The 287,284-nt window shown below is 50.0% G+C and overlaps 2 protein-coding genes across 7 annotated transcripts; one reads left to right on the plus strand and one right to left on the minus strand.

Moving 5' to 3' along the window:
- Nucleotides 1-14,803: 14,803 nt before the first annotated feature.
- Nucleotides 14,804-135,684, minus strand: LOC146337379 (leucine-rich repeat and fibronectin type III domain-containing protein 1-like protein). Of its 4 annotated transcripts, XM_084814502.1 has the most exons (5): nt 135,452-135,684; nt 67,333-67,481; nt 55,633-55,742; nt 23,965-25,359; nt 14,804-15,476 (listed from the first exon to the last, which is right to left on the minus strand). In XM_084814502.1, the coding sequence occupies exons 4-5, from the start codon at nt 25,338-25,340 to the stop codon at nt 14,981-14,983; spliced, it is 1,872 nt and encodes a 623-aa protein (XP_084670628.1). In that variant the 5' UTR covers nt 25,341-25,359; nt 55,633-55,742; nt 67,333-67,481; nt 135,452-135,684; the 3' UTR covers nt 14,804-14,980. The 4 variants fall into 4 exon arrangements, with proteins under 4 accessions (XP_084670628.1, XP_084670626.1, XP_084670629.1 ...); XM_084814500.1 differs by lacking the exon at nt 67,333-67,481; XM_084814503.1 differs by lacking the exons at nt 67,333-67,481; nt 135,452-135,684 and adding an exon at nt 56,977-57,106.
- LOC146337380 (uncharacterized) lies at nt 135,470-189,703 on the plus strand. 3 transcript variants are annotated; one of them, XM_084814505.1, is made up of 4 exons: nt 135,470-136,474; nt 137,394-137,489; nt 155,085-155,228; nt 189,400-189,703. In XM_084814505.1, exon 1 carries the CDS (start codon nt 135,552-135,554, stop codon nt 136,371-136,373), a length of 822 nt encoding a protein of 273 aa, XP_084670631.1. In that variant the 5' UTR covers nt 135,470-135,551; the 3' UTR covers nt 136,374-136,474; nt 137,394-137,489; nt 155,085-155,228; nt 189,400-189,703. The 3 variants fall into 3 exon arrangements, with proteins under 3 accessions (XP_084670631.1, XP_084670632.1, XP_084670630.1); XM_084814506.1 differs by lacking the exon at nt 137,394-137,489; XM_084814504.1 differs by lacking the exons at nt 155,085-155,228; nt 189,400-189,703 and having other exon boundaries at nt 137,394-138,417.
- The last annotated feature ends 97,581 nt before the right edge of the window (nt 189,704-287,284 follow it).

Consider the following 287,284-nt stretch of genomic DNA (forward strand, 5'->3'; position numbering starts at 1 on the left):
TCTGTTTTCAAAAGACGGCGTTAAAGATCCTGTCTCCGCAGAGCAAGACTGTATAGCATAACGGATGGGGAGGGACTGTATCAGTGCAGCTGGCACACAAGTCGCTGCCACCATACCACTTGCAAATCTGAACAAAGTTCAAATTTTCCCTTTGATAAAACATTGTCAGGGTTGTATCTGAGCCCATAGAGTCCCAAGGCAGCCCTGATTCTGAGGAGGCGATGCCATTCGTGGGAGAGGAGCTCTCTCAGACTTCAGAGGTGCAACTGGAGGGGGAGCCCCCCCCTCCACTCACTTCCCTGGGAGCGACAGTGACCCAGGCATGGAAAGGGAGGGGCAACTTGAGCTTTTAGACACCAGGCACAGGCGCAGGCACAAGCGAGAGACTGCAGGAGCTGAGCTTAGGTGCTCAGCCCGATTGGCTCGATGTCAACAGCTGCACCCTGAGGCCCCACGGGAGAGGGGGAGATTTTCCCCTCCCACCCCTTAAGTTCAGAGAGTTGCTGCATTTTTTCCCAAACGGAGATCAACTGACATCCTAATCCTTAGAAACCTCTAGATGGCTGTTCCTTTGTAGTTCCTCTGAGTCTCAGGCAATTAGCATCTGTATGCTTCATTAGGTTGAATGGAATTAAAGCCTTGGAAAGCAGCCCTTTTGTCTGAGCGTTGATTCTGGCTCTTGGAGGATTCAGTGGGCAACAGGGGCACCGTGACAAACATACTCTTCCAACAGTTCTCTGAACTAGAGGTGCCTAGCTGACTTTTGTCACCCACTCTGGCCAACCAAGCCAGAATTCCCAGAATAGGCAGATGCATGCACAGCACAGCACCTGCAACCCAGACCGCAGAGGCTTCTACTGCAAAGCAATTTATTCAAGCTAGGTTAATGGGAGTAGGTAGAGATGAGCCTTGAATGGATGGGTTTTCCTGCAAGCATTGCTGTCACATTCCTCAGATCTTATTTTACTGAGCTTCTTGCAAATGCACCATTCCACTCGGACAGATTTGATGAAGCCTGGGTTACCCAAAGGCCAGCTAAATCCCATTAGAAAGTAGTTGTTGTTGTTCAGTCATTCAGTTGTGTCCGACTCTTCGTGACCCCACGGACCACAGCACGCCAGGCCTTCCTGTCCTGCACTCTCTCCCGCAGTGTGCTCAAGTCAATATTCATTGCATCAGTGAAGCTATCTAGCCATCTCATCCTCTGCCGTCCCCTTCTCCTTTTGCCTTCAGTCTTTCCCAGCATCAGGGTCTTTTCCAGAGAGTTTTCTCTTCGCATTAGGTGGCCAAAATATTTCAGCTTCAGCTTCAGTATCTGTCCTTCCAATGAGCAGTCAGGGCTGATTTCCTTTAGGATGGACTGATTTGACCTCCTTGCAGTCCAGGGGACTCATAAGAGTCTTCTCCAGCACCACAGTTCGAAAGCATCAATTCTTCGGCGCTCAGCCTTCCTTATAGTCCAGCTCTCACAGCCATACATTACTACTGGGAAAACCATAGCTTTGATTATGCGGACCTTTGTCGGCAAGGTGATGTCTCTGCTTCTGACTATGCTGTCTAGGTTTGCCATAGCTTTCCTCCCAAGGAGCAAGCGTCTTTTAATTTCATGGCTACAGTCACCATCTGCGGTGATCTTGGAGCCCAAGAAAATAAAATCTGTCACTGCTTCCATTTCTTCCCCTTCCATATGCCAGGAAGTGACGGGGCCAGAAGCCATGATCTTCGTTTTTTTAATGTTGAGTTTCAAACCAGCTTTTGCACTCTCCTCTTTCACCCTCAACAAGAGGCTCTTGAGATCCGCTTTGCTTTCTGCCATTAGGGTGGTATCATCTGCGTATCTGAGGTTGTTGATAATTCTCCCGGCAATCTTAATTCCGACCTGTGATTCATCCAACCCGGCGTTTCTCATGATGTACTCTGCATATAAGTTAAATAAGCAGGGTGACAATATGCAGCCTTGTCGTACTCCTTTCCCAATTTTGAACCAATCGGTTGTTCCATGTCTGGTTCTTACTGTTGCTTCTTGACCCTCGTACAGGTTTCTCAGGAGACAGGTAAGGTGGTCTGGTACCCCCATCTCTTTCAGAATTTGCCACAGTTTGTTGTGTTCCACACAATCAAAGGCTTTAGTGTAGTCTCAGAAAGTAGTAACAGCATGTAAACCCATGATTTCATCTTCTTAATGAATGCTGTAATACATCTCTGGTCACCAAGATGATATGAACAAACTATTTTAGAGACACCCATGCTCTAGGTGTATTTTCCATAGCCATTTGCAAAAAGGGAATACAAATGTTTCAGGACAGACCTTGGATAAAAGATGGTGGGGTGGTATTGCACAGCCTTAGGGTGAACAAGGCTTCAAAGTTTTCACAAAACAAGGTTTGGCTTTCCTAAACCTCTGTTAAGGCAGTGAGTTAAACAAATCCAGAAAATATTTTCTAAAAACACACACACACACACACCTAGTTTTAGAACAGCTTGTATAGTTAACCATAAGAGCAAATAAAAGGCAGAGACTAATGTATCCACCTAGACCTGTTTTAGACTGCCGCCCTAGCCCAGCAAATACTTCTCAATACAGAGGCTTCCTGTCTTCTCTGTTCAGCTTCTCCAGTCTGGATCCACTGCATGTCTCCATCTCACTCCTTCCTTCAGGTTTCAGCTCTTTTTGCAACAACAATCTAACTGCAGTTCTTCCTTTGTTCTTTAATTACATTATTTTCCAGCTTTTCTGATATATAGTATTTTCACTCCCCCTCCATATCTTTTAGATCATCAGAAGGGGAGTAGAGTCCTGAATAACTTTCTATTTCTCCTTAATTGCCAACTTCTTAGGCTGAACCTTTGTCCATCTTCTGCACTTATTTCCTTTTTAATTATCAGATCCCAGAGATGACTTTATAGAATAGTAGAATCATAGAATAGTAGGGTTGGAAAGGGCCTACAAGGCCATCGAGTCCAACCCCCTGCTCAATGCAGGAATCCAAGTCAGAGCATCCCTGACAGATGGCTGTCCAGCCTCGTCTTGAACGCCTCCAGTGTGGGAGAGCCCACCGCCTCCCTAGGTCATTGGTTCCATTGTCGTATTGCTCTAACAGTCATGAAGTTTTTCCTGATGTTCAGCCGGAATCTGGCTTCCTGTAACTTGAGCCCATTATTCCATGTCCTACACTCTGGGATGATCAAGAAGAGATCCTGGCCTTCCTCTCTGTGACAACCTTTCAAGTACTTTATAACCCTCCTGTTCAGGGTATCCTCCTATGGACCTTAGACCCTCCTGTTCTTAAGCGCCTCTGTACACCTTTGCAGAGGTGTACAAAATACTATAGGATAGGGAGACATTTTTTCTCCCTCTCTCATAATACTAGAACCTGGAATCATCCCATTAAGCTAATCGGTGGGAGACTCAAGACAGATAAAAGGAAGGACTTCTTCACATAGCGCACAAACTATGGAATTTGTACCTCAAGATGTAGTGATGGCCACCAATTTGGATGGCTTTAAAAGACAGATTCCTGGAGGAGAAAGGGTATCAGTGGCTTCTAGTCCTGATGGCTCTGTGCTACCTCCAGTACCAGAGGCATTATGCATATGTACACCAGTTGCTGGGGAACAGGGGTGGGAGGGTGCTGTTGCACTTGTGTCCTGCGTGTGGGTTCTTAGTTGACAGCTGGTTGGCCACTGTGTGAACAGAATGCTGGACTAGATGGACCCTTGGTCTGATCCAGCATGGCTCTTCTTATGTCCTTATGTATTAAAATGGTTAAATAATTTTGCTAACAAAAGACTGAAGAGGCTACTTCAAGCTGAAGATGGCTAATTTGATCTGCAATAGTTGAATGATCTGAATGAGGGTTTTGGGGAGACCTATAAGAAGACCCCAGACTTATATTCCAGACCCCTGACCCATGGGCATGAAGACCTTGAAATTTTGATTCTATGCTCGTTGTTATGGCCTTATAATACCTCTAAGACTTTGTAGGGCTGGCTTTGTAGGAAAAAATCCAGCTGTCTTTGCGAGCGGCTTCACAGAGCAAGCTCAAGGTCATGGTGAGCTGTGCTGGCAGACAAGTTGATATGAGTGTATGGCTGTAATAACAGAAGACCTGAGCATGCTCAGACACCTTCTAGGAGGAGGAAAATTACTGTTCAACATCTCATTGTGTACACCAGCAGATAAGAAAATGTCCTTACTTTATGCTAGTTGGGCAGGGGAAGCCATAGCACTGAGCACAAGCAACAATTGGGAGGAAGTGTTGTGGCAGATATGACTAGATATGACCAATGATGAACATGAGTTCAAAGAAGATGTACAAAGAAGAAATACATCAGTCAAGATAACATGCCCAGATGGTAGACTTTTAGCCACATTTGAGGAAGATTCAAATTAACCCATTAGCAGTAATGCCGGAGATATTCCCAAAACATGTTGGCATAAGATGTGAGACTGTTGGGGATAGACAGACACCTCACTTCTGATCGGTGAATGGGTGGTCTAACCACTCATGCAACCCACTTCTGATTGGACGATGGTGGTCTCATCACTCATTGAGGCTCCCACCTTTGACCAGAACAAATGTATAAAGGTACGGTAGTGAGGGCTGCTTCTTCACTTCACTCTCTCACTGCTTAGCCTCTGTTCTTCTCTGGACCACTGGACCCAAGGACTTGGGTAACTATGGACTTCTCTAGACTCTTAGGGTGCAATCTCATTCAGATAGGCGGCTGCCTCTGAACTCAGAGGTGACCGCCTATCCAGTGCAGGGCAGGAGAAGCACAGAGGGGATCGTTCCCTCTGCACTTCTCCTGCCCTGCATTTTCGGCTAGACAGCCAATTTCGGCTATCTAGCCGCAGGAAGGCAGAGCGGGGGAGGAGGTTGCCAGATGACACATAGGATGTGTTGTACAGGCATTTCCACCCTCCCCACCCCGGAAAACCCTCTGGGAATGCCCCTTCTCAGCCGCTCCGCACTCCTCTTGCGAGCGCAGAGCACAGGGCTGTTCCATGCTGCCTCCGAGGTCAGTTCCTGGAAAACCAGATATCCTATGGCTGTCTAGCCACTGTCTAACCCTCTGACTTTGGAACTTGCAAATAGTTTCCCTTTTTGAAGTTAGGACTTAGAATTACTTCCAAGCTTGGGACCTAGAATTATTTCCAAGTCTTTTCTTTCACTCTAGCTTTAGCCAGTATAATTCCTCACATGCCTAGAGGAACTTATCATAGAATCAAAGAATAGAATCATAGAATAGTAGGGTTGGAAGGGGCCTACAAGACCATCGAGTCCAACCCCCTACTCAACACAGGAATCCAAGTCAGAGCATCCCTGACAGATGGCTGTCTGGCCTCGTCTTCAACACCACCAGTGTGGGAGAGCCCACTACCTCCCTATGTAATTGGTTCCATAGTCATATTGTTCTAACAGTCAGGAAGTTTTTCCTGATGTTCAGCCGGAATCTGGCTTCCTGTCACTTGAGCCCATTATTCCGTGTCCTGCACTCTGGCATGATCGAGAAGAGATCCTGGCCTTCCTCTTTGTGACAACCTTTCAAGTACTTGAAGAGTGCTATCATATCTCCCCTCAGTCTTCTCAAGGCTAAACATGCCCAGTTCTTTCAGTCTCTCTTCATAGGGCTTTGTTTCCAGTCCCCTGATCATCTTTGTTGCCCTCCTCTGAACCCCCTCCAGTTTGTCTGCATCTTTCTTAAAGTGTGGTGCCCAGAACTGGACACAGTACTCCAGATGAGGCCTAACCAGTGCTGAGTAGAGGGGAACTAGTACTTCCCGGGTTTTGGAAGCTATGCTTCTATGAATGCAGCCCAAATAGCATTTGCCTTTTTTGCAGCCACATCACATTGTTGGCTCATATTCAGCTTGTGATCGACAACAATTCCAAGATCCTTCTCGCTTGTAGTGTGGTTGAGCCACGTATCCCCCATCTTGTAACTGTGCATTTGGTTTCTTTTTCCTAGGTGCAGAACTTGGCATTTATCCCTATGAAATGTCATTCTGTTGTTTTCTGCCCAGCGCTCCAGTCTATCCAGATCACTTTGAATTTTGTTTCTGTCTTCCAAAGTATTAGCTATCCCGCCCAATTTGGTGTCATCTGCAAATTTGACCAGCATTCCCTGCACCTCCTCCTCCAAGTCATTCATAAAAATGTTAAAGAGCACTGGGCCCAGGACTGAGCCCTGCAGTACCCCACTCATTACCTCTCCCCAGTTTGAGAAGGTCCCATTGAGAAGCAGTCTTTGAGTCCGATTCTGCAGCCAACTGTGGATCCACCGGATCGTTGTTTCATCTAGCCCACTTCGAGCTAGTTTGCTCATCAGGAGATCATGGGGCACTTTGTCGAAAGCTTTGCTGAAGTCGAGGTATATGATGTCTACAGCATTCCCACGGTCCACAAGGGAGGTGACTTGATCAAAAAATGAGATCAGATTTGTCTGGCAGGACTTGTTTTTGACAAATCCATGTTGGCTTCGAGTAATCACTGCCTTGTTGTCAAGGTGCTTCCAGATGGATTGCTTGATCATCTGCTCCAGAATTTTCCCAGGGATTGATGTCAGACTGACTGGTCTGTAGTTCCCAGGTTCCTCCTTTTTACCCTTTTTGAAGATAGGGACAACACTAGCCCTCCTCCAGTCATCTGGCACTTCCCCCGTCCTCCATGATTTCTCAAAGAGAATAGACAGCGGTTCTGAGAGTTCTTCTGCCAGTTCCTTTCTTACTCTAGGATGCAGTTCATCTGGCCCTGGAGATTTGAACTCATTCAAAGTAATGAGGTGTTCCTTGACCATATGCCTATCGATCTCAACCTGGAATCCTGCCCCTTCAGCCTGTACTTCGCCTTTGCCAGGGGGGTCATAGACCCTCTTTTGAGAGAAGACTGAGCCAAAGTAGGAATTGAGCACCTCTGCCTTTTTTTTGTCCTCTGTTATCGTTTTGCCATCCTTATTTAATAGCTGAACCACCATTTCTTTCCTCTGCCTTTTACTATGCACGTAGCTGAAGAAAGCCTTTTTGTTGTTTTTAGCATCCCTCGGTAACCTCAGTTCATTCTCAGCTTTAGCCTTCCTGACGCCATCCCTGCAATTCTGTGCTATCTGCCTGTACTCTTCCTTTGTTACTTGGCCTTCTTTCCACTTCCTATATGTGTCCTTTTTTGTTTTCAGGTCATCCCTAAGCTTTTTGTGAAGTCACATTGGCTTCTTCTGTTGTCTTCCACCTTTTCTTCTTGTTGGAATTGTTTGTGATTGTGCCCTGAGAATTTCCTTTTTTAAAAGCTCCCACCCATCTCGGACTCCTTTTCTCGTTAGCGTCGCTTGCCATGGGACCTTACTGATCATTGTTCTGAGTTTATGAAAATCAGCTTTCCTAAAATCCAGGGTACGCGTTTGACTACACTCAGCTTTTGCTTCCCTTAGAACCAAGAACTCAAGTACAACATGGTCACTTTCCCCCAGAGTTCCTGTAATTGCTACTTTATGCACTAAGTCATCTCTGTTGGTTAGGATCAAGTCAAGGATAGCCGATCCTCTAGTTCCTTCCTCTACTTTCTGTAGGAGGAAGTTATCCGCCACACAAGTCAGGAATTTCCTGGAGGGGCCATGTTTTGCAGAATTTGTCTCCCAACAAATATCAGGGAAATTGAAGTCCCCCATTACTACTACAATACTTAGCAATACTTTTAGTTTTTTATATTCAAGTAATGTGCAGGAGGAAGTTAAAGGGAGAGTTAACAATTTTTAGTATGGTTTAGATTAGCTTTGAACTGCAAGTAGTATGCTAGAAGCTCAAGTCGTTTTCTCACTAGCTACATTTATAGTGCCAGCTTTGTCAACTGTGATTCTCTTGATTAATCTAATATTTTTGTTATATTCTCTTTCTCTGAAATAACAAAGTTGCTAACACTCATATATGCACCATGCTACTTTCTTTAATTTTGTGGTTTTCTTAAATAAAGCATAGAATAGATTTCAATGTATTGACACAATTTGTCTGTGGTGATATTTGCCTGTTTGGACTTAGCTTGGTTACCCACTAGGGTGTTTAGAACCCATTTGATGTAGGTTCTGAAGTTAAACAGGACCAAATTAATAGCAGGAAGCTCTGTTGAATTCCTAATAGAACTAGAAGTGCAGATCCATGAAGAGGAATATTGGCAAGACAGGCCTGTTGGGTTCCTCATGATGAGGGGCAGATGACTCAGGGATGGCCCTGCCACTGAGATGCAGCTTTTATGGCCTGGAAGAGGTGACAATGTCTATGAGAAGCTCAAAACATAACTTGCAGCAGTCTTGCAGCACTCTTGGCTTTCAATGTACTAAACCAGGGGCCAATCTACATGGCCGATTTAATGCGGTGGTAGAGCACATTGGGGTGGTTTGCAACAGAAGACGCTGTTGCTAATCCACCGCCATCCCATAGCATCGGTCCCGAAAATGCACATTTTGGGAAAGCCCTTTTACTGAGGTCTTCTTAAATGCTTCAGCTTTGGGGTGGTATAGAAATGAATTGAATAAATAAATAAATATGCGGCCCTGGAGCTGTTCCGCAGCAGTGTGCTCCGCCCCACTCCCCACATTAAATCCTGGATGTGCCTCTGTGACCTGCAAGTGATGTGGTCAAGGGTTGGGGCGGCCCCCCTTTCCCTCTTTTTCCCCATTGGCAGCAGGGCTGCATTCACAGTGAGCAGCCTCCTTTCCCCACTCACAATAGAAGCAGCCCTGCTTCATTCACAATAGCAGAGCGGCCCACTCACATGTAGCACACAATAAAGAACACGCAGAGCTGAAGGAGATGGGGCAGCCAGCAGCAGGAGCTTGCAGCTGCGGTATTTTACAGTCGCGTTAGTGTGATACACCTAAAACTTTGCAGTGGTGCGATACTCCTACAATGAGGGAATACCCAAAAGGGAAGGAGAAAGGGTGGCCAGTACAGCCAGGGAGCTGGGAACAAACCTGCCCAATCATGGAATCACGCTGGGTCACCCCTTCAGAGCAACACAGCAGTTTGCGGTTTTCCATTCACAGATAGCTGCTGCTGATTCATTCATGTCTCTCCGTCAAAATAGTCCTGTGTGTGTCATTTTCCTGTGTGTTTGTGAGGAGGAGGTGTAGTTCGGGGTGGGAAAGTGGAGGCAGCAGCAGTAGCCACCACTGCTGACTCCAGACTGCTAACAGAGGGAGGCCATTCCAGCCCTTTCCCTCTGTGCAGGACCAAAGGGCCTCCTGTCTGCCCACCCGTCCGTCTGTCCCCAGGCTTCAGTATTCCTGGTTCACAGTCAGTGGATATGGGGTGGGGGCATCACTCATCCCTTCCATTGAACTTCCCTGAGCAGTAGAGCACAGAGAGGGGTGGCACAGGCCTTCTACTGGCCTCCTACATAGCTGAGCAGCATCTAGGGCTGATGACGTTCACTCCTACTCACCCATCCAACTGCAAAGAAAGGCAGAATTGAAGCGCAGTTTGACCTGTGAAAAGTGCGTTTTAAGGTAGTGTTTACTCTGCATTTTTTGCTTCGTGTGCCTGGGATAGACCAAAAGCAATTTCGTGAGAATTCGGATAATACCAGACGTGCTTTTCATTCCATTTCCATGTAGGCTCCCGGCAGAATTGGGCAACTTGTGGCCCTCTAGAAGTTGGACTGCAACTCCCATCAGCAACTCCCATCAGCATTTGACTGAAAGAACTGGGCATGTTTAGCCTTGAGAAGAGAAGACTGAGGGGAGATATGATAGCGCTCTTCAAGTACTTGAAAGGTTGTCACAGAGAGGAAGGCCAGGCTCTCTTCTCAATCATCCCAGAGTGCAGGACACGGAAGAATGGGCTCAAGTTACCAGAAGCCAGATTCCGGCTGAACGTCAGGAAAAACGTCCTGACTGCTAGAGTAATACTACAATGGAACGAATGACCTAGGGAAGCGGTGGGCTCTCCCACACTGGAGGCGTTCAAGACGAGGCTGAACAGCCATCTGTCAGGGATACTCTGACTTGGATTCCTGCATTGAGCAGGGGGTTGGACTCGATGGCCATGTAGGCCCCTTCCAACCCTACTATTCTATGAGTCTATGGTGAGGGATGATGGGAGTTGTAGTACAACATCTGGAGGACCACAAGTTGCTCACCCCTGTATTAAAGAAACAATACAGCATTTTAGATCATTTTAACTGAAACATTTTAAAAGGAGCCTTCACCACTATGACACTTATGGAAATCCTGAAGCTACAACTGACCACTCTATTGTGGGGGTTTAAGGGAGGGGGGTCTTGTTTCCATCTACACTAAATGTATATATTTCCTGAACAAACATGCATACTAAATAGTTGTCCCTAACAATTAAGATGTGTTGCTTTGCAGCTCAACAGGGTCTTTATGTAACATGAGGTGGCAGGGGAGAGAAGGACCTTTGTGGCTTAGTGGTAGAGCACCTACTTTGCATGCAAAAGGTTCCAAGTTCAGTCCCCGACAGCATCTCCAGGTAGGGCAGGGAAAGGCTCCTGGAGAGCTCCAACCACTAGGCAATAATGCACATTTTGGCTTCAGTTGCCCTTCTTAGTGCACCTAAAATTAATATCTGGCTTTATTAATATAAAGGCTGTCATGTTTCTCTTTTTTACTGCTCTCTGCCTACGCAGGAACCTGTTTGGCCCAAGGCAAGAGACAGAACCAGGTATCAGCCACCCTTTCTCTTCAGAAATAGGGATCAGCGGTGCTTTGTCCCAGAATCTGCAGTGTAATCTGATACTTGAAGGACCCTGCAGTGGCTAATGCTTTGACTCTACGATCTCCATCTTGAGACCAGATCTAAAATTCAGGCCTTGTGGGCACCAACATGGCCTAATGTTTTGACTTTTTCTTGTGCTTCCCAATCCCCTGCTTTTTGTACCATCTGTCCTGAAGAGAGTTCTGCCCTAATAAAGGTATTGCCCAACTTTGGGTTTGGGATATTTTTCCCCAGAGGAAGTATCTATCAAATTGGGCTTGAAGTATCTAGAAGCATTACTGAGTAAAATACATTTCTGTATTTTACATAAAGGGAGGCGGTGGGCTCTCCCACACTGGAGGTGTTCAAGGTGAGGCTGGACAGCCATCTGTCAGGGATGCTCTGACCTGGATTCCTGCATCGAGCAGGGGGTTGGACTCGATGGCTTTGTAGGTCCCTTCCAACTCTACTATTCTATGATTCTATGTATATCCTGCGATTCCTCCAAGGAGGAATTCCAGCTCCTTTGGAACCAGCAGGAACATCCGGAACACCAGGGAAGAGTGTAGACATCAACAACCCCCCCCCCACACACACACACACACACTGCTGTTGAGAGCTATGCCAGAGTATGAGTGGTGGCGGTGGGGCTTTGAGAGAGATCTCCTGCTGCTGGCTGCAAGAAGTGTGGTTGCTATTTTTTGTATTTGACACTTCTGAGGACTGGGGTGTGGGTTACATTACTTATGAATAACTGACTGTGTTGAAAAATTTTAGTGTATTTAAATCTGCCTTATGTATTATTGATAAATAATATCAAGTAATGTTGTGTTTTATTGATTGATATTGCCTGTTTTGTAATGGATTAAAAATCTTATAATGTCAGCATTATTGAAATGAATTGTGTATTTGGACTGTTATACTCGGAAATAAATTGGTACTAAATTGTTTATTGCAATGATGTATGGATATGCATTATTGTTTTTGTATTGCTGTTCTTGTGCTGTGAGCTGTTTGGGGCACATCTATGTAGAAAGTGTTGTACAAACTAAAGTGATAGTGTTATTACATGGTAATTCCTCTCTTCTCCCCATTTTTATCTTCACAGTAAGCCTGTGAGGTAGGTTACACTAGGAGACAGTGAAAGGCCCAAGCTCTCTTATGGTCTGCTTGCATCTCCTTTGTGCAAGCTTGTGCGCCCTTTTGTTCTCCTCACTTGGGCAAGACTTCCATTTTCTGAAGGAAGCTCTCTTTTCTCTAATAGCTCCCTTAACTCTGCTGATGACCTTTTGGACTTGGTGCTACTTTTCCTCGCCTGTGGTATATACTCTAGCTGAGTTTCTGTTATTGTGGTTTTGAGTAACTTCCAAGCATTTTGAAGGGACTTAACCTTCTTGATTCCCCCTTTCTACTTCCTTTTTACCAGTTCCCCCATTTTAGAGAAGTTTCCTCTTTTGAAGTCAAATGTGACTGTGTTGGACTTCCTTGGCAATTTCCCACTTTACACGCGCGCGTGCACACACACACACACACATACACACATTTTCTGATAGTACTGTGGTCACTGTTTCCAATTGGTTCAGCAATACTCACATCTCGTACTAGATCCTGGACAGCACCACTTAGGATTAAATCCAGGGTCACGTCTCCTCTGGTTGGTTCCATGACCAACTGTTCTAGGGCACAATTATTTGGGGCATCAAGAAATTTAACCTCTTTGCCATGACTAGCACATTCATTTATCCAGTTGGTGTGGGGGTAATTGAGGTCACCCATTATTACAACACTTCCTCGTTTGGAGGCCTCCCTGATTTTATTTTCCATCGCAAGCTCACCCTGAGTGTTCTGGTCTGAGGGATGACAGCACATCCCTAGTAGATATCATGTCCCATAACCCCAAGAGATCTTGGGGTTGTGGTGGACAGCTTAATGAAAATGTCACCCCAGTGAGTGGCTGCTGTGAAAAAGGCAAATTCCATGTTAGGTATAATTAGAAAAACAATAGAAAATAAAACTCTGAAGATCACACTGCCCTTATATGAAGCTATGGTGTGACCATACTTGGAATACTGTATACAGTTCTGGTCACCGCACCTCAAAAAAAGGATACTGTGGAGTTGGAAAAAGTGGGGAAATTGGCAACTGTACTGATCTAGGAGCTGGAACTACTCTACTGTGAGCAAAGGTTACAACATCCAGGACTGTTTAGCTTAGAGAAAAGGCAAGTGAGGGGAGACATGATAGAGGTGTACAAAATTATGCATGGTGTGGAGAAAGTGGATAAGGAGACATTTTTCTCCCACTCTTATAATACTAGAACCTGGGGTCATCCCATGAAGCTGATTGGTGGGAGCTTCAGAACAGATAAAGGGATGGATTTCTTCACACAGTACAGAGTTAAACTATGGAATTCACTTCCGCGAGATGTAGTGATGGCCACCAATTTGGATGGCTTTAAAAGGGAATTGGACAAAGCCCAATGGAGGAGAAGGCCACCAATGGCTACTAGTCCTGATGGGTATATGCGACCTCCAGGATCAGAGGCATTATGCCTATGCACACCAGTTGCTGGGGAACATAGGCAGGTGGGTGCTGTTGCCCTCATGTCCTGCTTGTGGGTTTCCATGAACAGCTGGTTGGACACTGTGTGAACAGAATGCTGGACTAGATGGACCTTGGCTTGATCCAGCATGGCTTTCTTATGTTCTTAGTACCAAATAACTTTTGGAATCTGGTACTGTCACCCACAGCACTTCTGTGGAAGAGCCTGCACCTTTTAGGTTTTCTAGTCTGTTTGACACTATGCCTTCTTTGACATACGGATCAACAGCTCCGCCAGTGCACCCTTCCCTGTCCTTCCTATGGAGTCTTTGGATATAGAGATGACCGTATTCCACTGGTTCTCTCTGTTCCATCAAGCTTCTGTAATGCTCACTATATGCAGGTTCTCCTTTAAAACCAGGCACTCCAATTCTCCCATTTTGGCTTGGAGGTTTCTAGTATTAGCAAAGAAACACCTATACATCGTGTCCCCTCCCCAGGTGTCTCTGGCGTGTGTATTTTTGGCTATGGCACATAGGCCTCTTTGACTGGCTATCATGTTTCACCATATGCTCATGGCTATTTCTTCCTTGACTCCATTTCAGCAATCAGAAAAATTGTCACCTTCATCCCTTAGGGATGATTTAACCTGAATCAGATGCTTCCCAGCTCCTCTCAGCTTTCCTCCAGGGTTCAGTTTAAACCTGCTCTGCCACCTTTTGTACGTTAAGCGTCAGCAGTCTGGTTCCATTCAAATGGAGCTTGTCCCTCTTGCACAGTCTGGGCTTGTGCCAAAATGTTCCCCAGGGCCTAACAAATCTGAATCCCTCCTCTCTACACCACCATCTCATCCACACATAGAAACTCCTCAGCTTCACCTGTCTAGCTGGCCCTGTGTGTGTGTGGAACAGATAGCATTTCAGAGAAAGCCACCTTGGTGGTCCTGAATTTCAACCTAGGAACCTAAATTTGGTTTCCAGGACCTCACAACCAAATTTCCCCACATTGTTAGTACCAACATGGACCACAACCACTGACTCCACCCTAGCCCTATCTACAAAGCCATCTAGATGGCTCATGATAGCTGCAACCTTTGCACCTGACAGGCAATTTGTCCTGCGGTCCGCATGCGCATCACAGATCCAGATGATGACTACGAATACCCAGGAACAGCAAGTCAGGGGTGTGGGCTGACTGCCAGCGGGGGCTCCTGCTGTACCATTCATATTGTTGTCCTGTCTCCCCATTTGGAGACAGTCCCCAAAGGTTGCCATTCAAGGGCCCCATCACCTCCTCTTTCATGCACAGACTAATTATTTTTACTCTTCTTTCCATTTCACTATGTCCTAAGCCTGTGCAGAGTGTCTGTCACTCACTGCTTGCCTGGAGCCAATTCTGCCTTCTGGTCAAAAATGGTCCTCCAATCTGGGTTAAAGGGACCACTGAGCCGGAGAGAACAGCCCTCTTCGGAGGACTGGTAGATTGCACCAAAGGCGGCTTTGTGAGCACCGATTCAGACTTGATTGCTAGTGTAGTATGTAAGAATGAATAGAAACCTTGCAAATCACACACTTTATATTTAATACAGTGCAACAAAAATAGTTAAGAATGCAAGAACTTTTACAGATTAAAAAAATAGTTTTTTAAACCATCTTATCTTAAAAATAGACAATAGTAGTGAAGCTTAAAATGCAACCACACAAGTTATTGTTTCGCACCACTTGCCTGCCCTCAGCATGGCTGCTGACGTCTCAAAGCTGCCATGTCTGCAGGCGCTGCTCGCTCAACCTCCAGATCGAGCACAGTTTTGTCTCTGTGAGGCCAGGCTGCACATTCCTGCTGCAGCCCCTCAGCCAGTCTGGGGCTGGAATGAGCCACAGAGCCACTTCGGCTGCCGTTGGTCTGAGAACAAACATTGCTCATTTTAGTGTTTTTGTGATGGTGGGTGTAAACTTTATATTTCATCAGGAGAATGAAAATGAAAACAAGAACTGAGGCCACAATGATGCCTCCGATGATGATGATCATTGTCCCACCGAGAAACTGGGCGTGGAGGGATTGGCACTGCCTGTACTCATCCTCTGTGGTGAACTGCACACATCCCACCACCATGGTTGCCGTCAGAGAGGTCACACCGTCGTCATAAACAGCGAGGACACAAAGGTCATAGTCACGCCCCGCAACCAGATCAGTCAGGAAGAAGGACTTGCTGACAGCTGGAATCATCCTGCAAAGGAACACAGAGTTAGTCCACAGCAGCAGAAGAACAAAGGACAATGCACAGATCTGTGAAGGGGAAAGGAACAAACAGGAGGGTAAAAGGGGAGACATGATAGAGGTCTATAAAATTATGCCTGATGTGGGGGATGTGGATAGGGAGACATTTTTCTCCCTCTCTCAAAACACTAGAACCCATTGGGGCAATCCTATGAAGCTGACTGGTGGGAGATTCAGGACGGATAAAAGGAAGGACTTCTTCACACAGCGCATAGTCAAACTCTGGCATTCGCTACCACAGGATGTAGTGATGGCCACCAATTTGGATGGCTTTGGAAGGGGGTTGGACAAATTCCTGGAGGAGAAGGCTATCGGTGGCTACTAGGCTTGAAGGCTCTATGCTCCCTCCAGTACAAGAGGCAGTGAGCCTATGTACACCAGGTGCTGGGGAGCATGGGTGGGAGGGTGCTGTTGCACTCACGCCCTGCTTGCGGGTTCCTGGTCGACAGCTGGTCGGCCCCTGTGTGAACAGCATGCTGGAGTAGATGGACCCTTGGTCTGATCCAGCACGGCTCTTCTTATTTTCTTATGTTAGGTGTCCTGGCAGAGGAACAAATAAGTGCTGGACATTTGGCTGGTGACCACAAGAGAACGTCATGATACACGTCTGAACTCTGCAGTGAAACAAAACTGCATAGAGCAATGCTCTCTGAGAGCCCTCAGGATCACTAGGCACATCCCCAGAGGGGCACAGGTGTGGCTCATCAGCCCTCCTGCTTCTCTCCATCATCTTTCCTTATCCATCAGCAGGCAGGAAAAAAAAGCTGTGTCTAAACCTGAGAAACATCAGCTGCCGCTCTTTTATCTTTGGGTGGAAAATGGGAGAAGTTCTTAGTGGCAATTTGCACAGCCCAAATTTACCCCAAGTGCCTCTCAGGACACCCAGGTGCTGCCAGAATCCCCTAAAATCAATATTTGCTCCATCGACTTGACTCTGTTGCAGCTGCAGCTGAAGACCGGGCAGAGAACCAGGGCTTTTGGCTGTACATCACATTAACAGTCCCTGGACATTTACCATAACATACATTATATAGGCGACATTTAGTAAAAATAAGGCACACCTAAATCCCATTGATTTAGGTGTGCTGGAGGAAAATTCTGAGAGTGCCTTGGACTGCAAGAAGATCAAACCAGTCCATACTCCAGGAAATCAAGCCAGACTGCTCACTTGAGGGCATGATATTAAAGGCAAAACTGAAGTACTTTGGCCACATCATGAGAAGACAGGACACCCTGGAGAAGATGCTGATGCTAGGGAAAGTGGAAGGCAAAAGGAAGAGGGGCTGACCAAGGGCAAGATGGATGGATGATATTCTGGAGGTGACGGACTCGACCTTGGGGGAGCTGGGGGTGGCAACAGCCGACAGGAAGCTCTGGCGTGGGCTGGTCCATGAAGTCACGAAGAGTCGGAAGCAACTGACCGAATAAACAACAACAACAAAAATCCAATTGAAATCAGCTAAATGACATCCCATGGTGAAATGCAAAGTCCCTTTCATTTTAATGGGTTTCAAGCATGAGTCCAGTTCCAGAGCCCTGGCACTCGTACTACATGATGCCTGCAGCTGAAAACACCTGTCTGTCATGCACACAGGTTACATGCATTGGCTGTTAACACTTGCTGAAAATATGATGTGGTTCTCCTGATTTCCTTCTGCATGACATGCCCTTGTGCAGCTTCAACTGGAGCTTCATCATTTGATACTTGCTGCTGCCGCTTTTTTATTTACTACTACACTTTTAGGCTGCCCGATAGTCACAATTCTCTGGGCAATGATCTTAAAGCTGTAATCTTTCTATGAAATTAACCAGCAGCAAAATTTTTGTTACACCAGCAGCAACAGCAATCAAAATGGGAAGTTCAAGTCCAAGAAAAGGAGTCCAAGATGGGTGGGAGCTTTTAAAAAAGGAAATTCTCAGGGCACAATTACAAACAATTCCAACAAGAAGAAAAGGTGGAAGACAACAGAAGAAGCCAATGTGGCTTCACAAAAAGCTTAGAGATGGCCTGAAAACAAAAAAGGACACATATAGGAAGCGGAAAGAAGGCCAAGTAACAAAGGAGGAGTACAGGCAGATAGCACAGAACTGCAGGGATGGCGTCAGGAAGGCTAAAGCTGAGAACGAGCTGAGGTTACCGAGGGATGCTAAAAACAACAAAAAGGCTTTCTTCAGCTACGTGCATAGTAAAAGGCAGAGGAAAGAAATGGTGGTTCAGCTATTAAATAAGGATGGCAAAACGATAACTGATGACAAAGAAAAGGCAGAGGTGCTCAATTCCTACTTTGGCTCAGTCTTCTCTCAAAAGAGGGTCTATGACCCCCCTGGCAAAGGTGAAGTACAGGCTGAAGGGGCAGGATTCCAGCTTGAGATCGACAGGCATATGGTCAAGGAACACCTAATGACTTTGAATGAGTTCAAATCTCCAGGGCCAGATGAACTGCATCCTAGAGTAAGAAAGGAATGGGCAGAAGAACTCTCAGAACCGCTGTCTATTCTCTTTGAGAAATCATGGAGGACGGGGGAAGTGCCAGATGACTGGAGGAGGGCTAATGTTGTCCCTATCTTCAGAAAGGGTAAAAAGGAGGAACCTGGGAACTACAGACCAGTCAGTCTGACATCAATCCCTGGGAAAATTCTGGAGCAGAGGATAAAGCAATCCATCTGGAAGCACCTTGAAAACAACGCCATGATTACTCGAAGCCAACATGGATTTGTCAAGAACAAATCCTGCCAGACGAATCTGATCTCATCTTTTGATCAAGTAACCTTCCTTGTAGACCGTGGGAATGCTGTAGACATCATATACCTCGACTTCAGCAAAGCTTTCAACAAAGTGCCCCATGATCTCCTGATGAGCAGGAGGCCTGCAGAGATGTCTTTACTTATTCATTACGATGCTTCTAAACTGCTTAATATAGTAAAATCCCTAGGCACTTTGCATTAAAATGTAAATATAACAAGATTTAAATAAATAAAAAATATTAAAAACAGTTAACATTTAAAAGCACATAAAGATTGTAGAGGTGATGGAGAGTGGGTGGCACCAACAGGAGAACTATTCCTCGCCCCTTCACACTCTATGAAGCACAACACGAAGCGTTCTTGGACAGAATGGGGGAACTACAGCAGCAAACGGAAGACCAGAAGCTTGAAGAGCAACAGCAAGATGAGGCAGTGGGAAATGCTGAGGTGAAGAAAAATGGAGTAGAGGATACTCCTTGGAAAAGGGTGACAGTTAGGAGGAGAACAACTAGCCGCCAGTCTGCACCAGTGGAAACAGTGGAGCTGTGGAACCGATTCCAGGTACTTGCGGATGAGACTGGAGGACAGCCTGGAGAGGAAGATTCACAGGGGAACCTACATGAGAGTGAGCAAGAGGCTGAAGGTCAGTCAAACAGAGGCAATGAAACCCAGGCCTACAACAAGAAGAGAAGAGTGGTAGTAGTGGGAGACTCCTTGCTGTGTGGGATCGAGACCCAAGTATGTCACGAAGACCCATGGACTCACCAGGTATGTTGTCTCCCGGGAGGACGGATTAGAGACGTGACTGAAAGTTTGCCTGCACTCATTAAGCCCACTGACAGGTATCCCTTTCTTCTCACCCATGTGGGAACAAATGATACTGCCAAGCGGAGCTACGAAGAGATCACGTCAGACTTTCAAGTTTTGGGAAGGAAACTCAAGAACTTTGGGGCCCAGATAGTTTTCTCATCCATCCTTCCAGTAGTGAGAAGAGGGATAGAAAGGCAAAGACAAATACTCCGGGTGAACGACTGGCTACGAAGGTGGTGCCGACGAGAGAGATTTGGATTCTGGGACCACGGGCTATACTTCCTGGAAGATGGGCTGTTGGCAAGGGACGGGTTGCACCTCACAAAGGATGGGAAGAATGTGTTTGGCCACAGCATGAAGAACTTCTTCAGGAGGGCTTTAAACTGAATCCTACGGGGAAGGGAGATGTAATGGTGGGGGTAACAATGGACGTAGGCTCATGCACCGCAATGGAGAGAACAGCTCTGATAGCGCCCAATAATATTCTTCAGACACATGTAGGAAGAAAGCCAGACTATGAAGCACATGGTCTTCGATGTCTATATACTAATGCCCAGAGTATGGGAAACAAACAGAATGAATTTGAACTGTTAATACAGGAGGGAAATTATGACTTCATAGGTATAACTGAGACTTGGTGGGATGACTCTTATGACTGGAATACAGCAATTGAAGGCTATAACTTGTTCAAAAAGAACAGGAGGAACAGAAAGGGAGGTGGGGTTGCATTGTATGTGAAAAATACATATCTCTGCACAGAAATACAGGAGGAGGAGCTTGGTAGCCCCATCGAGAGCATCTGGATCAAAATCAATGGAGCAAAGAATAAAAGGAACCTGGTAGTCGGAGTCTACTACCGGCCACCCAATCAAAGAGAAGACAAGGATGAAACTTTTGAAAAGCAAATAGCCAATGTTTTAAGGAAGCATGATGTAGTAGTAATGGGGGACTTCAATTTCCCCGATATTTGTTGGGAGACAAATTCTGCAAAACATGGCCCCTCCAGGAAATTCCTGACTTGTGTGGTGGATAACTTCCTCCTACAGAAAGTAGAGGAAGAAACTAGAGGATCGGCTATCCTTGACTTGATACTAACCAACAGAGATGACTTAGTGCATAAAGTAGCAGTTACAGGAACTCTGGGGGAAAGCGACCATGTTGTACTTGAGTTCTTGGTTCTAAGGGAAGCAAAAGCCGAGTGTAGCCAAAGGCGTACCCTGGATTTTAGGAAAGCTGATTTTCATAAACTCAGAACAATGATCAGTATGGTCCCATGCAAGCGACGCTAACGAGAAAAGGAGTCCAAGATGGGTGGGAGCTTTTAGAAAAGGAAATTCTCAGGGCACAATTACAAACAATTCCAACAAGAAGAAAAGGTGGAAGACAACAGAAGAAGCCAATGTGGCTTCACAAAAACCATAGAGATGGCCTGAAAACAAAAAAGGACACATATAGGAAGTGGAAAGAAGGCCAAGTAACAAAGGAGGAGTACAGGCAGGTAGCACAGAATTGCAGGGATGGCGTCAGGAAGGCTAAAGCTGAGAATGAACTGAGGTTACCGAGGGATGCTAAAAACAACAAAAAGGCTTTCTTCAGCTATGTGCATAGTAAAAGGCAGAGGAAAGAAATGGTGGTTCAGCTATTAAATAAGGATGGCAAAACGATAACTGATGACAAAGAAAAGGCAGAGGTGCTCAATTCCTACTTTGGCTCAGTCTTCTCTCAAAAGAGGGTCTATGACCCCCCTGGCAAAGGCGAAGTACAGGCTGAAGGGGCAGGATTGCAGCTTGAAATCAATAGGCATACGGTCAAGGAACACCTAATTAATTTGAATGAGTTCAAATCTCCAGGGCCAGATGAACTGCATCCTAGAGTAAGAAAGGAACTGGCAGAAGAACTCTCAGAACCGCTGTCTATTCTCTTTGAGAAATCATGGAGGATGGGGGAAGTGCCAGATGACTGGAGGAGGGCTAATGTTGTCCCTATCTTCAAAAAGGGTAAAAAGGAGGAACCTGGGAACTACAGACCAGTCAGTCTGACATCAATCCCTGGGAAAGTTCTGGAGCAGATGATAAAGCAATCCATCTGGAAGCACCTTGACAACAATGCCGTGATTACTCGAAGCCAACATGGATTTGTCAAAAACAAGTCCTGCCAGATGAATCTGATCTCATTTTTTGATCAAGTAACCTCCCTTGTGGACCGTGGGAATGCTGTAGACATCATATACCTCGACTTCAGCAAAGCTTTCGACAAAGTGCCCCATGATCTCCTGATGAGCAAACTAGCTCAAAGTGGGCTAGATGAAACAACCATCCGGTGGATCCACAGTTGGCTACAGAATCGGGCTCAAAGAGTGCTTCTCAATGGGACCTTCTCTGACTGGGGAGAGGTAACGAGTGGGGTACCGCAGGGCTCGGTCCTGGGCCCAGTGCTCTTCAACATTTTTATGAATGACTTGGTGGACGAGGTGCAGGGAATGCTGATAAAATTTGCAGATGACACCAAATTGGGCAGGATAGCTAATACTTTGGAAGACAGAAACAAAATTCAAAGTGATATGCATAGACTGGAGCGCTGGGCAGAAAACAACAGAATGACATTTCATAGGGATAAATGCCAAGTTCTGCACCTAGGAAAAAGAAACCAGATGCACAGTTACGAGATGGGGGATACATAGCTCAACCACACTACAAGCGAGAAGGATCTTGGAATTGTTGTCGATCACAAGCTGAATATGAGCCAACCATGTGATGTGGCTGCAAAAAAGGCAAATGCTCTTTTGGGCTGCATTAATAGAAGCATAGCTTCCAAATCCTGGGAAGTACTAGTTCCCCTCTACTCAGCACTGGTTAGGCCTCATCTGGAGTACTGTGTCCAGTTCTGGGCACCACATTTTAAGAAGGATGCAGACAAACTGGAGAGGGTTCAGAGGAGGGCAACAAAGATGATCAGGGGACTAGAAACAAAGCCCTATGAAGAGAGACTGAAAGAACTGGGCATGTTTAGCCTGGAGAAGAGAAGACTGAGGGGAGATAGGATAGTGCTCTTCAAGTACTTGAAAGGTTGTCACAGGGAGGAAGGCCAAGCTCTCTTCTCAATCATCCCAGACTGCAGGACACGGAATAATGGGCTCAAGTTACAGGAAGCCAGATTCCGGCTGAACATCAGGAAAAACATCCTGACTGTGAGAGCAATACGACAATGGGACCCATGGCCTAGGGAGGTAGTGGGCTCTCCCACACTGGCGGCGTTCAAGACGAGGCTGGACAGCCATCTGTCAGGGATGCTCTGACTTGGATTCCTGCATTGAGCAGGGGGCTGGACTCGATGGCCTTGTAGGCCCCTTCCAACCCTACTATTCTATGATTCTACAACTCTCTCTCTTCTATACATACTATGAGCACACACACACACAGACACCTGGCAGGAATTCATGATATTTTCTCCTTGAAGGAGCAGAGGTTTTCAGGGAGAAAACTACTCAGGCAGGAGACAAGATCTGCTCAACCACTGAAACAGGATTAGCACCATCATTCCTTCTAACTGTAAACTGCGGTGGTTGAGTGCCTATTAATTATGGAAGTCAACTGGTGCTGTCCAAAAATAAGGGAGTGGGTATTCCCTTGATACATTTAAGTATAGATATTTGTGAACCAGGGGCGCAATTCCCCTTGCTGGCTGGGGAATGCTGGGAGTAGTGGGACTTTTTTCTGTCTAAACATGCATAGGATTATGCCCTTAATAATTAAACAGCAATTGTTGTGTTTGAGCCCTAAGAGTTTATAAGGTCCTGGAGGTAGGGAGGGTGGGAGCCATGGCCCGTCCAGGGAAGACAAGGGAAGAGACACCTTCTTCCCTCCCGCACCCCTCGCCACTCTCCACTGGAGAGCAGTAACGTGCTCTGCCCTTGAGCGCAAGACAGCACAGCACAGGGAGGTTCCAGGAGGGTGGGAAAGAGAAGACATTCCCTTTCTCCTTCCCTGCTCTGACCCCTCCCCAGTGCAAGCCCCAAGTGGCCCTGCAAGGTTCCTGTCCCAGATGGTTGGAGCCCTGACCAGACGTGCTCCCATATGGAGGCCTTCTAGTATGGACCACCAAAAGGCCTTGTGCAAGCTTTCCGTCTTTTCTTCCTTAACAGATCTTTTTCGGGGAAGAGAAAAGATAGAAGAAGAGGTGAGAAAACATGGAAGGCTACAAATGGGAGACAATGACAGCTGTACACCCCCCACCCCCATCCTCCTAGGAAATTCCATGAAAGAGGCAGAGCAGTTCCACCATGGAAGCCTCACCTGGAAGTACCCAGGCGCACTCTCCTCAGGCTGGGGAGGCGGCATTCTCCCTCCCTAGCGTTGTGAACCAAGGGGCTGACAAGTCAGGGCCATGTGAGATGTCACATTAGTTGCATGAAATACAACTAGCCACCACAGGACTGCAGCAGGTCCTGGTCCCTATGAAAACTGCCCCACCTGAAGTGGCTATGCGGCTCAGGAGAGAAGCTCCTACAGGCACCAACTCCTTCCCGGGGCTAATTTAAAATGTGCACATTAATTGCTTTCAAGTAATTTCCATCATGCCTAGTTTGGCCCTCAATTAAAATACCCCATTTTTAACACAACTCTAAAAAAGGCAAAGTGCAAGTTTAAGGAATATGCTTTTGCTTGCACCCCTGCACAGGTCCTCCCTTTTATTGGGAAACAGCCCTTGTGGCGCATGCTCCTTGTTATGGACACGAAGGTTTCTCCACGTCTTCTACTTCAGTGACATCAACCACGCAACGAGAGCACTTGCTTGTACTCCTCTCCAGTATAAAGGCCTGTTTCCTCCCGTTGCCACCATTTTAAAAGATCTAGTGTAAGCCAAAGTGAGAGCAGTATGCTTACCTGTACACAAGTATGTCATCAGCAGAGCTGTTGTACTGGATCTGGAACATTCGTATTCCTGGGACGTGGTGCTGGGAAGGCCACTGGATGAGAGCAGAGGAGGACGTCAGCTCTGCAACTGCCACCGTCTGCTCTTGGTGAGATTTGGTCTCATTGGGGAAGCTTGACTTGGCTGAAATCAGGATGTCCGAGGGGCCCGGCTCTGCTTCCTTGTCACAGTTTGTGCTGTTTGCAAGGTGAGGGTATGGACTGACCATGAGTTCAACTGGCGCAGTGGACTCTCCTGCAGCATTGGATGCGATGCATGTAAATGTGCCCTTTTCCTCTGCAGAAGTCACCAAAATATCCAGAGTCCCATTCTCATAGGAAATTGTTCGGGAAGTGTTGGAGACCAGCTTCCCCTCAGGTGAAATCCAGCGGACATATGGCTCTGGATCACCCACAGCTTTACACTTCAAGGAAATGCCCTGTCCTTCCATGACAACCTGCTTTGGGGTCCTGTGTGTAATCATGGGAGGCTCACAGATAAACTCCTCCTCTCGAATGGACCAGAAGTACTTACCCATCAGCTCTGGTGGAGAGGCACAGGTCTCCAAGTCGTCTTCACGGGTCAGACGCCGCAGCCACACAAGTTCACAGTTGCAGTGCAGGGGGTTCCCTCCAAAGCTCAGCACCAGGGAGGACAAGGGGGACCCCTTTGGCTTGGCATAGACAGGGATGCGGGAGAAAAGAGGGTCGGGGGGTATCTTTTTCAATTTGTTGGAGGTCATGTCCAGTCGGGCTAATTTGTGAAGGTTGGAGAAGATTCCTTCAGGGACAAAATCAATGAGGTTATGATCCAAGCTGATGGTGTTGGCATTTGAGAGCCTCCCAATAGTTTCCCAAGGAATATTAACAAGATTATTGTAGGATAGATCCAGATCCTCAATTGTGTCAATGAAATCATCCAAAGACCCAGGTGAAATATAGTGTAATTGGTTGTTACTGAGAATTAAGTGGCGAAGATTGATTAATCCTTTGAAGTGATCCTCATTGACATAGGTGAGTCTATTACTATCCAGATGTAATGCGTGAAGGCCTTTGAGATCAAAAAACGCATAAGGCATAATCTGACTGATTGTATTTCGGGACAGCGTCAAGTGAATCAGGTTCGTCATGTTGGCAAAATCCTTCCGCCGCAGGGTGGTGATAAAATTGTCCATCAGCCGAAGCTCGGCCGTTCGCTGGTCAATGCTGGGGGGAACAAAGAGCAGCCCAGTTTTGGTGCAGAGAATTGTGAAGGAGGGCGACAGGGTCTGGCACACGCAACGCGTCGGACACATTGTGGCCTCCACAGCAGTGCTCATAACCAGTAGGCAGAGGACCAGCCTTTCCATGGTAAAGTAAATGGGACACCTGCAAGAGAAGGGGAAAGGAGAAAGGAGGCCATCAGAAGGCCAGGAGAGACATAAGCCTCTCCGGTGAAAGGACAAGCAACACAACAGAAGGCACCGCAAGCAAGGCTTGCCTGGGCATCGGCTTGGTTATTCCTGCCATTTCAGATACAGACTAGAATCATAGAATGGGGTTGGAAGGGGCCTATAAGACCATCGAGTCCAACCCCAATACGTTGGCTGTTTGTTGTTTGTGGATTCTGTACGAGCAGAGGAAAAGCCAGGCAGTGTGGCATTCTTCATTCAGCATAGGGCTTGAAGTAGGATGGGATCTTCTTTGCAGGAGGACATCAGGGCATCTAGATTAGCCATCCCACTTACTTCTTTCTCCCCCATCTGCTGCAGCCACTTGCAACTCACCGGAAGGCAAGGTGAGCCCCCACACTCAAGAGGAGGATTGGGGAGCAGAGAAGTGAATGCATGCCCCCCCGTCACCCGCTTGCAGCTTGCCCACACTGATGCCACCCTGAAAAGAGAATGAGGCCCCACATGCAGCTGGTCTCAGAGCTGAGCCAGCGCCTGGCTTCTTCCCTCTTAGACTGAAGGTGCTCAGCAACCAGGAGTGGGAAAGGCAGGTGCTGCGCTGGCCCAGCCAATGTCCCGCAGTGGCTGCGTCACCTTCCGAGTCACCTCGGGGTGAGGCAGAGGAGGAGGGCAAGTGGCAGCAAGCAGAAGCTGCCAGCCAGACCAGAGGCAGCGTGGCAGTGAGCAGCAGCCTTTCAGACTCTCGAAACCCCGCAGAGGCGTGCAGAGCTGGGCCCCAGCATGCCTGCCCACCTGAGCCTCCCACTGTGGACACCGTGCTCCTCCTCTGACTGGGCTGTGCGGTGGCCCCAGCGCTTCCTTAGGTCAATGCTGCCGCCACTCTTCCTGCACCTCCCTTGCAGTGAGTGAGGGATGCACCCCAGTAGAGCCGCAGGAGAGCCTTCCTCAGCTGCACTGCTCTGGGACAAGCCCGAGCCTCAGACTGCATGGCTCATGTCAGCTGAAGAAGCTCAGTTTGAGCGGGAGGACTGGAGTCAGTCACACTTTCCTTGCACAGCCCTCTGCCTCTTTACGCAGAAGTCATTCCCAATGAACTCAGTGGGACTAAGTCTCTAGTGAGTGACTTCAGGATTTATATTTTAGGAGTGCAGCTTGCATATTTTCTGGTAATTGATTTTTATGGTACTGCAAAAAAGAAGTGAAAGGTTGTTTACAGAGATGACACTTAAATTAATTTTAAATTGCTTTTTGTTTTTTGCATGCCTACATCTGTAAAATCAGCATGTAAAATTGAATGGGGAAAGGACACTGAGCAGAGTGTGCATTTGATTTAAGAAATGGTTCTTTTAAACTTCCTGTCACGCATCGAATGTGGAGATAGCACAGATATTTTTTCTCATATAGTCTACCCCATTCCAAGAGCTTAGGGTAGATAGCAGTGTTAAAATCATAGAACCCCAACATGTCAAAACTAAGTCAAAAGTTAAATGGTCTTTTCCACTTTTACTTCGGAGGAAGCTCCACTGAACACAGTGGGACTTCCAAGTAAATATGCCTCGGATTTTGCTACCTGGGGACATTCCTAGGCTGGGAAGGCCCTGCTATTAGGTAGAGGGAGGGGGCCGCCTCAAGCAGAGCAGATCCGGGTGCCATGAAAAGGGAGCGCGTGGATAGTTATTTCATGTATTACTGGAGTTTTGCTGCCAGGCAGGGGAAAGGTACTTGTGGGATTTTCTGCTTCTGGAGACAAAATAGTTTGGGCAGCCTAGGGTAGTAGCTGGGGTGGGGGGTGGGGATTTGCTGCAAAATGCCTCAGGCATCAAAATGTCCTGGCTCAGCTCTTGTCACCCTGAGAGCTTCAGCTGTAGGGCGACTCGCAAGCTGAATGACAAAATGAAAAATAAACAATGTGGCTGATTCCTGCACAGATGACACGTGGCTCCGATGATCCACATCATTCGCTTTAGCAATGGGTTTTCTCGTTCACAACATCTGGAAACATGCAAATGCTGCAGAAAAAGGTTACCTGAAGAACCTGGAACAGGATACTAACAGCCATAAAAATAGATAGCATGTGGGAAAATTACACGATGTGCTTATACAGCTTTGTCTTAAGACAAATGAACTGATAATAAGAAAACCAGGTTAATCCAGTTCTATTAATATATGCGTAGATTTCACAGCCAGCTTCATTGCATTAATCAAAATAGATTTCATATCCTTTCATGAATGAAAGCTGGTTCTGACAGTTTACCAACATTGTGCAACCCCTCTGTGCAATCATGGAGATTCATAATCTAATAATATAACATTATGCTACCTTATTATTAACCTTGTCACAATCAAGGACAAATTGTATCTAATCGTAATCATTCCCCTTAACCATGTGTTGTCTTACAATTATGATTTTTTTTAAAAATAAACTTTACAAATATTTAGTGCAGTACTTTAGTAGGCTGAATTGCAGTATTTACCATCGGCACCCTGATTCTCCCTAATGGCACTATATTTTAATCTGCAAAAGGACTAAATGACTCACTAGACTACAGTTCTGGGATCTGAGGTGGCAGTGACTGGCCAGGGAAGGCATCTTAGGGTTGTGGGAGACAGCTTGATGAAAACGTTGAGCCAGTGTGCAGTGGCCATGAAAAATGCAAACTCCACGTTGGGGGTTATTAGGAAAGGAATCAAGATAAAACTGCCAATACTGTAATGTCCTTATACAAATACAAACATATGGTGTGATCATGCTTGCAATACTGTGTACAGTTCTAGTCACCACATCTCAAAAATGGCTACTGCGGATCTGGAAAAGGTGCAGAAACAGGGAGGGTGGTGTAACTTTCCACAGATGAAGGGAAAGTTAGGTTTGGCAGGACATGATCAAAGTTCAAAGGATTATGAACGGTGCTGAAAAAGTTTGGTTTTGCTCCCTCTCACATCAGGGCGTCACCAGTGGGGTCATCCAAAGAAGCTGATGGGTGGGAGGTTCATGACAGTCGAAAGGAGGGCTGTTTCATGCAGCGCAGATTCCCTACCACGAGATGGCTACCAGATGGCTGCCAGGAAGGATGTATGGCTTTTGTGAAATCTGTTCCGTCTGTGTTTCAGGGATTGTCAGGTGCCTTTTATTCCATCATCTGCTCATTGACGGAATCAGAATTTTTCCAATTTCCCAAAATTGTGCAAATTCACACTTACATATATGCACAACCTACCCCCCCCAATGCACAAATCTACCCAAAATGCCCATTTTCAGCTGGTATTTTTTTAATTTTCTGTATTTTTCTACGACTAAATTTGCGTAAAATTCCAGAAAGTTAAAAAAAAAAAAAAAAAAAAAAAAAGGTCTGCGCCTGTTCCTGGAGATGTCTGATCTGGCCACGGTGACACATGCCTTAGTTATATCCCGTTTGGATTCCTGCAACACGCTCTACGTGGGGCTGCCTATGAAGAGTGTTCAGAAACTGCAGTTGGTTCAAAGAGCTACTGCCAGACTGTTGACTGGGGCTGGTTACAGGGAGCATACATACTCTTTTCCTGTGTTAAAACAGCTTCACTGGCTTCCAGTCTGTTTCCGGGCACAATTCAAAGTGCTGGCTATGACCTATAAAGCCCTATACGGCACCAGTCCAGGTTATCTGAAAGATCGAATCCTCCCTTATGAACCTGCCCATGTCCCGAGATCCTCTGGGGAGGCCCTTCTCTCAGTCCCACCACTGTCACTGGCATGTTTGGTGGGAAGCCGGGAGAAGGCCTTCTTGGTGGCTGCCCCACAGCTGTGGAACGCCCTTCCCAGGGAGGCTAGGATGTCTCCCTACTTGAAGTGTTTCTGGAGGCAGACTAAAACATTCTTGTTCCAGCAGGCCTTTGGGACATAGTTGGCACCTGGGGGTAAGCTGCTAAAATATTGTTTTAAAATGCTGTTTTAATGTTTTAATATAATTTTAATTATATTGTTGTTTATTTATATTTTAACTTTTGCATATTTTTGTATGTTTTAATTGTATATGTTTTAATTTTTGTAAGCTGCCTTGTGTCCCAGTACTGGGAAAAAGGCAGGGTATAAATATAATAATGATAATAATAATAATAATAATAATAATAATAATAATAATATGTTGGTGGAAGAGCTAGGGCACTCGCTGGCGCTCTCTCTCTCTCTCTCTCTCTCTCACCCCCCCCCCCGCTATACCATTATGGATGCACTGTATGGAGAACTGAGAAGAGAGAGGAAGTTCTTCCTCCCCTCCTCCTCCTCCTAGAACTCATGAGCACCCAAATTAGATGGGTTGGCAGTTGGTTCAGGGCAGACACAAGGAAGAACTACACCACACAGAGTTAGCTTGGGGAATGTTGTCCTGGCGTTCGGGGGCTGTGATGGAGCCTGCTGTTTCAGGAGCAGCCTGCCTCTGCCAGTGGCTGGGCGGGGAGCAGCAGCAGGAGGGGGGGCGCTGCCTCCACACTTCCCTGAAGCGTCTGGCTGTCCACTGTTGAAACTGGAGGCACAGCTGCTGTGCAGGCAAAAGGTCCCAGGTGCAGCCCCTGGCAGCACCTCCAGGCAAGGCTGGCGCAGACCCTCCTCAGCCTGAAGCCCAGGGAAATGCAGCCAAAGCCAAGGGCTTGGCAGACCGATGGGCTGACCGGGCTTGGGGCTGCTCCCTGGGTGTCTACGAGGCTGGCCAAGACGGGCCCACCGAGGCCTGACCAGCACAGCTCGTTTATACTCTCCTGCTCGTCTGCACCCAAAGGAGATGAAGCCTGCAGGCCTAGTGCAAGATCTGAGGAGGTCCCAGTCAAGGAGCCCACTGCTCCCACAGCACAGGAGCCGGGGGCAGGCAGTAATCCCCCCCAAGTATGGCTGCAGCAGCCTCTCCTTGCTGCTTGTTCTCGCCCCAACCACCCGGTCAGCAGGGGGTGCCTGGAGGAGAGTCGCCTTTTGCGCAGCGGGGGCCAGCGCTGGGCCTGCTGCATCCCCCCAGAAGCACAGCAAGCCAGTGTTCACGCGCACACAGGGCAACTCTGCTTTTGGCACGGGGCTGCTGGGAGATGTGCTGCAATGCCTGCTGCAGCACATCTGCGACCAGCTTCCAGGTGGGACTTAGCCCTGCAGGCAAGCTCTATGGGGTGGCCATTCTGGTGTCTGGCTGTGAGTGGGTGGGCAAAGGGGAAGACTTCATCTTCAGCAGACGGGAGTAACTTAAAAGGCAGGGAGGTTCATATCACAGCACAGGAAAAGAGTATTTTCTTACAATCCCTTCTGGTCTTGGTGAATAGCGACTGCTGCAAAATACTTCAGTGCCCAGAGAGCAGATTCACACATGGATCATTGGTCACATCCTCAGACCTCACTGGATTGTTTGGAAAGGGGGTTACAATGCCACCCCTCTGCCCACTGATCCTGGCTTCTCTCATGCTGAGCCTTGCACCATCCCACCCATTTCTGCCCTGACGCTCCTTGTGACTTGGATGTCTTCTCAGCAAGAGGCTTTGGGTTGCATGCTGAACCACCCATGATGGCAAACTTGGAGAGATCGTCTCTGCCCTGGGACTTTGTGTAAAATGTTCATGATTGGCCAGTTGAGAAAGCTCCATTAACTATAGCAGGTATGCCTGCTGACTTTCATTTACTCCATCTCAAATTCTGTCATCAACTTTAAAAAGAAGCAAGACCATCTCGACATTTGGGATTGCTGGAGCAAAGGGGCTCCCCTCCCCCCCGAGCTGAAGTTTTTGTGCAGGGATGTACACAGAGGTGTGTGTGAATTCCAGCAAGATGCAGAGGCAGCATGGGGACAAGTGTCTATTAAAGCCTGCCTGATTAAATGTTGCATCCTTCACATCACAAGCCAAAGGATCACAGGCAGCAGAACAGCAGAGACCCTATCCCAGGTGGGCCCAGGTGCAATTCCATCCTTCACAGACCCTCTGCTAAGGCACTGCTTCCTTTTCCTAGCACTGAAGAAAGGCAAAGGAAAAATGGACCACCTCATTCCCAGTGGGACATTCTCGGAACACTTCCAGGATGTTCAATTATTTATTTCAAATTAACCATATGAATGACTAAATAATTGTTTCACCAACATATGAAAGTATGTCTTTGCAGTTTTCTTCTGCTCCTCTGGGTGACAGGAGTGATGTTCACATTGGATTTTATGAGGCATGCATGCCGTTTTGCAGGTTTGCCACCAGGTGACATTAAGAATCCACACTAGAAAGCAGTGGAAGCAGGGCCTCGATCCGTCCCTCCTGCCCACAATCCCTACGCCCCCGCCCCCAACTGATTGCCACACATTGCTTGATCTTTCCCACTCAATTGGTCCAGCAGAGGCCTAGGATGCATTTCTGGTCTTAGACTTAAGTATGGAAGAAGTGGCCAGCATGCTCCACACTTCACATCACCCCTACGTGGCAGCCGCCGCCAGATCTGCCTACTCAAATAGTACAGCACACCCTCCTACATGGAGGGAAAGTTTCCATTTAGGAAACATTCAGTATATGAATTACAAGATATGAGGAAAGGTGTCAGGCTTTTGTGTATGGCTTTGTTTTTAATGCTTCAGGAGGTGAACGTATTGCATCAGCCAAAAGCTTGGTAAGCAACCCTCTAATAGAAAAAAAAGAGAGCACATCTGAACTACAAGCAAAGGGAATGGGGAGCAGATGGCAGAAGTGGCTCACTATTCTCAGGTCTATGGCCATCTCAGGATACAAACTCATTGCAGGAGGGGAGCGATTCCTGCCTCGCCTGGAAATCCATGAGGCCCCACAGCTAGCTGCCTGCACCTCCTTTGCAAGCAGTGTCCAGGGGAGCCACCTGGGACTGATGCACTTGGCCTATCTTGGTTCTCTTTCTTCAGCCAGCTCATGTTGTTTTCTAGCCAGACTCTTGCTGGGCTGTCAGCTTAAAAATAGGATTTTTCCAAGGTGGCTTACATGGTAAGAACAATGGAGCAATAATAAAACGATAATTAAAATAATATTAAATAGATAAAACTATATACAAGAGTTAGTAGAAAATCATTCACAAAAAGTCGTGCAAAATAAACATGTCTTCAGAATTTCACAACTGTGGCGCAACCACTGAAAAGCCCATGGTTGCTGCCAACCCGATCTTCGCTAAAGGTGGGCCAGAGAGCAGGGCCTCAGAAGCTGAACTTACAACATACTTTTATCTGGTGGCCCTCAGCCTTCCCCTTCCACACATATAGCACAAATAGGGGTAATAACTGTGGCCCAGACTCCAGGGTCGTAAAGGTAGCTGAGCTAATGTGCACAAAGTGTTTTCTGAACACTCGAAAGCACTCGGCAGTCTCTGCAGTGGAGGGCAGAAACCCCTCTGAGCCCAAGCAGGCTGGCCGATCTGCAGCCTGCCCATGGAGTGCCGGCTGTGGGGGCACCGTTCTGAGCAAGCTTCAGGCAAACCTTTGCAAAAGAGCACGAAGGAGCCAGATGCCACCTCTGCTCTGTTCTCCATCACAGAACCTGTTAACACTTTTGCCAAGGACAGTAAGTCAGATGGTTTTAACCCAAGGCCAAAGCTCTTGGAGGTATTCCAGCTGACCTACATTCCCAGCCACTGAAAGCCAGTGCTGATCAGGAGTTTTCACACAGCCTCCCTTGCTCTTCAAATGAGGCCCTCCAATCAGACTCACTGCAGCAGCAGTTGGGCCTATCTCTATAAGGAGGCGCGCCTGCGAGGGAGCCAGCGCTCTGAGCGTGAGGAGCCCCAGTGACAAAGCGTCAGCAAACAAGCCAGTTAAGCAACTGTGAGAGTTTAGCAACAGGGCAGTGAACTCTGCCCTCCCTACTCCCAGTAAGTAACTGTAAATAATTCCCACAACTTCTCATAGTAAACAACTAAGTTTTCCAGGGAAATCACACCCAAATGAAAAAACAGTTATGAAGGTAGAAAGCCAACAGGGGGGTGGGGGCTATCCAGTGTATTGCATTGAGTGCCACATGTTCAACTATCTACCTGCTGGACAGAAGTTGTGGGCGTGTGCTCAGTGTAATGAGCTCTTGGCTGTCAGGGAACAAGCTTGTTCCCTTGAGGCCAAGGTTGCTGACCTGGAGAAGCTAAGAGAGGCATAGAGGTTGGTGGATGAGACCTTCAGGGACCTTAGCTGTGTCCCACTCCCAGGGTGACAGCTTCTCTGTTGTCAGTGGAGAATGTGGGTCTCGGGGAAGGAGGGTGTCAGTCTGAGAAAGAGGGAAATGATGCTTTAGCAGGGACCCATTCCTCAGCAGACGAACAAATATCCTGTTGCACTGAGGATGTGCCTCCAGGGGGAGAGGGGCTTGTGATAGTGGGAGAATTGATCATTAGACACATAGACAGCTGGGTTTGTGATGGGTGTTCAGACTGCATGGTGAATTGCCTGCCTGATGTGAAGGTTGCAGATATCACGCACCATCTAGATAGCCTAGTGGATAGTGCTGAGGTGGAGTCAGTGGTCGTGGCCTGTGTTGGTACCAATGATGTGCGGACATGTAGTCATGAGTTCCTGGAAGCCAAATTTAGGTTGCTAGGTAGCAGGTTGAAATCCAGGATCACCGAGGTGGCTTTCTTGGAAATGCTACCTGTTCCATAAGCAAGACTAGCTAGACAGGCAAAGTTGAGAAGTCTCAATGCGTGGATGAGATGGCGGTGCTGGGAGGAGGGGTTCAGATTTGTTAGGCACTGGGGAACATTGTGGGACAAGCTGGGCCTGTACAAGAGGGACGGGCTCCGCTTGAACCAAAATGGAACCAGACTGCTGGCACTAAACATAAAAAGGGTAGCAGAGCAACTTTTAAACTAAACCCTGGGGGAAAGCCGACAGGAGCTGGGAAGCATCTGGTTCAATTCTGGTTCATCCGAAGGGATGAAGATGAAAATGTTTTTGATTGCCCAAATGTAGAAAGGGAGGAAATAGGCCAGGAGTACATGGTAGAACATTAGTCAAAAAAAGGAAATTCTAAAGACACCATTACAAACAATTCCAAAAAGAACAAAAGGTGGAATACAACAGAAGAAGCCAATGTGGCTTCACAAAAGCTGAAGAGATGACCTGAAAACAAAAAAGGACACATATAGGAGGAAGTGGAAGGAAGGTCAAGCTACAAAGGCAGAGTACAGGCAGGAAGCACCGGATTGAAGGGATGGCATCCGGAAGGCGTCCTTTGAGAAATCATGGAGGATGGGTGAAATGCCAGATGACTGGAGGAGGGCTAATGTTGTCCCTATCTTCAAAAAGGGTAAAAAGGAGGAACCTGGGAACTACAGACCAGTCAGTCTGACATCAATCCCTGGGAAAATTCTGAAGCAGATGATAAAGCAATCCATCTGGAAGCACCTTGAAAACAATGCCGTGATTACTCAAAGCCAACATGGATTTGTCAAGAACAAGTCCTGCCAGACGAATCTGATCTCATCTTTTGATCAAGTCGCCTCCCTTGTGGACCATGGGAATGCTGTAGACATCATATACCTCGATTTCAGCAAAGCTTTCGACAAAGTGCCCCATGATCTCCTGATGAGCAACTTAGCTCAAAGTGGGCTAGATGACACAACAATCTGGTGGATCTACAGTTGGCTACAGAATCGGACTCAAAGAGTGCTTCTCAAGGGGACCTTCTCAAACTGGGGAGAGGTAACGAGTGGGGTACCGCAGGGCTCAGTCCTGGGCCCAGTGCTCTTCAACATTTTTATTAATGACTTGGAGGAGGACGTACAGGGAATGCTGATCAAATCTGGATATGAAGAGGGCTCTGGATAGGGGTGAATGCTCCTTCCTTGTTCTCCTCGACCTCTCAGCGGCTTTCGATACCGTTGACCACGGTATCCTCCTGGGCCGCCTGGAGGGGTTGGGCATTGGGGACACCATATTGCGGTGGTTCTGGTCCTTCCTCTCCGGCAGGTACCAGAGGTTAGCACTGGGAGAGGAGGTTTCGGACCCGTGGCCACTCACTTGTGGGGTGCCACAGGGTTCCATCCTCTCCCCGATGCTATTTAACATCTATGTGAAGTCGCTGGGGGCTATCATCAGGAGGTTTGGGGTGCAGTGTCATCAATATGCGGATGACACGCAGCTCTACCTCTCGTTTAAATCTTCACCAAGGTTGGCCGTAGAATCCCTGTCCAAATGTCTGGAGACGGTGAGTGGCTGGATGGGGAGGAATAGGCTGAAGCTGAACCCTGACAAGACCGAGGTACTTTTGGTGGGAGACAAGAGGAGGCTGGGGGATGTTGACCTGGTGTTGAATGGGGTACGGCTACCCTTGAAAGAACAGGTCCGAAGCCTGGGGGTCATTTTGGACTCCCAGCTGTCCATGGAGGCTCAGGTGTCAGCTGTGAGCCGGACAGCGCTATATCAACTCCATCTGATACAGCGGCTGCGCCCCTTCCTTCCCGACCATCTGCTCCCATCGGTAGTACATGCCCTGGTCTCCTCTCGTTTAGACTACTGTCATGCGCTCTACGTGGGGTTACCCTTGAAGACGGTTCGGAAACTGCAGCTGGTACAGAACGCGGCGGCTCGCCTGATTAAAGGCAGCTGCCGGCGAGATCACATCACTCCAGTGCTGAAGGAGTTGCACTGGTTACCAGTTGTTTTCTGGGCCAAATTCAAGGTGTTGGTTTTGACCTTTAAAACCCTATATGGTTCCGGCCCAGCCTATCTTAAGGAGCGCCTCCAGCACCAGACAGGCTGCTTAACAAGATCAGCCTCGGATGGCCTTCTCTCTGTCCCATCAGCCAGGACAGCTAGACTGGTGGGGACGAGGGAGAGGGCCTTTTCTGTGGTGGCCCCCACTCTGTGGAACTCCCTCCCTAGGGAACTCCGTCATGCTCCCTCTTTAATGAGCTTCCGTCGTGCATTAAAAATGCTGTTGTTCAGGCAGGCGTTTGGGGTGGGTTAGGGTATTTTAGAAAATGTTTTTATTGTAGAATTTTATTGTTTTAAACAGTTCTTACTGTGTGTTGTACATCGCCCAGAGTGGCTGGGTGACCAGCCAGATGGGCGATTAATAAATTTAATAATAAAATAATAAAATAAAATAAAAATCTGCGGATGACACAAAATTGGGCGGGATAGCTAAGACTTTGGAAGACAGAAACAAAATTCAAAGTGATCTGATAGACTGGAGCAGAAAACAACAGAATGACATTTCATGGGGATAAATGCCAAGTTCTGCACCTAGGAAAAAGAAACCCAATGCACAGCTACAAGATGGGGGATACGCAGCTCAACAACACTACAAGAGAGAATGATCTTGGAATTGTTGTCAATCACCAGCTGAATATGAGCCAACAATGTGATGTGGCTGCAAAAAAGGCAAATGCTCTTTTGGGCTGCATTAATAGAAGCATAGCTTCCAAATCCTGGGAAGTACTAGTTCCCCACTACTCAGCACTGGTTAGGCCTCATCTGGAGTACTGTGTCCAGTTCTGGGCACCACACTTGAAGAAGGATGCAGACAAACTGGAAAGGGTTCAGAGGAGGGCAACAAAGAGGTTCAGGGTACTGGAAACAAAGCCCTATGAAGAGAGACTGAAGAATTGGGCTTGTTTAGCCTTGAGAAGAGAAGACTGAGGGGAGATATGATAGCACTCTTCAAGTACTTGAAAGGTTGTCCCAGATAAGAAGGCCAGGATCTCTTCTCTATCATCCCAGAGTGCAGGACACGGAATAATGGGCTCAAGTGACAGGAAGCCAGATTCCGGCTGAACATCAGGAAAAACTTCCTGACTGTTAGAACAATATGACTATGGAACCAATTCCCTGGGGAGGTGGTGGGCTCTCCCACACTGGTGGCGTTGAAGACGAGGTCAGACAGCCATCTGTCAGGGATGCTCTGACTTGGATTCTTGCGTTGAGTAGGGGGTTGGACTCGATGGTCTTGTAGGCCCCTTCCAACCCTACTATTCTATGATTCTATGAAGGCTAAAGCTGAGAATGAGCTGAGGTTAGTGAGGGATGCTAAAAGCAACAAAAAGGCTTTCTTCAGATATGTGCATAGTAGAAGACAGAGGAAAGAAATGGTGGTTCAGCTGTTAAATTAAATGGTGGTTTGGCTAGTAAATAAGGATGGCAAAATGAAAGTAGATGACAAAGAAAAGGCAGAAGTGCTCAATTTCTACTTTGGCTCAGTCTATGACCCCGTTGGCAAAGGTGAAGTCCAGGCTGAAGGTTGCAGCTTGAGATCAATAGGCGTATGGTCAAGGAACACCTCATTACTTTGAATGAGTTCAAATCTCCAGGGCCAGATGAAAAGCACCCTAGAGTAATAAAAGAACTGGCAGAAAAACTCTCAGAACCGCTGTCTATTCTCTTTGAGAAATCAGGGAGGACAGGTGAAGTGCCAGATGACTGGAGGAGGGCTAATGTTGTCCAAATCCTGCCAGACTAGTCTGATCTCATTTTTTGATCAGGTAAGCTCCCTTGTGGACCGTGGGAATGCTGTAGACATCATATACCTCGACTTCAGCAAAGCTTTCGACAAAGTGCCCCATGATAACCTGATTAGCAAACTAGCTCAAAGTGGGCTAGATGAAACAACGATCCGGTGGATCCACAGTTGGCTACAGGATCGGGCTCAAAGAGTGCTTATCAGTGGGACCTTCTCCAACTGGGGAGAGGTAATGAGCGGGGCACCGAAGGGCTCAGTCCTGGGCCCAGTGCTCTTCAACATTTTTATGAATGACTTGGAGGAGGAGGTGCAGGGAATGCTGATCAAATTTGCAGATGACACCAAATTGGGAGGGATAGCTAATACCCTGGAAGACAGAAACAAAATTCAAATGTGATCTTGATAGGCTGGCGTGCTGGGCAGAAGACAACAGAATGACATTTAATAGGGATAAATGCCAAGTTCTGCACCTAGGAAAAGGAAACCAAAGGCACAGTTACAGGATGGGTGATACGTGGCTCAAAAATACTACAAGCAAGAAGGATCTTGGAATTGTTGTCGATCACAAGCTGAATACGAGCCAACAATGTGATGCGGCTGCAAAAAAAGCAAATGCTCTTTTGTGCTGTATTAATAGAAGTATAGCTTCCAAATCCCGGGAAGTACTAGTTCCCCTCTACTCAGCACTGGTTAGGCCTCATCTGGAGTACTGTGTCCAGTTCTGGGCACCACACTTTAAGAAGGATGCAGCAAGCTGGAGAGGGTTCAGAGGAGGGCAACAAAGAGGTTCAGGGTACTGGAAACAAAGCCCTATGAAGAGAGACTGAAAGAACTGGGCATGTTTAGCCTGGAGAAGAGAAGACTGAGGGGAGATATGATAGCGCTCTTTAAGTACTTGAACGGCTGTCACAGAGAGGAAGGCCAGGATCTCTTCTTGATCATCCCAGAGTGCAGGACACGGAATCATGGGCTCAAGTGACAGGAAGCCAGATTCCGGCTGAACATCAGGAGAAACTTCCTGATTGTTAGAGCAATACAACAATGGAACCAATGACCTAGGGAGGTAGTGGGCTTTCCCATACTGGAGGCATTCAAGATGAAGCTGGATGGGGGTTGGACTCGGTGGTCTTATAGGCCCCTTCCAACCCTATTATTCTATGAAAGGAGCCACTGTCCCATAGCAAAAGATGCACACACCAGAGGCATCTGGGGCAGGATACCGTGTATAGGTGTTCTTATGCAAATGCAAGAAGCCTCCGAGCCAAAATGGGAGAATTGGAGTGCTTCATTTTAAAGGAAAACCTGGATATATTGGGCATTACAGAAACCTGGTGGAGTGAAGAGAACCAGTGGGATATGGTCATCCCTGGATATAAATTCTATAGGAAGGACAGGGAAAGGCGTACTAGGGGAGGTGTTGCCTTGTACATCAAAGAGGGCACAGTGTCAAGTGAACTAGAACACTGAAAAGGGGTAGGCTCTTCCACAGGAGCGCCGTGGGTGACATTACCAGGTTCCAAAACTAATTTAGTGCTAGGAACATGCTATTGTCCCCCACACCAGAATGCTCAGAATGATCTTGAGATGGAAAACCAAATAAGGGAAGCCTCCAAGCAAGGAAGTTTTGTAATAATGGGTGACTTCAATTACTCCCACACTGAATGGATAAATGCATGTTCCAGCCACAACAAAGAGGTTAAATTTCTCAATGCCCTAAACGATTGTGCCCTAGAACAGTTGGTCATAGAACTGACCAGAGGGGAGGTGACCTTGGATTTAATCCTAAATGGTGTCGCCCAGGACCTACTATGAGATGTAAATGTTGTTGAAGCACTTGGAAACCGTGATCACAGTGCTATCAGATTTAATATACTTTTAAGTGGAAAATTGCCCAGGAAGTCCAACACAGTCACATCCTACTTCAAAAGAGGAAACCTCTCTAAAATGAGGGACCTGGTGAAAAGGAAATTAAAAGGGGGGGGGTCAAGAGGATTAAATCCCTTCAAAATACTTGGAGATTACTCAAAACCACAATAATAGAAGCCCAGCTAAAATGTATACCATGGGCTAGGAAAGGTAGCACCAAGTCCAAGAGGTCACCGACATGGTTAACAAGCACCGTTAAGGGAGCTATTAGAGAAAAGAGAGCTTCCTTCAGAAAATGGAAGTCTTGCCAAAGGGAGGAAAACAAAAGGGAGCACAAGCTTGCATAAAAGCGATGCAAGCAGACGATAAGAGATGCAAAAGAGCATTTTGAAGAGCATATCGCTAACAACATCAAGGCCAGCAATAAAGAATTCTTTAAAGATATCAGAAGCAGAAAACCATCTAGGGAGGGAGTTAGATCGTTGGATGACAATGGAGTTAAAGGAGTACTGAAGGATGACAATGAGATTGCAGAGAACCTGAATGAATTCTTTTCATCCGTCTTCACTGCAGAAGATATAGAACAGATACCTGTGCCTGAACTGATGTTTTCAGGAAGGGAGTCTGAAGAACTGAGGCAAATAGTGGTAACAAATTATGAAATTTTCCACCTTATTTAGAAATGGAAAGCAAATAAATCACCGGGCCCACATGGTATCCACCCTAGAGTTCTCAAAGAACTGAAATATGAAGTTGCTGTTCTTCTAACCAAAATATGTCACATGTCCCTAAGATCAGCCTCTGTACCAGAGGACTGGAAGATGGCCAACGTAACACCATTTTTAAAAAAGGGATCCAGAGTGGTTTAGGGAAATTACAGGCCAGTTAGCTTATTGTCTGTTCTGGGTAAATTGGTTGAAAGCATTATTAAAGATAAAATTAGTAAGCAAGTCCTGCTGAAAAAGAATCAACACAGCTTCCACAAAGGTATGTCCTGCCTCACTAACCTTTTAGAGTTCTTCGAGACTCCCAAAAGGCTTTTGACAAAGTCCCTCACCAAAGACTCCTGAGCAAACTTAGCAGTCATGGAATAAGAGGAGAGGTCCTCTTATGGATCAGTAACTGGTTAAAGAGCAGAAAGCAGAGAGTCGGAATAAATGGTAAATCCCCAGTTTGGAGAGATGGTAAATTCTTCCAATGGTGGGAAGTAACTAGTGGGGTCCCACAGGGATCTGTATTAGGACCAATGTTTTTCAACCTATTAATAAATGATCTGGAATTAGGAGTGAGCAGTGAAGAGGCCAAGTTTAAGGATGATACCAAATTATTTAGGGCAGTTAAAACAAAAAGGGATTGTGAAGAGTTCCAAAAGGATCTCTCCAAACTGGGAGAATGGGCATCTAAATGACAAATGTGGTTCAGTGTAAGCAAGTGTAAAGTGATGCACATTGGGGCAAAAAATCCCCTCTTCAAGTATAGCCTGATGGGATCTGAGCTAGCAGTGGCTGATAAGGAAAGAGATCGTGGGGATTTTCCAACTTGGACAGTTTGATGAAGATGTCAACCCAGTCTGCGGCCGCTGTAAAAAAGGCAAACTACATGTTAGGCATAATTAGAAGAGGAAATGAGAACAAAACTGCCAAAATCATGTTGCCCTTAAAGAAATCTATGGTGTGGCCACACTTGGAATACTGTGTCGAGTTCTGGTCACAACATCTAAAAAAAAGATATTGTAGAGCTGGAAAAGGTGCAGAAAAGGGCCACTAAAATGATCGAGGGACTGGAGCATCTCCCCTATGAGAAAAGGTTACAACAGCTGGGATTGTTTAGCTTGGAAAAAAGGAGGGTCAGGGGAGACATGATAGAGGTCTATAAAATTATGCATGGTGTGGAGAAGGTGGATAGGGAGACATTTTTCTCCCTCTCTCAAAATACTAGAATCCACTGGGGTCATCCCATGAAGCTGATTGGTGGGAGATTCAGGACAGATAAAAGGAAGGACTTCTTCACACAGCACAGAGTTATACTATGGAATTCACTACCACAGGATGTAGTGATGGCCACCAATTTGGATGGGTTTAAAAGGGGGTTGGACAAATGCATGGAGAAGGCCATCCATGGCTACTAGGCTTGAGGGCTATGTGCTACCCCCAGAACTAGAGGCAGTGAGCCTATGTACATCAGTTGCTGGGGAACTTGGGTGGGAGAGTGCTGTTGTGCTCATGCCCTGCTTGTGGGTTCCCAGTCAACAGCTGGTTGGCCAGTGTGTAAATGGAGTGCTGGACTGGATGGACCCTTGGTCTGGTCCAGCATGGCTCTTCTTATGTTCTTCTTAAATGGGTAAGATAACATGGAAACTGCAAGCAGAGTTTTGTTTTATTTGTTTATTTATTTATTTATTTCTATACCGCCCAATAGCCAAAGCTCTCTGGGCAGTTCACAACAATTAAAACCAAACAGCACATAATAAAACAATTTAAAATATATAGAACATTAAAACCACAATATACCAATACAACCACAATAAAACCTAGCAGCAGTGCAGGAGTTTAAAATACAGATTTAAAACAGCAAAGCTAAAAGTCTACAAAGCTAAAATGCCTGGGAAAATAAAAAGGTCTTCACCTGGTGCCGAAAGGAACATAATCTAGGTGCCAGGCGAACCTCACTAGGGAGCTCATTCCACAGCCGGGGTGCCACAGCAGAAAAAGCCCTCCTCCTAGTAGCCACCCGCCTCACTTCCTTTGGCAGGGGCTAATGGAGAAGGGCCGCTGACGATGATCTTAAGGTCCGGGCAGGCACATATGGGAGGAGGCGATCCTTCAGGTAACCTGGCCCCAAGCCGTTAAGGGCTTTAAATGTTAATACCAGCACTTTGAATCAGGCCTGGAAATGGACTGGCAGCCAGGGCAGCTGGAAAAGTACTGGCGTAATATGAGCTCACAGGCCAGTCCCTGTTAACAATCTTGCTGCCCTATTTTGGACCAGCTGAAGTTTCTGGACCGTTTTCAAAGGCAGCCCCATGTATAATGCATTGCAGTAATCCAGACGAGAAGTTATCAGAGCATGGATAACTGTAGCTAGGCTTTCTCTGTCCAGATAAGGGCATAGTTGGTATACCAGCCTAAGCTGATAAAAAGTGCTCCGTGCCACTGAGTTCACCTGTGCCTCAAGTGACAGTTTTCTTACCATGCAGAAGCTGTTTGTGCCATGCAAAATCGTGCAAACCAGAGGTATGTGAAAGTCATGACTGTTTGGGGTTAGAAGTAAACAGAGACAGAGGATAATTAATTGCTTCATTATTTTGTGACATGGTCTACTATTACATCATGTCCTTGGTAGTGTACATACTTAAGAAAGCAGCAAATGCATGGAAAGATCAAATCAGTGCATTGCTATGTGGAACATACTGATCCAAACATTTATGAATAAAACCTCCCTCACCTATTCCCAGGTGATGGCATTAAGACCCCAAGGTTGTACATACTGCAGTGCCAATTCCTGCAAATGACTTCTTACATTAAGTACTGTTGGCCATCCTTCCCCAACCTGGTTCTATCCAGGTGTTTTCAACTACAACTCTCAGCATTCCTAACCAATGGCCATGCTGGGTGGGGCTGGTGGGAGTTGAAGTCCAAAACATCTGGATGGAATGAGGATGGGGAAGGCTGGCTGACTGTAAGTAATGCCAGCAGTCATTTGCAGGATCCAGCTCTTGCCTTCTTTCATCTCTACCAGTTCCCTGGCACCCTCTGAGTAGGCCCAGCCCTATGCATGACAGGGGCCTTGGCAGTTTCGTTGGACCACCACGAGGCCAACGTAAGGGCTACTAATAATTATCTCTGTAGAACAGGGATGGGGGACTCCAGACAGCAGAGGTACCCCATCTTGTCCATGGAGGATCCGTCCCCAGCACAGCCTTCTGGGATCAACTCTCTTGGAAAGACCAGGACCACTGTAAGACCATGCCTTGTACAGGTAGCTTTAAAGTGGGCATAGATAAAGCCATGGAGGATAAGGCTATCAGTGGCTATGAGCCAGGGTGGCTATATGCTACCTCCAGTACCAGGGGCAGGATGCCCCTGAGCACTAGTCACTCAGGAAAAAGCACGGCAGCCGAGGGCAGTTGTCTTCCTGCCCTGTCCAAGGGATTCCTACTGGGGCTGGGTGGACACTGAAAAACAGGAGGCTGGATTAGATGAGTCCCTGTGGGTCTGATCCAGGGTCAGAGCTCTTATGATGGTCTTTTCCCACTAGACTTCAGATTTTGCCTACAGGAGAACTGCTGCATCCTTTAAATGGAAGCAGCGATGGCTCCAGGCTCCACAGGCCCTTGTCGGCAGCCATGAGTACTGCTTCAGCACTAAAACCTCTGGACAGCGACATGAAGGGAATCAGTCGGGCCAGCAGACCCATCCCTCTTTTTTCCTGCACAAACTTCAAGAGGACGGGGGGGGGGGGGGTGGGGGGGGTGGGGGGGGTGGGGGGGTGCTTCCACAGGATCTTTGCCCAAACAGTTTTTTTCAGGTTTTCTGCTAGCAGAGTGTTTTAAACATGAAGGCATATTTAGATAATCCATTTAAAGTTCTCAATTCAGATGCAAAACTTACTCTCATGTTTCACTGGGGAGGCGCCCTGTGGCATGCAGCCAGGCCAATGACATTCATTCTCTAGGTGGAATACACCAATCCCCATCGAGAAGGAGGTTCACGTATGGCAGATAGCTTGCGAATGCAGACTGCAGCCCTCACTGGGTTTGGGATAACAAAATGTAACATCCCCTCCTGGTTTTGCAAGCTGGGATATGCGTCACATGCGATATAAAGCAATCCAGGATGAACATTTTAAGAATGCACTATAGAGGTGCTAAAATCTTGCTAATTGGAAGGGCCACCGCTCCACAGGACACGGAGTGTGTTAGGAGCACATCCCAACGTAGACTCTTCAGACTGGCCATAAAGTCAACATTCATTCCGTTGCAAAATGCCTTGCAATATTAACTTGGATGCAATGCAACAGCCACATGGCAAGATTGCTACACCTCCCCCTCCCCTCCCCACACACCTCCTCAGTTATTCCAGGCCATTTACGTTTTGCCAGGCAGACATTTGAGGATATCTCATTGAGGGGATGGAATTAATATTTGTGGAATCATGTTTTATCAGTTGTGCAGAGTTAATATATCTGTTACTATATAGTATGAAAAGCACTACGTACATACAATGGGGGTTAGACCCAGGATCTGTCCTCTGCAAGAGGAAGGGGCCTTCCATGAGAGGAAGGCCTCCACTGGTGGAAGGCCCCCCCTCCCCACACACACCTCGCCTCACACCGTTCAGCGGGTCTCCTGCCTCTCTCTGCAGAATCTTCAGGTGCTGCCTTGGGACAGAGAAGTCTACTTTCATCAACACAGCTGATCTAACTTAAATCTGGATCCAGGCCCAAGAGTCTGGTTCCATTTGGCGTATAAGAAGTATAATTCTAACAGAAATTAATTGTAACATGACAGGGAGAGCTTAACAACTTAATTAACCTTGAAAACTTTTGAATTTTGACCCAGGCATGTAATTTTATTTATTTAATTAATGCATTAACTAAAATACGTCTATGCTGCCTTTTAGAGCCAAGGCCTCACAAGGCAGTTCACACAAAATACAATCTCATTCCAATAAACATATAAACATTGAAAGCAGTATAAAAATATAAATTACACATCAGCAGAGCCCCTATAAAACTAAATTAAATCACTGAAGACAATTTAAAGCCAGTGGCACTATAAACCACTAAGGCTGTTATGGTCCTTGGGAAGGTGTCCAAGTGGCCATGGGGTTTTCCAGACTCCCCCCGTCGGGGGGCGGAGAGAGAGCTCTGCCCACAGAGGGGGACAGCTGAAGTCAGATGCCCCCTCCCAGCCCTTGCAGAAACCTCTGCAGCCATTGCATCTCTGGCGTCGGAGGCTTGATGTCGGGGTGGCTGGTGGGAAGGAGGCAGGGGTGGGCTGGGGTCATTTCAGAAGGACCCTCCAGACCCATCCCTAAGCTGGCTCCTGACCCATGTCAGCCCTGCAGATGGCATAGTTTAATTCCCCCCCGTTGGATTCGGGGGGGGGTGTTTAAAAAAGTGGGGGGGGGAGCAGAAATGCTCCTCCTCCCTTGCTTGGCTTAGGGTTCCTCGGAGGCTCCAACCTCAGAGCTCTCCAACGCTCAAGGCAGGATTGCTCTGTCCATGATTAAAACTCAGCCAGAAATAAATGGGTTTTCAAGGCCTATTGAAAAGTCTGTACTGATGGAGCCATATGAATAACTATTAGGAGAAAGTTGATCTCAAGGCCCAGGGAGACTTCCATGGGTGCAGGCGGCCCTTCAGATAGCCTGGCCCCAAATCATTTAGGGCTGTAAAGGTTAACAGCAGCACTGACATGGGGCCCACAGCACAGATAACTAGTGCAACGGATACAGAATTGGTTTAACGGGTTCCAACCCCTGGACCCAAGCAACTTCTGGGCAGTCACATTCTGCACCAACTGAAGCTTCCAAGTAACCTTTAAAGGCAGCCCCACATAGAGTAGTCTAGTCTGGATGTAATCAGGGCATGCGTACCTGAGGCAACGTCTGCTTTCTCTAGATAGGGTCACAACTGGCATGCCAGCCTCTGCTGATAAAAGGCACTTCTGGCCATCACAGAATGATAGCATCATAGAGTTGGAAGGGACCGCGGAGATCATCTAGTCCAACCCCCTGCTCAGTGCAGGCTCTGCACTGCAGGGTGCAGCTACAGCATCCCTTACAGGTGGCTGTCCAGCCTCTGCTTACATACTTCCAGCCAAGGAGAGCCCACCACCTCCCAAGGCAGTCTGTTCCACTGTCAAATAGCTCTCACCATAAAGAAGTTTCTCCTGACACCAAGCTGAAATCTGCTTCCCTGCAATTTTCACTCATTGGTTCTAGTCCTACCCTCTGGAGCAACAAAAAACAATTCTGTTCCATTTTCTGCACAGCAGCCTTTCAGATATTTGAAGCCTGCTCTCATGTCTCTCCTTACTCTTCTCTTCTCTAGGCTAAACACACTCAGCTCTTTCAAGTGTTCCTCATAGGACTTGATTTCCAGAACCCTCACCACCTTCTTGTTTTCCCGCCTCCCAGCTGAGCAGAGCAGAGCAAGCTGCTCCAGCTGGTCCAGGGACTACAGAAGCAGGCGAGCTCTCAGAGAGCAAGCGGACAGGGGGAGCAAACAGGGGGAGCAAACAGAAGTTGGCCAGGGGAGTTCGGCGGGGGAGGTCAAGGAGGAGGCCCCTAACATTTTTTTAATTATTTTTATTTTTTATTTTAACTAACTTTTTTCCATTTATTTGTCTTGTAACACACACTTCCACACCAGTGGGACTCTGCTTTTAACCTCTACTGAGTAGAGGAGCAGGCGCAGGCTAGTCTAGAACAATCACAAAGCTAGACACAAAAAGGGAAAAGAGGCAATGGAAGGACAGGACTCTCCAGTGGTGGTGACCTGCAAGGTGTGTGCAATGTTTGTTTTCTTGCCTGAGAACAACGTGGCCTACACCTGCAACAAGTGCAAGTTGATCACGCTGCTGGAGGAAAAAGTAAGTGGACTGGAGCGGCGACTGTCGACCCTCCGGGGAATAAGAGAACACAAAGAGTTCTTGGACAGAATGGGGGAACTACAGCAGCAAAGGGCAGACCAGAAGCTTGAAGAGCAACAGCAAGATGAGGCAGTGGGAAATGCTGTGGTGAAGAAAAATGGAATAGAGGATACTCCTTGGAAAAGGGTGACAGTTAGGAGAAGAACAACTAGCCGCCACTCTGCACCAGTGGAAGCAGTGGAGCTGTGGAACCGATTCCAGGTACTTGCGGATGAGACTGGAGGACAGTCTGCAGAGGAAGAATCACAGGGGAACCTACATGAGAGTGAGCAAGAGGCTAAAGATCAGTCAAACAGAGGCAATGAATCCCAGGCCTACAAGAAGAAGAAGAGAAGAGTGGTAGTAGTGGGAGACTCCTTGCTGCGTGGGATCGAGACCCAAGTATGTCGCGAAGACCCATGGACTCGCCAGGTACGTTGTCTCCCGGGAGGACAGAGACGTGACTGAAAGGTTGCCTGCACTCATAAAGCCCACTGACAGGTATCCCTTTCTTCTCATCCATGTGGGAACAAATGATACCGCCAAACGGAGCTACGAAGAAATCACGTCAGACTTCGAAGCTTTGGGAAGGAAACTCAACAACTTTGGAGCCCAGATAGTTTTCTCATCCATCCTTCCAGTAGTTAGAAGAGGGATAGAAAGGGAACGAAAAATACTCCGGGTGAATGACTGGCTACGAAGGTGGTGCTGACGAGAGAGATTTGGATTCTGGGACCACGGCCTATACTTCCTGGAAGATGGGCTGTTGGCTAGGGATGGGTTGCACCTCACAAAGGATGGGAAGAATGTGTTTGGACACAGCATGAAGAACTTCATCAGGAGGGCTTTAAACTGAATCCTACGGGGAAGGGAGATGTAATGGTGGGGGTAACAATGGACGTAGGCGCATGCACTGCAACGGAGAGAACAGCTCTGATAGCACCCAATTATAGTCTTCAGACACATGTAGGAAGAAAGCCAGACTATGAAGCACATGGTCTTCGATGTCTATATACTAATGCCCAGAGTATGGGAAACAAACAGAACGAACTTGAACTCTTAATACAAGAGGGAAATTATGACCTGATAGGTATAACTGAGACTTGGTGGGATGACTCTCATGACTGGAATACAGCAATTGAAGGATATAACTTGTTCAAAAAGAACAGGAGGAACAGAAAAGGAGGTGGGGTTGCACTGTATGTGAAAAATACATATCTCTGCACAGAAATACAGGAGGAGGAGCTTGGTAGCCCCATCTAGAGCATCTGGGTTGAAATAAATGGAGCAAAGAATAAAAGGAACCTGGTGGTCGGAGTCTACTACCGGCCACCCAATCAAGGAGAAGACAAGGATGAAACGTTTGAAAAGCAAATAGCCAATGTTTTAAGGAAGCATGATGTAGTAGTAATGGGGGACTTCAATTTCCCCGATATTTGTTGGGAGACAAATTCTGCAAAACATGGCCCCTCCAGGAAATTCCTGACTTGTGTGGCAGATCACTTCCTCCTACAGAAAGGAGAGGAAGGAACTAGAGGATCGGCTGTCCTTGACTTTATCCTAACCAACAGAGATGACTTGGTGGAGAAAGTAGCAGTTACAGGAACTCTGTGGGAAAGCGACCATGTTGTACTTGAGTTCTTGGTTCTAAGGGAAGCAAAAGCCGAGTGTAGTCAAACGCGTACCCTGGATTTTAGGAAAGCTGATTTTCATAAACTCAGAACAATGATCAGTAAGGTCCCATGGCAAGCGATGCTAGCGAGAAAAGGAGTCCAAGATGGGTGGGAGCTTTTAAAAAAGGAAATTCTCAAGGCACAATCACAAGCAATTCCAACAAGAAGAAAAGCTGGAAGACAACAGAAGAAGCCAATGTGGCTTCACAAAAACCGTAGGGATGACCTGAAAACAAAAAAGGACACATACAGGAAGTGGAAAGAAGGCCAAGTAACAAAGGAAGAGTACAGGCAGATAGCACAGAATTGCAGGGATGGCGTCAGGAAGGCTAAAGCTGAGAATGAACTGAGGTTACCGAGGGATGCTAAAAACAACAAAAAGGCTTTCTTCAGCTACGTGCATAGTAAAAGGCAGAGGAAAGAAATGGTGGTTCAGCTATTAAATAAGGATGGCAAAACGATAACTGATGACAAAGAAAAGGCAGAGGTGCTCAATCCCTACTTTGGCTCAGTCTTCTGCCAAAAGAGGGTCTATGACCCCCCTGGCAAAGGCGAAGTACAGGCTGAAGGGGCAGGATTGCAGCTTGAGATCAATAGGCATATGGTCAAGGAACACCTCATTACTTTGAATGAGTTCAAATCTCCAGGGCCAGATGAACTGCATCCTAGAGTAAGAAAGGAACTGGCAGAAGAACTCTCAGAACCGCTGTCTATTCTCTTTGAGAAATCATGGAGGACGGGGGAAGTGCCAGATGACTGGAGGAGGGCTAACGTTGTCCCTATCTTCAAAAAGGGTAAAAAGGAGGAACCTGGGAACTACAGACCAGTCAGTCTGACATCAATCCCTGGGAAAATTCTGGAGCAGATGATAAAGCAATCCATCTGGAAGCACCTTGACAACAAGGCCGTGATTACTCGAAGCCAACATGGATTTGTCAAAAACAAGTCCTGCCAGACAAATCTGATCTCATCTTTTGATCAAGTAACCTCCCTTGTAGACTGTGGGAATGCTGTAGACATCATATACCTCGACTTCAGCAAAGCTTTCGACAAAGTGCCCCATGATCTCCTGATGAGCAAACTAGCTCAAAGTGGGCTAGATGAAACAACGATCCGGTGGATCCACACTTGGCTGCAGAATCGGACTCAAAGAGTGCTTATCAATGGGACCTTCTCAAACTGGGAAGAGGTAACGAGTGGGGTACCGCAGGGCTCAGTCCTGGGCCCAGTGCTCTTCAACATTTTTATGAATGACTTGGAGGAGGAGGTGCAGGGAATGCTGATCAAATTTGCAGATGACACCAAATTGGGAGGGATAGCTAATACTTTGGAAGACAGAAACAAAATTCAAAGTGATCTGGATAGACTGGAGCACTGGGCAGAAAACAACAGAATGACATTTAATAGGGATAAATGCCAAGTTCTGCACCTAGGAAAAAGAAACCAAATGCACAGTTACAAGATGGGGGTTACGTGGCTCAACCACACTACAAGCGAGAAGGATCTTGGAATTGTTGTCGATCACAAGCTGAATATGAGCCAACAATGTGATGTGGCTGCAAAAAAGGCCAATGCTATTTTGAGCTGCATTCATAGAAGCATTGCTTCCAAATTCCCCTCTACTCAGCACTGGTTAGGCCTCATCTGGAGTACTGTGTCCAGTTCTGGGCACCACACTTGAAGAAGGATGCAGACAAACTGGAGAGGGTTCAGAGGAGGGCAACAAAGATGATCAGGGGACTGGAAACAAAGCCCTATGAAGAGAGACTGAAAGAACTGGGCATGTTTTGCCTGGAGAAGAGAAGACTGAGGGGAGATTGGATAGCACTCTTCAAGTACTTGAAAGGTTGTCACAGAGAAGAAGGCCAGGATCTCTTCTTGATCATGCCAGACTGCAGGACACGGAATAATGGGCTCAAGTTACAGGAAGCCAGATTCCGGCTGAACATCAGGAAAAACTTCCTGACTGTGAGAGCAATACGACAATGGAACCAATGACCTGGGGAGGTGGTGGGCTCTCCCACACTGGAGGCCTTCAAGACGAGGCTGGACAGCCATTTGTCAAGGATGCTCTGACTTGGATTCCTGCATTGAGCAGGGGGTTGGACTCGATGGCCTTGTAGGCCCCTTCCAACCCTACTATTCTATGATTCTATGCTTCTCCAGTTTGTCAATGTCTTTCTTAGAATGGGGCACCCAGAACACAGTACTCCAAATGACTAATACAGGATACAGCAGAACTGTAGGCCTATTCAGGCATTCAGAATTGGTGTAGAATCAACATGAAAGAAGAAGGAGTACTCTACCCCCCCTTCTGTCACCTTATTTCTGTCATCCTGTACTCGTGTAGAGCAACAGTCTGAAGAGGAGCTCCACGCGATAAAGAACCCTGACTTCCTGGGTTCCTGGCATGCATGGACAGCTTCCATAGAAGCAGGAGCCTCTCCGCTTCAGACCATTGCCCTGCACAAGTTCAGGGGAACAGAAATGCATGAGGAAGGGGCTAGAGCTTCCTTCTGGGTCCTTCCGGGGGACTGCAACCACATCCAAGACCGGTTGCAAGCTTCCATCCAGACTGGCTGATTTCCCTACCCACAGTACCTCTATCTTATTGGGATTGTGTGCCCTCATCCATCCCCCAAATTGCTTCCTGGCACCTGTTCGAGACTTCAACAGCCTCCCTGGGATTAGTAGGTGGAAAACAGAGGTAGAGCTGTTTGTCATTTGCATAATGGTGGCAGTGGAGCTCAAACCTCCTGATGACTTCTCCCAAAAGTTTCATGTAGGTGCTGAAAAGCATGGAGGACAAAATGGAACCCTGGGCATCCCACAAACCAAAGGCCATGGTGTGGAAGAGCCCGACCTTCTGGGACTGACTCTCTAGGAAGGGCTGGACCCACTGTACCACCACACCTTGTAGGCCCTACCTAGCAAGGTGGCCCAGAAGGATACCCTGGCTGATGCCACCAAGGGGTCCAGAAGGACCAATAGGGTTTCACTCCCCCTATCCATTCCCTGGTATAAGGCATTCACCAAGGTGACTAAGGCAGTTTCCATCCCAAACCCAGGCTGGAAAACAGGCTAGAACAACTCCAATCAACCAGTATAGTCCAAAACCACCTGGAACTGAGAAGCCACTACCCTCTCCAGCACTTTGATGGATCAGGGCAGTGGAGAACACATAATTATGTGATGGTGTGGTCCCTACTGCCTTGAAGGAAGCAGTGGTGCAACCACTCCTGAAAACCCACCCTGGAACCAGAGATCTACGCTATCATGCAGTCACAAACACCCTGTTCCTGGGTAAGGTGTTCAATAGAATGGTGATGTCTAAGCTGCAAGTGTTCTTGAATGAAACTGATTATCTGGATCCACTGCAGTCTGAATTCAGGCCTGGTTTTGGGACAGAATCGGCCCTGGTCACCCTCATGGATGACCTTCTTCAGGAGAGGGACAGGGGGAGTGCGACCCTGTTACTTCTTCTTGATCTCTCAGTGGCTTTTGATACCATTGACCATGGTATCCTCATGGACTACCTCAATGAGTTGCAACTTGGAGGCACTGTTCTACCATGGTTCAACTTGTAATTGTGGGGTAAGTTCCAGAGGATAGCATTAGGTGACTGCACCTCCGCCGCATGGCAGGTGAACTCTGGGGTGCCACAGGGCACAATCCTGTCCTCGAAGTTATTTAATATCTATATGAAGCCACTGGAAAGAGTCATCAGGAGATTTGGGGCAAGGTGTCACCAGTATGCTGATGACACCCAGCTCTATTTCTTTGTGGCATCTGAATCAGGAGAGACCATGCACATCCTGAACCGGTGTCTAGATGTAGTTATGGCTTAGATAAGCACCAATAAATTGAAGCTGAATCCCAATAAGATAGAGACCCTATGGGCTGGCAGTTCCCAGGTCCAGGAACCGGGCAGTTTGCTTGTTCTGGATGGGGTTGCACTCCCTCTGAAGGAGCAGGTATGTAGCTGGGGGAGCTCCTGCCTCCACCTTCGTCACTGAAGGCCCAAGTGACCTCAGTGGCCCAGAGTGGCCCTGATCAACGTTGGCTGGTATGCCAACTACACCCGTTTCTGGATAGGGATAGCCTGGCCACGGTGATCCATGCACTGGTAACCTCATGATTAGACTACTGTAATATGCTCTATGTGGGGCTGCCCTTGTGCCTGTTTCAGAAGCTGCAGCTAGTGCAGAATGCAGCAAGTCAGGGTGCTCACTGAGACACCCAGCTCTGCTCACATAACATCTGTGTTAAAAGAACGCACTAGCTGCCCGTTAGATGCCTGTTAGATGCTGAGCCACACGTAAGGTTGAGACGAGTCACTTCTTCTCGCTCCATCCGACTAGCTTGTTTCCCAAACTTGAATGGGGGTTTCTGAGATTCACCAGATCAAGAGAGAATGCAGTGGCTTTAAGCACAGACCCTACTCAGCAACAGATTTGCAAATCTTTACCAAGTGTTTAGGACTTCAAGAATTAACATATGGATATTGGTCCCTGAAACTTCTCTCAAGCTAGACAACACAAATATGGTATTAAATAATACATATTTATTGCTCAGTCTAAGTGAATAACAAGCTTTAGCTAAGATGAGGCAGATTACAAACATCCCTAAATACACACAAGTTATAATTACTAAAAGTACGATGAAAATAATTGAAAGCATATTTTCAACAGAGTAAAACCTAGGTTCCTCTCAATCTAATAGTCAATGTCAAAGTTTCATATTTACCTAAATGGGAGGCATGGTGGGCGAAGTCAGCCTGAGCATGTAAGATGGGTTTCTCATTCTCTCAGGATCCCTCTCCCCAGCAAATCAAACCCTCGTCTTTTATATCCCCCATTAAGTCGAGGGCCTCAGCCTTAGTTTCAGTCTCGGCCATACCACCATTCCCATTGTTCTCAAAGTAACCAGACCTGCCACTGACACCAGTAACACCCAGACAAAGGTATCCCTGCTCAGCTCAGCAGCGGGCTGCTTCCAATACCCAACCAACCCACCTGCGGCAGCCTTCCTTCAGTTCCAAGAACACATTCCATTATCCATAGTTATCTCGTAACATGGAACTAGTCACGTCTACAAAATACAATAAATTCTTATCAATTCTATACAGTACAACACATGTCCCGCTACAAGGTTATGTTATTGTCAGACAAAGCTCTAAAGTACACAGGACCAGGATGTCTTGCAGACCGCCTTCCCTTATATATACCCAGTTAGCCTTTAAGATCAGCAGAGGAGGCCTTGCTGCTGGTCATTCTGAAACTGATGGAATGTCAACATGCAACACCTCAATGCCCGGACTTCTCTGTAGCCGTGCCAACCCTTTGGAAAACCCTCTCCTGTGCAGTTTGGGAGGCAGAAAATGTGGCATCCTTCAAATGCCCCATGGCACCCCTTGCTGTGATGGTCAGCATGTGTGAACCGGGCTACTGTCTAAAACCAAAGGCTGCTTGGTGAGGAGGTCAGACTGCAACATTTCAGACAATCAACTAGAGTTTCACCTGGAGAGAAGGGTGAACTTTAAAGCCACGGAGCATCTTGGGCAATCTGGACACTGACTACATATGGGCAGAATCTCATTTTGTGCTCTGAGCTGGAGAAGAACTTCCCGGGGAAATGACCCTCAATTCGTAATGCATCCAAGCAAGCATGATGAATGGATAAATCCATATTCAGAGCCAGGTCAGCAGAAAGTCTGGTGGGGCCTCAAACCCCATCTGTCCCCCTTTCGCTCAACATTTCTTTGAGTATGCAGAGCAGACACAGCCGCATGGTGTGACTCAGCAGCCAGCGAGGAAGAGTCCTGGAGTAACCCAGAATTCAAAAGCCCAACAGATGTCTACAGAAAGAGTGAGCGAGTGAGCGAGCAGCGACACGTCCCACCACCCATTGTACCTCATGTGACAAAGAGACCCAACATGCTGGGAGCATTAAACGAGGAGGAAGCCAGAGCAGGTAAGAGCAACACACCCAGAGGGTCCTGCATGTGCAAGGCAGGAGGCGGCAGCGGCTCCCCTGAACACGTCAGTCCACTCGGCACTTATCCACTACTGTGTGGAAAGCTAAAGTACAAAACTGTCAATCACAGAGATTAATGTTTTATACCATTCGAAAGTGGATTATTACAGTGTGTGATGCATGCAGGATGCTGCAAGCACAACAGATACTGCAGGAAAAGGCTCAGTCAGAAAAAGAAGGGTATTTATGAGGACCAATGACTCTTGTTCTGTAGCTTGACTTCAGCTGCACAGCCAAGAATGGCAGCCTCTTAATAACAAGGTAGCTGAGAACAATCAATCCAGTGTAAAGCCAATGAATTGCAGGAGGGCAGACAAATATGAGCTGGAAAAGAGTGACTCATCCCAGCATAAAAGCCAGAGGTATCCAACCAACTTTCACCTCTGACGCATTTTCACACCTGCTTTGCCTATTGTTTTTAGCCATGCCTTTTACTACTTTTATTTTGCTTTTATTACTCATTGTAAAATACCCTGGAAATTTTGATTTGGAGGGAACATTTATTTAAAGCTTGTATATACAGCCTTGGGTATCGCTACACGAGTCTAAAATCCTGCATTTACAACGGGGCTTTCCCCTTCCGTTTTAGATGCAGGAACACGAGGACCCCCTTCCCCCCCCCACTCCCCTTCCCCCCCCTTCTCACGTATCTGAGTCGTCCACTCTCTTTCATTGAGCTTGCTCCTCTTCTTGCCGGTTTTCCTCTTTTCAGGGAGGGAAAACAAGGGGGTAGTTTGATAGCTGATTATCTGCAATCTATTTAAAAATGGAACAAAGGACATTTAGTGCAGAAGATGCCCTGGAGGGTCACGCGTCATGTAAAGAGCCTGCAAACTTCCCAGAAGGAGCAATCTCAATTGCAGGATAAAAGCGCCATGTGAAAAAAGCCCTTATCTGCTAAAAAGCCATCAAGGTGATATACAACAATTTAAAACAATAAAACCTTAAAACAAGAACAACAAGAACAATAAAAACAGTAAAAACATTTAAACATTAAAAATTACACGGTCTGAAAGGCTGAATTAAAAAGATACACCTTCACACCGTTCTAAAGGCCAAGAAAGGGGGGCCCATCGTAGTCCTTGGGACAGCATGTTCCATAGTTTGGGGGCAACACAGGGGAAAGCACTTCCATGCGTGCCCAACAAATGGCCCTCTGCAGGTCATGCTGCCCTCAAGAGGGCCTCTCCTGCATATGTTAATACTCGGGCAGATTCATAGTGACACAGGCAGTCTCTTAGACAGCCAGGTACTAAGCCATTTAGCACTTTGAAGGTTAAGACCAAGACCTTGAATTGAGCCTGGAAAGCAGCTGGCAACTGGTGTAGGTCTTGCAGGACAGGTGGAGTATGGTCCCAATGCCCTGGACCAGGTAGCAGCCTAGCTGCCACATTTTGCACCAATTGAAGCTTCCGGACGCTCTTTGTGGGTAGCCCCACATAAGGTGCAATAGTCTAAATGTGATGTAACCAAGCCATGTATAACTGTTGTCAAGTCAGACTGATTCAGGAAGGTTTGCCAAGAAGGGCACGGGTCAAGTGCACAGGTGGTGGCCCTCACTGCTCCAGATACCCTGTCCACACCATCGAGATCAATTAGCTGAAAATAATATAAAACAGCTGGACCTCCCGAGGTTCCGTCACTCTGACCTGCCCCAGTCCTGAAGCCCAAGGTGAATCCAGGCCACAAAGAAGGAAGCAAATTATCCCAGCGAACCACAACTTGTACAGCCCCTGCTCGCTCTCTCTCTGTCTCTCTCTCTCTCTCTCTCTCTGTCTCTCTCTCTCTCTCTCTCTCTCGTGTACCAGACTTCCTGTTCAGCTTAACTCCGTGGTCCTCTGGAGAACACAACTACCATGCAGACCAGGAAGCCCTGGGGCTGGCAGCCCAGCATCCTGACCAGAGCAAGCAACCCAGCCTCCCTGGGGAGCAGCCATCCACAATGTCTGCTTAGACCACACTAGGCATATCTCCCCCCTTTCAGGATTACCTGGTGCCACAGACAGGTACCACCTTCTGTTCCACAGGTACTGTTCCAGCACCACCTTCATTGGCTCCAGCTGGATTTTGGGATGCTTCCTGTGCCCAGCTGACATGCGCGCTACAGAGTTCCCCGGCAGCTGGGAGAGAAGGAAGGCGAGGAGGAGGAGCTCTTGCCCATCAGTTTATCACAGCGAACCAGAGAAAATGAACCACTGGAAGACAAGCGGATGACAACAGGCTTCATCTAAAGCTTCTGGCTTCCTGCCAGGTTGGAGCTGCTAGCTGTACCTTGGTGGGCGTGCTGGAGAGGGCAATCAAAGGGATGTGGCCCCAGTCAGGCTGGGCCAGTTAGGCTGTGACTCTGCAGTCTGTAGGCCTGCCAGGGAATCAGTTTTCAATGCCGCAGGGGGGCAGGCTGGCGGGCTACAGCTAGCCCAGCTCACTTCTCCCACCTACATACTGATTTACTGCTCGACGTCTTGTGATTCCACATCTTAAATGAAACTAGCAGGGTCCCCCTCCCCCGCTTCAATGTGGAGGGGGGCGGCGGGATGGGAGCTGACACCGCAACACAAACTAAGGGCGTTCCCAGACCACTCCTGCCATTCACCTATATTTGAGCCATTCTTAGGTAGCCAGCCTAAGTGCATTTAAAGCGCCAGCAAAGATGTGGGAACCCCCCTTGGATCATTCCCCTGCTCATAGGAAGTGGTTTGATCCATTCAGCAGCAGCAGTGGTGGCGGCGGCAGCAACAGCAGCTTCGGTGCCCTACAGTGATCATTCTGTGGAGCAAATGGGGATCGTGCCCTGATTATGAGCACAGCTGTGTGGATCCTAACATTCTGCAGAAAAAGTCTGGGTGCTGAAGCTCATCAGTCTGGTTTGCAGCCTGGATTTGTAAGGGAAAAGCCAGACATGCACACACACCTCTCCCACTTCCCCATGTCTCCCCTAAAGACATCGTCATCCACAAAGCACCCAGTCACATAGACACTGTGGGGGGGGGGGGTTGCCTGAATCCACACAGGATGTCTGGGAGGAAGAGTGAAATCTGCAGAAACGTACAAGTCTTCCAGCGATTTACCTGGGCAAAGATGTCATAAGAAGAGCCATGCTGGATCAGGCCAGAGGCCTCTTTTGTCCAGCATCCTGTTCCCAGAATGGCCAACCAGGTGCCCCAAGGGGAAGCCCACAAACAGGACAGGAGTGCAACAGCGCCCTCCCTCTCACCCTTGTTCCCCAGCACTAGGATGGAAAGGCATCCTGTCCCTGGTACTACTGGAGGTCATATATAGCCATGAGGACTGATAGCTTATCATTGCCCTTCTGCATATGTGCAGGACCTGGCTCAGCTGGAATTCTATCTTGGGCCTACTTTGTCTGCAAGAGACACTGCTTGTTTCCTTCCCTGCTGGCTAGTGGACTAACAGAGGGAGACCTGACTGCACTCTTCTACTAGACTATTTCCCACCACCTGGCATGCCTTTCCAGAAGGGCAGAAGCCATATTAGTCTGTTGCAGCAAAAATAACAAAGAGACTTGTGGCGCCTTAATGACTAACCAGTTCATGATGGCATCAGCTTCTGTGGATTGCAGTCCACGAGTCATCTTGCCTGTGATCTCCCACACTCGTTTTCTGGAGCTTCAGCCTGGCAGGGGCTGCTCCACCAATGAGAAAGGCTCGTTTCCCACCCCTGCCTGTCCAGGCTCTCCCTCCCCCCGCCGCTGCCTTCTGCATGAAGAAGCCAAAATCCCGGATTCTCCAGTACAGCATCTGCAGGCTCCCCTGACAGCAACCCACCACCCCAATTTTGCCCTGTTCCAGCAAACTGTCGCAGAATTATTGCTCCCCCCTTTCCCCAATGTGCACACTTTTCAGTGAAGAAGCCCAAATCGCCAGTTGCCCAGCGCAGCATCTGAAGGCTCCCCCTGAGAGCATCCCCCCCATTTTGCCCCATTCCAGCAAATTGTCATGGTGTTATTGCGTACACACACACCCCTGTCTCCTTCTCTGGGCACTTTCTCCCTGCTTGCAATGACAGGCTCCTGAGATCTCACCAGAATAGAGAAGCGACTTTACATAACATCAAAGAAGTGACTTTACACAATATTGGAGATGCGATTTAACACAACAGTGGAGAAGCGAAGTAATGGAAACATCAGAGAACTGCATCATCATGGAGGCCAATTACTGGTGAAATGGGAGTGCAGGGCGATTCTGAAGGCTGGAAAGGCTCAGTGAGGTCACAGCCAGGTGAAAGACACAGCCCTGGGTGGGCTATCATGCCGAAGTAAATGCAGAGGATAGGGGCACACAGCACCAGTAGTGTGGAGAACCCGAATTAAAGAAACAAAACAGAGCAAAAGTAGCTGCAGAAAATCCAGCATTTCTCTGGGGTGGCTGCAGATTGGCCACAACGTCATCTGCCGCCAACAACCTTGAAATGCTCTCAATTTGTAGCAAATCCCCCATGAGGAGAGCCCCCTGGAGGCAAACAAGGCATGCTGCTCCACCCCCTCTGCAATGCTGTCTTAGGCAGATGCCAGTTATGATGCTTAGAACTGGCCTGAGAGGGCAAAATGGTCACTGTGACGGAGGGAGTTCCCTGCTCCACGTTCAGGGCTGTGCAATTGGAATCACAGTGTTTGTACTGTTTAGCGCTCTCTCTCCCTCCCTCCTCTCTCTCATGCACACACACACACACCAATTGCCTGCCCCAATTTCACACCAGCAGAGAGACTACATGAAAGGTGCCAGTGCAGAACAGATCCCAGATGAAAGCGCCTATGGTTGTTTTGGGCAACACGTGCCATTGATACAGCACCAAGCGTTTCTGGCTAACACCTGTGAAGCCCTTTGAAGGCGAGACGAGACTTAGGAGGTGGCACTTTCATCTAAACAGGGGCTAATTATCTGAGACAAGCAGCTGTGTGCGACATGGTTGCCTACGAGATGCAACTCCGTCAGCCCTGAACTCAAACGCCTTGAAGTCAGCAGCACACGTGCAGCAGCACAAGCCACGGCAGCAAGCAGCTGGCCTGCCGGCCTCCCTTCGTGGTCTTCTTGGCTCGCTCCCTTTGCACTGGCTACCAGGGGGAGGCCTCCCCTCACGCCAGCAACCTTCTCCGGGATCCTTTCAGTTCTCCAGCACTGGCCCTCCTGGCTCCAGGGCAACGATCCATTAGCAGTGTATAAACAGGCCCACTCAAGGCAGTCCACTCCTATAAACATGCGGTTCCAATTAATTTAGCCTGGGTATCAAAGAACTGCTTAATATTTCAGTGCTAATTAAAGCCCATGAAATGCACAATCCTTTTGTTTCACTGCCAGCTGATGCCCTGGGTGCTGGTGTCTGGTGGAAATGGGAATGGAGCACGTGCCCGTTTCTTCCTGAAGTGCTCGGAGTGCAGCACATGCTTATCAAAATAAACATAGGACCAAACTGCCCTTCTCAGCACAAGGTGTGCTAATTCTCCAGCTGAAAGGGTTCCTTGGAAAGAAAAACATGGCCCAAAGCAGTGCACACGGCTGGAACATCATCTGAGGAGATGAACTTGGCTTTGACACTGAAGGAGCAGTGTCAGTTCCCGCCACGCCCACCATCCCGGTGAGAAAGGAGCGCCAAGCAAGCCATGCAGCCATCCTGCTCGCACAGCTTTGCGTCGCACACACCACTCCCAAGCAGGCCCTTCGGAGGCACTGGTGGCCTGGCACAGTGAGGCAGCCACAGGACAGAGGGGGCCCTGGTCTTCAATCCCCAGTCCCACACATGCCAGCACACTCTTTGGGCATCTTTCCTGCAGCAAAGAGCTCGGCCCCACTTTCAACGGCCTCTCAGCAGGCCAAAGGCCAGGAAGGCCTGGAAGCTCGCGAGGCGGAGCTGCTGCTGTGCAGTACCGCAGCTTCAGAAGGCTTTACCACGAGATTTTCCTGGACGGCACTGAACTGTGGAATGATTAGCAGGCAGCCCTTTGCTTAGAGCTCACTGCAGCAGCCCGATAATGGCTTTTCAAGCCCGCGCAATTTCACAGCTTATTTCGCCCAGCATCTCCTTATCTCCATGGGTACTGAACAGGCAGGCGGGCAGGCCGGGAGGGGCAAGTCTGCCACTGCCTCCTCCCCCCCACCTCCCGTGCCATTTTCACCAAGGCGAGCGCTGCAGTCTCCCATGGAAGCACCTTCTTTGCTCCTGAACGCTCTGAGGGATTTATGGAGGAGGCCGATGGCCAGGCACCAACTTGGCCACCATCATTTCCTGCATGAACTGGATTCTCTGCCTGGTGAGTTTTAGTGTCCAACCAGGGATAACTTAAGCAGGGCTCTCACAGTGCTTTGGGAGGGATGCAGAAAGAACCTATCAGAAGGCGTTCCAGTGCTTTTGCTGCACTTTGTGAGGGTGTGTCTGTGGCAGGAGAGGCGAAAGCAGCGGAGCGCAGGACTTGCAGGGATGGCCTGAGAGCCACACTAACTGGGGAACGCCAGACTGCTGCCTCTACAGGGTGGGGCTGCTGCTGACACTGACTCCCTAGCCAGGTTTGTGGAGCTCCAACAAGTCCCTGCAAGCGGAGTCAAGCTGCCTGCAGCACTTTGTCCCCAGCAGCCGGCATCTTCAAATATCCCAAGTTTTTTCGACATCGGATTGAAATCTCCTCATAAAACACCAGCAATTCCTCGGAGGGTTATCCCTGTAGTGGAAATCACAGCCAGGTCAGGAAAAGCTCCATCTGCTACTTTTTAATGAAACCCAGGAGCCTCTAGATTACAAACAATCCCAGTGGTTACATCCGATGTGACAGCCTGACCAGATCTTATGGCGGAAAGCAGGCCATTATCCTTGACAGTGGCCATCACTACATCCTGTGGAAGCAAATTCCATAGTTTAAGTACATGCTGTGTGAAGAAGTCCTTCCTTTTATCTGTCCTGAATCTCCCACCAATCAGCTTAATAGAATCATAGAACAGAAGGCTTGGAAGGGGCCTACAAGGCCATCGAGTCCAACCCCCAAATAATAGGATGACCACAGCTTCTAGTATTTTGAGAGAGGGAGAAAAATGTCTCCCGATCCACATTCTCCACACCAGGCATAATTTTGTAGACCTCTATCATATCTCCCCTTACCCTCTTTTTTCCCAAGCTAAACAATCCCAGCTGTTGAACCTTCCCTCATAGGGGAGATGCTCCAGCCCCTTGATCATTTGTTGCCCTGTTCTGCACTTTCTTCCAGCTCTACAATATCTTTTTTTAGGTGTGGTGGCCAGAACTGGACACAGAATTCCAAGTGTGGCCATACCATAGATTTGTATAGGGGCAGCATGATTTTGGCAGTTTTGTTCTCAATTCCTTTTCTAATTATGGCTAACATGGAGTTTGCTTTTTTACAGCGGCCACACACTGGGTTGACGTCTTCATCGAGCTCTCCACCACTACCCAAGATCTCTTTTCTGGTTGGTCACTGCTAACTTAGATCTCATCAGATTTTACTTGAAGTTGGGATTTTTTGCTCCAGCGTGTATAACTTTACACTTGCTTACATTGAACCGCATTTGCCATTTAGATGCCCATTGTCCCAGTTTGGATCCTTTTGGAGCTCTTCACAGTCCCTCTTTGTTTTAACAACCCAAAATAATTTGGTGTCATCTGCAAAATTGGCCAATTCACTGCTCGCTCCTAATTCCAAATCATTTATTAACAAGTTGAAAAGCATTGGTCCTAATACAGATCCCTGTGGGACCCCACTATTTACTTCCCTCCATTGGGAGAATTTACCATTTATTCCTACTCTCTGCTTTCTGCTCTTTAACCAGTTACTGATCCCTAAGAGGACCTCTCCTCTTATTCCATGACTGCTAAATTTGCTCAGGAGTCTTTGGTAAGGGATTTTGTCACAACCCTTTTAGAAGTTCAAGTAAACAATGTCTACTGTTTACTTATTTAATCCTCTTTATCCCTTCAAACCCTTCAAAATACTTGGAGATTATGCAAAACCACAGTAATAGAAGCTCAGCTAAAATGTATACCATGGGTTAGGAAAGGTAGCACGAAGTCCAAGAGGTCACCGGCATGGTTAACAAGCAGTGTCAAGGGAGGTAATAGAGAAAAGAGAGCTTCCTTCAGAAAATGGAAGTCTTGCCCAAGTGAGGAAAACAAGAGGCAACACAAGCTTGCACAAAGGCGATGCAAGCACACTCCGGGAGAGAGCAGAGGACAGGAAGGCCTGGCGTGCTATGGTCCATGGGGTCACGAAGAGTCGGACACGACTGAACGACTGAACAACAATCCTCTTGACCCCCCTTCTATTTTCCTTTTCACCACTTCCCTCATTTTAGAGAAGTTTCCTCTTTTGAAGTTAAATGTGACTGTGTGGGACTTCCTGGGCGATTTCCCACTTAAATATATATTAAATCTGATAGCACTGCGATCACTGTTTCCAAGTGCTTCAACAACATTTACATCTCGTAGTAGGTCCTGGGCAACACCAGTTAGGTTTAAATTCAAGGCCACCTCCCCTCTGGTCAGTTCCATGACCAACTGTTCTTTAAAAGCTGCTCTGCCTTTTTAAGTTTAGCGCCAGCAGTCTGGTTCCATTTTGGTTCAAGTGGAGCCCATCTCTCTTGTACAGGCCCAGCTTGTCCCACAATGTTCCCCAGTGCCTAACAAATCTAAACCCCTCCTCCCTGCACCACCATCTCATCCACGCATTGAGACTCCTCAGCTTCGCCTTCCTAGCTGGCCCTGCATGTAGACCAGGTAGCATTTCCGAGAAAGCCACCTTGGTGGTCCTGGATTTCAACCTCCTACCTAACAACCTAAATTTGGCTTCCAGGAACTCATGACTACATTTCCCCACATCGTTGATACCAACACAGGCCATGACCACTGACTCCACCCCAGCGCTATCTACTAGGGGCACGTGATATCTGCAGCCTTTGCACCAGGCAGGCAATTCGCCAACCGGTCTACACACCCATCACAAACCTAGCTGTCTATGTGTCTAATGGTCAAATCTCCCACTACCACAAGCCCCCTCCCCCCAGAGACACATTCTCAGTTCGTCTTCCAAGAAATGGGTCCCTTCTAAGGGATCATTTCCCTCTTCCTCGGAATGATGCCCTCCTTCCCCAAGACCCAAATTCTCAATGACAGCAGAGGAGCTGTCACCCTGGGAGTGGGACACAGCTAATAGGTCCCTGAAGGTCTCAGCCACCAACCTCTCTGGCTGTCTTGGCTTCTCCAGGTCAGCAACCTTGGCCTCAAGGGAACGAGCTTGTTCCCTGACAGCCAGGAGCTCATTACACCGAGCATACACCCACGACTTCCATCCAGCAAGTAGAAAGTTGTACATGTGGCACTCAGTACAATACACTGGATAGCCCCCACCCGCCTGCTGGCTTTCTACCGTCATAACTGTTTTTTATTTGGGTGTTTTTTCCCTGGAAAAATTAGTTGTTTACTATGAGAAGGTGGGGAAATTATTTACAGTTACTTACTATGAGTAGGGATGGAAGAGCTCAATGCTCTGGCTTCCTTGCCCTGTTTCTAAACTCTCACAGTTGCCTAACTCACTTGTTTGCTGACACTTTGTCACTGGGGCTGAGATGCTTTGTCACTGGGGCTCCTTTCACTCAGAGAGCTGGCTCCCTCACAAGCATGCCTCCTTATATGGCTGTCCCTCAGACAGAAGGACAGCCATTTCCAAGACTTCACATTTCACAGTTCAGCCCAGGTCGTGCAGGAAATGTAGGGCCATAACAAACATTTTCTCAAAATGGGTTTCACAAATTGATTTTGTAAAGACTGGGCTGTGAAAACCATGCTCAGTGACTGCCCTGCCCTGCAAACCCAAATGGATCTTGATTCCCAGGGCATCTTGCAGCTACTATGACTGGAGGTGATGTTTTGTGCCATTTTGAAACACCTATTAATAAAATGCAGCAATATTTAGAATTCATAAGTGAGAAATCTAGTGCAATTAAGTTCGTGTGGGAGAAATGATTGTGCCAGATTGGAATATCAAAGCAATTCGGTTCAACAGGGATTTCATGTGGAGGTTTTCACATCGGAAGAGCAGAGAAGTGCCCCATTGCACAGCCACTCCCAGGCCATCCCAGGATCACTTCCAACTTGCTTTATGAAATAAGCTGTAAGTGGTTTGGTGCTTCCTTGTCCCCGCTCTGTCAACCACATTGTTTTCCTCTTCGTGCTGCTAGTGCACTGCCACACAGTGACATACACATGGCTTACAACACGAAGCATGAAAGCCTCACCCAACATCTTGCAAAACTCTAGCCGATACCCTACTTAGTTTAAAGCCACAGAAGTGCATTTAACAGGGTTTTTTTCCATGAGCAACTGCTCTCTCAAGACTCTTTGGAAGCTTCAGCTTGTATGTTCAACCAGGTCACATTATGATACGTGCTGAAGAGTTAACCTCTCCTGCAGGCAGAAAGGAACAAAAGAAGGTGCTTCCCTGGGCGACAGGCATGGCTGTGGAATGGTCTCCTTCCATTTTAAAAGCATGCTGTACAGCACTTAGTGAGAAGCAGGGAATAAATAATCCATATCACATCCATGGCTTCACCAGGAGTGCTTCATCAGACATTGATCAGAAGCTGCAAAGGGATGGGGCGGACTAGTCTGTGGGCTAAGCATGTGGCTGGCAATATTACAGAACATTCTGCACTCTGGAACATGAAGCGCTTTGCTGCCTCAACTCAGGGTGTTCCCTGGGAGGCTGGAATCCAAAGTTGTGCCCCCACCCACCCCTCCCTCCCTCCCGCACATGAAGGCACAAAGTCTTCTCACACTCACTGCCAATTCCATGGGAGGGATCAGCCCCACCAGCACTGCAGGCATTCGCACTCTCTAGGAGAACAGACTCTTTGACCAGAGCAACACCTTGCAGATATGTCTAATCAGCCGTTTGGTCTTGTGATCTCACAAAGAAGAGCCAGAGCTAAGGAACATACTGCATGGGGAAGCACACAAGAGGAGACCAAGGGAGTACACCAACATCTCAGAGTCCCACAGATTCCAGTGCTAAGTACGTGGCCATGGGTACAATCTAACAGTTACACAGCAGCAGCCACTGACCACAGTTGCCACAGCACTGGTCAAAGAAAGTCGTTCTTCACACAGCACAGAGTTAAAGTATGGAGTTCACTATCACAAGATGTGGTGACGGCCACCAGCCTGGATGGCTTTAAAAGGGGATTGGACCAACTTCTGGAAGAGGATAAGGCTATCAATGGCTACTAGTCAAAATGGCTTAAATTCCCTCCACCATTGGAGGCTGTTTGCCTATGAATGCCAGGTGCTGGGGAAGACCATTGTGCTTGTGGGCTTCCGATTGGGGCATCTGGTTGGCCGCTGCGGTAAGAGAATGCTGGACTACAAAGCACACATACACACCGGTCTCATCCAGCTTCAAGGCTCTTTGGATGCTCAGTATCAAGGATGATTTGCACCCAATCATCTGCCCAGGCCTGCCAGTTGCCAACGTATGTAGCAGTACAGCTATTGGCTTCACAGTTGGTTTCCAGACACCGTACTCGCTCAGGGGATCAATGCCTCCCGGGCTCACCCATCATCTGGCTACCCACCCCATAATGGGCCAGGGAAAACATACTGCGAAAATACCCCCACAGTGGAATACGTTTTGTTGCTTCGTTCGCACCATTCAAGCAGAACTGTTTGCCTTTACAACTGATCTAAATTGCAGTTGATGAAAACATTAACTTCTCAGACACACACACACGCACAATCACCCAAGTCAGCAGAAGCCCATCTCAACAAGAAATAAAAATCTCTTTCTCTCCTGGACAGATACAAAATACTTCAAGTTCACCAGCAGAAAGAGAATGCACTTTTGTGTTGTTGCAATTTTCTGAATCATAAAATGTGTTAATAGCTTAATTGAAACCCGGAATATAAAACTGAATCGACCTGTGAGCATGGAGAATTGTAAAACACAGAATATTCAATCTAATTACTTATTGCTGGCAAACAAGGTAGGCATGCTATTGTGGACTGAGTCATAGAAGCTTAAAATGTAAATTAGCTTGCAAACAAACCACAGCCCTGGGCACAGTGACCTCTTTTGCATTTACAGGCTTGTGGGGCTTGTGGGGGCATGGATTGCTCCTGCCTGAATTCTAGAATTCTGCCAAAAGGCTTAACTCAGCCACAGGTCCTTTGGGAGTTTGTGCTGGAGGGAGGCCTCCAGCTGACCGGCTCTCTCTTGAGGGAAAGCTTGGCGCTCCGTATCCTGACACCTCTGGCTGCTGCTGCGGTGGAGCGGGGCCCAGAGTGAAGCAACAGCGCAGACTGGCAAGCGGGAGCAGGGGAGGGGCTCTGCACTTACTGCCCAGCGGTCTTCCAGCTCACAGCCACACCTGCTGCAGCCTCAGATGCCCTTCCATCAGTAGCTTGCCGATGCTGAGTGTCCTTGTCATGGCCAACTGGCCATTCCCTGGCCAGTGCAGCCTGCGGGCTCCGAGGCAGCCATCCCACCTGGGACAAAACAGACCATTTCTAGGCTGGAATGACGCACTGGCAGAGAGGCTGGGAGGCAACAGAGCAGCGGGCGGCAGCAGCAGCAGCAAGGGCTGAAGAGGATGGTGCCCTGCGGCCCCTCCATGGGATGACCTCCTCCACCACCACCACCACCACCACGGCGCCTCCCCTCTGCCCCCGGGAGCAGAGGGGCTTTCCTCCTCTAGAAAGCCCCCCTTCCCTGAGAGCAACTTCCACGGAAGAAACCTTGCCCTGGACTCCTTTGGCCACTGCCCTTTCGTGGCACACCTTCTGGGCCCTCGAGTCTCCAGCCTGACGCTTTCCAACCGGGGCCCCTTCCGCGAGTTGATCTCACCAGGGGACATGATACTCTCCAGCAGCAGCGGCGGCGGCTTTGACTGCTGAAGTGGGAGATCAGCCAAGGAGATCAGGCACTTGAAGCAACAGCAGCCGCAGTCCTGTCAGAAGCAGCAGCCAACCTGCCCAGGGTGAGGCTCTGGGTGCCACCAAGGACTCCCCCACCCCTTCCTCACCGGCGGCAGCTGCCCCGCAGCTAGTGCAATGGACGGCTGCACCCACGATCGCACCCTTCCACTCTGCCTCTCATTCTGTCAGGAGCACCCTAGCTGCCTCTTGCAGTCCCCACCAATAGCCAAATCAGGACACAGACGACAAGGAATTCTTTCCGAGGCTTTATTCCTTTATTACTTTATGACTCTTTCAGATACTAATCAGTAGCGACAAAGCAAGAAACAGCACTGGGGAAAGATGGCAGAGCAGCCTAAGCTCCAGGTAAGGCAGTTGGTCCCCGTTTGAAGGAGAACCACGGGAAGACCCTGAACTTATGGGCTAGGGAGAGATCCTCCCTCTTTCCCTTGGGTCCTCAGGACGCGACCGTTGTTTGCGCGCCAAACGAGAGGAGCACCTCCTTTCTGCGCCCTCCATCTGTCGCCATTCCCTGCGTCTGCGCCAAGCATCCAGCAAGCCCCCGTCCAGCGCTCTCTCACTGCCAGGGTCACTATCTCTCCCAGGAATGCTGGCAGGAGGAATCTCTGCCAGCTGCTGTGCCTGTGAGAGATGAGCACGCTCCTCTCCCATGGATTGCCGTTCCTCCTCAGAATCAGAACTGCTCTGGGGCTCTGTGGGCTCAGTTCCCACCCTGACACATTCCAAGGGCCTTCACTGGAAGCCAATTAAGAGCATCAGCTTTACAAAGTGCACCGAGAACACCCAGCTGCCATGGCAACCACAGCTGTGTTCCTTCGTCCACCACAGGGTCTCTTTGCTGTCCTTCACCAGTACTGGGAAATATGTCACTGATCAACATGGGGAAGGGGCTACAACGAGCATCAAAGCTCAGGGTCCTGTGCGAAGGCCCCCCCAGGGAGAAGACGCTGACTCATGATTCTGCAGCTGGTTGACCTTCAGAAGGACTCAGCTTGATCTTCTGGGAGAGGGAATGCCCAACAACAACTTGCAGGCCTGGTTTTGTCTTTTAAAGCTGCAAACTATTTGGGATCAATTTACTTGAAGGACCACCTTCACCCCTATCAGCCTGCCTGCACTCTAAGATCAGCAAGAGAGACCCTTCTCATTTGCCCACTTGTAAGGGTAGTGATAGTGGGCCGCAGTGGCTTAGTGGTTAAGACGCTGAACTGCAGACCGGAAGGTCGGCAGGACAGCAGTTCAAGACCCGAGTGCCGCGTGACGGAGTGAGCTCCCGTCTTCAGTCCCAGCTCCTGCCAACCTAGCAGTTCGAAAGCAAGAAATTGCAAGTAGATAAATAGGTACCACTTCGGCGGGAAAGGTAACAGCGTTCCGTGCACCTCGGTGTTCAGTCATGCCGGCCACATGACCACAGAAGCGTCTTCGGACAGCGCTGGCTCTTCAGCTTAGAAATGGAGATGAGCACCACACCCTAGAGTTGGACACGACTGGTTGGGGACACCTTTACCTTTTTTTTAAGGGTAGTTAGATGAATGACCACACAAGAGAGGGCCTTCTCTGCAGTGGCCCCACACCTCTGGAAAAAGTTGCTATCAGGCGTCCACCATGCTCCAACATTGCAGGGTTTTAAGAAGGCCCTGAAAACATATTATTTTGTGCTGGCCTTTTCCTAATATGATTGCTGTTGTTGCTGGTTTTGTTGTATTCTTCCTGTTCTTATTGTGTTTTTATTGTTCCTAATATCATACTGGTGTTACATGTTTTATTGTCTTGGGAGAGCTTCTTCCCTGAAAGGTGGACAAGAAATGTTTTAAATAAATAAAATAAATAAAACAAATACACAGCTAAAATTATCTGGGTGCCATGGAAGGAGTACTGGAATTACTTATTCATACACTGCATGCCTTGCGCATTTTGAACACAGCCCTTCACCCGGATGAGTCTATGTAGTCCAATATTCTCTCTTGGGGAGATCTCTTGGGGATTCTCTCTTGGGGAGAAAAATGGAGTAGAGGATACTCCTTGGAAAAGGGTGACAGTTAGGAGAAGAACTAGACGCCACTCTGCACCAGTGGAAGCAGTGGAGCTGTGGAACCGATTCCAGGTACTTGCGAATGAGACTGGAGGACAGCCTGCAGAGGAAGAATCACAGGGGAACCTACATGAGAGGGAGCAAGAGGCTGGAGGTCAGTCAAACAGAGGCGATGAAACCCAGGCCTACAACAACAAGAAGAGAAGAGTGGTAGTAGTGGGAGACTCCTTGCTGTGTGGGATCGAGACCCAAGTATGTCGCGAAGACCCGTAGACTCGCCAGGTATGTTGTCTCCTGGGAGGATGGACTAGGGATGGCGGAGAATTTCTCCACGAATCTCAGGGAGGCCGAATGCCAACGCATTCGCCCCCCCGAAATTGGCGGTGAAATTCTCCGCCACCCCCCGGGATGGGACTTACCTCCCTCGAATGTCCCTCTGGGCGGCGGGTCCCGGCGGCGGTTCGGCGGAGGTTCTTCGGGGGCGGGGGCAGCGGCCGGTCTTCCGACCGGCTGCTGCCGCCGCCGCCATTACAAAATAAAGTTAAAAACACACACACACACGTGATAGGCTACGTAACGATTTATGCAGCCTATCACGGCTAGGTTTCCAAAGTCAGCCGTGATAGGCTACGTAAATCGTTACGTAGCCTATCACGGGTGACTTTGAGAAAAAAAATAAAAAGTGCGGCATATGCAGATTTGCGTTCCTTATTTGGTCCCGGGTAGTCTACATAAAGATTTACGTAGACTATGGCGAAAATAAGGGCAATGCTATTTGCGTTGCCCTTATTTTCGCCGTAGTCTACGTAAATCTTTACGTAGACTACTGGGACCAAATAAGGAACGCAAATGGCAGCGCTGCGTACGCGCTTTTTTTTTTTTTCCCCCAAAGTCACCTGTGATAGGCTACGTAACGATTTACGTAGCCTATCACGGCTGACTTTGGAAATCTAGCCGTGATAGGCTACGTTAATCGTTACGTAGCCTATCACGGGTGTGGGTTTTTTTGTTTTTTTTTTACTTTTGTATTTTGCGGCCGGGGAGACGGGGAGCTTCTCCCCGGCCTGAATTTCGGCCGGGCGAGGCGGGGCACCTCCCCCCCCGGCCTGAACTTCAGGGGGAGAACCAAAGCGCCTCCCCCCCACCGCGAAGCAAGCTGTGGGACCAGGTAAGTCCCTTTCGTACATCCCTACAGGCATCCCTTGCTACGAGGAATCTAGGGATGTACGAAAGTCACTTACCTTTTCGCAGGGGTGATTACGAAAAGGTTTACTTTTCGCGCATTTTTTTTTTCCAAAGTCACCCGTGATAGGCTACGTGACGATTTACGTAGCCTATCACGGCTGACTTTGGAAATCTAGCCGTGATAGGCTACGTAAATCGTCACGTACCCTATCACGGGTGTGTGTTTGTTTGTTTTTTACTTACTTTTTTATTTTGTAATGGTGGTGGCGGCAGCCGGTCAGCAGACCGGCCGCCGTCCTCACCCCTGACGAAACGTCGCCGAATCGCCGCCGGGACCTGCCGCCGAGAGGGACATTCGCTGAAGGTAAGTCCCATCCCGGAGGGGGGGGGGGCCGGCGGAGAATTTCCCCAACACTTTCGGGGGGCTGAATGCCTCGGCGCTCGGCCTCCCGAAGATTCGGGGAGAAATTCTCCGCCATCCCTAGAAGAATCACGTCAGACTTTGAAGCTTTGGGAAGGAAACTCAAGAACTTTGGGGCCCACATAGTTTTCTCATCCATCCTTCCAGTAGTTAGAAGAGGGATAGAAAGGGAAAGAAAAATACTCCGGGTGAACAACTGGCTACGAAGGTGGTGCCGACGAGAGAGATTTTGATTCTGGGACCACGGGCTATGATGTCAGGGTGGACACTGAGCACATAGAATCCCAGAGTAGTTCTGATTCTGAGGAAGAGCAGTCGCTCCTGGGAGAGGAGCGCGCTCCTCTTTCCCAGGGCCCACAGCTGACGGAGATTCCTCCCAGCAGCATTCTTAGATTAGAAAGCAGTCCAGGGAGTGACCGAGCAGAGATAGCAGACTTGGTGGATGCGCGACGCAGACACAGAGAGTGGCGCCAGATGGAGGGCGCAGAAAGGAGGCGCAGTGCCCGGTTGGCACGCAAACAACGGCTACGCCCTGAGGATCCAAGGGAAAAGGGGAGGGACTCTCCCTAGTCCTTAAGTTCAGGGGTCTGCCAGTAACTCCCTTTCAAACGGGGACCACCTGTTCCAACTTAGGGCATAGGTACTGTGCTGCTCAGATCTAGTTGCAAACGGTATAGTTGTTAAGTTGTAAAAGAAGAATAAAGCTTTGAAAGGAATCCCTTTGTCTGTGTCTGGACTTGGCTACTGGATTGGACTGAGAGAGCCCTCCAAGGAGCCTTTGACATATACTTCCTGGAAGATGGGCTGTTGGCAGGGAACGGGTTGCACCTCACAAAGGATGGGAAGAATGTGTTTGGCCACAGCATGAAGAACTTTATCAGGAGGGCTTTAAACTGAATCCTACAGGGAAGGGAGATGTAATGTTGGGGGTAACAATGGATGTAGGCGCACGCACCGCAACGGAGAGAACAACTCGGATAGCGCCCAATAATAGTCTTCAGACACATGTAGGAAGAAAGCCAGACTATGAAGCACATGGTCTTCGATGTCTATATACTAATGCCCAGAGTATGGGAAACAAACAGAACGAACTTGAACTCTTAATACAGGAGGGAAATTATGACCTGAGAGGTATAACTGAGACTTGGTGGGATGACTCTCATGACTGGAATACTGCAATTGAAGGATATAACTTGTTCAAAAAGAACAGGAGAAACAGAAAGGGAGGTGGGGTTGCACTGTATGTGAAAAAAACAAATCTCTGCACAGAAATACAGGAGGAGGAGCTTGGTAGCCCCACCGAGAGCATCTGGATCAAAATCAATGGAGCAAAGCATAAAAGGAACCTGGTGGTCGGAGTCTACTACCGGCCACCCAATCAAGGAGAAGACGAGGATGAAACTTTTGAAAAGCAAATAGCCAATGTTTTAAGGAAGCATGATGTAGTAGTAATGGGGGACTTCAATTTCCCCGATATTTGTTGGGAGACACATTCTGCAAAACATGGCCCCTCCAGGGAATTCCTGACTTGTGGCGGATAACTTCCTCCTACAGAAAATAGAGGAAGGAACTAGAGGATCGGCTATCCTTGACTTGATCCTAACCAACAGAGATGACTTAGTGGATAAAGTAGCAGTTACAGAACTCTGGGGGAAAGCGACCATGTTGTACTTGAGTTCTCGGTTCTAAGGGAAGCAAAAGCCGAGTGTACTCAAACGCGTACCCTGGATTTTGGGAAAGCTGATTTTAATAAACTCAGAACAATGATCAGCAAGGTCCCATGGCAAGCGATGCTAACGAGAAAAGGAGTCCAAGATGGGTGGGAGCTTTTAGAAAAGGAAATTCTCCAGGCACAATTACAAACCATATCAACAAGAAGAAAAGGTGGAAGACAACAGAAGAAGCCAATGTGGCTTCACAAAAAGCTTAGGGATTACCTGAAAACAAAAAAGCACACACATAGGTAGTGGAAAGGTCAAGTAACAAAGGAAGAGTACGGGCATTTAGCACAGAATTGCAGGGATGGCGTCAGGAAGGCTAAAGCTGAGAACGAGCTGAGGTTAGCGAGGGATGCTAAAAACAACAAAAAGGCTTTCTTCAGCTACGTGCATAGTAAAATACAGAGGAAAGAAATGGTGGTTCAGCTATTAAATAAGGATGGCAAAACGATAACTGATGACAAAGAAAAGGCAGAGGTGCTCAATTCCTACTTTGGCTCAGTCTTCTCCCAAAAGAGGGTCTATGACCCCCCCCGACAAAGGCAAAGTACAGGCTGAAGGGGCAGGATTCCAGCTTGAGATCGATAGGCATATGGTCAAGGAACACCTAATTCCCTGAATGAGTTCAAATCTCCAGGGCCAGATGAACTGCATCCTGGAGTCATAAAGGAACGGGCAGAAGAACTCTCAGAACCGCTGTCTATTCTCTTTGAGCAATCATGGAGGATGGGGGAAGTGGCAGATGACTGGAGGAGGGCTAATGTTAACCTATCTTCAAAAAGGGTGAAAAGGAGGAACCTGGGAACTACAGACCAGGCAGTCTGACATCAATCTCTGGGAAAATTCTGGAGCAGATGATAAAGCAATCCATCTGTAAGCACCTTGAAAATGAGGCAGTGATTACTCGAAGCCAACATGGATTTGTCAAGAACAAATCCTGCCAGATGAATTTGATCTCATTTTTTCATCAAGTCACCTCCCTTGTGGACCGTGGGAATGCTGTGGACATCATATACCTCAACTTCAGCAAAGCTTTCGACAAAGCGCCCCACGATATCTTGATGAGCAAACTACCTCAAAGTGGGCTAGATGAAACAACGATCCGGTGGATCCACAGTTGGCTACAGAATCTGACTCAAAGAGTGCCTATCAATGGGACCTTCTCAAACTGGGGAGAGGTAACGAGCAGGGTACTGCAGGGCTCAGTCCTGGGCCCAGTGCTCTTCAACATTTTTATGAATGACTTGGAGGAGGAGGTGCAGGGAATGCTGATCAAATTTGCGGATGACACAAAACTGAGTGGGATAGCTAATGCTTTGGAAGACAGAAACAGAATTCAAAGTGATCTTGATAGACTGCAGCGCAGGGCAGAAAACAACAGAATGACATTTCATAGGGATAAATGCCAAGTTCTGTACCTAGGAAAAAGAAACCAAATGCACACTTACAAGATGGGGGATACGTGGCTCAACAATACTACAAAAGAGAAGGACCTTGGAATTGTTGTGGATCACAAACTGAAGATGAGCCAACAATGTGATATGGCTGCAAAGAAGGCAAATGCTATTTTGGGCTGCATTAATAGAAGCATAGCTTCCAAATCCCGGGAAGTACTAGTTCCCCTCTACTCAGCACTGCTTAGGCCTCATCTGGAGTACTGTGTCCAATTCTGGGCACCACATTTTAAGAAGGATGCAGACAAGCTGGAGAGGGTTCAGAGGAGGGCAACAAGGATGATCAGGGGACTGGAAACAAAGCTCTATGAAGAAGGACTGAAAGAACTGGGTATGTTTAGCCTTGAGAAGAGAAGACTGAGAGGAGATATGATAGCACTCTTCAAGTACTTGAAAGGTTGTCACAGAGAAGAAGGCCAGGATCTCTTCTCTATCATCCCAGAGTGCAGGACACGGAATAATGGGCGCAAGTGACAGGAAGCCAGATTCCGGCTGAACATCAGGAAAAACTTCCTGACTGTTAGAGCAAGACGGCGATGGAACCAATTCCCTAGGGAGATGGTGGGCTCTCCCACACTGGAGGCCTTCAAGACGAGGCTGGACAGCCATCTGTCAGGGATGCTCTGACTTGGATTCCTGCATTGAGCAGGGGGTTGGACTCGATGGCCTTGTAGTGTAGTGGTGAGAGTGACGGACTGGGAGCCGGGAGATCCTGGTTCTAGTCCCCACTCGGCCATGGAACCTCACTGGGTGACTTTGGGCCAGTCACTGACTCTCAGCCCAACCTACCTCACAGGGTTGTTGTTGTGAGGATACAACGGAGAGGAGGAGGATAACGTAAGCCGCCTTGGGTTCCTTGCAAGAGGAAAAAAGGCGGGATATAAATGCAATAATAATAAATAAATAAATAAATACTATTCTATGATTCTGTGATTCTAACACACAAGCACACACACACTGCTGGTGTTTTCCATGTATGGGGGCTTGGAGACACTTGTGGGAGATTCGAAAATGTATCAACCTATCCAGAGGAAGTAAAAACAAAAACGCCCTTCCACATTTTTGAGGAGGTTCTGAAGCCTCCGACAAGCCTGCTGAGCTCCAGGCTTCATTTGACCAGAACCACTTCAGCTCCCAAAGCAGTCCAAATGCTCTGAGGCCGGGCTCTTGGATGCCTGCAGGCATGCTTTGCCCAATGCGTTGGCATCCTCAGGCCTTCTAGGCAGTCCCGTGGGGCAGAGGCAAACTGCAGAGCCACGACAAGGTTTTCAGCACAAGCAGCAGCAGGGCCAAGCAGGATCGCCAGGCTGCAGAAAAAGCTTTCCGGGGGTTCCGCAGCTTACATGCCCGAGGTCTACCTCTCACAATCGCTGCCCTTCCCCATGAAGCCTTCTCAACTCTTTTGCAAAGTGAACAGGGCCCCCAACACAGGCCCAGCTCAGGAAAGCCACTGCCCCTTTTAGCAAGGTTCGAAGGCGCTGGCAATCCATTGATCAAACCTGATTGATTTGCCAGATCTGCAGAGTACCCCTCTCTGGACTGCAGAAGCTTTGATGTGTGGCTTGCAATAAAACCAAATAATGGTAACACAGGGTAAACTCTTCTCTTAACCTCTACTTTTCAAAGTGTATGATTATGTATCTGAGATATTAGAATATAGCAATTAATGCATGTTCAATGAAATAAAAATTGCCTCCAGCTAATGAGATGAAATCAGCTGAAATATATGAAATATATGAAATTGCATATAGCCAAACCCCGCTGGTCCAGCAGCTAAAGAACCTGGGACTGCACCTAACAAAGAGGCATTTGGAAGCGTTGTGATGGACACAGGTACTTGTGTCTGTGTCCACATACGCTACAGAGCAAAGCTAAACAAGGGCTGCACAGTCACAACTGCAGGGGATGGGAGCTGCCCTGGCATTTATTTGTTTGCATATTTAGGAGCCCAGATAGGGATCCAAGGGGTGACTTACAATTAAAACTTAAAAACAGAGTGCGGTGCTGACACATTTGAAATACTAAAAAGCCATCTGGAATAAACATGTTTTAACAGCCTGCCTAAAACTGAACCAAGGGGCCAGTCTAACATCCTAACTTTCCTTAGATATAGACAAGCAGTCTATATATTGATTAAATAATTACATTTCATTTCATTTATGACATTTCTATGTTGTCCAATAGCCAAAGCTCTCTGGGGGCTGACAGAGATTAAAAATGTTAAAAATACAGTAACTGTATTTTTAACATTTTAACAGTAATTATATGTAACATATAAACAGACAGAAGACACACACGCTCACATCCAAACAACATTAACAATCAAGAATAAGAAATTCCATGACCTGCTTAAAAACCTTATCATCAGGCTGCCAAATGCCTGAGAATAAAGGGAGGTCTTAACCTAGTGCTGAGAAGCCAACAGTGTTGGTGCCAGGCAGGCCTCTCTGGAGAGTTCATTCCATTATTGAGGGGCTGCCCCCAAGGAGGCCCTCTACCCTGTTGCCACCTTCCGAGCCTCACTCAGAGGAGGCACCTGGAGGAGGGCCGTGGATGATGAGCGTGGTATATGAGTAGGTTCATGCCGGGAGACATGCTTCCAGTCCCAATCCACACAATAAATAAATATACAAACAAAGCATGTGCCAGAAAGCGATTTGGCTGCTGCATTTAGAATCACAGAATCATAGAATAGTAGGGTTGGAAGGGGCCTACAAGGCCATCGAGTCCAACCCCCTGCTCAATGCAGGAATCCAAGTCAGAGCATCCCTGACAGATGGCTGTCTGGCCTCGTCTTGAACGCCCCCAATGTGGGACAGCCCACCACCTCCCTAGGTAATTGGTTCCATTGTCGTATGGCTCTCACAGTCAGGAAGTTTTTCCTGATGTTCAGCCGGAATCTGGCTTCCTGTCACTTGAGCCCATTATTCCGTGTCCTGCACTCTGGGATGATCAAGAAGAGATCCTGGCCTTCCCCTCTGTGACAACCTTTCAAGTACTTGAAGAGCACTATCATATCTCCCCTCAGTCTTCTCTTCTCAAGGCTAAACATGCCCAGTTCTTTCAGTCTCTCCTCATAGGGCTTTGTTTCCAGTCCCCTGATCATCTTTGTTGCCCTCCTCCGAACCCTCTCCAGTTTGTCTGCATCCTTCTTCAAGTGTGGTGCCCAGAACTGGACACAGTACTCCAGATGAGGCCTAACCAGTGCTGAGTAGAGGGGAACTAGTACTTCCCGGGATTTGGAAGCGATGCTTCCATTACTGCAGCCCAAAAGAGCATTTGCCTTTTTTGAAGCCACATCACATTGTTGGCTCATATTCAGCTTGTGATCCACAACAATTCCAAGATCCTTCTCGCTTGTAGTGTGGTTGAGCCACGTATCCCCCATCTTGTAAGTGTGCATTTGGTTTCTTTTTCCTAGGTGAAGAACTTGGCATTTATCCTTATGAAATGTCATTCTGTTGTTTTCTGTCCAGTGCTCCAGTCTATCCAGATCACTTTGAATTTTGTTTCTGTCTTCCAAAGTATTAGCTATCCCGCCCAATTTGGTGTCATCTGCAAATTTGATCAGCATTCCCTGCACCTCCTCCTCCAAGACATTCATAAAAATGTTGAAGAGCACTGGGCCCAGGACTGAGCCCTGCGGTACCCCACTCGTTACCTCTCCCCAGTTGGAGAAGGTCCCATTGAGAAGCACTCTTTGAGTCCGATTCTGCAGCCAAGTGTGGATCCACCGGATCGTTGTTTCATCTAGCCCACTTTGAGCTAGTTTGCTCATCAGGAGATCATGGGGCACTTTGTCGAAAGCTTTGCTGAAGTTGAGGTATATGATGTCTACAGCATTCCCACGGTCCACAGGGGAGGTGACTTAATCAAAAGATGAGATCAGATTCGTCTGGCAGGACTTGTTCTTGACAAATCCATGTTGGCTTCGAGTAATCACTGCCTTGTTGTCAAGGTGCTTCCAGATGGATTGCTTGATCATCTGCTCCAGAATTTTCCCAGGGATTGATGTCAGACTGACTGGTCTGTAGTTCCCAGGTTCCTCCTCTTTACCCTTTTTGAAGACAGGGACAACATTAGCCCTCCTCCAGTCATCTGGCACTTCCCCCGTCCTCCATGATTTCTCAAGGAGAACAGACAGCGGTTCTGAGAGTTCTTCTGCCAGTTCCTTTCTTACTCTCGGATGCAGTTCATCTGGCCCTGGAGATCTGAACGCATTCAAAGTAATGAGGTGTTCCTTGACCATATGCCTATCGATCTCAAGCTGCAATCCTGCCCCTTCAGCCTGTACTTTGCCTTTGCCAGGGGGGTCATAGACCCTCTTTTGGGAGAAGACTGAGCCAAAGTAGGAATTGAGCACCTCTGCCTTTTCTTTGTCCTCTGTTATCATTTTGCCATCCTTATTTAATAGCTGAACCACCATTTCTTTCCACTGCCTTGTACTATGTACGTAGCTGAAGAAAGCCTTTTTGTTGCTTTTAGCATCCCTGGCTAACCTCAGGTCGTTCTCAGCTTTAGCCTTCCTGACGCCACCCCTGCAATTCTGTGCTACCTGCTTGTACTCTTCCTTTGCTGCTTGGCCTTCTTTCCACTTCCTATAGTTTAGCACTAGTTGTATTTTTTAAACACTTTGTAGGTCTGAGCAGGAGGTGCTCCAGGCCACAGCACCTACTTGACCCTCCACTCCAGAAACAATGCCAGGTCCAGAAGCACCCCCCAATCTGCAAAACTGATGTTTCAGAGAGGGTGCCACCCCATCCAGAACAGTTTGTATTTCAATCCCAGATTAGCTTTCCTAGTGAACAACAGTCCCTCCACCTTGTCTGGATGGAGTCTCATCCAATCCATCACTGGTGCCCAGGCAACAGGTCAGGGCTTCCACTGCTGCCTTGGCATCAGTTGACAAAGACAGAGAGAGCTGGATATCATCAATGTAGTGATGAGACCCAACCCCAAAGCTCTGGGTGTCCCTTCCCAGCAGTTTCATGTAGAAGTTAAATAGCATAGGGGATAAGAGAGTCCTGAGGGACCCCAGAGGCCATGAGGCTGAGCAGTAATCCCCCAGCAGCACCTTCTGGGAGCACTCAGCCAGGTAAGGTCTGCACCACTGCAACACAGTCCACCCAAGTTCTATGTTGGCCACGGAATACCATGGTCGATTGTATCGAATGCCACTAAGAGGTCCAGCAGAACCAGCAGGGATACACTGTCTCTGTACAGTTCTCAGCAATGGTCATCCACTAAGGCTTTTCAGTCCCCAAACCCAGCCTCGGCCCACATTGGGAAGGATCCAAATCATCAGCTTCATCCAAGCCTGCAGCTGAGTTGCCACCACCTGCTCGAGAACGCTACTGAGAAAAGGAATGCTGGTGCATGGCCGACGGACGTGGAGGAGAATGGGATCCAACAAGGTTTTTTTCTTCATAAGGGGCCTGAAAACAGCTCTCTTTAAAGTACCGGGGTACAACCCTCCCCCAAGGAAGCATCTCCCACCTCCACCACCCAGCTGACAGCTTTGACTAACCAGGATGGAGATGGGTCCAACAGATAAGCAGATGGCCTCACTCTTCCAAGCAACTTGTTCACATCCGCAGGCTGAACAAGATGAAACTCCTCCATCAGAATTGGACAAGTGGCTGCCTCGATCACTACCCCGTGGCCTGCTCTCCACGTGGAGTCCAGGTCAGAATGGATGCAAGCAAACCTGTCAGCAAAGGTACCACACCCACGGCACTGTGAACAGTCTCACAAAGCTTAGTGCACCACCAACGCAGCGGCACGTTTCTGGAAGCAGGGCGTGCAGCAGCAGTGCCAACTTTGGGACACTCTTTCAGCCTCATGGCTCACCCGGCCCCCACTCAGGTGTCTCTTCAGGCGGGAGGCAGAGACCTTTGCGTTGGCCCGGGTGCCCTAACCATTGCTGATTGATTTTATTTGGAGGCTGCTTTTATAAACAGTTGCTGGTATGCCTTATACTAATGTGGTTACTTTATGGTGTTCTAAAGAGTTTATTGAAAGCTGCCCTGATCATGTATTTGGAACATGGGGAATAAACCTAAGTAGTCAATCGATGGTCTCTCTGAGCACCAGCAAGCATGCTGCAGTGACCTAACATGGTCAGGGGTGCCTGGCTCCCAGGCTGCCCAAACCCAACCTTCCCCCACCAGGTGCCTTCCAGATGTTTTGGACTTCATCTCCCATCAGCCCCAATTGATGGCCAAAACTTCTGGAGGGCACCAGGTCAGGAAAAGACTGCCAGCCTTGCCCCCACTCCTTCCTCTGCTGTGCTCTCCCAAGCAAGCATCCTGGCCAGACCAAGGACTGGGCATGCTGAACAAAGGAGAGTCCCTTAGATATCTGCAGCTCTCTCATGGAGGAGCCAGAGCAGACTTGCTCTCTGTTGCTCCAGAGGGCAGGACTAGAGCTGATGGGTAGAAATGGCAGGGAAGCAGATTTTGGCTAAACCTCAGGAGAAGCGTCCTACCGGGGAAAGCTGCTGGGCAGTGGGACGGACAGCCTTGGGAGGCACTGAGCTCTTTCCTGGAGGTGTTTGAGCAGAGGGTGGACAGCCACCTGCCGGGGTGCTGGAGTTCCATCCTGTATTGCAGAGCCTGCATTGAATAGGGGCTGGACGAGATGGCCTTGGAGGTCCCTTCCACCTTGGTGATTCTAATTCAGCCCAGCAAGAGCAAAACGGGTGCCAGGTGCCCTGCAGGGGGCTTGAGACCTCAAGAGCAAGATGCAGAGATCCAGCCAGATGTCCACAAGAAAAACACAAGCTCTGGATTATTTATTTTATTTTATTGCATTTATACCCCGCCTCTTTTTTCCTCTTGCAAGGAACCCAAGGAGGCTTACATTATCCACCTCCTCTCCATTTTATCCTCACAACAACAACCCTGTGAGGTGGGTTGGGCTGAGAATCTGTGACTGGCCCAAAGTCACCCAGTGAGCTTCCATGGCCGAGTGGGGACTAGAACCCGGATCTCCCAGCTCCTAGTCCAACACTCTTGCCACTACACCACACACCAGCTATCCTTTGCCCCCCCCCCCCCGCATTTCAGTTTTTGATGGTGGGGGGGTTGAGACCTGGCTCCCCAGAGGAGCCAACCCTGCCAAAGCATTGCTGTTCACTCTTCAGCTAATTGTCAAAAAAGTTAATTCACGAACGATTCCAGGATCAGCCCCAAGAAGCTGTGATCAATCACTGCGGCTCGCCAGCATGGAAGGCCCCAGCTCATTAAGCCGGCTGTGAAGATGCTGCTCACAGCATTCTCCAACCTGCTTTGCTAGCTTAAAGAGTAAGCAAATCAAGAGCTCCACCCCAAAGTCCAGAGAAGAGTTTGACCAAACCCCTGGGGAAGAGCAAGGACAGAAGAAAGACCTGGCTGCAGGTCACTCACACACGCGCACCCCACCATCGCCCTCATGAGCAGGAGAGGAAGAGAGGCCGCACAAGATGGACGTTTCAGACTGCCCAAAGAGAGGGAGGCTGCACCAGAAGCAGCCCAGAGGCAAGGGCTCCCTGCAAGCCCCCAGGGGAAGGGACTTGGACAGCACTGCAGGAGGATGCGTGCTGTGGGGGCCCTGCCCAGCACGCACCTTGCCCCTGCCAAAGAGAGGACAGTCCCAGGAGACCTCCTTTGCTCTGTGGGGCTGCACCGAGGCACAGGCCAGGATGCTCATCGAACTGGGATCTGACATGGGTCACATCCTGGGCAGTCAAAGGCGTGCTCAGCTCAAGATGGTTTGTGTACAACCAATCTCAGCATGGCCTCCAGTGGCAGCCACTCCAGCTCATCAGGACGCTGGGCCAGGCCGAATTCCAAAGCCGACATGGATCACACAAGTGGAGCCCGTGCTGCTCAATTTATTCTAGCTTTGTTAGTCAGGAACCCAGGAGCCCAGGCAGGGCACACGGCAGCAGCTCCCCCCCCCCCGTCTTGTAGTCATCTTTATCCACACACACCCCTCACCAGGGCTTCCGAGATGCCACCAGGAGTCGCCCCCATAGTGCGAGGCACATCTTCTCCAGAGCCCTGTGGGCTAAAAACAGGTGTCTCCTTCCCAAATGAATACATCCACAAAGGAATATTGGAAACTGCCTTGTGCCAGCTCAGACTCTCCATAAAGCCCAGGACGGCTGGCCTGAACTGGCTGTGGCTCTCCGGAAGAGAAGGGCCCGTCTGTCATCTGCTACCTGATCTTGCTTTCGCAAACTGGAGGTGCACGGGTTGAGCTGGGGATCCTCTGCATACGAGCACATCTTCCAGCATGGAGCAGTGGGCCCTCCCCAGTCCGCATGCAGCCGAGTGCTGCACCCTCTTCCATGCCTTGTCTTTGCTCCCGCAGTTCCCGCACAGTGCATTCTGGGGCAGCACAGGAGATCCTAACCATGAGACCCCCTCCGTGCCTGAGGCCTGCACTGGCGACCCCGGCAAGGGGGGAGGGGGTGCCCATGCCGGGGGCTGCTGCTCAGGTGACACGGCCACACGGCGCCCCCAGCCTGCCCGCCCCGCTTGGCAGAGAAGCCATGTACTAATGCTCCTGTGCGGTCCTGCCCTGGCGACAAGTGCCCACCCGGGACTGGGAAGAGCAGCAGGACCCCCTCAGTCCTTCCTCACCCAGCCTCCAGCCACCTCTCCACAGCCCAGCTGCCTGGCCCGCCTCTCGCTGGCCCTGAGCTTCAAGGGCAGGGCTCCTGCTTCAATCTGCAACTCTAGAGGAGACCAGCGCCACGCCCAACAGCGCCTCCTGCAAAAGCTCGCCCTGCAGGCAGCTCCAAGGGAGCCATCAATGACAGTACAAGCCTGAGGGCCCCTCCTTACCCTCAGGGAGGGAGCCCTTCCGCGGGGGGCAATGCTAGAAGTCTGAGCCATTCGTTAATTTCATTTCTGTACTGCCCCATACCCGAAGCTCTCTGGGCGGTTCACAAAAATTAAAAACCATTAAAATACATTATATGAAATATAAAACCCTTCACGTGATGACACAGAACAAATACCACACACAACAACATATATCTGAAACAATTTAAAGCAATCAGCCAGAGACAATCAAGAGACTCGTTCACACGCTGCCAGGCAGATCAACAGACATTCAACACACACACACCCTCCCCCCCACGCCCCCCATAACTGGTGACTGACAAGAGGGCAACCAGGCAGGAAGGAAACAGGAAAGGTGGGGCAGGGGAGCAGCCTGGGCTCTGAGGACCGCAGCGGCAGCCGCACGCGGCAGGCAGGGCGGGGCAGGGCGGGGCGCTTGCTGCACGAGCCACTCAGCTTTCCCTTCTGCCAGCCATTCCCGCGGCACTACTGGGGAATGGGGGAGGGGCCGTGCTGAGATGGGACTCGCTTCATGGCCTGGGCTGCGAAGGGCGTGCTGAGCCAGCGTGGAGGGGAAGCGGCTTTACTTTGCCGTGCCCGTCTTCACGGGGGCCAGGGGCCGTGGCAAGCGATGGTCAAGAGAGCTGCTCATCTGGCCCGTCACCAGGTGGTCTCAGTCCTGAGCACACTACCAGGAAGGAAGCCCCGTTGAACTCCACGGAGCTTACTTCAACCCGAGAGCTGGAAGGGGCCTTGGGAGGCACTGTGCTCAGCCCCCAGCTCAATGCAGGCTCTGCACCACAGGAGGAAACTGCAGCACCTCTGACCGGTGGCCGTCCAGGCTCTGCTTCAACACCTCCAGGGAAGGAGCAGCCACCACCTCCCCAGGCCGTCCGCTCCACTGCCGAACAGCCCTGCAACTGCAAAGACGTTTCCCCAAGGCTTCGCCCAAATCTGCCTCCCTGCGATTTCCACCCATTGCTCCAGTCCTGCCCTCGGGGGCAACGGAGAACAGAGGCGGGGTGGGCAGGCAGACCTGTGGAGCTGCCCTCAAGCACACCAGAGCCTCAGTCCCTCTGCCCTGGGACCGTCTCCTCCAGCCTGGCTGGAGAGATGCTGGGAGTTGTGCCCCAACACGTCTCGTGGGCCCTGGGCTGGGCGGCTCTGACTGCTGCTCCACCTGTCTCTGGAAGAACTCAGGCTCTAAGCAAAACAGGGAGGGGGCAGCGCTCAGCGGCCCAGGAGTCCGGGGGGGGGGGTGGGGGGGCTCCCTGAGCAGGGAGATGGCACCAAGCCAAGCGCCAAGGAACCCCAACACCTTCTGGCCTTCATGCACACCGAGGAAATCTGGCCTGGCTTGGTCAGCCCCATTCAGTCATCGGCTGCTGCAACACTGCTTTCGACCAAAGAAAAGGGGGGCAGAGGGACAAGCCAAGCAGGAGCCCTGCGGCGCAGGCACTGGGCCTCGCCCGCTGGCAGCCAAGCCTCCTGTCCCAAGAACCAGGCAGCCAAGGCAGGAGGCGCTTCTCCACCGGGGAGGGCTGAGGCACGTCCCCCACAGCACCCTGCGCTCACGGCTGCATTCGCATGTTGACACACACACGTCCACCTTGCACCTCCCACCCTTGGCCCAGCCTGACCTGCCCTCTCGGAGGCCTCTGGCTGTGCACGAGGGGCCCTTCCGGCCACTCTCCTACACTCTCTCAGCATGCCCGCCCCGGCGGGAGCAGCCCAGCCCAGAGGCACTTCAGGGCTTACCTCTTGCATTGCCCTTGCAAACTCTTCCCCCACCAGCCCCGGAGTGGGACATTTGCAGCTGTGTTTGGGCCTGTGGCTCAGGGGCTTTGGTGCGGCCACGGCGAGACTCGGGAGGAGGGATGCCAGCACGTGCCACAGGAGTCAAAGTCAGCAGCCGCCTGCACCGGGGGAAACACAGGCCTGGCCCTAAGCTTAAGGCAGGCGACCGATCTGATCGCAGGAGCTGTGAGGAGAACTTGCTGCTCGCCCTCACCAAAGGAACGCCCCCCCTTGGGAAACCAGCCAAGCAGCTGACCCGGGCCAGTGACTGGAGCCCTTTGGCACACACCTCTGCCCCTGGAGCCAAGGGCTGGCAGCTCTAGGCCCCGTCCGCCAAAGGCACCTGTCCTGCCGGCCCACGGAGGCCCCATCCAAGCCTTGGCAGTCAGAAGACGCTCAGCTCTTGCCTGCCCCAGAATGGCCCCAAGAGAAACAGGCCAGTCTCTTCCCACCTGGTTCTGCGGCTCTTTAGAGAGAGCAGCAGATTCAAGTCTTTTGTATCTGCTGCTTATGTACAAAACACTCGAATCCTCTTTAGGGCTGTTTGCAGCTAGCAGGAGCAGATGCTCCTCCCTCCCACAAGCACAGTTCCAGAATGCTTCTTCTACTACAGAAAATTAAAAGCGAGCGAATGGGAGGGAGGGAGGGAGGGAGGGAGGGGAAATATCTGGATTAACTGTGGAAAGGGCTCAAGCCTAACTGGGAGTCAGCACATCTCATGGACTGCCTGCCTTAACTGACAGGGGAGTCAAACGATACAGTCAGACCATAGCGGTGAGCTCTCTGTCGCTGGAGGGATTCAAGCAGAGACTGGGCAGCCACCTTGTCAAGGATGCTTTAAACTGGATTCCTGCACTGGATTCCTGCAGTGAGCAGGGGGCTGGACTCGATGGCCTCAAGGCCCCCCTTTCCAACTCTAGGATTCTATGTCACGCAAAGCAGGATAGGAAACTCTGTTCTGCTAGACTCAAAATGCTCTTTCAGTTCATTTCCAAAGAGCTTGACACGCCGCTAGACGCTGCTCCACTATAGGAGGAGCCCCCTGCCCCCCTTTTCCACCCCCTCGCTTGGCCCTCTTCCCATGCCCCAATGGTCCTTGGGAGGCAGGTGCTTTTGAAAGGTTTAGACACTTCTGTGGTAGACCTGCAACTTTCCCCTAGAATTGCTCCACCTGCGAGCAAGAAAGCTTAACAGTTTGCCCATGAGGGCAGGCCCCCCTCATCGGCTCTCCCCTTCTACCACGAGCCTTGGAACAGGGTTCAATCCAGCTCCTGGGCAGGAAACAGCACCCTTGAACATGGGTGCTTCAAACATTGCCTCTGCTCTTCTTCCATTCCATTGTAAGCCTTTGACCATACAGACCTCAGGATTTCAACATCAAGTTAGCCTTTTTTTCCCTTCCCCTGCTTTTTGTAACGTCTTGCCTGATTAAGAGACCTGGAGATCTCAAAAGCTTGCCCAGAATTCTGTGCATATGTGCGTGGTCCTAAGAAAGTTTTTGCCTGACTGTGAATTTTGGCTTTTTCTCCCGTTATGGACAAGCCTGGCTTACTTTGTTTTATGGGCTCTGCTGCACTCATGTTCCAGAGTACAAGAATGGGGTGGTTGCTGGCTGTGCCTCAGCATTTTGAAGAAGGGTTTAAACTGGAGGGGGACCAGGGTTGATGGGACTTGCAGGCCAAAGCATCTGGAGGGCCACAAGATGCCCCGCTCTGATTCAAAGGCTACATGTGGGGTCATGTTGTGAGTCAGCAATGGGATTCTATCCATCTGCCATCCAGCAACTCCTCCACCTCCCTCCACCCCAAGAAAAAGCAAAACTGCATCTCACTATCCCCATCCTAACTGGCCCATTTTCTGAGATGTGGAGGCTTCCCAACTCTTCCTTTGGATTTTATATTTCAGCATTATTACTACTTGATAATAATCCAAATGGTGAGCTTTACTGATGCATATTTTCTCTTATAAAGCTCTGTTTTTTCTATTATCACCAGTTACAAAACTGATATACTGAGTAAGGGGGCAATCCTATGGCCACTAGACACTGTCTAGAGGGACATAGGATATCCTCTGTTCTGGGAACCGACATCGGAGCCCATGCTCTGAGTTTGGTTCCCGGAAATCCGACCTCCCCTCTCGTCCGCACTGCCTCCAAGGCAGCGTGGAGCAGCCACGTCGTCTGCACTCAGAAGACAAATGCGGAGCGACTGGAAAGGGGTGGGGTGGGCATTCTGGGGTGGGGAGAGCGGAGCTGTGCGTATGGACGAAGGTCACTTACCTGATCCCGAAGCTTGCTTTGCGGTGGGGGGGAGGCGCTCCGTTTCTCCCCCAGAAATTCTGGCTGGGGGGGGCGCCCCGTCCCTCCCCGCCGAAATTCTGGCCGGGGGGGAGGCGCCCCATCCCTCCCCGCCGAAATTCTGGCCGGGGGGGAGCGTCCCGCCTCTCCGGCCGCGAAAGTTCTGCTCCTGCCGGGAGGCCCAGGATGCAAATGGCGGCGGCCGTAGCCACCGCCGTTTGCATCCCTGGCCTGCAGTCAGCCGTGATAGGCTACGTAAACATTTACGTAGCCTATCACGGTGTTTTTTGAAAATCTAGCCGTGATAGGCTACGTAAATCTTTACGTAGCCTATCACGTTTGTTGTTGTTGTTTTCTTTTACTTGGAAATGGCGGCGGCAGCAGCCGGTTGGAAGACCGGCCGCCGCCGCCGAACCGCCGCCGGGACCCGCCACTGCGAGGGACATTCGCCAAAGGTAAGTCCCATCCCGGGGGGGGGCGGGGGGGCGGACCGTTTCTCTACCAATTTCGGGGGGCCGAATGCGTTGGCATTCGGCCTCCCGGAGATTCGTGGAGAAATTCTCCGACATCCCCCCCACCCCCCGCGCCCCCCCCGGGACGGGACTTACCTTTCCCGAATGTCCCTCCCGGCAGCGGGTCCTGGCGGCAGTTTGTCGGGTCTTCGTCAGGGGCGGCAGCTGGTCTTTCGACTGGCTGCCGCCGCCGCCATTCCAATAAAAGTAAAAAAAAAAAAAACGCCCCCGTGATAGGCTACGTTAATCGTCACGTAGCCTATCACGGCGGCGTTTTTTTTTTTTACTTTTTATTTCGCGGCCGGGCGAGGTGAGGCGCCTTCTCCCCGGCCTGAACTTCTGGGGAAGAGCAGCAAAGCGCCTCCCCCCCACCGCGAAAAGCTGCGAGACCAGGTAAGTGGCTTTCGTGCACTCCTACGTATGACACATCCTATGTGTCGTACAGCAGCTTCCTCTCCAGGTCAGCGCCCCCCCACTAGACAGCCAAAAACAGCTGTCTAGTGAAAAAGGGCAAGGCAGGAGAGGCGCAGAGGAAACGATCCCCCTGTGCCTCTCTTGCCTTGCTTTGGATAGGCGGTCGCCTCCAAGGTCGGAGGCGGCCACCTATCTACTTAGGACTGCACCCTAAATAATCTTGTATACATTTCTGACCAGCTCTTAACCCCTCTCCCCACACATACCTTTGTCTGCCAAAGATCAGAACAAGTGTCAGCTTGGGGTGGGGTGTTTTACTCCCAAGGGGAGGTAACCATCTGCTTTTTCCTCTTGCATTATTACGTAATGAAAAACAATAAATACATTGTGAGCAAAGTGCCCAGGAGCAAAGGCATTTCATGAGGTATTGGATACATTGTTAATGACCTTTAAAGAATGCAGATTTTATTTGCTCCCCTTGAAAACATCTCTCTCTCTCCCCCTCAATCTCTCTCTCTTAGACACACACACACAGCTAACTTGCCAATAGTTGCTGGTATTTGCAAGGGGGCTTCACAGCAAATGTGTCCCATCTCAAATGAGCTATGTAAATACATAATTGTATTTATAAGATGGGTCCTTTTCCTGATTTTTCCAGGACATAAAGGTCCCCTAGGAGCCAGGATAGTAGAACTGTGCAAGGATCACAAGATTCAATTCAGACCCCAAGTTGGGAATTCAGAATATAGACCAATCTAACTTGAATAGATTCCCTGGTGGCCCAATTTGGCTTGGGGGCTGAATCCAGGATGAGATTCTGAAAACCAAAGCTTCATGTCCCCATTGATTAGCTTGGGAAACCAACAAATGGCTATAACATTCTTGCTTTTTCATTTCATTTATTACATTTCTAAAGCTGTTGGCTAGGGACGGGTTGCACCTCACAAAGGAGGGGAAGAATGTGTTTGGCCACAGCACGAAGAACTTCATCAGGAGAGCTTTAAACTGAATCCTACAGGGAAGGGAGATGTAATGTTGGGGGTAACAATGGACGTAGGCGCATGCACTGCAACGGAGAGAACAGCTCTGATAGCGCCCAATAATAGTCTTCAGACACATGTAGGAAGAAAGCCAGACTATGAAGCACATGGTCTTCGATGTCTATACACTAATGCCCAAAGTATGGGAAACAAACAGAACGAACTTGAACTCTTAATACAAGAGGGAAATTATGACTTGCTAGGTATAACTGAGACTTGGTGGGATGAATCTCATGACTGGAATACAGCAACTGAAGGATACAACTTGTTCCAAAAGAACAGGAGGAACAGAAAGGGTGTGGGGATGCATTTTTGTGAAAAAGACATATCTCTGCACAGAAATACAGGAGGAGGAGCTTGGTAGCCCCATCGAGAGCATCAGGGTTGAAATAAAAGGAGCAAAGAATAAAAGGAACCCGGTGGTCGGAGTCTACTACTGGCCACCCAATCAAGGAGAAGACGAGGATGAAACTTTTGAAAAGCAAATAGCCAATGTTTTAAGGAAGCATGATGTAGTAGTAATGGGGGACTTCAATTTCCCCGATATTTGTTGGGAGACACATTCTGCAAAACATGGCCCCTCCAGGAAATTCCTGACTTGTGTGGCGGATAACTTCCTCCTACAGAAAGGAGAGGAAGAAACTAGAGGATCGGCTATCCTTGACTTGATCCTAACCAACAGAGATGACTTCGTGGATCAAGTAGCAGTTACAGGAACTCTGGGGGAAAGCGACCATGTTGTACTTGAGTTCTTGGTTCTAAGGGAAGCAAAAGCTGAGTGTAGTCAAATGCGTACACTGGATTTTGGGAAAGCTGATTTTAATAAACTCACAACAATGATCAGTAAGGTCCCATGGCAAGCGACGCTAACAAGAAAAGGAGTCCAAGATGGGTGGGAGCTTTTAAAAAAGGAAATTCTCAGGGCACAATTACAAAAAAATCCAACAAGAAGGAAAGGTGGAAGACAACAGAAGAAGCCAATGTGGCTTCACAAAAAGCTTAGAGATGACCTGAAAACAAAAAAGGACACATACAGGAAGTGGAAAGAAGGCCAAGTAACAAAGGAAGAGTACAGGCAGATAGCACAGAATTGCAGGGATGGCGTCAGGAAGGCTAAAGCTGAGAATGAGCTGAGGTTAGCAAGGGATGCTAGAAACAACAAAAAGGCTTTCTTCAGCTACATGCATAGTAAAAGGCAGAGGAAAGAAATGGTGGTTCAGCTATTAAATAAGGATGGCAAAACGATAACAGAGGACAAAGAAAAGGCAGAGGTGCTCAATTCCTACTTTGGCTCAGTCTTCTCCCAAAAGAGGGTCTATGACCCCCCTGGCAAAGGTGAAGTACAGGCTGAAGGGGCAGGATTGCAGCTTGAGATCGATAGGCATATGGTCAAGGAACACCTCATTACTTTGAATGACTTCAAATCTCCAGGGCCAGATGAACTGCATCCTAGAGTAAGAAAGGAACTGGCAGAAGAACTCTCAGAACCGCTGTCTATTCTCTTTAAGAAATCGTGGAGGACGGGGGAAGTGCCAGATGACTGGAGGAGGGCTAACGTTGTCCCTATCTTCAAAAAGGGTAAAGAGGAGGAACCTGGGAACTACAGACCAGTCAGTCTGACATCAATCCCTGGGAAAAGTCTGGAGCAGATGATAAAGGAATCCCTCTGGAAGCACCTTGAAAACAACGCAGTGATTACTCAAAGCCAACATGGATTTGTCAAGAACAAATCCTGCCAGACGAATCTGATCTCATTTTTTGATCAAGTCACCTCCCCTGTGGACCGTGGGAATGCTGTAGACATCATATACCTCGACTTCAGCAAAGCTTTCGACAAAGTGCCCCATGATCTTGTAGCAGCCATAAGGGGGGTCACAGACTAAGTAGCCTCATGCAGTCTCATGCTTCATGTTCTTGCTGAGCTCTTTCTCCCTTGAATATATTGTTGTAAGCTGACGAGACACAGGAATTCCTTATCTTGTCAAAGGTCATACAATTGTATATCTTGTTCTCTGCTGTTCTCTTCTGTTCTCTCCTTATCATGGCTACCCTATAACCCAGTTCTTGTATTATAAACAATAGTGCTAGGAGAAGAAATGTTGAGGACTGCAACCCCACGTGGGAGGGAGAGGAGGAGCCGTTTCATATGTGTCACAATGTCTATAAAACCAATGTGCTGATGTATTTCGGGGCTTCTGCCTCTTTGGAAACGATTCCAGCCTTAAGCCCGCGCGTTAAATAAAGAATCTCTTTTTCCTTCACTCCGTGGTCTCTCTGACTCTGGGTTCTGCAACATAAATGGTGCCGTGACTCGGATGTGGCAGGCTCTGAGCCAGACAGGTGGCAGTTGCCTGCTCTTGATCGCCGCACCAGGAGGACGAGCTCGGCGCATGCCTCCCTTTCTTGGCGCCACCGACCTTTTTGTCGAGTGAATGGGAGAAAGCCTGCGCCGGGATCGCCCAAACGGCAGCGAGCAGCAAGAGAACCTTGGGAAGCGGAGGAAGGAACTTGAGCCCTGCCTGTATCGCAGCTGCAATTGAGTTGAAACCCACATTGGAAGCCTTCAGGAGAAAGGCAAGTATATGGGAAAAAGAGGGCCCCGCCTTTAGGGAGAAAGGCCACTGGGCAGAAAAAAAGAGGGCCCCGCCTTATGAAGAAGGTCAGTGTTGGTGGTATACGTATACAAAAGAACCTACTCCTTGAGGGTAGAAGGGGGGCCTGATCACACCCCCGAGTGGGCGCCAGTACCTAGCACGCCAGTACTCAGTAGGAAGCTGAGGAAGCTGGGGAAGCCGTTTTCCGCTCTGGTAAAAAGTGGGAAAAGTGGGTGGCAGGGACATATGGATGCAGTAGAGAGAATGATGATTGTGTGAGTGGCTACTGCGTTTTCTGAAGCATACCATTGACCGTCCGGGTGCCCAGGCCAGTAGCAAAGTGCGTGGTGTGTAAAATCCTCTTGTGTCGGCCAGTGAGACCCCTTACTCACTGACCAATTCCCATTCCCTAATTGTGTCTGTCTTCAATTTAGGAGGGAGGCTATGGGTGGTGGGGGAAGCAAACCTTGCACCCCCTTGAGATGTATGTCAAACAAAGAAGGAAAAAGGTTTTTTTAAAAAGATTCAGAATAGAGAGAGAAAACAGCAAAAAGCTCAAGGTCGAGCTGAGAGGAAAAAAAGAACAAGATCTGAGGCTGTTTATTAGAAAAATGTTGCAGGACAGCCTGGCTTTTAACAAAGCGTGGGAGCGTGAGAGTGTAAGGCCGAAGAAGTAGCTGTTAGCCTAGCGCGCCGAGAGAGGGGGGGCAGGAAAATTGCCCACAACGTTCTGAGTTGTGCAACATCATCACCTCGCCTAATTGAGATGAAATCCCTAAGAAATGGAAACTGAAAATGAAGACCCAGAAGATGAAGGCAAAATAGAAAATAAAGGTGAAGAATCAGCCCCCAGAGCACAGGCTAGACCCCTCTGCGAGTGAAAAGTGTGCCATAAGACTGTCCCAAAGCAGAATGAAGCGGAAAGACCACGTTGAAGATCTCTGTCAAGGTAACCGTGTTTAGCTTTGAACTGTGTTAAAATTGCATAGAGCCTGTAGCTACTGACCATCAGCTATATGATTTCTGAAGAGCGTAACCATTAAGCTTTTGCCGTGGGATTCCCTGCAATGAAGAAATCTCACTGATTTGAGTGTCCAGTGTTACACTGCCTAAGTGTGTGTGCTAAAGAGACCGAGAAACCAGACAGCATGTTCCTGGCCAAGCCAAAATCACGCTACTGCCATGCTCCTGGAAGCTGCAATAAACTGTGTAAGCTGGGAGACCCAACCTGATTGAGAAGAAAAGAAGATATTGGAGCAACTGTCTTAAAAAACAATGAGATCTGTGTAGCTGGCTGGCTGACGCTGTCAGTGATGTTACAACTTTAAATTAAGACTGTTTTCCTGTTTGAAACCCCAGCGAAGAAAGCTGACCTGAGTTATTTGTTGCCCGTGTCAAAGCAAGAATTTGGCTGCCCTGTACCTCATCGTGTCCTGTTTTGAGCTTGGGATTTACAAATACAAACAAACTAAGAAGCCTGCCTTTGAAGTCCTGCAAATCACCCCACCGCCTCCCCGAAGATTAATGGCTGCCTGAAAAATGCAAGTATAAGGCGATGCCCATCACCCCCCAGCGTCCTGAGTTTCGGCACTCAGTGTTTCAGTGCTTTCGTGTACCAGGTTAGAAGAGAAAAAAAAAGAGTAAGTTTTTAGAATGTCTGTGAGAGAACCTGACAGAGGTAGAATAAAATTTACAGAGGAGTTGCCCAAGTTAAAGCATCATGGCTAGAGAGCTGAGCTGTGCCGCTCTGTTTAGACAGAGACCTTGCTAAAAAGTTAAAGGCCCTTGTCTGTCAGAAGGGGTGTAGGGCCACACTTTCCCTTTTTAAACTGATGCAAAACTGGAGAGCCTTTGCTGGAAACATCACATCTTCTTTGCCCAGAGCCTTCTCTGGTTGCCTCCATCATCATCTGGGCTTTTTAGAGACACTCTGCACATGGACTAAAATTTTAAATTGTCAAAGACTTGCCATGGACAGTGCTGTGAAGCTTTTGATAAACTTGAACTCTCATCGCTGTGGACCGTGTGTCTATGTTTGTAGTCAGCTCAGTGTACAGCAGGCTGAGTTTGATCTATGACTTTTAGATTTCCTTCTGCCAGAACTCATGCAGCATAGAGTTGCCGATGCAAAAATGGTGACCTAGAACTCTTTGCGTGTGTGGGTATGTCCGTCCCTTAATTTTAATGGGCCCTGAGCTTTCAGCCAGAAGAGCAGTATGATTGCTGGATCTGCTCCATCATGCCTTACCATGCAAAAAGTGTTTTCCATTCATTGTGTTAAATTGCAGAAAAAGTTTGTTGTATATATTTTATGATTTCCTAGATATCATAAAGTATATGTTATATTTGCAGATTAGTGTCAGTTGCAACTCCAAACGATACTAAGTGTGGTTCCCAATTGATGACAAGGAAAGAAAGACAAAAGCAAGTAGAAAAGAAGGAAATAGAGAAAGTAGAAGACAGATAGAGAAGGGAGAAAAAAGAAAAAAGAAAAGGCAAGAGGCAAAGAGAAAAAACATTTGAAAAAAGGAAGCGTGGCCACAGTTGCCCCCAGGGTAAATTAAAAGCAGCTAATTGTGCCTGGAGCTTATTACCTGGGGTAAAGTAGCCACAATAATGTAATAGTTCTTTAAAATAAAGAAAATGTAACTAGAAGGAGAAGAAGAGCCTATCCCAAATGTGTGTCATTGGGACTAGTGTAAGGCAGAAAGGTTCAAGGCTGGTGCATGGAGCAGAAAGTTTTAGGTAAAAAGTTTGAAACATGACCTGCAATACAGGCAGATCAGCAAAGAAAAAGAAAGCAAAAGAAAGAGAAAAAATTTGTCTTCCCATACTAATGAATAAAAGTGTTATCAAGCACTTTGGGAAGCGAAGTTGTTTACAGGAAGCTGTGCCTGAGAACCAAACACTTCTAGCCTATGCTGAAAATGCTTGCTAGTGTTGTGCTGCCTCATGGGTAACATGTATGGTATAAAAACCCATTTAGCCCAATAGCTCGTGGTTCAGAGAAGCTGTCTGATCCAGCCATTAAGTACGCCTGTGTGCTGTAAGTTACCCAATAAAGTCTCCTTGTAAGTAAATCCCCCCCCCCCGCTGAAATCCCAAAACACAAGTGGGGCTAGAGCGCCTCACCCAGTATCAAACCCTGCTGTTAAAAGCCGTAAAGGCAGGTATAAAGAAGTCAGTTAATATGACCAAAGTGTCTAAAGTGCTGCAAGGTGCCACCGAGGCCCCAGAGCGTACTTGGAGCGTCTTTCAGATGCCTATCGCCAGTACACCCCCCTCGACCCAGAGGCCCAAGAAGACGTGGACGAAAGAAGAAAAGAAGAAGACCCGGCAGAGGCAGAAGATTCTTAAAAAAGAACCAGTGTGCCCAGTGTAGACAAGATGGACATTAGTGGCATGAATGCCCAAATAAAATAAATCAAATACACAAAGGAGAAAACCAAAGGGGCCAGAATGGGCAAAGAGGGAGACAGCTTGAGACGGGCCGTGACATTGACTTCATAATTGACACTGGAGCAGCATCAAAAGCAAGCAAACCTTAGCCTTAAACAAGAAGTCCAAACACTGAGCACAGTTCTTCAAGCCCAGCGTCGCTTTGTCTTAGAAAATAAGCCATTCCCATCACAGAAGCTCATCCTTTCCAACCAAGAGATAAAGTATGAGTTAAAGAGGGAAAAATAACCCTTTGACTTCCAGATAGAGAGGACTGAGAACTGTCATACTTTCCACCCCCACAGCTATGAAAGCAGCTGGAGTTAAACCCTGGATACATTGGACACGAGTCAAGAGAGCGAGAGGGGGAGAGTAGACTATAAACAGAAATCCTGAAAATCCTTTAAAAATCATTCTGAAAAAGCAGTAAGAAGACTCAGGCTAGACCTTACTGTGGACACACCGGGAGACTGTCCCCCTGCATACGGTCAGACCTGCAACTGGAGAATTGAAGAAGGGGACTAGACCCTACTGCAGCTTGCCAGGTGAATAGCTGCCCAGCGTACGGTCAGATCCCAAAGAAGATCAAACATGCATGTTGTAGTGTTAGTAGTGTTGCATTGTGTCTCCTTAATAAGGTGCAAAAAGGGGGGTCTGCGCCTAGAAGGAGAAGTTTGTCCCAGTGATTTGCTGATAATTACTGGCTTCACCTGGCTAACATCACGAGAGTAAAACATTTTTGTTTGCCAAGAGGTATACCTGCAAACAGGCTTATTAGGTCTTGCCTAATACCTGTCTGTAGACATCCTGGGAAAATTCAAAAAGATACCATGTTAAGAGTTTATGGTGTAAGTTTAACTTATTCCCAAAATGCTAATTGGGGCGTGGTTGCAAAGATCCTACCCCCTACAGAGTTCACTCTACGCACCCCCATCGTTGCTGAAACAAATGCTACGTGTGCACAAATGCTTAATTGTCAAAAATTTTCCAGAAAATATAAAGCTATCCCTGGCCCCCTTCCACTGTAATAAAATTCAAAACATATCTTTTAATAATGCCCACATACTTTTGCCTCGTGGATGGTTTTAGACATGTAGTTCCCGCACTTGGTCATTCATTCCTGCCAACTTGTCTAATAACCACCCATGTTGCCTCAGCCGCCAATTGAACTGGTGCCAATTCTTCCCCTGTAGCCCGAGAAAATCCGTCGACGGCAGCCTCGAGCACTCCAACTAACTAAAAATTGTAATAGTCATGTGCAGTTATATTCTGACTCAGAAAAATTGGCCTTAGCAATGTCACTGGTTGGGGTTCCAGGTTTAGCCTTGGCTAATGGTCTAAAGATCAACCTCACGAGCATTGTCATTGAGTTGCGTGATCTAAGAGGTGCAGTTCTAGAAAACAGAGCTGGTATAGATTACCTCTTCCTTCTTCATCATTTAAGTTGTGAGACACACCAAAAGCTCTGTTGTTTTAACTTAACTGATAATGGCAATGCTGTAGATGAACAGATCAACAAGCTGCACAATATAGTAGCTAACAAAACAATAAAACAAAACAAATAGCTCAATTAGTTAACCCCTTGGCTTCCAGATCTTAGCTGGCTTAAAAGCATTGTTCATCCTAATTCTACCAGTGTTGTTCATAGAGATACTGTTATGTCTCTGCGTTCCTTGTCTTATGCGCTGTTTAACCAATCTGTTTTATGTCTCAGCTAGTAAAACTGCTACCCTCTATGCTCTAATAGCCCAACAAGAGGCTAAGTAATATGTATGTCACAAAAAGCTTTGTATGGTTATCAGAAATGCTATAATTGTAATGAAATTATGCATTTAAGGGGGGAATGTAGCAGCCATAAGGGGGGTCACAGACTAAGTAGCCTCATGCAGTCTCATGCTTCATGTTCTTGCTGAGCTCTTTCTCCCTTGAATATATTGTTGTAAGCTGACGAGACACAGGAATTCCTTATCTTGTCAAAGGTCATACAATTGTATATCTTGTTCTCTGCTGTTCTCTTCTGTTCCCTCCTTATCATGGCTACCCTATAACCCAGTTCTTGTATTATAAACAATAGTGCTAGGAGAAGAAATGTTGAGGACTGCAACCCCACACGGGAGGGGGAGGAGGAGCCGTTTCATATGTGTCACAATGTCTATAAAACCAATGTGCTGATGTATTTCGGGGCTTCTGGCTCTTTGGAAATGATTCCAGCCTTAAGCCCGCGCGTTAAATAATCTCTTTTTCCTTCACTCCGTGGTCTCTCTGACTCTGGGTTCTGCAACAATCTCCTGATGAGCAAACTAGCTCAAAGTGGGCTAGATGAAACAACGATCCGGTGGATCCACAGTTGGCTACAGAATCGGACTCAAAGAGTGCTTCTCAATGGGACCTTCTCAAACTGGGGAGAGGTAACGAGTGGGGTACCGCAGGGCTCAGTCCTGGGCCCAGTGCTCTTCAACATTTTTATGAATGACTTGGAGGAGGAGGTGCAGGGAATGCTGATCACATTTGCAGATGACACAAAATTGGGCAGGATAGCTAAGACTTTGGAAGACAGAAACAAAATTCAAAGTGATATGCATAGACTGGAGCGCTGGGCAGAAAACGACAGAATGACATTTCATAAGGATAAATGCCAAGTTCTGCACCTAGGAAAAAGAAACCAAATGCACACTTACAAGATGGGAGATACATGGCTCAACCACACTACAAGCAAGAAGGAACTTGGAATTGTTGTCGATCACAAGCTGAATATGAGCCAACAATGGGATGTGGCTGCAAAAAAGGCAAATGCTCTTTTGGGCTGCATTCAGAGAAGCATAGCTTCCAAATCCCGGGAAGTACTAGTTCCCCTCTACTCTGCTCTGGTTAGGCCTCATCTGGAGTACTGTGTCCAGTTCTGGGCACCACACTTGAAGAAGGATGCAGACAAACTGGAGAGGGTTCAGAAGAGGGCAACAAAGATGATCAGGGGACTGGAAACAAAGCCCTATGAGGAGAGACTGAAAGAACTGGGCATGTTTAGCCTGGAGAAGAGAAGACTGAGGGGAGATAGGATAGCACTCTTCAAGTACTTGAAAGGTTGTCCCAGAGAGGAAGGCCAGGATCTCTTCTTGATCATCCCAGAGTGCAGGACACGGAATAATGGGCTCAAGTTACAGGAAGCCAGATTCCGGCTGAACATCAGGAAAAACTTCCTGACTGTGAGAGCAATACGACAATGGAACCCATTCCCTGGGGAGGTGGTGGGCTCTCCCACACTGGAGGCCTTCAAGACGAGGCTGGACAGCCATTTGTCAGGGATGCTCTGACTTGGATTCCTGCATCGAGCAGGGGGTTGGACTCAATAGCCTTGTAGGCCCCTTCCAACCCTACTATTCTATGATTCTATGATGCTATGGTTTACAGAGTGTAAAACCCATACAAATACAATATTGTAACATAATACAGAAACCATTCACATATGAAATTTAAACACATATACAAAGACACACACATACATACTATAGAAACACAATTTTTGTATATTGTGTGTGTATTGTGTGTATATATTATATATACACAGACAATATACTGAAATTGTGTTTATATACTGTGTGTGGTTTTTTGTGCATGTGTTTATATTTCATATGTGAATGGTTTCTATATTATGTTACAATATTGTATTTGTATGGCTTTTACACTCCGTAAACCACCCAGACAGCTTTGGCTGTTGGATGTTATAGAAATTTAATATATATATATATTACACACACACACACGAGCGTGCACGCGCGTGGATGAAATCTGCCATCCTAGTAGCCCCTTATAAGAGAATGAATCCTGCCAACTTTTATTTATTTATTACATTTCTATACTATCCAATAGCCAAAGCTATTCCAAAGGGTGACAGATCCTGTCTTCCTCTCCCTTTCACAGATCAGAGTGCATCTCTCCTTCAGTAGGCAGAGAATGCAAGCCTCAAAGAGGATTTAGCAGAAGAGACCAATTACACCTGTTACTTCTGGGGAAAGAAAAAGGTTTGGACACAGCACTAAGCTTTTGCCTCCAAGTTCGTGTCTAGCTGCTCTGGCCACTCCTGCTGGAGCGATCAGGCAGCACATACCAGCACATTGCTCATGACTGTAAGCCAGGATTCTCCAGAATTCTGGCTGATAGTTACATGTGAACACGGCCACTGTCAGTGACCCTTCCACATGGGGGACAGAACATGTGACCTGGCTGTATTGTGGCTGAGGCAGCCCACCTGGCACCCAGGGAGACATCAGCTGTCACTCAAGTGCTACCAGCACCACAGTCCCACCCCTGCTTCCTTTATGGTAACACACAGAACCATCCCTATATGATGGTCTAAGGAACACCATGGGTCAGACAACCATCGCAGGCCAAAGTGTGAGGGTAATAGCCATGATCGGGCAGGGGCCAAAAAACAGATGCTCAGCAGGCCACCAGAGGATCTTGGAGACCCTCATGTGACGCACAAGCCATCTATGGAGGGAGCTACACCTCGGAGGAGGAGAAGCATGTCATGACTGTGGCAATCCGTTTACACAGTGGCAGTTCACAACCCTAGATACATTGCCATTCTCCTCAGGACTAAAGCCCCAAATTGCCAAATCAAAACAACTCCCTCTCTTTTTGCTCAGTTGCATTGTCCATCCCTGAACTTGATGCAGCTGCATGCAGTGATCCCAGCAGGAGTGAGAACCGAAACTAGAAAGGGAAATTTGACTTTCAAGGGCTACACAGAGTTAGACAGAACCAACCCTGTTTTTCCTTCCCTTTCTTTTATGTCACTGAAGTGCAACATGAAGCCCCTAATTCCTAGACAATGCTGAGCTCTAAAAGCTGCACTGCACAACCACACACACGGATGGCAAATGCCCAAGATGAGAACAAAGAGGCCGAAGCAAAAGCTCTCACGACTGTGGCACAAAGGCCTTGACTGAGTTCCCGCCACCATGATACTCCAGGCTGCATGATTATCTGAGGTGACGTATAAATAATGCAGCAGCAACTTGTGTGCACAAACAAGGGCTTTCCAGAGCAGTGACTTTCCTCTCCACAGCAAAAGCTCCTTAAACGCTGCCGGACACAGCAAGAACAGAGCACGACTGAAAGGGGCCGCTGCCCAAGGGAGATATGGTGACGCTGCGGCCAGGAATGGCAGTTGAGGCACTTGTCGTGTGGGTGGAGGGATCGCGGTCTCCCATCACTCCAGGGTGGCAGCGGGCCATGCTCCCTTCCAAGAGAAAGTGCCCTCTCCTCTTCCTACAGCAAATGCGCCCAAGGGAAGGCATGGCTGGCTTAGAGACCCTCTGGACTTACACAGAACAACAGCAGAGCCTCGGCTGGACCGGCCACCAGCAGCTTAAAGAGCTGCTCTGAGTCCGAAAAGTTGGCAAGGTTGGTCTTGCCCTACAGCAACATGCTCAAGGGGCTCAGCTGCCCAGCTCTCCAGTCCAAGAGTTGTCCAGGTGCCTGGTCGCGCGGCCACTACTGACGGGCTGAGCCGGCCTTTTCATTGCATTTGCAAGGGGCGAATACGAAAGGCAAATCACCACCAGCACCTCTGGGACATTGGACCACTGGAGACCTGGGATCCAGCCACACCAACCCTCAGAACTCTCCCCCCACACACACAACTCCGTGAGTGGCAGTTCCCCCAGTCAGGGGTCCTCAGCCCTTGCCACCTTCAGCCATGCAAGGGTTCTCATCCTTTGGAGCAGAGCAAGCTGCTCCAGCTGGTCCAGGGACTACAGAAGCAGGCAAGCTCCCAGAGAGCGAGCGAACAGAGCGAGCGAACAGGGGGAGCAAACAGGAGTTGGCCAGGGGAGTTGCAGTGGTTGAAGAGACAAAGGAGACAAAGGAGACAGAGGCTAAGAGGTAAGTGGGTTGCAGGAAGCCCAGGGCTCTGCCCTTTATCCTTCTGACTGGCTGTGAACTCACCAGGAGCTTCTGAGAGCTCCAACTGAATTGGAGGGGTGTGGCCTGAGTACTCCCAGCAGCTGACTGGGCGGGAAGCTTCAGTCTGTTTCCCGCCTCCCAGCTGAGCAGAGCAGAGCAGAGGAAGCTGCTCCAGCTGGTCCAGGGACTACAGAAGCAGGCAAGCTCCCAGAGAGCGAGCGAACGGGGGGAGCAAACAGGAGTTGGCCAGGGGAGTTCGGCAGGGGAGGTCAAGGGGGAGGCCCCTAACATTTTTTTTTATTTATTTATTACTTTTTTTTACTAACTTTTTTTCATTTATTTGTCTTGTAACACACACTTCCACACCAGTGGGACTCTGCTTTTAACCTCTACTGAGTAGAGGAGCAGGCACAGGCTAGTCTAGAACAATCACAAAGCTAGACACAAAAAGGGAAAAGAGGCTATGGAAGGACAAGACTCTCCAGTGGTGGTGACCTGCAAGGTGTGTGCAATGTTTGTTTTCTTGCCTGAGAACAACATGGCCTACACCTGCAACAAGTGCAAGTTGATCACGCTGCTGGAGGAAAAAGTAAGTGGACTGGAGCGGCGACTGTCAACCCTCCGGGGAATAAGAGAACACGAAGAGTTCTTGGACAGAATGGGGGAACTACAGCAGCAAAGGGCAGACCAGAAGCTTGAAGAGCAACAGCAAGATGAGGCAGTGGGAAATGCTGAGGTGAAGAAAAATGGAGTAGAGGATACTCCTTGGAAAACGGTGACAGTTAGGAGAAGAAGAACTAGACGCCACTCTGCACCAGTGGAAGCGGTGGAGCTGTGGAACCGATTCCAGGTACTTGCAGATGAGACTGGAGGACAGCCTGCAGAGGAAGAATCACAGGGGAACCTGCATGAGAGTGAGCAAGAGGCTAAAGGTCAGTCAAACAGAGGCGATGAAACCCAGGCCTACAAGAAGAAGAAGAGAAGAGTGGTAGTAGTGGGAGACTCCTTGCTGCGTGGGATCGAGACCCAAGTATGTCGCGAAGACCCGTGGACTCGCCAGGTATGTTGTCTCCCGGGAGGACAGATTAGAGACGTGACTGAAAGGTTGCCTGCACTCATAAAGCCCACTGACAGGTATCCCTTTCTTCTCATCCATGTGGGAACAAATGATACCGCCAAGCGGAGCTACGAAGAGATCACGTCAGACTTTGAAGCTTTGGGAAGGAAACTCAAGAACTTTGGGGCCCAGATAGTTTTCTCATCCATCCTTCCAGTAGTTAGAAGAGGGATAGAAAGGGAACGAAAAATACTCCGGGTGAATGACTGGCTACGAAGGTGGTGCCGACGAGAGAGATTTGGATTCTGGGACCACGGGCTATACTTCCTGGAAGATGGGCTGTTGGCTAGGGATGGGTTGCACCTCACAAAGGCTGGGAAGAATGTGTTTGGCCACAGCATGAAGAACTTCATCAGGAGGGCTTTAAACTGAATCCTACGGGGAAGGGAGATGTAATGTTGGGGGTAACAATGGACGTAGGCGCATGCACTGCAATGGAGAGAACAGCGCTGATAGCGCCCAATAATAGTCTTCAGACACATGTAGGAAGAAAGCCAGACTATGAAGCACATGGTCTTCGATGTCTATATACTAATGCCCAGAGTATGGGAAACAAACAGAACGAACTTGAACTCTTAATACAGGAGGGAAATTATGACTTGATAGGTATAACTGAGACTTGGTGGGATGACTCTCATGACTGGAATACAGCAGTTGAAGGATATAACTTGTTCAAAAAGAACAGGAGGAACAGAAAGGGAGGCGGGGTTGCACTGTATGTGAAAAATACATATCTCTGCACAGAAATACAGGAGGAGGAGCTTGGTAGCCCCATCGAGAGCATCTGGGTTGAAATAAATGGAGCAAAGAATAAAAGGAACCTGGTGGTCGGAGTCTACTACCGGCCACCCAATCAAGGAGAAGCCAAGGATGAAACTTTTGAAAAGCAAATAGCCAATGTTTTAAGGAAGCATGATGTAGTAGTAATGGGGGACTTCAATTTCCCCGATATTTGTTGGGAGACAAATTCTGCAAAACATGGCCCCTCCAGGAAATTCCTGACTTGTGTGGCGGATAACTTCCTCCTACAGAAAGTAGAGGAAGGAACTAGAGGATCGGCTATCCTTGACTTGATCCTAACCAACAGAGATGACTTCGTGGATCAAGTAGCAGTTACAGGAACTCTGGGGGAAAGCGACCATGTTGTACTTGAGTTCTTGGTTCTAAGGGAAGCAAAAGCCGAGTGTACTCAAACGCGTACCCTGGATTTTAGGAAAGCTGATTTTAATAAACTCAGAACAATGATCAGTAAGGTCCCATGGCAAGCAATGCTAGCGAGAAAAGGAGTCCAAGATGGGTGGGAACTTTTAAAAAAGGAAATTCTCAAGGCACAATCACAAACAATTCCAACAAGAAGAAAAGGTGGAAGACAACAGAAGAAGCCAATGTGGCTTCACAAAAAGCTTAGGGATGACCTGAAAACAAAAAAGGACACATATAGGAAGTGGAAAGAAGGCCAAGTAACAAAGGAAGAGTACAGGCAGGTAGCACAGAATTGCAGGGATGGCGTCAGGAAGGCTAAAGCGGAGAACGAGGTGAGGTTAGCGAGGGATGCTAAAAACAACAAAAAGGCTTTCTTCAGCTACGTACATAGTAAAAGGCAGAGGAAAGAAATGGTTGTTCAGCTATTAAATAAGGATGGCAAAATGATAACAGAGGACAAAGAAAAGGCAGAGGTGCTCAATTCCTACTTTGGCTCAGTCTTCTCCCAAAAGAGGGTCTATGACCCCCCTGGCAAAGGCGAAGTACAGGCTGAAGGGGCAGGATTGCAGCTTGAGATCGACAGGCATATGGTCAAGGAACACCTCATTACTTTGAATGAGTTCAAATCTCCAGGGCCAGATGAACTGCATCCTAGAGTCATAAAGGAACTGGCAGAAGAGCTCTCAGAACCGCTGTCTATTCTCTTTGAGAAATCATGGAGGACGGGGGAAGTGCCAGATGACTGGAGGAGGGCTAACGTTGTCCCTATCTTCAAAAAGGGTAAAAAGGAGGAACCTGGGAACTACAGACCAGTCAGTCTGACATCAATCCCTGGGAAAATTCTGGAGCAGATCATAAAGCAATCCATCTGGAAGCACCTTGACAACAATGCAGTGATTACTCGAAGCCAACATGGATTTGTCAAAAACAAGTCCTGCCAGACAAATCTGATCTCATTTTTTGATCAAGTCACCTCCCTTGTAGACCGTGGGAATGCTGTAGACATCATATACCTCGACTTCAGCAAAGCTTTCGACAAAGTGCCCCATGATATCCTGATGAGCAAACTAGCTCGAAGTGGGCTAGATGAAACAACGATCCAGTGGATCCACAGTTGGCTACAGAATCGGACTCAAAGAGTGCTTATCAATGGGACCTTCTCAAGCTGGGGAGAGGTAACGAGTGGGGTACCGCAGGGCTCAGTCCTGGGCCCAGTGCTCTTCAATATTTTTATTAATGACTTGGAGGAGGAGGTGCAGGGAATGCTGATCAAATTTGCAGATGACACAAAATTGGGAGGGATAGCTAATACTTTGGAAGACAGAAACAAAATTCAAAGTGATCTGGATAGACTGGAGTGCTGGGCAGAAAACAACAGAATGGCATTTAATAGGGACAAATGCCAAGTTCTGCACCTAGGAAAAAGAAACCAAATGCACAGTTACAAGATGGGGGATACGTGGCTCAACCACACTACGAGCGAGAAGGATCTTGGAATTGTCGTCGATCACAAGCTGAATATGAGCCAACAATGTGATGTGGCTGCAAAAAAGGCAAATGCTATTTTGGGCTGCATTAATAGAAGCATCGCTTCCAAATCCCGGGAAGTACTAGTTCCCCTCTACTCAGCACTGGTTAGGCCTCATCTGGAGTACTGTGTCCAGTTCTGGGCACCACACTTTAAGAAGGATGCAGACAAGCTGGAGAGGGTTCAAAGGAGGGCAACAAAGATGATCAGGGGACTGGAAACAAAGCCCTATGAAGAGAGACTGAAAGAACTGGGCATGTTTAGCCTTGAGAAGAGAAGACTGAGGGGAGATATGATAGCACTCTTCAAGTACTTGAAAGGTTGTCACAGAGAAGAAGGCCAGGATCTCTTCTTGATCATCCCAGAGTGCAGGACACGGAATAATGGGCTCAAGTTACAGGAAGCCAGATTCCGACTGAACATCAGGAAAAACTTCCTGAGTGTCAGAGCAATACGGCAATGGAACCAATTACCTGGGGAGGTGGTGGGCTCTCCCACACTGGAGGCCTTCAAGACGAGGCTGGACAGCCATTTGTCAGGGATGCTCTGACTTGGATTCCTGCATTGAGCAGGGGGTTGGACTCGATGGCCTTGTAGGCCCCTTCCAACCCTACTATTCTATGATTCTATGATTTTCTCCATGGCTTCCCACCATCCCCCTGAAGGACCCATACCAAACATGTCTGGATCCCACTTTGAGGGTTAGGACTAGGGGCTAAGGAACCGAGGGATGAACAGATCTCAAGAACCCTGAGATGCATCCTCATCATAACCTCTAATGTAAGCACAAAGGATTGGCACAAGGTGTTGAAAGAGAGGCAGCAACAGATCAAAGATCTACATGAGACAGTTCCTCTGTTTTGTCTGGCTATTACTGAGCAGACCTTTTGCACTGGCAGCAACAGCAGCAACGGACCTCAGCTGGTACCTGCGCTGCCCTGCCCAGCAGCCAGGGGGAGCTTCTGCACCTCCTGCCCTTGTGGAAGAGCTGAACGGCACTAAGCAGCCATCAAGGCAGCTGCTCCACAAGCTGGACAGGACACAGCATTACCATCTTTGCCTTCCTGCGGCTAAAACCTGATAACTCTGGGGGAAGCCACTGTAGTGTAGTGGCGAGAGTGATGGACCCGGACTGGGGAAACCCAGGTTGTAGTCCCCACCTGGCTGTGAAGCTCACTGGGTGACTTAGGGTGAGCCACTGACTCTCAGCCTAACCCACCTCACGGGATTGTTGTGAGGATAAAATGAAGACGAGGAGTGCCATGTAAGCTGCCTTGGGGTCCTTGCAAGAGGAAAAAAGGTGGGATCACAGAATCATAGAATAGTGTGGTTGGAAGGGGCCTATAAGACCACCGAGTCCAACGACCTGCTCAATGCAGGAATCCAAGTCAGAGCATCCCTGACAAATGGCTGTCCAGCCTCATCTTGAAGGCCTCCAGCGTGGGAGAGCCACCTCCCTAGGTAATCAGTTCCATTGTCGTATTGCTCTAACGGTCAGGAAGTTTCTCCTGATGTTCAGCCGGAATCTGGCTTCCTGTAACCTGAGCCCATTATTCCATGTCCTGCACTCTGGCATGATCGAGAAGAGATCCTGGCCTTCTTCTCTGTGACAACCTTTCAAGTACTTGAAGAGTGCTATCATAACTCCCCTCAGTCTTCTCTTCTCAAGGCTAAACATGCCCAGTTCTTTCAGTCTCTCTTCATAGGGCTTTGTTTCCAGTCCCCTGATCATTCTCGTTGCCCTCCTCTGAACCCTCTCCAGTTTGTCTGTATCCTTCTTAAAGTGTGGTGCCCAGAACTGGACACAGTACTCCAGATGAGGCCTAACCAGAGCATAGTAGAGGGGAACTAGTACTTCCCAGGATTTGGAAGCTATACTTCTAATAATGCAGCCCAAATAGCATTTGCCTTTTTTGCAGCCACATCACATTGTTGGCTCATCTTCAGCTGGTGATCTATAAGAATTCCTAAATACTTCTCACTTGTAGTATTGTTGAGCCAAGTATCACCCATCTTGTAACTGTGTATTTATTTGGTTTCTTTTTCCTAGGTGCAGAACTTGGCATTTATCCCTATTAAATTTCATTCTGTTGTTTACTGCCCAGCACTCCAGCCTATCAAGATCACTTTGAATTCTGTTTCTGTCTTCCAGGGTATTGGCTATCCCGCCCAATTTTGTGTCATCGGCAAATTTGATCAGCATTCCCTGCACCTCCTCCTCCTCCAAGTCATTAATAACAATGTTGAAGAGCACTGGGCCCCGGACTGAGCCCTGTGGTACCCCACTCGTTACCTCTCCCCAGTTTGAGAAGATATAAATGTCATCATCATCATCAGAGTGAGGGACCATCCAAGACCCCCAAAAGTAAAAAGCCCAGGAAGCAGAGACTCCATCACCAAGGAGGCAGCAGGCTGATTGTCAAATAAAGAACAGACTCAGGACACAAGCCTCAAGAGCACCATCCGCTCACTACAGACTGTCACTGTTCTGGTCCTGTCATGCCCCTGGTGCTTCTGAGGTGCGTTAAGCCTTTTCTGCAGGCGTTTCCAACCCAGTGCAGCCTTTGCTCCTGCTGCCAAAAATGCAGATGGGAGGGCTGGAGGGTCTCTCTTTCTCTCTCTCTCTCTCTCTCACTCTCTCTCTCTCTCTCGTGCAAAGATTACAAGACACATTTCTCTGTCACTCTTTGCCTTTTGGAAATCACCTGAGCGCTGAGATTCTGAAACCAGGTTTCATCCACTACATTTGTATCCCACAGGTGACTGCTGTGTGGGATACTGGGAGTCTGTCCGGGAAATGATGGCCTGTGTGCTGCCACATCCTAAGCCAGACTGGAAGCTGACCCCACAACAGGAGCGAACTCCAGTAGCCCAATCCAAAACTGCAAATGGTGATGCAGGAACATAATTTGCATGCTCACATTAAGCATGTCAGTATTTTCAGATCAAGCTTATTCAAATGCAGGAAGATCACGGTGAAGAAAATGGACTGATTTTCTATTTCTATTTCTGCCTATTTTTCACTAGCAACATCAGCACCGACTCCCCACTTATATAACAGCTCTAAATATTATTAGGGGCAAAAATGGCACCATTTCAAATAGTGATGCTGCTAGTTCATAACTCTTTTGTCAAAATATGAAACTCTCTTACAAGGCAAGAATTACATCCCCCAAGTTCTTCTACTCACATTACAAGTGAAGCTGGATAAGAGCTCCTCCCTCTCACCCACTGGACTCTGGTGGCGGCAGGATGGAGAGGGTGTCTCCTCCTCCTCGGCATCTGGAGTGCTGCTGTGACAGCATCCCAGGTGTCAGGAGACTTGGGAGATGTAATTTTCCCAGGGATTTTGGATACTGCCATACCAGCATTCATTCCACGTGCCAGAAAACACGGAGGAGACAGAGTAAAGAAACAAGAAAGAATGTTACTCATAATTGCTGCCCGTGATCTAAATGGTGTTGGTGAGAGCTTGCCCATCACTAGTGTTAAGTCCCACCACCTGGCCACATTTTCCAACAATATTTAATACAAATTCAGTTTCTATGCATAAAGATTTGAGTGTGCATCCATCCATGCATGCATACACACACACATACACAAACATGCACACACAGAGCTTCATATCTACATATGGCCTTTTAATGAAGATGTCCGGTGTGGTTCAGGCTTCAACAGGACCTCATCTGATGTTTTCATCCTCCTAAACTCCCCAATCACATCAGTCTCTGCACACCCAGACCTCCAAACCACCCCACCTAGCTACTGGAGATGAAAGGCCTCTCCAGCTCTTGCTCCAGGCCTCTGAACAGCCACAACACAGGTGTGTGTGTCTGCAGAAATCTTGCTTTCCAAGCATCTGAAAGGTTTGTGTAGAGCAAGCTCCATCATTTGCTTTTGCCAAAATGCCATGTGGTGTTCAGTTTTCCCCCTCCACACTGAAACGCCCAAATCCTTTCTTTTGCATTTCCTTGTTTCAAACATCCAAGCTGAACTGCAGAGGTTTTGTTTATCTTTTGCAAGAAACAAAAGGTCATCCCAACCAATGCTGAATAAAAATAGAAGAGGCAAAACACAGGCCTTATGGGAATGCAAGAAGGCCTCTCGTTTAGACTAGTGTAATGCACTCTACGTGGGGTTACCCTTGAAGACGGTTTGGAAGCTGCAGCTGGTACAGAATGCAGCGGCTTGCCTGATTAAAGGCAGCCGCTAGCGTGATCACATCACTCCGGTGCTGAAGGAGTTGCACTGCTTGGCAGTTGTTTTCCGGGCCAAATTCAAGGTGTTGGTTTTGACCTTTAAAACCCTATATGGTTCCGGCCCAGCCTATCTCAAGGAGCGCCTCCAGCAACACCAGACAGGCTGCTTAACAAGATCAGCCTCGCATGGCCTTCTCTCTGTCCCATCAGCCAGGACAGCTAGACTGGTGGGGACAGGGGACAGGGCCTTCTCTGTGGTGGCCCCTACTCTGTGGAACTCCGCCATGCCCCCTCTTTAATGAGCTTCCGCTGCGCATTAAAAACATGGTTGTTCAGGCAGGCATTTGGGGTGGGTTAGGGTATTTTTAGAAAATGTTTTTTAAATGTAGAATTTTATTGTTTAAAATTGTTTTTATTATTGTACATCGCCCAGAGTGGCTGGGTGACCAGCCAGATGGGCGATTAATAAATTTAATAAATTTGTTGTTTATTCGGTCAGTCGCTTCCAACTCTTCGTGACTTCATGGACCAGCCCACGCCAGAGCTTCCTGTCGGCCGTCACCACCCCCAGCTCCCCCAAGGTCGAGTCCGTCACCTCCAGAATATCATCCATCCACCTTGCCCTTGGTCGGCCCCTCTTCCTTTTGCCTTCCACTTTCCCTAGCATCAGCATCTTCTCCAGGGTGTCCTGTCTTCTCATGATGTGGCCAAAGGACTTCAGTTTTGCCTTTAATATCATGCCCTCAAGTGAGCAGTCTGGCTTGATTTCCTGGAGGATGGACTGGTTTGATCTTCTTGCAGTCCAAGGCACTCTCAGAATTTTCCTCCAGCACCACAGTTCAAAAGCATCGATCTTCCTTCGCTCAGCCTTCCTTATGGTCCAGCTCTCGCAGCCATAGGTCACTACGGGGAATACCATTGCTTTAACAATCCGGACCTTTGTTGTCAGTGTGATGTCTCTGCTCTTAACTATTTTATCAAGATTTGTCATTGCTCTCCTCCCAAGAAGTAAACGTCTTCTGATTTCCTGGCTGCAGTCAGCGTCTGCAGTAATCTTTGCGCCTAGAAAGACAAAGTCTGTCACTGCCTCCACGTTTTCTCCCTCTATTTGCCAGTTATCAATCAAGTGGGTTGCCATAATCTTGGTTTTTTTGAGGTTGAACTGCAAGCCAGCTTTTGCACTTTCTTCTTTCACCTTCGTCATGAGGTTCCTCAGCTCCTCCTCGCTTTCAGCCATCAAAGTGGTATCATCTGCATATCTGAGATTGTTAATGTTTCTCCCAGAGATTTTAACTCCAGCCTTGGCTTCATCAAGCCCAGCACGTCACATGATGTGTTCTGTGTACAGGTTGAATAGGTAGGGTGAGAGTATACAACCCTGCTGTACTCCTTTCCCAGTCTTAAACCAGTCTGTTGTTCCATGGTCTGTTCTTACCGTTGCTACTTGGTCGTTATACAGATTCCTCAGGAGGCAGACAAGATGACTTGGTATCCCCATGCCACCAAGAACTTGCCACAGTTTGTTATGATCCACACAGTCGAAGGCTTTAGAATAGTCAATAAAACAGAAATAGATGTTTTTCTGAAACTCCCTGGCTTTCTCCATTGTCCAGCGGATATTGGCAATTTGCTCTCTAGTTCCTCTGCCTTTTCTAAACCCAGCTTGTACATCTGGCAATTCTCGTTCCATGAATTGCTGGAGTCTACCTTGCAAGATCTTGAGCATTACCTTACTGGCATGTGAAATAAGTGCCACTGTTGGATAGTTTGAACATTCTTTGGTGCTTCCCTTTTTTGGTATGGGGATATAAGTTGATCTTTTCCAATCTGTTGGCCATTCTTGTGTTTTCCAAATTTGCTGGCATATGGCATGCATCACCCTGAGAGCATCATCTTGCAAGATTTTAAACAGTTCAGCTAGGATGCCGTCATCTCCTGCTGCCTTGTTATTAGCAATGGTTCTTAAGGCCCATTCTACCTCACTCTTCAGGATGTCTGGCTCTAGCTCACTGACCACACCGTCAAATCTGTCCCCAATATTATTATCCTTCCTATACAGATCTTGCGTATATTCTTGCCACCTTTTCTTGATCTCTTCTGCTTCTGTTAGGTCCTTGCCATCTTTGTTTTTGATCATACCCATTTTTGCCTGGAATTTACCTCCGATGTTTCTAATTTTCTGGAAGACGTCTCTTGTCCTTCCTATTCTATTATCTTCTTCCGCTTCCACGCATTGCTTGTTTAAAAATAACTCCTTATCTCTTCTGGCTAACCTCTGGAATTTTGCATTTAATTGGGCATATCTCCCCCTATCACTGTTGCCTTTTGCTTTTCTTCTTCTTTCTTGGGCTGCTTCCAGTGTCTCAGCAGACAGCCATCTTGCCTTCTGGATTTTCTTTTCCTTTGGGACGTTTTTTGTTGCCGCCTCCTGAACAATGTTGCGAACGTCTGTCCATAGTTCTTCCAGGACCCTATCTACTACATCTAGTCCCTTAAATCTATTCTTCACCTCTACTGCATATTCATGAGGAATATTCGTGAGCTCGTACCTAACTGATCTGTGGGTCTTCCCTATTCTCTTTAGTCTGATTCTAAATTGTGCAATAAGAAGTTCGTGATCTGAACTCAATCAGCTCCAGGTCTTGTTTTTACCGACTGCATAGATGCCCGCCACCTTTGGCTACAGAGGATGTAGTCAATCTGATTTCGGTGTCGACCGTCTGGTGAAGTCCATGTATAAAGTTGTCTCTTAGGTTGTTGGAAGAGAGTGTTTGCTATGCACAGTGAGTTGTCTTGGCAAAATTCTATCAGCCTATGTCCTGCTTCATTTTGTTCTCCCAGACCATGCTTGCCTGTAATTCCAGGTGTCGTTTGACTACCCACCTTAGCATTCCAGTCTCCTGCAATGAAAATAACATCTTTGTTTGGCGTACTATCCAGTAGGTGCTGCAGATCCTCATAGAACTGATCTACTTCTGCTTCTTCAGCATCTGTGGTTGGGGCGTATATTTGGATCACTGTGATGTTAAATGGCTTACCCTGAATTCGAATTGAGATCATTCTGTCATTTTTTGGATTGTATCCAAGCACTGCTTTAGCCACTTTATTATTAATTATGACGGCTACTCCATTTCTTCTGTGGTCCTCTTGTCCATAGTAGTAGATCTGGTGGTCATCTGATGTGAAGTGGCCCATTCCAGTCCATTTCAGTTCACTGACACCCAAAATGTCTATATTTAATTTAATAAATACATACACACATACATAAAGAAGTGGCATGACTGAACCTTAACAGCTTGGCAGGGGACTCCAGTAACTTGGGGATGCTACCCCCATCATAATAGCCCTGAGCACTGTTGATCCTGGACTGCTTTTCTCTGTGAGGGCCCTGCAGGCTGGCAGGAAAGGAAGCCCACTCCCTGGCCCATCGGATGGCACTTCCAGCCCAGCCTCCTCCGTGTCAGGCCTTCACTTTGTTCTGCAAGCCACACAGCCACCCACCTGCAGAGGAGCAGAGCGTCGAGGCAAAGAACGAGGCACTGCAGCTGTCCTATAATCAGAAGCTGGCACTGCTGGTATGAGGCCAGGTAGTGGGAGGCCCTCCCCACCACCACCATGGAATTGGGCTTAGTGTGGTGTCTCTGACCCGCTTGAAGGCACTTGGGAGAGAGGAAGCCTAAAATCAGAGTCAACCCAGGGCTGCTGTCAGGTAAGCAGGGTACCATCTCGTAAAGAAGACTGAAGGGCCCTGCCTGTCACAGTGAAACATGTGGGGAGGGGAGAGAGCGCTGATCGGACCACAAAGAATGGGCCATGAGGGCAAAGGGAGAACAGATGAATTTGCAGCCGGGAGCATCCATCTAGCCCAGGAGCCAACCACACCACCTCTGATGAGGAATAACTAAGAAGCATGAGCACGGAGGGGGAGGAGGAGGAGGAAGAGGAGGAGGGACCAGGGGCTCATGAGTATGTGGAGGGTGCCTTTGAGTTGTGCACAGCTGTGCTAGTCTGCTACAGCACATCTGAGGTGCAATCTATGAGACAGACAAAGGGCCTACTGAGGAGGCTGGCAGACAAGCTGATCCTACACGCGCATCCAGTAGCTAATACTATGGAAGACAGAAACAAAATTCAAAGTGATCTGGATAGACTGGAGCGCTGGGCAGAAAACAACAGAATGACATTTAATAGGGACAAATGCCAAGTTCTGCACCTAGGAAAAAGAAACCAAATGCACACTTACAAGATGGGGGATACGTGGCTCAACCACACTACAAGCGAGAAGGATCTTGGCCTTGTTGTCGATCACAAGCTGAATATGAGCCAACAATGGGATGTGGCTGCAAAAAAGGCCAATACTATTTTGGGCTGCATTAATAGAAGCATAGCTTCCAAATCCCGGGAAGTACTAGTTCCCCTCTACTCAGCACTGGTTAGGCCTCATCTGGAGTACTGTGTCCAGTTCTGGGAGCCACGCTTTAAGAAGGATGCAGACAAGCTGGAGAGGGTTCAGAGGAGGGCAACAAAGATGATCAGGGGACGGGAAACAAAGCCCTATGAGGAGAGACGGAAAGAACTGGGCATGTTTAGCCTTGAGAAGAGAAGACTGAGGGGAGATAGGATAGCACTCTTCAAGTACTTGAAACGTTGTCACAGAGAAGAAGGCCAGGATCTCTTCTTGATCATCCCAGAGTGCAGGACACGGAATCAAGTGACAGGAAGCCAGATTCCGGCTGAACATCAGGAAAAACTTCCTGACTGTAAGAGCAATACGACAATGGAACCAATGACCTGGGGAGGTGGTGGGCTCTCCCACACTGGAGGCCTTCAAGACGAGGCTGGACAGCCATTTGTCAGGGATGCTCTGACTTGGATTCCTGCATTGAGCAGGGGGTTGGACTCAATGGCCTTGTAGGCCCCTTCCAACCCTACTATTCTATGATTCTATGATTCTATGATCCCAAGGGCCAAACTCAGCATCCCCTGATGTACCAGGGAACAGGAAGGAGTGGACAAGAAGAGGCGAATGAGTTGCAAACAAGTGGGGGAACAACCCAGCCAGGAAACAGCAATATCCTCTTGCAGGGAAGACATTGGGCTTGTTCGTACAATCAAAATACATGACTTGTAACCCACTGTGTGTGCTGGGTGCAATTTGCATGATCACCACCTAGCCGTCACTTATTGGGCAGGTTTGCTCAATTGGGGCAGGTTCACTCACTCAACGGTGCGTGCCATTTGTGCACTGCCCAAGTACTATAATAACCCTTGCTGGGTGCGGCTTGTCATGACATCCGAGGGCTTGTTCTAGGGTTGTGGCCCTACCACCCATCCTCACTGGGTTCAGATGTCATGATAAGCCACACCCAGCTAGGGTAATTATGGTAATTAGGTGGTGTGTGACCGACACGTGTGGTGGGCGGGAAAATAAGCCATGGTGGCTTTCTTTCTCTCCCTGATCATGCAAACTCAGTCATCATGTCACCTGAACCTGGGCAGCATGGCTTGCTGGAGGGTTTAACAACCCTCAGATAGCCCTACAACAGCGCAGAGGGGATGACAGGAGCCAGGACAAATCACTAATTCTTCTGGAAAGAGGACCATCGTGCTAACATCCTCTTGAACAAGTGTGCATACTCTTCATTTCCCATAACAAGTAAGATACCTCTGTTTGCACACTACCCAGGAGCATGATCCAAAATTCCTGCTTATGGAGGTCACACGCTTATTTCACTACAGAATTTATATCTGCTTAATGGAGCCGTTGTGAAGTTCATCCTTCCAGTTTGGCGCTCTCTATACATGTGGACAGACACTAACCAAGACCACTTACTTGAAAACAAGGTGCCCCGGGCTTTCTAGAAGCCAAGGGCTGGTAATAAAAGAGTGTTTAAAGGAGTGCCCATGCTGTTTGGCTGAGAGGGTCTAAGTATTTCTAATCTGGACAATGCTAAACGCAATATATGACCAACTGGGCCATATTTTTCATGCTTGACTTTTCATCACACAAAAAAACAAGCTTTGACTCAAGGAATATAACCCAGGCAGAGTGGAGCACATTTAAGCTCTCTTGGCATCCAAGAGAGGGATAAGCTTAAACCCCTACACTGAAATCAATGGGATTTGCAAGTGCTCAGTGCTGGCTGGATGTGCCTGAAGCATTCAACGGAGGGCCACGGGTTCACCTTTAAGAGTGGCTGCATATCAACTTCAATATACATATTTGCAATACATTCAGGTACCATTCTAAACCAGGATATTTTTAATAGCCACTGAATATAACTGGAAGTAATCTTTAAAAGAAAACATCCAGTTTAAAGACCAGATTTCTCAGACTTTGTCATTTTTCCTTTTTTGAAAGCTCTTACCATTTGTATCCACCCTGAGAGGAGCTACTCCAACCACCTGCCCCCGCTGGGCTGGCAGAGGCAGAGCCCCCAAGTGGCGAGGGCAGGCCGGCTCTGTGGCCCGGTGGGCAAAAGCAGCTCTTCTCCAGTAGCTGGCCCAGCAGCTGCACCCCTCAGGGGGCCGGTCCCCCCTCCACCTGGGCACTTTGCACATGCCACACAATTCAACACAGGCAACAGAAGCAAGGAGCTCTTTGTGCGCAGCAGCGCCTTGCGCCGGAGCTCCACCCGAGCATGACAGAGCCCCCCTCACCAGCCAGGTAAGCCCCTCGAAAGAACATTGCCTCGTTTCCTGGGAGGGAAAGACCCTGCCGCCAGCCGAGTGAGTGGAGGCCAGCCTGCTCTGGAGCCCTGTGGCCTGGCAGTGCTCTTTGGACCACCCACGTCACAAGCAGCACCAGCAGCCGCAGTGGCTCAAGCGCCTCTTATCAGCTTAGGCTGACATGCAAGCCGCGGGAATCCTGGCCCCAACCCGCCCACACTGTACTTGGCAGGCAGGCAGCAGGCAGGCATGAGGGGGTGCGGGGCTATGCCCACACGTGGCATGGGGTGAGGAGCAAGTGCCGGGCCTTTGTAGTGGGAGGGCCAAACAGGGGGCACAAAGCAGGGGCTGAGGAAGATTCCGCCCAACTCCCAGCTCAAAGCCTAGCTAATCCACCCGCCTCAGGAAGAAGGGGCACTCAGGCATGCAGCGACCAGAGCGCTGCCATCACTGCCGGAGTTCCCTTACTGACCTCCTGGGTACGGAGACGAGGCGGTCGCCTTCCCAGAGCAGAGGCCACCGAGACCCAAAGACAGGGTGCAAAGCTCTTTGCCACGAGGGCAGCAAGCACGAGAGACGAGGAAGATGCCCAGAAAGGCCACAAGGATTGCCACATGCCGAGCGGGTGCTGGTGGCTTCTGCGCCCTGCCGCTGGTCCGCGGGGGAAGCGGCAGCGGCGTTCTCTTCGGTGACTGCACCTCCCTCTGGTTTGCTCAGCTGGTTCAGGAGTAAACACTATTCAGAGCTCGCATGGGCAGCAGCTACCTGGCTGTGACTTGCCCACTGGATGCGGGGGGATACCTTGTGCTCTGGGCACATCCTGTGTCTGGGCACACACTCAGACCTGCCACACAAGGGAGGAGATGGGGAAGCAGACAGGGGCCTCCTTTCTAAAACTAAGGACAGAAGGATGGGCTGGCTCTGAGCTTCCTGAGGCTGCTGGCTGGCTGCTGCGGGCTGAGGGCAGAGAGCTGGACTAAGGTGACCCCGAACCCTTCAACACAGCCAAGGAGCCCAATCCTGGTGTTCGGAGGAGACCCCGGGCCCTCCCATGAAGAGAAAGCACAGAAAAAGGAGGACGAGAACAATGTATTGCAGGCAGCCTCCTTTGAAGTGATATGTGATGGGACAGCCACAGCTCAGGCTTGGATGGATCTGCACTCTGCATGTTGACAGGGCTGGGTCCATAGCATCATAGAATAGTAGGGTTGGAAGGGGTCTACAAGGCCATCGAGTCCAACCCCCTGCTCAATGCAGGACTCCAAGGAGAGGGGAATACCAGCAGCAGGAACCTGGCCCCCCTCGGCCCCCACGAGATGCCGGGCAAAATCCCAATACAATCCGAATACAAGATTCGGCAGCACTGCCTTTGAGAGTGGGGCGGGGGGAGGCAATGACAGAAAAAGGCCCATTCAAACAGCATGAGGATCTTTGCAATTACCTCAGCACGGCTGTTCAAAAACACTCTTCACTGCAAATGGCAAGACAGACAGAAGCCCAGATCCTGCCAAGTTCATCACTGATCATTCTTCTTCCTGTGTACAGAGAGTCGGCGGCAGGGACAGGGACTGGCAGCACTGTCAGGGCTGCCAGCCACGGGTGCCTTTGCCAGCTGCCCGCACGTGCCGCCCAAGGAGAACACTCTGCTGCTCACCAGTCAGCTGCTCCTGTCCCCACGGCAAGGGCGGAGCTGACTCACCAGCTGGCAAGAACACTGGAGGCCCAGCCAGGCACGCCAGCCCCTCCTCCAGCAAAGGGTGGGTTTCCAAGGGCCACAGCCAAACAATCCAGAGGGAGGGAGCGCCGGCAGCGGCCCCAGCACTTTCCCCTTTCTGCTTCCCCTCCCAGAGGGCAGGGTGAGAGGGCCAGGGCTTGAAAGGCCTTTACAGCTTGGGACCGGATTGCCTGAAGGAGTGCCTGTCTCCACACAGACCTGTCTATAGACCAAGAGCTCCATCAGAGGCTCGGTTATTTGGATAGGCCGAAGGTACAGGGGAAGAGGCTTCTTGGTGGCAGCACCGGAACTTTGAAGATCTCTCTGTGGGGACACTCACCCAGCACTAACCTACACTCACCAGGCAATTACTCTGATGTCAGTTCAGCCCCAGGCAAAGACTTTTTGCCTTGCAAAAGGTAAAATTGTGTCTCTTTTATTTTGGCTGATGCTTTTATGTTTTTATGCTGTTCTTATAGATTTTACTGCTTTCAGGCAGCAATCCTGCAGTTCCTGAGGGCACGCTGGGGCCACAGGCTTATCTCAGCTTGCCCTCCGAGGGAGGTGAGGGAGGTGCACCATGGGTGAGAGGCATCGGGAATCCAGTCTTGGATGTCCCTTCCAGCCTCCACGGAAATCTCTACAGCCCTCACATCTCTGACATCAGAGCGGGGGAAAGGAGGCATGCTGGGGGTGGATCCACAGCTCGGGCCCCCAGACCCGCCCCCAAACCAGCCCTTGGAGTAGATTAATTCCCACACACACTGGTTTCAATAGAAAGGCATTTATTTATTTTAAATGCCAGATGGGGAGGGAAGAAAACAGGAGAAACGGAGCTCCTTGCTTCACTTGCACCTTGCTGGCACCAGTTCAGCAGAGCTTGGCTGGTCTGGAGGCTCAGAGGTCAGGGCTCTCTGCATCTAACAATGGGATTACTCCGTTCATGTATTTTGCTATGTTTTAAAATGGTTTCATAAGCCACCCCAGGAATTTGACTGAAGTCTGAGGTATAAATCTCTACAATAAACACTCAATGTAAAAGGCCACAGCCTTGGCAAGCCACACGTCAGTGAAGCCTCTGCACGCTCCGCTGACTTGGAAAAGGGAGGAGGACGAGGACGAGCCACACTTTTCCCGTCATTTGATGGTAGCGTTTATGCACTTCATTCTAGTGCAACTGCTCTTGCTCTCGAGGATCTGGTTGATTTTAATCTACATTCTGACCCTGTTGCAGCCTTACCCCTCTGCACTCTGCTGTTCCTGCTGCTTTAGAGGAGTTACTAAAATTTTACTAAATGGTAGCTATGATGTGTCATTGAGTATTGTTACTGCTGTTGGTTTGTCTTTGGCTGAAGGGGCAGGATTGCAGCTTGAGATCGACAGGCATATGGTCAAGGAACACCTCATTACTTTGAATGAGTTCAAATCTCCAGGGCCAGATGAACTGCATCCTAGAGTAAGAAAGGAACTGGCAGAAGAACCCTCAGAACCGCTGTCTATTCTCTTTGAGAAATCATGGACGGGGGAAGTGCCAGATGACTGGAGGAGGGCTAATGTTGTCCCTCTCTTCAAAAGGGGGAAAAAGGAGGAACCTGGGAACTACAGACCAGTCAGTCTGACATCAATCCCTGGGAAAAGTCTGGAGCAGATTCTAAAGCAATCCATCTGGAAGCACCTTGAAAACCATGCCGTGATTACTCGAAGCCAACATGGATTTGTCAAGAACAAGTCCTGCCAGACGAATCTGATCTCATCTTTTGAACAAGTAACCTCCCTTGTGGACCATGGGAATGCTGTAGACATCATATACCTCGACTTCAGCAAAGCTTTCGACAAAGTGCCCCATGATCTCCTGATGAGCAAACTAGCTCAAAGTGGGCTAGATGAAACAACGATCCGGTGGATCCACACTTGGCTGCAGAATCGGACTCAAAGAGTGCTTATCAATGGGACCTTCTCCAACTGGGGAGAGGTAACGAGTGGGGTAGCGCAGGGCTCAGTCCTGGGCCCAGTGCTCTTCAACATTTTTATGAATGACTTGGAGGAGGAGGTGCAGGGAATGCTGATCACATTTGCAGATGACACCAAATTGGGCGGGATAGCTAAGACTTTGGAAGACAGAAACAGAATTCAAAGTGATCTTGATAGAATGGAGCGCTGGGCAGAAAACAACAGAATGACATTTCATAGGGATAAATGCCACGTTCTGCACCTAGGAAAAAGAAACCCAATGCACAGTTACAAGATGGGGCATATGTGGCTCAACAACACTACAAGCGAGAAGGATCTTGGAATTGTTGTCAATCACCAGCTGAATATGAGCCAACAATGCGATGTGGCTGCAAAAAAGGCCAATGCTCTTTTGGGCTGCATTCAGAGAAGCATCGCTTCCAAATCCCGGGAAGTACTAGTTCCCCTCTACTCAGCACTGGTTAGGCCTCATCCGGAGTACTGTGTCCAGTTCTGGGCACCACACTTTAAGAAGGATGCAGACAAACTGGAGAGGGTTCAGAGGAGGGCAACAAAGATGATCAGGGGACTGGAAACAAAGCCCTATGAAGAGAGACTGAAAGAACTGGGCATGTTTAGCCTTGAGAAGAGAAGACTGAGGGGAGATATGATAGCACTCTTCAAGTACTTGAAAGGCTGTCACAGAGAGGAAGGCCAGGATCTCTTCTCGATCATCCCAGAGTGCAGGACATGGAATCATGGGCTCAGGTTACAGGAAGCCAGATTCCGGCTGAACATCAGGAAACGCTTCCTGACTGTTAGAGCAATGCGACAATGGAACCCATTCCCTCGGGAGGCGGTGGGCTCTCCCACACTGGAGGCCTTCAAGACGAGGCTGGACAGCCATCTGTCAGGGATGCTCTGACTTGGATTCCTGCACTGAGCAGGGAGTTGGACTGGATGGTCTTGTGGGCCCCTTCCAACCCTACTATTCTATGATTCTATGGTGCATTCTGACCTCCTCTGACAGTGAGATTTTTGTGGAAAAGGCAGCATAAAAATGAAAACCTATTCTAATCTTTCTCTAAATGGCTGTCTCCCCACCCCAACCTTCCTTGAGGGATTCAGGGGCCCTGGCCATTTGGAGAACTTGGGGGGAGGGTTGCCCAAGATTGGGCCTTCTCTACAGTCGCACAGGGGCTTTGGATTTTCCTCTACATTTCCCTTCTGGAGATCAGGGAAGTTTGTCCTCTCCCCTCCCCCCTTTCACGACTTCTGGCGCGGGCTGTGTTGTCCCATGGGGCATGTGGGGCCCTCCAAGTGTGGACGGGATCTCCTCCCCTGGCTGTTTTGCTGAGAGTTTTCTGTGAGTTTTAGCTGCCATTATTGCTGCTTAATTTACTCTTTTGGGTAGCATGATACATTTAATAGTTGTTTTATTATGTGTCTCATTTTACAGTTTTTAATTGTAGAGCCTTTGGCTGAAGAGGCAGCATATGAACACTCAAATACATTTAGCTGATTAATCAGTGGGGGATTTGAATTGGAGAGGCTGCAAAATTAAAGGCGCCCTTGTTTTTTGAAGCTATTGTGGTTTTGATGGGTTAACGCAGTAATAAAAACCAAGATACGGCCTTTCGGGGGGGGGGGGGAGTGCCCATGTAGGGATGTTGTGCTTTAAAAAAAACTCCCCATCTGTCAAAAAACAAACAACGATGGTCTCCCTAGGACTGGAGGGCCAGCCACACACACACCCCCCCAAAGAAAAATTAGAAAAAAGGAAGGTTCACACTGTGGCAGGAAAGGGGGAAAGACTGCAGGGGCGGGGGGGGGGGGGGATGTCAGCCTAGCTGGCATTTGCCAGTTTCACTTGTGTGTATGTGTGAGAAGGATACCTGAGCAATCCTGTACCTGAAAGTCACTGGTAGGGGGAGGGGGAAGGAGATGGAAGTTGTGCACTTTGTCTTCAAAGATTACTTTACAAAACAAAAACGCAGGCAGGGGAGACATTGGCTAGAGAGGCCTTTGGCCTGACCCAGCTCTAGGGCTCTTCTGATGTCCCTTTCTCTACTTTTGCAGGACGGTGTCTTGTAAATGTGTCGTAAGAACGTAAGAAGAGGCCTGCTGGATCAGACCAAGGGTCCATCTCCTCCAGCATGCTGTTCACACAGCGGCCAACCAGCTGTCGACCAGGAACCCGCAAGCAGGGCATGAGCACAACAGCAGCCTCCCACCCATGTTCCCCAGCAACTGGTGTACATAGGCTCATTGCCTCTGGTGCTGGAGGTAGCACATAGCCATCAGGACTAGTAGCCATTGATAGCCTTTTCCTCCAGGAATCTGTCTAACCCCCTTTAAAAAGGGAGAGCCAGTGTGGTGTAGTGGCAAGAGTGTTGGACTGGGAGCTGGGAGATCCGGGTTCTAGTCCCCACTCGGCCATGGAAGCTCACTGGGTTACTTCGGGCCAGTCACAGACTCTCAGCCCAACCCACCTCACAGGGTTGTTGTGAGGATAAAGGGGAGAGGAGGAGGATAATGTAAGCTGCCTTGGGTTCCTTGCAAGAGGAAACAAGGTGAGGTATAAATGCAATCAATCAATCAATCAATCAATAAACAAACCATCCAAACTGGTGGCCATCACCACATCCCGTGGTAGCGAATTCCAGAGTATAACTCTGTGCTATGTGAAGAAGTCCTTCCTTTTCTCTGTCCTGAATATCCCACCAATCAGCTTCATGGGATGGCCCCACTGGGTTCTAGTATTTTGAGAGAGGGAGAAAAATATCTCCAGATCCACATTCTCCACACCATGCATAATTTTGTAGACCTCTATCATGTCTCCCTTTACCCTCCTTTTTTCCAAGCTAAACAATCCCAGCTGTTGTAACCTTCCCTCATATGGGAGATGCTCCAGTCCCTTGATCATTTTAGTTGCCCTTTTCTGCACTTTTTCCAGCTCTACAATACCTTTGTTTAGGTGTGGTGACCAGAACTGGACACATTATTCCAACTGTGGTTGCACCATAGATTTGTAGAGGGGCAGTAAGGTGTTGGTAATTTTATTCTTAATTCCTTTTCTAATCATGCCTAACATGGAGTTTGCCTTTTTTACAGTGGCCGCATGCTGGGGTGACATCTTCACTGAGCTGTTCACCACAACCCCAAGATCTCTTTCCTGCCCAGTCACCACTACCTCAGATCCCATCAGGCTATACTTGAAGTTGGGATTTTTTGCCCCAATGTGCATCACTTTACACTTGCTTACACTGAAACGCATTTGCCATTTAGACGCCCATTCTCCCAGTTTGCAGAGGTCCTTTTGGAGCTCTTCACAATCCCTTGTTTTAACCATCCTAAATAATTTGGTGTCATCTGCAATATTGGCCACTTCACTGCTCACTCCTAATTCCAGATCATTTATTACTGGTTGAAAAGCATTGGTCCTATTGTTGTTGTTGTTGTTCAGTCGTTCAGTCGTGTCCGACTCTTCGTGACCCCATGGACCATAGCACGCCAGGCCTTCCTGTCCTGCGCTCTCTCCCGGAGCGTGCTCAAGTTCATATTCATTGCATCCGTGATGCTATCTAGCCATCTCATCCTCTGTCGTCCCCTTCTTCTTTTGCCTTCAGTCTTTCCCAGCATCAGGGTCTTTTCCAGGGAGTTTTCTCTTCGCATTAGGTGGCCAAAATATTGGAGCTTCAGCTTCATTATCTGTCCTTCCAATGAGCAGTCAGGGTTGATTTCCTTTAGGATGGACTGATTTGACCTCCTTGCAATCCAGGGGACTCATAAGAGTCTTCTCCAGCACCACAGTTCGAAAGCATCAATTCTTCGGCGCTCAGCCTTCCTTATAGTCCAGCTCTCACAGCCATACATTACTACTGGGAAAACCATAGCTTTGATTAGACGGACCTTTGTCGGCAAGGTGATGTCTCTGCTTCTTACTATGCTGTTTAGGTTGGCCATAGCTTTCCTCCCCAGGAGCAAGCGTCTTTTAATTTCATGGCTACAGTCACCGTCTGCGGTGATCTTGGAGCCCAAGAAAGTAAAATCTGTCACTGCTTCCATTTCTTCCCCTTCTATATGCCAGGAAGTGATGGGGCCAGATGCCATGATCTTCGTTTTTTTAATGTTGAGTTTCAAACCAGCTTTTGCACTCTCCTCTTTCACCCTCAACAAGAGGCTCTTGAGATCCTCTTCGCTTTCTGCCATTAGGGTGGTATCGTCTGCATATCGGAGGTTATTGATAATTCTCCCAGCAATCTTAATTCCGACCTCTGATTCATCCAACCCGGCATTTCTCATGATGTACTCTGCATATAAGTTAAATAAGCAGGGTGACAATATGCAGCCTTGTCATACTCCTTTCCCAATTTTGAACCAATCGGTTGTTCCATGTCTGGTTCTTACTGTTGGTCCTATTACTTCCCTCCATTGGGAGAATATACCATTTATTCTGTGATGAGTACAGCGTGCTGCTGGCATTACCATTCTTGATAGAGTCCAGTTCCCTCCCTTCAGGGTCCTTGGAAGTTATGCCTCTGGATGGGTGAGAAGATGCACCTCCTCTCTAGTGCACATGCCAGAAAAAAGAGAACATCAGTGCTAATGTGGCACGTGCTACACAGCTGTTCCACATGCTGTAGCTACTGGGGTCTACACTGAACTCTTCATAACATATTGTAGGACATTTCCAGCAGTAGGAATTCCAGGCCCAACATGCTTCAACCACAAGCTCTTGCCAGGGGATAGGAGATGGTGCCCTCTAACATCATCTCTCCAGAAGACTTGCTCCCAAAGCAGCCGCTGACTTCCACCTGCCAGGCTGTTCAACTCCCTGGTCCGGAAGACCCACCTGCCTCCCACCCCCCACCAATTGTTCTCTACAGGTGGATGACCATTCTTCTACTCCAGCAAGATAATGGCCTGTTTGGGTTTTGATTTTATTCATTTGGCTGCCTGCACTTGCTGATCTTTATCTGCATCTCCTGCCCATGTTTTGCTTTTGGCCATCTGTTCTGGGCTGTTTTGCTACTGCCTTATTTATATGCCCCCTTCCCATACCTACTAGAAATGCCCAAGGTGACAAACATCCTGAAGCATCCTGTTTCTAAATGAAGAAATACACCAGAACAGGTGGTGCTGGTGCTCAGGCACCATGAGGGGACAAAGCCGATGGAGGCCTGATTGATGACTCCACCTGCAAGGACAGCCACAGGCATCTACGGACCTGGCTGGCCGTCGCAGCAGACAGACCCCACTTAGCAAAGATGTTGAGGCCTGAAGGGGGCCCACCGGGTGACCCAGGAAGGGGGTCTAGCTGAGGGGCAAGAAGGGAAAGGGGCCCACTTGGAAGTTACACGTATCTTGGAGAACAATGCAAACAGCAGAAGGTAAGTTGCTGCCCGGAGCACTGGACAAAAGCCTGCATGGCGGAGGTGGGAGATTCGGGAGGAAAGAGAATGGCAGCTTCTGATTAAGGAGCCAATCCCCATGTCAACACCTGGCCAGGGGACACGGCCTGGGGTGCCCACCCCCCTCCCCTGTCAGCGCGACACACAGGAGACATGAGCACAGCCTGCCAGCCCACCTTGACACAAGTCTCACAGAGGACTGTCAAAAGGATTCTGGCAGAGCCAATCCCTTATACTGCACTGTTGACATTAAATTATTTGTATCGTGTAGTTGATTCTCCAGTTTAATATTGAGTGTGGATTTTATGCGAGTTTTTATCTAGGTTTCTTGGAGGGGGCGGGGATAAACACCCTGGAAGGCCCTTTCTAGGCAGAAAGGTGGAATACAAGTTTGAAAATAAACATGCAAAAAACAGTTATTCAGCAATATTTATATATTCTAGTGAGATTGCATGCTTCCAATTCCAGATTTGCACAATGCTTGGAACATGGCTGTCCCTTCAGAAAGAATCAAATAATAAAACCTTATAATCATAATCAATGACAAAATTTAGGATTGGAGGAGACGGTTATTTTGTTTTATTTACAGAAGATATGAGATGAATAAACTAAGTTATTGTAGCTGTAGCAAGTTCCTCTTACTGATAATCCTTAATTCTGTACAGTATTATAATACATCACTTCAGAAAAGGTTGTCATAAAATCATTACATCAGCACAAAAATTAATTTGGGTACCTAGTGCCTGCTTAGTATTTTCTTTAAGTGTTTTGTAGTTATGATTTTAAGAATACAATTTCAAGGACATAACTACTGTTTTTGAGACAACGGGGTTCAGAAAACACCTCTAAAGAAGGATGCGTTCTGAAAGGTGCTGGGTCTATGGAGAGGATCTTCCTGTACCAGCAGCTCTGGTGCTCAGTTCTGGTGGATCTCTGGCTGGGGGGCGGGGGGACAACCTACTGCTGGTTCCTCCTTGCCTGTCCATCCTTCGATCAGACTAAGGAGCATAGCAGGCACGTGTGCCACGGTCGCGCTCTCTTTCCCGCACAGCAGAGCTCAGCCACCAAGGCCGCTGGATGGCTTGAAGTATGTTCCATAAATGGGTGCCTATTTTTCAGAAACTCTCAGGATCTGACTCTGTGAATGGCCATGTACAGAAAAGAAAGCTACTTTCTCTTAACTCTAACTGCCTGAGCAAACCACAGCATCAGGACATGCCACTGAGAACTCATGGCAAGCTGTGGGGTTGCTGTTCCAGGTGCTGCCAGTATCAGGCCAGCTACTCGGGGTCGGGGGGGGGGGGTCTCCTTCCAATGGATCCCAAATGTTCTCTTCCTCTCGAGCACCCGAAAGCTTCCCCGCCTGACAGGGCAACAGTCACGGCTGGCTTAGCTGAAGAGGAGGAAGTGCTTGGGCCAGCCACATTCGGGCTGAGAGGGCAGAAGCAGTGGAGACAGGAGTGGCTGCAGCAGAGCCTTCGGCCTCTCCAAAAGAGCATCTCAGGTAGGAGGACCGAAGGTATTCCTCAACGGTAAAGATAACGCTGCATCAAGGCAGCCGCTCAGAGGGAATCTATTCTGAGCTGAACATAAGAGCCTGCAATTTTCTAACTCAGAAATAGCTCCTAATTGTAGTGAGCCAACGGAAGTGCCAAATATGGTCAGAGGAGAAAGTGGCTTTTTCCTAACATTCGCCAACACTGGCGTGCTGGTTTGCAGCAAGATGCCAGAGTACCAAAAGCGGTGTCCACCCCCTTCCTGAAAAGCACAGTGGCAAGTTACAAGAGACTACGTTTGGCATTTCAGGAGATGATCATCCTCTTCAAAGAAACAGGGCCCATTCTTAAAACATCACCACACAGTTCTCAATCACTGCAAATACACGATACACGCTCAGCTGAAGGGAACCCCATTTGCCATTATGTAAGGCTCTGGACGTGCTTGTCTTTGCTCCAGAAGAAACCCAGCATAATGAAACAAGACCCCCTCTCAGCCAGTCTCCCCAATCTGGTGCCCTCCAAACGTTGTGGACTACAACTCCCAGCATCCCAGACCATTTTCCATGCTAGCTGGTGCTGATGGGAACTGAAGTCCAAAATATCTGGAGAGCACCAAGCTGGGGAACCCATGCACACGGAGGCTGCCCCCCCCAGTACCCTCCAATGGCAGCCACTACACTTGAAAGGCCCAGAGTCCTGTGGAAGGCTGCCATGCCAGCGGTATCCTCTGTGGAAAAGAGGAAACGGGTGGCCAAACAGCAGCTGAGCACTCTGGGAGGCAGCAGCCTGGGCGCCACAAGAGTGCCACACCTCAGCCCTGCTCAAAACCTCAGAGCAGCCTAGGATAATGCAATTCAAACCTTAATTACTGTTCATGGTGCAACTTGGGAATGAAGCCAGAAAAACGGACTCTGACACACTCTACTTTTCCCTAAAACTCCCCTACAATTCATGGCAACCGTCATAAGCCTGCTGAAACTGCACTGCGGGGGGGGGGGGGTCAGGCTTCCCTTGCTGGCCAATTTCACAACTTCGGAAACGCCCCTTTTCATCCATTTAAGTCAGAGGTGTTGAACCTCTTTCAACCCAAGGAATGAAAGAAACCCCTTCAGTTTCGGAAAAGCTCTCTGGGGGCTGCATTTCAGAGGTGGGTGAGGTTGAAGGCAAAAGGGGGCAGGGCCAAAATGCCAAACATTCCCCAAATACCAGCACAGTTTCGCTTGCAGCTCTTACTCCCTGTAGCTAGGCCTTAGAATGGGCATTTCAACCTTCTGGTACAAGAAAAAAGCGACGGTGCAAAAACCAGGAAACCACCAAATGACCAGTGGCTGGAGAAAGTGTGCAGCCACCCTGGAAACACCAGAAGGCCAATTTGGCCCACCGGAGCGACGCTCTAACACCCGTTTCAAGTGTCACTTGGCACAAAGAGAGCACTCTCAGCCAAGCACACACAGTGATCCCAAAGAGATCCACAGCTCATCTCTGGCCAGGGTGGAAGAGGAGGAGGAAAGGAGAGAGAGCCCACCAAGTCAGCCTATGAAGCTGAGCAGGTGATTCAGTTTAACCTCCTGCCCCCCATGAGGGGCGAGGAGTTGCAGGGTGCATTTCAGAAACACTTGAGACTCCCACTCTGCTTGGGCATGGGGCAAGAGCAGCAGCTGCAGCCTTCATCTTGTCCTTTGGAAAGCCCCAAACCGCTTCTAGGGCTCCCCATCCAGGCAAGCCGCTGGCTGGGCTTGTGCTCAGGGCAGCCGCTGATGCCTTTTCCAGGAAGAGAGGGAGGGGAGCTTGTTCAAGACTCAGAAGATCTCCTCCTCCTGCTCCTGCTCCTGCTCTGCCTCCTCCGGGAAGGGTGTCACTGCTAAGGGGGCTCTTCCTGGGGAATGTGGCCACCCTGCCCAAAGGACAGCAAGCCTCCTCCATCCGTGCTAGTGCAAGGCAGCAGGGAGCACACAGAAATCCCTGGAAAAAAGATCTTCTCAGGCTGAACAGAATGGACCAGGGGGATTCTGGGCAATTGCTCGCTAATGTGGGCACTGAGCCTTCCCTGCTGTCCTTTCCAAAGCAAGAGGGAAAACGGGGGCATTTATCCGGGAGCATCCAGATTCTTTGCTACTAAATGGGCGAAGTTTTAGCTTTGTTCCAAATTACTGAAATGAAAAGCGAGTTATGGATTTAACACATGCAGCTGTAACTTTCCCCTCCACCACCCCTTTTTCCTCCTTCCTCCAATTTAGCTGTGACTTGATCTGCTTACTCCTAGAACCAAACAGGACTTTGGATGGCGCAATCCTAAAGATACCCGGGAAAGGTGGGGGGTGAGGGAAGGGCTTCCTGTTCCGTCCTCAGATAGCACCTGATGCAACTGCTCTCTGGCCTGGTTGGAAGGGCTGGTGGCTGCTCTAGATGAGAAAGATGCGGGCTGGCCAAACACTGCCCCTGCATGAGCTGTACAGTACAGCTGTACTTGCCAAAGGAGAGAGGGCAGTGAAGCAAGAGCCCAGGCATGGAAAGAGGAGGAAGAATCCTCTGAGCAGGGCAGCCCGGCACCAGCAGCCTGGCTGGGCCAAGAGCAAGCTCCCGACAGCCGCTTGGCTGCCCTGCAACCTACTTCACTATTCTCCAATTCCCGGAACTGGTGCCCCTGCCCCGCCCTGTGAGCTGAAGGCCAATGCCAGAATCCAGAACGAAACCAGAACAAAGGGAGGGGCCACCAAGGGCCTCTCTTGGCCGTTCCTCGCAAGTGCCAGAGCAGCCACTCCTTGGCGGTCGGAGGCCGCTTCTGCACGCGGGCCAGTTCCCGGGGACTCCTCGGCATATCAGAAGTCTCCCTCCTGAGGAAGCAGCAGCAGACTGGGGACTCCGTGGCATTGTGCATTCCGCACACACTATTCCCAAGCAAAACGGGATCCTTCTCAACACCCTGAGCAGCCCCCTTCAGACCTGACACTCCACTCGGCATCTCTGTTACTCTGGCTACTGCACAAAGCCTCCTTCCCAAGAAGCTGTAGTCCTGCCAGGCACAGCACAGCAATGCAGAGACCACGAGGCATGCAGGAGCAGGACCCAGGAGACCCTGCCCACCCTTCCCATTTTCTTCCAGATGCACCTTAAAACAGCACATCAAGTCCTTCAAGGACAATTCCCTCGCCGCCCCCAATAAAAGCAACGCCACATTTTGTGCTTGCAGCGTTGGCACAGCCAGGCGCAGTACTGAGGGCAGGGAACTAGGCGCACGTTACCTGCCGCCTGAGTGGGGGCAGGGCATTCAGACCTTGTCCTGAGCGCATGGGGGCTCCTCACATTCCGACGAGGGCACGCTGGCCGAAGCGAGGCCCCCTGTGCACCTGCCGATTCTACCCTGGATCGCTGGCTCGGGAAGAGGCCTGGAGACTCCACAGGCCGTGTCCGGGGACATGGCTCTTGAGACTGTTCTCCCCAGAGGCCTGAACATCCTGCCCAGCTGAGCCAGCTGCCGCCATGCGGTTCTGCTGCCTCTCTATCTCTAGGGGCAGATCCTGTGCTGACGAAAGCAGCAGCCCTCTAAACAGTCCTGGGCCAAAGACGCGAGGCTGATGGAGGGTTGTTCTGACAGGAGCCACCACCAGGCTGCGCTTCAGCACAAAGGACTGTGCATGGGACTGTGCCACAAAGCCCTCACGGGAACACTCTAGCTATGGAAGGCCCTTCCACCTGCTACCACGAGAGCGAGGCCCCCAGAAGAGGCACAGTGCAAAACAGCACAGCTGGCCCCTGCTTCCCACCTTTCGTGAAGATTCCCTTGGCTTCACCTTGCACAAGGGCCGGGACGTGCCCTGTTGGTGACTCTTCCCCCAAGGAGCAGGCGCCTTCCTGCACCTTGCACATGTGCTGCTGACCCCGAGAGAAAGAGTCGGGCACCAGGCAGAAACTTTCTGGCAGAAGCACCTTCCTGTGAGCGCAGCAGCTGCTTGGAAGGAGAGCGCCAGATGGTTCTGTGCTCAAGGCCCAGTCCGCACAAGCAGCACAGCAGTCCTCTCTGTGCTGACACTCGCTGCGCCTGCACGCCTGAGCCCAGCAGGCTCAGGGCAGCAACATCCCTGCAGAAAGAGAAGTACGTGGCAAGGGAGGGGACTTGGGGAGGCCCTGGGGGTCGTCCCACTGGAGAAGCTGGCTCAGAGGAGAACTCCCCCGTCCCCACAGCCACACGGCCCTGGGAACAGTCGCCAGGCACTGGCGCACCCCGCCCGCCTGCTGGGCGGCCAGAGGAGACCTTTGCGGCCTTCTCCAGCCCAGGACTGGCACTGCTGAATGGGCTGTGCCTCTCCGGCACCACACCCTGTGGCAACGCCTCCCGCCAGCAGGACCCACATGCCAGCCCCTCTTTCCACAGGCAATTAACTGCACAGGATGGAAGTGCTAGAGGAAATGTGCTCATCACAGCCAGGGATCAATCAAAATTAGCTGTGTTTGGAGTGTGCAGCCATAAAAAGCCCACGCAGGCAAGCAAGCAAGGGGGGGAGGTGAAAGCCAGCTCATTCGCTGGCATCAACAAGCAGCCCTAGGGAGACCGGCGGAGGACAACGCCACCTGGCTGCAGAGGCGCAGAGTGCTGGAAGGAGCAGCTGAGGCCAGAGGTGGTGACCTCAGGTGACCACTGACCTTTCAAGGCGGGCAGGATGGCAGAAAACTAGAGACAAGACTCACAAGGCTCAGCTGACAGCTGCTATTTCAGGACAACTGCAAAAGCCAAGGCTCCAAAGCCACAAAAGAAGGTTTAAAAACCAGAAACTACAAGGCAGCAACATAAACATTTGGATTTTGAGAAGCATTTATTTTAAGCTAAACAAAATGAAGGAATCCGGGTCCTGAGGCTTCAATGTAACATTTCCAGATTTAGGAAGGGAAAAGGGAAAAACAGTGGAATACAGCAGAAAGCAACGCAGCGCCTGCTACCCCCATGATCAGTGGCAGGAGCATCTCTCAGTACCAGTGGCTGGGGAAGATGTGTGGGAGGGGGCTCTTGCACTCCTCCCCTGCTTGTGAGCTTCCCACTGGGGCACTGGCTGGCCCCTGTGGGATCAGGGTACTGGACTAGATAGGCCTCAGTTCTGATCCAGCCTCAGGGCTCTCTTTATTTATTTGTTCGTTTGTTCATTTATTTACAGTACTTTTAAACCACCCAATAACTGAAGTTCTCTGGGTGGTGTACAATACATCAAAAACGAGGTCCAAACATCAAAAGAAGGCAGGCACTTATGTTCATACAGGACGCTGTTTCCAAGGTCCTCCAAGTCCAGCACAATGCTGGTCCTTTCCTCGAGCTCTGCTATTTGTTTCTCACTTCTGCCTGGGGCTCTTGCTCAGACAACTGGGCAAAAGTAAAGAAACGATGTCCACTGGCAAGAGGGTATCAGAGAGCCAAAGGGTGCTCTAGCACATCCGTGGACAGGCTGCTCCCTCTAGCTTGTTCCTTGAGAGCCCCATCAAGAAAGCAGAACACAACCACTGGGTTCTGGTTAAAGAAAGCAAATCCTGTGGCCCATCTTGGGGAGTGCGATGCATGGGCGGGGGCCCTCCTCCAGCTCCTGCCGGCAATTGAGAGCCTGCAACTGTAAACCCATGTGATGGCACAGCCAAAGGGAATGCCAGGCACTGCCAGGGTAAGCAGAGCCTCTGTGGCCAGACTAAGCGCTCCTCTGAAAAGGACACAAGTGGGCAGGAGACCCAAAAGAACTACTTTAAGGTGCTAAGAGGAGCCATGAAGCTGAACCCATCTATCCTCGCATCCTGTTTCTAATGGGGGCAGCTGGATGCTCCAATGGGATGCCCACAAGAAGGACATGAAGACAACGGCCCTCCCTGTTCTGTTTGCTCCCCTCCCCAGAACTGGTGTTGAGAGGTAGACTGCCTCTCCACATGGAGGTTCTATTTAGCTATCACAGCCAACAGCCACTGACAGACATCTCCCCCCCCCGCCGCCGCCCCAATGTATCTGGCAAGGCTCACTTTAAAGCCACCGCAGCCCTAAGCCACCAGTACCTCTTCTGGAAAGAAATTCCAAATGCTCCTGTGCTACAAAATCTTCAAGTCAACATAGCGCAAGAGGTCTGCTTTGCCTAACATCTCCCAAAGCTGCTAAACCCACTGAAATCTTTCCCCCAGTTATGTCAGAACAAAACCTTCTGAACATTCATGCAGACAGTAATGACCTTTTCCATTTCCTCAAACGCACATGAGGAAATGTGTCCTTTGCTTCTCTCCCCACCACAGCCCAATCTGCCAGCCCCTCGTGGTGCCACAAGCCAGGCAGGCAAAGGGGCAGGAAGTGCCCCCCCCCAGTCATCGGGGATTAAGGCGAGTGAGCAGTATCGCCCTGAGCCACCAGGGAAGGTGGCCACCCCTTCAATCCGCCGGAGTCCGCTCCAGAAAGGGCAGCTGGAAGCCCAGCCCAGCCCCGTCCAGCAAGACAGCAGGCGGAGCGCCCTGAAGCCCCACATCCCCTCCTCTGGCTGCACAGAAGGCCCCTCCTCACACGAGGCCGCGCACCGCGGGAAGGCAGCCCGGAGGGCTCGCGGGCTCGGGCTGACTTCGCACGAGCGTCGCATCCGCTCTGCGGCCAAATCAGCGGCCAGCAGAAATTCCGCGGGCCGGGAGAGGCGGCGGCGGCGGCGGCGCTGCGGGATGGGAACTCCGCGGGGCTGGAACCTCGAGGGGCAGAGCGCCAACTGCGCGGGGGGGAGGGCGGGAGGGGGCCCCGCCGCGACGCCCCTTCGGAGCAGGGGGCGTTCTTCCTCCAGCGAGGCCGCGCCGCTGCCGCGCCCAGGAGGAGGAGCAGGCCCCGCCCCCGCCCTCCGGCACAGGGGCGCCCGCCGCGGCTCCCTCGCGCGCCCGGGCGGCAGGCGCCGGACGGCAGCTCCTGGCCCGGCCGCCCCCGGGCCGTTTCAGCGGCGGCCTCGGCCCGCGTCTCCCGCGCCCGGGATTCCAGGGCCGCGCCGAGAACGCGCGGGGCGTGGGTATGGCGCCCTCCTTCGGCGCCCACGCCAGCGACGAGGCCGGCCGCCTCAGGCCTGGGCGTCGTCGCCGGGGAGCGTGGGCTGCGGCGCGGCAGGCGGGGCCCGGCGCGCTCGCCTCAGCTGTGGCCTGGCGGCTCGCCCCGCCGCTCGCTCGCTCGCGTGCTTCCGGGCAGGGCCGCGAGACGGCGTGCTCCGCCCGCTTCTGAAAAACCTCCTCCTGAGCGCACTCCGGTCCAGGGGAGGCGGGTGGCTCCGGGGTCGCTGGGCCGGGCCTCTCCTCCGGGTCTCGGCCGGAACTCTACCGGAGCGACCCAAGCTGCTGGACCCACTTCGGCGACTGCTTAACTCCTAGGGCCATCGCGGCTACAGGAATGAAATGGGAGGTCGCTGCTGCCGCCCGGAACCCTCATCGCCGGCCACTGGCCTGGGCGGCGGACGTGGGCCCGGGGCCTAGGGCGAGGCGCCTGCGTGTGCCCCCGACGCCAGCGAGGGACGCGCCCGAGGCAGCGGCTGGAGCGCCTCCTGCGTCCGAGGGGCCAAGCCGGCCCGCTGGCGGCCGCGGCCCGAGACACGGCAGCACACGCAGACCCGGCGGGGCGGGACGGTCACATCCGCCGCTCGCCGCCTGGGGCGCTTCTTGGCCAGGGTCGCGCCAAGCCGCGGAAGGGCTCGGCCAGGAGGCGCTCGCGCCGCGGGCTTCTCTCGCGCGCCCTGCAGCTCCGCCCGCCGGCAGGTGCCCCAGCCGAGCGCCGCGCCAGAAGCCGGCCGCCCCCGCGCCCTTCCCAGCGGAGGGCCTTCCGGCAGCCCCAACAGGCGGCTAGGCCGCCGCCGCCGCGAGGCCAACAGCAGCACCGCCCCGGGCGACTTGCCCCGGGGAGGCGGCCAGCCCCGCTCGCCGCATCAGCAGCGCGCCCCGGAGCCCTCGAGGGCCAGCCGGGGCGCCCGGGCCTCCGCGGCAGCCGCGAACCGCCGCGCGCCTCGTCTGGAGCGAAACACTGCCCCGCGGCGGCGGCGGCGCCAACTCCGCCGAGGAGCCTGTGCGCACATCCGCCGCGCAGCTCCCTGCGGTACCAACGCCGGGCACGCGGCCCCGCGGGGCTTTGCCCGGCGGGGCGGGGCTGGGGGGCGTCTGCATTTTCGGCGGCCGGAGACGGAGCCCTCCCGGTTGCGGAGAGCGGAAGGTTCTTGTGGCAGAAAAAGAAGGCGGCCGCTAACCGGGCAGGCGAGCAAGCTCCCCCCACCCCGCCCGCGCTCGGCCTTGCCCGCCGCCCACCGGTATAGACAGGTTCCCTGAACACCGCCGCCCGTGGCAAGGGCCGGCCGCGAAGGGCTCGCTGGCTCCGCCGCGATGGCACGAGCTGGGCCCTCCCGAGACGGCGGAATCCGTGCCAGCTTTCCGTCGTTTCCGCGGAGGCGCAGCTCTCCACCTGCACTGACCCACCGCGGGGGCGGGCGCTTCGCGACCTGGGCCTGGCACATGGCCCTCCGACGGTGACGGTGCGACTTCGGGGGCCGGGAGAGGGCTCGGCCGCGCGCCGCCGCGGCCCGTGACAGACGAGGGGCCGCAGCCCCGCCCCGACGGCGCCCTCTTACCTGGCCCGACGGCCGCGCTCCGGGTCGGCGGCGGCGGCCCCGCCGCCGCTGCTGCTCCTCTGCTCCCGGGGGCGCCGCGGCTCCGGCGGCCGGACCGGCCATGCGCCCGGCGAGGGACGACTGCTGGCGGTGCGCGCGGCGCCGGTCAGGAGGGCCGACGGCCCAGCGCCGCCTCCATGTGACCGCTCCGCTCGGCCGGCGCGCCTCCCTCGGTGGCGTCCAACCCTCGCTCCGGCTCCCGGGGCCGGAGCGCGCCTCGGCTGCCGGCGACGCGGAGAAGCGGCGGCGGTGGCGCCGCCTCCTGCTCCCCGCCTCACGCTCCCCCGCGGCGGCTACAGCCGAGCAGGCGCCGCAGCCCCGCACATGCCCACTGGGGGAGCCGTCCCCTCCGCCGCGGCCGCGGCTTCTGCCGGCGGAAAGCGCCCTTTCTCCCGCGGGAGTTCGACCGGGACGGGGCATCCGCCCCGCTCTTTGCGGCTCCGCGGTGCGCCTCCCGCTCCGCCCGAGTAGACCCGCCGCCGGGGCTTCGCCCCCCCGCCCCGAAATGGCTCCGCGTGGCGGGAGGGGCATTCCGGGAGCGGGCTCCGCGGCGGGCTCGCGTTCCTCGGCCTGCGTCTCCGCAGAAACGGGCCGCAAAGAGGCTCCGCCAAGGTCGACGGGCCGCAATCCCCCCGCGGAAAGCGGCGAGCGAGCGAGGGCGTCGGCTGCTGCGGCGAAAGGGGCGCCCTCGGCCGCCTCGCTCCGCGCCTGCTGGCCGCCTCTCCTTTGCGGGCGGCTGCCTGTGCCCCGCGCCCCGCGCGGCTTGCGCAAGGGCCGGCTGCAGAGCCCGAGTGGTCCGGGCGCCCCGGTGTGTTTTCCCTGCGAGGGCGTGGGTGTGTCGCCGGCACAGCAGTGGCGTCGCCCCCCTCCCGGCTTTAATTAGCGTGTAGGATTGCTCTGAAAACGAAGACCACACATGGAGGAAGGACACCCCCCGCCGCCGCTTTTTGCCAGCTGCAGGCTCGCAGCCTCCGTAACACACCGGTAATGTACCTGTCGGTGTGCTGCTTTTGGAACCGGGGGGGGGGGGGCAGAGCGGTCACCTTGATGACGGTCATAGGAGAGAAGAGTTGGAGCCTCTTCGAAGGCGTCAAGCCCACCGAGACCCGGCTAGAGCCTTGAATCCGTCCGTGTTAGGGGAGACGGACCGTTCCACTGTTTTGCCCATTCGTTGTTCCATGGCTTGTTTTAATTGTACTTTTATGATTTTATGATATTACTGTAGAGCACTCTAGTAATCTTTGCATCAAAGAGCAGCATAGAAAGCTAATAACGAAAGATGTAGATGTTGCATTCTTTTTGCCCAGGCAGTGGGGAAGTTCATGGCCACTGCCACACTGTGAGGAGTCTTTGGAGGAGGGGGCTGGGGGGCTTTGGGAGGTCTTCCTTTTCAAGGGTGTGGGGTGAGCAGGTATTAACCGGCACACAGTGACATTAGTCCCACAGAAACATCGGTATAGATGTATGCGCACTCCAGTCCAGTCCCTGAAGGTAGGTGCGACTTGGAGGTAGCTTGTGACAAAGAGGCTTAAAACCCTCCATTTCATTCCGAAATGCTCCTGTCTCCAGGGAAAAAGTGCTCACCAGTTTCTGAAATGGTTTTGTGTGTTGATGCACGTGGTTCTTGACTGCTATAGTAACTGTCATCTTCCTTGTCCGTGCCCGGATTGCAGCTTTGTTCCCATCCATCGCATTTGCTCAGGGAGCAAATCATTGTCTCTCTTCCATTTTGATGCCAAAGTTACTTGTTCTCTTGTTTTTGTTTTTGAATCAGTTTTATTAAAACATTGTAAAATGTACCACAGAAGAGGCTTCCGTGGGGACTACTGTGTGAGGAAAAAGGAAAGGAGGGCAGGCGATGTCCTTGAACACCACAAAAGCTGGGTGCTTTTTTATTCTGCAGATATCTGAAGGCCTTGATCCTGGAACTTGCCCTTGGAGATAAGCAAGACAGCAGACACAGTTGTGGATACTTTTCTGCCCACAGGACGCAAGACGGGTATTTGTGTCCACTCCTGGCCCCATGACGGTGTTGCCACAGGGAGTCCCATGGAAGGAAGGGGGTTCTGCAGGAGCAGTGGCAGCGGCCTGGACAACAGGGAGCTTGTCCTCAGACCTGGCCTAGGACTGCCCTGGTTCTCTGCAAGGGCAGCACATTGGTGCATGCAGAGCAGCAGCAGAGTGGAGGGGGCCTGGGGCTCCCCTGGCCCACACCTTTGGGCCAGGGGCCTGTATAGGGCTCATGTGGGGAAGGAGAGGGGATGCAAAGGGGCAGGTGAGCCGTTGAAACGAAGGAAGCTGTTTGAGGAAAGAAAAGGCGCTCTGAAAACCAAAAGCTCCCGTTCTCCTGCACCATGCCGTTGGAGGGCCCCGAGCCCCTGCTTTGCCTTTCGGGTGTCTTCAGTGGTGCTGGGGAAGGACGTGTGCTGAGGAACTCCTGGTAACCCCCTGGTCTCATGCTCCACAGAGGGAATGGGCCTGCTGGGCCTCCTGCTGGTTCCCCCTTGACTGGGTGTCCTGGGCACGTTCTGCACCGGAAGGGGCAGCTGAGGAGGCTGCCTCAGCTGGTGCCAGCTGTGTTGGGCTCCGACTCACTCTCCGGGCGACTGGCCATGGTTTTGGAAGGGCCTGGAGTGCTGCTTCCCCCAACAAAGGTAATTTGCAAAAATCTCAGGGAACGGCCACATCAAACAGTGTGCGGCATCTCAGTCGGGCTGTGATGTGCCGCACAAAGCGCAGGGCAGACTGACGCCCTGACGCACACATGTGAAACTCGGCATTTGTTGGTCTTACAGTCTCGTCTGTGTGTTTGTTACAATGGAGAGAAAAGCTAAACGTGCAGTGTGGGCTGTGCTCCCCACTGCCAACACTTGTTTGATGTTCCCGGAATTTGTATGTGATAAATAAATACTAATCCCTTTCTGCTCGAGGTTTACCCAGAGCTTTGCTGAAACGCACTGACTGCCGCCAGCCACGTGCAGACCTGAGGTGCTTGTTCTTAGCCACATAAACTCTGGTTAAACTCAAATTCTCTGTCAAGGCCCTGACAGGAGATGTGTGGGCTGAGGCTTGGCTGAGCTGAAGGGAGCCTGGCTCAGCTGATTTTGCCGCCACCTGGCTGCCTTGATCTGGAGCAGGCTGCTAGTGAAGACCAGCGGAGACATGCGGGCTAGTCGCCCTCTCCACAGAGGGAGCGCTGCTGCAGACAGACATGCTCCTGGCTGACTGCTGGTTGCAAGGAAGAGGGGGCATCAGTGAGAAAGGAATGGGGAAGCGATCAGGCCTCGTCCTCCGGATTCTAGCCAGAATTGCTGACGCTCTCAGTTGTTTCTCTGTGTTCAGGTTTGTGGGTGTAAGAGCCCCTCCCCCTCAGGAGGCAAGATCAGTTGCCAGGAGATGGAAGTGATGGGGAGCCCTCATGGGATCGGTGTACATCCAGCTGTAGTAGGTAGTCAGTGGGGCAGCCCCACATTTCTTTAGAGGCATGCCTGTTTCTCAAGGCTTGTTTGTTTGTTTGTTTGTTTGTTTTATTTAAAACATTTGTGTCCCGCTCTATGTCATTAAGATCTCAGGGCGGCGTACACATAAAGTCAATTTAAACAGTATAAAACAATAAATAATTTAAACACCTACAACATATTAAACCTTTAAACAAGCTAATACCAATTAAAATCTAAAACAATAAAACAGTTAAAGCAGTGTGCAACTTTAGGGAATGCATTTAGCCCTCAAAGGCTTTGGTAAAAAGCCATGTTTTTACTTGGTGCTGAAATTAAACCAGTGTCTGTGCCAATTGGGCCTCCGGGGGGGGGGGGGGCATTCCACAGCCGGGGTGCCACACCAGAGAAGGCCCTCTCCCACGTCCCACCACAGTGTATGTCTTGCACTGGTGGGATGCAGAGGAGGGCCCTCCAACAGATCTCAGTCCTCAGGCAGGCACATATAGGGAGAGGCGCTCCCTCAGATATCAAGGTCCCAAGCCACTTAAGGCTTTAAATATCATCACCAAAACTTTGATTTCTGACCAGAAGCATATTGGCAGGCAGTGTAATTTCTTTTAAACTGGTGTTACGTGGTTTTTGTGAGATGTTCCAGCCAGCAGTCTAGCTGCTGCGTTCTCCACTAGCTGCGAATTCCAAGTCATCTTCCAGGGCAGCCCCACGTAAAGTGCATTGCAGTCGTCTAATCGGGAAGTTACCAGCACATGTACTACTGTGGCGAGGTTATCCCTGTCCAGGAAAGGCCATAGCTGGCGGATCAGCTGAAGCTGGCCCCAGGTGCTCCAGGCCACGGAGTCCACCTGGGGCTCCAGTGACAGGGATGGATCTAGGAGTACTCCCAAGCTACGCACCTCCTTCCGGGGGAGTGCAGCCCCGTCCAGGACAGGTCACTTACCCAATTCCCAGACTCGGGTATCGCCAGTCCATAGACCTTCCATCTTGTCAGGATTTAGCTTCAGTTTATTGGCCCTCATCCAGACCATTATAGCCTCCAGGAACTGGTCAAGCACCTTCACCATCTCAGCCGACTCCGATGACAAGGAGAAGTGGAGCTGAGCATCATCAGCGTACCAGTGACACCCCACCTCAAAACTCCTAATGACCTCACCCAACGGCTTCATATAGAAGCATAGAATAGTAGGGTTGGAAGGGGCCTACAAGGCCATCGAGTCCAACCCCCTGCTCAATGCAGGACTCCAAGTCAGAGCATCCCCAACAGATGGCTGTCCAGCCTCATCTTGAATGCCTCCAGTGTGGGAGAGCCCACTACTTCCCTAAGTAATTGGTTCCATTGTTGTATTGCGCTAACAGGAAGTTTTTCCTGATGTTCAGCCGGAATCTGGCTTCCTGTAACTTGAGCCCATTATTCTGTGTCCTGCATTCTGGGATGATGGAGAAGAGATCCTGGCCTTCGTCTCTGCGACAGCCTTTCAAGTACTTGAAGAGCGCCATCCTATCTCCCCTCAGTCTTCTCCAGGCTAAACATGCCCAGTTCTTTCAGTCTCTCTTCATAGGGCTTTGTTTCCAGTCCCCTGATCATCTTTGTTGCCCTCCTCTGAACCCTCTCCAGCTTGTCTGCATCCTTCTTAAAGTGCGGTCCCCAGAACTGGATACAGTACTCCAGATGAGGCCTAACCAGTGCTGAGTAGAGGGGAACTAGTACTTCCCGGGATTTGGAAGCTATGCTTCTATTAATGCAGCCCAAATAGCATTGGCCTTTTTTGCAGCCACATCCCATTGTTGGCTCATCTTCAGCTTGTGATCGACGACAATTCCAAGATCCTTCTCACTTGTATTGTTGTTGAGCCAAGTATCCCCCTTGTAACTGTGCATTTGGTTTCTTTTTCCTAGGTGCAGAACTTGGCATTTATTCCTATTAAATATCATTCTGTTGTTTTCTGCCCAGCACTCCAGTCTATCCAGATCACTTTGAATTTTGTTTCTGTCTTCCAAATTATTAGCTATCCCACCCAATTTTGTGTTGAACAGCATGGGGGATAGAATAGACCCTGTGGCACCCCACAGCTTAATAGTCCTGGGGTAGAACACGAGTCCCCCAATACCACTCTCTGGAATTGGCCCTACAGTTAGGAGCGGAACCACCGTAGCACAGTGCCCTCAACTCCCATCCTGCAAAGCAAGGCTAGAGTCAGTTTGTGCCTGGGAAAGTTTAACTGGAGGAGGAGGAGTCCCTGCAGTTGCCTTGTCTTCTTCTGCTTTGCCATAGTTGCCTTTGGGATGGCTCAAGGAGTTATTTCTTCATTGGTGGGGGCGGGGCTCCCAGTTACTAAGTTGGGAAGCTTCAGTCTTTATGCATTATGCAGCTAAAAGGACTCTTCTGCAGGCTACGTGGTCATGGGTCCTCGGCAAGCCAAGTTCGCTGGATTCCCAACAGATTTTTTTTTTCATTTTAGATTTAATTGACTACAAACATGCCGTACACTTTGGTGATAGATATGATGGGTTACTGCAGCGCAGTGTGTGTAGGGCTGCCCTTGAAGAGTGTTTGGAAGCTTCCACTGGTTCAGAGTACAGTTGCCAGGTAGTTCACGGGATGCACAGGGTGCAATGTCTCTGCGCTGGCTTCCAGTGTGTTTCTAGAATGCTGCAACTTAAAGCGCTGTTTCAGTATTATATGGCTGCTTTATTGTATTGTTGTTGTCAAACTATTTTTAAAATTGTTATTGTTTTAACTTTGCCTGGGGCTTCTTGAGGAAAGGCAGGGTATAATTTGAATAAATAAGCCGGTCGATGCACTCCGTTCCCCCCCCCCTTTTTTCATTTTTATTTTCCAACTGATGGCACAGCATTGTGTGACTCCGAGAGGCCGCTGAACATGCACAGTCCCCGCTGGAGTGGGTGGCTGTGCCCCCTCTGAGATTTCTAAACATCCTACTTCTGCATACTTCAGGGTTTTCCTGTGAATGCTGATACCTCTTGTTCCTCAGTAGCCCTATTTGACTCCTCTCCTGTTGGCACTCAACCACCTGTGCTCACCATTAGAGGGAAGTGCTTCTCAGCTTCTGCTCAGTCGAACCTCTGGGGCTTTAGTGCCCTTCCCTCACCCCACAAGCTCGGCGGCTTCCTGGGGTGGAGAATGCTGCCTTTTCAACACATGGAAGTGTCTCTCTTAGAGCCAGGCCCTTGGTCATCTTGCCCAGCACTGCCCTGCTCTGATTGCCCTGCCGGGCCCTTGTTCATCTCGCCCAGCATTGCCCTGGTCCGATTGCCCTGCTGGGCCCTTGGTTATCTCGCCCAGCATTGCCCTGCTCCAATTGCCCTGCCGGGCCCTTGGTCATCTCGCCCAGCACACATACAACTCACATAACATGGGAGTGTCAGAAGCGGCCTTCTACCAAGTCGGACCTGCCCAGGTCCATCTCACCCAGAGTCTGGCTGACCTTGGCCAGCAGTGAAGGCGCTCTCTCCAGAGGATCAGGCAGGACTCTTTCCTAGCCCTACCTGGGAGATGCTGCTGGGGATCGAAGCTGGGACCTTCTGCATGCAAGCGGGCTCTGTCACACTGAGCTGCGTCCCCTCCCAACTTGCAAGATGGCACCAGCACACCCCACCCCCAGTCTACCTGTGGTAGGGCAGGAGCTCCTTCTGCCTCTGGCCTCGCTTTGGAGCATCTGGCCTGCTGCTCCCAATCCTTGGGCTCTCCTAATCTCTGCCTGGGCATGTCAGTGATGAATAATCTATGCATTAATGATGTTGCTGAGAAATCATGAGACAAGCCACCTCTGCATTTTTCATGAAGGCCGTGGAAACCATGAGGTCTGCTGAGCGCGGCCTGTCCTGCTGTGGTTCAGGGATGGTGGGCTGCCTGCCTTCCCAGCGTGGCCTCTTCAGACCTACAGAGCAGCCTCTGAGCTGGAATTCCAAATGAACTTGGAGGCCATTTTGCTGCAGTACAGCGTCAGCAGGAGAGGGCCTGTCTTTGGGCAGAGGGTCCCAGCCAGGATCGTGGGAAGCTCCATGCTGCATTGCTCTGGACCTTAAAGGTCATGCAAGGATCTGAACAGGGAAATCCCAGGGAAAGGGATGCCACCCCACCCACGTTTGTTTTGTGCAATGCTTGGGCAAGCCCCAGTCCAACAAAATTATGAGATCCAACCTGCTTGTAATGGATGGGGCAGGGGAGATAGAATCGTAGAATAGTAGGGTTGAAAGGGGCCTACAAGGTCATCGAGTCCAACCCCCTGCTCAGTGCAGGAATCCAAGTCACAGCATCCCTGACAGATGGCTGTCCAGCCTCGTCTTGAAGGCCTCCAGTGTGGGAGAGCCCACCACCTCCCTAGATGGATCAGCCTGCAGTTTGCTACCCGGTCAGCCCTACTTTTTGAAAAGGCCTGACTGGATGGCTGCTCCAAGATGGAACACAGCTTCCACACCATTTCAAAAAAACAAAACTGACGGTTACAATAATGGGCATGGGATGGAGTGTATGCTGTCCTGGGATCCATCATGGGTAAAAGATGGCTTATATTTTTAAAAAAATAAATAGCAAAAATGAATAATGGTGGGAAAAGATTTGTCTTTTGGAAGTGCTGTAATCTGCCACTTTTGAAGCACACAGAAGTTGTAGAGCAGTGAGTCACCAAAGCAAGAAGTAAGTCCTGTACAAGGCAGCTAACAAAAGGTTCCGGCAGTGGGTAGGGGAGCTGTCTTATTCCTCTGTAATGTCAAAATACCCCTTGTAGGTGCCCACCCGGCATGAGTGCAAACCGCATTCCAGATGCAATCCAAGCACAGGCAGATGTGCTTCCTGGCGTGAGAATGGGCTGCACTTTTCCACATTCAGAATATTGCCGTGGGAGAGCTTGCCCAAAAGGAAAGCACAGCTTTGAGGAAGTGGACGGGTCTACTGGCACTGCCACCCAGAAGGCATCGAACAGCTATTCCATCTTTCCCTCCTTAAGAGATTCCTTCTGGTAAGGAAAAAGACAGAAGAAGCAGTAGGAAAGCACCCAGGCTATATGGACTATGCAACAAATGACTAACCAACTCCCATGCCTTGTGATTGTGTGGCAAAGCCTTGTGGCTCCGGGACTAGAGGGGGGGCAGTTGGTGCTGGTGTGGCAAGGAAAGCAACAACATGGCCACCAACGCAGGCTGGAATAGCCATGATGCTCTGCAGAGCCCCAACTAGGTTGCCACTCCCTCCCTCCAGAGGCCTCAGCGCAGGCCAGAAGTGGGTGTTCTGTTTCATAGAATCATAGAATAGTGGGGTTGGGAGGAGCCTACAAGGCCATCGAGTCCAACCCCCTGCTCAATGCAGGAATCCAAGTCAGAGCATCCCTGACAGATGGCTGTCCGGCCTCGTCTTGAACACCTCCAGTGTGGGAGAGCCCACCACCTCCCCAGGTAATTGGTTCCATTGTCGTATTGCTCTTACAGTCAGGAAGTTTTTCCTGATGTTCAGCTGGAATCTGGCTTCCTGTCACTTGAGCCCATGATTCCGTGTCCTGCACTCTGGGATGATGGAGAAGAGATCCTGGCCTTCTTCTCTGTGACAACCTTTCAAGTACTTGAAGAGTGTTATCCTATCTCCCCTCAGTCTTCTCTTCTCAAGGCTAAACATGCCCAGTTCTTTCAGTCTCTCTTCATAGAGCTTTGTTTCCATCCCCTGATCATCTTTGTTGCCCTCCTCTGAACCCTCTCCAGTTTGTCTGCATCCTTCTTCAAGTGTGGTGCCCAGAACTGGACACAGTCCTCCAGATGAGGCCTAACCAGTGCTGAGTAGAGGGGAACTAGTACTTCCCGGGATTTGGAAGCTATGCTTCTCTGAATGCAGCCCAAAAGAGCATTGCCCTTTTTTGCAGCCACATCACATTGTTGGCTCATATTCAGCTGGTGATCGACAACAATTCCAAGATCCTTCTCGCTTGTAGTGTGGTTGAGCCACGTATCCCCCATCTTGTAAGTGTGCATTTGGTTTCTTTTTCCTAGGTGCAGAACTTGGCATTTATCCTTATGAAATGTCATTCTGTTGTTTTCTGCCCAGCGCTCCAGTCTATCCAGATCACTTTGAATTTTGTTTCGGTCTTCCAAAGTCTTAGCTATCCCACCCAATTTGGTGTCATCTGCAAATTTGATCAGCATTCCCTGCACCTCCTCCTCCAAGTCATTCATAAAAATGTGGAAGAGCACTGGGCCCAGGACTGAGCCCTGCGGTACTCCACTCGTTACCTCTCCCCAGTTTGAGAAGGTCCCTCTTTGAGTCCGATTCTGTAGCCAACGGTGGATCCACCAGATCGTTGTTTCATCTAGCCCATTCAATGTGCTCTGCACTGAATTCCTTCCTAGTTGCTTGCAACTTATATTGTGCTGGTGCTTTCTGAGGCCCAAAGAAGGTGAGCACTGACACCTCGGCAGGGGGGCGCCCAGTTGTGGCAGAGGCCCAAAGGGCAGAACAGGAAATGGCATTTTGTTTTGCTGCAATATTCCAGGCCATAACCAGAGCAGGAGGGGAAGACAGGATTTTCATGGGGGACATAGTGAAGCGCTGTGCGCGACCACATTTTCTATCCACTTCCAGCTGACTGCGGAAAAGCAATGCATCAGCAGTGCAAAGGACCCTCCTGTGGGAAGTCAGGATTAAGCCCAGGTGTTCAGATCCCTGTGCTTCTCTTCTCTGAAGCAGGAATGCGCTATTCCATCTGGAGACCCTTGAACACAAAGACTCCTGCTGCTGCTGCTTTCCAACACAGCCAGCAATTTCTTAAATAGACGATGCTTTGGAAATGGCAAATATTTGCAGAAGGAAAAATTCCAGAGTCCCTGGTTTATTCATACAACAGTGGCAGCCCGCTTCCCTCAAGGCTGCTGAGTCGGTGAGTGGGTGGGAGCGCCTGCCTACCATGCCCCCAACATCTTGTGTTTGTCTGACCTTCAGCAGTGCAATTCAGAAGCAGCATAATGGGGACCATGGATGCACACGGAGGCACCTGTGTTAATCCCCAGGGCTGAATGAGCCATGCAGGTGCTGCAAACAGCATTAAACTCTAGCCTGTCATCCCAAGGATAAGGGCAAGCAAGCAGCAGGCCGGTTTCCATTTATTCCAACCATGAAACACCCTCCCTGTGGTTGGCCCTTTCCCCCTGCCTGCCGCAAATCCTCCTTCAGAGACTCTGGCTTTGCTAGGTCAATATTGGCCATAGCCTGTGGCAATACCTGTCAGGGTGGAAACTGAGCCGATAGAGCCCCAGAGCAGTTCTGATTCTGAGGAGGATCAGCAATCCATGGGAGAGGAGCCAGCTTATTCCTCACAGGCACAGCAGGTGGCAGAGATTCCTCCTGCCAGCATTCCTGAGATAGATAGTGACCCTGGCAGTGAGAAAGTGCGGGAGGGGGGCTTGCTAGACACTCGACGCAGACGCAGGGAGCGACAAGCAATGGAGGGCGCAGAAAGGAGGCATAGCGCCCGTTTGGCGCACAAGCAACGGCTGCGTCCCGTGGACCCAAGGGAAAGACGGTGGAACTCTCCCTAGCCCATAAGTTCAGGGTCTTCAAGTAATTCTCCTTCAAACGGGGACCAACTGCCTACCCGGGGCATAGGCTACTCTGCTGTTCATTGCTTAGTTGCTGGTGATTAGCATCTTAAAGAGTCATTAAGTTATAAAAGGATTAAAGCCTTGAAAAGAATCCTTTCGTCTGTGTCTTAAGTTGGCTATTAGAGTGTACTGAAAGAGGCCGCTAGGGCACTCCTGACAATACCTGGGTTTTTCTTGGCTTGTGATCACCCCACCCCCAGCAAGTCACTCACACCACCTGGCACAGAGACCAGCCATGGTGAGTTCTGAGCCGTTCGCACCTTTTCCTCCGTCTCTCTCTTGCTACAAAATGGGGCTTGAAAATGCCATTGCTTGATCCTGCTGCTGCGCAGCCATGGCCACTACCATGGAGAGCCACGTCTGTCCCTCTGGAACGGTGCTTCTCTCGAGCCATGTGGGTCAGCTGGCCCCCCATCTCTCTACCTCTGCCTAGGTTGCTACATGCCAGAGCTTGGTCTGCATACTCCAGGCTGGTCCCACCTTTCCCAGAGCCTACAGAGGAGTTTGAGTGTGTCCTGGTATGCCATGCATCCGTCCACATGTGTCACTGAGGAGGCATCTGACACAGGCCGTGCATGCTCAGCCTGTCTGCCCCCAGCATTGCCCTGCTCCCGCCGCCTTGGTCTCTCTTGCCCTTTGGTTTTGAGTCATGTGAGGGGAGGGGAAGCACTTCGGAACTAACCAGGGCCCTACTAGCCCAGGACCCCACACACCCGCTCAGCCATTCTGGGCTGGCCGACCCCAAATGGCAACAATGGCAGAAGTGACTTCCAGCCATTTGCTGGTGGCAGGACTTCTGCACCAGTTCTTCTGATGGGAAGGGAGGGAAGGATGGCTGTGGGGCAGGAGGGTTATGATCCTGGCACTCCAATTGTTTGCAGTGAGGACCACCCTATGTGCTTTATTGGAGCCCTTCCCAAATGGGTTTCCATGTATATCAGCCACAGTACACCTTCTGTGTTGGCCCCCTTCCTCTATATAGTTCTGGGGAAAGGACCTAGAAATCCTGGTGCTGTATCTTCTGCTGGGAGTTGGGGTCTCTGCTTACCCCTGTTCCTCCAAGGCCTTGCTCTGTGCTGATCTGCAGTTTAGTGCGGAGAGAGTGGGAGGGACAGATGTGGCAGCCCCAGAGCTGAGGTCCATCTCCTCCCTGTGGCCTCAGCCATGACTGTTTGCTGCCCGAAAAGCCTTCAAAGCCAAGCCTGGAGTGCCGTAGTTAGTGGTGTCATGGCACATTGTGAAGGGCAGGTGCTCACCATGACAGCCCCCTTAGCCATGGCCCCAAGGAACGTCCGAAAATGTGGCTGTGGTATCGACCCATATCAACAGTGCCCCTGCTCTAGCAGTTTTAGCTCCTCCAGGAGCAGGTCTTTGGTAAACCATTGGGGCATAATTGCTTATTCCAGATTGAGACATCCCCCCAAATGCTTTTTATTGCAGCAGGGATAGCTTGCAGTCATATATTGCTGCTGGGGAAAATCCATTTCCCCTCTGCGACTGTGAGGATTGCAGCTAAAGCCAGGGGGAACAGGGAATGCTGAGGGGGTGGGGTGCAGAGCCAGCCCCAGTATTAGGCAGAGGGAGGCAGTTGCTTCAGGCGGCAGATGCTGGGAGGCAGCAGCAAGATGTTGGAGGAGAGCTGTGTGCCAAGCAGCCTGTCCCCTCTGCCTTCGGGTGTGGTGGAAGCTGCTGGCCCCTCACCAGTGTGGGAAAAGTCCAGCTGGCTTTTGAACATGGGATCGGGGGGTGCCCACCGTGCCATCTTGTTCTTTGCATCTGGCAGCAAATTCCTTAGGCCAGCCCTGGGGGTGTCGGCATCCCTGCTAATCAAAAAGTGCCAGGGCTGCGTCCCTGCGAGCCTCATCACTGCATCACTGCCCACGATGGTACTGAATACATCGGACCCCAAAGCAGCTCCTTTCCCCACCCTCCGCTGCTCCTCCTCCCAAAATGGTCCTCTCCCCCTGCTTAGCCCTTGTTTTCGGTCTCCCAATGCCTGTTTTCTTGTGTCTTTGCTGATTCAGTTCTTCTGCAATTATTTCCTGAAGCAGAGCTGCCTGTATAGAGCTACGTGTGTGACTTCGTTTCTGACTGGATACTTCAGCTCTTCAGAGGTTTCCTGACTCAGCAGCTGCCTTTCCTGAAATTGCGTTTGTTGTTCCAGCTAGGTAGGGACATTCCTCTGTTCCACTTCTCAGACTTGGTGTGGAGGTCCCCCCCTCACCTGGTCCTCCGACGGGCCGCTGCCTCTCCCCAGCCCCAGAGCACTTTCCCGAAAGCGCTGGCAGCAACCACGCAGCCTGCACGACTGGGCTGCACTGGGGCAGGGGCAGGGCTGGAACAGTCTTTGGGGCCCAGCCAGAGCGCCGGGGCAGCTCTCTGCCCTTTGCTTCCCCCTCCAGGCAGCTGCTGGCCACAGGTGAAGGGCCTCGGAGGGAGCACCTGGCCGGAGAGGCCACCAGCAGAGGGCCGCTGCCACCAAAAAGGGCTGCCAGCAGCAGCAGGGCCTCGGGCAGGGGCACCCGAAGCGGACAGCCGGGGGGGGGGGACAGCGGACTCCCCTGGGGCCCCTCAGGGGCCGGGGCCATCCAAAGCTGCCCTGGGGGCGCAGTCTGCCTCCCAGCCCGCAAGCCACCCCGAGCCACCCCATGTTCCTGCGGATGCTGTTTGTCCCGGGCTACTTCGGGGCGCTGGGGGAGGGGGGATGGAGAGTGCCGAGTCAGCTGCGTTGGCGGCATTGCCGGGCCGACAGCCTGATCAGAAGTGTTGACTTTTGATTTCCTTGCTGCTCCAGCTGCTCCAGGGACTACAGAAGCAAGCAGGCTCCCAGACAGCGAGCGACCAGAGCGAGCAAACGGGGAGCAAACAGGAGTCGGCCAGGGGAGTTCGGCAGGGGAGGTCAAGGGGGAGGCCCCTATCTTTTTTGTTATTTTTTTTCATTTTATTTTTCATTTTATTTTTTAACTAACTTTTTAAATTTATTTGTCTTTTAACACACACTTCCACACCAGTGGGACTCTGCTTTTAACCTCTACTGAGTAGAGGAGCAGGCACAGGCTAGTCTAGAACAATCACAAAGCTAGACACAAGAAGGGAAAAGAGGCAATGGAAGGACAAGACTCTCCAGTGATGGTGACCTGCAAGGTGTGTGTAACGTTTGTTTTCTTGCCTGAGAACAACATGGCCTACACCTGCAACAAGTGCAAGTTGATCACGCTGCTGGAAGAAAAAGTAAGTGGACTGGAGCGGCGACTGTCGATCCTCCAGGGAATAAGAGAACACGAAGAGTTCTTGGACAGAATGGGAGAACTACAGCAGCAAAGGGCAGACCAGAAGCTTGAAGAGCAACAGCGAGATGAGGCAGAAGTGGGAAATGCTGAGGTGAAGAAAAATGGAGTAGAGGATACTCCTTGGAAAAGGGTGACAGGAGAAGAAGAACTAGACGCCACTCTGCACCAGTGGAGCTGTGGAACCGATTCCAGGTACTTGCGGATGAGACTGGAGGACAGCCTGCAGAGGAAGAATCACAGGGGAACCTACATGAGTGAGCAAGAGGCTGAAGGTCAGTCAAACATGAAACCCAGGCCTACAAGAAGAAGAAGAGAAGAGTGGTAGTAGTGGGAGACTCCTTGCTGCATGGGATCGAGACCCAAGTATGTCGCATGAAGACCCGTGGACTCGCCAGGTATGTTGTCTCCCGGGAGGACGGATTAGAGACGTGACTGAAAGGTTGCCTGCACTCATAAAGCCCACTGACAGGTATCCCTTTCTTCTCATCCATGTGGGAACAAATTATACTGCCAAGCGGAGCTACGAAGAAATCATGTCAGACTTTGAAGCTTTGGGAAGGAAACTCAACAACTTTGGGGCCCAGATAGTTTTCTCATCCATCCTTCCAGTAGTTAGAAGAGGGATAGAAAGGGAATGAAAAATGATCTGGGTGAATGACTGGCTACGAAGGTGGTGCCGACGAGAGAGATTTGGATTCTGGGACCACAGGCTATACTTCCTGGAAGATGGGCTGTTGGCAAGGGACGGGTTGCACCTCACAAAGGATGGGAAGAATGTGTTTGGCCACAGCATGAAGAACTTCATCAGGAGGGCTTTAAACTGAATCCTACGAGGAAGGGAGATGTAATGTTGGGGGTAACAATGGATGTAGGCGCACGCACTGCAACAGAGAGAACAGCTCTGATAGTGCCCAATAATAGTCTTCAGACACATGTAGGAAGAAAGCCAGACTATGAAGCACATGGTCTTCGATGTCTATACACTAATGCCCAGAGTATGGGAAACAAACAGACCAAGCTTCAACTCTTAATACAAGAGGCAAATTATGACTTGATCGGTATAACTGAGACTTGGTGGGATGACTCTCATGACTGGAATACAGCAATTGAAGGATATAACTTGTTCAAAAAGAACAGGAGGAACAGAAAGGGGGGTGGGGTTGCACTGTATGTGAAAAAGACATATCTCTGCACAGAATACAGGAGGATGAGCTTGGTAGCCCCATCAAGAGCATCTGGATCAAAATCAGTGGAGCAAAGAATAAAAGGAACCTGGTGGTCGGAGTCTACTATCAGCCACCCAATCAAGGAGAAGACGAGGATGAAACTTTTGAAAAGCAAATAGCCAATGTTTTAAGAAAGCATGATGTAGTGTAATGGGGGACTTCAATTTCCGCAATATTTGTTGGGAGACAAATTCTGCAAAACATGGCCCGTCCAGGAAATTCCTGACTTGTGTGGCGGATCACTTCCTCCTGCAGAAAGTAGAGGAAGGAACTAGAGGATCGGCTATCCTTGACTTGATCCTAACCAACAGAGATGACTTAGTGGAGAAAGTAGCAGTTACAGGAACTCTGGGGGAAAGCGACCATGTTGTACTTGAGTTCTTGGTTCTAAGGGAAGCAAAAGCCGAGTGTAGTCAAACACGTACCCTGAGCAGGGGGTTGGACCTGATGGTCTTTTAGGCCCCTTCCAACCCTACTTTTCTTTGATTCTATGATTTTTCTGACTTTACTTTCTGGGCATTTGAGATTAAGTGCAACAAGACATCTCAACATGGTCCCCACTCCATCCAGCAAGTCCTGTCCATTTGCTCTTGAGTCCAGTGGTGTGGCTGTGTAATGCCAGCACAGTCCATAATAAGACATTTAATCTTTGTAAACTGCCCAGGGAGCTTCGGCTATGGGGCGGTATAGAAATGTAATAAATACATACATACATAAAATAATCTCTCAACCACAATTGTGATGGGAATGGGGGGAGACCTGGAATATATCACAGAAACCTGGGTGGTTGAGCTGGGAGGAGGTGTTCTCAGTTTTTTCCACCTGGGCATTTGCACAAGCCCAACACAGGTTGAAGAGTGGGTGGGTGTGGGGCATTGTTGTCATCTATGGGGATTCCCTCTCTACCTCCAGGGGACCTGTTCAGCTGACTGCTTGTTTTCAGTGTTTGTACCTGGTGTTGGGCTCGAGAGACTGAGAGCATCTCTACACCAGCCTAAAAACCTGTATTTAAAATGGGGCTTTCTGCTTCCATTTTAAATGCAGGATCACAATGGACTCCCTTTACACATGCTTCCTCTCCCCCTTTCCCCCTCCTTTTCCTCCTTATCTGAGTCTTCCATATGCTTCATTGGTCTAGCTCCTCTTCTTGCAGCTTTTCCTTTTTCATGAGGGAACTCAAGCAGAGCTCAAGCGCGGAAATTTGATAGCTCATTATCTCTGATCTTTTAAAAAACGGAATAAAGGTCATATAGTGCGAGAGATGCCCTGGAGGTTGATGACGTCATCTAAAGGACCTGCAAATTTCCATGAGTGAGCAATCTCCATAGCAGGATAAAAGCTCCATGTGAAGAAGCCCTGATTGTGTTTTATGTTGGTGTACTGACCACTTCACTGCCCATGTGAGTGGAGATTGTCTCAGGTGTGGTCTTGGAAGCCCCCAAGAAGATTGTCCTGGGGGATTTCGCCATCCATGCTGAGGCTGTCTTTGCAGGGGAAGGGAAGAACAGTTCCAGACTTCAGGACTTCCATCGTAACCATGGGGCTGTCTCCATATATTACCTCCCTACCCGCTCTGCAGGACCACTTTGGACCTGGTACTTTTGGCTAGTTAGGGAGTTGACGGTCTGGAGCCGGTGTGCGTGTCCTGTGACCCTATTGTCATGGTTAGTCCCCTTCCTGGTGAGGTTTAGATTAGCAACAGCCATTCCTCTCTGGGGGAGTGCCGTTAAGTGGGTTTCCCCGTAGAGATGTCTGGCATAATGAATGCTCTTGGTGAGTTTCCAGCTTATGGCTGGTGCTCCTGCCAAAGGCCTGGTCTCATCGTGGAATGGTGGGATGGGACAGGCTGTTGACATGACCACTCCCAAGCTTCAGGTCCTTCAGAAAAGAGCTCAGCTAGCTGCCTAGTTTACTGGGAAGCTGGGGGTGTTTAAACAGGCTGGGAGATGGCTAGAATGCATGTGACACAAGTTTCACAGTGGATATTACCCAGCACAAGTAATAGTTCATTCTTGGGCCTACCTTACGGCAGTGATGGTGGCAAAGAAACATTACTTTTCTGATACCTTTGCAACCTCAAGTAGCCAGTCTCAAGCAGAGACTTTCCAAATGATGAAGGGCCTGTTACAGCTTGACCCTCTCAGAGCTCTGTCAAAAGTCTCGGAGGCCTGCTGTGCCAAGGGTGCAAGACTCTCCGAGGACAGAATGCCTTCTCTCTACCCTGACCTGGGCCCCACTGTTGGAGCAGTCCCTGCGGAGGCATCCAGAGCATGGCCCAGGCCTATTGCACGGGATCATTCTCGGTTCCTGCAGCCTGAGCATGCAGATGTGGTGCTTGGCAGGGTTCATTCAGCTGCCTGTGTACTTGACCCATGGACATCTTGGCTAAATGCATCTGGTGCTGGCTGGGCACACCAAGAGATGATTAAAGCCCCCAGGCAAGAGCAAGTGGTCCCAGCTGCCTTGAAGGAAGTGGCCGTGCCATCTCTTCTTAAGAAGTCCTCTCTGGACCCAGAAGAGAGTAACAATCCTCACCCCGTTGCAAATACCCCCTTTTTCGGCAAGGTGCTTGAGCAGGTGGTGGCAGTTCATCTCTAGGCACTCTTGGGTCACGTGGATTATCTGGGTCCATTTTAGTCTGGTTTCAGGCCTGTTTTTGGCACTGGAAAAGCCTTGGTTGCCCTGAGAGAGGCTTCTGTGAGGAGAGAGGCAGCGGGGCTGCGACCCTCCTGGCCTTCCTTATCTCTTGGTGACTTCAGATGCCATCAGCCACGGTATCTTTCCGGACTAACTCTGTGGGGCGGGGGTGGGAGGCATGGTGGCGCGGCACTCCTGCTCCTGCCCACAGGGTTGGTTCCAAAGGGGGGGAGCACTGGAGGCTTCTGCTTGGTGCTGCGACGCTTGTGCTGCGGGGCGGGGCGGGCCCCATCTCGCAGGCCACGCTCTTCAGTGCCTGTGTCAGGAGCGCAGAACCTCCTTCTGCCCAAGGGCCAAATTGCATTTTAGGGAAGCTTAGGGGGCCACACCTGAATGCTGGGCAGGGCTGAAGGTGAAATTGGTGGGGTGAGCTCCCCACAAAGACTTTCCGCATATTTTAGTTTCAAGCTCCTACTGCTAGTAACAAAACCTCAGGAGAGGAATTTCAACCTTTTAGGATAAGGGAAAACTGCATAAAAACTGGGAAACCACCCAAAAACCAGGGAAAGTGGGTGTGGTGAATGCTTATCAAGGGGAGTATGGCCTTGGTGGTTGTCTTCTCAATTCCCTTCCTATTTATGCCTGACATGGAACTGGCCTTTTTCACAGCAGCTGCACACGGGGTCAATGTCCAGCATTCTGCTCACGCAGTGGCCAACCAGCTGTCGACCATGAAACCCCAAGCAGGATACAAGTGCACCTTCTTACCCATGTTCCCCAGAAACTGGTGTATATAGGCATATTGCCTCATACTGGAGGTAGCACATAACCTGCAGGACTAGTAGCCACTGATAGCCTTCTCCAGGAATTTGTCCAGTCCCCTCCTAAAGCCATCCAAATTGGTGCCATCCCTACATTTTGTGGTGGTGAATTCCATAGTTTGACTATGCGCTACATGAAGAAGTCCTTCCTTTTATCTGTCCTGAATCTCTCACCAACCAGCTTCATGGTATGAACTCAGGTTCTAAAATTATGCAAGAGGGAGAAAAACATCTCCCTATCCACATTCTCCACACCATGCATATTTTTCTACACCTCTAACATGTCTCCCCTGACCCTCTTTTTTCCCCAAGCTAAACAATCCCAGCTGTTGTAACCTTCCCTCATAGGGGAGATGCTCCAGCCCCTTGATCATTTTAGCTGCCCTTTTCTACACTTTTTCCAGCTCTACGATATATTTTTTTAGTTGTGGAGACCAGAACGGTAGACAGTATTCCAGGTGTGGTCGCGCCATAGATTTGTATAGGGGCAGCATGATGTTGGTAGTTTTATTCTCAATCCCATTTCAAATTATGCCTAACATGGAGCTTCGCATTTTTTACAGCGGCCGCACACTGGGTTGACGTCTTCACTGAGCTGTCCTCCACAACCCCAAGATCTCGTTCCTGGTCGATCACCGCTAGCACAGATCCCATCAGGTTATAGTTGAAGCTGGGATTTTTGCTGCAACAAGGATCACGTTTTCAAGGTCAGCAGAGTTGTTAGATGCTTTGGAGAAAGTCTCTCACGTCGACATGCGTGGAGTGTCAGCCAGGCTGCCCCCCCCCCCCCCACGCTCATGTGCCTGTGGTTGTTTCTCATTCCCGGCTGGGAGGGAGGATCATAGAATCATAGAATAGTAGGGTTGGAAGGGGCCTACAAGGCCATCGAGTCCAACCCCCTGCTCAATGCAGGAATCCAAGTCAGAGCATCCCTGACAAATGGCTGTCCAGCCTCGTCTTAAAGGCCTCCAGTGTGGGAGAGCCCACCACCTCCCCAGGTCATTGGTTCCATTGCCGTATTGCTCTGACACTCAGGAAGTTTTTCCTGATGTTCAGCCGGAATCTGGCTTCCTGTAACTTGAGCCCATTATTCCGTGTCCTGCACTCTGGGATGATCAAGAAGAGATCCTGGCCTTCTTCTCTGTGACAACCTTTCAAGTACTTGAAGAGTGCTATCATATCTCCCCTCAGTCTTCTCTTCTCAAGGCTAAACATGCCCAGTTCTTTCAGTCTCTCTTCATAGGGCTTTGTTTCCAGTCCCCTGATCATCTTTGTTGCCCTCCTTTGAACCCTCTCCAGCTTGTCTGCATCCTTCTTAAAGTGTGGTGCCCAGAACTGGACACAGTACTCCAGATGAGGCCTAACCAGTGCTGAGTAGAGGGGAACTAGTACTTCCCGGGATTTGGAAGATATGCTTCTATTAATGCAGCCCAAAATAGCATTTGCCTTTTTTGCAGCCACATCACATTGTTGGCTCATATTCAGCTTGTGATCGACGACAATTCCAAGATCCTTCTCGCTCGTAGTGTGGTTGAGCCACGTATCCCCCATCTTGTAACTGTGCATTTGGTTTCTTTTTCCTAGGTGCAGAACTTGGCATTTGTCCCTATTAAATGCCATTCCGTTGTTTTCTGCCCAGCACTCCAGTCTATCCAGATCACTTTGAATTTTGTTTCTGTCTTCCAAAGTATTAGCTATCCCTCCCAATTTTGTGTCATCTGCAAATTTGATCAGCATTCCCTGCACCTCCTCCTCCAAGTCATTAATAAAAATGTTGAAGAGCACTGGGCCCAGGACTGAGCCCTGCGGTACCCCGCTCGTTACCTCTCCCCAGCTTGAGAAGGTCCCATTGATAAGCACTCTTTGAGTCCGATTCTGTAGCCAACTGTGGATCCACATGATCGTTGTTTCATCTAGCCCACTTCGAGCAAGTTTGCTCATCAGGATATCATGGGGCACTTTGTCGAAAGCTTTGCTGAAGTCGAGGTATATGATGTCTACAGCATTCCCACGGTCTACAAGGGAGGTGACTTGATCAAAAAATGAGATCAGATTTGTCTGGCAGGACTTGTTTTTGACAAATCCATGTTGGCTTCGAGTAATCACGGCATTGTTGTCAAGGTGCTTCCAGATGGATTGCTTTATGATCTGCTCCAGAATTTTCCCAGGGATTGATGTCAGACTGACTGGTCTGTAGTTCCCAGGTTCCTCCTTTTTACCCTTTTTGAAGATAGGGACAACGTTAGCCCTCCTCCAGTCATCTGGCACTTCCCCGGTCCTCCATGATTTCTCAAAGAGAATAGACAGCAGTTCTGAGAGTTCTTCTGCCAGTTCCTTTATTACTCTAGGATGCAGTTCATCTGGCCCTGGAGATTTGAACTCATTCAAAGTAATGAGGTGTTCCTTGACCATATGCCTGTCGATCTCAAGCTGCAATCCTGCCCCTTCAGCCTGTACTTCGCCTTTGCCAGGGGGGTCATAGACCCTCTTTTGGGAGAAGACTGAGCCAAAGTAGGAATTGAGCACCTCTGCCTTTTCTTTGTCATCTGTTATCATTTTGCCATCCTTATTTAATAGCTGAACCACCATTTCTTTCCTCTGCCTTTTACTATGCACGTAGCTGAAGAAAGCCTTTTTGTTGTTTTTAGCATCCCTCGCTAACCTCACCTCGTTCTCCGCTTTAGCCTTCCTGACGCCATCCCTGCAATTCTGTGCTACCTGCCTGTACTCTTCCTTTGTTACTTGGCCTTCTTTCCACTTCTTATATGTGTCCTTTTTTGTTTTCAGGTCATCCCTAAGCTTTTTGTGAAGCCACATTGGCTTCTTCTGTTGTCTTCCACCTTTTCTTCTTGTTGGAATTGTTTGTGATTGTGCCTTGAGAATTTCCTTTTTTAAAAGTTCCCACCCATCTTGGACTCCTTTTCTCGCTAGCATTGTTTGCCATGGGACCTTACTGATCATTGTTCTGAGTTTATTAAAATCAGCTTTCCTAAAATCCAGGGTACGCGTTTGAGTACACTCGGCTTTTGCTTCCCTTAGAACCAAGAACTCAAGTACAACATGGTCGCTTTCCCCCAGAGTTCCTGTAACTGCTACTTTATCCACTAAGTCATCTCTGTTGGTTAGGATCAAGTCAAGGATAGCCGATCCTCTAGTTCCTTCCTCTACTTTCTGTAGGAGGAAGTTATCCGCCACACAAGTCAGGAATTTCCTGGAGGGGCCATGTTTTGCAGAATTTGTCTCCCAACAAATATCGGGGAAATTGAAGTCCCCCATTACTACTACATCATGCTTCCTTAAAACATTGGCTATTTGCTTTTCAAAAGTTTCATCCTTGGCTTCTCCTTGATTGGGTGGCCGGTAGTAGACTCCGACCACCAGGTTCCTTTTATTCTTTGCTCCATTTATTTCAACCCAGATGCTCTCGATGGGGCTACCAAGCTCCTCCTCCTGTATTTCTGTGCAGAGATATGTATTTTTCACATACAGTGCAACCCCGCCTCCCTTTCTGTTCCTCCTGTTCTTTTTGAACAAGTTATATCCTTCAACTGCTGTATTCCAGTCATGAGAGTCATCCCACCAAGTCTCAGTTATACCTATCAAGTCATAATTTCCCTCCTGTATTAAGAGTTCAAGTTCATTCTGTTTGTTTCCCATACTCTGGGCATTAGTATATAGACATCGAAGACCATGTGCTTCATAGTCTGGCTTTCTTCCTACATGTGTCTGAAGACTATTATTGGGCGCTATCAGCGCTGTTCTCTCCATTGCAGTGCATGCGCCTACGTCCATTGTTACCCCCAACATTACATCTCCCTTCCCCGTAGGATTCAGTTTAAAGCCCTCCTGATGAAGTTCTTCATGCTGTGTCCAAACACATTCTTCCCATCCTTTGTGAGGTGCAACCCATCCCTAGCCAACAGCCCATCTTCCAGGAAGTATAGCCCGTGGTCCCAGAATCCAAATCTCTCTCGTCGGCACCACCTTCGTAGCCAGTCATTCACCCGGAGTATTTTTCGTTCCCTTTCTATCCCTCTTCTAACTACTGGAAGGATGGATGAGAAAACTATCTGGGCCCCAAAGTTCTTGAGTTTCCTTCCCAAAGCTTCAAAGTCTGACGTGATCTCTTCGTAGCTCCGCTTGGCGGTATCATTTGTTCCCACATGGATGAGAAGAAAGGGATACCTGTCAGTGGGCTTTATGAGTGCAGGCAACCTTTCAGTCACGTCTCTAATCTGTCCTCCCGGGAGACAACATACCTGGCGAGTCCACGGGTCTTCGCGACATACTTGGGTCTCGATCCCACGCAGCAAGGAGTCTCCCACTACTACCACTCTTCTCTTCTTCTTCTTGTAGGCCTGGGTTTCATCGCCTCTGTTTGACTGACCTTTAGCCTCTTGCTCACTCTCATGCAGGTTCCCCTGTGATTCTTCCTCTGCAGGCTGTCCTCCAGTCTCATCTGCAAGTACCTGGAATCGGTTCCACAGCTCCACCGCTTCCACTGGTGCAGAGTGGCGTCTAGTTCTTCTTCTCCTAACTGTCACCGTTTTCCAAGGAGTATCCTCTACTCCATTTTTCTTCTCCTCAGCATTTCCCACTTCTGCCTCATCTTGCTGTTGCTCTTCAAGCTTCTGGTCTGCCCTTTGCTGCTGTAGTTCCCCCATTCTGTCCAAGAACTCTTCGTGTTCTCTTATTCCCCGGAGGGTTGACAGTCGCCGCTCCAGTCCACTTACTTTTTCCTCCAGCAGCGTGATCAACTTGCACTTGTTGCAGGTGTAGGCCATGTTGTTCTCAGGCAAGAAAACAAACATTGCACACACCTTGCAGGTCACCACCACTGGAGAGTCTTGTCCTTCCATAGCCTCTTTTCCCTTTTTGTGTCTAGCTTTGTGATTGTTCTAGACTAGCCTGTGCCTGCTCCTCTACTCAGTAGAGGTTAAAAGCAGAGTCCCACTGGTGTGGAAGTGTGTGTTACAAGACAAATAAATGGGAAAAAGTTAGTTAAAAAAAAAAAAAAATGTTAGGGGCCTCCCCCTTGACCTCCCCTGCCGAACTCCCCTGGCCAACTCCTGTTTGCTCCCCCTGTTCGCTCGCTCTGTTCGCTCGCTCTCTGGGAGCTTGCCTGCTTCTGTAGTCCCTGGACCAGCTGGAGCAGCTTGCTCTGCTCTGCTCTGCTCAGCTGGGAGGCGGGAAACAGACTGAAGCTTCCCGCCCAGTCAGCTGCTGGGAGTACTCAGGCCACACCCCTCCAATTCAGTTGGAGCTCTCAGAAGCTCCTGGTGAGCTCACAGCCAGTCAGAAGGATAAAGGGCAGCGCCCTGGGCTTCCTGCAACCCACTTACCTCTTAGCCTCTGTCTCCTTTGTCTCCTTTGTCTCTTCAACCACTGCAACTCCCCTGGCCAACTCCTGTTTGCTCCCCCTGTTCGCTCGCTCTGTTCGCTCGCTCTCTGGGAGCTTGCCTGCTTCTGTAGTCCCTGGACCAGCTGGAGCAGCTTGCTCTGCTCTGCTCTGCTCAGCTGGGAGGTGGGAAACAGACTGAAGCTTCCCGCCCAGTCAGCTGCTGGGAGTACTCAGGCCACACCCCTCCAATTCAGTTGGAGCTCTCAGAAGCTCCTGGTGAGCTCACAGCCAGTCAGAAGGATAAAGGGCAGCGCCCTGGGCTTCCTGCAACCCACTTACCTCTTAGCCTCTGTCTCCTTTGTCTCCTTTGTCTCTTCAACCACTGCAACTCCCCTGGCCAACTCCTGTTTGCTCCCCCTGTTCGCTCGCTCTGTTCGCTCGCTCTCTGGGAGCTTGCCTGCTTCTGTAGTCCCTGGACCAGCTGGAGCAGCTTGCTCTGCTCTGCTCTGCTCAGCTGGGAGGCGGGAAAAAAACCTCCCAGCTTTTTTTTTTTTTTCTTTTTCCCAGAGGAGGAGCCTTCTTGGGAACTCACCCTTGTTGGGGGGTCACACCAGTACTTCCAAGGGGTACAGACAGGGTGGAAGGGAGGGGTGCTTCTCCACCCCCGCCCAGGCAAAGACTTGGTCACAGTCTCTGCTAGCAACTCTCCCTCCAATCCACTGCCTGCCTCCACCCCACCCTTCAGTGCAAAGAATACATTTCCCCTGCTGTGTGTTCTGCTCACTTGATCAGGAAACATTTCTCAGGGAAGGACTGAAGACAGATGCACATTGTGAAAGTAGGCCTGACTAGGCCTTGTAAGTAGTTTGGTTCAGGCTAGGTGCCTGATGGGATCGAGTGTGCGTGTGTGACCATGAGAAGGGAATTGTAACTTGCTCATCATAAGCAGGAAATTCCTATCTGCCAAAGTAACTCATCCCTAAAGATAAGAAGGCTGCTGTGCTGATAAGACTGTGCCGAGTACCAACCGGTTTCTGAGCATGCATAGTGTATTTTCTTGGTTCTCCAACTTTCAGTCTGAATAAATGCATCCTGTTTCTTTTTATTTGGGGAGAGATGCAGTTTCGTCTGTCTCTCCCACGGCCATGATGTGCTTTAATAAATTTCTGACTGTTCAACCTGACTTGCCTTGGACACTTCCTCAATAACTTCAAGAGGCCCCTATCTGGTCATGCGAAGTCTGCACCATGGACAGGCGTGGCAGCCACCATGGCTGTCATGCTGACCAGGCTGGAAGAACAGGAGCCTCTGAGTTACCAGCCTGTGGCTGGACCAAGTCGTACCTGTGGCTGCTACTAGTCCAGACTGCTCTTGGCAGCATGAAGAAAATCTGCCTTGGGCCCAGCCAAAGTGCTGCCTGCTGAGACGTGGGGCTAGTTGGGATCACACATTCAGTACCTGGAAGGGACAATAATCTGACCCTTCAGTTGTCTTTCAGCTGGGGGAGGGGGTGAGAGTTGCCCGTGCCAGACCAGGAGAGAGGATCTCCCCACCTTCCTTCTTTGCCAAGAAAATTGTGCATGTGTGGCTAGGGGATTCTCTGGACCCCAACAATCTGGACTGTTCTCCTTACCCCACTCCTCCTCCCGGGCCTGGCACTCTCTTCAGTGCAAATTGCACTCCTTTCTTCATCATCTGCTCAGGCTCAACAAGCTCCGCGTATTCTGACCGCTGCCACCACCACCCTTCCCCTTCCTGCTTCCCACCCATAAATCTTCTTTGATCTGGCACAGCGAGACTGAGAGACCTGCTTTCTGGAGACAACACCCTGTGCTCCCCTGCCCCCAGTCAGAGGAGTCAGTGCTTGCAGAAAGATCAGGGCTGCCCCTTTCTGCCAGCTCTGCGAGTCCCTCCTACCCCAGGAGTGCCCCTGCAGCCAGCTGTTCATCCCCCAGCAGCAAAAAGATGGAATGGCGGCACGAGGCCTCCTGGCTGGTGGAGCACTGATATTCAGTGCCTTCCAGAATGGGAGCCACTTCATGGGAGAGGCCTCACCTTGGCTCTCCCCTGCCCCCCCAAACACACCATGATGGCAGACCCCTCCAACCTCATCATTTCCAGAGGCATTGGCAGCACCAAGCCTCACCACTGGGCTATAATTCAGAGCTGCTGGCCTGCGCATAATTACCTCTTGCTGAGGAAGAAAGCCCATCAGTGCAAAATAACATCTCCATATGCAACAGGAGCTATCGCGGTGACCCTCAGTGTCAGAGGCAATGCCAGCTTAATCAAAAGCTCTTTTGTATCTCAGCAGAAGGGGGATGTCAACACAATATCCCTGCCATGTTCATTTGTCATGGATGAAATCAGCAGCTTCCTTGAAGAGGGTCAAGTGTGGCTTAATGTCTCTACAGGGGAAATGACAGTGTGCAACCATTCATGCTTCCCACGAGGAGCCTCCCCCCCCCCCCGGCCCCTGCCTTTGGAGTGGCTCTGCTTGGACGACACAATGCCAACAGGTGGCTTCAGCATCAGACAGGCGGCATCTCCATGGTGAAGTTCACCAGGAACAAAGGAGTGCCATGTGTTTGCAAGCGAAGTGCCAAGGGGGAAGGGAAGCGGTCTGGGTCGAGGGTAGCTCTGCTGCCATGGAGGACGGGCCGATCCCTTTCTTGTAGCACATCTGCATGGCTATAGGGAAGTAGGCAGCAGCTGAAAAGGCATTGTCCCACTGCAGAGGGTGGGGCACAGTTTTCCCAGCCAAGCTGACCACACGCCTCAGCCCCTCCTCTCCCAGGAGCTCACAGGCACCTCCCCACCAGTCCGGGGCTACCCCAGTAGGCCTGTCCTCCTCCCTCCGAGGCTGGACTGGACGGCATGGGCTCTCTTCCTTCGGTGAGCTCCCTTCGTTCACACTGAGGAAGGGGCTTGCTTGTGCCCCACTCTGGACTCCCCAGCTTCTTTGCACAAATTAGAAATGGTGGCTCCTGTAGCCCCAGCAGGGCCCGCCGACCTCTTCTGGCTCTGGAGGGGAAAAGGCAGCGGCCCTGATGGGCTGTTCCCCGCCCGTGCCGTTGGGAAAACCTTCCTCCACCATCATCATCATTGTATTTATTTATATCCCGCCTTTTCCCCAATACTGGGACTCAAGGCGGCCTTACAACGTTAAAACTGCTACAATTAAAACCTAGAAATAGAAATACAACTGTATGAAAGTTAAAAATATAATTAAATCATCAATATTAAAATTGTAAAGATATTAAAACATTAAAAGACAACCAGAACAACAAAAATGGTATCCATACGTCGCATTTTCCCAGGTCCAGACTAGTTATCCCCAAAGGCCTGCTGGAACAAAAAAGTGTTTGCATGCCTGCGAAAACAGGGAAGAGGGAAGTTTGTTTTGACTCCTTACTATAGCAACTGCCTGGAAATACAGCTGACAAGTTGCAGCCTGCCAAGCACTTTTCACTAAGGGGTCTAAGACTCACTTCTTCTGGTCAAGGAAGCCTTCACTAAACACGCTGGAAACCACAGCCAGTGTGTGCGGTTGCCTCTCTCCCAGCTGCTGCCTTTGATCCCATGGTCATGTGCCTTGGAGGTGGCCGACCCATCTGACCGAATGGCCCTGGCCAGGCAGGATCACCTTGAGCCTGTGAGCTCCTCTAGGAGGGAAGCAATACCTCAGCTGTGGCTTTGTCAAGACAGGGGTGGGCTGATGTAGAGAATCCTTTCCCCTGCCCACTCCAAAGGCAGCAGAATATAGGAAGTCATGGTTACTAATATACTTTCCCCATGGCTTTCTTCACATGGAGCTTTTATCCTGCGATTGAGATGGCTCCTTCACGGTAGTTTGTGGACTCTTTACAGGACGCCGTGATCAAGGCATCTCCTGCACTAAATGCCCTTTGTTCCATTTTTAAATAGATCACAGATAATGAGCTATCAAATTACCCCGCTGTGTTTGCTTGAGTTCCCTCAGTGAAATGAGGGAAAGCGGCAAGAAGAGGAGTGAGATCAATGAAAGATGATGGAAGACTCAGATACAGGGAGAAGGAGAGGGAAAGTGGGGGGAGGAAGTGGGTGAAAAAGGGAGTTATTGTGATCCTGCATTTAAAACAGAAGCAGAAAGCCCCGTTTTAAGTGCAGGATTTTAGGCTGGTGTAGAATCATAGAATAGTAGGGTTGGAAAGGGCCTACAAGGCCATCGAGTCCAACCCCCTGCTCACTGCAGGAATCCAAGTCAGAGCATCCCTGACAGATGGCTGTCCAGCCTCGTCTTGAACACCTCCAGTGTGGGAGAGCCCACCGCCTCCCTAGGTCATGGGTCCCATTGTCGTATTGCTCTTACAGTCAGGAAGTTTTTCCTGATGTTCAGCTGGAATCTGGCTTCCTGTCACTTGAGCCCATGATTCCGTGTCCTGCACTCTGGGATGATTGAGAAACGATCCTGGCCTTCCTCTCTGTGACAGCCTTTTAAGTACTTGAAGAGCGCTATCATATCTCCCCTCAGTCTTCTCTTCTCCAGGCTAAACATGCCCACTTCTTTCAGTCTCTCTTCATAGGGCTTTGTTTCCATCCCCTGATCATCTTTGTTGCCCTCCTCTGAACCCTCTCCAGTTTGTCTGCATCCTTCTTAAAATGTGGAACTGGACACAGTACTCCAGATGAGGCCTAACCAGTGCTGATTAGAGGGGAACTAGTACTGTTGCAGAACCCAGAGTCAGAGAGACCACGGAGTGAAGGAAAAAGAGATTCTTTATTTAACGCGTGGGCTTAAGGCTGGAATCGTTTCCAAAGAGCCAGAAGCCCCGAAATACATCAGCACATTGGTTTTATAGACATTGTGACACATATGAAACGGCTCCTCCTCCCCCTCCCGTGTGGGGTTGCAGTCCTCAACATTTCTTCTCCTAGCACCATTGTTTATAATACAAGAACTGGGTTATAGGGTAGCCATGATAAGGAGAGAACAGAAGAGAACAGCAGAGAACAAGATATACAATTGTATGACCTTTGACAAGATAAGGAATTCCTGTATCTCGTCAGCTTACAACAATATATTCAAGGGAGAAAGAGCTCAGCAAGAACATGAAGCATGAGACTGCATGAGGCTACTTAGTCTGACCCCCGATATGGCTGCTACATTCCCCCCTTAAATGCATAATTTCATTACAATTATAGCATTTCTGATAACCATACAAAGCTTTTTGTGACATACATATTACTTAGCCTCTTGTTGGGCTATTAGAGCATAGAGGGCAGCAGTTTTACTAGCTGAGACATAAAACAGATTGGTTAAACAGCGCATAAGACAAGGAACGCAGAGACATAACAGTATCTCTATGAACAACACTGGTAGAATTAGGATGAACAATGCTTTTAAGCCAGCTAAGATCTGGAAGCCAAGGGGTTAACTAATTGAGCTATTTGTTTTGTTTTATTGTTTTGTTAGCTACTATATTGTGCAGCTTGTTGATCTGTTCATCTACAGCATTGCCATTATCAGTTAAGTTAAAACAACAGAGCTTTTGGTGTGTCTCACAACTTAAATGATGAAGAAGGAAGAGGTAATCTATACCAGCTCTATTTTCTAGAACTGCACCTCTTAGATCACGCAGCTTTTTATTTAACAATGACAATGCTCGTGAGGTGGCATTTATGCTTTTGGCTAAGCTGCAAGCTAACCGGTTGATCTCTAGACTATTAGCCAAGGCTAAACCTGGAACCCCAACTAGTGACATTGTTAAGGCCAATTTTTCTGAGTCAGAATATAACTGCACATGACTATTACAATTTTTAGTTAGTTGGAGTGCTCGAGGCTGCCGTCGACGGATTTTCTCGGGCTACAGGGGAAGAATTGGCACCAGTTCAATTGGCGGCTGAGGCAACATGGGTGGTTATTAGACAAGTTGGCAGGAATGAATGACCAAGTGCGGGAACTACATGTCTAAAACCATCCATGAGGCAAAAGTATGTGGGCATTATTAAAAGATATGTTTTGAATTTTATTACAGAGGAGGGGGGCCAGGGATAGCTTTATATTTTCCTGAAAAATTTTTGACAATTAAGCATTCGTGCACACGTAGCATTTGTTTCAGCAACGATGGGGGTGCGTAGAGTGAACTCTGTAGGGGGTAGGATCTTTGCAACCACGCCCCAATTAGCATTTTGGGAATAAGTTAAACTTACACCATAAACTCTTAACATGGTATCTTTTTGAATTTTCCCAGGATGTCTACAGACAGGTATTAGGCAAGAGCTAATAAGCCTGTTTGCAGGTATACCTCTTGGCAAACAAAAATGTTTTATGCTCGTGATGTTAGCCAGGTGAAGCCAGTAATTATCAGCAAATCACTGGGACAAACTTTTCTTTTCAGGGGCTGGCCCCCTTTTTGCACCTTATTAAGGAGACACAATGCAACACTACTAACACTACAACACGCATGTTTGATCTTCTTTGGGATCTGACCGTACGCTGGGCAGCTATTCACCTGGCAAGCTGCAGTAGGGTCTAGTCCCCTTCTTCAATTCTCCAGTTGCAGGTCTGACCGTACGCAGGGGGACAGTCTCCCGGTGTGTCTACAGTAAGGTCTAGCCTGAGTCTTCTTACTGCTTTTTCAGAATGATTTTTAAAGGATTTTCAGGATTTCTGTTTACAGTCTACTCTCCCCCTCTTGCTCTCTTGACTCGTGTCCAGTGTATCCAGGGTTTAATTCTAGCTGCTTTCATAGCTGCGGGGGTGGAAAGTATGACAGTTTTCAGTCCTTTTTATCTGGGAGTCAAAGGGTTATTTTTCCTTCTTTAACTCATACTTTAACTCTGGGTTGGAAAGGATGAACTTCTGTGATGGGAATGGCTTATTTTTTTAAGACAAAGCGACGCTGGGCTTGAAGAACTTTGCTCAGTGTTTGAACTTCTTGTTTAAGGCTAAGGTTTGCTTGCTTTTGATGCTGCTCCAGTGTCAATTATGAAGTCAATGTCACGGCCCCTCACAGTCAATGTCACGGCCCGTCTCAAGCTGTCTCCCTCTTTGCCCATTCTGGCCCCTTTGGTTTTCTCCTTTGTGTATTTGATTTATTTTATTTGGGCATTCATGCCACTAATGTCCATCTTGTCTACACTGGGCACACTGGTTCTTTTTTAAGAATCTTCTGCCTCTGCCGGGTCTTCTTCTTTTCTTCTTTCGTTTACGTCTTCTTGGGCCTCTGGGTTGAGGGAGGTATACTGGTGATAGGCATTTGAAAGACGCTCTAAGTACACTCTGGGGCCTCGGTGGCACCTTGCAGCACTTTAGACACTTTGGTCATATTAATTGACTTCTTTATACCTGCCTTTACGGCTTTTAACAGCAGGGTTTGATACTGGGTGAGGCGCTCTAGCCCCACTTGTGTTTTGGGATTTCAGCGGGGGGGGGGGCATTTACTTACAAGGAGACTTTATTGAGTAACTTAGAGCACACAGGCGTACTTAATGGCTGGATCAGACAGCTTCTCTGAACCACGAGCTATTGGGCTAAATGGGTTTTATACCATACATGTTACCCATGAGGCAGCACAACACTAGCAAGCATTTTCAGCATAGGCTAGAAGTGTTTGGTTCTCAGGCACAGCTTCTTGTAAACAACTTCGCTTCCCAAAGTGCTTGATAACACTTTTATTTATTAGTATGGGAAGACAAATTTTTTCTCTTTCTTTTGCTTTCTTTTTCTTTGCTGATCTGCCTGTATTGCAGATCATGTTTCAAACTTTTTATATAAAACTTTCTGATCCATGCACCAGCCTTGTCTCTTTATTTATCTTTTTCAAGTTAAACTCACTTACTTAAACCTTTCTGCCTTACACTAGTCCCAATGACACACATTTGGGATAGGTTCTTCTTCTCCTTCTAGTTAGATTTTCTTTATCTTAAAGAACTATTACATTATTGTGGCTACTTTACCCCAGGTAATAAGCGCCAGGCACAATCAGCTGCTTTTAATTTACCCTGGGGGCAACTATGGCCACGCTTCTTTTTTATAAATGTTTTTTCTTTGCCTCTTGCCTTTTCTTTCTTCTTTTTTTTTCTCTCTATCTGTCTTCTACTTTCTCTATTCCTTTTTTTTTTACTTGCTTTTGTCTTTTCTCTACTTGACTTTGTCTTTTCTCCTTGTCATCCATTGGGAACCACACTTAGTATCATTTGGAGTTGCAACTAACACTAATCTGTAAATATAACATATATTTTATGATATTTAAGAAATCATAAAATATACACAACAAACTTTTTCTGCAATTTAACACAATGAATGGAAAACACTTTTTGCATGGTAAGGCATGATGGAGCAGATCCAGCAATCATACTGCTCTTCTGGCTGAAAGCTCAGGGCCCATTAAAATTAAGGGACGGACATACCCACACACGCAAAGAGTTCTAGGTCACCATTTTTGCATCGGCAACTCTATGCTGCATGAGTTCTAGCAGAAGGAAATCTAAAAGTTATAGATCAAACTTAGCCTGCTGTACACTGAGCTGACTACAAACATAGACACACGGTCCACAGCGATGAGAGTTCAAGTTTATCAAAAGCTTCACAGCACTGTCCATGGCAAGTTTTTGACAATTTAAAATTTTAGTTCATGTGCAGAGTGTCTCTAAAAAGCCCAGATGATGATGGAGGCAAACAGTGAAGGCTCTGGGCAATGAAGATGCGATGTTTCCAGCAAAGGCTCTCCACTTTTGCATCAGTTTAAAAAGGGAAAGTGTGGCCCTACACCCCTTCTGACAGACAAGGGCCTTTAACTTTTTAGCAAGGCCTCTGTCTAAACAGAGCGGCACAGCTCAGCTCTCTAGCCGTGACACTTTAACCTGGGCAACTCTTCTGTAAATTTTATTCTACTTCTGTCAGGTTCTCACAGACATTCTAAAAACTTACTCTTTTTTTTTTTTCTCTTCTAACCTGGTACACGAAAGCACTGAAACACTGAGTGCTGAAACTCAGGACGCTGGGGGGTGATGGGCATCGCCTTATACTTGCATTTTTCAGGCAGCCATTAATCTTCGGGGAGGCGGTGGGGTGATTTGCAGGACTTTAAAGGCAAGCTTCTCAGTTTGTTTGTATTTGTAAATCCCAAGCTTAAAACAGGACATGATGAGGTACAGGGCAGCCAAATTCTTGCTTTGGCACGGGCAACAAATAACTCGGTTCAGCTTTCTTCGCTGGGGTCTCAAACAGGAAAACAGTCTTAATTTAAAGTTGTAACATCACTGACAGCGTCAGCCAGCCAGCTACACAGATCTCATTGTTTTTTAAGACAGTTGCTCCAGTATTTTCTTCTCAATCAGGTTGGGTCTCCCAGCTTACACAGTTTATTGCAGCTTTCAGGAGCATGGTAGTAGCGTGATTTTGGCTTGGCCAGGAACATGCTGTCTGGTTTCTCGGTCTCTTTAGCACACACACTTAGGCAGTGTAACACTGGACACTCGAATCAGTGAGATTTCTTCATTGCAGGGAATCCCACGGCAAAAGCTTAATGGTTACGCTCTTCAGAAATCATATAGCCGATGGTCAGTAGCTACAGGCTCTATGCAATTCTAACACAGTTCAAAGCTAAACACGGTTACCTTGGCAGAGATCTTCAACATGGTCTCTCCGCTTCATTCTGCTTTGGGACAGTCTTATGGCACACTTTTCACTCGAAGAGGGGTCTAGCCTGTGCTCTGGGGGCTGATTCTTCACTTTTATTTTTTATTTTGCCTTCATCTTCTGGGTCTTCATTTTCAGTTTCCATTTCTTAGGGATTTCATCTCAATTAGGCGAGGTGATGATGTTGCACAACTCAGAACGTTGTGGGCAATTTTCCTGCCCCCCCTCTCTCGGCGCGCTAGGCTAACAGCTACTTCTTCGGCCTTACACTCTCACGCTCCCACGCTTTGTTAAAAGCCAGACTGTCCTGCAACATTTTTCTAATAAACAGCCTCAGATTTTGTTTTTTTTTCCTCTCAGCTCGACCTTGAGCTTTTTGCTGTTTTCTCTTTCTATTCTGAATCTTTTTTTAAAAAAACCTTTTTCCTTCTTTGTTTGACATACATCTCAAGGGGGTGCAAGGTTTGCTTCCCCCACCATCCATAGCCTCCCTCCTAAATTGAAGACAGACACAATTAGGGAATGGGAATTGGTCAGTGAGTAAGGGGTCTCACTGGCCGACACAAGAGGATTTTTCACACCACGCACTTTGCTACTGGCCTGGGCACCCGGACGGTCAACGGTATGCTTCAGAAACCGCAGTAGCCACTCACACAATCATTCTCTCCACTGCATCCATATGTCCCTGCCACCCACTTTTCCCACTTTTTATCAGAGCGGAAAACGGCTTCCCCAGCTTCCTACTGAGTACTGGCGTGCTGGGTACCGGCGCCCACTCGGGGGTGTGATCAGGCCCCCCTTCTACCCGCAAGGAGTAGGTTCTTTTGTATACGTATACCACCAACACTGACCTTCTTCATGAGGCGGGGCCCTCTTTTTTTCTGCCCAGTGGCCTTTCTCCCTAAAGGCGGGGCCCTCTTTTTCCCATATACTTGCCTTTCTCCTGAAGGCTTCCAATGTGGGTTTCAACTCAATTGCAGCTGCGATACAGGCAGGGCTCAAGTTTCTTCCTCCGCTTCCCAAGGTTCTCTTGCTGCTCGCTGCCGTTTGGGCGATCCCGGTGCAGACTTTCTCCCATTCACTCGACAAAAAGGTCGGTGGCGCCAAGAAAGGGAGGCATGCGCCGAGCTCGTCTTCCCGGTGCGGCGATCAAGAGCAGGCAACTGCCACCTGTCTGGCTCAGAGCCTGCCACATCCGAGTCACGGCACCATTTATGTTGCAGAACCCAGAGTCAGAGAGACCACGGAGTGAAGGAAAAAGAGATTCTTTATTTAACGCGCGGGCTTAAGGCTGGAATCGTTTCCAAAGAGGCAGAAGCCCCGAAATACATCAGCACATTGGTTTTATAGACATTGTGACACATATGAAACGGCTCCTCCTCTCCCTCCCACGTGGGGTTGCAGTCCTCAACATTTCTTCTCCTAGCACTATTGTTTATAATACAAGAACTGGGTTATAGGGTAGCCATGATAAGGAGAGAACAGAAGAGAACAGCAGAGAACAAGATATACAATTGTATGACCTTTGACAAGATAAGGAATTCCTGTGTCTCGTCAGCTTACGACAATATATTCAAGGGAGAAAGAGCTCAGCAAGAACATGAAGCATGAGACTGCATGAGGCTACTTAGTCTGACCCCTGATATGGCTGCTACAGTACTTCCCGGGATTTGGAAGCGATGCTTCTATGAATGCAGCCCAAAAGAGCATTTGCCTTTTTTGCAGCCACATCCCATTGTTGGCTCATATTCAGCTGGTGATCGACAACAATTCCAAGATCCTTCTCGCCTGTAGTGTTGTTGAGCCACGTATCCCCCATCTTGTAACTGTGCATTTGGTTTCTTTTTCCTAGGTGCAGAACTTGGCATTTATCCCTATGAAATGTCATTCTGTTGTTTTCTGCCCAGCGCTCCAGTCTATCCAGATCACTTTGAATTTTGTTTCTGTCCATCCATCTGATCTGTCACACCCTGATATGCATAGCAGTTCCCCAGATCATGGGGTATGTCTGGAAAAAAACCAATGGATTAAATGTTTAAGCCAACCATTTACTCTGTTTTCATTTGCCTTAGAAAAATAGCAACACCTTGCTCACACAAGCAAATCTATCAGTTGCCAGGTGAGCCTTTAAGAGTCTCCTCACATCTCAATACATCCAAAAGAAAGAGAACAGCCCTCTTTCTTCACTGGGAGGGCGGTGGCTGTCTGTCATGGTACCAGGTGCCCTGCCTCCTCTGGAATCACCCTCAGAGGAGAAGCCAGAGCCTTCAGGGCCACAGGGTCACGGGGAACAGGTCACCTGAGAAGACCCCAACACTACCCAAGACAGTCCGGGATCCTCTAGGGTGATGCCTTTGGATCTGCCTCCTGGAGAGGTGGCTTCCGAGGCAGAGGGAGCGCTGGGCCACCACCAAGCCCCTGAGAACCCGGTGCCTTAAGATTAATGATAGCATGGTGGCTGGACGAAGGAGTGCTCACTTGCTGGAGAGGACTACTCATGAGTAGGGCTCTCCTCATGAAGAGGACATCAACTTCAGCTGCCCCAACTTCAGTTTCCATTTCTGACATCTTGTTTCCCCTGGCCTTGCCTTGCATTTGAACTTCTGTGGTACTGGCCTCTGATCTTTTGCCTGACTCTGCTTTTTGGACAGTGTTTCTACTAGACTGCACTCCCGTGTTTTGACCTCAGCTGTGCCTCAGACCTCTCTTCTGGAAAACACCTACTTGCCTGGTAAAACCGTGCTTTGATCATTGCCTGTATCTTGACCACCACTGCTTTAGCCTCCTCCCTTTCTGGACTGAAATTCTGGTGCTTGAGCATTTGCTTGCTTAACTGACTGCCCTACTTGGATTTGTCCTGTGTGTGCATAGCATAGCACAGAGCTTGGTCCAGCTGGAGCAGAACACCCTCTTCCCCACGGTGGGATCCTGGGCGCCCCTGGTCCTTATGCAGCAGCCAACCCCTCAACACTTGGACTCCTCCGCCAGCCCTGGAGGGAGAGCTGTGGCTGCTGAGGCACAAGGAGCGCGCTTTGTCCCTAGACTGGGAAGGGCAGCTTAGCCTTCCAAGGCAGCCAAGACCTTTGCAAGTGTGGTGGGCCAGGCTCTCCCTGACCCTCAGGTCTACAGGCCTTCTTAAGACCCAAGACACAAGGCTTCTTGCTGGGGTCTGTCACAAGAGTGCAGACCTACGCTGTCCAAAATGCTCATGTCCATTTCAAAGCCCCTCCTCTGCTTTATTTCTGGACTGTCCTAACAAGAGAGCACAAGCCAAGGCCAAAGGCAATCCAGTGCTCCACAGTCTAACCCTCCAGCTTCTGCTCCACACTTCCCCCGCAGCCTGGCCATGAACGTCACTGCTGCACAGAGACGCTGGATCCATTGGCCAGAGGAACAGGGGAAGCTGCCTTACACCGAGTCCAGCCATGGGATCTCCTATCCCAGTCGTGCCTCTTCTGACTGGCAGTGGCAGCTCCCGGAGCCTTGGACACTGACAGGCCTTTGCCGCCCTCCACAAGGGATATCTGGGACGTTTCGCATGCTAACTGGAGATCCAGAATTGCACTTCCTTTTACTGACTTGCCATTCAAAGGCTGCCTCATTCCTCTCAGGCAGATGTGCCCCCTTTTGATTTCCCTGGCCTCTTCCAGGATGAATCGAAGCTTGCAAAGGTGCAGAATCAAGAACCCACCTGAGCTTTGCCTCTCACAACTGGAACAGAAATGGAAATGGGGGGGGGGCTCCCAGGGCACAGTGGCATGAGGGTGGCCACCACAGCACTGTCAGAAATGCCAGGCCAAAGAAGCAGGGAGGGAAGGATGTGCCAGTATGGTGAGGCCTGAATCAAAGCTCCAGAGATGGAGCTCCTGGCATGGGAGGGGGCAGGGCTATTCTGCTTTCCCCAGGAGAAGCAGCGCCATGTGGCAAGTTTCTCTCTGCCTTCTAGACGCATTGTCAGGCCCCAACGATGCTCTGTGGACAGCCGAAGAAGACATGCCCAGCCTGTGGGTGTCTCTTCCTGCGACAAGAAAGAGCCCCACCATCTCCTGTCTTGGGTAGCTGACTGACAGTGATGACATGCCTGTGTGCAGTCAGGACCCAGGGGCAGCTCCCCCCTCCCCCCCACACACAGACACACGAGACATTTGATTTTGCCCCCTTGTCATTCTGGCTCATTAAGAGTTCTGCTAAGCCAACATGGATTTGTCAAGAACAAGTCCTGCCAGACGAATCTGATCTCATTATTTGATCAGGTGACCTCCCTTGTGGACCGTGGGAATGCTGTGGACATCACATACCTCAACTTCAGCAAAGCTTTCAACAAAGTGCCCCATGATATCCTGATGAGCAAACTAGCTCAAAGTGGGCTAGATGAAACAACGATCCGGTGGATCCACAGTTGGCTACAGAATCGGACTCAAAGAGTGCTTCTCAGTGGGACCTTCTCAAGCTGGGGAGAGGGAACGAGTGGGGCACCGCAGGGCTCAGTCCTGGGCCCAGTGCTCTTCAACATTTTTATGAATGACTTGGAGGAGGAGGTGCAGGGAATGCTGATCAGACTTGCAGATGACACCAAATTGCGGGGACAGCTAAGACTTTGGAAGACAGAAACAAAATTCAAAGTGATCTGGATAGACTGGAGCGCTGGGCAGAAAACAACAGAATGACATTTCATAGGGATAAATGTCAAGTTCCACTACTAGGAAAAAGAAACCAAATGCACAGTTACAAGATGGGGGATACTGTGGCTCAACCACACTACAAGCGAGAAGGAGCTTGGAACTGTTGTCGATCACAAGCTGAATATGAGCCAACAATGTGATGTGGCTACAAAAAAGGCAAATGCTCTTTTGGGCTGCATTAATGGAAGCATAGCTTCCGAATCCCAGGAAGTATTAGTTCCCCTCCACTCAGCCCTGGTTAGGCCTCATCTGGAGTACTGTGTCCAGTTCTGGGCACCACACTTGAAGAAGGATGCAGACAAGCTGGAGAGGGTTCAGAGGAGGGCAACAAAGATGATCAGGGGGCTGGAAACAAAGCCCTATGAGGAGAGACGGAAAGAACTGGGCATGTTTAGCCTGGAAAAGAGAAGACTGAGGGGAGATAGGATGGTGCTCTTCAAGTACTTGAAAGGCTGTCACAGAGAGGAAGGCCAGGATCTCTTCTCCATCATCCCAGAGTGCAGGACACGAAATAATGGGCTCAAGTTACAGGAAACCAGATTCTGGCTGAACACCAGGAAAATCTTCCTGACTTTCACAGCAATACGACAATGGGACCCATGACCTAGGGAGGTGGTGGGCTCTCCCACACTGGAGGCGTTCAAGATGAGGCTGGACAGCCATCTGTCAGGGCTGTTGTGACCTGGATTCCTGCACTGAGCAGGGGGTTGGACTCGATGGCCTTGTGGGCCCCTTCCAACCCTTCTATTCTAGGATTCTAATCCCGGACGCCTGCTCACTCCCGCACCACAGGCAGAAGCCCAAGGGAAGCACCCCCCCACCTCCTGCTCTGTTTGAGCCCTGAGTCTGCTGCCAGCCCTGGGGGCGCCTGGCTGGCATCCAGCGGTGCCCTGGCAGCACAGTGCGGCTTGCTCACCTGCTGCCACACACCCCTGGCTGGGCTCTGGGAGGCCTGCGGCACCTGCACCCAGCGCAGCTCCGCGGCCTGTGCTGCTGGGCAGGGCCGGCGTCCAAGTGCTGTAGCGGCCGCCACCATCCTGCCCTTCGTCTCCTGTGGGGCTCTTCGACAGGTTTCCAGAGCGGTCGGCCCACAGAGTCACCCCCCCCCACGTGCTCTTGTGGGTCCTGCCGCCATGCCACCCTGTGCTCCGGGGGAGTCTGAGGACGAGCCTTGGCCGTTCAAGGCAGCCGGCTGCCGCCAGGGCGGCACCGTTCTGGGGAGATCTCTTCAGCTGTGATGCAAAGACGGGCTGGGCAGGGGCAGCCTCCCGACTTGCAAGAAGGCAGCAACCAGCCGGCTGCTTAACAGCCCAGAAGCCCACTAAGTAGTCTGGAGCGGGTGCTCTTAACTGTCAGTCCTAGCTGATGAGAAACCTCCTCGCCTCTCCTTGCTTTCCTTCTCACATCAGTGGAGGTAATGGCTTCCTCTCCTCATCCTTCATTGTATCATTATCCCAGCCCCTTCCTTCCAGCAGCTCGGGCAAAGCTCTGTGGGGTAGGATAAGGCTCTCCTCCAGCCCAAGGGCTGGGCTGCCTGCCCAGGGACTGCCCGTCCCTCCAGCCGCCTCCCTGTGCATCTCCCTGCACACATGTATGGGGGGCGGGGAGGACAGTGCCCAAGTCTGGGGTCTTCTTTCGCCATCCCATCTGCTTCACAGGTCTCATCTGTTCCTCCCCCCCGCCATATCCTTGCAGGCAGAGGAGCCCTGGATGGGCTGAGGACTTTGCACCCTTCCTTAGCATGAGGCCAGTCAGGATTCCCAGTCCAAATCCATGTTTACCACCACGGCATGCGGATTAAGTGGCTATTTCTACCAAGGCCCTGACACTATTTGGACTCCTTGCTTGATGCTCAAAACCAGGTTGTCCTTAAAGGCCTGATCCTCTCTGGGACTGGGTGGCACTATCCATAAATCTGGTTCCTAGGACCTGGCGCAGCTCAGCCCTTCGAGGCTGATCCGACAGGGTGGAAGGGGGGGTGCCCAAGGAGATGGTCCACACTAAAGCAACACCCACCCCATTGCTTTTGGGAGGCTGCCTCTTCCCCTCCAAAACACCCGCTGCATCCTTCTCTTTCCATGTACCAATAAAAGCATTTGCCAGTGAAGAGCACTCACCCTCAGCCACCCCTTGGTGCTCAGGTCCCTTGGCTAGATTCGAAGATCCCACCAGGATTCGTAAAAAATGCATTTGCCGCATATGTGTTCTCTGATCACAAATTGCAAAGCAGGGGAATGCGGAAGCCCCTCCCTTCATCTTGTGCCCTGAACACGGGTGGTGCCTCATTCTTCTCCATGCCCACCCACAACTCCCAGCTAGGTCTGCTCTGCAAGTTCTCAGCCTGCAGAAGATCCATCCAGTCTTTGGTTACATCCTGCCATGACGTTGACTGTGTTGTGTGTCCAGGCACAGTGAGTGACCCAAAGACCCCTCCCCTCTCTTTCCATAAACTGGGGGGAAGAAACTCAGCTGCAGACTTGGAGCTCCACCAGGGAGCTGCTTAGGATTCTGTTTAACATCTCATTGAAGAGACCCACCTGGAGCCCAAAGTCAAAATACCAGCACACGTTTGCCTCTCCAAGACACCTTGCGTGGCCCCCAGGAGCCTCTCTCACTACTGCACATCTGACACTGTCCATGATGGGGGGGCAGGATTGTGGCTTGTCAGTGGACTCTTCAGCTAATGGAGGGGGGGAGGGCGTCTTTTCCTTGTGGAACACAACAGCACCGACTGCACTGCGCCCTGCACTGCATTCATTTCCAAACTGCTTGACACACCATCTGGCAGATGGAGCAGGCGTCAGCCCTACACACACACACACAGAAAAACCAGACATGCTTGTCTCTGTTTCAGAGGCTTATTTGGGGCTTAGCTCAACCCTGATTCTAATCATCAAGGAGCTCATTGGGAAGAAACAGCACTTGCTTCCAGATAAGGCTGTTCACTTCACCTAACATGGCAGCCAAGGCCAGCCAAATGGGCTTAAATTAAAGTGGAGCAGCGGCTGAATGCAACCTTTACCTGGCCAGGCCTGACTTGCTCCCTTGATTAAGCCAGAGCAGGTCCAGTCCCCTCCCGCCCTCCCAGGGAGAAGGTCCCCACTTCCAGCTCAGCAGCAGGTGTCCTCCTCCTGAAAGACCGGCAGCCTTCTCCTCCCTGCTCGGCCTGTGGCCCTTCCATTGGCACCCCAGAGTAGGATGCTGGAGAAATCGTCAACGAATGCAAAAGAGTCTGGATTTCTATGAATCCAACCTGCAGATTCTGCACTGAACAAGCTTTTCTGAGTTGCGCAGATTCTGTGAACTTGCAGCCTGTTTTTTCACTGTGGGGGTGAATTTGTGCAAATTTGCATGTGCATTAATGTGCACTAGCTAATACACATCAGTGCTAATATGCAGTTATAGAATCATAGAATAGTAGGGTTGGAAGGGACCTACAAGGCCATTCAGAAAACAACAGAATGACATTTAACAGGGATAAATGTCAAGTTCTGCACCTAGGAAAAAGAAACCAAATGCACAGTTACAAGATGGGGGATATGTGGCTCAACCACACTACAAGCGAGAAGGATCTTGGAATTGTTGTCGATCACAAGCTGAATATGAGCCAACAATGGGATGTAGCTGCAAAAAAGGCCAATGCTCTTTTGGCCTGCATTCATAGAAGCATAGCTTCCAAATCCCGGGAAGTACTAGTTCCCCTCTACTCAGCACTGGTTAGGCCTCATCTGGAGGACTGTGTCCAGTTCTGGGCACCACACTTGAAGAAGGATGCAGACAAACTGGAGAGGGTTCGGAGGAGGGCAACAAAGATGATCAGGGGACAGGAAACAAAGCCCAATGAGGAGAGGCTGAAAGAACTGGGCATGTTTAGCCTTGAGAAGAGAAGACTGAGGGGAGATATGATAGCACTGTTCAAGTACTTGAAAGGTTGTCACAGAGAAGAAGGCCAGGCTCTCTTCTCCATCATCCCAGAGTGCAGGACACGGAATCATGGGCTCAAGTTACAGGAAGCCAGATTCCGGCTGAACATCAGGAAAAACTTCCTGACTGTAAGAGCAATACGACAATGGAACCAATTACCTGGGGAGGTGGTGGGCTCTCCCACACTGGAGGCGTTCAAGACGAGGCTGGACAGCCATTTGTCAGGGATGCTCTGACTTGGATTCCTGCACTGAGCAGGGGGTTGGACTCGATGGCCTTGTAGGCCCCTTCCAACCCCACTATTCTATGAGCCCTCCCACCACCTAGAAGCACGCTTGGCCTCGTGTTCTTTCCATTTCTTTCTGCCTTCGCTTCCTCCTGCCTTAGGGCTGGAGCTGGTTCAAAGCTTTAGGAGGTTCTCATGCTAGCTGCTCTTGCTCGTGTAATGCCCTTGCCACAGAAGCCCTAGTCTGAAGTACCTTGAAAGAGCGGTGAGCAACATGGGGTGAAAAGCAGGCATGTCTGTAGGCGCAGCATCATCAGCAGGAGGACTCTGTCTCCACAGGCTGGCTTCCTAGAAAGCCAGATGCTGAGGGAGGTGTGGTTACTAAGCAACACTGATGTGTTAATAGTTTTTTGGTGCAAAGACATCTGTGATAAAAAAGCACCTGAAAGAGAACTCCTGCCTTCTGAAATACCCAGCTCTGGGTAGGCACAATCACTAATGGAGCAAAATGTACCAAACAGAGCGGGCCTTTTCAGTGCTGGCGCCCTGTCTGTGGAATGCTGTCTCCAGAGAGGTTCACCTGGTACCTACATTAAGATCTGTTCAGCACCACATGAAGACCTGCTTCATTTTCCAAGCGTTTTAGGAACTGTTTGCCTGCTTTTAAATCCTTGCACACTTTTATCACTCTGCTGCTTTTACTTCTGTTTTTTTTATACACTGCATTGTTTTATCCCTGCTGCTGGTTTTATTATGCCTTTATCTTGTGCTGTTTTATTGGCATGGTTTTATTCTTATCGTGTGTTTATGTTTTTAGTTATATGTACACCACCCAGTGAACATCAGTTATTGGGCACTTTTAAAATGTAATACATACATACATACATACATACATACATATCTCACTGATGGAATGTATAAAAGAGGAAAAGGAAATGGAAGTCCAGTGCTCAGAGGGTTGCTGGCTAGGTGAGGGAGGCATCGGACAGCCAGCTGGGGTTGGAATCTCCCACCATTGGCCTTTGCTTGAGCTTCGTAAGGTAAGCAGCCCCTGCCTATTCTGGCACTGGGGTCCCACTCTGTTGGCCATCCAGCTTGAACAGACATATATGCACATTTTCCCATGCTGTGTTTTCCCAGCTCCATTGCCTGCTGCCAGGAATGGCTGGTGAAAAATTCATGATGAATGAGATCAAATTATGGCTGGATGGCCAATGGAGGGATAACCTGTTAGTGATGATAGCGGCAAAGGAAGTTCATTTGGGGCAAAAAAAAATCCCAATTTCCAGTATAACCTGATGGGATCTGAGCTAGCGGTGACTGATCAAGAAAGAGATGTTGGGGTTGTGGTGGACAGCTCAATGAAGGTGTCAACCCAGTGTTCAGCTGCTGTAAAAAAAAAAAGCAAACTCCATGTTAGGCATAATTAGAAAAGGGATTGAGAATAAAACTGTCAAGATCATTATTTCCTTATACAAATCTATGGTGCGACCACACTTGGAATACTGTGTCAAGTTCTGGTCACCACACCTAAAAAAAGATATTGCAGAGCTGGAAAAAGTGCAGAAAAGGGCCACTAAGATGATCGAGGGACTGGAGCATCTCCCCTGTGAGGGAAGGTTACAACAGCTGGGCTTGTTTAGCTTGGAAAAAAGGAGGATCAGGGGAGACATGATGGAGGTGTACAACATTATGCCTGGTGTGGAGAATGTGGATAGGGAGACATTTTTCTCCCTCTCTCAAAATCATAGAATCATGGAATAGTAGGGTTGGAAGGGGCCTACAAGGCCATCGAGTCCAACCCCCTGCTCAATGCAGAAATCCAAGTCAGAGCATCCCTGACAGAAGGCTGTCCAGCCTCGTCTTGAACACCTCCAGCGTGGGAGAGCCCACCACCTCCCTAGGTCATTGGTTTCATTGTCATATTGCTCTAACAGTCAGGAAGTTTTTCCTGATGTTCAGCCGGAATCTGATGATCAAGAAGAGATCCTGGCCTGGGATGATCAAGAAGAGATCCTGGCCTTCCTCTCTGTGACAACCTTTCAAGTACTTGAAGAGCGCTGTCATATCTCCCCTCAGTCTTCTCAAAGCTAAACATGCCCAGTTCTTTCAGTCTCTCTTCATAGGGCTTTGTTTCCAGTCCCCTGATCATCTTTGTTGCCCTCCACTGAACCCTCTCCAGTTTGTCTGCATCCTTCTTAAAGTGTGGTGCCCAGAACTGGACACAGTACTCCAGATGAGGCCTAACCAGTGCTGAGTAGAGGGGAACTAGTACTTCCCGGGATTTGGAAGCTATGCTTCTATAAATGCAGCCCAAAAGAGCATTGGCCTTTTTTGCAGCTACATCCCATTGTTGGCTCATATTCAGCTTGTGATCAACAACAATTCCAAGATCCTTCTTGCTTGTAGTGCTGTTGAGCCACGTATCCGCCATCTTGTAACTGTGCATTTCTTTTTCCTAGGTGCAGAACTTAGCATTTATCCCTATGAAATGACATTCTGTTGTTTTCTGCCCAGCACTCCAGTCTATCCAGATCACTTTGAATTTTGTTTCTGTCTTCCAAAGTCTTAGCTATCCCGCCCAATTTGGTGTCATCTGCAAATTTGATCAGCATTCCCTGCACCTCCTCCTCCAAGTCATTCATAAAAATGTTGAAGAGCACTGGGCCCAGGACCGAGCCCTGCGGTACCCCACTCGTTACTTCTCCTCAGTTTGAGAAGGTCCCATTGAGAAGCACTCCTTGAGTCCGATTCTGCAGCCAAGTGTGGATCCACCGGATCGTTGTTTCATCTAGCCCACTTTGAGCTAGTTTGCTCATCAGGAGATCATGGGGCACTTTGTCGAAAGCTTTGCTGAAGTCGAGGTATATGATGTCTACAGCATTCCCACGGTCCACAAGGGAGGTGAGTTGATCAAAAAATGAGATCAGATTCGTCTGGCAGGACTTGTTCTTGACAAATCCATGTTGGCTTCGAGTAATCACTGCCTTGTTTTCAAGGTGCTCCCAGATGGATTGCTTTATCATCTGTTCCAGACTTTTCCCAGGGATTGATGTCAGACGGACTGATCTGTAGTTCCCAGGTTCCCCCTTTTTTCCCTTTTTGAAGATAGGGACAACATTAGCCCTCCAGTCATCTGGCACTTCCCCCGTCCTCCATGATTTCTCAAGGAGAACAGACAGCGGTTCTGAGAGTTCTTCTGCCAGTTCCTTTCTTACTCTCGGATGCAGTTCATCTGGCCCTGGAGATTTGAACTCATTCAAAGTCATTAGGTGTTCCTTGACCATATGCCTATCGATCTCAAGCTGCAATCCTGCCCCTTCAGCCTGTACTTTGCCTTTGCCAGGGGGGTCATAGACCCTCTTTTGGGAGAAGACTGAGCCAAAGTAGGGATTGAGCACCTCTGCCTTTTCTTTGTCATCTGTTATCATTTTGCCATCCTTATTTAATAGCTGAACCACCATTTCTTTCCTCTGCCTTTTACTATGCACATAGCTGAAGAAAGCCTTTTTGTTGTTTTTAGCATCCCTCTCTAACCTCAGCTCGTTCTCAGCTTTAGCCTTCCTGACGCCATCCCTGCAATTCTGTGCTAAATGCCCGTACTCTTCCTTTGTTACTTGACCTTTCCACTACCTATGTGTGTGCTTTTTTGTTTTCAGGTAATCCCTAAGCTTTTTGTGAAGCCACATTGGCTTCTTCTGTTGTCTTCCACCTTTTCTTCTTGTTGGAATTGTTTGTAATAGTGCCCTGAGAATTTCCTTTTTTAAAAGCTCCCACCCATCTTGGACTCCTTTTCTCGTTAGCGTCGCTTGCCATGGGACCTTACTGATCATTGTTCTGAGTTTATGAAAATCTGCTTTCCTAAAATCCAGGGTACACATTTGGCTACACTCGGCTTTTGCTTCCCTTAGAACCAAGAACTCAAGTACAACATGGTCGCTTTCCCCCAGAGTTCCTGTAACTGCCACTTTCTCCACTAAGTCATCTCTGTTTATTAGGATCAAGTCAAGGATAGCCGATCCTCTAGTTCCTTCCTCTACTTTCTGTAGGAGGAAGTGATCCGCCACACAAGTCGGGAATTTCCTGGAGGGGGCCATGTTTTGCAGAATTTGTCTCCCAACAAATATCGGGGAAATTGAAGTCCCCCATTACTACTACATCATGCTTCCTTAAAACATTGGCTATTTGCTTTTCAAAAGTTTCATCCTTGTCTTCTCCTTGACTGGGTGGCCGGTAGTAGACTCCGACCACCAGGTTCCTTTTATTCTTTGCTCCATTGATTTTGATCCAGATGCTCTCGATGGGGCTACCAAGCTCATCCTCCTGTATTTCTGTGCAGAGATTTGTATTTTTCACATACAGTGCAACCCCACCTCCCTGTCTGTTCCTCCTGTTCTTTTGGAACAAGTTATATCCTTCAATTGCTGTATTCCAGTCATGAGAGTCATCCCACCAAGTCTCAGTTATACCTATCAAGTCATAATTTCCCTCCTGTATTAAGAGTTGAAGCTCGATCTGTTTGTTTCCCATACTCTGGGCATTAGTATATAGACATCGAAGACCATGTGCTTCATAGTCTGGCTTTCTTCCTACATGTGTCTGAAGACTATTATTGGGCGCTATCAGCGCTGTTCTCTCCGTTGCAGGGCATGCGCCTACGTCCATTGTTACCCCCGACATTACATCTCCCTTCCCCGTAGGATTCAGTTTAAAGCCCTCCTGATGAAGTTCTTCATGCTGTGGCCAAACACATTCTTCCCCTCCTTTGTGAGGTGCAACCCGTCCCTAGCCAACAGCCCATCTTCCAGGAAGTATAGCCCGTGGTCCCAGAATCCAAATCTCTCGTCAGCACCACCTTCGTAGCCAGTCGTTCACCTGGAGTATTTTTCGTTCCCTTTCTATCCCTCTTCTAACTACTGGAAGGATGGATGAGAAAACTATCTGGGCCCCACAGTTCTTGAGTTTCCTTCCCAAAGCTTCAAAGTCTGACGTGATCTCTTCGTAGCTCCGCTTGGCGGTATCATTTGTTCCCACATGGATGAGAAGAAAGGGATACCTGTCAGTGGGCTTAATGAGTGCAGGCAGCCTTTCAGTCACGTCTCTAATCCGCCCTCCCAGGAGACAACATACCTGGCGAGTCCACGGGTCTTCACGACATACTTGGGTCTCGATCCCACGCAGCAAGGAGTCTCCCACTACTACCACTCTTCTCTTCTTGTTGTTGTAGGCCTGGGTTTCATCGCCTCTGTTTGACTGACCTCCAGCCTCTTGCTCCCTCTCATGTAGGTTCCCCTGTGATTCTTCCTCTGCAGGCAACATCCTCTCCAATCTCATCCACAAGTACCTGGAATCGGTTCCACAGCTCCACTGCTTCCACTGGTGCAGAGTGGCGGCCAGTTCTTCTTCTCCTGTCACCCTTTTCCAAGGAGTATCCTCTACTCCATTTTTCTTCACCTCAGCATTTCCCACTGCCTCATCTCGCTGTTGCTCTTCAAGCTTCTGGTCTGCCCTTTGCTGCTGTAGTTCCCCTATTCTGTCCAAGAACGCTTCGTGTTCTCTTATTCCCCGGAGGGTCGACAGTCGCCGCTCCAGTCCACTTACTTTTTCCTCCAGCAGCGTGATCAACTTGCACTTGTTGCAGGTGTAGGCCATGTTGTTCTCAGGCAAGAAAACAAACACTGCACACACCTTGCAGGTCACCACCACTGGAGAATCCTGTCCTTCCATAGCCTCTTTTCCCTTTTTGTGTCTAGCCTTGTGATTGTTCTAGACTAGCCTGTGCCTGCTCCTCTACTCAGTAGAGGTTAAAAGCAGAGTCCCACTGGTGTGGAAGTGTGTGTTACAAGACAAATAAATGGAAAAAAGTTAGTTAAAAAAATAAAATGAAAAAAATGTTAGTGGCCTCCCCCTTGTTCTCCCCTTCTGAACTCCCCTGGCCAACTCCTGTTTGCTCCCCCTCTTTGCTCGCTCTGGTCGCTCGCTTGGGAATATGGGTGGGAGGGTTATGTAAGCCGCCTTGGGTTCCTTACAGGAAAAAAGGTGGGATATAAATATAATGAATGAATGAATATAATACAATGTCTGAAGTGTGGCAGCTTCCAGGCTGCTAAACACTTTCCAGGCTGAGTAACTGGCAAGGCAGCAACCTGCCTTTGTTTCCCACAGAAAAGGAGCCTTCTGCATGTGAATGGGGTTCTGGGGCGTTCAGAACAGAAATGCTCTTCATGCCTATGTCAGGCTGGTTCTGGCTGAATGCTCATGGCACAAAGAAAGTGTCACTTTGTAGGGTGCTCTGCTTTGTTCTTGTTTGTTCTTGTTGGAATGACCCCATGCAGCTAACCCTCTGGCATGCAGACTCCTGCAGGGGAGGAGTCACTGATCAGGAGACGGAAGAGCGAGGGACCCAGAACAGTCCAGGGAGTGCTGGGACAGCTCTCTGTGTGTGCAAAATTGGAGGCATGCTTCCTGATGTGGGCCCAGGTGTGGAAAAGGCCAGAGCTCAGGGCTAGGTCACCTGCTTGCCTGCAGGAGGCCCCCAGGTTCAATCGCCACCATCACCAGGCCAGGCTGGGAGAAACCTTTGCCTGAAACCCTGGGGAGGGGGGAGAGAGAGAGAGAGAGAGAGAGCGAGAGCACTGCCGGTCAGGGCAGGCAGCACTGGGCTAGATGGACCAGGGTCTGACTCAGCCTGAGGCCGCTTCCTCTGACCCTCTCCAAGTGGGGACTTCAGCAGTTGTTTTTGTTAGATGGAAATGGAACCTTGAGCCGAGTATCACTCTCGTACCGATGACACCTCAGTCCAAACCCCTCAAGGACTTCCCCAGTGGTTTCACATGGCTATTCAAAGGTATAGGGGACAAGAGAGAACCTTGCAGCACCCCATAAGCCAGTGGCCAGAGGGAGTTAAAGGGGGATGGTAGAGACAGCAGTGGGAAAATGCCTGTGGGCCCTGCCAAGCCAGGAAGGATGGCCTTCATTCTCTGCTGGGCTTCATTTGCCTTCGGCCGTGCCACCACATGGCCAATTCTGATTGGCATAGCACTGGTGACATCGCGTTCATTTTGTGAGATCTGATTGGTTCTGAGAAGTCCATGAGAACATCAGTCTGGCTCCTGGATCAGACCACGTCGGTCCATCTGGTCCAGCCTCCTGTTTCCCACAGTTGCCAACCAAATGCCTCCTGGAAGACCATAAGCAGGGCAGGATGAGGTGCTCTGCTGCTGTTGCTCAGTCACTTCAGGAAGGAGAAGTGTTGTGAAAAGGCTGAAGCAGCAACATTGAAGGGAAACAATAGCTGGAAACTGTACCAAAGAGGAGAGATGGGGGGGGGGGTCAGGGAACTGCCTCTCACACAGGGATGGAGGGCAAGGAACGTCCATGGCTCCTCCAGCTCCTGCTTTCGGGGGGGAAAGTGCCCCATGCGGGATATTCTTCCCCAAAGTCTCTCTGTGCAAACAGCTGCACAACACTGTACAGGACTCCTTCCAGCAATTCGCTTTCCTTGTTGGAAGGCCTGGATTTTCTCCCAACAAATTCATCTGAAGTGAAAAATGACTTCTTTGAAAGTGCTGAATGATGCTTTTCAGTTGCTTCTCTGCTGAGCTCTGGGTGTCCCAAGCGAGGCTCCTGCAGCCTGTGAGCATAGGAGGTAACCCAGGGCTAGGCAGAGGAAGACTGGTGTGGACAGAGGGAGAGATGGGGAAATGAGCAGGGTAGAAGGGAATGGGAAGGAGCGGCTTCTTTGGGTTCAGAATTGTCTGCAGAATGGCAGCGGCCAGAATGCCCCTCTGTGCAAAACTGGGATCTGCATACAACTGGCCCTTTGGAGCTGAGTGATGAGTCCAGTCTGCATCTTGTTATGGCTCTTGGATGGGAAAATATGTTGGTTTCATCACTTGGGCTTAAGGAAAGCAGTAGTGGCATGCATCAGGCAGGCAATGCACAGCTGGCTAGGGGAAGCCATAGGGGGAGCTGTCTTTGGTCCTGGAGTCTTCGCGGAGCCTGCCTTGCAGCAGGATATGCTGCTGTCCTGAGAGCAGAAGTGCCCCAAAGAAGATGCCCAGATGCCCCAGATCTCCCTCCCTGTCCCCTCTGGTTTTCCTGGCAAATCTGGGGAAGAGCTGGACTTGCCAGTCCAAGGCTCTCCAACTCACCCACATGAATTTTGTCATTAAAGCAGGCTTGAAGCCAGGGCCTCAGCAATGAGTTGTCAAGAGAATTGCCCATCAGGAGGTGGGGGTGGGGTGGAGATAAATGAGGGGTTTTTTTGCAGGAAATAGCAGGACTGGCAGAGTTGCCAAGCAGCCTGTGCCTGAGAACTCAGCATCTCATTGATATGACAAGCTTATCACTGGATTATATCAGAGGCTACAAGGTCATTTCTTTTGATGTTAAAAAGACTATAAAGAAAAAGATTATTTACCAAGTCTGTATTCAGTCAAAAATAATGCCTCTTTCCATATTCTGTGGGAAATATGAGGAGACTGGCCTCAGACTTGAAATCTTACATTGACAGGGGTGGGGGACAGGACGTGCCTGGACTGGAATCAGTGATTGCATTGTGTGTGTGCGCGCGCACACCTGTGTGTGTGTGCGTGTCTGTGTGTGTGTGTGTGTGTGTGTGTGTGTGCGCCTCTAGACTCAGTGCCTAAAGTGTGTTGACTTCAGGCCCTCTGGATCTCAGCCCAGCAGGCAACCTCTGAGTCTGGCTGGTGGGGACTTTGAAGAATCCCCGAATGGCCTTTGAACCACCCACAAACCTGAGCTTGTGGCAAACTCCGTTTGGGGAGGGGTGTGTCCCCAGCTCCAGCAGACAGACCTGTGTGCTGTGTGTTCTTTGGCACTTTGGGGCATATCCTTGGTATAGTCAGTGTGAGGTGCTTTCACCACATACTTGTTGTGCAGTGAACATGACAGTGCTTGGACAAGCAAGCACCTTCATGTGATAAGAGCTGGTCTTCATCATGCCAGGGAAAGCCTTGAAAACAAGAGCTTGTTTGGATGTGGCATGTGCCAGATGCCATCACTTGAGCAGATATCTGGATGACATATTTGCTACATGGAACTGATTTAGAAAATCATGGGAGAAAGTCAATAAACAACATTTGCCTCCATCTCAAGTCACCTTAAGAAGCCTAATTTACCATGTCCAAGCCATGTATGATATGTCTGAGTCCTGTATGAACTGGGCTTGAGAATGCCTGGGTTACCTGAATGAAGTCAGAGTGGGGCTGACTGTGGAGTACTCGCCAGCTCATGGGTGAAGGGTTCATTTGGACTGTGAGGGTTTCCAACAGGTGTGATGGAAATGTGGGTTCATAAGGCTGCCTGGAGAGGCAGAAGGCAGGCTGAAGATGAAGCCCAGGTTGTGTGGAGAGGCTGTCTTCTTCTGGAAATGGAGGTATTGAGGTGGCAGACAAAGGACTTCCATTTGCCCCAAGATGATTAAGGGTGTGGCCACACTTTGGTGCAGTTGCTCTGTAGGAAATGCTCAGAGCAGGTTGGGAGCAACTGTGGAGAGAGATCGGGGTGGGAAATCCCCAATGACTAACTGAAGTCCCATTGATCTCAATTGGTCTGCTCTAAGCATGACTAAGTCTGGATCTAGCCCATCATGTCTTGCTCATCATGTTCAATTCTGAGTTGTTTCTCTCTTTTTGTTTCTTTGGGTGCTGTAGAAGAGGCTTTTATTGTGCAATTGCTGTGCCACATTCACAGAATGCTGTGGGGTCCAGATGATGATCCCTTCCATTTATCTTTGTAAACCACCCAGAGAGCATCAGCTATGGGGCAGTATAGAAATATTGTTGCTGCTGCTGATAATAATAATAATTTATAACTCTCCCATGTTTTCCCACGGCTCCTTCCAACTTCTTTCTTACCCCCCCCCCCAAATCTGTTAAGGAGGGAAATATGAAGTTGCTGCATCATGTCTTTGACTGGGACCACAAGGAGCCCTTTGTCCCTGGGATAATTCAGCTGTTTTTTTTCCATCACTGTGGCTTCTCCTTTCACCCAAGCTGAACAAACTTCATACACTTTCCAAAGGGACAGAGCATGTTAGGCTGTGGCAGCACATAGTTTTTAGGGGGAGGGTGTGGGGGGCAGTTTGTAAGCAGTGAGGTCAAAGGACCCATCATACAAGGCAAGAGTTGTGCAACTCTTCACAACTTCGAATCTTCGAAGATCACGCCTGAATTAGGGGAAAAAAGATCACAGAGAAGCCCCGATTCTGTGAGGATAACTCCTTAATTTAAAACAACAACAACACAGGAGTGGAGGATAGGAGGGGGTAAAACTTAATCTCATTTGAAGGGATAGAATAACCCCCTGCTCAGTGCAGGAAGCCTGATTCCCAGGCAGTCGCCCATCCAACTACTGACTGGGGCCGACCCCACTTAGCTTCCGAGATCAGACAAGTGCGTGCACATCCAGCCCTTTGCTTGTTGCTGGGGAAATGGGGGCTGCTGAGGAAGCTATACGATCAGTAGCCGGAAGAAGACATGGGGCCGTCAAGAGCTGTGATTGGACAGGAGGGAAATACAAACACCGCCGTATATGGACAGGTGGGGGAGGGGACTACGACCGGCTACGGTAGCGAAGGCGGAAAATCAGAGCATATTAAGGGGAAATACCGGGATATTAGGGTATTGAAAGTGGGAGCATGGAAGTGGCAATTCCAGTTCCAATTCAAGGCGGGTACTGTGAAAGGCAGGCGGTGAAACCTCATTGGAAGCGAAAAAAGGTGGTAAGTGTAGATCCAGCCCAGGTAACTAATTGTTTGGAAAGCTGCATCTCTTCAAAAAGTTTGTCTCCAGCCATTGGGTTTGGGTGGGAAACTTCAAGCTTTTGTGTAAAGCAGACGTCGGCCAGTAGGCCTCCTGTGGGCCCTTCCTCTGGGCAATTGTACAGTCTGCTGTGGCCAAAAGTTCAACTGGTCATTGTACTGCATGCCTCTGAGACTTAGCCACAGCCTCAAATGTACCCTTGGCCAACTTGATGGAGTCCCCCCATTCCCAGCATGTGGCTCCGTGCTTACTTCTGTGGGTTCTGAGACAAGAGTATTTCTTCTCTCATGCAGATCCCTTCCTGATGTATCTGGTTCATTTGGCTGAAACATTTGAGCTCCTTTGAATGTCATCAGGGACCTCTGTACCTCTGGCTCTTTGGTCCAGGTGAGGACTCCTTCAAAATGTTCAGCTGCTGAGGACAGAGCGCTAAGCAGCAAGCAGGCAGAGCGATGCTCTTTGCCAATGCCCCCCCACACACACACACACCTTTGCCTTTGCAAAGAGTCTCTCTTTCTGCCTGTGTCTAACTGTGCATGGCAAACACTAAGCTTTATGATCGTACTGTTTGTTAATAAACCCAACTCTTGGTTGCTTTAACTGGCGTGTTCTGATCTGAGGTGGGGGGGTGGCGGCGGCTAATCTTGCTGCATCCTACAACAATGTCTTATTCTTAATAGTCAAGCTGTGAGAAAGGGTGTGCGGAGATTGGACTTTGGCAGAGTGGTAGTAACACCGTATCCCTGCTAGATCTTTCCTCCAGGATGCACGAGTCTTGCCGCTGTTTCTCAGCAGGTGGTGGCGGCAGCCACTGACTTTCTGGCCATTTCAGGGCGGATTCAGTGGCAGCGCTGGAGCAACCACAGGCACCGAGTGCATCGAGTTTGCTACGAGTGCTGCTGAGGCACCAGGGGAAGGAGATGGGGGAGGATGCTACAAAGGACTCTGGGCCATCACACCCCCATCCCAGAAATGTCTCCACAATACTTTGGGGGGGCTACCTGAATGCAAGCCAGCCTTGTTGTGTCACAATGATTTCTTGTTGGTAACAGCAGCCATTGCAACATGTCAAGCTCTCCCTGTCTAAATTTCAGCAGCGCATGAGACCCAGAGTTACAAAGGTGATGAGAAGATTGTCTGTATGGAAGCAGAGGGCAGGTCCACCATGCCAGCTTCCACATACAGTTTCACAACAGCCATTTGTTGGACCAGCCCCCAACTCCCCCACCACGCATGAATAAACATGGCCCACATGGGAATTGTCCAGGGACAGAGAGGTGTCTCTCCCTCACATCTAGTTTGACTCTGGTCTTGCTAGGGGCCCAGCAGGAGGTGGGTTTGTAGTGTCCATCACCTCTTCTCTTCCAGAGAGGGAGGGGCGTGAAGGGTGGCTGGCCTTGGACATGGGGCCACCCTTGCAGAGGTCACAGGTGGGCCACCCACAGCTCCTTCCCCATCTGAATCATGCTATGGGCAGCTGTTCTGGAGTACCCCCAAATTCTGCTGATCTGGGAAAATGTGGCCTGTATCTGGATGGGGACTAAGGTTTTTGGTCTTGGAGAAGGGTCCATGGGATGTTAAGGCCTTGCACAACCCAAGAGGAGATGCAGACTTCTTGCATAAACTTAAAAATCCATTTTCCCACATCCTCGAGTAATTTTGTAAGAAATACTTGTTTTGTTTTCATTCTGATTACTACATCCTGAGCGAAAAAGGAAAAAAACAGTAGGGATGTACGAAAGTCACCTTTTCAAAGGGTGACATTCGCGGTGGCGGGGAGGTGCTCCTCCCTCCCCCCTCAATTCTCTCTGGCCAGCTCCACTCAGCAGCGATTCCGTGGAGTCACCGGCCGGGGCCACCCACAGCCGGACATCCGGCCACTGGGCAGCCTGCAGGGACGCAAATGGCAGCTGCTGTTTGCATCCCTGTATTTTGCTGTGATAAGAACTGGACATGGAACAACCAATTGGTTCAAAATTGGGAAAGGAGTACGACAAGGCTGCATATTGTCACCCTGCTTATTTAACTTATATGCAGAGTACATCATGAGAAACACCGGGTTGGATGAATCACAGGTCGGAATTAAGATTGCCAGGAGATTTATCAACAACCTCAGATACGCAGGTGATACCACCCTAATGGCAGAAAGCGAAGAGGATCTAAAGAGCCTCTTGTTGAGGGTGAAAGTGGAGAGTGCAAAAGCTGGTTTGAAACTCAACATTAAAAAAACTAAGATCATGGCATCTGGCCCCATCACTTCCTGGCATATAGAAGGGGAAGAAATGGAAGCAGTGACAGATTTTATTTTCTTGGGCTCCAGGATCACCGCAGACGGTGACTGTAGCCATGAAATTAAAAGACGCTTGCTCCTTGGGAGGAAAGCTATGGCAAACCTAGACAGCATAGTCAGAAGCAGAGACATCACCTTGCCGACAAAGGTCCATCTAATCAAAGCTATGGTTTTCCCAGTAGAATGTATGGCTGTGAGAGCTGGACTATAAGGAAGGCTGAGCGCCGAAGAATTGATGCTTTCGAACTGTGGTACTGGAGAAGACTCTTACGACTTCCCTGGACTGCAAGGAGGTCAGATCAGTCAATCCTAAAGGAAATCAACCCTGAGTGATCATTGGAAGGACAGATAATGAAGCTGAAGCTCAAATATTTTGGCCACCTAATGTGAAGAGAAAACTCCCTGGAAAAGACCCTGATGCTGGGAAAGATTGAAGGCAAAAGGAGAAGGGGACGGCAGAGGATGACATGGCTAGATAGCATCACCGATGCAATGAATATGAACTTGAGCACACTCCGGGAGAGAGCGCAGGACAGGAAGGCCTGGTGTGCTATGGTCCATGGGGTCACGAAGAGTCGGACACGACTGAACAACTGAACAACAACAACAACATTTTGCCGTGATTATTTACGTAGCCTATCACAGCAAAAAAAACACAAAACAGTGAAAGCAAATGGCGGCTACGGCGGCCGCCATTTGCGTTCCCTTTTTTTTTTTGGCTGTGATAGGCTACGTAAATATTTACGTAGCCTGTTACGGCAAAAGAGATGGGCGCAAATGGTGGCCACTATGCCATTTGCGCCCCTCTTTTTTGCCGTAATAGCCTACGTAAATATTTACGTAGGCTATCACGGCCAAAAAAAAAAGGGAACGCAAATGGCAGCTGCCGTAACCACCGCCATTTGCGTTCCCTTTTTTTTTTTTGCCATGATAGGCTACGTAGCCTATCAGGGCAGCCTGGAAGGACGCAAATGGTGGCCGCTACGACGGCTGCTGTTTGCGGCTGCAGCAGCCAGCCGAGAGACCAGCCACCGCAGCTGCCGCCGGAGCCACCTCCGCCCCAGGTAAGCTTTGTCCTGGGGGGATTCCGCGGGGTGGCGGTGGGTGGGATGCCGTTCCGCCACGGGTTTCGGGGGGCTGAATGCCAGTGCATTTGGCCTCACTGAAATCTGTGGTGGAATTCTCCGCCATCCCTAAAAAACAGCAACCCAAATTCATAGAACAGCAGTGAGGGAAAGAAGGAAAGAGGACTCCTTCCCTTCTTTCAAAACTCCAATGTTTTGGAGCATTCATATGAACGGTCACCACTCTGTGGCTTCACCCTGAATTTGCTCAGTGCACCAGTGTAAGTATTAGGAAGGAAAGTAGAACATACATACGTACATTCATTTACTTTTTTATTTATTTGTGATACTTCTACACTGCTTAATATAATAAAATCAATGAGTTCTTCAAATATAAATATTGAAATCACATTTAAAATACATTATTAAAAACAATTCCAAATAGTACAGAGCAATAAAAGGAGCAGTAAGATGGAGGAGCAGGATGAATTACAATCAAGTACAGGCCAGGAGGAGCCTAGGTGAACAAGTGCATTTTCAGGATGCATTTGAAACATGCCATTTTTTTGCCTTCCGAACTGCACAGGGGAGGGTTTTCCAGAGGGTGGGTGCCACCACTGAGAAGGCCTGCTGTCAAGGTATTACTTGACAACATTCAGTTGGTTGCAAAATGAGCAGCAAGGCCTCCTCTGAAGATCTTAAAGGTTGTCTGAGTATATGTAAGGGAAGATGGTCTGCTGGGTATCCTGGTCCCAAGTTGTTTAGGGGTTTGTATGACAATAACACAATGCTGAATGTGGTTCAGTAGCTAATAGGCAGTTCTTTTAACATAGGTGTTGTGCGAGTATAGGTGGGTGTCCCAGGGAGCAACCTGGCTGCTGTGTTGTGCATTAGCGGCAGCTTCTGAATCAGGCACAAGGGCAGCCCCACATAGAGCATATCACAGTAGTCTTAAGTGTGACATTACCAGTGCATGGATCACCATAGCTAGGCTGTCCATATCAAGGAATGGTTGTAGATGCTCACCAAACAAATTTGATAGTGGGTGCTCTGAGATGGATCCAGGAGCACCCCAAACTACATACCTGCTGCACAACCCCACCCGGAACAGGCAAACACCCCAGTTCTTGGACCTGGGAACTGCCAACCTCTTATCAGGATTCAGCTGCAGTTTATTAGCCCTCATTTAAGCCATAACTGCATCCAGGCCCTGGGGTCAAACCATGCACGGGCTCTCCCAGTCCTAATGTCACCAAGGACTAGAGCTGGTGTCATCAGCATACTGGTGGCACCTTGCCCCAAACCTCCTCATGGCCGCTCCCAGGGGTTTCACATAGATGTGAAATAACATTGGGGACAAGACAGTGCCCTGTATCATCCCACAGTTCAACTGCCATGGAGCCAGGGCACAGTCACCTAATGCTATTCTCTGGAACTGACCCTACAAGAATGAGTCGAACCAGTGTAGAACAGGGCCTCCAACTCGCAACTCATGGAAGTGGTCCACGAGGATACTGTGTGGCCAATGGTACCAAAGCAGCTGAGAGACCAAGAAGAAGTAACAGGGTCACACTCCCCTACTGAAGAAGGTCATCCATCAGGGCAGCCAAGGCTGATTCCATCCCAAAACCAGGCCTGAATCCAGACTGGAATGGATCTAGATAATCAGTTTTGGACAAAAGTGTCCACAGCTGGGATGCCACCACTCTCTCAAGCACCTTCCTCAGGAATGGGATGTTTGTGACTGGGCGGTAGTTGGCATCGATATCTAGGTCAAGTGAGGGATTTTTCACGAATGGTTGTACTACTGCCTCTTTCAAGGCAGCGGGGACCACACATCATACAGTGGTGCATTCACAACTCCCCCAATCCATCTGGTCAGTCCTCCATAGTAACCTCAAAAAAGCCATGAAGGGCAAGGGTTGCAAGAGCATGCGGTTGGTCGGAGCAATGCAAGCATCTTGTCCACATCCTCTGGCTCCAGAAATTGAAACTGATCCCACAGAACAGGATAAGACAATGCACTGGCCACCCCAACAGACAATGCATTAATAGTGGCATTCAGGTCTGCATGAAGGTGAGCAATTTTATCCTTGAAGAGTCTTGCAAACTCTCACAGTGGGCCTTCAAGGGCTCTAATATTGAATTCACTGGGGTAGATGATGATAACCCTCTAACCACCCAGGATAGCACAGATGAGCAGTACTTGAGGATATGAAGGAGGCGGCAAAGTAAGCCTTTGCCACCTTTACTGCCATGCAGTAGCCATGATTATACACTCGTATGCATGCTTGATCACTTTCATGACAAGTCTTGTACCACTTATGCTCCAGCCATCTTCTGACTTATTTCATTGTCCGGAGCTCCCTTTTAAACCAGGGAGCCTTCCACAGCATCATAGAATCATAGGGTTGGAAGGGGCCTATAAGACCATCGAGTCCAACCCCCTGCTCAGTTCCAAGCTCCTGAGTGCTGAAGAGGGCACTCAGGAGCCATGTGTCACATCCTGCCATTCTACAGCGTGACAAGCATCATCCACTCTGGCCATCTCAGAGCAGTCAGGAATGCCTCAGAATCCATCAGTCTCCAGGGCAGACCACCTTAAGGGGTCCCTCACCCCTCCAGGGAGGGACTGGCACCATGAAACCAAACTTCACCAAAAAATGATCTACCATGACGGGGTGATTTCCACCCCAGCCAATATCCAGACCACCCCCCTCACATCGAGTGCACCCTGCCCTAAGCATTGAGCTGATAGCAAACTGAGGCAGCCCCATGGTTGTCATGGAAGACATGAAGCCCTGAGCAGGCCCTCTTGGGCCATCTCAGCATGGATGCTGAAGCCCCTCAGGACAAGGGCCCTGCGGTTCTCCAGCACCACATCCGATGCTGCCTCAGCCAGCTCGTTCAGGGAAGGCACTGGGTAGCAGGGCAGGTGGTACACCAACAGCATCGGCAGTCCGTCCCTCTCACCCCCACACAGTACAGGCCCTCACGGCCCATCCCAGAGTGGAGGGGTTTCCTGGCGACCAGCGTGGCGCTTTAATGGATCAGAGAGCTCCCCCACCCCACTCTGGGCCCTTCAGCTGGCCTGGCGCTGTGCCGAATCATTGGACAGGCAGGGCTGGGGCAGGGCTGCACCACCCAGCTCACCCACCCAGGTCTTGGTAACGCAAGGCAGCATCCATGGTCATATCAGGGGTGAGCTAGATCTTGTTACAAACCAACCTGCCATTCACCAGCACCACAACCAGGCCAGAGGGTGTGCTAGCCAGTCCACCATGAGCCTGCGAGATGGGGAGGGGATCAGAGAGGGGAATGGCTCATAGCCATCTGGTTCCCTCACCTCTCTGATGGCATTCCCTCCCATCATACCATAGTGGCCCTTGCCCTTGACAACTGTTACAGGGGCACCCTCTACCTCCATATCGCCCTCCCAGCCACCCTGACACATCCTGGCTTGTAACCACTCCCTTTCCCAGAAATTAGCAAGAAAAGGAAGAGAAGAGAAGAGAGAAGAGAAGAGAAGAGAAGAGAAGAGAAGAGAAGAGAAGAGAAGAGAAGAGAAGAGAAGGAAGAAAGGAAAGGAAAGGAAAGGAAAGGAAAGGAAAGGAAAGGAAAGGAAAGGAAAGGAAAGGAAAGGAAAGGAGGAAAAAGAAGGTGGAAACATGTACATGCTGCAGGGCAAGCAGTAATAATTCTGCTGGCCAAAGATGTAAACCAACTGGCTTAAACGCAATAATAAAGACCAATGATGATAAATGAGGACAATTAAATAGATGAGGCCCACATGGGTGATTACATCCCACCCCCAGTTGGATGGAAGATGTTAACTTGTAACCTATATTCCCATCTTTGCCCATCCCTGACTCCCATTCAGGGGGGACCCCACATGCCACAACTTCCCCCACCCAGGCTGTCACCCTAGGTCAGGGTCGCAGGCCTGTCTCACACAGGAGCCTGGCAACATCCCTGTTCTCAGCCAAAGGGGGGGATGCCCCTGCCGACATGACTCCCCAAAGGGGCTGCCCCTTGGGGCTGGTCCCACCACCGGTGGCAGGGCTGGTTCTTGCAAGCCTCTTCCAGAAGCTGGTCATCCCTTTTTGGGCCTGAGAAGACGCAAGGCACATTTGGGTTGGAATGGTCTGTTCCATGGGGGAGCAGGCTGTGGAGCTTTCTCCAAGGCAGAAAGAGGGAGTGAACTGTGAAGCGATACAAGTTGCAGGTGATTTTGAAATCATTTGAAGTGGCTGAGCCAGGAGCAGTGGGGGAAGAGCTGCAAAATCATCTGACAAAAATAGGTGGGCGGGCAATAGAATGGCTGATGGAATTCAGTTTGGATAAGTACAGAGTGATGCACACTGGCAAAACATAATCCACACTCTACATACACAATGCTGGGTTTAAATCAGCTGTTGCTCTTCAGAGAGCTTCCAGAAATGTCCGTCAGCAAGGTGCGGCTGGAGGTGGTCCAAAGTCAAGAGAGACTTAGGGTGGGGGTCTCCAGGGACCTCCACCCAACAGAGCAGCAGCAGCCACCTGCCTCTTGAGTGCCACGAGGAAGGAGAGGAGGCGGAGGTGGAGGAGGATGGGATCCTCCCAGGGAAGGGCAGGAGAGCCACCAGGGAAGAAGGGCCTTCCTGAGCAGTGTCTGCAATTGATTCTCCTTCAAATGGGGACCAACTGTTCCAACTCAGGGCATAGGTACTCTGCTGCTCATAGCTAGTCGCTGATAGTAGAGTTGTTAAATTGTAAAAGGAAGAAAGCTTTGAAAGGAATCCCTTTGTCTGTGTCTGGACTTGGCTACTGGATTAGACTGAAAGAGGCTGCCAAGGAGCCCCTGACAGCTTGGTCCCCGTTCATCTTTTTTTTCTCTCTCTCTCTGTTCTCCTACTGCCGTATGGAGGGTGCCGGGGACCCGGCGGTGCAAGCTCTGGTGCAAGAGAACCAGATGCTCTGTGATCAAATGGCTCAACTGACGGGTGCCATGCAGAACCTACAAGCTGAGGTTCAACCCCCTCCACCTCCGATTCCCCCCCTCCGCAAGTGCCCGGTGGCTTTGCCAGAGAAGTTTTCTGGTGAGAAAGGACTTTTTCAGATTTTCAGGGCCCAATCAGAGCTGTACATGCACCTTCAACCTGAGGATTACCAGACGGAACAGGTTTGTGTGGGTTTCATCATTAATCTACTTTCAGGCATGGCAGCTAAATGGGCTTCGGGTCTCCTTCTCGCTAATGACCCCCTGCTCGGGGACTATCAAGGTTTCATGACAGCAATGGCCCGTTTTTTCGGTGACCCCCTGTGCACGCAGATGGCTTCTCAGGAGATTCGCTGCCTCAGGCAGGGCAAGGACTCAGTTTCCAGCTACACAACAACTTTTCTCTTGCTGATGCAGGATTTACAGTGGAATGATGCTGCGCTGGTGGCTCAGTTTTTGGACGGTTTGAACAACGAGATCTTGGATGAGTTGGCGCACATGCCCAGCCCGCCTACTTTGGAGGACCTCATCCAGACCTGCCTTCAGATAGATAGTCGGCTGGAGGGGCGCCGGCAGACCCGGTGGGGCGCCGGGGGCCGGGATTTCCCTCCTCCCATTCCCTGCCCCCTCCCCCACCCCCCACCCCTGTGGTGGGGGTGGAGGGCACACTGATGCAGCTGGGAGCTACCCGAGCCCCACTGCCACCAGAGGAGCTTGAGTGCCGGTGAGCTGAGCGCCGATGTTTTCGATGTGGAAAGCTGGGACATTTCGCCAAGACCTGCTGCATTAGACCTGCAGCTCCTCTGCCTCCCCCTCCTCTCCTTCCCCCTCCTCCTCCTCCTCCTCGTCCCCAGGCCTGACTAGACTGCCCCCCAAGCTTGTTGGGGGCCTCCAGTGTGGGGGTCAGTTCCCCACTGGGTGAGTGCCTTCCCCAACCACCCCCACCCTCCCATCTGCTTTTGCATGTTCACCTCCGCTCCTCCCAGTGGGGTGGGGTGGAGGCCCTAGCGTTAGTGGACTTGGGGGCTACGACCAGTTTCATCGATGAAACCTTCGCCCTCTTCCACAAGGTTCCTACCCTGCCCCTTCCTGCCCCCTTGGCAGTGGAGCCCATTGATGGGCATCCTTTCTCTTCAGGCGCGGTGACCCGGATTACAGTTCCGCTCACTCTGCGTGCCCAGTCCCACGTTGCGCAGATTCAGTTTCACTTGGCCAAGGTTCCCCTATAACCACTCATGCTGGGTGTTTCCTGGCTCTCTAAGCACAACCCTCAGATTTCTTGGGGGCTTCAGCAGGTGGAGTTTGCGTCTCCCTACTGCCGGGAGCATTGCCTCCCCAAGGCGCCAGCCCCAGCCCAGGCCTTAACCCTTTCCTCCACCTCCTCGTCTGTTTCTGGCAGTCCTTCAGCTACCGTCTGTCAAGGGCTCCTTGGGGGCCTCTCTCAGTCTAATCCAGTAGCCAAGTCCAGACACAGACAAAGGGATTCCTTTCAAAGCTTTATTCTTCTTTTACAACTTAACAACTCTACCGATTGCAACTAGATCTGAGCAGCACAGTACCTATGCCCTACGTTGGAACAGTTGGTCCCTGTTTGAAAGGGAGTTACTGGCAGACCCCTGAACTTAAGGACTAGGGAGAGTCCCTCCCCTTTTCCCTTGGAGCCTCTGGGCGCAGCCGTTGTTTGCACGCCAACCGGGCACTGCGCCTCCTTTCCACGCCCTCCATCTGGCGCCGCTCTCTGCGTTTGCGTTGCGCATCCACCAAGTCTGCTATCTGTGCTCGGTCACTCCCTGGACTGCTATCTAAGCTAGGAATGCTGGTGGGAGGAATCTCCGTCAGCTGTTGGCCCTGGGAAAGAGGAGCGCACTCCTCTCCCAGGAGCGACCGCTCTTCCTCAGAATCAGAACTACTCTGGGATTCTATGGGCTCAGTGTCCACCCTGACATCATCCCCGCTCCCATGAGGCCCTCCCTCGTGCTCCTCCCCTGGGGCCCCAGGTTTGTGGGGGTACAGCTGGTGGAAGCGCCTCAGCAGCAACAGAGCATGCACATTTTCCGCGGGTTCCCAGGATCGCTCATCAGGCCCGTACCCCTTCCAGTCCACCAGATATTGCAAGCGGCCACGAGAAAGGCGGGAGTCCAGATCTCCGCGACCTCAAACTCCTCCTCCCCCTCCACCAGCACTGACGGCGGGGGGGAGCCGACCGAGCGATGAGGGTCACCAGAAACCAGGGGGGACAGCAAGGACCGATGAAAAACAGGATGGATCTTCATGGAGGGGGGGAGAGCCAGGCGAAAAGCAACAGGGTTAATCTGGGCTGTAATCTGGAAAGGCCCCATGCAGCGAGGCGCAAGCTTCCTTGCGGGCGAGCGAGAGGGGAGGTATTGGGTGGACAACCAAACCCAGTCCCCTGGTTGCAGAGACGGACCCGGCTGGCGCCACCGGTCTGCAGAGGCCTTGTAGGCTGTCTTGGCTTGCTCGAGGGAGTCCCATAAGAGGTGGTGTACCGCTCGCAACTCCTCTAAAAAGTCCTGGGCCGCTGGCACTGAAAAGGGAGCTAGGGTGGACGGGAAGGCCTTGGGGTGGTAACCAAAATTGGCAAAAATTGGAGTTTGGCGGGTGGAAGCATGGCAGGCATTGTTATAAGCAAATTCTGCGAGAGGCAGCAAGGAGAACCAGTCATCCTGCTGGTAATATACATAACAGCGCAGATATTGCTCCAGAGTCGCATTGGTGCACTCGGTCTGACCGTCCGTCTGTGGATGGTGGGCAGAGGAAAGACGGAGCGTCACATGGAGCAACGCCAGTAGCTCCCTCCAGAAATGGGCAGTGAATTGGGCCCCCCTATCGGAAACGAGACCCTCGGGCCATCCGTGGAGGCAGAAAACATGCGCCACGAACAGCTCTGCCGTCTCCCTGGCTGTGGGCAACCCCAAGCAGGGGATGAAATGGGCCATCTTAGAAAACAAATGCACCACCACCAGAATAGTGGTCTTACCGTGTGAGCGAGGCAAGTCAGTGATGAAGTCAAGGGAGAGCAGTTTCCAAGGTCCTGAGGGGGTAGGCAGGGGGTGAAGCAAGCCTGTGGGCTTGCCTGAGGGGGCCTTCGCCCGCTGGCAGGTAGGGCAAGAGGCGACATAGGACTTGACGTCCTGACACACACGAGGCCACCAAAAATCCCGCGTCACTCCATGCAAGGTCTTGGCAACGCCAAAATGCCCAGCTGTGGGGTAATCGGAGGTGGAGGGGGGTTGAACCACAGCCTGTAGATTTTGTACGGCCGCCGTCAGTTGAGCCATCTGATCACGGAGCAACCGGTTCTCTTGCGCCAGAGCTTGCACCGCTGGGTCCCCAGCACCCTCCATAAGGTAATCGGAGAGAGAGAGTGAGAGGAGAGAAAGAAAACAAAAGAGGAACGGGGACCAAGCTGTCAAGGGCTCCTTGGAGGGCTCTCTCAGTCTAATCCAGTAGCCAAGTCCAGACACAGACAAAGGGATTCCTTTCAAAGCTTTATTCTTCTTTTACAACTTAACAACTCTACCGATTGCAACTAGATCTGAGCAGCACAGTACCTATGCCCTAAGTTGGAACAGTTGGTCCCCGTTTGAAAGGGAATTACTGGCAGACCCCTGAACTTAAGGACTAGGGAGAGTCCCTCCCCTTTTCCCTTGGAGCCTCTGGGCACAGCCGTTGTTTGCGCGCCAACCTGGCACTACGCCTCCTTTCCGCGCCCTCCATCTGGCGCCGCTCTCTGCGTAGGCGTCCCGCATCCACCAAGTCTGCTATCTGTGCTTGGTCACTCCCTGGACTGCTATATAAGCTAGGAATGCTGGTGGGAGGAATCTCCGTCAGCTGTTGGCCCTGGGAAAGAGGAGCGCGCTCCTCTCCCAGGAGCGACCGCTCTTCCTCAGAATCAGAACTACTCTGGGATTCTATGGGCTCAGTGTCCACCCTGACACTGCCTTTCTCGTGGCTTCCTGCAATATCTGGTGGACTGGAAGGGGTATGGGCCTGTTGAGCGATCCTGGGAACCCGTGGAAAATGCGCATGCTCCATTGCTGCTGAGGCGCTTCCATCAGCTGTACCCCCACAAACCTGGGGCCCTAGGGGAGGAGCACGAGGGGGGGGCTCATGGGAGTGGGGATGATGTCAGGGTGGACACTGAGCCCATAGAATCCCAGAGTAGTTCTGATTCTGAGGTGGAGCAGCTGCTCGTGGGAGAGGAGCCCGCTCATCCCTCGCAGGGCCAACAGCTGGCAGAGATTCCTCCTGCCGGCATTCCTGACATAAATAGCGGTCCTGGGAATGAGAGAGCACGGGAAGAGGGCTTGCTGGACGCGCGACGCGGACGCAGGGAGCGGCGCCAAATGGAGGGCGCGAAAAGGAGGCATAGTGCCCAGTTGGCGCGCAAGCAACGGTTGCGCCCAGAGGATCCAAGGGAAAAGGGGAGGGACTCTCCCTAGCCCATAAGTTCAGGGTCTGCAAGTGATTCTCCTTCAAATGGGGACTAACTGTTCCAACTCAGGGCATAGGTACTCTGCTGCTCATAGTTAGTCACTGATAGTAGAGTTGTTAAGTTGTAAAAGGAATAAAGCTTTGAAAAGAATCCCTTTGTCTGTGTCTGGACTTGGCTACTGGATTAGACTGAAAAAGGCCACCAAGGAGCTCCTGACATTGGCTTCCTCTGGAATCCTTTCAGTGGGGTGGACCATCGTGGTAGGGAAGGATCACTGGCAATTCCTACATCTTCATGTGGAAACGACTCAAGAATGGAAAATGAGCATTCAGCATAAAAACACAAGGGAGTCCTGCTGGATCAGACCAAAGGTCATAAGAATCATAGAATCACAGAATGGTAGGGTTGGAAGGGGCCTACAAGACCACCGAGCCCAACTCCCTGCTCGATGCAGGGCTCCAGGTCAGAGCATCCCCGACAGATGGCTGTCCAGTCTTGTCTTGAATGGCTCCAGTGTGGGAGAGCCCACTGCCTCCCTAGGGAACTGGTTCCATTGTCACATTGCTCTAACAGTCAGGAGGTTTTGCCTGATGTTCATCCAGTCTACTGATCCCAGCATCTTGTTCCCACAGAGGCCAACCAGATGCCTGTGGCAGCACCTTCCTGCTCATGTTGTGCAGCAGCTGGTATCAAGAGGCATCCTGCCTCAGATAAGGAAACCATCTGGACCAGGAGCCATGGACAGCTGCACAAATCTGTCCAGTCCCCTTTTCAAGCCATCCAAGGTGGTGGCCATCACCACATCTCATGGCAGCCAATTCCATTGTTTAATGACATCAATTTGTCTTCAGCAAGACTTTTCCGTCTATATGCTTGATGATTTTATCTTTACGCAGCTTTCCACTAATTTATGGGAGCAGATGTCACACTAACTGGCCTGTAATTTCCTGGATCTCCCTAGATCCCTTTTTAAAGACTGCTGTCACAGTGGCCATTTCCCAGCCCTCTTATAAAGAGGTGATATGAGGGGCATGTGCCGACGTTTTGCCAAGTCCCGCTGCCTGACAGAATTAAGGGCTCCATGTCCATGGGGATCCCTGGAAAGGACTGGAAAGAGCTCCTGCCATCTCAGAGCCCTTGGAATGCAGAGGAGGGGAGTGAGGAAGGGGCTGAGGAGTAAAACGGTGTAAGCAAAATATTTTGCAAAGCTGGAGATACATTTTATTTATTTATTTAGCGCCACCCCTCTGTGTTGTGCGCAAGATAAAATGGGTGGTCCTACCAGGCTGGGAGTGAGCCTCTCCAGAGCACGCGGCTGTCCACCATTCCTCCGTCAGGAGCGTGGGGACACTTGCTGCACCAAGGCTGGCTGAGGCTCCCTCAGGGTCGTGGGGCCCCCAGCTCTCAGGAGGCCCCCGCTCCCCCAGGGCCAGCATCCCGGGCAGCCCACGCCCGCTCGGCCGGGGGGCCATGTTCCTGCAGGCCAGGAGGTGTGCACTTGCAGCCAGCAGCTGCGGTGAGCCACCAGTAAGTGTATGGGGCAGATGGCGACCCTCCCCTGAAGCCGCAAGCTCAGCACGTGCAGGGGGCTCCCCGTGCTTCAACCGCACTGGCATCCAGAGTGCCCCACTGCTCCGCTGCCCACCTTCTCTGCCCAGCCCAGCCCAGCCCAAAAGCCTCTTCAAAAGCAACGTCCTTCAGCACCAGAGCATTTGGGGTGAAAAAACGTTTGCAAAGCTGCCCCCCCCCCCGCAAAACAGGATCCTGTTATCAGGCCCAAGTGGATGCGATGTTCCTGAAAAACACTTGTGTCCTGCACCAGATGCCTCCTCCGGGGGAGCTCTTAGCCCAGCAAGGAGGCCTGGGCAGACTGCTTATGTGCAGGCAGGCACCGATTCTCCAGTTCAGCTGGGTCTCCTCCTCACAAGTAGAAGCTTGCTCCTGAGTAGACCCCTCCTCATGAGTATATCCTCAGTTAAAGGGTCTTCTGGCAGCCAGGCGAGTGCTTCGAGGGCCCGTCCCTGCTGGGCTGTCATGGGCCATGAGCGGAGGGAGGAAGAGAGCCTGGAACCACAGCTGGCCACAGGCAAGGCATCCCAGCCACAGGGCCCCGCAGGTCCACGCAGGCCGGCTGGAGGAGGCAGGCGGGCTGCGGGGCTGAATTCCGCCTCTTCCTCTCAGCCTTCTCTGGGCTTGGTTCAGCCAGGAGCCCGACGATTTGCCTTTAGAGCAGTTTAGAAATGTGGCAAGAAATAGAGAAGAAAGCCGTAAGAGCCGGCTGGGCAGGGTGAGCGCACTGCCAGCACAGCTGCAGCTGCCCGAGTCTGAGGTGAAGCCCATTCCACTTGCACGGCATAATTTTAAAAAGCAATTTAATTCCAATAGGGCTGAAAAGTCTTAATAAATCCTGATTCTTACTAAAACAGGCATTTTAAAGAGGCAGTTTCACATAAATAATGCAGTTATTGCTGGCTTATTATACAGGTTAGTAAGAGATATTGATACGAAGCAGGAATTAAACAAGTGCCCACACAGCTTGCTTCCCCTGGGGTGGCAGCCCCTCTGCAGCGCCCCTCGGAGGGGAGTTGGGGGCGCTGGGTTGATGGGTTGGATTCAGCCTGCAGCATTGCCTAGTTTCATTATCCAAATGTTCCCAGCCATGATATGCCCAAGGATATTGGCCATTACGGCCCAAGATGTTCTTTTGCAAGGATGTGTTTATTATTTGTGACATTTCTATACTGCCCAACCGCCAGAGAACACAGTAGCGCCCGCCCGCCCCCCTGCATTGTTGGAGGGAGGCAGCGATGCTGCTGGGAGAGACTGGACCCGCTCGGGGGGGAAGGGGCTTGGAGGCAAGGGAGCTGCAGCCAGAGGGGCAGCAGAATGCAACTTGCCGGAGGCGGGGGCCAGCTGGCCACCTCCACGGGCCCTGCGTGGTGCCTCCAGCCCGGCCACCTGGCAGACAGAGCACCTGGCCAGCAGGGCAGCATCACATTTCGGGGCTTTCATGGAGCAGCAGGGCCAGGGGGCAACGTGGGGCCGGAGACACATCTGCCCACCCGCCTCTGCGTGCTGCAGGCGAGACGCCGCTCCTGCCGCCCCAGCAGCTCCTGTCCTGTCCAGCAGGGCTCCTCACTCTTCTCCTGGCCTGCTCTGTTGCCATGGGGAGGGGGTCGAGCTGCCCTTCCCACCCGGCTGAGTGGACCTGGCTGGCAGACAGAGACCCAGCTGGACACGCGCAACAGCCTCCCTGCCGGCCTCGAGCTCTCCAAGCGAGTGACGCTACCAGCCACGCAACCCACAGAGGCCCTTGTGCAGAGGAGAAGCAGCTCCGCCAGAGGCATCCACGGCAGGGGCTCTCCGTGTCAAGGGACCTCCAGCACTTGTCAGGTGCTCAAGTGAACAGGCAGCTTGACCGGCTGCACGAGCGCAGGCGTGCTCTCCGGCCCGTCGGTGCAAGCACCGCTTCTTGCAAATGTGCACGAGGCCTGGCTGGGTCACAAGCGGAAGGCATCCTGCTCACATCTGCTGTCAGAGAGGAGGCCCCGGCTCAGCCCCTCCTTTGGCTCTCTCCACAGGCAGCAGCCCCCTCAAAGGCAGCAAGCTGAGCCAGGGATGCTGAGGGCAAGCGGCAGCCTGGGAGAGGCCTGGCGCCAACCCAGCCCCCTCCAGCGAGGGAGGCCCTCTCCCAGAGGAGGGGCCAGGACTGGGCCGCTCTTCAACCCAGACCCAGAAACTGGCCCGGAGGGCGTGGCCTCAGCGGCCCCCTGCAGCCACTGTGGAGGCGAAGAGCAGGGCGGGGCGGTCAGGGCACCAGCAGGGCCCAGGCCAGCGGCACCTGGGCGGGCAGCCAGAGCCCCTCCCTCCCGCCAGAGGCGGCCCAGCAGACAGCGGTGGCCACTGAGGAGCGTCCTTGCAGAGGGACCCTCAGAAGGGTTGTAGCTCTGCCGGAGGGCAGTGCTGGCTTCGCATGCCGAGGGTTCCTGTCTGGAAGCCAGGAGGGATCAGACAAGACTGTGCTCCCTGGGCAAATGGTCTGACTCTGTGCTCCAGCCCATCATGATGCTCAAGCCCAGATTGGAGCCCAAGGGTCCAAGCCCAACCTCTCATGCAGGGGGTGAGCCAGGCTCTCCACCTGCAGCTGAACCTGCTTGGCACACCATCACTCACCTGTTGACATGGCTCTGACTCTTTCTTCCACTATGCCAAGAGGGAAGGGCTGGAGCGCAATGGCAGACGCCCTGTTTTGCAGGGGACGGCCCCAAGCTCAGTGCCCTGCATCTCCTGATGGAGTGGGCAGAGTGTTTTCAAACACACAACAGACCACTCCCACCCCTTCTCTGGTTTGCAAAAGCCTCCATGTCCTCCCTTCCTCATCCCTGACTTGCTCCATGTCCTCTTTTGGTGGCTGCTGCTAAGCTTTTAATTATTCATCACTAGTCGTATACAACTGAGACAATGTCTTGTCCGGACTCAAACAGGAATGAAAATGTAAAGAGCAGCGGCTACATCTAGGAACATCAGAAGCTGCCGTAGACTGAGTCAAACCACACATCTCCTCCCTAGTCTTTCTCAGTACTGCTGACATAGACTGGCAGTGGCTCTTCCAGGGTTTCAGGCAGGATTCTCTCCTCTCCCTTCCTTGAAATGCTGCCAGGAATTGAACCTGGGACTTTCTGCATGCGAAGCAGAGGTTCTGCCCCTGGGCTATGGCCCCGCCCCATTTCATTTGGGTGAAGCAGCCAATGATCTGGCAAAGAGGTCTGATGACCACTCCCCCCCCCCGCCCAGCCCACAGCCCACTTCCAGCAGTGCTGGGCAGTCCCTTCCCCACAAATCCCATGCCCTCTGGGTGATGAATGGCAGCTCAGCCACCCCAGTTGTCTCCCATATTATTCACACCTTGCCACTTTCCTCGCCATTTCCCCATGGATGCATTTCACATGGAGTTTTCCTGGTATGTAGGAGTTGGATGTATTTTAGAGCCTGGCACAAAACAATGAGCAGAAATGGGGTCTTGAATGATTTTTATCTCTGTTTACTCCATAAATACAGTCCCAGGTGCTATCCATTATGCGCTGAAGGAGTTGCTTTACAGGCTATTTAAAACAAATTGCATGATGAATTAAAGATTTCCGTGCTCCAGCCTTACTTGGGGAAGAAAGGTGTACAAACAGCTGGATTGAGGCTACCGACATTAACTAGATTTACAGCCCTGGAGGCAATTACAAATCTAGGGCTAGCAGGTAATGGGGGCCATATCTCAAAGCAGAACCGTGACAGAACTGTGCATAAACAAGCTTTATATTTGTAGCCACTTTGGGTGAGTCAAGTCACCTGATCTCCACCCAATAGAGCATGCTTTTCACTTACTGAAGACAAGACTGAAGGCAGAAAGACCCACAAACAAGCAGCAGCTGAAGGCAGCTGCAGTGAAGGCCTGGCAAAGCATCTCAAGGGAGGAAACTTAGCATTGGGTCATGTCCATGGGTTCCAGACTTCAGGCAGTCATTGACTGCAAAGGATTTTCATCCAGATATTAAAGGCGATCCTTAAGTTTGAAATGATGTTGGTTTGTTCTATTACTTATGAGCCACCAACGACGGGGGTGTGTGTATGCCACTGGCTGTCCTTCCTGAATAGTTAGTGCCCCACTTTTGCCAAACCCCTTGAATTACAGCTGAAAGTCCTGACTTCAGTCCCATCTGGGTGTGTTTCCTTTCAACTTCAATGTGGTGGTGTATAGAGGCCAACTGCCAAAACAGTTATCCTTGTTCCAATATTTCTGGCCCTGACTGTATTTCTGAACACTCTTGGGGATTTTCCAGGGGAGAGCACTTGTGATCCAGCCGAGGCCCTAGTCTCATGGTGGAACAGTGAGATGAGGAGGGCCATCAACTCAATTGCACCTGGGTGCCCTCTCCTGGCTCTCCATCACTGTAGAGCCCATTCTGTTCCTTGGTATGCCATGGAGATGTGGACAATGAAACTGGCTGGATGTTGGCTAGAGTGCACTTGGCATAGAACTCAAAGTGAAGACAACCCAGCACAATGTAGAGCGTGTAATCGTGCTCATTGCACTGCAGTGTGGGCAGCAAAGAAGGCCTATTTTGCCACCTGCATTGTATCCTCAAGTACCCGCCCACTCGTTCAGGTGGTCTGGGGGCTGTTAACACGCTCCCCGGTGAATGGAGCACTGGACCTTTCAAAGACTTGCTGTGATCTTTCTTCATCGATTGCACTTTTAGGACAAAATCACTTGTCTCTGCAGAGAACCTGATGCTGTTGTTAGTGCAGCTCCAGTCAACTTGTGTGTGACGCCAACATCTGCCTGATTTTGTGGGATCAATTTCAGTTGCTGCGGCCTGATGAAATGGACAAGGTGTTTGCAGCAATGTGATTGGCCATGTCCCCCCTTCTTAGGGAAGAGACTTGAGAGGGTCATGGTGGAGTAACTGCAGGCACTCTTAGAAGATTCCGATTATCTAAACCCATTCCAATCTGGGTTTTGACTGGGTGATGAGACCAAATCAGCCTTGGTCACCTTGATGGATGACCGTTATTGAGACAGAGACAGGAGGAGTGTGACCTTGTTAATTCTGCTCGATCTCTCATTGGCTTTTAATACCATCGACCATCCTAGATGGGCTCCATGGGTTGGACATTGGAGGCACTGTGTTACAGTGGTTCCAGCCATACCTGTGGGGTGAATTTCAGAGGGTAATGTTGGGTGACTATTCCTGGACCCCCTTGGCAATTGAGCTATGGGGTTCCTCAGGGTACCATCTTGTCCCCAAAGTTGTTCAACATCTATATGAAGCCAATGTGAGCAGTCAGTAAGGGATTTGGAGTCAAGTGCCATCAGTATGCTGATGACACACAGCCCTATCTCCCTGTGACATCCAGAAGCTGGAGCTAATGCAGAATGCAGCAGCTCAGCTGTTGTCAGGAGCTGCCCCTTTTCAGCATGTAACTCCTTTGCTGAGGGAACTGCACTGGCTGCCTATTCACTGCTGGGCCAGGTTTAAGGTTTTGGTACTAGTGCATAAAGCCGTAAACAACTTGGGATGAGGATACTTGAGAGAGCGCCTTCTCCCTTCCCAACCTGCCTGGTCACTGAAGCCATCAGATGAGGTGCTCCTGGTGGCTCTGCGTGGAATCCACCTAGAGTAGAGCCTTCAGTGTGGTGGCTCCCTCCCTGCGGAACTCCCTGCCTCTGGATGTCAGGCAGGCACCTGCTGAAGACATTTTTATTTCAACAAGCCTTCCCTGATTGACTGGCCATAGCTTTTATATTCTGTTTTTGTTTTGTTTTTTAACTTTTATTATTGTGTTCTATTCTTTTTACTTTTTATTATTCACTGCTCCTGAATCTGTGTAGATGTGGAGTGGTCGTCATCATGGCGATCACTCATGACCGAGTAAGATTGTCTCCCAAAGATAGAGTCTATATAGATAACTCTTAAAAAGGGTTAGACAGATTCATAGAAGATAGGTCAATCAACACTTTAATCTCTAGCAGTGGGTCCGCAGGTGGCTGTGAAGGCTGATTCTGGATCCACACAGCCTCCCACAGTGAGGACATTGGTTTCCAGGGGGAAGGTGGTCACGGCAAGGGTTTGCTTGACACGTTCCGCTGAGCTCGTTTCTCCCTTTCGCCCCGGACTCGTGCTTCTTCAAAGTCCACAGCGCCTTTAATATCGGCTGACCTCCAGCTGGAGCGCTCATGGGTTAGAGCTGCCCAGTTCTCAATGCTTGTGTTACATGTTTTTTAGATTAGCTTTGAGAACATCTTTAAATCTCTTTTGCTGTCCACCAATATTCTGTTTTCCATTCATAAGCTGGGAATAGAGTAACTGCTTTGGAAGACGATGTGGAGTGGTATATAAATGTTGTAAAAAAAAATTAATAGTCAGGGACATTTTTTCCCAGGAACAGTGGGAGCCAGTGCTGCTCTTAGGAGTCACAGGCCCAAAATATCTGTGAGCAAGAGTCTAGTGTACACACGTGTACAAACACAACACATACACCCCATATTGCCATGTCTGGCTATAAATACAAATCATGAAATGGGATTGTGGCATGGGGGGGCCGCGCAAGTTTGTATTTCCCTCATCCCTGAAATGATGCTTGGGCCCCAAGTTCTTTCCAGTGAGGGGAGTGTACTGGCTGTACAGACACGGGCAGCTTGTACAGACACATGGCTTTACACAAGCCTGTTTTTGGTAGTCAGCCAGCAGCAACCAGAAAGATCTTCAGAAACAGGCTAGAAGATGTTCTGATAGAGACTGATCCACCCATGTTCTCAAAAGTTCAATCAACTCCCCCCCCACCCCTGCATGGCATTAGGGGATTAAATTTAGTCTGCTTAGCAGACCTCACAAATTGTCTTACCAGGGGTGCACAGATCTTTTAATAGTTCCAGCAGATGCCATCAGACATTCCATTTAATTTGAGATCATGTGGGAGTGGGGGAGTTACCCCACCCTTTTTAACATTTCCTGTTTATAAAGGCGTAAATGGAAACACTTGGCAGGACTGGGCTTTGGAAAAGCATAAAAAGAAAGAAAGGGGGTATTTCTACTTTCCAACAGCAATAGACATACAAGTGAAAAGGATTGCTTCCCCCACTACCCTGCTTATGTGATGAATTGGTTTAATGATCAGTGACTGCATAGCCTTTGACAATTCTGCATTCTGCATTTCTTCTTATAGTTTTTCTGTGACCTATAGCATGAATAAATAATTCTGTCTGATCTGAGCTTATGCGAGTACTTCCAGTTGCACAGGGGTGCTTCCGCAAGTATTAGTAAAAGTACTACGGCACCAACAACCCCTTCACCACGGCTGTAGACACACACACACACACACACACATGTCAGGCAAGTAGGCTCCTGAGGGCTGCCTCCCCCACCCCACCCCAGCCCATGCTGATGATTCCCATCAACCCAGATGGCCCCTTTGACATTGGCATCCATGCTCTGTCTCAGCTCAGGCAACATGACCCACTGCAGAGGTTCCTCAGCAGCCCACCAGCACCACCACCCGGCCCTAAGCTGTGATCCTCTGGATTGAGAATTGCCACAGGCTGAGCTTGAGACATTTCCAAAGCACTGCGTGACCTTCTAATCCACTGAGGGGGCAAGAATAGTTTTGGTCTGAAGAGGCTTCAGCCTGATTTTACTGGGGCAGACCCCAGAAGAGAAGCCACATTATTAATCTCTTGCAAGAAGAGTATGTTGGCAGGAGGAGCCCCCTTCTTCAGATGACTGTGACGCGGTGTGTTTGTTCTGAGGTCTGGTCACCCTGAGCCCTAGAATCCTAGAATAGTAGGGTTGGAAGGGGCCTACAAGGCCATCGAGTCCAACCCCCTGCTCAATGCAGGAATCCAAGTCGGATCATCCCTGACAGATGGCTGTCCAGCCTCGTCTTGAACGCCTCCAGCATGGGAGAGCCCACCACCTCCCTAGGGAATTGGTTCCATTGTCGTATTGCTGTAACAGTCAGGACATTTTTCCTGATGTTCAGCCAGAATCTGGCTTCCTGTCACTTGAACCCATTATTCCGTGTCCTGCAATCTGGATGATCAAGAAGAGATCCTGGCCTTCCTCTCTGTGGCAACCTTTCAAGTACTTGAACAGCACTATCCTGTCTCCCCTCAGTCTTCTCTTCTCAAGGATAAACATGCCCAATTCTTTCCATCTCTCCTCACAGGCCTTTGTTTCCAGTCTCCGATCATCCTTGTTGCCCTCCTCTGAACCCTCTCCAGCTTGTCTGCATCCTTCTTAAAGTGTGATGCCTAGAACTGGACACGGTACTCCAGATGAGGCCTAACCAGTGCAGAGTAGAGGGGAACTAGTACTTCCCGGGATGTGGAAGCGATGCTTCCATTAATGCAGCCCCAAATAGCATTTACCTTTTTTGCAGCCACATTGCGTTGTTGGCTCATATTCAACTTTTGATCTACCACAATTCCAAGATCCTTCTCACTTGTAGTGTGGTTGAGCCCCGTATCCCCCATCTTTTAACTGTGCATTTGATTTCTTTTTCCTAGGTGAAGAACTTGGCATTTATCCCCATGAAATGTCATTCTGTTGTTTTCTGCCCAGCACTCCAGCCTATCGAAATGACTTTGAATTTTGTTTCCGTCTTCCAAAGTCTTAGCTATCTTGCCCAATTTGGTGTCATCTGCAAGTCTGATCAGCATTCCCTGCACCTCCTCCTCCAAGTCATTCATAACAATGTGGAAGAGCACTGGGCCCAGGACTGAGCCCTGCGGTACCCCACTCGTTACCTCTCCCCAGTCTGAGAAGATCCCATTGAGAAGCACTCTTTTGAGTCCGATTCTGCAGCCAACTGTGGCTCCACCGGATCGTTGTTTCATCTAGCCCACGTTGAGCTAATTTGCTCATCAGAATATCATGGGGACTTTGTCGAAAGCTTTGCTGAAGTCGAGGTCTATGATGTCCACACCATTCCCACAGCGCACAAGGGAGGTGACCTGATCCAAAAATGAGATCAGACTAGTCTGGCAGGGTTTGTTCTGGACAAATCCATGTTGGCTTTGAGTAATCACTGCATTGCTTTCAAGGTGCTGGGGACAGACTGGCTAGAAGCGCTCCCTAATGCTCGCTGGACCATGAACTGGATGTGGTGAGGAGGGGCAGACTCTCTCACGAAGGCTTGCTCTGTCCTCAATCCACTGCCAACCCTTTCTCACTCCTAAAACGGCATGCCATGGATCTGACACTCCCAAAACAACACATCAGCCACCCCCTTTGTGTCCTGCCACAGAGATGACATGTGCCTGGCTGTCACTTTGGATGCCCTCAGCGTTCAGCTTCTGCTGGATTCAGCTGGAGGAGACTATTATCCAGCGCAGGGTGTCATCACTATGTCAGGCTGGGCGCAGTCATTCGTCAGACCTCTGGGCTGGAAGGGAGAGACGGCCAAAGCAGATAGTGCCTTCAGCTGAGAGGACTCTTGCCTCAGAAGAGGGCGGACATCTCTGGATCCTCTGCACTCGGCAGAGAAGGAAGGGGAAAGAACCTGGCCATGAGCAGAGCAGCGCCTCGGAGATGTTTCTTTCCCTGGGGACAACAATAATGGCCAGAGAATTGCACCACCTGGACCAAGGCTTCCCCAGCTTTGTGCTCCCGGGGAGCCTGTAACCTCCCTCCAGCAGCAGGAGCAGGAGGAGGAGGGTCACCCTGGAGACCAGTGCCTGTTGCAGGCGATGAAACCCAGCCTACAAGAAGAAGAAGAGAAGAGCGGGAGTAGCGGGAGACCCCTTGCTGCGTGGGATTGAGGCCCACGCATGTCGCGAAGACCCGTGGACTCGCCAGGTATGTTGTCTCCCGGGAGAGCGGATTAGAGACGTGACTGAAAGGTTGCCTGCACTCATAAAGCCCACTGACAGGTACCCCTTTCTTCTCATCCATGTGGGAATAAATGATACCGCCAAGCGGAGCTACGAAGAGATCACGTCAGACCTTGAAGCTTTGGGAAGGAAACTCAAGAACTTTGGGGCCCAGATAGTTTTCTCATCCATCCTTCCAGTAGTTAGAAGAGGGATAGAAAGGGGATGAAAAATACTCCAGGTGAATGACTGGCTACGAAGGTGGTGCCGACGAGAGAGATTTGGATTCTGGGACCACGGGCTATACTTCCTGGAAGATGGGCTGTTGGCTAGGGACGGGTTGCACCTCACAAAGGAGGGGAAGAATGTGTTTGGCCACAGCATGAAGAACTTCATCAGGAGGGCTTTAAACTGAATCCTACGGGGAAGGGAGATGTAATGTTGGGGGTAACAATGGACGTAGGCGCACGCACTGCAACGGAGAGAACAGCTCTGATAGCGCCCAATAATAGTCTTCAGACACATGTAGGAAGAAAGCCAGACTATGAAGCACATGGTCTTCGATGTCGATATGCTAATGCCCAGATTATGGGAAACAAACAGAACGAACTTGAACTCTTAATACGAGAGGGAAATTATGACCTGATAGGTATAACTGAGACTTGGTGGGATGACTCTCATGACTGGAATACAGCAATTGAAGGATATAACTTGTTCAAAAAGAACAGGAGGAACAGAAAGGGAGGTGGGGTTGCCCTGTATGTGAAAAATACATATCTCTGCACAGGAATACAGGAGGAGGAGCTTGGTAGCCCCATCGAGAGCATCTGGGTTGAAATAAATGGAGCAAAGAATAAAAGGAACCTGGTGGTCGGAGTCTACTACTGGCCACCCAATCAAGGAGAAGACAAGGATGAAACTTTTGAAAAGCAAATAGCCAATGTTTTAAGGAAGCATGATGTAGTAGTAATGGGGGACTTCAATTTCCCCGCTATTTGTTGGGAGACAAATTCTGCAAAACATGGCCCCTCCAGGAAATTCCTGACTTGTGTGGTGGATAACTTCCTCCTACAGAAAGTAGAGGAAGGAACTAGAGGATCGGCTATCCTTGACTTGATCCTAACCAACAGAGATGACTTAGTGGTAGGGATGTACGAATTACTTACCTTTTCCGGTTGGGGCATCTGCTGGGGGGGGAGGCGCTCCATCCCTCCCCCCAGAATCCTCGACAGCCGGCTCCGCTCCGTGGGGATTCCACAGACCTGCCGGCTGGCTCCGCCAGCAGCCTAACATCCGGCCGCTGGCTAGCAGGGACGCTAATGGTGGCTGCCATAGCCACCACCATTTGCGTCCCTGTATTCAGCCGTGATAGGCTACGTAAAGACTTACGTAGCCTATCACAGCTGGATTAAAAAAAAAAAAACCGCGTACGCAAATGGCGGCAGCTACGGCCGCTGCCATTTCTATTCCTTATTTTTGGCTGTCTTAGCCTACCTAAATATTTACGTAGACTAAGATGGCAAAAATAAGGGGGAACGCAAATAGCGTAGTGGCCGTAGCCGCCGCCATTTGCGTACGCGTGTTGTTGTTTTTTTAACCCAGCCGTGATAGGCTATGTAAGTCTTTACATAGCCTATCACATCTATGTTAAAAAAAAAAAAGACTGCAAATGGCGGCGGCGGCGGCAGCTGGTAGGAAGACCAGCCGCCGCTAGAGCCGCCGCTGTCCGGAACATCCGCCCCAAGTAAGCCCCCTTCTGGGTGGGGATCTGCGGGGGGGTGGCAAGCCGTGATTCGTGGCGGAATTCTCTGACATCCCTGCTTAGTGGATAAAGTAGCAGTTACAGGAACTCTGGGGGAAAGCGACCATGTTGTAGTTGAGTTCTTGGTTCTAAGGGAAGCAAAAGCCGAGTGTAGCCAAACGCGTACCCTGGATTTTAGGAAAGCTGATTTTAATAAACTCAGAACAATGATCAGTAAGGTCCCATGGCAAGCGACGCTAACGAGAAAAGGAGTCCAAGATGGGTGGGAGCTTTTAAAAAAGGAAATTCTCAAGGCACAATCACAAACAATTCCAACAAGAAGAAAAGGTGGAAGACAACAGAAGAGGCCAATGTGGCTTCACAAAAAGCGTAGGGATGATCTGAAAACAAAAAAGGACACATATAGGAAGTGGAAAAAAGGCCAAGCAACAAAGGAAGAGTACAGGCAGGTAGCACAGAATTGCAGGGATGGTGTCAGGAAGGCTAAAGCTGAGAATGAGTTGAGGTTAGCGAGGGATGCTTAAAAACAACAAAAAGGCTTTCTTCAGCTCCGTGCATAGTAAAAGGCAGTGGAAAGAAATGGTTGTTCAGCTATTAAATAAGGATGGCAAAACGATAACAGATGACAAAGAAAAGGCAGGAGTGCTCAATCCCTACTTTGGCTCAGTCTTCTCCCAAAAGAGGGTCTATGACCCCGCAGGCAAAGGGGAAGTACAGGCTGAAGGGGCAAGATTGCAGCTTGAGATCAATAGGCATATGGTCAAGGAACACCTCATTACTTTGAATGAGTTCAAATCTCCAGGGCCAGATGAGCTGCATCCTGGAGCAATAAAGGAATTGGCAGAAGAACTCTCAGAACCACTGTCTGTTCTCCTTGAGAAATCATGGAGGACGGGGGAAGTGCCAGATGACTGGAGGAGGGCTAATGTTGTCCCTATCTTCAAAAAGGGTAAAAAGGAGGAACCTGGGAACTACAGACCAGTCAGTCTGACATCAATCCCTGGGAAAATTCTGGAGCAGATAATAAAGCAATCCATCTGGAAGCACCTTGAAAACAATGCAGTGATTACTCGAAGCCAACATGGATTTGTCAAAAACAAGTCCTGCCAGACGAATCTGATCTCATTTTTTGATCAAGTCACCTCCCTTGTGGACCATGGGAATGCTGTAGACATGATATACCTCGACTTCAGCAAAGCTTTCGACAAAGTGCCCCATGATCTCCTGATGAGCAAACTAGCTCAAAGTGGGCTAGATGAAACAACGACTCTATGACTCTAGGATGCAGTTCATCTGGCCCTGGAGATTTGAACTCATTCAAAGTAATGAGGTGTTCCTTGACCATATGCCTGTCGATCTCAAGCTGCAATCCTGCCCCTTCAGCCTGTACTTCGCCTTTGCCAGGGGGGTCATAGACCCTCTTTTGGCAGAAGACTGAGCCAAAGTAGGAATTGAGCACCTCTGCCTTTTCTTTGTCATCCGTTATCATTTTGCCATCCTTATTTAATAGCTGAACCACCATTTCTTTCCTCTGCCTTTTATTATGCACGTAGCTGAAGAAAGCCTTTTTGTTGTTTTTAGCATCCCTTGGTAACCTCAGCTCATTCTCATCTTTAGCCTTCCTGACGCCATCCCTGCAATTCTGTGCTGCCTGCCTGTACTCTTCCTTTGTTACTTGGCCTTCTTTCCACTTCCTATATGTGTCCTTTTTTGTTTTCTGGTCATCCCTAAGCTTTTTGTGAAGCCACATTGGCTTCTTCTGTTGTCTTCCACCTTTTCTTCTTGTTGGAATTGTTTGTGATTGTGCCTTGAGATTGAGAATTTCCTTTTTTAAAAGCTCCCACCCATCTTGGACTCCTTTTCTTGTTAGCGTCGCTTGCATGGGACCTTACTGATCATTGTTCTGAGTTTATGAAAATCAGCTTTCCTAAAATCCAGTGTACGTGTTTTGACTACACTCGGCTTTTGCTTCCCTTAGAACCAAGAACTCAAGTGCAACATGGTCACTTTCCCCCAGAGTTCCTGTAACTGCTACTTTATCCACTAAGTCATCTCTGTTGGTTAGGATCAAGTCAAGGATAGCCGATCCTCTAGTTCCTTCCTCTACTTTCTGTAGGAGGAAGTGATCCTCCACACAAGTCAGGAATTTCCTGGAGGGGCCATGTTTTGCAGAATTTGTCTCCAACAAATATCGGGGAAATTGAAGTCCCCCATTACTACTACATCATGCTTCCTTAAAACATTGGCTCTTTGCTTTTCAAAAGTTTCATCCTCGTCTTCTCCTTGGTTGGGTGGCCAGTAGTAGACTCCGACCACCAGGTTCCTTTTATTCTTTGCTCTATTTATTTCAACCCAGATACTCTCGATGGGGCTACCAAGCTCCTCCTCCTTTATTTCTCACATTTTTCTCCCTCTCTCAAAATACTAGAACCCGGGGTCATCCAATGAAGCTGATTGGTGGGAGGTTCAGGACAGATAAAACAAAGTACTTCTTCACACAGTGCATACTTAAACTCTGGAATTCACTACCACAGGATGAAAGTGATGGCCACCAATTTGGATGGCTTTAAAAGTGGGTTAGAGAAATTCCTGGAGGAAAAGGCTATCAGTGGCTACTAGTTTTGATGGCTATGTGCTCCTTCCAGTACCAGAGGCAGTGAGCCTATGTACACCAGTTGCTGGGGAACATGGGTGGGAGGGTGCTGTTGTGCTCATGTCCTGCTTGTGGGTTCCTGGTCAACAGCTAGTTGGCGACTGTGTGAACAGAATGCTGGACTCGATGGTGTTATAGGCCCCTTCCGACCCTACCGTTCTATGATTCTATGACTAGATGGACCCTTGGTCTGATCCAGGATGGCTCTTCTTATGTTGTTATGTTCTTAAGTTTGTGGGTCCTTTAGATGACATCATCAACCTCCAGGGCGTCTCCCACACTAAATGACCTTTATCCCATTTTTTAAGAGATCAGAGATAACGAGCTATCAAATTACCACGCTTGAGTGCCACTTGAGTTCCCTCTGTGAAAAGAGGAAAACCCATAACAACAGGAGCTAGACCACAGCGCCATCTAGTGGCTGTATAATGAAACATATGGAAGACTCAGATAAGGGGGAAAAGGGGGGTGGGGGAAAGGAAGTGCGTATAAAGGGGTTCTCTTGTGATCCTGCATTTAAAACGGAAGCAGAAAGCCCCATTTTAAATGCAGGATTTTAGGCTGGTGTAGAAATGCTCCCTGTCTGAATCACTTGGTGTAATATTGTGTTATAAACACAATGGCCTATTTTCTTTGAACTGGAAATGTGTAGGAAGATGAGAATGTTTGCAGAGTGGTTTTCATTTATAGGGAAGTCCCATGAGACTGGGGAGGAGCATATGCATGAAGACTCCGGTCAAGCCATCAAAGTCAAAGAGATATGAGCAAATGGACAGGAGATGGGGGGGCGCTGCTTGGGGGCAGGGCTGCTTGGGGGCAGAAGAGTAGCAAAGCATCCATATTACAGCCTAGGATTGGCCTTGGGAAATACTGAAAAGGCGCTGAAAGGTTGTAGCATATCATAAAGGACAATAAATCCCAGGAACTCAGTCTGGGTGGGCACTGTTTGTCTATTTACAATTAAAGCAATGAAGGAGACCACTGACAGAAGCCCCCCTATTGGAAAGGGTGTTGTTGTTCAGTCGTGTCCGACTCTTCGTGACCCCATGGACCATAGCACGCCAGGCCTTCCTGTCCTGCGCTCTCTCCCGGAGTGTGCTCAAGTCCATATTCATTGCATCCGTGATGCTATCTAGCCATCTCATCCTCTGCCAACCCCTTCTCCTTTTGCCTTCAATCTTTCCCAGCATCAGGGTCTTTTCCAGGGAGTTTTCTCTTCGCATTAGGTGGCCAAAATATTTGAGCTTCAGCATCTGTCCTTCCAATGAGCAGTCAGGGTTGATTTCCTTTAGGATTGACTGATTTGACCTCCTTGCAGTCCAGGGAACTCGTAAGAGTCTTCTCCAGCACCACAGTTCGAAAGCATCAATTCTTCGGCACTCAGCCTTCCTTATAGTCCAGCTCTCACAGCCAAATCCAAAAGCAAGCTGAGCAATAGGACGGGCACCTACCTCAGCCCCTGATCCATCTCCACGTATTGCCAACTGCTTGGCCAGCATCCGGGCTCCCTTTGCCTGCGTTTACTGCATTTTCCTGCCTAGGTTTGGGCTGGCACCCACCCTGCCTGCTGTCTCTCGTAGTCTTTGGGAATAAAGCTGCCAGTCTTGGTGTGTTCCTTCTCTCTGCCTCTGCAAGGTTCTGGGGAACACAGTCTGATAAACTGAGACTTCTGGTTTGGTAAAAAGTGAGTGTCACAGTGGGGTTGAGAAATGGCAGCCATGGCAGCCCCTCCAAGGATGCAGGCTGTGCTGAAGCACAAATGCATGCAGAAAAGTGTGTGTGGTGGGGACTCCACAAAGCAGTGGAGGCATGGAGGGCAACACTCTTGCTGCTGATGGCATCTGCCGGGGTGGGTTGGACTAGGGCAGCAGCAGCTGTGGACCCCCTCTGGGTCTGGAGTCCACAATGGTCATGAAATCATCAGTTGAGGGGGAAGGTCTGCTACCTGCAGCAAAGTCTGTGATCCAGCTGGGGGTGGGAGTAGAATTATGTTCTAAGAAACATTCGCAGCTCTTTGTCCTTCCAACATGAAAACCAGTGGTAGAGACCTAACATTGCCTCCAGAATAGCCCAGGTTCCACCCCCAGCATCTCCCGTTAAGAAGCTCCCAGACATCAGACCTGGGAAAGGCTTCTCAGTCAGAGAAGAGAATCTGCCCAAAAGCACAAGTGCCCACCTCCTCCTGCCGTATCATGGCAGCCCCAGGCAAGGCCAAGGCTCCAATGAGCCTGGTAATTGGGGTGGGGGGTCTATTTCTAGTCCATCCGTGTGAGAAGCAGTGCTTGGAGGAGACTCTTCCTCAGGGGTCCAAGGCAGGTAGGGAACCTCAAAGTCTCAGGTGGTGAAGACTCAGCCTGTCCTTTCTCCTTAGAAAGTTTGCAGAAGGGTGGGTCTCTTCCCTGTTCATGTTGCTAAATTTGAGGGGTGTTACTGGATCACTTGTGAACTGAGGATCTCCGGTGTGTGGTTTGATGACTTAATGGTTAATAAGAGGTTTGACTATAATCCAGACCTCAGGGAACCCAATACCTTCCTGGTTACCTTTTTTCCCCCCAAGGAGTTTGCAAATTCACAAAGTGTGAATTATTAAATTGCAAATTCACAGATTATGAATTGCAGATTGTGAAATACAAAACAAGCAAATTAATCAGAGGCAGGAAAAGGTGACTGAGATTCTTGAAGGCCATAAATTTGAATTGCAGTATTTGCCAAAGAAACAAACATGCCTCTTTGATTCATGAATCTGAAAATCCCTGATTATTTCAGTTCCACTCTGGAAAGTTGGTTTCTGCTCACAGATTTTGGCAGGAGGGGAAATCACTTTGCATAAAACATTCAAGTGGAGGAGTAAGGAGCACTGCAGTGTGCGAACTGGGACTGCAGGAACTGAGAGAGGTACTCAGCACCATTTGCAAGCAGAGCCTCTTTTGCTGGGGGGCAGGCAGAGCTTTGGGGCAGGCAAGGCTACGCTGGCTGTTCCCTAGGAGAGCGGCTTGCTTGCATCAGGACTCTCAGGGTGGCTTCACACCAGTCATCAGACAGATAGCTGCTGCCGGGTGTATCCTTCTCACTGTAGGGCTCATAACTGAACGTCCCCAGAGCACGCTGGGGCCTTCCTGGAAGCCCAGACCTCCTCTGGGCTCTGCTGCACTCTCAAGGGGGTCATCATTTTGCATGGTGGCTGTTGCATTCCTCACACTAAGAATTAGATGTTGCCAATTCCTGAGCATTTCCAGAGTAGCCTGAACATGATTAGTGGAATGAGGAAGGCCATTGGGGTATGGGCTACAGGAGAAAGAGAGCCCTGAAGCTGGCTCTGGCCCCTGGGAGGCTTTCTGGTCCTGCACCGTTTCCACAGTGGCCGCCCAGGTGCCCCAGGGGGAGGCTGCAAGCGGGACAGGAGCGCAACAGCAGCATCCTCCTGCCTGTCTCTCCTGCCTCCACGCACGGCCTTCTGTCCCACAGCCCCTGCCCCACCCCTGCCCCTGTGACTGAGCTCCGGCCATCTCCTGCCTCATCAGAGAACTGCTCAGGCTCTCGCTGGCTCGTGTGCAAATGACAAGGCAGCCAGCTGGGGCAGGGGCTCTTTGTGGGGGAGGCAAGCCCCTTTCAGCAGGAGCTTAGACATTCAGGCAGTGGAGAGAATCTCTGATGAGCTCCCGCAGCCACCAGGATGCTCTTCATAAGGGCAGGACCCTTTTGCTCTGCCCTTTGAGGCCCTGCTCAGCGCTTCTGTTCAACACAGCGAGGGAACGTGGTGCCTTGCCACTCCTCCGTCCTGCTGCTGCTGCTGCTGCTCCTGCCACTCAACGCTTTCCAAGGCTGCACTTTGCTCTGTCGTGAGGATGAAACTACCCTGGTGCGCTCTGCCCCGACCAAGGCTGCCCTCTGGGCTTCTGCGGAGATCGAGCCGGGGAGCTCCAGTGCGCTTGTGCTGACAGCATGTGGGGCTCAGCCACGGCAACCTCGGAGGGAGACTGTCTCGGGAGGCCGCTCAAAGCCTCTTCATCCCGGCCTTCCTCTGGCCCTGGCCAGCAGGTCCTTGGGCTGTGGCACAGATTGAGGAAGGGCAACCCTGCAGACCAAGAGGGGGCAACCTTCCAGATATTTTGGACTACAACTCCCAGAATCCCTGACCATCAGCCATGCTGGCTGGGGCTTATGGTGGTTGTAGTCCAAAACATCTGGAGGACATCAGATTGCCTACACCTGCTGCACACCCCGGGCCCCATGGCAACAAGCCTGGCAGAGAGAGGCATGGACCGGTGGCCCAGTGGAAAGGGTTGAGGCCTCCGGAGGAGAAGAATGTGGGGGGGGGGCTCAGCCACCTCCTGGGTGGGTGACACAGTGAGGCCTGGGTGGTGAGAGGTGTTTTCCCATTTCTAGGGGCTTCCCTGTCTTCCAGCGGGCCGACAGTGCACCTGTGGTGTTGTGCAAGTTTAAGAGACTCCCTTTCTTGCCCCTTCCCTCCGTGCTATGCTTAAATGCTTTTCACATGCATACTGCCTATGTCTATCTATATGAACATTAAAAATGAAAAATACAATAGAAACTTGTTTAGGGTTAAATAACTGATTCTGACACCTTCTGTTGTAAACAGGGAAAGTACGGCCAGAAAGGGGGAGTTAGTTTAGAAGCAGGTCCCAGATGGTAGGGTGCATTTCTAGGTGGGCCTGCTCCAGAAGATTTGAGCAGCACTTTGGGGGTGGGGGTGTCTTCCATGAGGCACTCAGCTGATGGGGCACCCTTCTGAGCCAAGATAGGAGAGTTGGAGTGCCTGGTTTTAAAGGAGGACCTGGATATCCTGGGCATCATGAAAACCTGGTGGAGTGGAGAGAACCAGTGAAGTACCGTCATCTCTGGATATAAACTCTACAGGAAGGACCGGGAAGAGCGCACTGGAGGAGGTGTTGCTCTGTACGTCAAAGAGGGCATAGGGTCAAGCAGACAAGAACACCGAAAAGGGGCAGACTCTTCCACAGAAGCACTGTGGGTAACAATAACCAGGATCCACAAATAATTTCAAACTGGGGACATGCTGTCATCTCACCAGAATGCTCAGGGTGAGCTTCAAATGGAAAATGAAATCAGGGAGACATCCAAATGAGGAAATGTTGTAATAATGGGTGACTTCAATTACCCTCACATTGAATGGATAAATGCACGTTCTAGTCATGACGGAGAGGTTACATTTCTCAATGCCCTAAATTTATTTTATTTATTTATTTAATTTATTAATTGTCCATCTGGCTGGTCACCCAGCCACTCTGGGCGATGTACAATAATAGAACAGTTTAAAACAATAAAATTCTACATTAAAAACATATTTCTAAAAGTACCCTAACCCACCCCCAATGCCTGCCTGAACAACCACGTTTTTAATGCAGTGGTGGAAGCTCATTAAAGAGGGGGCATGGTGGAGTTCCATAGGGAGGGAGTTCCACAGAGTGGGGGCCACCACAGAGAAGGCCCTCTCCCTCGTCCTCACCAGTCCAGAGGCTGATCTTGTTAAGCAGCCTGTCTGGTGTTGCTGTAGGCACTACTTGAGATAGGCTGGGCTAGAACCAAATAGGGTTTTAAAGGTCAAAACCAACACCTTGAATTTGGCCCAGAAAACAACTGGTAACCAGTGCAACTCCTTCAGCACTGGAGTGATGTGATCTCGCCGGCGGCTGCCTTTAATCAGGTGAGCCGCTGCATTCTGTACCAGCTGCAGCTTCCGAACCGTCTTCAAGGGTAACCCCACGTAGAGCACATTACAATAGTCTAAACGAGAGGAGACCAGGGCATGTACTACCAATGGGAGCAGATGGTCGGGAAGGAAGGGGTGCAGCTGCCGTATCAGATGGAGTTGGTACAGTGCTGTCCGGTTCGCTGCTGACACCTGAGCCTCCATGGACAGCTGGGAGTCCAAAATGACCCCCAGGCTGCGGACCTGGTCTTTCAAGGGTAGCCATACCCCATTCAACACCAGGTCAACATCCCCCAACCTCCTCTTGTCTCCCACCAAAAGTACCTCGGTCTTGTCAGGATTCAGCTTTAGCTTATTCCTCCCCATCCAGCCACTCATCATCTCCAGACATTTGGACAGGGATTCTATGGCCAACCTTGGTGAAGATTTGAATGAGAGGTAGAGCATATTGATGACACCGCACCCATGACTGTGCCCTAGAACAGTTGGTCATGGAACCAACCAGAGGGGAGACGACCCAGGATTTAATCCTAAATGGTGTCACCCAGGACCTAGTATGAGATGTAAATGTTCATAGAATCATAGAATAGTAAGGTTGGAAGGGGCCTACAAGGCCATTGAGTTCCTGCTCAATGCAGGAATCCAAGTCACAGCATCCCTGACAGATGGCTGTCCAGCCTCGTCTTGAATGCCTCCAGTGTGGGAGAGCCCACCACCTCCCTAGGGAATGGGTTCCATTGTCATATTGCTCCAACAGTCATGTTCAGCCAGAATCTGGCTTCCTGTAACTTGAGCCCATGCTTCTGTGTCCTGCACTCTGGCATGATCGAGAAGAGATCCTGGCATTCCTCTCTGTGACAACCTTTCAAGTACTTCAAGAGCGCTATCTCGCCCAAGAGTCTTCTCAAGGCTAAACATGCCCAGTTCTTTCAGTCTCTCTTCATAGGGCTTTGTTTCCAGTACCCTGATCCTCCTCTGAACACTCTCCAGCTTGTCTGCATCCTTCTTAAAGTGTGGCGCCCAGAACTGAACACAGTATTCCAGATGAGGCGTACCCAGTGCTGAGTAGAGGGGAACTAGTACTTCCCGGGATGAAGCTATGCTTCTATTAACACAGCCCAAAAGAGCACTTGCCTTTTTTGCAGCCACATCCCATTGTTGGCTCATATTCAGCTTGTGATCTACCACAATTCCAAGATCCTTCTCGCTTGTAGTGTTGTTGAGCCACGTATCTCCCATCTTGTAACTGTGCAAATTGGTGGAAAGCATTATTAAAGACAAAATTAGTAGGCATATAGAAGGACAGGCCATGCTGAAAAGGAATCAGCATGGCTTCAGCAGCAAACTGAGAGCGATGCTGATCTTGCATTTTGCTGCTTTCCTGATGCTTAATATTTTCCAGTCAAGCAGCAGAGGCCAGCCCTTGTACTAGCAGGCTTTTTCAGGAGGGAGCTGTTCATGGTGGAAAGGCAGGCAGGCCATGGTGACCCCACACCTGAGGGTATCTTTCATTTCTGATCTCATTTCTGATCAAACTAAGGTGAAGGAAACTAAAGGAATGAAGCCTTCTGTGGAGAATCATAGGATCATAGAATAGTAGGATTGGAAGGGGCCTATAAGACCATCTAGTCCAACCCCCTGCTCAATGCAGGAATCCAAGTCAAAGCATCCCTGACAGAAGGCTGTCCAGCTTCATCTTGAATGCCTCCAGTGTGGGAGAGCCCACTATGTCCCTAGGTAATTGGTTCCATGCAAAAGATCAAGGATTAAAAGTATGTAGAAGAAAAGTATCCTGCTGAACCGCACAATGTCCTTCCTCACCATGTGAAGCAACAGGAACAATATGTGTTTGCGGCCCCGTTTGATTGCTTGTCCAGTCAGCCTCTCCCTCCATTTCCGTTCTCTGCCCTGGAACCAATTTTCTAAAATGAAAATATCTGTTGAAAAGGGTCTGAGGTTTGATTTTCAGTTTCATTTATTATCACATTTATGTCCCATCTTTTTTCCCCTTGTAAGGTACCCAAGGTGGCTTACACGATCCTCCTCCTCCTCACTTCATCCTCACAACAACCCTGTGAGGTAGGCTGGGCTGAGAGTCAGTGACTGGCCAAAGTCACCCAGGGCGCTCCAGGGCCAAGGGGAGACTAGGGCCCGGGCCTCCTCAGTCCCAGTCCAGCCCTCCCGCCAGTCCATGGCCCCCGCTCTCATTAAGTTCTGAAAGTCAAAATGTGTGTGTATTTGGAGTGTGTCAGTGTCAGGCAATCAGCTTTCATCTGGAAAGAAGTCCCATTTTTAAAAAGAGAGATTGCTTTTATGTATTTTTATTAAGAGGTCTCCTTGCAAAACCTTTGTAACAAATTACTGAGAAATCTTGTCACAAAAAGTGCTCCTAATGCCAAAACATGCAGCCGGAGGTGGGGGAGCTAACCTGCCACTAATTCTTTCTAAAAGAGCCCTTCATTTGTGTTCAGGTGGGATGTTATCATTCCTGCTTTAAAGCCTGGACAAACAGTGGCTGCAAGGCAGTGGCAGGCCTAAGGCCAACCCAAGAGTCCTTGGCGGGCTGTGCGTTGGATCTCAGCCCCTGGGCTTGCCTATCTCCCCAGCCTCCTACCTGCTCTCAGGATGCTTCCACTCCAAGCCCCGCCTAGGCACCCTCCCCCAGGTTACCCTGTGGTCCAGCCCCGCTGCTCCTCCAGGAGCTCCTTGGAGCACTCACTGTGGGGTCTGCATGCATACCTCCCTCCCTCTACAGGTCTCTTGAACGCTCAGGGGCTGGTGCCCGTATACTAAGCAGACAGGAAGTCCTGCTTCCTGACTTCCTGTCTGCTTCTGGCATGTTGAAGTGTGGCTGTTACCCACACAAGACCCTGGACTGTCGCTGCATCCACACCCAGCATGCACCAGAGGAGACGACTCTGCACGTCCCACACCCAGGCACTCTGAATCGTGGAGCAGCCAACCTTCAGGTGTCTTCATTCAGGATCCAAGGCTTTGCAGGCTGTGGATCCTGTCGCTTGCTGGCAGCCTCTTCTCTCATCCTGGAGGAGGAGGATTTAGCCTTAGCAACAGAACAACCAATAGAAAGATGCGAGCCAGGTAAGTGTGTTGAAGATTGTTGTCATCACTCTCTGCCTGGATGCCATGTGGAGCTCTGAGTGGCATCCCTCGAGCTGCTCTTGAGCAAAAGCAGCTTGAGGATCCTGGCCACAGCTGAGCACAAGACGGCTTCTTCTTGACAAGGATCCTTCTTAGATGATGGAAGCTGGTTGGCTGGTTGGTTGGTTGCTTGCTTGCTTGCTGGCTGGCTTCCTGCACAACATATGAGCTTAAATCCGTCTGAGATTTTTATTTACTTGGACCCAATTGATGTGCAATGCAGACCCTAGGGGAGGATCAATGGATAAGCCCCTTCAATGCGGATCAATATTGCATCTATTGATTTATGCATAAGGAGACAGTCTAAGGAAGAATAACTGTTGAAGGGGGTTGTGTGAGGAGTGAAGGAGATCTGTTAGGTATGAGCCACACTTCTTCTGAAATGTTTGGGATGAATTAATATGAAATGATTTAAACATTGTGTTTATTCTAATTTCCATGGATTTATTTGTACATCTTAGAATCATAGAATCATAGAACAGTAGGGTTGGAAGGGGCCTACAAGGCCATCAAGTCCAACCCCCTGCTCAATGCAGGAATCCAAGTCAGAGCATCCCTGACAGATGGCTGTCCAGCCTCGTCTTGAAGGCCTCCAGTGTGGGAGAGCCCACCGCCTCCCTAGGTAATTGGTTCCATTGTCATATTGCTCTAACAGTCAGGAAGTTTTTCCTGAAGTTCAGCTGGAATCTGTCTTCCTGTCACTTGAGCCCATTATTCCGTGTCCTGCACTCTGGGATGATCGAGAAGAGATCCTGGCTTTCCTCTCTGTGACAACCTTCCAAGTACTGAAGAGCGCTATCATATCTCCCCTCAGTCTTCTCAAGGCTAAACATGCCCAGTTCTTTCAGTCTCTCCTCATAGGGCTTTGTTTCCAGTCCCCTGATCATCTTTGTTGCCCTCCTCTGAACCCTCTCCAGCTTGTCTGCATCCTTCTTAAAGTGTGGTGCCCAGAAATGGACACAATACTTCAGATGAGGCCTAACCAGTACTGAGTAGAGGGGAACTAGTACTTCCCGGGATTTGGAAGCTATGCTTCTATGAATGCAGCCCAAAAGAGCATTTGCCTTTTTTGCAGCCACATCAAAAATGGTGTGTTGGCCTTGTAGGCCCCTTCCAACCCTACTATTCTATGATTCTATGATCACATTGTTGGCTCATATTCAGCTGTGATCGACAACAATTCCAAGATCGTTCTCACTTGTAGTGTTGTTGAGCCACGTATCCCCCATCTTATAACTCTGCATTTGGTTTCTTTTTCCTAGGTGCAGAACTTGGCATTTGTCCCTATTCAATGTCATTCTGTTGTTTTCTGCCCAGCGCTCCAGTCTATCCAGATCACTTTGAATTTTGTTTCTGTCTTCCAAAGTCTTAGCTATCCCGCCCAATTTGGAGTCATCTGCAAATTTGATCAGCATTCCCTGCACCTCCTCCTCCAAGTCATTAATAAAAATGTTGAAGAGCACTGGGCCCAGGACTGAGCCCTGCGGTACTCCACTCGTTACCTCTCCCCAGTTTGAGAAGGTCCCATCGATAAGCACTCTTTGAGTCCAGTTCTGCAGCCAACTGTGGATCCACCGGATCGTTGTTTCATCTAGCCCACTTTGAGCTAGTTTGCTCATCAGGAGATCATGGGGCACTTTGTCGAAAGCTTTGCTGAAGTCGAGGTATATGATGTCTACAGCATTCCCACGGTCTACAAGGGAGGTTACTTGATCAAAAAATGAGATCAGATTTGTCTGGCAGGACTTGTTTTTGACAAATCCATGTTGGCCTCGAGTAATCACGGCATTGTTGTCAAGGTGCTTCCAGATGGAAGCATTATTCAGTCCAAGGCAGCTTCCTAGTTTCTCTGGGTAGGGACACCAGTTCCAGTGACATTCCTACATCTTCCTCCAATCAGCTTCCTGGGATGACCCATGGACTCTTCTCAGGGTTGGCACACTGAGTGCTAAGCAAAGCAAAGCCTGCGGCTGCTACCAGCCAACGGTTGGCAGTGGCTATGAAGGATCATGTTTGTCAATGGTACATGGAACCAGGTCAGGCAGAAAAGGGTGGTTGGCATTTTGCATACTTGCTTCGGAATCATAGAATCATAGTCTAGCCGATTTAGTCAAATGCGTACCCTGGATTTTAGGAAAGCCAATTTTAATAAACTCAGAACAATGATCAGTAAGGTCCCATGGCAAGGGATGCTAGCAAGAAAAGGAGTCCAAGATGGGTGGGAGCTTTTAAAAAAGGAAATTCTCAAGGCACAATCACAAACAATTCCAACAAGAAGAAAAGGTGGAAGACACCAGAAGAAGCCAATGTGGCTTCACAAAAAGCTTAGAGATGACCTGAAAACAAAAAAGGACACATATAGGAAGTGGAAAGAAGGCCAAATAACAAAGGAAGAGTACAGGCAGGTAGCACAGAATTGCAGGGATGGCGTCAGGAAGGCTAAAGCTGAGAATGAGCTGAGGTTAGCCAGGGATGCTAAGCGCAACAAAAAGGCTTTCTTCAGCTACATGCACAGTAAAACGCAGAGGAAATAAATGGTGGTTTAGCTATTAAATAAGGATGGCAAAATGATATCGGAGGACAAAGAAAAGGCAGAGGTGCTCAGTTCCTACTTTGGCTCAGTCTTCTCCCAAAAGAGGGTCTATGACCCCCTGGCAAAGGCGAAGTACAGGCTGAAGGGGCAGGATTGCAGCTTGAGATCGATAGGCATATGGTCAAGGAACACCTAATGACTTTGAATGAGTTCAAATCTCCGGGGCCAGATGAACAGCATCCTAGAGTAATAAAAGAACTGGCAGAAGAACTCTCAGAACCGCTGTCTATGCTCTTTGAGAAATCGTGGAGGACGGGGGAAGTGCCAGATGACTGGAGGAGGGCTAATGTTGTCCCTGTCTTCAAAAAGGGTAAAGAGGAGGAACCTGGGAACTACAGACCAGTCAGTCTGACATCAATCCCAGGGAAAATTCTGGAGCAGAGGATAAAGCAATCCATCTGTAAGCACCTTTATAATTTATCTGTAATAGGGATAAATGCCAAGTTCTGCACCTAGGAAAAAGAAACCAAATGCACAGTTACAAGATGGGGGATACGGGGCTCAACAACACTACAAGCGAGAAGGACCTTGGAATTGTTGTCCATGACAAGCTGAATATGAGCCAACAATTAAGAAATGGGCATATTTAGCCTGGAGAAAAGAAGACTGAGGGGAGATATGATAGCGCTCTTCAAGTACTTGAACAGTTGTCACAGAGAGGAAGGCCAGGATCTCTTCTTGATCATTTATTTTATTATTAAATTTATTAATCGCCCATCTGGCTGGTCACCCAGCCACTCTGGGTGATGTACAACATACAATAAAACAGTTTAAAACAATAAAATTCTACAATAAAAACATTTTCTAAAATACCCTAACCCACCCCAAATGCCTGCCTGAACAACCACGTTTTTAATGCACGATGGAAGCTCATTAAGGAGGGGGCATGGCGGAGTTCCCTAGGGAGGGAGTTCCACAGAGTGGGGGCCACCACACAGAAGGCCCTCTCCCTCGTCCTCACTAGCCTAGCTGTCCTGGCTGACGGGACAGAGAGAAGGCCATCCGAGGCTGATCTTGTTAAGCGGCCTGTCTGGTGCTGCTGGAGGCGCTCCTTAAGATAGGATGGGCCGGAACCATATAGGGTTTTAAAGGTCAAAACCAACACCTTGAATTTGGCCCGGAAAACAACTGGTAACCAGTGCAACTTCTTCAGCACTGGAGTGATGTGATCTCGCCGGCGGCTGCCTTCAATCAGGCGAGCCGCCGCGTTCTGTACCAGCTGCAGCTTCCGAACCGTCTTCAAGGGTAACCCCACGTAGAGCGCATTACAGTAGTCTAAACGAGAGGAGACCAGGGCATGTACTACCGATTGTTTCCCGCCTCCCAGCTGAGCAGAGCAGAGCAAGCTGCTCCAGCTGGTCCAGGGACTACAGAAGCAGGCAAGCTCCCAGAGAGCGAGCGAACAGAGCGAGAGGACAGGGGGAGCAAACAGGAGTTGGCCAGGGGAGTTCGGCAGGGGAGGTCAAGGGGGAGGCCCCTAACATTTTTTTAAAATTATTTTTGTTTATTTATTTTTTATTAACTTTTTTCCATTTATTTGTCTTGTAACACACACTTTCACACCAGTGGGACTCTGCTTTTAACCTCTACTGAGTAGAGGAGCAGGCACAGGCTAGTCTAGAACAATCACAAAGCTAGACACAAAAAGGGAAAAGAGGCTATGGAAGGACAGGATTCTCCAGTGGTGGTGACCTGCAAGGTGTGTGCAATGTTTGTTTTCTTGCCTGAGAACAACATGGCCTACACCTGCAACAAGTGCAAGTTGATCACGCTGCTGGAGGAAAAAGTAAGTGGACTGGAGCGGCGACTGTCGACCCTCCGGGGAATAAGAGAACACGAAGAGTTCTTGGACAGAATGGGGGAACTACAGCAGCAAAGGGCAGACCAGAAGCTTGAAGAGCAACAGCAAGATGAGGCAGAAGTGGGAAATGCTGTGGTGAGGAAAAATGGAATAGAGGATACTCCTTGGAAAAGGGTGATAGTTAGGAGAAGAAGAACTAGACGCCACTCTGCACCAGTGGAAGCAGTGGAGCTGTGGAACCGATTCCAGGTACTTGCGGATGAGACTGGAGTTCAGCCTGCAGAGGAAGCATCACAGGGGAACCTGCATGAGAGGGAGCAAGAGGCTGAAGGTCAGTCAAGCAGAGGCGATGAAACCCAGGCCTACAAGAAGAAGAAGAGAAGAGTGGTAGTAGTGGGACACTCCTTGCTGCGTGGGATCGAGACCCAAGTATGTCGCGAAGACCCGTAGACTCGCCAAGTATGTTGTCTCCCGGGAGGACAGATAAGAGACGTGACTGAAAGGTTGCCTGCACTCATAAAGCCCACTGACAGGTATCCCTTTCTTCTCACCCATGTGGGAACAAATGATACCGCCAAGCGGAGCTACGAAGAGATCACGTCAGACCTTGAAGCTTTGGGAAGGAAACTCAAGAACTTTGTGGCCCAGATAGTTTTCTCATCCATCCTTCCAGTAGTTAGAAGAGGGATAGAAAGGGAATGAAAAATGATCTGGGTGAACGACTGGCTACGAAGGTGGTGCCGACGAGAGAGATTTGGATTCTGGGACCACAGGCTATACTTCCTGGAAGATGGGCTGTTGGCTAGGGATGGGTTGCACCTCACAAAGGATGGGAAGAATGTGTTTGGCCACAGCATGAAGAACTTCATCAGGAGGGCTTTAAACTGAATCCTACGGGGAAGGGAGATGTAATGTTGGGGGTAACAATGGACGTAGGCGCATGCACTGCAACGGAGAGAACAGCTCTGATAGCGCCCAATAATAGTCTTCAGACACATGTAGGAAGAAAGCCAGACTATGAAGCACATGGTCTTCAATGTCTATATACTAATGCCCAGAGTATGGGAAACAAACAGAACGAACTTGAACTCTTAATACAAGAGGGAAATTATGACCTGATAGGTATAACTGAGACTTGGTGGGATGACTCTCATGACTGGAATACAGCAATTGAAGGATATAACTTGTTCAAAAAGAACACGAGGAACAGAAAAGGAGGTGAGGTTGCATTGTATGTGAAAAATACATATCTCTGCACAGGAATACAGGAGGATGAGCTTGGTAGCCCCATTGAGAGCATCTGGGTTGAAATAAATGGAGCAAAGAATAAAAGGAACCTGGTGGTCGGAGTCTACTACCGACCACCCAATCAAGGAGAAGACAAGGATGAAACTTTTGAAAAGCAAATAGCCAATGTTTTAAGCAAGCATGATGTAGTAGTAATGGGGGACTTCAATTTCCCCGATATTTGTTGGGAGACAAATTCTGCAAAACATGGCCCCCTCCAGGAAATTCCTGACTTGTGTGGCGGATCACTTCCTCCTACAGAAAGTAGAGGAAGGAACTAGAGGATCGGCTATCCTTGACTTGATCCTAACCAACAGAGATGACTTAGTGGATAAAGTAGCAGTTACAGGAACTCTGGGGGAAAGTGACCATGTTGTACTTGAGTTCTTGGTTCTAAGGGAAGCAAAAGCCGAGTGTAGTCAAACGCGTACCCTGGATTTTAGGAAAGCTGATTTTCATAAACTCAGAACAATGATCAGTAAGGTCCCATGGCAAGCGATGCTAGCGAGAAAAGGAGTCCAAGATGGGTGGGAGCTTTTAAAAAAGGAAATTCTCAAGGCACAATCACAAGCAATTCCAACAAGAAGAAAAGGTGGAAGACAACAGAAGAAGCCAATGTGGCTTCACAAAAAGCTTAGGGATGACCTGAAAACAAAAAAGGACACATATAGGAAGTGGAAAGAAGGCCAAGTAACAAAGGAAGAGTACAGGCAGATAGCACAGAATTGCAGGGATGGCGTCAGGAAGGCTAAAGCTGAGAATGAGCTGAGGTTCGCAAGGGATGTTAAAAACAACAAAAAGGCTTTCTTCAGCTCCGTGCATAGTAAAAGGCAGAGGAAAGAAATGGTTGTTCAGCTATTAAATAAGGATGGCAAAATGATAACAGATGACAAAGAAAAGGCAGAGGTGCTCATTTCCTACTTTGGCTCAGTCTTCTCCCAAAAGAGGGTCTATGACCCCCCTGGCAAAGGGGAAGTACAGGCTGAAGGGGCAGGATTGCAGCTTGAGATCGACAGGCATATGGTCAAGGAACACCTCATTACTTTGAATGAGTTCAAATCTCCAGGGCCAGATGAACTGCATCCTAGAGTCATAAAGGAACTGGCAGAAGAACTCTCAGAACCGCTGTCTATTCTCTTTGAGAAATCATGGAGGACGGGGGAAGTGCCAGATGACTGGAGGAGGGCTAATGTTGTCCCTATCTTCAAAAAGGGTAAAGAGGAGGAACCTGGGAACTACAGACCAGTCAGTCTGACATCAATCCCTGGGAAAATTCTGGAGCAGATCATAAAGCAATCCATCTGGAAGCACCTTGACAACAATGCCGTGATTACTCGAAGCCAACATGGATTTGTCAAGAACAAGTCCTGCCAGACAAATCTGATCTCATTTTTTGATCAAGTCACCTCCCTTGTAGACGGTGGGAATGCTGTAGACATCATATACCTCAACTTCAGCAAAGCTTTCGACAAAGTGCCCCATGATCTCCTGATGAGCAAACTAGCTCAAAGTGGGCTAGATGAAACAACGATCCGGTGGATCCACACTTGGCTGCAGAATCGGACTCAAAGAGTGCTTCTCAATGGGACCTTCTCAAACTGGGAAGAGGTAACGAGTGGGGTACCGCAGGGCTCAGTCCTGGGCCCAGTGCTCTTCAACATTTTTATTAATGACTTGGAGGAGGAGGTGCAGGGAATGCTGATCAAATTTGCAGATGACACAAAACTGGGTGGGATAGCTAATACTTTGGAAGACAGAAGCAAAATTCAAAGTGATCTGGATAGACTGGAGTGCTGGGCAGAAAACAACAGAATGACATTTAATAGGGACAAATGCCAAGTTCTACACCTAGGAAAAAGAAACCAAATGCACAGTTACAAGATGGGGGATACGTGGCTCAACCACACTACAAGCGAGAAGGATCTTGGAATTGTTGTCGATCACAAGCTGAATATGAGCCAACAATGTGATGTGGCTGCAAAAAAGGCCAATGCTCTTTTGGGCTGCATTCATAGAAGCATCGCTTCCAAATCCCGGAAAGTACTAGTTCCCCTCTACTCAGCACTGGTTAGGCCTCATCTGGAGTACTGTGTCCAGTTCTGGGCACCACACTTTAAGAAGGATGCAGACAAACTGGAGAGGGTTCAGAGGAGGGCAACAAAGATCAGGGGACTGGAAACAAAGCTGTGTGTCATCCGCATATTGATGACACTGCACCCCAAGCCTCCTGATGATAGCCCCCAGCGGCTTCACATAGATATTAGATAGCATCGGGGAGAGGATGGAACCCTGTGGCACCCCACAAGTGAGTGTCCACGGGTCCAAAACCTCCTCTCCCAGTGCTATCCTCTGGTACCTGCTGGAGAGGAAGGACCGGAACCACTGCAATATGGTGTCTCCAATGCCCAACCCTCCAGGCAGTCCAGGAGGATACTGTGGTCAATGGTATCAAAAGCCACTGAGAGGTCGAGGAGAACAAGGAAGGAGCATTCGCCCGTATCCAGAGCCCTCCTCATATCATCTACCAAGGCGACCAAGGCCGTTTCTGTCCCATGCCCAGGCCTGAAGCCTGACTGAAATGGGTCTAGATAATCAGTTTCTTCCAAGTGTGCCTTCAACTGCATCGCCACCACCCGCTCAATCACCTTGCCCAAAAATGGCAGATTTGAGACTGGGCGAAAGTTGTTCAGAACTTGGGGATCCAAGGAGGGCTTCTTTAAGAGCGGCCTTATCACTGCCTCCTTGAGGGCTGATGGCATCACTCCCTCCTCAAGGGAGGCGTTCACCACCGCCCTGATCCCCTCACCCAGTCTCTCTCTGCAGCCCATAATGAGCCACGATGGGCAAGGATCAAGTAAGCAGGTGGTCGGCCTTACAGATGAAAGCACCTTGTCCACTTCATCAGGAGGAAGAAGCTGGAACCGATCCAACAAAACCGGTTTGCCACAGGCCGCCTCTTGCTCACTAACTGTATCCACAGCGTGCGGAGTAACACACCTAATCTGATCAATTTTTTCTGCAAAGTGCCTTGCCAAGGCCTCACAGGAGGCCTTAGAATGCTCCAGTGGTTCCGGAGCCACAGGACCGACCAGGCTCCGGACCACTTGGAACAGCCTCCTGGGACAGCACTCTGCAGACGCAATGGAGGCAGCATAATATTCCTTTTTTGCTGCCTTCACTGTCACGTGATAGGCTGAAGATACAGCTCTAGCCCGTGTCTGATCGTCTTTGGAGCGAGACTTCCGCCACCGGCGCTCTAGCCGTCTCACCTCCTGTTTCAGAGCTCGTAACCGCGGATTGAACCATGGAGCAGTCCGAGCCCTGTTCAGGGGGAGAGGGCATTTCGGAGCCACCTGATCTAATGCCCCAGCGATTGCGGCATTCCAGCCACCCACCAGGGCCTCGACCGAGTGGCCGTTGGCATGCCCCAGAGAATCCCCAAGCGCGTTCAGGAATCCGTTTGGATCCATAAGACGCCTGGGCGGACCTTTTTAATGGGTCCTCCACCCCTGCGGAGGGGTTGTGGAACCGAGAAGTCCAATGTCACCAGATAGTGATCTGACCATGACAAGGGGGTGGTGGATATACCGACTTCCAGATCACTCCCCGCTTCTCCAGAAACAAACACAAGGTCTAGTGTATGACCGGCTACATGGGTGGGCCCAGTTAGAATATGGTGCAGCTCCCAGGAGGCCAGGGTCTCCATGAAGTCCCGAGGTGCTCCTGTGAGGATGGCCTCTGAATGTACGTTGAAGTCCCCCAACACCAGTAAGTTAGGGGACTGCATACGCACATCAGAGACCACCTCAAGCACCTCGGCCAGGGAGTCAAGTCGTGCAGTGGGGTGGACGGTACACGAGCAGAATCCCCAGACTGCCCTTCAGGCCCAACCTCCAGTACATGCACTCAGCAACCTTGGTCTCCCGGAGAGGGGGTCTGGTGAAGACCAAGGACTCTCGGTAGATAACAGCCACTCCCCCTCCCCAATCCCCAGCCCTCGGCTGCTGTGCATACGAAAATCCAGCTGGACACATGGCTGCAAGGGTTGGAGCAGCAGCCTCGGCCAGCCAGGTCTCCATAATACATGCCAGGTCTGCATCCTCATTCAGGATCATGTCATGGATGAGGGAGGTTTTCTGGGTAACAGACCTGGCAGAAGATGGGGTCACGCCTCCCCCAGTCATCCTTTGGCTCTGGACAGGCCCGGAGCCGGGGACAGATACTACACATCTCTCCCTTGTTCCCCTTACCTGGCATGGCCTGCCCCTAGCGCTCCGCCAGCGCCTGCCGCCCAGCACAACGCTTACGTTCTTTTGTTCTGAGCCTCGAACATTAGAGTGTATGTGCTACCAGACAGGCCACTTAACAAGATCAGCCTCGGATGGCCTTTTCTCTGTCCCATCAGCCAGGACAGCTAGACTGGTGGGGATGAGGGAGAGGGCCTTCTCTGTGGTGTCCCCCACTCTGTAGAAATCCTTCCCTAGGGAACTCCGCCATGCCCCCTCTTTAATGAGCTTCCATGGTGCATTAAAAACATGGTTGTTCAGGCAGGCATTTGGGGTGGGTTAGGGTATTTTTAGAAATATGATGTTTTTACTGTAGAATTTTATTGTTTTAAACTGTTTTATCAGTTTTATCTATGATCATACACTCTGTACATTGCCCAGAGTGGCTGGTTGTCCAGCCAGATGGGCGATTAATAAATAAAAAATAAATAAAATATGTGTGGGAAAGGAGGGCCCCAATGGGGCTCAAGCCGCTTCCTCAAGGAAAGAACTATTGGTCCCTTATGAGGGTCTCCTGGCTGGAGGACACAGCCATGCCACCTTCCTCAAATGCAGGGGACGAGTCCTCTGGCAATATGTCCAGCTCCCCAGGCATGCAGAAGCCAAAGAATGCAAGCTCAGGTAAGGGATCTTTCACAACCCAGTCAGCTCCTCCAACCACATTACAGATCTTGCCACCCTACAGAAGGCCTAAAGTGGCTTTAGCTCCTTGCTGAGGCAAAATCTTCCCATAGCTACCTTAGTACGAGAGATCTTCAGCCAGCAGGGCTTACTTGGAGCTGTTTTTGTCTGCCATCTGCATAAGAGAGCTTTTGACTTGACTTGACCTACTTTGACAAGACTTTGGGCTCCTTCACACCGGGCTTTTATCCTACTATGGAGATTGCTTGCTCACAGAAGTTTGCAGGTCCTGTACATGATGCAGCCCTCCTCCAGGGAACCTCCCACTCTTTGTGAGCTCTATTGCGTTGTTTTCCATGATGAGGAAAGTCCGGCATTTTCCCGCATTCCACCATGGAGTTGACATAAATGAGGGTGTACAGTTTAAAGTCGCTTTTATTGCAGATAAAACAACAGCGCCACCTAGTGGGTTTGTAATGAAACACATAGATCTCATTGAGAAGTTTAGGGTTTTTTTAAGCTGCGCGGAAAGGACCCGATCTATTCCCACAAAGATTTTGGAAGCAGAAGCCCTGGTACAGTGCAGGATTTTTTGCCTTGTGTGATGAAGCCCTTCGCCTGCTGGATCTAACCATGAGCCTACCATGAGTTGACTTTGTTTACCTTGGCAGGAGTTTGTTTATTTCCATTTATATCCCATCCTAGGTTGGGTAACCACAAGATTAAAACATACCACAATGAAATAAGAAAACAATAAAGCTCTAATAAAAGCAATTAGTCAAAAGCGGAGCTAACCACTCATACAAGCCTGGGGGAACACAGAGGTCTTGGCCTGCCCCTGAAATGACAGTGGAGGTGGCGCCTGGCATGCCTCCTGGGGAGGGCTTTCCAGACTGCGGCATGTCGCCATCTGATGCACTTCCCCCAGTGGTGGGACAACAAGACGGGACTCGACCTGCCTTGGCTAGACTGCACAGGACACCACCAGCTCCCCTGTGAGCATTACGTGCCCACTGACGGGGCACGTGGGCAGGGCACTGGGGGAGGGGCCACGTGGTCTGTGCCGCACCCAGGAGCAGAGATGGGTATTGGGGCGCTGCTTATGTTTTTCAAGGGAACACAGAGCACTGGCCCAAAGGAGGGGCTTGCTCCAGAAGTGAGAGAAGAAGGGGCGCCATATCCCCAGCCCAGCAAGCCTCAGGACCCCCCGGGCACAGACACTGTCGGGCACCAACTACGCTGCCTCAGTGTGCATCCCCAGTCCAGCTGCAGCACACGCACACAGCATGGCAAGGGGCAGCGATGACATGTTAGCCCTGCTTGGCATGAAGGTGGAGGCTCGCAGTAGCCCATGGGCAACGAGGTGGAGAGCAATTCCCAGCAGAGCCAGCCTGACTGGCAAGATCGCTGCTGACCCAGCTGCGGTGCTTGTGCCTCGGCTCCCGAGTGTGGCACAGCGGGCAACTTGGGGCCTCCCTCGTGAGCTTCCTTCAGGTCCGCTCGGCTCAGGCTGCCGCTGCCGCCCCACCCCTGCCGTCCTGCAGTGGTGCAGAAGAGTGAGCCTCTCATGTCGCCAGTACTGAGAACAGCATGCGAGCAGTGCCCTGTGCAGCTCAAAGCTCTCAGTGGGCCAACCTTCTCCCCACATTTGCAGAGCTGAAAGAGAGTAGTCAAAGGGGGCGGGGGGGGGGAGAATAGCTTTGCTGGCAGGAGGGGACTGGTTGGTGGGGGCTCTGAGACAGGAGACAACAAAGCTTGTTTGTTGGTTTCACTCAGGGCTGTTTGTCGGTTCCTATTTTTAAATTTGTTTTCTTGGTCTGACCTCTGTTTCTGCAGCTGCTTTTGGCTACCAAAGCAAAATACGACTGGAACAAAAAGTGAAGAAAGACAGCAGAAGTGCAGGAGGCAGAGGAGGGGGGAGAATGTGGCTCTGCTGGTTGGGGAAGGGGGATGGACCTTCCCAGCGGAGCCGGCTTCCTGGGCAGTCCAGCTGCGGAGGCGGCAGCACTTGGCAAACCTGCTGGGCCCTCCTTGCTTGGTTTGGAAGACACGGCAAGCCGCACCAGCGAGGGCAACTAGGGAAACCTGGCCAGTGCATGTGGTGCGGTGAACAAGCCACCGTGGCTTGTTAGCCATGCTGCAATCATGCAAACCCGGCCTCTAAGTCCTGATTTCTCATGTGTAATGTGTGTGCATTGGGGGGGATCCCACCGGGGATAGTGCACTGAAGCCCTGTGCACACGTGTGACTCAGCACCACAGGCAGGCCCACTGCTCACCAAAACAGTGCCGGGTCTGGAGAGATCCGTTCTCGCCCCTTCTGATGCACTCCATGCAGGTGGGACACAAATGCCAGCACAGAGCGGAGGATGCCTCTCAGAGACTCGCTCACAGCTTGCACCCACTGCTGTTTTTCCTCGCACACCTATTGCTCTCCCCGCCATAATTACATAATCATCCCCAAGCAAGTGAAATAATTCATGTTTATGTCAAACACAGCATGCATGCCTTGTACGAAAGTCACTTACCTTTTCGAAGGGGTGATTCGTGGGGGGGCGGCGCTCCGCACCTCCCCCCAAAATCCTGATCAGGCCGGCTCAGATCAGCTCCCCGGAGATTCAGCAGAGCCGCCGTGCAGGGCCACCTGCAGCCAGACATCCAGCCGCTGGGCAGCCTTCTGGGGGGAAAAAAACTGCGTACGCAAATGGCAGCGGCTACGGTGGCCGCCATTTGCGTTCCCTTTTTTTCGCTGTTTTAGCCTACGTAATATTTACGTAAGCTATTACGGCGGGGGGGGGGGAAAGGGGAACGCAAATAGCGCCCACTACGCTATTAGCGTTCCTTTCCCCCCCCGCCATTTTAGCCTACGTAAATATTTACGTAAGCTATTATGGCGAAAAAAAGGGGAACACAAATAGCGCCCACGACGCTATTTGCGTTCCCCTTTTTTTTGCCGTAATAGCTTACATAAATACATAGGCTAAAACAGTGAAAAAAAGGGAACGCAAATGGCGGCCGCCATAGCCGCTGCCATTTGTGTAAGCTGTTTTGTTGTTGTTGTTGTTGTTGTTGCTGTGATAGGCTACATAAGTATTTACGTAGCCTATCATGGCAAAGGCAGCTAGGCAAATGGCGTGGTGGCCGCCATTTGCGTGGCTGCTTTTGCCGTGATAGTCTACATAAATACTTACGTAGCCTATCACGGCAGCCTGGCCGGACACAAATGGCGGCCGCTACAGCGGCCGCCATTTGAGTCTGCAGCAGCCGGCCAAGAGGCCAGCTGCTGCTGCTGCCACTGGAGCCACTGCCGGAGCCACCGCCACTGGAACATCCGCCCCAGGTAAGCTTCGTCCCGGGGGAGGATTCCGCGGGGGGGCAGGGGTGGGAGGCCGTTCCGCCACGAGTTTCGGGCAGAAATCCGTGGCAGAATTCTCTGCCATCCCTACTTAAATGCAAACCATGCTGGAGGAGTGCAGCCTCTCCCAGACAACCTTCCTTGTGGCTGGCACTGCGTCATTTCCCATAGCAAGCAGCATGGAACAAATGCACACCCAGGAAGCCCCTCCCGAAGCCATGGGCCAAGGCGAGCTTGCTGCCGCCAGGATTGGGCGGTGCCTGCCTGTACCACCAACCGCTAGCCAGAGCTTCCCGGTGGGCAAAAGCCCTCAGTCCCCAGTCAGCAGGCAAATGGGCCTCCGTGCAGCAGGGCCCAGCAGAGCCAAAAGTGCTGTTCTGGCAAACACAGCCACTGAGAGGCCTGGATATACGGCAACCGTGGGTGGAGAGTTTGCCTACCAAATGCTCATTCATACTCTGTGGCACAGCTACAGCAGACAGCAGCTGAAGCTGTACAAAACCTCCTCTGCTGATGTTGGCTGAAACCCTAACCCTAAGTGGGTTGAAACCTAAGTGGCCCTTAATTTCCTGGCTCTTCTCAGATCCTACTTTAAAAACATTCTTTAAAATGTTATGTTGGCTACTTTCCAATTCACCATTGTACAAATGCTAATTTTAGTGACCAGTTGAATACTTTTGTTAGATCAGCAATTTCATATCTGAGTTTGTTAAGAACTTTTGGGTAGGTGCAGTCCAGACCAGTGATCTCTTTCTTTTTAACTCGTCCATTGGACCTAAAACACCCTCTCTATTAGACTCAGTTCCTCAGATGACTTCCCAGACTGGGCTACAAACAGAGCTTACTTTAAGCCAACACTTGGAAGAACCTTTATCCAAAGCCAGGATCTGACTCTGGGACATGCATAGCAGCCATGAAGAAAGTCTCTCTGAGCATGCGCAGAGCACCCCCGAGTATTCCCAGCCAAATCCTGCAATATGGGGCGACCGCCTTGGCATCCAGGGGGGCCTGTGTCCTACCATCTCCCAGCACTGGCTCCTAGGAGGCAGCTGCAGGGATGGGCAGCCCAGCGCATTCTGCTGCCCTGAGCAGGAAGGGGGGCAAGGAGGGAGTCCTTGCCGAGCAAAGGCTGAGCTGGGGCCAGGCTCCCCCCGCCCCGGGCCTGGGCAGGGGGGGCATGTCAGGCTCTCCACCGTTTCCCTAGCTGGCTTCCTGCCTCTGCCCATCGGGCCACCAACATTCACAAAAGGGAATGGGGGCATCCATGCTGGATTTGGCAGCTCCCCACTGGGGCTGCTGCACGTGAAAGGGAAACGCTCCTGTTCCTGAGCCTTGTCACACCAGCGGAAAGCTGCACACGGTGTTGACTGATGACGGAAGGCCGATAAAAATGTAAATGAGATCTCAGCCTGGGTGTGAAATTAGCACATTTAGAGGAGCATTTGCTCCAGAGGCGACAGAGAAGATCCAGCAGATTCAGGCGCTGGGTGAAACTTTATGCTTGAAGCCGCCCCGTTTGTCTCCATTATGCTTCCAGCAGCTGATGCATCGCAAGATGCAGCAGCCTCCCCCCACCCCGCTGCCCGGGCGTGCGCTGTGCCGCTCTGGCTTCCTTTGGCCCAACTCACTGAGCGAGGAGGCCCAGGGCAGCCTCTCCAGCCTGCTGAAGGCATCCCTGGTGCATTGGCAGGCTGAGCTCCACCTCCTCCGTGCTAAGCCAAGGAGGAGCAGGCCTAATCCTGCAGGACTCCCTCAGTTCAAGGACTCTGTGCTGCAATATCATCCAGCGTTGCACCGTCGTCATCTTTTCCCTACCGGCTGGGTGTCCTGCCCCCCGAGTCCTCACAGCAATCCCTGGGAAGTTGTGGGCCCTGAGGGGTGGCGAGTGACATGCCCAAGGTCACCCCCTGGGCACCAAGTCTCCAAGGGGACCTGAACTGAGGACTCGCCCCACCCATTCCCAGCCAGGCGCTGCCTTGACGAGGGCTCCCTGGCCCTTGGCAAGCCAGTGGGAGGGGGCTCTTGGCATGTGGCCGCCACCCTCCCCCTGCTGCTGACAGGGGAAGCAAAGGAGGGGGGCGCGTGGCTGCCTTCTAACTGGTCCTTCCTTCCTTGACTGCCTTGCCCCATCCCAGAGATGGGAGGGATCCCAAAAGCAGCAGGTCAAGATACGGGGGGGGGGGCAGTCATGAGCACGCACTATCAGTTACCAGAAGCAGTGTGCTCAAGGGGGAAGTGTGAAGCACTGTCAGAAGATCTGTTACTGTGCTGGTGGAAAACTGCCAGAAAATCTGTCATTGTGGTTGTTAGGTAATAGAGGAAAACTGACTGTATGGTTTTTTCATGTTTTGCCTCACGTTCACAGCTGTCTTCCCTTCCTTGCTTGCCTAATTGCATAATCCCCTTGCCAAAGCAGCAGATAACCAGAACAGGAGCAGTGTGTGGAGGGTCCTGCCAGAGCCACCCTCTCTCTCTCTGACATCTGGGGATTCAGGGTCACCCCACCTTGGTGACTGGTGAAGTGGCCACCAAGGGGGCAAGGTGAGTCACCCCCCTGTCCAGGCAGGCCATGGCAGGAGGCGGAGAAGGCACAGCCCTGCTGCCTCTGCCACGGGGCGCCCCCTCCTCCCCAAGCACACCTGTGGGCTGCAGCAGGGAACCACAGCAGAACGCCCCTGCCCTGGCAGGCAGGCAGGGAGGCAGGCCTGTGGAAAGGCAGCATGCTGTGGAGAGCAGCGGGAGGGGGCGAGGGCAGCTTTGCAGGCAGAGGGTCCTGGAGCGCAGCCCCTGGGGCCTGGCCCTCCTTGCCAGCCGGGGGAAGAGGGGGTGGAGGGGGGCTCTGGCCTCCCCACTCAGCTGCTCAGGAGCCCAGTAGGGGTGGTCCTGGCTTCGAGCATGGCCCTGGTGCATCAGCCGCGGGAGTGGAATTCACTCGTACTCACATGCCCAGGCCGAGGGCTGCTTCCCCATGAGAGACCAGCGGATGCTTTCCCGAGCATGCACACTGCCATGCGTGCATCAAGTATGGGCAAATATCTGAACCACTGCCTTCACAGGGCCTGGTCTTATCTGCATCCAGTGTACATGCCTCAGAAAAGGCATTTGTCTCTCACGCCAGAGGAAAGCACGAATGACACAAGCCACCTCAGCTCCGGCCAGGGAAGGAGGCAGGGGCTGCCCCGGGCTCTCCTCCCATGGATGCTTTGCTCCTCCAGGTCTCAGCTATGGCTCTCTCTGTGGCACTTTATAAAACATCTTTTGAAAAGCAACAGAAATGTCCAGGTAAAACAGCAAGCGAAACAGAATGTACTAATAACTCATCACCAGCGGACAGCTGAATAGCCACCTCGCCCTGCCATCTCCCCTGCCCCCAGCATTGAGCTCGTAGGGGAAGAAGGGGGCTCCAAGGGCCCCTCCCTGCTCAGTGCTGTCGCTGGCTCTAAACCTGGCATGCAAATTGGATCATCAAGAGAGCAGCAGACTGAGGGGAGAGAACCGGGAGGGGGGAGGGACCGAGGATGCCCAGAGAGCCTTTTCACCAGCAGGCAGAGGGTGGGGCCCCTTTCAAGGCAAATGAGCTTTGCCGTGCTGGTGGTACATTTTACAGAAATGCAGGCACAGGTATAGACTTCAAGGGTACGGTACGGAGGGCCCAAAGCCTTTGGGGGTTTATACATTAAGAGCAGGATCTTCCTTTATATTTCAACTTTCCTCCAAAGAGCTCAAGGTGCTGTACGCCATCCTCTCCCTCCTATCCTCAGAATAACCCTGTGAGGCAGGCCAGCCTGAGAGATGGTAGCTGGTCCACGTTCATCCAGTGAGCTTCATACCTGAGCAGGGATTTGAACCTGGCCCGTCTCTGTCCAAATCCAACCCTGTGACCACAACGCCCTGCTGACTTGAACCTGCAAGGCCACAGGGATCCAGCCCCCCAGACAGGTGGAAGGGGCTCCAGGAGGCAGGCCGTGGCTTCCTTAGGAGAATCTGTCCTCTGCTGAGCACCCAGGCTCTTGGTGAATGTGGCCTGGATGGCAGTGTAAAAAAAGAACACTGGCGTGGAGCTCCTCAGTCACAAACATCCCCATGCGCACTGGCTGACACCTTCTCAAGCTCATATTTCTGGGTCTCTGAATGTGTCTCTTGAAAGGAAGCTGGGGGAGAGGTAAAGAGTGCACGGTGCCAAACTCTTTTGCCCCGCTGGCTGGCTTCTTCCCCTGGACTGGTCTTGTGCTGACAGGCTGCGGAGAGCTTTCCAAGGGCTACTCTCTGCCTGTGCCCCCCGCCACCGACACACCCCATTCCAGGCAGAAACCAGTGGGAGTGGAGTGTTTCGCCTGCCTTCCAGCACACCCGACGTTTCCCTGGTGATTTGGACGTGATGGCAGGGCTGGGGGCAAAACTGTTTCTGGGAGGCAGCACCTCCCCTCTCCATCATCCTCCTGGCATGTCTGGTCCATCAGGCTTTGCAGCAAAACGAACTCTTGCCCGAGAGGGACATGGGGCAAGCGTCCCCAGCAGGAGCAGCAGTCCCTCTTGTGAAGTGCCCTCCCCTCTCCCAAGAGACCCTTGGCCATTCCCAGCTAGCCTGGGAAGCTGCTGCAGGTGATGCCCAGGGAACCACCTGCATCCACCCCGTCCCACAACTTCACTCTCTTGGGTCCACATTTCTAGCAAGCAAGAAAAATCCTAGAAAAGGAAACCATCATTGTGACTGATTGTTTGGCTGTTAGGTGTGGGCAGATGAGCAGTGGGAGTTAACTGAAGCTGAATGGAAACAACATTCGCCAGCTTAATGTTAAAACAAAACACCCACAGACAAGCACTTTAAGAATCAACTTATCACAGGCACTAGGAAGTGGATTGACTCACGTGGAGGAGAGGCGGTTCCGCCCTGGCCATCTCCATCCCACCCTGCCCAGTGGATCTGCTGCCAAGGAGGCCTCTGGGCCATCAGCAGCACCCCTCATGGGGCTTTACCAAGCAGCTGCTTCTCTGGGCGCAGAGCCCCCACCTTGCATTGTGCCACGCCCCCCTCCACCCGTCCCTCAAGCATGGAGTAGACACTGGAAACGGGGGACAGTGAGCCATGGAGTGGGCCCTCTCCACTCGTCTCCTGCTCCAGTCCTTCCTGCGCTGTGAGGGGCAGGCTGCCTATAATGACTGGCAAGCAGAGGCTGGGGTGGGGTGGGGGACATGCTGTTTTCCTGGGTCACCTTTGCTGGGACTGCTCTTAGACAGGGGCCCAGCCAAGAGAGGCCCAGGCAGTCTCTGTGGCACAAAAGTGCCTTCTGCCGCCTGAGGCTGCTGTGCAGTCAGCAGCCCCTCCTGGCCGCAGTTCTGCATGACTCTCGCTCTGCTGCATTGGACGCTATCTCTTGAGGGCTGTGCGTGGAATTGTATGGAGTGCAACATAGAGCACCAGACATATTGGCTGGGACTGGAGGTGTGGAACACACCACGCCAGTTTGAAACAGGTGCACCGGCTCCCTCTCTGTGCCTGAGTGCAATTCCAAGTGCTGGTTTTCCCCCCGAAAGCCCAAAACAGCTTTGGACCAGGGGACCTGCAGGGCTGCCTGGATGCTGAGATCAGTGTCTTGCTGTGAGACTGCTCCCTCCTCCCACTTGAGGTGAGGCGGCAGGGCCTTCTCAATTGTGGCACCCTGTTTTAGAATTCCTTAAGGAGTTTTGCTTGGTGCAGTCCTTGTTTGCTGTTCAGTGACTTAGTTGTCCAAATCTTTTAGGTTTTTAACATTTGTTTGTGGTTTGTTTTTGGCTTTTGGCTGAGAGTGGCCATGTGCCCTCCCATTCAAAGGACCATCCTCTCTTTGAAGGGCTGCCCTGTCCAATTCCACTTGAAAGATAAAGCACCGTAAGAACTGTGGCCCATCAAGAGTTAGCAGCACCTGGGCAGCAGCCTGAACAGGCAGGCCTAGGGGACACCTCAGGTTTTTCTACATGAGGCTTTTACCGAGGCTTCTGCTTCTGGATTCTTTGTGGGATTAAGATCAGTTCCTTTATACATGTTTTTTCCTAGGGGGAGTTCTTTCAATGCCTTTCTGTACGTTCCATTACAAAAGCACTAAGTGGCTTTGTTGTATAGCAGAATTACGAACAGGGAGAGCAAACAGGAGTAGGCCAGAGGAGTTCAGCACGGGAGGTCAAAGGGGATGCCTCTAACATTTTGTTTCATTTTTTAACATTTGTTTATCTTGTAACACACACTTCCATCACAGTGGGACTGTGTTTTTAACCTCCAGTGAATAGAGGACAAAGCACAGGCTATTCCAGTACAATCAGAAAGCTATACACAAAAAGGGAATAGAGGCTATGGAAGGACAAGACTCTCCGAGGAAGGAACTAGAGGATCGGTTATCCTTGACTTGATCCTAAACAACAGAGATGACTTGGTGGATAAAGTAGCAGTTACAGGAACTCTGGGGGAAAGCGACCATGTTGTACTGGAGTGCTTGGTGCTAAAGGAAGGAAAAGCCGAGTGTAGCCAAATACGTACCCTGGATTTTAGGAAAGCCAATTTTAATAAACTCAGAACAAGCCATCTCATCCTCTGCCGTCCCCTTCTCCTTTTGCCTTCAGTCTTTCCCAGCATCAGGGTCTTTTCCAGGGAGTTTTCTCTTTGCATTAGGTGGCCAAAATATTTGAGCTTCAGCTTCAGTATCTGTCCTTCTAATGAGCAGTCAGGGCTGATTTCCTTTAGGATGGACTGATTTGACCTCCTTGCAGTCCAGGGGACTCCTAAGAGTCTTCTCCAGCACCACAGTTCGAAAGCATCAATTCTTCGGCGCTCAGCCTTCCTTATAGTCCAGCTCTCACAGCCATACATTACTACTGGGAAAACCATAGCTTTGATTAGACGGACCTTTGTCGCCAAGGTGATGTCTCTGCTTCTTACTATGCTGTCTAGGTTGGCCATAGCTTTCCTCCCAAGGAGCAAGCGTCTTTTAATTTCATCGCTACAGTCACCATCTGCGGTGATCTTGGGGCCCAAGAAAATAAAATCTGTCACTGCTTCCATTTCTTCCCCTTCTATATGCCAGGAAGTGATGGGGCCAGATGCCATGATCTTAGTTTTTTTAATGTTGAGTTTCAAACCAGCTTTTGCACTTTCCGCTTTCACCCTCAACAAGAGGCTCTTGAGATCCTCTTCGCTTTCTGCCATTAGGGTGGTATCACCTGCATATCTGAGGTTGTTGATAAATCTCCGGGCAATCTTAATTCCAACCTGTGATTCATCCAACCTGGTGTTTCTCATGATGAACTCTGCATATAAGTTAAATAAGCAGGGTGACAATATGCAGCCTTGTCGTACTCCTTTCCCAATTTTGAACCAATCGGTTGTTCCATGTCTGGTTCTTACTGTTGCTTCTTGACCCTCGTACAGGTTTCTCAGGAGACAGGTAAGGTGGTCTGGTACCACCATCTCTTTCAGAATTTGCCACAGTTTGTTGTGATCCACACAATCAAAGGCTTTAGCGTAGTCAATGAAGCAGAAATAGACATTTTTCTGGAATTCTCTTGCTTTCCCCATGATCCAGCGACCGTTGGCGATTTGATCTCTAGTTCCTCTGCATCTTCGATACCCAGCTTGTACTTCTGGTAGTTCTCGGTTCGCATACTGCTGAAGCCTACCTTGTAGGATTTTGAGCATAACCTTGCTGGCATGTGAAATGAGCGCAATTGTGCGGTAGTTTGAACACTCTTTGGCGTTGCCCTTCTTTGGAATTGGAATGTAAACTGACCTTTTCCAGTCTTGTGGCCACTATTGAGTATTCCAAATTTGTTGACATACTGAGTGCAGCACTTTAACAGCATCATCTTTTAGGATTTTAAATAGCTCAGCTGGAATACTGTCATCTCCGCTAGCTTTGTTGTTAGTAATGCTTCCTAGGGCCCACTTGACTTCACTCTCTAGGATGTCCGGCTCAAGTTCAGTGACCGCACTCTCATGGCTATCAGGGACATTCAGATCTTTCCTGTATAGTTCTTCTGTGTATTCTTGCCACCTCTTCTTAATCTCATCTGCTTCTGTTAGGTCCCTGCCTTCTTTGTCCTTTATCATGCCCGTCTTTGCACAAAACGTTCCCTTGAGATCTCCAATTTTCTTAAAAAGATCTCTAGTCTTTCCCATTCTATTGTTTTCCTCGATTTCTTTGCATTGTTCATTTAAGAAGGCCTTCTTGTCTCTCCTTGCTATTCTCTGGAACTCTGCATTCAGTTGGCTATATTTTCCCCTTTCTCCCTTGCTTTTCGCTTCCCTTCTTTCCTCAGCTACTTGTAAAGCCTCATCAGACAGCCACTTGGCTTTCTTGCATTTCTTTTTCTTGGGGATGGATTGAGTTGCTGCCTCCTGAACAATGTTATGGACCTCCGTCCATAGTTCCTCAGGCACTCTGTCTATCAGGTCTAATCCCTGAAATCTATTCCTCACCTCCACTGTATATTCATCAGGGATATGATTGAGGTCATACCTGAATGGTTTAGTGGTTTTCCCTGCGTTCTTCAATTTAAGCCGAAATTTTGCAAGAAGCAGCTCATGATCTGAGCCACAGTCAGCTCCAGGTCTTGTTTTTACTGACTGTATAGAGCTTCTCCATCTTTGGCTGCAAAGGACATAATCAATCTGATTTCGATACTGACCATCTGGTGATGTCCATGTGTAGAGTCGCCTCTTGTGTTGTTGGAAAAGAGTGCTTGCTATGTTCAGCATGTTCTCTTGGCAAAACTCTATTAGCCTTTGTCCGGCTTCATTTTGTACACCAAGGCCATGCTTGCCTGCTATCCCGGTGATTTCTTGACTTCCTACTTTAGCATTCCAATCCCGTATGATGAAGAGGACATCTTTTTTTGGTGTTAGTTCTAGAAAGTGTTGTAGGTCTTCATAGAACCGATCAACCTCAGCTTCTTCGGCCTCAGTGCTTGGGCATAGACTTGAATTACTGTGATGTTGAATGGTTTGCCTTGGATTCGTACTGAGATCATTCTATCGTTTTTGAGATTGTACCCCAGTACTGCTTTTCCCACCCTTTTGTTGACTATGAGTGCTACTCCATTTCTTCTAAGGGATTCTTGCCCACAGTAGTAGATATGATGGTCACCTGAATTAAATTCGCTCATGCTTGTCCATTTTAGTTCGCTGATTCCCAAGATGTCGATATTCAATCTTGCCATCTCATGTTTGACCACCTCCAACTTACCTTGATTCATTGCTCTTTTATTCCAGGTTCCTAAACAATATTGTTCTTTACAGCATCGGATTTTCTTTTCACTACCAGGCACATCCACAGCTGAGTGCCCTTTCGGCTTTGGCCCAGCCGCTTCACTCTTCCTGGCGCTACTTGGAAATACCCTCTGCTCTTCCCCAGTAGTATATTGGACACCTTCCGACCTGAGGGGCTCATCTTCCGGCGTCATCTCTTTTAGCCTTGTGATACGTTCCATGGGGTTTTCTTGGCAAGAATCCTGGAGTGGGTTGCCATTTCCTTCTCCAGTGGACCACATTTTGTCAGAGTCTGCCATGACCTGTCCGTCTTGGGTGGCCCTGCACGGCATAGCTTATGGCTTCACTGAGTTACACAAGCCCCTTCGCCACAACAAGGCAGTGATCCATGAAGGGGTTGATGCTCATACAGTTTTCCTAATGTTGTTTTCTTAGTAGGTCTCAGCAAAAGTTCAAACCGTGGTTTATTTGGTATGGTGCAACCTTTGCATGTAACAGTCACACCACTTTGTGGTTCATGGTTACACTTGTATTTACTCTGTAACCATTACATGTTTCACTTTACATGTGATTTTTTTTGCATTTACTCTTCCAGTAGTAACAACCACCACCACCACCACCATCATGCATGGGTGGGTTTGCCTTCTGGCATGCCTCTCATTGCTGCTGCTCAAGATACCAGAACAGGTGTTTGTGCAAAGGTGAAGCAAGACCCAGGAGCAAAATGGAAAGCAGACTTGCTGCTAGACCTTGATTCGGAGCAGTGCAACATGGACTGAGGCAAGGGCAGATTGCCACGGGTTTACTTCCAAGTATGCATGCTTAAGACCATGACCCTCTTCTAGCCCATCTTGGCTTTGTTGCAGCTGGCCTTATGGCCTCCTCTTTGTTAACCCTTTGTGTCTGTGTTTTCAGCAGAGACTGCCTGGAGGGGAGGCAAAGTAGCCCTTCCCAAGCCAAGAGCCAGAACACCTGGGCTGCTGCTCCAGGGGCCAAGTGCAGGGGCCCGGGGCCCCCTCATGTGCTCCTCAGGGCAGTGGAGAGGGGGCTTCAGCAGTCTCTGCAAAAGGCCTGGAGATGCAAACAGGAGTTGGCCAGGGGAGTTGCAGTGGTTGAAGAGACAAAGGAGACAAAGGAGACAGAGGCTAAGAGGTAAGTGGGTTGCAGGAAGCCCAGGGCGCTGCCCTTTATCCTTCTGACTGGCTGTGAGCTCACCAGGAGCTTCTGAGAGCTCCAACTGAATTGGAGGGGTGTGGCCTGAGTACTCCCAGCAGCTGACTGGGCGGGAAGCTTCAGTCTGTTTCCCGCCTCCCAGCTGAGCAGAGCAGAGCAGAGCAAGCTGCTCCAGCTGGTCCAGGGACTACAGAAGCAGGCAAGCTCCCAGAGAGCGAGCGAACAGAGCGAGCGAACAGGGGGAGCAAACAGGAGTTGGCCAGGGGAGTTGCAGTGGTTGAAGAGACAAAGGAGACAAAGGAGACAGAGGCTAAGAGGTAAGTGGGTTGCAGGAAGCCCAGGGCGCTGCCCTTTATCCTTCTGACTGGCTGTGAGCTCACCAGGAGCTTCTGAGAGCTCCAACTGAATTGGAGGGGTGTGGCCTGAGTACTCCCAGCAGCTGACTGGGCGGGAAGCTTCAGTCTGTTTCCCGCCTCCCAGCTGAGCAGAGCAGAGCAGAGCAGAGCAAGCTGCTCCAGCTGGTCCAGGGACTACAGAAGCAGGCAAGCTCCCAGAGAGCGAGCGAACAGAGCGAGCAAACAGGGGGAGCAAACAGGAGTTGGCCAGGGGAGTTCGGCAGGGGAGGTCAAGGGGGAGGCCCCTAACATTTTTTTTTATTTTTTTTTACTAACTTTTTTTCATTTATTTGTCTTGTAACACACACTTCCACACCAGTGGGACTCTGCTTTTAACCTCTACTGAGTAGAGGAGCAGGCACAGGCTAGTCTAGAACAATCACAAAGCTAGACACAAAAAGGGAAAAGAGGCTATGGAAGGACAAGACTCTCCAGTGGTGGTGACCTGCAAGGTGTGTGCAATGTTTGTTTTCTTGCCTGAGAACAACATGGCCTACACCTGCAACAAGTGCAAGTTGATCACGCTGCTGGAGGAAAAAGTAAGTGGACTGGAGCGGCGACTGTCAACCCTCCGGGGAATAAGAGAACACGAAGAGTTCTTGGACAGAATGGGGGAACTACAGCAGCAAAGGGCAGACCAGAAGCTTGAAGAGCAACAGCGAGATGAGGCAGTGGGAAATGCTGAGGTGAAGAAAAATGGAGTAGAGGATACTCCTTGGAAAACGGTGACAGTTAGGAGAAGAAGAACTAGACGCCACTCTGCACCAGTGGAAGCGGTGGAGCTGTGGAACCGATTCCAGGTACTTGCAGATGAGACTGGAGGACAGCCTGCAGAGGAAGAATCACAGGGGAACCTGTATGAGAGTGAGCAAGAGGCTAAAGGTCAGTCAAACAGAGGCGATGAAACCCAGGCCTACAAGAAGAAGAAGAGAAGAGTGGTAGTAGTGGGAGACTCCTTGCTGCGTGGGATCGAGACCCAAGTATGTCGCGAAGACCCGTGGACTCGCCAGGTATGTTGTCTCCCGGGAGGACAGATTAGAGACGTGACTGAAAGGTTGCCTGCACTCATAAAGCCCACTGACAGGTATCCCTTTCTTCTCATCCATGTGGGAACAAATGATACCGCCAAGCGGAGCTACGAAGAGATCACGTCAGACTTTGAAGCTTTGGGAAGGAAACTCAGGAACTTTGGGGCCCAGATAGTTTTCTCATCCATCCTTCCAGTAGTTAGAAGAGGGATAGAAAGGGAACGAAAAATACTCCGGGTGAATGACTGGCTACGAAGGTGGTGCCCTTCGAGAGAGATTTGGATTCTGGGACCACGGGCTATACTTCCTGGAAGATGGGCTGTTGGCTAGGGATGGGTTGCACCTCACAAAGGCTGGGAAGAATGTGTTTGGCCACAGCATGAAGAACTTCATCAGGAGGGCTTTAAACTGAATCCTACGGGGAAGGGAGATGTAATGTTGGGGGTAACAATGGACGTAGGCGCATGCACTGCAATGGAGAGAACAGCGCTGATAGCGCCCAATAATAGTCTTCAGACACATGTAGGAAGAAAGCCAGACTATGAAGCACATGGTCTTCGATGTCTATATACTAATGCCAAGAGTATGGGAAACAAACAGAACGAACTTGAACTCTTAATACAGGAGGGAAATTATGACTTGATAGGTATAACTGAGACTTGGTGGGATGACTCTCATGACTGGAATACAGCAGTTGAAGGATATAACTTGTTCAAAAAGAACAGGAGGAACAGAAAGGGAGGCGGGGTTGCACTGTATGTGAAAAATACATATCTCTGCACAGAAATACAGGAGGAGGAGCTTGGTAGCCCCATCGAGAGCATCTGGGTTGAAATAAATGGAGCAAAGAATAAAAGGAACCTGGTGGTTGGAGTCTACTACCGGCCACCCAATCAAGGAGAAGACAAGGATGAAACTTTTGAAAATCAAATAGCCAATGTTTTAAGGAAGCATGATGTAGTAGTAATGGGGGACTTCAATTTCCCCGATATTTGTTGGGAGACAAATTCTGCAAAACATGGCCCCTCCAGGAAATTCCTGACTTGTGTGGCGGATAACTTCCTCCTACAGAAAGTAGAGGAAGGAACTAGAGGATCGGCTATCCTTGACTTGATCCTAACCAACAGAGATGACTTAGTGGATAAAGTAGCAGTTACAGGAACTCTGGGGGAAAGCGACCATGTTGTACTTGAGTTCTTGGTTCTAAGGGAAGCAAAAGCCGAGTGTACTCAAACGCGTACCCTGGATTTTAGGAAAGCTGATTTTAATAAACTCAGAACAATGATCAGTAAGGTCCCATGGCAAGCAATGCTAGCGAGAAAAGGAGTCCAAGATGGGTGGGAACTTTTAAAAAAGGAAATTCTCAAGGCACAATCACAAACAATTCCAACAAGAAGAAAAGGTGGAAGACAACAGAAGAAGCCAATGTGGCTTCACAAAAAGCTTAGGGATGACCTGAAAACAAAAAAGGACACATATAGGAAGTGGAAAGAAGGCCAAGTAACAAAGGAAGAGTACAGGCAGGTAGCACAGAATTGCAGGGATGGCGTCAGGAAGGCTAAAGCGGAGAACGAGGTGAGGTTAGCGAGGGATGCTAAAAACAACAAAAAGGCTTTCTTCAGCTCCGTGCATAGTAAAAGGCAGAGGAAAGAAATGGTTGTTCAGCTATTAAATAAGGATGGCAAAATGATAACAGAGGACAAAGAAAAGGCAGAGGTGCTCAATTCCTACTTTGGCTCAGTCTTCTGCCAAAAGAGGGTCTATGACCCCCCTGGCAAAGGCGAAGTACAGGCTGAAGGGGCAGGATTGCAGCTTGAGATCGACAGGCATATGGTCATGGAACACCTCATTACTTTGAATGAGTTCAAATCTCCAGGGCCAGATGAACTGCATCCTAGAGTCATAAAGGAACTGGCAGAAGAGCTCTCAGAACCGCTGTCTATTCTCTTTGAGAAATCATGGAGGACCGGGGAAGTGCCAGATGACTGGAGGAGGGCTAACGTTGTCCCTATCTTCAAAAGGGTAAAAAGGAGGAACCTGGGAACTACAGACCAGTCAGTCTGACATCAATCCCTGGGAAAATTCTGGAGCAGATCATAAAGCAATCCATCTGGAAGCACCTTGACAACAATGCAGTGATTACTCGAAGCCAACATGGATTTGTCAAAAACAAGTCCTGCCAGACAAATCTGATCTCATTTTTTGATCAAGTCACCTCCCTTGTAGACCGTGGGAATGCTGTAGACATCATATACCTCGACTTCAGCAAAGCTTTCGACAAAGTGCCCCATGATATCCTGATGAGCAAACTAGCTCGAAGTGGGCTAGATGAAACAACGATCATGTGGATCCACAGTTGGCTACAGAATCGGACCCAAAGAGTGCTTATCAATGGGACCTTCTCAAGCTGGGGAGAGGTAACGAGTGGGGTACCGCAGGGCTCAGTCCTGGGCCCAGTGCTCTTCAATATTTTTATTAATGACTTGGAGGAGGAGGTGCAGGGAATGCTGATCAAATTTGCAGATGACACAAAATTGGGAGGGATAGCTAATACTTTGGAAGACAGAAACAAAATTCAAAGTGATCTGGATAGACTGGAGTGCTGGGCAGAAAACAACAGAATGGCATTTAATAGGGACAAATGCCAAGTTCTGCACCTAGGAAAAAGAAACCAAATGCACAGTTACAAGATGGGGGATACGTGGCTCAACCACACTACGAGCGAGAAGGATCTTGGAATTGTCGTCAATCACAAGCTGAATATGAGCCAACAATGTGATGTGGCTGCAAAAAAGGCAAATGCTATTTTGGGCTGCATTCATAGAAGCATCGCTTCCAAATCCCAGGAAGTACTAGTTCCCCTCTACTCAGCACTGCTTAGGCCTCATCTGGAGTACTGTGTCCAGTTCTGGGCACCACACTTTAAGAAGGATGCAGACAAGCTGGAGAGGGTTCAAAGGAGGGCAACAAAGATGATCAGGGGACTGGAAACAAAGCCCTATGAAGAGAGACTGAAAGAACTGGGCATGTTTAGCCTTGAGAAGAGAAGACTGAGGGGAGATATGATAGCGCTCTTCAAGTACTTGAAAGGTTGTCACAGAGAAGAAGGCCAGGATCTCTTCTCGATCATCCCAGAGTGCAGGACACGGAATAATGGGCTCAAGTTACAGGAAGCCAGATTCCGACTGAACATCAGGAAAAACTTCCTGAGTGTCAGAGCAATACGGCAATGGAACCAATTACCTGGGGAGGTGGTGGGCTCTCCCACACTGGAGGCCTTCAAGACGAGGCTGGACAGCCATTTGTCAGGGATGCTCTGACTTGGATTCCTGCATTGAGCAGGGGGTTGGACTCGATGGCCTTGTAGGCCCCTTCCAACCCTACTATTCTATGATTCTATGATCCCTGAGTGTAAAGTGGCTTTGATGCAAGTTTCTCATGTCCAGAGAAATTATTCATGCTTTAAAAACAAAACTATGGCAATTCTCTATTCTTTTCTCTGTGAGATATATTTAACAGTTTCTCAGTCAGCTTAGCTGCTAATTCTCTTGCTTGTTATTACTCACTAAAGTCATAAAGAAAGTGAATGCCTCTCTCTCTCTCCTTGTGCCCCTGTCTGGGGCTTGGCCCATCTCTCTTTGCAGTGGGCATAACTGCTGCCGGGAGTATTCTTCCTTCTTCAGATCACACAAGAGTCTCCTTACAACAGTCCACAGGAATGGTCTTTTGGAGCTCAGATTGTAGCTAGTGACGCTACAGAGGGATGCAGCCAGTGGGAGCCACATTAATGAATAAGCAGCTTCCATGCAAGGCCAGGGGGAGGCCATCTGTCTGGAGAAACACTCTAAGTCATTAAATGCAGTGCATGACAAATGCGGGGCTTACGTGTGGGAGAATTTATCCATCCATCCTTGAACTGGCATAACTCCCGCCACTACTCCTAAAGAGTGTGTGCGCGCATGCGCGCACGCATGTATCAGGGGGTGAATCTCTCTCTCTCAGTAAGTAGGTCTAATTCCACGGCTTAATGGCACCATTAATTAGTGCTGTAAAAGCCCGAAGAAATATCTACAGTTTGCTTGTTTGAGTCTCAATAAATACTCACCTCAGGAGAATATTTTAAAAGGGTGGACAAATCTTCCTGGGCTGTGCAGAGTAGAGATGGTAGATGTTTATGGGTGCCAGAGGGTGTTTCTCAGTCAGCTGAAGCACATGGGTGGAAGTGGCAGCAGCAGGAGGCAATGCAAGCAGGAATGAATGAATGAGCGGTGCGTACATTTTGGAGCTTGCATTTGCACTCTCACAAGAGGTGGGAAGCCTCCGCAGACAGATCAGAAAGCAACAAATGAGCAGGAGAAACCCCCCCACCCCACCCCCTGGCTTGGCACCAAGACAATGTGGCTACCCTAGCTGTCTTCGCCCTGTAACGATGGAGGCTTGGTTCTGCCACTCTTGGGGGCCCTGGGCTTGGTTTTCAGGGTCTGTTTATTGTGGTGGACTCCCTTGTTCTCTCCAGCTCTCGGCCCCCCTCCCGGGCCACTCAACCCTCTCTGTTTACAAGGTCTTGGGCATTCCTCTGGGTTCATGAAAGCTGCTTTGGAAGTCCCTTCCCACTGGTGGCAGCATTGACTGAGAAGCACCCATGCAATTGGGACGTCTCATTTATTTATTTATTATTACAGTTATATCCTGCCTTTTTTCTTCTTGCAAGGAACCCAAGGTGGCTAACATAGTCCTCCTCCTCCCCTCTTTGCCCCCACAACAACCCTGTGAGGTAGGTTAGGCTGAGAGTCAGTGACTGGCCCAAAGTCACCCAAGGAGCTTCATGGCTGAATGAGGTCTAGAACCCGGATCTCCTGAATCCCAGTCCAACACTCTCACTACTACACCACACTGGCTCTCCTTGGCTTTCAGCTCTCCACAGTGACTGCTTCTTCTTCCGGTGGAGCGGTGGTGGTGATCCTGTCTGTGCTGCCTCTCCTTTGGCTTTGCAGCCTGAGCTACAGAATGGGCCCTTCTAACTCAAAGCATACCAACCCCTATCTCTGCTGGACCTGCAAGGGTTTGCTGGGGAGTTTGCAAGCCTGGGCCCAGGAAGCAAACCACCCTCTGCCCTCTCCACCTTTTGGTCCATCTAGCTTACAATGGTCTACATTGACCAGCAGTGACTCTCCAGGGTGTCAGACAAGAGTCTTTCCCAGCCCTACCTGGAGACAGGAAGCTGCCCTATACTGAGACAGACCCGCAATCCATCTAGCCCAGTACTGTCGACGCTGACTGGCAGCAAGGGCTCTCCAGGGTTTCAGGCAGGAGTTTCTCCAGTCCTGCCTGGAGATCCTGCTGAGAATTGAACGGCAGCCCTTATGCATGCAAAGCAGGGGCTCCAGCATGGTCCAGCCTCAGGTGGACCACAGGCCAGCCCTGGCTCCAAGGCACAACCCTGCCCCTTCTCTAGGTGTGCTTTGGGGGGCGGCTCTCTGGCCCAAAGTCACCCAGTGAGCTTCCATGGCCAAGTGGGGCTTGGCCCGGATCTCCCGACGCCCAGCTCAGCACTCTAGCCAGCTCTTCATTCTGCGGGAGGGAGACGGGGGGCTTCCCTGCACTGCTTCTCTCAGCAGGGCTGGACGTTGAGGGTACCTGGGAAACAGAAGCAAGACCCCTGCGCGGTAGGGAAAGGCAGCTCAGCGAACCACGCCCGAAAGGCTCGCAGGCTGCGGGGGGGGGGGGCAGACCAGACTCCGCCTCCGCGGAGCCCTTGAAATGCCAGCACGCCCGAGCACGTGCAGAGCTCGGCAGGGCGAGCAGAGCCCCCAGGGATGCTCCGTCATTCTGAGCGCACCCGCCGAGCCCAGTTGCGGGAGGGACGCGGGCGCTGGCGGCGCCTTCGCGGCGAGCGAGGAAAGGCCGCCCGTCCGCAGCCGGCCCGGCCGTTGGCGGGATCCCCGAGGTCGGCCAGCCTGCCCTGCCGGCGGCGCTCGCTCCCTTCCGGGCGCTCGGCCTCCCCGCACGCCCGCGCCGGCTGGCCCGCATGCGCTGAGCGCCGCGGGGCGCCCGGGGCCCGTCCCCAGGTCACGGCAAGGGCGGCCGAGACGACACGCCGGGCCGGGCCTTCCGCGCCGGGCGGCCCTGCTGGCGGCGGGCCCGGCCCCCTGCCCCCTGCCCGGCCCCCGCTGCCAGGCGCCCGTCAGCCGGACGGCGGCGAAGCCCCGGGCGCCCCGCCCCGCCCCGCGCAGCCGCCCGTCCCCCTCGCGGGGGCGCCTCCGCCGCTTGCTGCCGGCCCGCCGCGCCCGACCCCCTCTGGAGATGAGGGGGCGGGGCGGGGCGGGGCCCGAGGCCGAGGGCGGCACGGCCCCCGCCAGCGCCACGCGTCCGGCAGCCGCCGCTCGCGCCCGCCCCGGCGACGGCAGGCTCTGCGGGGCGGCGCGATGCTGCCAGAGACGCACGAGGCGCCGGGCATCGGACGGGCCGGGCCTCCGTCCCCCGCAGGGCCGGCTCGCTCCTCTCTGCGGGGCCTGGAACACCCGGTCCAGCAGCCCACGCTGGCCGGCAGCCTTCCCGCGCGCAGAAGCGCCGCGGGCGCCACGCCCTGGCGTTGACCCAGCCCGCGAAGGCCAGCCGCCGGGCCGCCCGCCCCAGCGCCACGCGCTTCTGCTGGAGGGCCGCCGTTCGTCGCGGGCTGGGCCGGCCTTCGCCGCACCCCGCCTCAGGCAGCCTTACATCCCACCCCGCTCTGTGTGGGGAAATGTGGGCAGGCCGCCCCCCCCCCAGAGGCGTTGCGACACATGTGCCTCAGAATCACGAGCCCTCAGAATTGTGGGGTTGGAAGGGGCCTGCAAGACCATCGGGTCCAACCCCCTGCTCAGTGCAGGAATCCAAGTCAGAGCATCCCTGACAGGTGGCTGTCCAGCCTCGTCTGGAACGCCTCCGGCGTGGGGCAGCCCACCTAAAAGCCACTGCATGTGTCTTAAGCAGCAGGTAGCATTGTAAGAGCTGCGCATGCCTGGAATGAGCGGACAGTAACCCTAAGATAAGGTTGCTAAGCAAACCTCTGGCAACCAATCAAAAGTAACACGCTGGCTGAGGAATGCAGGCTGAGTGATAAAACTGGACCGTGGGGGTTGCCGGGGGTCGACTCTGCTTTTGAGCGCGAGCTCCTCTGTCGAACTGTTTGCAAACAATAAAATCGAGTTGGACCCGGCCTGAAGTTGACTCTCCTCTTTGGGGCAAATTGGACTCGCCTCCAGGGGGCGAAACTAGCAATTTGTGCAACAATGGGTTCCATTGTCCTGTTGCTCTAACAGTCAGGACGTTTTTCCTGATGTTCAGCCGGAATCTGGCTTCCTGTAGCTTGAGTCCATTATTACTTGGCCTTCCTTCCACTTCCTGTGTCCTTTTGTGTTTTCAGGTCATCCCTAAGCTTTTTGTGAAGCCACATTGGCTTCTTCTGTTGTCTTCCACCTTTTCTTCTTGTTGGAATGGTTTGTAATTGTGCCTTGAGAATTTCCTCCTTTAAAAGCTCCCACCCATCTTGGACTCCTTTTCTCGTTAGCGTCACTTGCATGGGACCTTACTGATCATTGTTCTGAGTTCTGAGTTTATGAAAATCAGCTTTCCCAAAATCCAGGGTACGCGTTTGACTACACTCGGCTTTTGCTTCCCTTAGAACCAAGAACTCAAGTACAACGTGGTCGCTTTCCTCCAGAGTTCCTGTAACTGCTACTTTATCCACTAAGTCATCTCTGTTGGTTAGGATCAAGTCAAGGATAGCCGATCCTCTAGTTCCTTCCTCTACTTTCTGTAGGAGGAGGTTATCCACCTCACAAGTCAGGAATTTCCTGGAGGGGCCATGTTTGGCAGAATGTGTCTCCCAACAAATATCAGGGAAATTGAAGTCCCTCACTACTACCACATCATGCTTCCTTGAAACATTGGCTATTTCTGTGCAGAGATAGGTCTTTTTCACATACAGTGCAACCCCACCCCCCTTTCTGTTCCTCCTGTTCTTTTTGAACAAGTTATATCCTTCAATTGCGGTATTCCAGTCATGAGAGTCATCCCACCAAGTCTCAGTTATACCTATCAGGTCATAATTTCCCTCTTGTATTAAGAGTTCAAGTTCGTTCTGCTTGTTTCCCATACTCTGGGCATTAGTATATAGACATCGAAGACCATGTGCTTCATAGTCTGGCTTTCTTCCTACATGTGTCTGAAGACCATTATTGGGCGCTATCAGAGCTGTTCTCTCCGTTGCGGTGCATGAGCCTATGTCTATTGGTACCCCCAACATCACATCTCCCCTCCCCGTAGGATTCAGTTTAAAGCTCTCCTGATGAAGTTCTTCGTGCTGTGGCCAAACACATTCTTCCCATCCTTTGTGAGGTGCAACCCATCCCTTGCCAACAGCCCATCTTCCAGGAAGTATAGGCCATGGTCCCAGAATCCAAATCTCTCTCGTCGGCACCAACTTCATAGCCAGTCATTCACCCAGAATGTTTGTCTTTGCCTTTCTATCCCTCTTCTAACTACTGGAAGGATGGATGAGAAAACTATTTGGGCCCCAAAGTTGTTGAGTTTCCTTCCCAAAGCTTCGAAGTCTGACGTGATTTCTTTGTAGCTCCGCTTGGCGGTATCATTTGTTCCCACATGGATGAGAAGAAAGGGGTACCTGTCAGTGGGCTTTATGAGTGCAGGCAAACTTTCAGTCATGTTTCTAATCCATCCTCCCAGGAGACAACATACCTGGCGAGTCCACGGGTCTTCGCCACATACTTGAGTCTCGATCCCACACAGCAAGGAGTCTCCCACTACTACCACTCTTCTTCTTCTTGTAGGCCTGGGTTTCATCGCCTCTGTTTGACTGACCTTCAGCCTCTTGCTCCCTCTCATGCAGGTTCCCCTGTGATTCTTCCTCTGCAGGCTGTCCTCCAGTCTCATCCGCAAGTACCTTGCGATACCAAGTACCTGGGAAAATTCTGGAGCAGATGATAAAGCAATCCATCTGGAAGCACCTTGAAAACAAGGCAGTGATTACTTGAAGCCAACATGGATTTGTCAAGAACAAGTCCTGCCAGACAAATCTGATCTCATTTTTTGATCAAGTCACCTCCCTTGTGGACCGTGGGAATGCTGTAGACATCATATACCTCGACTTCAGCAAAGCTTTCGACAAAGTGCCCCATGATCTCCTGATGAGCAAACTAGCTCAAAGTGGGCTAGATGAAACAACTAATCGGACCCAAAGAGTGCTTATCAATGGGACCTTCTCAAACTGGGGAGAGGTAACGAGTGGAGTACCACAGGGCTCAGTCCTGGGCCCAGTGCTCTTCAACATTGTTATTAATGACTTGGAGGAGGAGGTGCAGGGAATGCTGATCAAATTTGCAGATGACACCAAATTGGGCGGGATAGCTAAGACTTTGGAAGACAGAAACAAAATTCAAAGTGATCTGGATAGACTGGAGTGCTGGGCAGAAAACAACAGCATGACATTTACTAGGGATAAATGCCAAGTTCTGCACCTAGGAAAAAGAAACCAAATGCACAGTTACAAGATGGGGGATACATGGCTCAACAACACTACAAACGAGAAGGATCTTGGAATTGGCTGAATATGAGCCAACAATGGGATGTGGCTGCAAAAAAGGCCAATGCTCTTTTGGGCTGCATTAATAGAAGCATAGCTTCCAAATCCCAGGATGTACTAGTTCCCCTCTCCTCAGCACTGGTTAGGCCTCATCTGGAGTACTGTGTCCAGTTCTGGGCACCACACTTTAAGAAGGATGCAGACAAACTGGAGAGGGTTCAGAGGAGGGCAACAAAGATGATGAGGGGACTGGAAACAAAGCCCTATGAAGAGAGACTGAAAGAACTGGGCATGTTTAGCCTTGAGAAGAGAAGACTGAGGGGAGATATGATAGCACTCTTCAAGAACTTGAAAGGTTGTCACAGAGAGGAAGGCCAGGATCTCTTCTCGATCATCTCAGAGTGCAGGACATGGAATAATGGGCTCAAGTGACAGGAAGCCAGATTCCAGCTGAACATCAGGAAAAACCTCCTGACTGTTAGAGCAATACGACAATGGAACCAATGACCTAGGGAGGTGGTGGGCTTTCCCACACTGGAGGCCTTCAAGACAAGGCTGGACAGCCATCTGTTGGGGATGCTCTGACTTGGATTCCTGCATTGAGCAGGGGGTTGGGCTCGATGGCCTTTTAGGCCCCTTCCAACCCTACTATTCTATGATTCTATGATACCTGGAATCGGTTCCACAGCTCCACTGCTTCCACTGGTGCAGAGTGGCAGCTAGTTCTTCTTCTCCAAACTGTCACCCTTTTTCACCGAGTATCCTCTACTCCATTTTTCTTCACCTCAGCATTTCCCACTTCTGCTTCAGCTTGCTGTTGCTCTTCAAGCTTCTGGTCTGCCCTTTGCTGCTGTAGTTCCCCCATTCTGTCCAAGAACGCTTCGCGTTCTCTTATTCCCTGGAGGGTCGACAGTCGCCGCTCCAGTCCTCTTACTTTTTCTTCCAGCAGCGTGATCAACTGGACTTGTTGCAGGTGTAGGCCATGTTGTTCTCAGGCAAGAAAACAAACATTGCACACACCTTGCAGGTCACCACCACTGGAGAGTCCTGTCCTTCCATTGCCTCTTTTCCCTTTTTGTGTCTAGCCTTGTGATTGTTCTAGACTAGCCTGTGCCTGCTCCTCTACTCAGTAGAGGTTAAAAGCAGAGTCCCACTGGTGTGGAAGTGTGTGTTACAAGACAAATAAATGAAAAAAAAAGTTAGTTAAAAAATAAAAAAAAGTTAGGGGCCTCCCCCTTGACCTCCCCCTTGACCTCCCCTGGTCAACTCCTGTTTGCTCCCCCTGTTTGCTCGCTCTGGTCGCTCGCTCTCTGGGAGCTTGCTTGGTTCTGTAGTCCCTGGACCAGCTGGACCAGCTTGCTCTGCTCTTCTCAGCTGGGAGGTGGGAAACAGCTCCCAGGTACACCTTTGGCTACTCTCGGCTTTCGCTTCCTTTAGAACCAAGCACTCAAGTATAACATGGTCACTTTCCCCCAGAGTTCCCATAACTGCTACGTTACCCACTAAGTCATCTCTGTTGGTTAGGATCAAGTCAAGGATAGCCGATCGCCTAGTTCCTTCCTCTCCCAACAAATATCGGGGAAATTGAAGTCCCCCATTATTACTACATCATGCTTCCTTGAAACCTTGGCAGTTTGCTTTTCAAAAGTTTCATCCTCGTCTTCTCCTTCGTTGGGTGGCCGGTAGTAGACTCCGACCACCAGGTTCCTTTAATTCTTTGCTCCATTTATTTTAACCCAGATGATCTCGATGGGGCTACCAAGCTCATCCTCCTGTACTTCTGTGCAGAGATATGTATTTTTAATGTATAGTGCAACTCCTCCTCCCGTATCTTGCCCCCACTGTCATATCTTGCCCCCACCCCATGGAATCTGAATCCTTAAGTTTGTCACATTTGTTGGGAACCTGCTTATTTCTGGGCTGCTTTTCCAAACAAACCCTTTGTCATTTCTCAGCCATAAACCTAATGTGGCTGTTAAGCAGTTGGAATTGTTAGTTTGCAAAGTTCATTTTTGCGAGAGGGCAGAAACATTTGCTACCACATCCTTTTTAAATTAGATTAATGGCATGCTGTGCACATCACTCCAGCACAATTAGTCACAGCCCCTCCCACTCAAGCTGCCATTTTGCAAGCCAGTGACAGGCTCCACCTTGATCAGAAGCCACGTGGCTTCAGAACAAGGTGGATTCCCACAGATTTTTCTCCTCTTCCCACCCGGAGTGGATTCCTGGAGCAGGGGTAGTGGCAGCCACAGCGGTGGCGTGGCATGTGTGAGCCAGGTTTCTAATTACTGAGATTGCTGGCTTTGCTTTGGGAAATTGAGGCTGGATTTAATTGGAAAAAGGAAGTGTCTTGTCTTCCTTGCCTTTGGCTAAATTGCCTGCTGAGGCTTAATAGAAAGTGTCCAGAGTTGCTTTCCAAGTAATTAAGCAATAATGTACGACTGCGCAGCTCATGTCCCTGTTGGGTGCAAAGGTGATGGAGCTAGGGATGTACGAAACACCGACCTGGCTCCATGCTGGGCAATCTGTGGGGGGGGGAGGCACTCCGTTCCTCCCCCCAGAATCCTTGATGGGAAGGGATGCAATCCGGTCCTCCCCACCAGAATCCTGCCCGGCCAGCTCCGCTCCATGGCCAAGCTGCGGAGCCGCCGGCCAGCTCCGGCCACCCGCAGCCCTGCAGGGATGCAAATGGTGGCTGTCGTAGCCGCCGCCATTTGCGTCCCTGTATTGAGCCATTATAGGCTACGTAAATATTTACGTAGCCTATCATGGCAGGGGGAAAAACCCCAGCGTACGCAAATGGCGGTAGCCGCCACCATTTGCGTACGCTGGGCTTCCCCCCCCCCCCCCCGCCGTGATAGGCTACGTAAATACTGCCATAGTCTATCATGGCCTCCGCAGGGACAGAAATGGCGTCCCTGCGTTAGCTGTGATAGGCTACGTAAGTATTTACGTAGCCTATGGTGGCTATGAAGACGAAGCGAATGGTGGCCGCAGGACGGCCGCCATTCGCAAAGCAGCGTGGATGGGAGCAGGTAAGTGCTCCGTTTTGCGTGCCTTTCATGGGGGGGGGCTTTGTTCCACGACGGATTTCGGGGGGCCGAATGCACTGGCATTTGGCCTCACCGAGATCCGTCGCGGAATTCTCTGACATCCCTAGATGGAGCTGGGACTAAAGGCTGCCACGCTCTATCAGCCACTGAAATTGACCTTAAGCCTCCCCCTCCTGTCCCCCTTTTGTAAGACAGAGCAGCATTTCCCCTAGAATATTCCGTGCTGTGGGGCACCAACCCGATGGGCTGGAAGACGATGTGGCCATTCTGTGGCAGAGGAGCTGCGGGTCCGTGGCGGAGGAGGATACCCGGCATTCCATCCGGTTCTGGGCACCACAGTTTAAGAAGGATATTGACAGACTGGTTCACTCCTGGGGTGGGTAGATTTGCCCCATGTTATGGTAAGGGATGCAGGCACTTCAGGCGAAAACCAAAGCAGAACAGAGTGGGGCCATCACTTCTTGTGATCTGTCCACTGTCCATCTGTTGATGCGACCTAGAATTGCATTAGCCTTTTGAGGTGCTGTATCACATTACGTCTTCTAGCTGGCCTTTCCCATCAGCTGCTGGTCTACCTGATCCTTTCAAGCTTCCAGAGACTGAACCTGGGACTTTCTGTGGGCAAAGCAGGTGTGCTACAGCTTCCTAGGTCATATCTGGGAGGTAGAAGGATGCAGCACAAGGGTGGCCCCTTAAAACAGCTGGGCTTCATTCAGGCATGATCCCCCACACCTCCCCCACCAAGGCACCAAAGCATCCTTGCTGGCAGGTGGGTGTGAAGAGCAGAATGAGGGTGGGCTAGGGGCTGGCGTGCTGCCTGCCAGGACTGCCGTCTGCTGAACAAAGAGTGGTGCCATGTGTGGACTTGTGTCACCTACTTGCAAGGAGCTGCCTTGGCCATGATCCCCCAGAAGAGAAGACGCTTCTCTTGGGGTGCTCTTGTCATGGGCAGCAGGGGGCCACAGCTCTGATGGTGAGGAAAGCGCCGTGCCCCCAGCAGAGCAAGTGGGCTTGCATTGTGTCAGCTGCCAAGTGGGCCGCCAGCCCCATGCGAGCCCCCCAGCAGCTGCCCCTCCCCCACCGCTGGTCTCTGGCCTCCCTCGCCGCAGCGCAGGGCAGGTGTGGAGCAGCCCTTCCCCACCAGGGCCCTTCAGACGTTTTGGATCACAACAGCTCCCAGCACTCCTGACCATTAGCCATACTGGCTGACGTGATGGCAGCGGAAGTCCCAAACCTCTGGAGGGGAGCGGATGGGGAGTGCTGGACCAGAGCAAGAGAGCTCGGGAGCATTCCAGCAAGCAGCAGCCCACAGCAGCTCGCCCCTCCCGCTCCGGCCAGGCTCTCAGGAGCTGGGCTGCTGTGGACCAAGCGGCTGGCCAGGCCAGGCCGTCTGCCCAGGCCCGCGGGCCGTCAGCACGCACTTGGGCTTTCCCCCTGGCAGCTGGGGCGGGGGTGGGGGGGACCAGCTCCACAGGGGCTTCCCAGAGCTGCCCCAGGAAGCTCAGCTTCACCTCAGAAACAGTTTAGAGAGTCCCTGTAGATGGAAAACAGCTCTCTGCCAGCTGCTCAAATCAGGACTCTGGCTGGGGGAGGCCTGCAGGGCCCCTTGCTCCCTCAGCAGCTACGTCCCTGTGCGGGAGACACCACCCACATCCCTCTCGCGCCACCACCCCTCTTTCAGGAGACAAGCAGCAGGCTCAGGGGGCCCCCGCCTCATGGCACCCCTCAGAAATGGGGTCTGGCCATGGGTACTGCTCCCAAAGGCTCCTTTCCCTGGGCTTGCAGAACTTTATCATGGCAGCACCTTCAGTCCCATCACTCTGAAGCAGAAGAAGACCCCCACAGCTCAGGGGCCCTGCGAGCTGCCCAAGACCCAGGTCAGATGCTTGGACTGTCTGGCCTAGACATGTCTGCTCTGACCAGCAGCAATGGCTCTCCTCCCGAGCTGTCCGGGAGGGGGGGCGTTCCCATCATCTCCTGCCTGAGGTGCCATGCCTGGAGAGGGGCTTGCAAAGCAGGCACCCCTCTACCAGCCAGAGCCAATGTCTGTCCCCCCACTCTTCGAAGGAGCCCCCACTGTTGCACCAAGGCCGTGAGAAAAACCCACACAGCTGAACCTCCTTCCAGCGTGTGAAAGTAGGACTGACTAGGCCCTGTAAGTAGATTGGTTCCGGCGAGGTGCCTGATGGGATTGAGAGAGAGCGTGTGTGCGTCTGACCACGAGAAGGTAATTGTAACTTGCTCATAAGCAGGAAATTCCTATCCACCAAAGTAACTCATCCCTAAAGATAAGTAAGCGTAATAATGCTGCTGTACTGATAAGTCTGTTACGGAGTACTAATTGGTTTCTGAGCATGCACAGAGTGTTTTCTTGGTTCTCCAACTTTCAGTCTGAATACATGCATCCTGTTTCTTTTATTTGGGAGACACAGTTTTGTCTGCCTCTCCCACGGCCGTGATGTGCTTTAATAACTTCCTGACTGTTTTTATTTTATTTATTTATTATTAAATTTATTGGTCACCCAGCCACTCTGGGCGATGTACAGCATACAATAAAACAGTTTAAAACAATAAAATTCTACAATAAAAACATTTTCTAAAATACCCTAACCCACCCCAAATGCCTGCCTGAACAACCACGTTTTTAATGCACGACAGAAGCTCATTAAAGAGGGGGCATGACGGAGTTCCCTAGGGAGGGAGTTCCACAGAGTGGGGGCCACCACAGAAAAGGCCCTCTCCCTCGTCCGCACCAGTCTAGCTGTCCTGGCTGATGGGACAGAGAGAAGGCCATCCGAGGCTGATCTTGTTAAGCGGCCTGTCTGGTGCTGCTGGAGGTGCTCCTTGAGATAGGCTGGGCCGGAACCATATAGGGTTTTAAAGGTCAAAACCAACACCTTGAATTTGGCCCGGAAAACAACTGGTAACCAGTGCAACTCCTTCAGCACTGGAGTGATGTGATCTCGCCGGCAGCTGCCTTTAATCAGGCGAGCCGCCGCGTTCTGTACCAGCTGCAGCTTCCGAACCGTCTTCAAGGGTAACCCCACATAGAGCGCATTACAGTAGTCTAAACGAGAGGAGACCAGGGCATGTACTACCGATGGGAGCAGATGGTCGGGAAGGAAGGGGCACAGCCGCCATATCAGATGGAGTTGATACAGCGCTGTCCGGCTCACAGCTGACACCTGAGCCTCCATGGACAGCTGGGAGTCCAAAATGACCCCCAGGCTGCGGACCTGGTCTTTCAAGCACAGCCGTACCCCATTCAACACCAGGTCAACATCCCCCAGCCTCCTCTTGTCTCCCACCAAAAGTACCTCGGTCTTGTCAGGGTTCAGCTTCAGCTTATTCCTCCCCATCCAGCCACTCACCGTCTCCAGACATTTGGACAGGGATTCTACGGCCAACCTTGGTGAAGATTTGAACGAGAGGTAGAGCTGCGTGTCATCCGCATATTGATGACACCGCACCCCAAACCTCCTGTTTATAGCCCCCAACGGCTTCACATAGATATTAAATAGCATCGGGGAGAGGATGGAACCCTGTGGCACCCCACAAGTGAGTGGCCACGAGTCCGAAACCTCCTCTCCCAGTGCTTTATTTATTATTTTATTATTGCATTTATACCCCGCCTTTTTTCCTCTTGCAAGGAACCCAAGGCGGCTCACATTATCCTCCTCCTCTCCGTTGTATCCTCACAACACAACCCTGTGAGGTGGGTTGGGCTGAGAGTCTGTGACTGGCCCAAAGCCACCCAGTGAGCTTCCATGGCCGAGTGGGGACTAGAACCCGGATCTCCCGGCTCCCAGTCCGTCACTCTCACCACTACACTACGCTGGCTCTCTGCTACCTTCTGGTAGCTGCTGGAAAGGAAGGACCGGAACCCCCGCAATACAGTGTCTCCAATGCCCAACCCCGCCAGGCAGTCCAGGAGGATACTGTGGTCAACGGTATCAAAAGCCGCTGAGAGGTCGAGGAGAACAAGGAAGGAGCATTCGCCCCTATCCAGAGCTCTCCTCATATCATCTACCAAGGCGACCAAGGCCGTTTCTGTCCCATGCCCAGGCCTGAAGCCCGACTGAAATGGGTCTAGATAATCCGTTTCTTCCAAGTGTGCCTTCAACTGCATCGCCACCCCCGCTCAATCACCTTGCCCAAAAATGGCAGATTTGAGACTGGGCGAAAGTTGTTCAGAACTTGGGGATCCAAGGAGGGCTTCTTTAAGAGCGGCCTTATCACTGCCTCCTTGAGGGCTGATGGCATCACTCCCTCCTCAAGGGAGGCGTTCACCACCGCCCTGATCCCCTCACCCAGTCTCTCTCTGCAGCCCATAATGAGCCACGATGGGCAAGGATCAAGTAAGCAGGTGGTCGGCCTTACAGATGAAAGCACCTTGTCCACTTCATCAGGAGGAAGAAGCTGGAACCGATCCTACAAAACCGGTTTGCCACAGGCCGCCTCTTGCTCACTAACTGTATCCACAGCGTGCAGAGTAACACACCTAATCTGATCAATTTTATCTGCAAAGTGCCTTGCCAAGGCCTCACAGGAGGCCTTAGAATGCTCCAGTGGTTCCAGAGCCACAGGACCAACCAGGCTCCGGACCACTTGGAACAGCCTCCTGGGACAACACTCTGCAGACGCGATGGAGGCAGCATAATATTCCTTTTTTGCTGCCTTCACCGTCACGTGATAGGCTGAAGATACAGCTCTAGCCCGTGTCTGATCGTCTTTGGAGCGAGACTTCCGCCACCGGCGCTCTAGCCGTCTCACCTCCTGTTTCAGAGCTCGTAACCGCGGATTGAACCATGGTGCAGTCCGAGCCCTGTTCAGGGGGAGAGGGCGTTTCGGAGCCACCTGATCTAATGCCCCAGTGATTGCGGCATTCCAGCCACCCACCAGGGTCTCGACCGAGTGGCCATTGGCGTGCCCCAGAGAATCCCCAAGCGCGTTCAGGAATCCATTTTAATTATCCATAAAGTGCCTGGGGCGGACCCCCTGCAAAGGGGTTGTGGAACTGAGAAGTCCAACATTACCAGATAGTGATCTGACCATGACAAGGGGGTGGTGGATATACCCCCGACTTCCAGATCACTCCCCGCTTCTCCAGAAACAAACACAAGGTCTAGTGCATGACCGGCTACATGGGTGGGCCCAGTTAGAATATGGTGCAGCTCCCAGGAGGCCATGGTCTCCATGAAGTCCCGAGGTGCTCCTGTGAGGATGGCCTCCGAATGTACGTTGAAGTCCCCCAACACCAGTAAGTTAGGGGACTGTACACGCACATCAGAGACCACCTCAAGCACCTCGGCCAGGGAGTCAGTCGTGCAGCGGGGTGGACGGTACACGAGCAGAATCCCCAGACTGCCCTTCGGGCCCAACCTCCAGTACATGCACTCAGCAACCTTGGTCTCCCGGAGAGGGGGTCTGGTGAAGACCAAGGACTCTCGGTAGATAACAGCCACTCCCCCTCCCCGATCCCCAGCCCGGCTGCTGTGCATACGAAAAACCGGCTGGACACATGGCTGCAAGGGTTGGAGCAGCAGCCTCGGCCAGCCAGGTCTCCGTAATACATGCCAGGTCTGCACCCTCATCCAGGATCGTGTCATGGATGAGGGAGGTTTTCTGGGTAACAGACCTGGCATTGCAGAGCAGCAAACGAAGGCCAGAAGATGGGGTCACGCCTCCCCCAGCCATCCTTTGGCTCTGGACAGGCCCGGAGCAGGGGACAGATACTACACATCTCTCCCTTGTTCCCCTTACCTGGCATGGCCTGCCCCTAGCGCTCCACCAGCGCCTGCCGCCCAGCCTCGGTATGTTCTGGCCCCCAACACTCCCCCCACTGCCTCCATCAGGTGGACACATGCCCCCTCGCTCCCGCCTATCAGGCAGGCTACCCACCCCTAAAAACACAACAAAATCCCCCAGAGAACAACAACAACAACAATTAAAACAATTTAAAACAATTTAAGACAATTTAAAAAAACAATTTTAAACAATTTTAAAAACAACTGTTCAACCTGACCTGCCTTGGATATTTCCTTAACAAGCAGGAATGCTGCTGTCCCATCGCATGACTCTTTCAGTTTTTGCACACTCCTCAAATGATGCAGGAAACGCCTGAAGTGCTGCTCTCACTGCAGTGAGACCGCCTTGTCCCTCCCTCCCTTTCATGCCCTGGTGCTGGCTTGTGGGCATCCCATTGGGTCCCCTGCCTGGCTGCTCTTGGAAACAACATTGCTGGATGAAACAACGGACCCTGGCCCAATCGAAACAGCGTGAGAAGTGCTTTCTGGTTACATCTGGATTTTCATGACATTGCTGTGGTCTGTCAGCAGAGTATACAGTACCTAAAAACCTGCTTTCATGGGTCAAACTGCATTTGAAACTGCACTACTTTGCAGTTGGGTGGGCAGAGTCCCTCCAGTAGAACTAAACTTCATTAACTGCATAGATGTTGCTCAGCAAATGGTGGGGCTTGTTCCCTGCCCCTGTCCATGCTCTCCTGCTCAGGAAAGTTTAATGGAAGAGATAAATTATGTTCCTGTAGTTTACCCCACACCTGTCTCCTCACATCTACCATTTGTCTTCGTAAGTGCACACTGCTTCTAGAATGATTACATTGATAGGAAGCTGTGAACTGCATAGTGCAAAGTAAAAATGAACAGCAGAGGAGTGCCCTATAGCAAAAGCAGACCACTGTGGAGTACTGACAGGGTGAAACAGTGCTATTGTGAAATACCACTAGTGCAAAGTAGCACACAGTAAAAAATAAACAGCCAAGGAGGGAGCTGCAGGAGAAAGCACCATGCGTCCTATATCCAAAGAACACCACTGCAGAGTAGTGACAGAGTGAAACAGCGCTATTGTGAAACAGCACTACTGCAAATTAGTGCTAACTGATGGGGAAAGCGCCCAAAGACTGTGCCTAAAAAGCACACTACTGTCAGTGGTGTAAAAAAGGGAATGGGAGGGGAGGGACAGCCCCACCCCTTGGCCAGGTCACAGACACACCCCTAGGCATGCTCAGCATGTAGGGTTTAATTTGGGGGAATGGGGACACTGCAGTGGAACCATGTGAGAGCTGCATTTAAGAAAAAAAGATGCAGTAAAATTACTTTCTGAAAATGTGCCATTTTCAGGGGAAAGCTGTGGGGTTGCTGTGGGGTGGCGACAACATCATGAACGACTCTGTTGTGCTTTCACTCATCACCAAGTAACCCTTGTAGATGGGGCCGTTTGGCTGTTGCAGCTGGTGGGGGACAGTAGGAGAGAAGGTCTCAGCCAAAGGAAGGCCTGCAGGCACCTGAGGTACAAAGACCACCTAGTGAGCTGGCTAGTCAAGGCTGGTGTGGGACGGGGTGCTATAAAAGCGGCTGAGCAGAGTTCAATTGGAGGGCTTGTTAAGCAGATTCCGTGGCCCAGGAAGTGCTGCTAGGGTCAAAATGTCTCTGCGTGCGTTTCATTGGCATGGCCAGTGGGGCCAGGGAGCCCTTTGCATCCTCAGTATGCCCCAGAGAGCCACTTTATTACTCTAGGATGCAGTTCATCTGGCCCTGGAGATCTGAACTCATTCAAAGTCATTAGGTGTTCCTTGACCATATGCCTATCGATCTCAAGCTGCAATCCTGCCCCTTCAGCCTGCACTTCGCCTTTGCCAGGGGGGTCATAGACCCTCTTTTGGGAGAAGACTGAGCCAAAGTAGGGATTGAGCACCTCTGCCTTTTCTTTGTCATCCGTTATCATTTTGCCATCCTTATTTAATAGCTGAACCACCATTTCTTTTCTCTGCCTTTTACTATGCACGGAGCTGAAGAAAGCCTTTTTGTTGCTTTTAGCATCCTTTGCCAACCTCACCTCGTTCTCCGCTTTAGCCTTCCTGACGCCATCCCTGCAATTCTGTGCTACCTGCCTGTACTCTTCCTTTGTTACTTGGCCTTCTTTCCACTTCCTATATGTGTCCTTTTTTGTTTTCAGGTCATCCCTAAGCTTTTTGTGAAGCCACATTGGCTTCTTCTGTTGTCTTCCACCTTTTCTTCTTGTTGGAATTGCTTGTGATTGTGCCTTGAGAATTTCCTTTTTTAAAAGCTCCCAGCCATTTTGGACTCCTTTTCTCGTTAGAGTCGCTTGCATGGCACCTTACTGATCATTGTTCTGAGTTTATTAAAATCAGCTTTCCCAAAATCCAGGGTACGCGTTTGTCTACACTCGGCTTTTGCTTCCCTTAGAACCAAGAACTCAAGTACAACATAGTCACTTTCCCCCAGAGTTCCTGTAACTGCTACTTTATCCACCAAGTCATCTCTGTTGGTTAGTATCAAGTCAAGGATAGCCGATCCTCTAGTTCCTTCCTCTACTTTCTGTAGGAGGAAGTTATCCGCCACACAAGTCAAGAATTTCCCGGAGGGGCCATGTTTTGCAGAATGTGTCTCCCAACAAATATCGGGGAAATTGAAGTCCCCCATTACTACTACATCATGCTTCCTTAAAGCATTGGCTATTTGCTTTTCAAAAGTTTCATCCTTGTCTTCTCCTTGATTGGGTGGCCGGTAGTAGACTCCGACCACCAGGTTCCTTTTATTCTTTGCTCCATTTATTTCAACCCAGATGCTCTCGATGGGGCTACCAAGCTCCTCCTCCTGTAATTCTGTGCAGAGATATGTCTTTTTCACATACAGTGCAACCCCACCTCCCTTTCTGTTCCTCCTGTTCTTTTTGAACAAGTTATATCCTTCAATTGCGGTATTCCAGTCATGAGAGTCATCCCACCAAGTCTCAGTTACACCTATCAAGTCATAATTTCCCTCCTGTATTAAGAGTTCAAGTTCGTTCTGTTTGTTTCCCATACTCTGGGCATTAGTGTATAGACATCGAAGACCATGTGCTTCATAGTCTGGCTTTCTTCCTACATGTGTCTGAAGACTATTATTGGGCGCTATCAGAGCTGTTCTGTCCGTTGCAGTGCATGCGCCTACGGCCATTGTTACTCCCAACATTACATCTCCCTTCCCCACAGGATTCAGTTTAAAGCCCTCCTGATGAAATTAAAAACGTGGTTTCCCGGAGGGACTTCACAAGCACCACATCTCGCCAGATGTGTTGTGCTCTTGTTCCACACAGCATCTACCACAGCAGCCACTAATTCTCTTTTCCACACTACCTGGCCAAAGAGCCACTCCACAAGCACCGGGCTGTGTTGTGCATGACAGATCCAACACAGAAGAGATGCATGCATGTGCACATGCAGCTCTCTCAAGATAAAGGTGGTCAGGCTCTCCTTGGCTTAACTAAAATTCAGCTGCTGAGTTGGTGGAGCATCTTCTCCCCTCGTCCAGCCAATCATCTTGGACCCAGCCTGAATCCAACAGCCCCTGTGTCTCAGAAAGGGGCTCAACCATCTCCCTACAGCATCGCTGCCCCCCTGGCTGGCTGATCTGGCCTGCAGCCTGTGTAAAAGGAGAAAGGCCGTGCTGAAGGAGCTGCATTGGTTACTAGTTGTTTTCCGGGCCAAATTCAAGGTGCTGATTTTGACCTTTAAAACCCTATGCAGTTCCAGCCCAGCCTATCTCAAGGAGCGCCTCCAGCAACACCAGACAGGCCGCTTAACAAGATCAGCCTCGGATGGCCTTCTCTCTGTCCCATCAGCCACGACAGCTAGGCTGGTGAGGACGAGGGACAGGGCCTTCTCTGTGGTGGCCCCCACTCTGTGGAACTCCCTCCCTAGGGAACTCTGCCATGCCCCCTCTTTAATGAGCTTCCACCACACATTAAAAACGTGGTTGTTCAGGCAGGCATTGGGGGTGGGTTAGGGTAATTTTAGAAATATGTTTTTAAATGTAGAATTGTATTGTTTTGAACTGTTTTTATTGTTGTATATCGCCCAGAGGGGCTGGGTGACCAGTGTCAGGGTGGAAACTGAGCCCACAGAGCCCCAGAGCAGTTCTGATTCTGAGGAGGAACAGCAATCCGTGGGAGAGGAGCTCGCTCATCTCTCACAAGCACAGCAGCTGGCAGAGATTCCTCCTGCCAGCATTCCTGGGATAGATAGTGACCCTAGCAGTGAGAGAGCGCTGGAGGGGGACTTGCTGGACGCTCAGCGCAGACACAGGGAGCGGCGACAGATGGAGTGTGCAGTAAGGAGGCGCTCCACTCATTGGGTGCTCAAACAACGGTTGCGTCCCAAGGACCCAAGGGAAAGAGGGAGGATCTCTCCATAGCCCATAAGTTCAGAGTCCTCCTGTGGTTCCCTTTCAAATGGGGACCAACTGCCTCACCTGGAGCTTAGGCTACTCTGCTATCTTTCCCCAGTGCTGTTCCTTGCTTAGTTGCTAGTGATTAGTATCTGAAAGAGTCATAAAGTAATGAAGGAATAAAGCCTTGGAAAGAATCCTTGTCGTCTGAGTCCTGAGTTCGCGATTGGAGGGGACTGCAAGAGGCAGCTAGGGCGCTCCTGACAACCAGCCAGATGGGCGAATAATAAATTTAATAAATAATAATAAATCTCTGTACTACATAGACTGCCTAGCCTCTTCTTGGTGCACCCCTGACATCTGATATATGGACAAGGGGAGACACTGCCTCCCCTCCACACACAGACACCCCACTAATGGTTGCCTCTGCACTTCTGTGAGAACAACCCTCCTCAAAGCATCATTTACTACTTCCCCTCTACTCAGCACTGGTTAGGCCTCATCTGGAGGACTGTGTCCAGTTCTGGGCACCACACTTGAAGAAGGATGCAGACAAGCTGGAGAGGGTTCAGAGGAGGGCAGCAAAGATGATGAGGGGACTGGAAACAAAGCCCTATGAAGAGAGACTGAAAGAACTGGGCATGTTTAGCCTGGAGAAGAGAAGACTGAGGGGAGATATGATAGCGCTTTTCAAGTACTTGAAAGGTTGTCACAGAGAAGAAGGCCAGGATCTCTTCTTGATCATCCCAGAGTGCAGGACACGGAATAATGGGCTCAAGTGACAGGAAGCCAGATTCCGGCTGAACTTCAGGAAAAACTTCCTGACTGCTAGAGCAATACGACAATGGAACCAATTACCTGGGGAGGTGGTGGGCTCTCCCACACTGGAGGCCTTCAAGTCGAGGCTGGACAGCCATTTGTCAGGGATGCTCTGACTTGGATTCCTGCATTGAGCAGGGGGCTGGACTCGATGGCCTTGTAGGCCCCTTCCAACCCCACTATTCTATGATTCTATGATTTGTCAGCTCTAGAGAATGCGCTGCAGGCTGACACATTTGCTTGTCTGATTTTATTCTGACCAGAAGTTCTGCAGCTTGCTGCCCACTGCAGTTCTGTCTTTAATTGTTTCCAAAGGTCTGAAAAAGCAACCCTGTGAGGGGAAGCAGCAGGGAGAGAAAATGAGGTGCTCAAAGGCCAAACAGGTAAGCCTCCACGGTCCACCTAGTAAACTGGAAGAGAGGAAGAGCCTTGGGCTAAGGCAATCTCCGCCCCAGCGAGCTGGACCTGCAAGGTTATCCAGATGTTTGCTGGCCAGCTTCCGGGCAGCTGCTTGATACTATGTGAGACCACCAGCCCATCTAGCTGAGACTGGTCTCCTCTGCCTGGCAGCTGCTCTCCAGGGTCTCTGACTGGGGTATTTCCCAGTCCTACCTGGAGAAGCTCCCTAGGTTTGAACCCGGGGGCCTCCTGCACGCACAGCAGAGGCTCTTCGGCCACCAAGCCACAGACCTTCCTCCGTGTGCCACCTGGCAGGAAGTGCATTGGGAAGGCCTCAGTCCAGCTCGGGCAGAGAGACCCTGTTCAGGGACATTTTGAATCACAGTCCTGTTGACTTCCCGACCCCCAGCAAGTTTCCAGTTGGCCCTTGCCCCTGTAATGGTGCACCACTGCAAAACATCCTCTGCAGCACATGCCGGGAGACTGTAGTGGTTTGTATTTTGTGGGCCCTGGTTTAGTGGGGAGGGAGGGAGCCTGGCAGGGCTGTGGGAGGGGGGTGAAATTGCTCTGTGAAGAGGAGAGGCAAGAACACAGCAAAGTAATACCGTTAATTGGGTCAATCTTGTTTCGTGCCAGTGTAGTAAAAATGCGACCTAAAAGCCATTGCATGTGTCTTAAGCAGCAGGTAGCATTGTAAGAGCTGCGCATGCCTGGAATGAGCAGACAGTAACCCTAAGATAAGGTTGCTAAGCAAACCGCTGGCAACCAATCAAAAGTAACACGCTGGCTGAGGAATGCAGGCTGAGTGATAAAACTGGACCGTGGGGGTTGCCCGGGGTCGGCTCTGCTTTTGAGCGCGAGCTCCTCTGTCGAACTGTTTGCTAACAATAAAATCGAGTTGGACCCGGCCTGAAGTTGACTCTCCTCTTTAGGGCAAATTGGACTCGCCTCCAGGGGGCGAAACTGGCATTTTGTGCAACGCCAGGAGAGGGAGAAGAAGGCGGAGGAGAAAGAGAACGCTGGGAAGTGCCTGCACAACATGAGTTAGCAGCGATGGCAAACGTTTGCTGGGCTGATAAAGAGCCAGCAATGCAGACCATATTTGCAATGTTTAGAATGGGCTATTTCTGAAGCCACCTTCCAAATGGCCAGAAGCAGCACCGGCTCCTGACAGACAGCCCTAGGTGCCCACTCTTTCTTTCCATTCGGGGGACCCCCAGAGCAGACCTGCACCCATGTCCTGCAGTGCCTACATAGGAGAGAATGAGACGTGGCCTGCTTGCTCCTGCATGTCACTGTGATGCAAAGGCCACGCAGAGCGCCAGTCAGGTCAGCCCTGTCTTGTGGGCCAGGATTTGTGTGTTGGGGTGGGGGCAGGTGGCTGCTGTGTTCCTGGAGAGGCTTTCCTTTCTCCTGAGGTGCCCAGATCTCCATCGGTCTCTACCAGGGAAGAGAGAAGTGGCCCAGCTGGCCATCTCTGTAGCAAATACTTCCTGACAGGCTGACTGGAGTGTTTCTGCTGCTGCTATTTTTTAAAGTCAAGAGCTAATTAATTCCAGGCCTTGAGCATAAGCATAAACACAAAGCCAGTACATATCTAAATGTATTATTCTGGCCCTGTAATTAAATTAAATGAAAGCAATTTCCCAGCAACTCAGGTTACACACAAAAAAATTAAAAATACAGCCCCATATTCTTGGTTGCATCCGCAGAGAAATTATGGTGAGAAATTAAAACCCCTTTAGTAAAATAATGAAGTGTTACTCTGAATAAAAAAAGAGTCCAGATTATTAGGGATTCAAGGGCTGAACTGAAAGCAGAGCATAGATGTTAATTGCTGGCTCATGTGCATTTAAAGCGCACCTGATCGCCACACCTGGGCCTTCCCCAGGGCTCCCCCCCCCCCGCACTCCCCCTTCACTGAGAACAGTGAGGGCAACTGGAGCCTGGAGCGCAAGCAGAGGGCGGCACTGGGGGCTGCTTGTCCCCTTTCGCCAAGGGATGAAGTATTCTCACCATTGGTGAGGGAAAGGCACTTAATACATGCACAGAGTTTCTCCATAACTTAGCCCTAGTTTTGAAAACAGACTCGGCTGAATCCTGGTGAAATCTTGGCACAAATGAAGTTATGAGGAAGAAGATACAATGAGAGCTTGTGCATAACAAGGAGGTAGAGAGGAGTTGCATGAAACAAAACATCTGTTTTTATGAAGAGTTGCTGGAGGGTGGAAGGATGAGGAGGGATGGTTGCATGGAGGGGAATAGAATTGGTAGGGGGAGAATCGAAGTGCCCAGTGGTGAAAGGAATACATTTTGCACATGGTCAGAGGCACTGTATATTTAAGAACATAAGAAGAGCCATGCTGCATCAGACCAAGGTCCATCTAGTCCAGCATTCTGTTCACACAGTGGCCAACCAGATGCCCACTGGAAAATGGGGAGCAAATCACTCCCGCCCCCAAATTGGAGAACTCCCCTTCCACATGAGGAGAACTCCCCTTCCACCTATCCTGAAACTTTGCTGGTTTCTTACTTAGAGACACCTCTAGGCTGTCTGTAATTTTCAGAACAATGGTCCACAAGGAACATAGGGAGAGAAGTATGTCCTCTTTTGGAGGCCTCAAAATGTCAAGGCCACCACTGCACAAAAACCCTTGTGGCTATCATTCCGAAATTTGACAGACATGATCTTCTCTGATACAGCAATGAATTCTGAAAAGTTTATCCAATTCTTCCAAGGAATTAAAATGTTATTGGCATTTCCCTTTGAAAGGAAATCAAAATATAAACCCTGCACCTATTTTTTTGATATTGGGCAGGTGTAATCCCCTTCTAGGGGGCCTGAAATTATCATCCAGTTCTGACCAAGAGAAAAAAGTTACAGTTTTTTCTAATTTCCCATAGTAGTCAACAGGAAGCATAAAGATTCATTTTTCCAAACATTGACTCAGGTTTGGTGCTGAGCTGAAGTGGTCTGACTCCAAATTGGCCAGAGCAGAAGCGGGGTGTTTTCCAAAATGCAGAATCGGGGTCTGAGTTGAAGTGGGGGGGGGGTCAGTGCACACTTCTTATGTATGTATGCAATCTATACACACACGCAAGCACACCGCATGCACACACCACACACACATATATATTAGACGTGCGCTTAGACTCGTGTGTGTGTGTGTGTGTGTGTGTGTATATATATATATATATATATATATGCAAACTTGTGTTATGGGCCTGTGCCCCGGATCTTTTAAGAACCTAGCAACGCCCCTGGACTCAAATATGAAGTTGTTGATCTTCTAACCAAAATATGCAACATGTCCCTAAGCTCAGCCTCTGTACCAGAGGAATGGAAGATGGCCAATGTAACACTATTTTTTAAAAAGGGATCCAGGGGGATCCAGGAAACTACAGGCCGGTTAGCTTACTGTCTGTTCAGGGTAGATTGGTTGAAAGCATTATTAAAGGTAAAATTTGTAAGCATATTGAATGACAAGCCCTGCTGAAAAAGGATCAACATGGCATCCACAGAGGTAAGTCCTGTCTCACTAACGTTTTACAGTTCTTTGAGAGTGTCAATAAACATGTAGACAAGGGTAGACATTGAGGTTACTTGGACTTCCAAAAGGCTTTTGACAAAATCTCTCACCAAAGACTCCTGAGCAAATTTAGCAGTTATGGAATAAAAGGAGAGGTCCATATGGATCAGTAACCAGTTAAAGAACAGAAAGCAGAGAGTATGAATAAATGGTACATTCTCCCAATGGAGGGAAGTAAATAGTGGGGTCTCTCAGTGATCTCTGTTAGGACCAATGCTTTTCAACCTGTTCATAAATGATCTGGAATTAGGAGTGAGCAGTGAAGTGGCCACGTTTGCAGATGACACACATTATTTAGGGTGGTTAAAACAAAAAGGGATTGTTTGGAGCTCCAAAAGGATCTCTCCAAACTGGGAGAATGGGAGGTTCAATGTAAGCAAGTGTAAAGTGATGAACGTTGGGGCAAAAAATCCCAACTTCAAGTATTACCTGATGGGAGCTGAGCCAGCGATGACCGACCATGAAAGAGATCTTGGGGTTGTGGTGGACAGCTCAGTGAAGATGTCAACCCAGTGTGCCACCTCTGTAAAAAAGGCAAATTCCATGCTAGGCATAATTACGAAAGGAATTGAAAATAAAATTGCCAAGATCATCCTGCTCTTATACAAATCTGTGGTGCAGCAACACTTGGAATGCTGTGTACAGACCGCACCTAAAAAAGGATATTGTACAGCTGGAAAAGGTGCAGAAAGGGGCAACTAAAATGATCAAGGGGCTGGAACACCTCCCCTATGAGAGAAAGTTACAACATAACTTTTCTCTCATAACTATGAGAGAAAGTTACAACTTGCAGAGCAAGCTGCTCCAGCTGGTCCAGGGACTACAGAAGCAGGCAAGCTCCCAGAGAGCGAGTGAACAGGGGGAGCAAACAGGAGTTGGCCAGGGGAGTTCGGCAGGGGAGGTCAAGGGGGAGGCCCCTAACATTTTTTTTAATTATTTTTATTTTTTATTTTAACTAACTTTTTTCCATTTATTTGTCTTGTAACACACACTTTCACACCAGTGGGACTCTGCTTTTAACCTCTACTGAGCAGAGGAGCAGGCACAGGCTAGTCTAGAACAATCACAAAGCTAGACACAAAAAGGGAAAAGAGGCAATGGAAGGACAAGACTCTCCAGTGATGGTGACCTGCAAGGTGTGTGTAACGTTTGTTTTCTTGCCTGAGAACAACATGGCCTACACCTGCAACAAGTGCAAGTTGATCACACTGCTGGAGGAAAAAGTAAGTGGACTGGAGCGGCGACTGTCGACCCTCCAGGGAATAAGAGAACACGAAGAGTTCTTGGACAGAATGGGGGAACTACAGCAGCAAAGGGCAGACCAGAAGCTTGAAGAGCAACAGCAAGATGAGGCAGTGGGAAATGCTGAGGTGAGGAAAAATGGAGTAGAGGATACTCCTTGGAAAAGGGTGACAGTTAGGAGAAGAAGAACTAGACGCCACTCTGCACCAGTGGAGCTGTGGAACCGATTCCAGGTACTTGCGGATGAGACTGGAGGACAGCCTGCAGAGGAAGAATCACAGGGGAACCTGCATGAGAGTGAGCAAGAGGCTAAAGTTCAGTCAAACAGAGGCGATGAAACCCAGGCCTACAAGAAGAAGAAGAGAAGAGTGGTAGTAGTGGGAGATGCCTTGCTGTGTGGGATCGAGACCCAAGTATGTCGCGAAGACCCGTGGACTCGCCAGGTATGTTGTCTCCCGGATGGACAGATTAGAGACGTGACTGAAAGATTGCCTGCACTCATAAAGCCCACTGACAGGTATCCCTTTCTTCTCATCCATGTGGGAACAAATGATACCGCCAAGCGGAGCTACGAAGAAATCACGTCAGACTTCGAAGCTTTGGGAAGGAAACTCAAGAACTTTGGGGCCCAGATAGTTTTCTCATCCATCCTTCCAGTAGTTAGAAGAGGGATAGAAAGGGAACGAAAAATACTCCGGGTGAACGACTGGCTACAAAGGTGGTGCTGACGAGAGAGATTTGGATTCTGGGACCACGGGCTATACTTCCTGGAAGATGGGCTGTTGGCTAGGGATGGGTTGCACCTCACAAAGGATGGGAAGAATGTGTTTGGCCACAGCATGAAGAACTTCATCAGGAGGGCTTTAAACTGAATCCTACGGGGAAGGGAGATGTAATGTTGGGGGTAACAATGGACATAGGGGCATGCACTGCAATGGAGAGAACAGCTCTGATAGCGCGCAATAATCGTCTTCAGACACATGTAGGAAGAAAGCCAGACTATGAAGCACATGGTCTTTGATGTCTATATACTAATGCCCAGAGTATGGGAAACAAACAGAACGAACTTGAACTCTTAATACAAGAGGGAAATTATGACCTGATCGGTATAACTGAGACTTGGTGGGATGACTTTCATGACTGGAATACCGCAATTGAAGGATATAACTTGTTCCAAAAGAACAGGAGGAACAGAAAAGGAGGTGGGGTTGCACTGTATGTGAAAAAGACATATCTCTGCACAGAATTACAGGAGGAGGAGCTTGGTAGCCCCATTGAGAGCATCTGGGTTGAAATAAATAGAGCAAAGAATAAAAGGAACCTGGTGGTCGGAGTCTACTACCGACCACCCAATCAAGGAGAAGACAAGGATGAAACTTTTGAAAAGCAAATAGCCAATGTTTAAAGGAAGCATGATGTAGTAGTAATGGGGGACTTCAATTTCCCTGATATTTGTTGGGAGACACATTCTGCAAAACATGGCCCCTCCAGGAAATTCCTGACTTGTGTGGCGGATAACTTCCTCTTACAGAAAGTAGAGGAAGGAACTAGAGGATCGGCTATCCTTGACTTGATCCTAACCAACAGAGATGACTTAGTGGATAAAGTAGCAGTTACAGGAACTCTGGGGGAAAGCGACCATGTTGTACTTGAGTTCTTGGTTCTAAGGGAAGCAAAAGCCGAGTGTAGTCAAACGCGTACCCTGGATTTTAGGAAAGCTGATTTTCATAAACTCAGAACAATGATCAGTAAGGTCCCATGGCAAGCAATGCTAGCAAGAAAAGGAGTCCAAGATGGGTGGGAGCTTTAAAAAAAGGAAATTCTCAAGGCACAATCACAAACAATTCCAACAAGAAGAAAAGGTGGAAGACAACAGAAGAAGCCAATGTGGCTTCACAAAAAGCTCAGGGATGACCTGAAAACAAAAAAGGACACATATAGGAAGTGGAAAGAAGGCCAAGTAACAAAGGAAGAGTACAGGCAGATAGCACAGAATTGCAGGGATGGCGTCAGGAAGGCTAAAGCTGAGAATGAGCTGAGGTTAGCAAGGGATGTTAAAAACAACAAAAAGGCTTTCTTCAGCTACGTGCATAGTAAAAAGCAGAGGAAAGAAATGGTGGTTCAGCTATTAAATAAGGATGGCAAAATGATAACAGATGACAAAGGAAAGGCAGAGGTGCTCAATTCCTAATTTGGCTCAGTCTTCTCCCAAAAGAGGGTCTATGACCCCCCCGGCAAAGGGGAAGTACAGGCTGAAGGGGCGGGATTGCAGCTTGAGATCGACAGGCATATGGTCAAGGAACACCTCATTACTTTGAATGAGTTCAAATCTCCAGGGCCAGATGAACTGCATCCTAGAGTCATAAAGGAACTGGCAGAAGAGCTCTCAGAACCGCTGTCTATTCTCTTTGAGAAATCATGGAGGACCGGGGAAGTGCCAGATGACTGGAGGAGGGCTAACGTTGTCCCTATCTTCAAAAAGGGTAAAAAGGAGGAACCTGGGAACTACAGACCAGTCAGTCTGACATCAATCCCTGGGAAAAGTCTGGAGCAGATCATAAAGCCATCCATCTGGAAGCACCTTGACAACAATGCCGTGATTACTCGAAGCCAACATGGATTTGTCAAAAACAAGTCCTGCCAGACAAATCTGATCTCATTTTTTGATCAAGTAACCTCCCTTGTGGACCGTGGGAATGCTGTAGACATCATATACCTCGACTTCAGCAAAGCTTTCGACAAAGTGCCCCATGATCTCCTGATGAGCAAACTAGCTCAAAGTGGGCTAGATGAAACAACGATCCGGTGGAGCCACAGTTGGCTGCAGAATCGGACTCAAAGAGTGCTTCTCAATGGGACCTTCTCAAGCTGGGGAGAGGTAACGAGTGGGGTAGCGCAGGGCTCAGTCCTGGGCCCAGTGCTCTTCAACATTTTTATTAATGACTTGGAGGAGGAGGTGCAGGGAATGCTGATCAAATTTGCAGATGACACCAAATTGGGCGGGATAGCTAAGACTTTGGAAGACAGAAACAAAATTCAAAGTGATCTGGATAGACTGGAGCGCTGGGCAGAAAACAACAGAATGACATTTAATAGGGACAAATGCCAAGTTCTGCACCTAGGAAAAAGAAACCAAATGCACACTTACAAGATGGGGGATACGTGGCTCAACCACACTACAAGCGAGAAGGATCTTGGAATTGTTGTGGATCAGAAGCTGAATATGAGCCAACAATGTGATGTGGCTGCAAAAAAGGCAAATGCTCTTTTGGGCTGCATTAAAAGAAGCGTAGCTTCCAAATCCCGGGAAGTACTAGTTCCCCTCTACTCAGCACTGGTTAGGCCTCATCTGGAGTACTGTGTCCAGTTCTGGGCACCACACTTTAAGAAGGATGCAGACAAGCTGGAGAGGGTTCAGAGGAGGGCAACAAAGATGATCAGGGTACTGGAAACAAAGCCCTATGAAGAGAGACTGAAAGAACTGGGCATGTTTAGCCTTGAGAAGAGAAGACTGAGGGGAGATATGATAGCACTCTTCAAGTACTTGAAAGGTTGTCACAGAGAAGAAGGCCAGGATCTCTTCTTGATCATCCCAGAGTGCAGGACACGGAATAATGGGCTCAAGTGACAGGAAGCCAGATTCCGGCTGAACATCAGGAAAAAATTCCTGAGTGTCAGAGCAATACGACAATGGAACCAGTGACCTGGGGAGGTGGTGGGCTCTCCCAGACTGGAGGCCTTCAAGACGAGGCTGGACAGCCATTTGTCAGGGATGCTCTGACTTGGATTCCTGCATTGAGCAGGGGGTTGGACTCGATGGCCTTGTAGGCCCCTTCCAATCCTACTATTCTATGATTCTATGACATTGTTTAGCTTGGAAATAGGAGGGTCAGGGGAGACATGATGGAGGTGTACAACATTATGCCTGGTGTGGAGAATGTGGATAGGGAGACTTTTTTCTCCCTCTCTCATAATACCAGAACCAGGGGTCATCCCGTGAAGCTCATTGGTGGGAGATTCAGGACAGTGTGAACACCTAAGACATTTTGCTGCCTGAGGCAAAGGACAAGCTGGCATGCGCACACGTGGCACTTGCACACACACACCATTTGACACACAGAAGATGACTGGCTGGGCAGCTGAATTTTACTTCAACACTGCAATGGGAAAGCCCTCTCCACTGTACCTGAGGGCAGCCTGCTAGTGGGGTTGCAGGGAGACGGTGCAGCACGCATGGCTCTGTCTTCCAGGAGAGGGCAATGGCAGGGGGTCAGAAGACCCTCCAAAGGAGGGCCTTTTCTGCTGTAGCACCCCAGCTGTGGAATGAGCTCCCTAGTGAGGTTCGCCTGGCGCCTACATTGTATTCCTTCCGGCACCAGGTGAAGACCTTTTTATTTTCCCAGGCATTTTAGCATTTTCGCTTTCTAGTCTTTTAGCTTTTCTGTTTTAAATCTGTATTTTAAGTCACTGCATTGCTGCTAGGTTTTATTCTGGTTGTATTGTTATATTCCAATTCCAAAGAAGGGCAATGCCAAAGAGTGTTCAAACTACCGCACAATTGCGCTCATTTCACATGCCAGCAAGGTGATGCTCAAAATCCTACAAGCTAGGCTTCAGCAGTATGCGAACCGAGAACTACCGGAAGTACAAGCTGGGTTTTGAAGAGGCAGAGGAACTAGAGATCAAATCGCCAACGTTCGCTGGATCATGGAGAAAGCAAGAGAATTCCAGAAAAACGTGTATTTCTGCTTCATGGACTATGCTAAAGCCTTTGATTGTGTGGATCACAACAAACTCTGGCAAATTCTTAAAGTGATGGGACTACCAGACCACCTTACCTGTCTCCTGAGAGACCTGTACGAGGGTCAAGAAGCAACAGTAAGAACCAGACATGGAACAACCGAGTGGTTCAAAATTGGGAAAGGAGTACGACAAGGCTGCATATTGTCACCCTGCTTATTTAACTTATATGCAGAGTACATCATGAGAAACGCCGGGTTGGATGAATCACAGGTTGGAATCACAGGTTGGAATTAAGATTGCCGGGAGAATTATCAACAACCTCCGATATGCAGACGATACCACCCTAATGGCAGAAAGCGAAGAGGATCTCAAGAGCCTCTTGTTGAGGGTGAAAGCGGAGAGTGCAAAAGCTGGTTTGAAACTCAACATTAAAAAAATGAAGATCATGGCTTCTGGCCCCATCACTTCCTGGCATATGGAAGGGGAAGAAGTGGAAGCAGTGACAGATTTTACTTTCTTGGGCTCCAAGATCACCGCAGACGGTGACTGTAGCCATGAAATTAAAAGATGCTTGCTCCTTGGGAGGAAAGCTATGGCAAACCTAGACTGCATAGTGAGAAGCAGAGACATCACCTTGCCGACAAAGGTCCGCATAATCAAAGCTATGGTTTTCCCAGTACTAATGTATGGCTGTGAGAGCTGGACTATAAGGAAGGCTGAGCACCGAAGAATTGATGCTTTCGAACTGTGGTGCTGGAGAAGACTCTTACGAGTCCCCTGGACTGCAAGGAGGTCAAATCAGTCAATCCTAAAGGAAGTCAACCCTGACTGCTCATTGGAAGGACAGATGCTGAAGCTGAAATATTTTGGCTACCTAATGCGAAAACTCCCTGGAAAAGACCCTGATGCTGGGAAAGACTGAAGGCAAAAGGAAAAGGGGACGACAGAGGATGAGATGGCTAGATAGCATCACCGATGCGGTGAATATGAACTTGAGCACACTCTGGGAGAGAGCGGAGGACAGGAAGGCCTGTCGTGCTGTGGTCCGTGGGGTCACGAAGAGTCGGACACGACTGAACGACTGAACAACAACAAATTGTTATATTGTGGTTTTAACGCTTGTATATTTTATATTGTTTTACTGTGTGCTTTTTGGTTTTAATTTTTGTGAACTGCCCAGAGAGCTTCAGCTATTGGGTGGTATAGAAATGAAATGAAATAAAAAAATAAAATAAACTACTGCCTCCGCCACCTCCCCCCGCCCCCATACTCTGCCGCCTGAAGTGGCTGCCTTACTTTACCTCTTGGCAGAACCAGCCCTGACCAACCAGTCACATCCGAAGGAGCCTCCTCTGCCAGTGATGTGG

Source organism: Heloderma suspectum, chromosome 10 (assembly GCF_057233095.1).
Source record: "Heloderma suspectum isolate Gila_16-S chromosome 10, 16-S_ref, whole genome shotgun sequence".
NCBI lineage: Eukaryota > Metazoa > Chordata > Lepidosauria > Squamata > Helodermatidae > Heloderma > Heloderma suspectum.

What these genes read in the sequence shown, in the direction of transcription:
- LOC146337379 (XM_084814501.1), bottom strand. Translation starts at nt 25,340, where the DNA reads ATGGAAAGGCTGGTCCTCTGCCTACTGGTTATGAGCACTGCTGTGGAG. An exon ending in GATGACATACTTGTGTACAG is followed by an intron (nt 15,477 to 23,964) that starts GTAAGCATACTG and finishes GTTCCTTTGCAG; the next exon opens with GATGATTCCAGCTGTCAGCA.
- LOC146337380 (XM_084814505.1), top strand. Translation starts at nt 135,552, where the DNA reads ATGCGCCCGGCGAGGGACGACTGCTGGCGGTGCGCGCGGCGCCGGTCA.